The 288,358-nt window shown below is 44.0% G+C and overlaps 3 protein-coding genes and 2 long non-coding RNA genes across 11 annotated transcripts; 3 read left to right on the top strand and 2 right to left on the bottom strand.

Moving 5' to 3' along the window:
* Nucleotides 1–23,268: 23,268 nt before the first annotated feature.
* On the bottom strand, nt 23,269–35,091 carry LOC140729951 (uncharacterized). Its single transcript, XM_073050125.1, has 3 exons — nt 34,919–35,091; nt 33,731–34,224; nt 23,269–23,695 (listed from the first exon to the last, which is right to left on the bottom strand). Exons 2-3 carry the CDS (start codon nt 34,216–34,218, stop codon nt 23,551–23,553), a joined length of 633 nt encoding a protein of 210 aa, XP_072906226.1. The 5' UTR covers nt 34,219–34,224; nt 34,919–35,091; the 3' UTR covers nt 23,269–23,550.
* Nucleotides 35,092–56,826: 21,735 nt separating this feature from the next.
* LOC140730218 (L-gulonolactone oxidase-like) lies at nt 56,827–101,217 on the top strand. 3 transcript variants are annotated; one of them, XM_073050376.1, is made up of 13 exons: nt 56,829–57,136; nt 63,197–63,321; nt 66,718–66,819; nt 68,053–68,178; nt 73,366–73,460; nt 80,188–80,278; nt 83,508–83,693; nt 94,543–94,650; nt 95,223–95,299; nt 96,185–96,334; nt 98,830–98,994; nt 99,418–99,508; nt 101,048–101,217. In XM_073050376.1, exons 2-13 carry the CDS (start codon nt 63,319–63,321, stop codon nt 101,174–101,176), a joined length of 1,323 nt encoding a protein of 440 aa, XP_072906477.1. In that variant the 5' UTR covers nt 56,829–57,136; nt 63,197–63,318; the 3' UTR covers nt 101,177–101,217. The 3 variants fall into 3 exon arrangements, with proteins under 3 accessions (XP_072906479.1, XP_072906477.1, XP_072906478.1); XM_073050378.1 differs by lacking the exon at nt 98,830–98,994 and having other exon boundaries at nt 56,827–57,136; XM_073050377.1 differs by lacking the exon at nt 63,197–63,321.
* Nucleotides 101,218–113,593: 12,376 nt separating this feature from the next.
* On the bottom strand, nt 113,594–144,516 carry nme6 (NME/NM23 nucleoside diphosphate kinase 6). 5 transcript variants are annotated; one of them, XM_073050373.1, is made up of 7 exons: nt 142,135–144,516; nt 137,502–137,745; nt 135,513–135,611; nt 129,262–129,364; nt 115,738–115,777; nt 115,477–115,637; nt 113,594–114,460 (listed from the first exon to the last, which is right to left on the bottom strand). In XM_073050373.1, exons 3-7 carry the CDS (start codon nt 135,603–135,605, stop codon nt 114,282–114,284), a joined length of 576 nt encoding a protein of 191 aa, XP_072906474.1. In that variant the 5' UTR covers nt 135,606–135,611; nt 137,502–137,745; nt 142,135–144,516; the 3' UTR covers nt 113,594–114,281. The 5 variants fall into 5 exon arrangements, with proteins under 5 accessions (XP_072906474.1, XP_072906475.1, XP_072906472.1 ...); XM_073050374.1 differs by lacking the exon at nt 142,135–144,516 and adding an exon at nt 139,002–139,121; XM_073050371.1 differs by lacking the exon at nt 142,135–144,516 and adding an exon at nt 138,939–139,043.
* Nucleotides 138,945–221,086, top strand: LOC140730217 (uncharacterized). Its single transcript, XR_012099540.1, has 9 exons — nt 138,945–139,221; nt 164,024–164,238; nt 170,957–172,038; nt 177,979–178,114; nt 183,023–183,157; nt 202,443–202,591; nt 203,030–204,827; nt 206,538–206,691; nt 220,686–221,086. It is a non-coding gene; the product is annotated as an uncharacterized lncRNA (long non-coding RNA).
* Nucleotides 221,087–257,250: 36,164 nt separating this feature from the next.
* LOC140730214 (uncharacterized) lies at nt 257,251–275,489 on the top strand. Its single transcript, XR_012099539.1, has 3 exons — nt 257,251–259,167; nt 260,879–261,032; nt 275,073–275,489. It is a non-coding gene; the product is annotated as an uncharacterized lncRNA (long non-coding RNA).
* Nucleotides 275,490–288,358: the final 12,869 nt, after the last annotated feature.

The raw sequence follows: 288,358 nt of genomic DNA, 5'->3' as shown, positions 1-288,358 counted from the left end.
ACCCTCCCAAGATCAAACAAGAATGATTTTGTGAATGAAAAGGTTAACATATGAGGAGCACTTGATGGCACTGTACCTCTACTTTATGTAGTTTACAAGAATGAGGGAAGATCTTATTACTTACTTACATAAACTCATCACCCTTAATAGGGCAAATGCTGCTGACAACAACTTCCCAGACTACTTTCTTCGGCCAGTGTATAAGTTGTTCCCAGGTATATCTCATTTTCTTGGTGTTAGCTTCCTATGACGAAGACCGTAAGATTGTATGGCATAGGAACAGAATTAGGCCATTCACACTAACAGTCTACTCTACCATTCCATCATGGCTGATTTATTATCCCTCTCAAACCCATTCTCCTGTTTTCTCTCTGTAAACTTTGACACTGTGGTTAATCAAGAATCTATCAACCTCCACTTTACAAATACCCAGTGATTTTTCATATTGATATACCTAGTTTATTTTTTTTTGCCTTGTTCATACTATATTCGTATCATGTATGATTTGGAGAGACTTAACTATATTGTACTTATTGCTTATGTATCCTTTTATGTTCATTTTAATTTTGTAATTTTGTAATCCCAATAATTATGTATCAATCTTACGGTGTTGATATTAATAAAGAGATTGAAAAAGAAAACAGACTATGCCTTTATCCCTCCTGCTAAAGTGCTTGACCATGCATTCCCCAACACTGTATTCCATCTGCCACTTTGCCCAATCTGTCTAATTCCTTCTTCAAGACACACTGATCCCTCAACATTACTTGCCTTGCCACCTATCTTCATATTGTCTACAAACTTGGCCACAAGCCATCAATTCTTTCATCCAAATCATTGACATTTAATGTGAAAAGAAGTGGTCCCAGCACTGACCCCTGCGACATACCACTATTCAATGGCAGCTAATCAGAAAAGGACCCCTTTGTTCTGATTCTTTGCCTCTTGCCTGCACCCAATCTTGCTCATATCCTGTTAAGCAGTCTCATGAGTGGCACCTTGTGAAATGATGCCTTATGAAAATCCAAATAAACAACCTCCACTGAATCTCCTTTGTCTATCTTGCCTGTTATTTCCTCAAAGAATTTCAACAGATTTGTCAGGCAAGATTTTCCCTGAAGGAAGCCATGCTGAATTTGGCCTTCTTCCTTAACAATTGACTCCAATATCACTGAGGTCTAGTTGACTGGCCTACAAATTCCTTTCTTCTACTTCCCTCCATTCTGAAAGAGTGGCATTGCATTTGCAATTTTCCATTCCTCAGGACCCATTCCGGAACCTAGTGATTCTTGAAAGATTATTACTAATGCCTCTTAAACATTTCATTTACATCTATTAGAAACCTAGGTGTACTCCATTTGGTCCAGGTGATTTACCGATTTACTTGCCTTCAGACCTTTCACCTTCCCAAGCACCATCTCCTTTGCAATAGCAATGATACTAATTTCTGCCCCCTGACACTAGAATTTCTGGCATCCTGCTGGACAGATACAAAATACTCATTCAATTCATCTGTCATTTCTTTGTCCCCCATTACTACCTCCCCACATAAGTTCCCAGTGGTCTGATATCCACACTCATCTCTCTTTCACTCTTTCTTTCTGGAAAAAAAAAACTTTTGGTAGCCTCTTTTATATTATTAACTAGCTTACCTTCATATTTTATTTACTTTGTGGCTTTTTTGTTGCTGTCTGTTGGTTTTTAAAAGCTTCCAGTCCTCTACCTTGCCACTAATTTTTGCTCAATTATACACTATATTTAGCTTTTATGTCACCTTTGACTTTTTTTTTATCAGCCATGGTTGCCTCATCCTCCCTTTGGAATACTTATTCATCTTAGGGATACATCTTTCTTGCACCTTCCAAATTTCTCCCTGAAACACAAGCCATTGCTGTTTTGCCATCATCCCTGCTAGGGTCTCCTTCCAATCAACTTTGGCCAACTCCTCTCTCATGCCTCTGTAATTCTCTTTACTCCACTGTAATACTGTTCTATCCAATTTTAGCTTCTCCTTCTCAAATTGCAGGGTAAATTCTATCATATTATGATCACTACCTACTGTTACGAACCCCGTAACTGGGTGTCTTACCAGCAAAGATAGAAGTATCCGATGGAGTCTGGTGATTCTATTTTCAACAGTACTTATTAGTAAAAATACACAAAAATAATATCAATGCAAATATACAGAAAATATACATAATCAATACTAAACCTAAAAGTGCGGGTATAATAATAATCAATAAGAAACAAGCTCTATCGTTGTCTAGGGGATAATGAATTGTCAGATGGAAATATAAAGTTCAGTTCAGTTCATGCAGGCTGCAGTAGTTGTTGGTCGCTGTGTTGCAATTGTTGGAGAGAGAGAGAGAAAGAGAACAGTAACAGCTATTGACTTGCCAACTTTCCTTTATGATTTTGATCCATCGATGCGTTGTTGTTGTGGCCATTCACGTATGACCCCTCCGTCCTTTAGCTAGACCATTCTTCCGTGGTGGACTGGTCACCCAGGCAAGGGTGGACACACACACAAGCCCCCACCGGCGTCACTATAAAACACTGTGTTAAAATTTACCGACCCTTCGTTCAGTCTTCGATGTCCCACCCTGTCTCGTGCAGGTTCTGATGCTCACTAGCGTTCCTCCTGGTGCGTCTGGGGGTGTTACCCACAGACCCCACTTTTATCCCCACTCATGGGGTCTCAGGTGTCAATCAGGTTGGGATGATGTAACCCATCAAACCAGCCCACTCTGGTTGCCCCCTGAGGGGTTTCAATGAATAGAACAGTACCAAGTACACAATCCTTCTCCAAAAGACAATAGCAGTTGATGCACCATCAATAACTCACGCTGAGACTTAGGAAGTGAGATATCGGCTTTTATTGACTGAAGAACAACACTACATCCTGGGAAAATGAGGGAGAGCAGCAGACCACAGTCGCCTTTATACAGGGGTCTGTGGGAGGAGCCACAGGAGCAGTCAGCAGGGTCTGTGGGAGGAGCCACAGGAGCAGTCAGACAGGTATATCTAGTTCACCACAGCAGTAATCAATGGTTCCGCTCTCCTTTTGTTAGCTAGGAGACATTCCACCTTAGCTGTGCCTCTCTCTCATTAACTTTCATGAGCTGTTATCAATAACAACTGCCCTGGCAGCTTTCCTGTGTCTCTCTCACTTCCTTGATAACAGCATCGGAATAGTAGCGATTTGCGATTCTCCAAAAGGTGGGGCATGGGTGACTCTGCACCCTTCTGCCCATCAGAGTTGTTCATCATTCGTAACACCCCCATCCTTCTAAGAATTTTCACTAAAGGGGAAAATTAACTAATACAGAGTCTTACAGAATTTCAGAATCTAACACAATACAAAAGAGGTTTTAACTACAGAGTAATACAGATATACATTCAACTTAACATCTAAACAGTTAGCGATTACATTGTCACTTCCTTCAATATCTTAATATCTTGTACCTTAATAAATTCCTGTAGCATCAGACTCCAATTTAATAACCACCTATTTTTATTCCTTTTCTTCAGCAAAACAAAACTAAAGAGTTGTGATCTTAGCTTAAGTGTATATTACAAAATGTGAACCAATACATGTGTGATTATTCTGTAGTACATTACAAAAGTTTATGCAAATACTAATCTTTATTTTACTTTTAAACTTAACAGTCAATCTTCCATGGTGTTGTCTTTATTATTTACATGCTTTGTTGAAATCCCTCAAAACCAGATCCTGTTATTTAAAGTGGCATTTTGTCAACCTTCGCCTCTTTTCCAGTTAACTCTCACGTGGTTAGCTTGCTCACCAGTGTGGAATAGGCTTTTGCATACTCCTTTCATAGGAGTTATTTTATCAACAATGTTTCCAAACTTAGCCCATCTTCTGAACGTCCACACAATTCTTTATTTTTAAGCAAGTCATTAGTTTTATCTTCAGGACCCTTCCTTCTATTAGTTTTCAGTTTAACATCTGCAATTTCTTTACCCTTAAATTCCAAAACAAACTGTAATTGATTTACAGGCACCTTGTTAACAAGCCATTGTTCCTTCAGCCTGGTTACTGCTTCTGAAACCAATCCAGACTTTAAATTTTCTTCATTCAATTTAGGAACTACACTTTTCCCTTCTCCTTCAATAATAATATTCACATCACCAGCTCCCATCTCCTCATTAACTTTTAACACACCTTCTAACACAAACAACTGGGAATTCTCACTTCCCACTGGTACCAAGGTTAACTCTTTCTTCACTGAACCAAGTCCATCTGACCCAAAAGGACTGCATTCCTTTTCAACTAAATCAGATACCTCAGACTTTTCCTGAGTTTCATTACTAGGTTCAGTACCATGTGCATCCACATCTTGACACACTCAAACAGGACATCTGCCTCTTCCAGGCTTTCAATACCCATCCCCTTTTCAAATTCTAAGTTCCCCTGATCCTCTCAGTTACTCTCTGGGCAACTCCCATCCGGAGTAAACTCAACCCTGCGGGTTAAAACAATTTCATCTTCTAACCCAGCAGATTCCTTCAAGGTAATGGCATCCTTTTCATCTAGGACTGCCCTTATATCATTCTTGGGAACACATTTCAATTTTTCAACTTCTTCAAACAGTTCAGTCAAGCCAGACAGATCATCCATGTCCAACCCTGGACCTTCTAACTGCCTTATCTGTTTCTCATCTTTACTCCGTGCCTCTATAAATTCCCTCTTGGCTAAGGGCAGCTCTAACTCCTCTCCTTTATTCTCTTTCACCTCCTTACTCTCTATTTTACCATCCCCTAACCCCTCTTGGTACAGGGTCGGTAAAAACGTCTCAGCCAAATCAACACAGGACTCATTTAAACTGGTCTCTTTCTCAGCTGCCTTTCTCGACATGCTGCGAGTGATCGCGCATGCGGGATAGATCTTGGAACCTAGGGGTGGGTCCTCAACACTTACAGGCTTGCTCGTCAGCTTCATGGCTGAACACACCTCACCCCCCGCTAAATCATTACCAAGAAGGACGTCCACGCCGTCTCTTGGTAATTCTGACCGTACCCCTATTTCAACTGGTCCAGATACCAGATCACAATTTATAATGATCCCATGCAAAGGTACAGCTTCTGTCCCTTTTCCTATGCCTCTCAGAACTACCTCTCCAGTCTCAGGACCAAATCTAGTACCTTACTGAGAATCAATGACTGCTCAGCTCCAGTATCTCTCCAGATCCGCACTGGAACTGGTGTTTCTCCCTCTTTCACAGACACTGTCCCTTCTGAAATAAATTTCTCATGCCCCTCTCGTATTTTATCTACCTGGGCCTTTCTCGTCAATTTGCTGATCGACACAATACACCCTGTAGGGACTGTTGTGTTCCCTTTTCCTGTCTCCTTCCTCGGAGCAAAGCACTTAGATGCAATATGACCAACTTTTCCACAATTAAAACAGGTCAAGCCAGGGACCCTCCTGCCAGCCTGCCTTTCTTCCTCCTTACTTTTACCACTAGCTCCCGGCTTAATTTCTACCTCAGCCGGCGAGCTTTCTCTACCATTCCTATGGTCTTTCTGGTAACTCTTATTCGAGGAAAACTTTGTCTTGTGGGTTAGGGCATATTCATCTGCGAACCTGGCAAATTCTGATATAGACTTATTTGGCTTCTCGTTCAAATACATCCAGATATCATCTGAAACACAACCTTTAAATTCCTCAATCAGAATTAACTCTCTGAAACGATGGAAATCCTCCTCCACCCTCTCTGCCACACACCAGCGATCCAAGAGCACACCCTTCTCATAGGCAAACTCTGCATACGTTTGATTCCACACTTTCTTTAAATCTCTGAACTTCTGTCTATATGCCTCAGGTACCAACTCATAGGCCTGAAGGATAGCCTGTTTTACTTCCTCGTAATTCTCATACTCCTCCTCCTCCGCAGACAACACCGCATTTGCCCGTTGTGCCTTCCCTTTTAACACACTTTGTAACAACGCCACCCACTGATCTCTGGGCCACTTCTGATTCACTGCCACCTTTTCAAAACGCAAGAAATAACTATCAACATCTGTCTCCTCGAACGGAGGTACTAACCTAAACTCCCTACTAACATTAAACCTCTCCTCTCGGTCTGCCCCCTGAGCTCTTCACTCTTGCTTTAACTTCTCCATGTCCAGCTCATGCTGTCTCTGTTTCTCCTCCTCCTCATACTCCCTCTGCTTTTCAGCTCTTTCCTTCTCCTTTTCAGCTCTTTCCTTCTCCTTTTCAGCTCTTTCCTTCTCCCTTTTCACCTCTAACTCCTTTAGCTGGAGCTCATACTCCCTTTTCTTCTGTTCCGCGTCCAGCCTCAATTTTTCCAACTCTAACTGAGCCGTCCCAAAAGCTGGTACCTTTTCAGGGATCTGTTCCAATACCTCAGCCGAAAACACATCCTACTCAATATAATACTGAATTATGGCCCTCCGCATCTCCCACTTTTTCATTGACGACTTCACCTCTGCGAGATTTAGTCCTTTCGCAATATTTACCAAGTCCGTCTTTGTGGCCTCCTCTAGCACCTTCAAAGTCGGGTTTTGTGTAAATTCGTCTATGTCCATCTTTGCTGGTTTCCCGTCTGGCTACCCGCGCAACCAGATCCAAGTCTGGACTTATAGCCCGATTCACTGGCCCTCCAATTTCATATCAAATCTTGAGACGAGGCCCCAATTTGTTACGAACCCCGTAACTGGGTGTCTGACCAGCAAAGATAGAAGTGTCCGTTGGAGTCTGGTGATACAATTTTCAACAGTATTTATTAGTAAAAATACACAAAAATAATATCAATGCTAATATACAGATAATATACGTCATCAATACTAAACCTAAAAGTGCGGGTATAATAATAATCAATAAGAAACAAGCTCTATCGTTGTCTAGGGGATAATGAATTGTCAGATGGAAATATAAAGTTCAGTTCAGTTCATGCAGGCTGCAGTAGTTGTTGGTCACTGTGTTGCAATTGTTGGAGAGAGAGAGAGAGAGAGAGAGAACAGTAACAGCTATTGACTTGCCAACTTTCCTTTATGATTTTGATCCGTTGATGCGTTGTTGTTGTGACCATTCACGTATGACCCCTCTGTCCTTTAGCTAGACTGTTCCTCTGTGGTGGACTGGTCACCCAGGCAAGGGTGGACACACACACAAGCCCCCACCGGCCTCGCTATAAAACACTGTGAGTTAAAATTTACCGACCCTTCGTTCGGTCTTCGATGTCCCACCCTGTCTCGTGGGGGTTCTGATGCTCACTAGCATTTCTCCTGGTGTGTCTGAGGGGTGTTACCCACAGATCCCACTTTTATCCCCACTCACAGGGTCTCAGGTGTCAGTCAGGTTGGGATGATGTAACCCATCAAACCAGCCCACTCTGGTTGCCCCCTGAGGGGTTTCAATGAATAGAACAGTACCAAGTACACAATCCTTCTCCAAAAGACAATAGCAGTAATCAATGGTTCTGCTCTCCTTTTGTTAGCTAGGAGACATTCCACCTTAGCTGTGCCTCTCTCTCATTAACTTTCATGAGCTGTTATCAATAACAACTGCCCTGGCAGCTTTCCTGTGTCTCTCTCACTTCCTTGATAACAGCATCGGAATAGTAGCGATTTGCGATTCTCCAAAAGTGGGGGGGGGGCATGGGTGACTGTGCACCCTTCTGCCCATCAGAGTTCATCATTTGTAACACTACTAAGGGTTCCTTTAGCTTAAAATTCCTAATCAAATCTCGGTCATTACAGAACACCAAATTCAGAATTGCTGTTCCCCTAGTGTGCTCAGTTACAAGCTGATCTAAAAAGCCATCTCATAGGCATTCTACAAATTCTCTCTTTTGGAATTGAGCACCATCCTGATTTTCCAATCTACCCGCATATTGAAAACCCCATGGTTATGGCAACATTGCCCTTCTGACATGCCTTTTCTATCTCTCATTGTAAATTGGATCCCACATCCTGGGTACTGTTCAGAGACCTGCCTATAACTCCCAACAGGGTCTTTTTACCTTTGCGGTTTCTTCACTCTACTCAGAAGGATTCTACATCTTCCAATCCCATGTCACCTCTTTCTAACAATTTGACTTCATTATCTTTTTTACCGACAGAGCCACCCCAATCCCTCTGACTAGCTGCCTGTCCATAGAACCATAGAGCATTACAGCACAGAAACAGGCCTTTTGGCCCTTCTTGGCTGTGCCGAACCATTTTTCTGCCTAGTCCCACTGACCTGCACCTGGGCCATATCCCTCCAAATCCCTCTCATCCATATACCTGTCCAAGATTTTCTTAAATGTCAAAAGCGAGCCCACATTCACCACTTCATCTGGCAGCTCATTCCACACTCCCACCACTCTCTGTGTGAAGAAACCCTCCCTAATGTTCCCTTTAAACATTTCCCCATTCCCCCTTAACCCATGACCTTTGTTTTTTTTTCTCCCCTGGCCTCAGTGGAAAAAGCTTGCTTGCATTCACTCTATCTATACCCATCATAATCTTATACACCTCTATAAAATCACCCCTCATTCACCTACGCTGTCCTTTTGATATATTGTGTATCCTTGGATGTTAAGCTCCCAACTAAGATCCTCTTTCAGCCATGACTCAGAGGTTCCCACAATATCATACCTGCCAAACTCTAACTGTGCCACAAGTTCATCTTATTTCATATTACCATGTGCATTTAAATATAACACTTTCAGTACTGTATCCTTCACACTTTTCATCTTTGAATCTTATCTTTGAATTTTTGGTCCCCTTCTACACTTTAACACATCTCGCTGACTGCAATTTTGCTCGATTATCTTCCTGCCCTTCCTGACAGTCTCACTATACACTGCATCTACTTGTATATCAACTGGCCCATCCTCAGCCCTATCATACCAGTTTCCATTACTCTGTCATATTGGTTCAACCCTCCTAAACAGCTCCAGAAAACCTGCCCGCAAAGATATTGGTTACCTTTGGTTTCAGGAGTAACCCATCCCTTTTGTATAGGTCATAATTTCCCCAAACAAATCCCAATGATCCATAACTCTGAAACAATGACCCCTGCACCAATTCTTCAGCTATGCATTCATCTGCCAGGTCATCCTATTCTTGCCCTCATTAGCATGTGGCACAGGCAGTAATCCAGAGGTTACTACCCTGGAGGTCCTGGTTTTCAGATGTCTGCCTAACTCCCTATATTCTCTCTACAGGACCTCCTCCCTTTTCCTGCCTATGTCATTGGTGCCAATATGCACCACAAATTCTGGCTTTCCACCATCCTGCTTTGGAATATCATGGTCTTGATCTAAGACATCTTTGACTCTGGCACTTAGGAGGCAATATAGCATCCAGGTGTCTCTTTCATGACCACAGAGTCAGCTTTCTGCATCTCTAATTATGGAATCCCCTAGCACTACTGCATTCCTCTTCTTCCCTGTTCCCTTCTGAACCAGCTTCCCATTGATATGTCATCCGTCCCAACAGTGTCCAAAGCAGCATGCTTATTATTGAGGGGAACAACCACAGGGGTACTCTGCACTGGCTGCCCATTACCTCTTGCTCTTCTGACAGTCACCCAGGTGTTGCCTCCTGCAACATAGGGGTGACTACCTCCTTGTACCTCCAATCTATCACCTCCTTGTTGCCCCATATGATCCAAAGGTCATGAAGCTGCAGCTCCAGTTCCTTAGGTAACTGCAATTAGATGCACTTCATGGGCAAGGAAATGGCAGATGAACTAAATAAGTAGTTAGACGAAGGGTGGAGAATCTGTGGAATTCTTTGCCATTGGGCATATTTAAAGTGGAGATTGAGAGCTTGTTGATTAGAAAGGTTGTTAAAGGTTATGAGGAGAAGGCAGGAGAATGGGATTGAGAGGGATAATAAATTAGCCATGATGGAATGGTGGAGCAGACTGAATGGCCTAATTCTTCTCCTATGTCTTTTGGTTTTATAGTCACTCACTTTAAGCATGTACTTTCTGATTTTTGGCTCTATTTCCCTGGGAAAAAGACCGTGAATGTCCACCCTCATGATTTTATACATCTTTGTATCTCCATCTGCTAATCTTCAAGAAATGAAGTCCCGGCCTTCCCAACCTCTGCCTGGAATGTCAGCTTCCAGAATATTGCTGGGAAACACTCATTAATCATAGTGGTATTACATTCTGTCTGTTCTCCACACCTGAGGCTTTGTGATCCACAACAGAACGTCTCCCTTTCCCCACGCTGTGAGACACCTCTGCCCATCTCCACAACTTTGCCCTTCCCACTCTTCCCACACAATTCCCCACCTTGTGAAAAAAAATCAAAAGCAGTTAATGTCACAATTTGGATTTAACATCACAGAGTCACAGCATCGAAACAAAACCTTCTGGCCCAACACATCCAAGCCGACCCCACCTGAGCTAGTCTTATTTGCCTGCCTTTAAATCATCCCTACTAATGTAACTCCCTTTTAAACATTGTAATTGTATCTATCATTCCCTCAGTCCAATCTGAAACCAACTGAAGGCCAGGACAGATTGAGCAAATAAAACACAGAACGGTAGTATGCAGTACAGGCCTTTCGGCCCACTCTGATCTGCTGAACTCCAAGATCAATCTAACCCATCACTCACACATAGCCCACCATTTTACCATCATCCATGCACCTACATAAGACTCCCTTTGAATGCCCCTAATGTAACTGCCTCTACCACCAACCTCGGGAGTGCCTTCCATGCACGCACCACTCTCTGCTTAAAAAACCCTGTCTCTGATATTCCCTCTATACTTTCCTTCACTCACCTTCAAATTATGCCTCATCGTATTAGCCACGTCTACCCTGGGAAACGGTCTCTGACTATCCACTCCATCTATGCCTCTTGTCATCATGTACACCTCCCTTAAGTCAACCCTTATTCTTTGCTCCAAGAGAAAAGTCCTAGCTTGCTCAACCTATCCTTATAAGGCATGCTCTCTAACCCTGGTAAATCTCCTCGGCACCCCCTCTAAAGCTTTCAGATACCTCCTATAATGAAGTTCCTATACTTAACACAAGACTCCAAGAATAAAACCAGGATTTTATAAAGCTGCAACATTACCTCATAGTTCTTGAACTCAGTCCCCTAACTAATGAAGGCCAACACAACATATACCTTCTCAACAATCCTATCAAATTGCACGGCAGCTTTGAGGGATCTTTGGACATGGAATCCATGATTCTTCTGTTCCTGAACACTGCACAAAATCCTGCCATTAACCTAAGCCTGGACTTCCCATTTATAGACACAAGAAATTCTGAAAATGCTGGAAATCTAGAGCAATACACACAAAATGCTGGAGAAACTCTACTGCTCAGGCAGCATCAAGGAAAGTACTAAAATGCAAAATTGAAATCATGGATGTGATGGTTCAGACAGTTTGAAGTGTGTATATTTTAATGCTGGGAGTATTGTGAGTAAGTATCATGAACTTGGAGCATGGATCAATTATGTAAAACTTCCATGGTTTGGCCATTATTGAAACTTAGTTGAGAGTGGGACAGGAATGGGTGATTAATGTACCAGGCTCTGAAACTTTAGAAAAAATAAAGAAACGGGGAAGAGTTGTGTGTGTGTGTGTGGGGGGGGGGGGGGGGGGGAGTTGCACTACAAACCAATGACAATATCACAGGGAAGACATAAAGGAGATGTCAGAGTCCATTGGATAGAACAAAGGAATAGGAAGAGCGCAATCACTGAGATGGGATTGTAATACAGACTCCCCCAATTGTCACAACCGCGAATTCGGCAGCGCAGTAGATACGGCAATTGTGCTTGTGAATTTGCACGCGGCAGCTAGTTATTATTTGACGGTGATAGTATTTAACTCCATACTTGTCGTCGTAGTGCTTGTGGAGACTTGGACACGCACAGCAACGCTTCGCTGCCTGTTTGCTTTCGGCCTTCCCTGAGACATTGGACTTTAAGTCAACTGACTCTGCAGACTAGCGGTATACGTTTAATGTTTAGATGTTCTTTTCAGCTGCAGTGTAGGCTTTGTTTTCCTTCTGAGAGTTTTTGTTGACGGCCCTGTTAGCGTTTATTGTTTTATTTGCCCTTTAACTGTTCGTATTAGCCTGTGAACTATCGACCTGCTTCCGTGTCTCTCACTCCGCAATCGGGCCATATCGGAACCGGGCAACAACAAGTCTCGAACAACAAAGATGGGCCCAGCAGAGAGACCCACCAGACAATCTCTGCTACTCATGTTCCCGCTCCTGCGCGCGAACCCAATCCGATTCACATGACCGTTCAGGAACCGAGCACTCCACCTCCAGGTAGATATTCTGGTGATCCGGATGGTTGCAGGAACTTTATTACCAATGCGAGGTGACATTCCAAGCTCAGCCTGGTCGTTTTGGCGATGATGCGCGAAAATTTGAGGACGTGCTTAATCTTCTTGACGGCCCTCCACTCAGACTGGTCAACGCTTTACGGGAACAAGGATACCCCGCAGCCCAGTCGTTCCGACATTTCGTGGCGGAGTTAAGGAGGGTTTTGATCTTTCAGTACGGGGTCAGGAGGCTGCCCACCGACTCTTAGACCTGCGCTAAGGCAGAGGAACGGTGAGAGCCTATGCAGTCAAATTCCGTACCCTAGCAGTAGAGACAGGGTGGAATGAGAGAGATCTCATCACTGCCTTCCAGCGTGGACTAAATGCAGGGGTCCAGCATGAGATCACTGTCCGGGACGAGCAGGATGACCTGATTAATCTGGCTATTCGAGTTGATAACCGGCTGACAGAGTGGCGCAGGGAAAGAATGTTTCATACTTCCTAGATCACTATCTTTCCTTGTCCTCTCCCACTCCCTTATCTGATCGCCGCCGTTCCTCACTCTCTTCCCCCTCCCTCACCACCCGGAGGAGCCGATGCAAGTGGGGTGCATGCGCCTGTCTCAGGAGGAATGAGAGCGGCGTCGGAGAACAGGTTCCTGCCTCTATTGTGGTGATCCAAGACACTTCCGGGCGGCATGTCCCAAGCGTCCAGTAAAAGAGAAGACCCGTCAGCAGGCAGGGGAATCCTGACGAGTCGGTTCTCTCTTCAGTCAGCTTCCTTGTCGTGGAGGTCTCAGACCCACGAACTTGAGGTGTTTATTGGACTCCGGTGCAGCGGGGACTCTTACAGACATCTCCCTCGCTCAAAGATGGAGAGTTTAAACTCAGGAATTAATAAAAGATCAACGTCAAGGCGCTGGGCGGTCGACCTCTTGGAACCGGCCAGATCCACCTTTCCAAGAAACCCCTCCAACTGGTGCTCGAAGGCAACCATCATGCAGAAATGTATTTCTATCTGGTTAATTCACCTGAACTACTACGGGTACTTGGTCTCCCCTAGTTATCCCGATATAACCCATGGATCGATTGGTCTCGGAAGGTACTCCAAGACTGGGGACCGGCATGCCTATCTACCCTGTCTGGGTCCAGCCCAAGCTCCATCCCATGAATCCCCTCCTGTGTCAGCTCAGGATGCGGACCTGTCCGGAATTCCGGCTGAATATGCCGATCTCCTTCAGGATTTCAGCAAAAGAAAGGCCACCACCCTGCCCCCACACCAGCTATACGACTGTGCCATAGACCTCCTACTCTACGTTGGTCCTCCCCGGGGCCGCCTCTTTTACCTCTTTCGTCCTGAAACGACGGCCATGGAGGAATACATTAAGGGGGCATGGAGCATAGGGTTTATCCATCCGTCAACCTCGCCCGTATGAGCAGGTTTCTTTTTTGTGAGCAAGAAAGATGGCAATCTCCGTCCCCGCATCGATTACCGGCCCCTGAACAACACTGAAGAACCGCTGCCCTCTTCCCTTGCTGGCGTCTGCGTTTAAACATCTCCAGGGAGCAACCATATGTTCACGTTTTTCAGGCTTGGCGTACAGGTTATTTTGGAGCAGGCGTCTGAGAACTCTCCGGACTTGCCGGACGTGCTCCTGACGTGAGCGAGAATTGATAAGGATGTCGTCTAAGTACACAAACTAGTTCAACATGTCCCTGAGCACATCGGTAACCAACGCCTGGAATTCAGCGTCCTGAAAATAACCTGTACGCCAAGCCTGAAAAATGTGAATTCCATAAAGACAAGGTGTCGTTTGGGGGCTATAAACTTGCCCCATCCAGTGTTCAAATAGACCCTAGTAAAGTTCAGGCAGTTGCAGGGCCGCTGAAACCGCCTACGGGTAGGCGGCGCGGCACACGGCAGCAGCGGCCTTTCGGATCTGGTGATACTTCAGGGTTTTTTTTTTAGTTTTTCCATTTAATTTTAAGACACAATTAGGGTTTAGGGCAATGGATAACAGAGCGACTATCTACCATCGCCAGATACTGCTTCAATACAGAGATCGCCCAAAAACAAACCTTCATGAAAATCTGCTGGTTAGATTGCGCGACCTCGGCTCGCTGAGGGAATCGGGCCTGCAGTCCTCGGAGTCGCCTGATGCCGGCGGCCGGAGGTGAGGACAGCGTAAGCGGTGTGCGAGGAAGCGGAAGCGAGGCGAGCGTGCAGTCCATGCCAGGAAAAAAGTAAGCCCTAGCCGGCCGGCTCTCCCGTCAGTTTTGCTGTCAAATGGACATTAAATTGACTACATCTGTGGCAACGAAATACTTGGCGGGAGTACAGAAACGGACGGAATCCCCGCCATTCAGCTGTTTATTTATGTAACAGATTTCCCCCCAAGCCACCGGACTACCAACCTACTGCCCTCTGCTGTGCCTATTGTTTATTATTTATTGTAATGCCTGCACTGTTCTGTGTACTTCATACAGTCCTGGGTAGGTCTGTATAGTGTAGTTTTTGTTGTTTTTGCGTAGTTCAGTGTAGTTTTTGTATTGTTTCATGTAGCACCGTGGTCCTGAAAAACATTGTCTCGTTTTTACTGTGTACTGTACCAGCAGTTATGGTTGAAATGACAATAAAAAGTGACTTGACTTTTATCGCCGCTTCATCCGGAATTTCGGCTGTATCGCGGCTCCAGTTAATGCAGTCACCAAGAAGACCTCAGCAGGGTTCCACTGGGCGGACAATGGCGACCAAGTATCTTCCGAGCTAAAGTGCCGTTTCACCACTGCCCAGCTGTTGCAACACCCAACCCATCTCAGCCATTAATTGTCGAGCTGGATGCATCCGATGTAGGCATTGGGGCTGTCCTCTCTCAGTGCTCGTCTGCGGACAGCCGGCTGCACCCTTGTGCCTTTCTTTCCCGTCGCTTGGCTCCGGCCGAGAGGAATTACGATGTTGGGAACCGGGAGCTTCTGGCTGTCAAGGAGGCCCTGGAGGAATGGTGACACTGGCTGGAGGGGGCAGATCATCCATTCTTAGTCTGGACAGATCAGATGAGCCTCTCCCATATTCGGGATGCAAAGAGACTCAAGTCGTCAAGCCCGGTGGGCTCTCTTCGCACGGTTCAATTTCGTCCTTACTCATCGTCCCCGCAGCAAGAACACGAAGGCTGACGCTCTCTCCTGGTACTTCAACGGATCTGAGGACAATGCTGATCCAGAGCCCATTCTTCCTCACTCGTGTATCGCTGCTCCAGTGATCTGGGGAATAGAAGCAGAGGTGAGGACGCCCACAATCTCATAAGGGAGAATGAGGCAGTCATAGATGAGAGTTACAGGGAGGTAGTCACACCTAGGCTGCCGGAAGCAGGTCATTGGGTGACAGTCCGAGGGGGGAAACTGAAGGAGAGTAGACTGGTAGTGCAGAGCACCCCTTTAGCCATTCCCCTGAATAATAAGTTTACCATCCTGGATACTGTTGGCAGGGATGACTGACCAAGTGTGAGCTACGGTGGCAGGGCCTCTGGCACTGAGTCTGACCCTGTGGTGCAGAAGGATGGGACCGAGAAGAGGAGAGCTGTCGTCATTGGAGACTGTATAGTCAGGGGAGCAGACAGGAGATTTTGTGGAGGTGAGAAGGACACCTGCCTGGTTTGTTGCCTCCCAGGTGCCAGGGTGTATGACATCCTGGTACAAGAGGGAAAGCAAACAGAAGTCGTGATACATGTTGGGACCAACGACATAGGCAGGAAGAGGGATGAGGTCCTGAAGTGTGAGTTTTGGGAACTAGGCAGAAGGCTGAAGAACAGGACCTCAAGGGTGGCGTTCTCAGGATTGCTGCCAGGACTACGTGATAGTGATGGTAAGAATTGGAGGAGATGGCAGTTGAATGTGTGGCTGAGGAGTTGGTGCAAGGGGCAGGGTTTTAGAATTTTGGATCATTGGGGATCGCTTCTGCGGAAGGTGAGACCTGTACAGATTGGATGGGTTGCACCCGAACTCAAGGGGGAGCAATATCTTTGCAAGTAGGTTTGCTAGTGTGGTTCGGGAGGGTTTACACTAATTTGCAAGGGGGATGGGACCCGGAGTGATAGAGCAGTGAAAGAAGTGCATGGAGTAAAGCTAGGTATAACATATAGAGAGGCTTTAAGGAAAGAGAAGCAGAATAAAGGGTATAAAAGTAGTAAGGTAGAAGGGCTAAAGTGTGTGCACTTCAATGCAAGAAGCATCAGGAACAAAGGTGATGAACTGAGAGCTTGGATACATACATGGAATTATGATGTAATGGCCATTACAGAGATTTGGCTGGCACCAGGGCAGGAATGGATTCTCAATATTCCTGGATATCAGTGCTTTAAAAGGGATAGAGAGGGGAGGAAAAAGGGGAGGAGGGGTGGCATTAGTGGTCAAGGATACTATTAACAGCTGCAGAAAGGGTGGGTAATGTAGCAGGATCCTCTTTTGAGTCAGTATGGGTGGAAGTCAGGAACAGGAAGGGAGCAGTTACTCTACTGGGGGTATTCTATAGGCCCCCTGGTAGCAGCAGAGATACTGAGGAGCAGATTGGAAGGCAGATTTTGGAAAGGTGGAAAAATAACAGGGTTGTTATCACGGGTGACTTTAACTTTCCTAATATTGATTGGCACTTGATTAGTTCCAAGGGTTTTGATGGGGCAGAGTTTATTAAGTGTGTCCAGGATGGATTCCTGTCACAGTATGTTAACAGGCCGACTAGGGGGAATGCCATACTAGATCTAGTATTAGGTAACGAACCAGGTCAGGTCACAGATCTGTCAGTGGGTGAGCATCTGGGGGACAGTGATCACCGCTCTCTGTTCTTTAGCATTATCATGCAAAAGGATAGAATCAGAGAGGACAGGAAAATTTTTAATTGGGGAAGGGCAAATTATGAGGCTATCAGGCTAGAACTTACGGGTGTGAATTGGGATGTTGTTTTTGCAGGGAAATGTACTATGGACATGTGGTCGATGTTTAAGGATCTCTTGCATGATGTTCGGGATAAATTTGTCCCGGTGAGGAAGATAGAGAATGGTAGGGTGAAGGAACCATGGGAGACAAGTGAAGTGGAAAATCTAGTCAGGTGGAAGAAGGCAGCATATATGAGGTCTAGGAAGCAAGTATCAGATGGGTCTATTGAGGAATATAGGGTAGCAAGAAAGGAGCTTAAGAAGGGGCTGAGAATAGTAAGAAGGGGGCATGAGAAGGCCTTGGCGAGTAGGGTAAGGGAAAACCCCAAGGCATTCTTCAATTATGTGAAGAACAAAAGGATGACAGGAGTGAAGGCAGGACTGATCAGAGATAAAGGTGGAAAGATGTGCCTCGAGGCTATGGAAGTGAGCGCGGTCCTCAATGAATACTTCTGTTCGGTATTCACCAATGAGAGGGAACTTGATGATGGTGAGGACAATATGAGTGAGGTTGATGTTGTGGAGCATGTTGATATTAAGGGAGAGGAGGTGTTGGAGTTGTTAAAATGCATTAGGATGGATAAGTCCCCAGGTCCCGACAGAATATTCCCCAGGCTGCTCCATGAGGCAAGGGAAGAGATTGCTGAACCTCTGGCTCGGATCTTTATGTCCTCATTCTCCACGGGAATAGTGCCAGAGGATTGGAGGGAGGCAAATGTTGTCCCCTTGTTCAAAAAAGGTAGTAGGGATAGTCCAGGTAATTATAGACCAATGAGCCTTGTGTCTGTGGTGGGAAAGCTGTTGGAAAAGATTCTTCGAGATAGGATCTATGGGCATTTAGAGAATCATGGTCTGATCAAGGACAGTCAGCGTGGCTTTGTTGAAGGGCAGATTGTGTCTAACAAGCTTGATGCTCGAAAATCTGAAAGATCCAAGGGTACGTAAGTCACCCGGACCAGAGGAACTGCACCATAGGGTACTGAAAAAGGTAGTGGCAGAGATTGTGGAGGCACTAGTAATGATCTTTTAAATATCATTGGACTCTGGCATGGTGCCAGAAAACTGGAAAATTGCAAATGTCACTCCACTCTTTAAGAAAGGAGAAAGGAAGTTATAGGCCAGTTAGTTGGGAAGATGTTGGAGTCAATTGTTAAGGATGAAGTTATGGAGTACTTGGTGACACAGGACAAGATAGGACAAGGTCAGCATAGTTTCCTTAAAGGAAAATCATACCTGACATACCTGTTGGAATTCATTGAGGAGATTATCCATCCTCCGTGTAAAGGGGATACAGTGGATGTTGTATATTTGGACTTTTAGAAGGCCTTTGACAAGGTGCCACACATGAGGGTGCTGGCCAAGTTACGATCCCATGGTATTACAGGCAAGATACTAACATGGTTAGAGTGTTGACTGATTGGTAGGAAGCAGCGAGTGGGAATAAAAGGATCCTTGACTGGTTGGCTGCCCATGACTAGTGGTGTTCTGCAGGGGTTGGTGTTGGGACCGCTTTTTATGCTGTATATAAATGATTTAGATATTGGAATAGATGGCTTTGCTGCCAAGTTTGCAAATTATATGAAGTTTAGTGGAGAGTCAGGTAGTGTTGAGGAAAGAGGAAAGCTGCAGAAGGACTTGGATTAGGAGAATGGGCAAGAAAGTGGCAAATGAAATATAATGTTGGGAAATGCATGGTCATGCACTTTGGTAGTAGAAATAAATATGCAGACTATCTTCTAAATGGAAAGAAAATCCAAAAATCTGAGATGCAAAAGGGATTTGGGACTCCTTGAGCAGAACAACCTGAAAGTTAAATTGTAGGTTGACTTGGTGGTGAGGAAGGCAAATGCAATGTTAGCATTCATTTCAAGAGGACTAGAATACAAGAGCAAGGATGTGATGCTGAGGCTCTATAAGGCTTGTGTATTGTGAACAGTTTTGGGTTCCTCATCTTAGAAGAGATGTACTGGCATAGGAGAGGGTTCAGTGGAGGTGCCCAAGGACAGTGGATAGATGAGATCCTGCAATGAGAAGCGTGGTGGGGTGGGAGAAATCCTGTAATGATGGGTGGGTGAGGTCCTGTAATGGACAGTGTTGGTAGATGTGTCTGTAATGGGCAGTATGGAGGGATGGGTGAGGTTCTGTAATGGGCAATGTATGGGTGGATGTGCATGTAATGGACAGTGTGCATGGGTGAGTTTCTGTAATGGGAAGTGTGTAGTTGTGGGTGTTCCAGCAGTGTACAGTTCTGTCATCCCACTGTAGGAAAGATGTTAAGGCTATGGAGAGGATGAGAAGATGTTTACCAGGATGATGTCTGTTTTAATGGGCACATGCTACAATGAAAGGCTGGATAAGCTTGGGTCATTTACAAGACAGAAGTTTCAAGATTTTGAGAGACATAGATAGTGGACAGAGAGTATCTGTTTGTCAGAGTAGAAATGTATAATACCAGATGGCATGCATTTCAGGTGAGAGGAGTAGGTTCAAGGAGTAAGTTATTTCCTCAGAGTAGTGGATACCCTGAATGTGCTGCCTGGTATGGTTGTAGAGGAAAATATATCAGAGGTTTTTAAGAGATGTTTGGATAGGCACGTGGCTGTAAGGAAGATGGAGGGATACAGACATGGTGTAGGTAGGAGGGTTTAGTGTCTGGGTCTTTTTGACTTGCTTTTCAGCTGGTTCAGCACAACATTGGGTTGAATGGCCTTCTCCTGTGTTGTACTGTTCTGTTCTATGACAGTGTAGGGGTGGATGAGGTCCTGTAATAGACAATGTATGTGGGTGGTCCTGGAATGAAGAGTGTCAGTGTGTGTATCTAATAAACAGTATGTGTCTGGGGGGGGGGGGTGGGGATTGTTCCTGAAATGGACAGTGTGGCAGTGAAGGAATGAGTGAGGCCCTGTAATGGACCCTTTCCAGTGTGTCTAATGTGCAAACTAGTGCACTGATTAGGCCATAGGCTTCACCCCCCCCCCCCCCACTTTGTCCTGTCCATGTAGAAAATGATGCCTCACATGACTGGATGCTGTCCATTGACTTCAGCTTGGCATTGATCAGGGTCATCTCTCTGAAGCTGGTGGGTAAACTATCCTCATTATGACTCAACATCCCCTCTCTCTGACTGGATGTTGGACTCCTTAATGGAATGACCCCAGTCAGTTCGAGTTGGCAGCAACATCTCAAGTTCTATCCTGCTGAGAACTGGTGCCCCAAGGCATGCACTCACAATACTGACTCACGACTGCACTGTCAGATGCAACTCAAACCACGTCATCAAGTTCGCTGATACCACAGTGGATAGCCTCATCAGCAACAATGACAACTCAGCATCCCAAGAGGAGGTTGATAGGCTTGTCAAATGGTGCATTAACAACAATGGTGGACAAGACAAATGAGATGATTATGGACTTTAAGAAGGCACATGTTGACCACTCTCCACTGCATGTCAATGGCACTGCCATGGAGAGAGTGAAGAGCAGAAAGTTCCTTAGTGTGGACACAATGATTGATCTAACCTGGACCCACAACACTTCCTCACTAATGAAGAAGGCACAGCAGTGTCTGCACTTTCTGAGGAGATTGAGGCAAGCGAGGCTTCTCGTCGCCATTCTAAGAATTTTCTATAGGAGCACCATTGAGAGTGCTCTGCCTGGCTGACTGCATCATTGTGTTATGGAAACTGCCTTATATTTTATTAATGTATTGATGGCAATATTTGGTTTTATGTGCTGTGTGTGATATATGTATTGTGGGTGCACCGTGCTCCGGGGAACATTGTTGCATTTAGTTGTATACATGTACAGGCAGATGATTGAATTCTCCAACTTCCGGTAATTCCCTCTCTCTCCCTTCCCCCATCCCACTTTCACTTTGTCTCCTCTTCTAGCTGCCTATCACCTCTCATGATTCTGCCTTCTACTACCCATAGTACCTTCCCCTTAGAGTCCTTCTTCACCTCTCCTGCCTATCCCCTCCCTGCTTCCCCTCCCCCACCCCTTCCTCTGATTGTTTTTCCACCCTCCCCCCACCTTCTTTATGGGGCCCCTGCTCCCTCCTTCAGTCCCGGCGAAGGGTCTCGGCCCGAAACGTTGACTGCTCATTTCAACAGATGCTGCCCGACCTGCTGAGTTCATCCAGCTTGTTTGTATGTGTTCAGATGATAGTGAGCTTGAACTTGAATGGCGTGTGAGTGGGTGAGGCCCTGTAATGGACAGTGTCAGGGTGGGTGAAGCATACCTTCACGGAACAGGCTGGACGGGAGCTAGGATCAGCTCCTCATGAGACGTCAATCTCATTTCCCTATGCTGTGTAATGTGTGTGCAGTGGCTCTGTGTCTACAAGTGCGGTATCGCAGGGAACAGCAAGTGAGCTGAGTACAGGAGGGGGATTGGAAACTCTGTGCTCTGATCTCTGGATACTGTGGAGAGGGTGGGATGGGAGCAGTGGGTAGAGTGGGCAAGGTCCAGTGGTCTGGCATCCTAAGGAAGGTGGTTCCTTCAGATGAATGTTTAAGCAGAACACTCTGTAATTGTCGGGGGGGGGGGGGAGCAAGATCCTTCCTCTAATCACAGCTGAGGATCTGAGCAACCTCACAGCATAATGGCTAAATTCACGAGGCATAATTTTACATTGATCAGAGGGAAGTACTGTATAGGGGTATGTCAGAGGTAGGTTTTTTTATGTAGTATGGTGGTGCATGGATTGGGGTTGGTGGTAGAGGCATTTAAAGACTTGGATAAGTGTGTGGATGAAGGAAACATGGGGGTGTTATGTGGGAGGGAAGGGATCGATTGATCTTAGAGTAGGTTAAATGGTTGGCACAACACTGTAAGCTGTTGTGTTCTATGTCAGTGACACAAAGAACTTAAGGAACAGGTTTCATTGTGGAGTTTATCACCAACCTGTTCCAGTCCAACCATATTGCTGCCACAGCCAGGGAAATTCACCGGTGCCTATACTCTCAGGACTGAGGCTTCAGAAATTTTTCATTTCCTTGTCAATCCCACTAACTTTTATCGATGCACCATTGAAAGCATCTTTTCCAGATATATCATAGCTTGCAATGGCAACTGCTCTGTCTGTGACTGCAAGAAATGGCATAGAGTTGTGGACACAGCTCAGCACATCACAGAAACCAGCCTCCCCTCTGTGGACTGACTAGACTTCTTACTGCCTTAGTAATCATCAAAGATCCCACCCAACTGGATGTTCTCTCATCTCCTCACTCCCATCAGGCAGAAGATATAAATGCCTGAAAGCTCATACCACCAGGCTCAAGGACGGTTTCTATCCGGCTGTATTCAGACTGTGGAACGGTCCCCAGAACAGCATGATATGCAGAGTCTTGATTTGCACCTTATTGTCTACCTGCACTACACTTTCTCTGTAACTGGAACACTATATTTGCATTCTGTTATTGTTTTACCTTGTTCTTCTTCAATGCACTGTGTAATCTGATCTGTATGAACATATGGAATACAAGCTTTTTACTGTTTCTTGGTGTCTGTGACAATAATAAGTCAACTTACCAATTTATACAGAAAGGTGGTTGGGTTGAGCTGATCTCTGATCCTGCCAATTTACTTGCAAATGTCTCCATGTGAGGGGACATTGTCAGTGTGCATTTTTGCAACTAAATTGCTAAGATCAGGGAACAACTCGACCCAACCTTCACCCAGCTGAGATACACATGTTCCGAATTATTTCCATGCAGAAAGGTGATGGAAAGGTGGTGTAACATCATTAAGGAGCCCACCCACCCTGCTCATGGACTGTTTATCCCTCTCCCATCACGGAGGAGGCTACGTGGCATCCACACCATGATCATCAACTGAAAAACAAGTACTTTCCCCCAGCAGTAAGGCTGATTAACACCTCCACACTCACAACCACTGCTCCTTTATCATTTCCTGTTAGAGTCACCTTGTGTATGGACACTCCTGTGCCTAGCATCACTTTACAATCAATCTGTGAATAGAAGCTATCTTATGTATTCAACAACACACACAAAATGCTGGTGGAACACAGCAGGCCAGGCTCTGTTTGCTCTTATGTATTTAATGTGTTTTTTATTATTATTGTGTTCTTTATCTTTTTGTATTTTTTTGTGCTGCATTGGATCCGGAGTAACATTTATTTCATTCTCCTTTACATTTGTGTTCTGGAGATGACATTAAACAATATTGGATTTTGACCTTGTATTTTAAAAGGGTGCCCTGGATTCTTAAAGCTGCTTTCTCCCTGTGGAATCTGAACCCATTCATTGCCAAGCGAGAGACTCCAGCTGGACGTGGTCCAAGTGTGGATTCCACACAGGGGCCGGCCATCCCTTCTTTATGACTCTTTGCCGAGTGCAGATTCCAGGTGGTGTGACTTTCCCAGCTCCAAGGCTAATAAATCTGAGGTCTGCTCCATTTGGCTTGAAAGGCAACGGATGGCATGGAGCATTGTTTCCATCTTCCCAACCTTCTCCTTGAACCTGGGAAGGAGGAGCCATCAGAAAACATACATCATCCACAGCTCCAATCCTGGATCTTACATAGGCAGCCAAAATTAACCCACCCATAGTTTAACACAGATGCCTTGTGCAGGAAGGCACAGAGTCGACTGTACTTCCTAAGAAGGTTGGCGTCATTCAATGTCTGTAGTGAGATGCTGAAGATGTTCTATAGGTCAGTTGTGGAGAGCGCCCTCTTCTTTGTGGTGGCGTGTTGGGGAGGAAGCATTAAGAAGAGGGACGCCTCACGTCTTAATAAGCTGGTAAGGAAGGCGGGCTCTGTCGTGGGCAAAGTACTGGAGAGTTTAACATCGGTAGCTGAGCGAAGGGCGCTGAGTAGGCTACGGTCAATTATGGAAAACTCTGAACATCCTCTACATAGCACCATCCAGAGACAGAGAAGCAGTTTCAGCGACAGGTTACTATCGATGCAATGCTCCTCAGACAGGATGAAGAGGTCAATACTCCCCAATGCCATTAGGCTTTACAATTCTACCGCCAGGACTTAAGAACTTTTTAAAAGCTATTATTAATGCTTTTTGAGATGGTGATTTAGATGCATATCATATTTTTTTTTACTGAGTTAAGTATTGTATGTAATTAGTTCTGCTACAACAAGTGTATGGGACATTGGAAAAAAAGTTGAATTTCCCCATGGGGATGAATAAAGTATCTATCTATCTATCTATCTATCTATCTAAAACCGGTGCAATACCGAGGGCTTCATTCATGTTTTGGGCAGTCTTAGAAAATATGTCATGAAAAATCTTAGCTAACCTGTTTATTTTTCAAGTAGGACAGCATTGAGTGTGTTTGAAATTGTCTTCAATCCATGTTATTGCTGTCCTGGTGATTTGTGATGGATTGATGTTGGGAGAGTTTCACTCTATGCCTGACTGTAGCAGTGTCTGATGAAACAGTGTCGAGGAAGTTTCATGCTGTGTCTGACCCAGGGACTGTATGATGGGATGGTGGAGGAGGTGGTTCACTCTGTTTCTGATCCCAGGAGTGTGTGCTGGGATGGTGTACTAAAAGACCATAAGATATAGGAACAGAATTAGGCCACTTCACCCATCAAGGCTGCTCTGCCATTTTATCATGGCTGATCCATTTTCCCTCTTAGCCCCAACAGACTGTCTTCTCCCTGTATCCCTTCATTCCCTGACAGATCAAGTATCCATCAGCCTCTGACTTAAATATACATAAAGACTAGGCCTCTACAACTGCATATGACAAAAAATTCCACAGATTCACCAATTCCTTGGGCTGAAGGAATCCCTCCTCACCTCCATTCTAAAAGGATACCCCTCTATTCTGAGGCTGTGACCTCTGGTATTATACTCTCCCAGCATAGGAAACATCCTCTCCACAACCACTCTGTTAAAGCCTTTCACCGTCCGATAGGCTTCTATGAGGTCACCCCTCATTCTTCTGAATTTTAGTGAATACAGGCCCAGAGCCATTAACCACTCTTCATATGACAAGACATTCAATCCTGGAATCATTTTCATGAACCACCTTTGAACCATCTCCAGTTTCAGCACATCCCTTCTCAGATAAGGGGCCCAAAACTACTCACAATACTGAGGCCTCGACAGTGCTTTATAAAGTTTCAACATTGCATCCTTGCTTTTATATTCTAGACCTCCTGAAATGAATGCTAACATTGTATTTGTCTTCCTCACCAAAGACTCAACCTGCAAATAACCTTTGGGGAATTCTACACAAGGATCCCCAAGTCACTTTGCACCTCAGTTTTTCATATCTTCATTCCATTTAGAAAATAGTCAACCTTTTCATTTCTCCTACCACAGTACATGACCACACACTTCCCTACATTGTATTCCATCTGCCACTTCTTTGCCCTTTCTCCTATCTGTCTAAGTCCTTCTGAAGCCTCTCTATTTCCTCAAACCAATATGCACCTCCACCTATCTCCATATCATCTGCAAACCTTGCAACAAAACCATCAATTCCATCATCTAAATCATCAACATATAATGTAAAAAAAGAATCGGTCCCAAAACTGACTCTTGTGGAACACCACTAGTCACCGGCAGCCAACAGAAAGAGCTCCCTTTATTCCCATTCTTTGCCTCCTGCCGGTCAGCCATTGCTTTATCCATGCTAGAATATTTCCTGTAATGCCATGGTCTCATAGCTTGTTAAGCAGCCTCAGGTGTGGCACCTTTTCAAATGCCTTCTTAAAATCAAAATACAGAAATCAACTAATTTTCCTTTGTCTAACCTACTTATTTCTTCAAACACTTACAACAGATTTATCAGGCAAAATTTTACTTTGAGAAAACCAAGCTGACTATGGCTTATTTTAGCATGTGCGTCCAAGTACCCTGATAACTCGTCCTTGAAAATCAACTCCAATATCTTCCCACTAACTGGCCTACATAGCAACATAGAGAAGCATAGAAAACCTACAACACAATACATGCCCTTCGGCCCACAAAGCTGAGCCGAACGTGTTCCTACCTTAGAAATTACCTAGGTCGCCCATAGCCCTCTATTTTTCTAAGCTCCATGTACCTATCTAGGAGTCTTTTAAAAGACCCTATCGTATCTAACTCCACGACAGTCACCGCAGCCCATTCCACACACTCACCACTGACTTCTCCTCTATACCTAATTCCAAGCACCTTAAAACTGTGCCCTCTTGTGTTAGCCATTTCAGCTCTGGGAAAAAGCCTCTGACCATCCATACGATCAATGCCTCTCATTCTATCAGGTCACCTTTCATCTTGCGCCGCTCCAAGGAAAAAAAGCTGAGTTCACTCAACCTATTCTCATAAGGCATGCTCCCCAATCCAGGCAACATCCTTGTAAATCTCCTCTGCACCATTTCTATGGATTCCACATCCTTCCTGTAGTGAGGCGACCAGAACTGAGCACAGTACTCCGTGGGGTCTGACCAGGGTCCTAGAGAGCTGCAAAATTACCTCTCAGCTCTTAAACTCTATCCCACAAATTGATGAATGCCAATGTACCATATGCCGCCTTAATCACAGATCCAACCTGCACAGCAGCTTTGAGTGTCCTAAGGACTCGGACCCCAAGATCCCTCTGATCCTCCTCACTGCCAAGAGTCTTACCATTAATACTATATTCAGCCATTATATTTGACCTACCAAAATTAATCATCTCACACTTATCTGAGTTGAACTCCATCTGCCACTTCTCAGCCCAGTTTTTCATCCTATCAATGTCCCGCTGTAACCTCTGACAGCCCTCTACACTATCCACAACACCCCCAACCTTTGTGTCCCATCCCTCTACTTTCTCATCCAGGTCATTTATAAAAGTCACGAAGAGTAGGGGTCCCAGAACAGATCCCTAAGGCACACCACTGGTCACGGACCTCCATGCAGAATATAACCCATCTGCAATCACACTTTGCCTTCTATGGGCAAGCCAGTTCTGGATCCACAAAGAAATATCCCCTTGGATCCCATGTCTCCTTACTTTCTAAATAATCCTTGCATGGGGTACCTTATCAAATGCCCTGCTGAAATCCATACACACTACATCTACTGCTCTACCTTCATCAATGTATTTAGTCATATTCTCAAAAATTTCTATCAGGCTCGTAAGATATGACTTGCCTTTGACAAAGCCATGCTGAATATTCCGAATCATATTATACCTCTCCAAATGTTCATAAATCCTGCCTCTCAAGATCTTCTCCATCACCTTACCAACCACTGAGGTAAAACTCATATAATCTATAATTTCCTGGGCTATCTCTACTCCCTTTCTTGAAGTTTTCTGATGACTCTGCCATAGTTGGATGCATCAGCAAGGGAGATGAGGCAGAGTACAGGGCTATGGTGGGAAACATTGTCACATGGTGCGAGCAGAATCATCTGCAGCTTAATGTGAAAAAGACTAAGGAGCTGGTGGCGGACCTGAGGAGGGCTAAGGCACCGGTGACCCCTGTTTCCATCCAAGAGGTCAGTGTGGACATGGTGGAGGATTACAAATACCTGGGGATAGGAACTGACAATAAACTGGACTGGTCAAATAACACGGAGGCTGTCTACAAGAAGGGTCAGAGCCGTCTTTACTTCCTGAGGAGACTGAGGTCCTTTAACATCTGCTGGATGATGCTGAGGATGTTCTATGAGTCTGGTGGCCAGTGCTATCATGTTTGCTGTTGTGTGCTGGGGCAGCAGACTGAGGGTAGCAGACACGAACAGAATCAAAAAACTCATTTGTAAGGCCCAGGAGTTAGGCACAGGAGTACATTCAGCCAGAGACTCATTCCACTAAGATGCAACACTGAGCTTCATAGGAAGTCATTCCTGCCTGTGGCCAACAAACTTTACAACTCTTCCCTCGGAGTGTCAGACACCCTGAGCCAATAGGCTGGTCCTGGTCTTATTTTCACTTGGAATAATTTACTTATTATTATTTAATTATTTATGGTTTTATATTGCTATATTTCTACACTATTCTTGGTTGATGCGACTGTAACAAAACTCAATTTCCCTTGGGATCAATAAAGTATGTCTGTCTGTCTGTTAAAGGAAAAACATCCGCAACCCTCCAGTCCTCTGGAACCTCTCCCATCCTCATTGATGATGCAAAGATCATTGCCAGAGGCTCAGCAATCTCCTTGCTCGCCTCCCACAGTAGCCTGGGGTACATCACATCCGGTCCCGGTAACTTAACCAACTGATGCTTTCCAAAAGCTCCAGCACATCCTCTTACTTATTATCTACATGCTCAAATGTTTCAGTCCACTGTAAGTCATCCCTACAATAGCCAACATCCTGTTCAGTAGTTAATACTGAAGCAAAGTATTCATTAAGTATCTCGGCTAACTACTCTGGTTCTATACACACTTTTCCACCGTCACATTTGATTAGTCCTATTCTCTCACATCTTATCCTCTTGCTCTTCACATACTTGTAGAATGCTTTGGGGTTTTCCTTAATCCTGCTCACCAAGGCCTTCTCACCAAGACCTACCCCTTCTGGCTGTCCTAATTTCATTCTTAAGCTTCTTCCAGCTATCCTTACAATCTTCTGGATCTCTATCATTACCAAGTTTTTTTTAACCTTTTGTAAGCTCTTCTTCTTGACTAGATTTATAACAGCCGTTGTACACCACTGTCTTCTTGACTAGATGTACAACAGTCTTTGTACACTACAGCCTACAGTTCACTTCCTTCTGTATCTCTCCCTTCTTGAAGAGTGGAATGACATTTGGAACTTTCCAATCTTCCAGAACCATTCCAGGATTTAGTGATTCGTGAAAGATCATTAATAATGCCTCCACAATCTCTTCAGCCACTTCTTTCAGAATCCTGGAGTGTTCACCATTTGTTCCAGGTGACTTAGCTACCTTCATACCTTTCTGTTTCCCAAGAAACAGCTCTCTAGTTATGGTAACTTCACACACTTCATGACATCTGACACCTGGAACTTCCACCATACTGCTAGTGTCTTTCATAGTGAAGACTGATGCAAAATACTTATTCAGTTCTTCTGCCATTTTATTGTTCCTCATTACTAGCTCTCCATTATCATTTTTGAAAGGTCCAATATCCACTCTGGCCTCTCCTTTAACCTTTATGTATTTGAAAATAAACTTTGGTATCCTCTTTAATATTTTTAACTGGCTTACTTTTGTGCTCAGAGGATGATGGTGCCTGACTGCAACTCCTTTGCTTGCGTCTTCAGAAACAGCTCTATGTCTAACTTTAATATCTGTTTTTTCTCCTCATTCAGGGTTCTTTTGAAGACCCTGACCTGGAGTTACATGCCGACATCAGTTCATTGTGGGAATGGAACCCACTCTCAGGTCCTCATGAAGACTAGAAGATTAGCGCGCCTTCAGGGTGCCGGATTTCCATGGCTCTAGAAGTGAGCAGATTCGAGGTCAGTGCTGCCCCAGAAAACTGGTGTGTTGTGGGAAATGGAAGATTGTAAGCAGCGAGCTGGCTGTGTGCCCAGAGACCCAAGATCTTTGGGCACAGAGCTCGGAAAAAGCGACACAGCAGACCTTTAACACCATAAATCGGTGAGCTGTTTTGTTATGTCTCCCCTCTTGCTGTGAAACGGGGACACCTCTTTTTCTCTTATTAGGGAGAGAGACAGCCTGTGGTATGTCGAATACTGGGTTAACAAGTAGTCTTTGAGGTACAGAAAATCTGTGTCTTTATTGATGCTTTGCTGCATGCTTGAATGTTCGGTGGAGGGCGCTGATGCTTTTTGCTGGTGGGGTGGGGGTGTCGGTGCTTTGCTGCTGCTTCTGCGTGGGGGGGGGGAGCTGAGGGGGGCTCTGGGGTCCTAACATTTAACTGTCCTTCATTCTTGGGACACTTCTCTGTTTCCGTGGATGTTTGCTAGAAAAAGAATTTTAGGATTATATTGTATACATTTCTCTGACATTAAATTGAACCTATCGAACCTATTCCATTTTTACCTTAATTACTTTTTAGTTGCCTTGTTGGTTTTTAAAAGCTTCCCAATCATCTAACTTCCCATTAATTTTTGTTCTTTTGTTTTTGTTCTATTATTGTTCTATTCTTTGGCTTTTATTTTGGCTTTGACTTCTCTCGTTATGTCATCTTTCCTTTAGAATATATATCCTAGAATATATATGTATATATCCTGTGCCTTTTGAATTGCTTCCGGAATTTCCAGCCATTGCTGCTCTGCCATCATTCATGTCAGTGTTCTTTTTCAGTCAACTCTGGTCAACTTCTCTCTCATGCCACTGTAATTCCCTTTACTCCACTGTAATACTGAAACATCTGATGTTAGCTTCTCCTTCTCAAATTTCAGGATAAATTTAATCACTCTCCACTAAGGGTTCTTTTACCTTCAGCTCTCTAATCAATTCTGGTTCATTGTACAAGACCCAATCCAGAATAGTGGACTCAGCTATGAGCTGCTCTAAAAAGGCATCTCATAAGCCTTTTAGAAGTTCCCTTTCTTGGAATCTAACACCAACCTGATTTTCCCACTTTGTTGTTCAGTTGTTAAGCTGAGTCTGAGTCTTTGTGACCTCATGGACTCCTGCACACTAAGCCTTTTTGTTGGAATCTCCCAATCTACCCATGACTGTTGAAATCCCCCATGACTATCATAACATTGCCCTTTTGGCATACATTTTCTATCTCCCATTGTAATTTGTAGACCACATCCTACAAATGGGGGTCTTTATACAGCTACCATCAAGTTCTCTTCACCCTTGCAGTTCCTTAGCTCATATCACAATGATTCAGCACCTTCTGACTCTCTGTCACTTCTTTCTAATGATTTGTTTCAGTTTTTACCAACAGAGCAACTCTGCTGCCTCTGCTTCTTGCCTGTCCTTTTGGTGCAACATGTATCCTTGGACATTAAGCACCAAGCTATAATCTTCTTTCAGCCATGATTCAGTGATACTTATATCATCATGAGTGCTATTCTCCAACTGTGCTACAAGTTCATCTGCCTTATTTGTTATACTGTGTGTATTCAAACATAGCACCTTTCCTAGGGTACTTCTTGCATGGAAATATCTGCAGCTCAGGACACCAGTCACACCACGCTCAACCTTTTGATTCTTAATGATGTCTGAGCTCTTACCAACATCTGTCTCCACAACCTCTCCTTTAACTGTTCTGGCAGTCTGGTTCCCAATCCCCAGTAACTCTAGTTTAAACCTCACCGAGCAGCATTAACAAACTTTCCCACTAGGATATTAGTCCCCCTCCATTTCAGGTGCAAAGTGTCCCTTCTGAACAAGTCCCTCCTTCCCTGGAAAAGAGTTCAATAATCCAAAAACATCATGCCCTCCCTCTCACACCAACTATGTAGCCACTGTATAATAAAGTTAAACTGTATAATCTTCCTAGTTCTGGCCTCACTAGCTGAACACAATATTCACATTTCTGAGATCACAACCCTGGACGTTCTGCCCTCTAATTTTGCATCTAACTCCCTGAACTCCCTATGCTGAACCTTGTCACGTGTCCTATCCATGTCATTGGTACCTACATGGACCACAACGTCTGGCTGTTCACCCTCCCACTTAAGAATGCTGAGAACTCGATCCGAGATATCCTTGACCCTGGCAACAAGGTTGCAAATACCTTCCAACAAAATTGTTCTCACCCAGGGGACCTTCTGGCTGTGCCCCTAACTAACAATTTTCCTATCACCACAGAGTGCCGTTTCTCCCCACTTCCTTTCTGAGTCCCAGAGGCAGACTCAGTGCCAGATCCAACCACTGTGACTTTCCTCCGTTAGATCAACCCCTCTCAACAGTATCCAAAGTGATATACCTGTTATTGAGGGGATGGCCACAGGGGTACCTGCAATGGCTCCTTAACCCCTTTCCCCTTCCTGACTGTCACCCAGTTTCCTGTGTCCTGCACCTTGAGTGTAACTACCTCTCTGTATGTCCCATCTATCACTCTTCACCTCCCAAATGATCTGGATTTCATCCAGATCTAGCTCCAACTCCTTAACAAGGTTTGTTTGAAGCTACTGCTGAATGCACTTCTCACAGTTGTAGTGGTCAGGGACACTGGTGGTCTCCCTGCTTTCTCACATCCTAGAAGAGGAGCATTGCGCTATCCTGCCTGGAATATCTAGTGTCCTGAGAAGAAGAGGGGAAGGAGAAAAAAAGAACTTAACCTAGAGCTTTTATTTCCTTTGCTTTCTCTGACTGAACCCTCTCTTCACTGAAGCCTCAAAGATCTAAAGCCTGAAGATCACCACTCTAACTCTGTCTTCTCAGACAATGGTGCTGCACTTGTCCCTGCCTTCCTTCAATTTGCTCTTACTTATCAATCCCAAACACCAATTTGTCACTGTTAACCCTCTATTTTGCTGAAGCAACCCACTGCTCCCTTTTCTACTCGAGTTATGAACCTGAGTGAAATCCTTTCCTCTCAAAATTTCCAGTGTCCGGATTGATCGCTGGTCAGAACTTAAAGGGAGCTTCACTCTGTTTCCGATCTTTGGAGTGTGTAATGGGATGGTGTGGAATGATCTTCACTCTGTTTCTGATCTTGGGAGTGTGATGGGATGGTGTGGAGTGATCTTCACTCTTGGTCTGTCCCAGGAGTGTGTGATGGATGGTGTGGAGTGATCTTCACTCTTGGTCTGTCCTAGGAGTGTGTCATGAAATGATGTGACGTGATCTTCACTCTTGGTCTGTCCCAGGAGTGTGTGATGGATGGTGTGGAGTGATCTTCACTCTTGGTCTGTCCCAGGAGTGTGTCATGAAATGGTGTGAAGTGATCTTCACTCTTGGTCAGTCCCAGGAGTGTGTGATGAAATAGTGTGAAGTGATCTTCACTCTTGGTCTGTCCCAGGAGTGTGTGATGGATGGTGTGGAGTGATCTTCACTCTTGGTCTGTCCTAGGAGTGTGTCATGAAATGGTGTGACGTGATCTTCACTCTTGGTCTGTCCCAGGAGTGTGTGATGGATGGTGTGGAGTGATCTTCACTCTTGGTCTGTCCCAGGAGTGTGTCATGAAATGGTGTGAAGTGATCTTCACTCTTGGTCAGTCCCAGGAGTGTGTGATGGATGGTGTGGAGTGATCTTCACTCTTGGTCAGTCCCAGGAGTGTGTGATGAAATAGTGTGAAGTGATCTTCACTCTTGGTCTGTCCCAGGAGTGTGTGATGGATGGTGTGGAGTGATCTTCACTCTTGGTCTGTCCTAGGAGTGTGTCATGAAATGGTGTGACGTGATCTTCACTCTTGGTCTGTCCCAGGAGTGTGTGATGGATGGTGTGGAGTGATCTTCACTCTTGGTCTGTCCCAGGAGTGTGTCATGAAATGGTGTGAAGTGATCTTCACTCTTGGTCTGTCCCAGGAGTGTGTGATGGATGGTGTGGAGTGATCTTCACTCTTGGGCTGATCCAGAAGTGTGTGATGGGACAGTGTATCTAACCTGCACTCTTACGTTTTGGAAATCCTTTCACCCACCTGGTGATGAACCCAGACAGTAATGAACTGTCACCCTTTGGTTTGCATTCATGGCAGTAGCCAGCACTGACCTGGTAAGAAGACTTTCTGTGGGCCTCTGTGCCTCAAGGCTTGCCCTGATCTCCTCCATGATGTTGTCGGACACTTCATTCTGCTGCTGGACATCCAGCAGGCCTTTGGAAATCACCGACTGATAGCTGCCCCTCCCTATATCCTCCTCCACCGCCACCATGAGACTCTCCAAGGCAGAGCCGGTGCCATCCATCAATCCCTTCAGAGGGTTCAGGTCCTCCTGGGTGGCCAAATCAGCTCCCTGCTGCCCACTGGGTGTGGTCACTGTGCTGGTCAGCAGGGTGATGGAGCAGGAGCCCAAGACCTGGTCCTGGCCAGGCACCAGAAGCCAGGTCACGTCATCAGCCAGGACCGATTCATTTAACATCAGGGGGAACATGAAATCCTCAGGATTGATCTCTGATCCATGACGTTCTCCGCTTTGTCCGCAGGAGCCAGGGAGAAACACTGTTGCAAGAGCCCACCTCAGGCACCAGTCGAACCTCATGACGGGCTAGAGATGGGAAGGACAGTCATACTTGAAAATCACATCACAGAACAGGCCCTTCAGACCATGATGCGCCAGTCTTTTAACCTACGCCAGGATCAATCTAACCCTCCCCTCCCACAGAACACTCATTTTTTCTTTAATCAATGTGTCTGTCTGATATTCTATTAAATGTCTCTAATGTATCTGCCTCTATTACCAACTTGGGGCAGTATTTATCCAAGAAACCCACAATAGAGCACATATCACCTAGCTCAGGGCAGCCCCCACCGCACTGTTACACTCCTTCCATCTTCCTCAATCCCTCCATTCACTCTCACTCCAGCTCTCTCTCTCTCATTCCCAGTCTCTCTCTCATTCCATCTCTCCCTCTCACTCCATCTCTCCCACACTCTCACTCTATTACTCTTTCCCTCACTCTATGCTACCCTCTCTCACTCCCTCTCCCTCAATCCATCTCTCCGTCTCTTACTGCCACTCTCTCTCTCACTTTATCTCTCACTCTCCCCCTCACTCTATCTCTCCCTCTCTCACCCTCTCCCTCACTCCATCTCTCCCTCTCTCACTCCCACTCTCCCTCTCTTCCATACCTCCCTCCCTCACCCTCCCCCTCACTCCCACTCTCTCCCTCCCTCACTCCCACTCCCTCCCTCACTCCAGCTCTCCCTCCCTCAATTGTAGAATATTACCTTGGACTCACAGAGTTATGAATTAGACAGACCCTTGTCTCCCAGCCACTCCTGCCCTGCAGTCGTTCCCTGCTGGTACCTCCCTTCCCCTTCCTCAGTCCCTCTGAAGCCGGCCGATGGCTGCTGGGGAATGACTCTGTTCTCCTGTGTTGATGCTGAGAGATTCTAGCCTCCTGCTCCTTGTTGATTTATTTCCTTTTGGATGTTTATGGTTCGGTTTCCAAACATCTGTGATATGTTAATGACTGGCAATTTGGACTGCTGGCCCAGACCAAAGAACAACAAACACTGGCCTGCCAGATGTTTCTTAAAGGCCCAGCGACAGAAGCACATGTTTATAAATAAATATGTCACTGGAAAAGCTACGAATGCCAGCGTGAGCCCTGGCTATTTCCCACTGTGGTCTTGGCATAGTTTTTCTCAAAGTTCAAATTTCAACTAAGCTCAGTATCAAGGTCTGATGGACTTGTATACTATCCTGAAGTTCATTTTCTTGCAGCATTTATCGGGTAAAATAAAATACAACAGAATTTTACAAAAAACTATACATTAGGACAAAGGTTGACTAAAGAAGACAGACTGCAAGTAAATATAATACTGGGCGTATGAGGTGTAGAGTCCTTGAAATTAAGTCCATAGTTTGTGCAACCAGTTCAGAGTTGAGGTGAGTGAAGTTACCATGCTGTTTCAGGGGTCAGGTTGCTGAGGGGTAATAACTGTTCCGGAACCTGGTGGTGTGGGACCTGAGGCGCATGTACCTCCTTCCCAGTGGCAGTAGCAAGACATTTACCTGTCCCACAGACCTGCTCTCAGCAACACAACACGCAGCAGAAAATGTCTCCAGAACCTTTGTAGGAGGGACTGGCTACAAGGATATAAATAACACTGGATTGGACATGCCCAGGCTTAATCCCCAATGAGAAGGTGGAGTCTGTCATAAAAACATAGAAACAGAGAAAACCTACAGCACAATACAGGCTCTTCAGCCCACAAAGCTGTGCCAAACATGTTCTTACCTGAGAAATTACCTGGGGTTACCCATATACCTGTCCGGGAGTCTCTTAAAAGACCCTATCGTATCCGCCTCCACCACTGTCGCTGGCAGCCCATTCCATGGACTCACCACGCTCTGCGTAAAAAAAAAATCTTAAACCTTATATCTCCTCTACCTTTTTCCAAGCACCTTAAAACTGTGCCCTCTCGTGCTAGCCATTTCAGCCCTGGGAAAAAGCCTCTGACTGTCCACACGATCAATGCGTCTCATCATCTTACACACGTCTATCAGGTCACCTCTCATCCTCTGTCGCTCCAAGAAGTAAAGGCCAAGTTCACTCAACCTATTCTCATAAGGCATGTTCCCCAATCCGGGCAACATCCTTGTAAATCTCCTCTGCACCCTTTCTATAGTTTCCACATCTTTCCTGTAGTGAGGTGACCAGAACTGAGCACAGTGCTCCAAGTGGGGTCTGACCAGGGTAACATTACCTTTCTATCATTAAAGCGTCAGTTAAAATTGATTCTTGGACATGCTGGAAGATCCAGAGACTTTATTTGTCATACGTGCCAGGAAAGTACAAGATCCTTTATTGCACCTTATTGTTTACCTGCACTGCTCTTACTCTGTAACTTGTAACACTTTATTCTGCAATAGAGTGTACACAACAAGCTTTTCACTCTGTCTCAGTGTAACAATGATAAACCAATTGTCTCTCCCTCTCCTGAACCCCTTACCCTATAATCCAACAGCACCCTCTTGTTCCCAAATTCAGTCCCTCTTCCGGTAGCTTCATATCCCTGAACCAAAAAATTCTGAGCTCCCTGCTGAAACCTCACTTTCTTCCCTCTTTAGCTTTTTGACTTGGTATTGTTATTGGAATCGGTTTATTGTTGTCACCTCTACCAAGATACAGTGAAAAGCTCATCGTGCATACTGTCCACGCAGATCATTACACAGCGCACTGAGGTAGAACCATGTGAAACAACAGCGGTAGGATTATTGTGTTCAGTTCTGATTGGATTATTATAGGAAGGATGTGAAAGCTTTAGAGAGGGTGCAGAGGAGATTTGCCAGGATGCTGCCTGGATTAGAGAGTGTGTCTTATGAGGAGAGGTTGAGTGAGCTGGGGCTTTTCTCTTTGGAGTGAAGGAGGATGAGAGGTGACATGAGCGAGGTGTACAAGATGATAAAAGGTGTAGATCGAGTGGACATCTGGGTGGAAATTGCTAATATGGAGGGGAGTATAATTTTAAGGTGTTTGGAGGAAAATAGAGGGGGAATCAAGAGGTAGGTTCTTGATGCACCGTCAATAACTCTCGGAGAAGGGAGGCGAACGATGGGCTATTATTATCTGCAAGAGACCATGATTAGTAGCAAGAGACCACCACACAACATCCTGGAGACTGAGGGAGGAGCAGTGCCTCCAACCGCCTTTATACAGGGGTCTGTGGGAGGAGCCACAGGAGCAGTCAGGGGGAGTCTGTGGGAGGAGTCACAGGAGCAGTCAGCAGGGGTCTGTGGGAGGAGCCACAGGAGCAGTCAGCAGGGGGTCTGTGGGAGGAGCCACAGGAGCAGTCAGCAGGGGTCTGTGGGAGGAGCCACAGGAGCAGTCAGCAGGGGTCTGTGGGAGGAGCCACACGAGCAGTCAGCGGGGGGTCTGTGGGAGGAGCCACAGGAGCAGTCAGCAGAGGGGTGTGTCCAGACAGGTATATGTAGTTCACCACAGTTCTTTATAAAGACAGTGTGTGGATGCTCTGCCAGGGATGCTGGTGGTAGAGGCAAGTACGTAGGAGCATTTAAGAATCTGTTAGATAGGCACATGGATGATAGAAAAATGGAGGTTTATGTAGGAGGGAAGGGTTGGATTAATCTTAGAGTAGGTTAAAAGGTCAGCACAACATCATGGGCTAAAGGGCCTGTACTGTGCTGTAATGTTCAATGTTTTGTGTTCTGTGTTGTAACATAGGGTTAAAATCCAACTGCCTGTTACAGAGGTCAGTGTTTCACTGATGGGGCCCGAGGTCTGCAAATATCCAAAGCTGCAAAACGTCCCAGTGTGATGAAGGGCAAGAGGTATCCCAGGGAAACCAAACTCGAGTCCCACCAAACAGTCTGCTGCTGGAATGTTGGCATCTTTCCGGGAAAGAGTGTGTGTTCCTGGACAAGCTGACATTATCCAGACAAATTTTAATTCCAACACTCAGTAAAAGTTCTGTTTTTAATCTTGCACCTTCTTCATCTTTCCTGTTCTTGACCCAGTGTGAACATAGGAATGAGGGCGAACGGTAGGCCCCACAGTTATATATTAATTTTTAAGAGATACAGCAAGTAACAAGGCCTTTCAGCCCAGTGAGTCCATGCTGCCTGATTACATCATCTAACCAATTAGCCTCCTAACCTGTACATCTGTGGAATCTGGGAGGAAACCAGAGCACCCAGTTTGCAGACGATACAAAGATAGGTGGAGGGGGAGGTGGTTCTGAGGAAGTAGAGAGGCTACAGAAGGACTTACATAGACTCAGAGAATGGGCAAAGAAGAGGCAGATGAAATATAGTGTCTGGAAGTGTATGGTCATGCACTTTGGTAGAAGAAATGAAAGGGTTAACTGTTTTCTAAATGGAAAGAAAATATGAAATTCTGAGGTCCAAAGGGATTTTGGAGTCCTCATGCAGGATTCCCTAAGTGTTAATTTGCATGTTGAGTCTGTGGTGAGGAAGACAAATGCAATGTTAGCATTCATTTCAAGAGGGTGTAATGTGGAGGCTTTATAAGGCACTGAGGAGGCCTCACTTGGAGTATTGTTAGCAGTTTTGGGCCTCTTAGAAAGGATGTGCTGAAACTGGAGAGGGTTCTAAGGAGCTTCATGGAAGTGATTCCAGGATTGAACAGCTTGTCAAATGAAGAACATTTGATAGCTGTGGGCCTGTATTCACTGGAATTCAGAAGAATGAGGGGTGACCTATTTAAAATCTATCAAGTGGCAAAACGCCTTGTTAGAGTGGATGTGGAGAGGATGTTTCCTATGATGGGAGAGTCTAAGACCAGACGACAGCCTCAGAATAGAGGGGCGTCCTTTTGGAATGAAGCTGATGACTAATTTCTTTAGCTAGACAGTTATGAGTCATTAGAGTTCTTTGCCACGGGCAGCTGTGGAGGCCAAGTCTTTCTGTATAATTAAGGCAGAGGTTGATAGATTCTTAATTGGTCAGGGACTGAAGGGATACGGGGGGAAGGCAGGAGATCGGGGCTGAGAGGGAAAATGGATCAGCATTGATGAAATAGCAGAGCAGGCTTGATGGGCTAAATGGCCAAATTCTGTTCCTATATCTTGTGGTCTTATACATAATTGGAATTGTTTTATTATTGTCACGTGTACCAAGATGCAGTGAAAAGCTTGTCTTCAGTATTGTTCATGCAGATCAGACTACACTGTGTATTGAGGTAGAACAAAGTAAAACAATAACAATGCAGAATAAAGAATAACAGATACAGAGAAAGTGCAGCACAGGCAGACAATGCAGTCAATCTGGCAATACCATAAGACCATAAGGCACAGGAGCAAAATGAGTCCAATTGGCCCATCGTGTCTGCTCCACCATTTGATCATGGCTAATCTATTTTCCTGCTCAACACCATTCTTCTGCCTTCTCCCCATAACCTTTGATGCCCTGACTAATCAAGAACCTATGAACCTCTGCTTTAAATACACCCAATGAATTGGCCTCCACGGCCGTCAGTTATTCTTCAGAATAAATGTCCCAATCTATCCACTCCTTGACACATCACTCCTTAAATCTTTTCTGCAACCTCGATTTTAAGATTAAGATGAGTTGTGTTTGTGACATGTACATTCACACGTACAGTGAAATACAACATTTTGTGTCAGATCAAGTCAGATCAGCAAGGATTATGCTGGGGTCAGCCACAGGTGTCATCAGCTTCACAGAAGCCTGGAAATGCAGGACTAATGCTAGACCACACTTGGAGTATTGGGAGCTCTTTAGAGCCCCTTAGAATACCATGTCCAGAATATAGGAACAGAATTAAGCCATTTGGCCTATCCGGGCTGCTCCACCATTTCATTGTGACCAATCTATTTCTCCTTCAGCCTCAATATCCTACGTTCTTCCCTCTCTTCCACCCCCTCTCCCATAACCCTTCATGGCCTGACAAATCAAGAATCTCTCATTCTCTGCCTTAAATGTCCCCAATGACTTGGCCTTCACAACTGCCTGTGGCAACAGTTCCACAAGTTCACCACTCTGGCTAAAGAAATTCCTCCTCATCTCCATTCTAAACTGTTGTCCCTCTATTCTGAGGCTGTGCCTTAGATTCACCCACCAGAGGAAACATCCTCTCCACAGCTACTCTATCAAGGCCTTTCATCATTCAATACATTTCAATGAGGTCATTCCTCATTCTTCTGAATTCCAGTGAGTACAGGCCCAGAGCCATAACCTTTTCATTCCTAAAATCATTCTCATGAACCTGTTCTGAACCCTCTTCAGTCAGCATATTCTTTCTTAGATAAGAGGCCCAAAACTGTTCATAATACTTCAGATTAGGCATCATCAGTGCCTTATTAAGTCTCCCCACATTGTATTCCAACTGCCATTTCTTTGGACATTCTCCAAATCTGTGTCCTTCTGTAATCTCATTGTTTCCTCAAAACTGCCCGCCTCTCCAAACATCTTCAAATTTTCCACAACCCTGGCCACAAAGTTATTAATTCAATCATCCAAATCTTTGACAAAAAGATTTTGTTAATCAAAAAGCGTTAAAACAATCTGTCCCAACACAGACCCCTGTGGAACGCCACTAGTCACCAGCAGCCAACCAGATAAGGCAACCAGAATTACAACAGATTTGTCAGGCAAGATTTTCTCTGATGGAAACTATGCGGACTTTTGCCTATTTTATCATCATCATCATCATCATCATTATGTGCCATACTCTGCCAGAACCTCGACGACCACTTACTTCCACTGTGATCTATCGGCAGTCAAACCCCTTGCATCTGTGGCAGTGAGGCTGGTCCACTTCTTGATGTTGTCAATCCAGGTTGTCCTGTCTGCCTCAGAAGCAGCTTCTTTCTACTTTCAAGCACAGTGTGTCATCAATTCTTGAGATGTGTCCAAAATAGCGAAGTTTCCTTTGGATAACCGTTTCTAGAAGTATTGGTTTCGTGCCAATCTTTTCTAGGATGAAATTGTTGGATCTCCTTCTGATGTATCATACCATGAGGATCCATCTGTATGTCCACATCTCAAATGTTGTCAACTTCTTTTCATCAGCTGCTTTTAGGGTCCATGTTTCACAGCCATATAGAGCTACTGGCCAGCTGAGATTCTTGAGGAGGCGTATCTTGGTGTCAGTGCTCACAGATCTATCTTTCCAGATGTTCCAGAATTTGGTAGTGCTTGCGCGTGTCATTGCTAGCCTTCAACTTATTCTCTTGCTGCATTTGTTTTTGTCATTTAGTTCTGCACCAAGGTATATAAAGGAGGACACTTGTTCGATCTTGTTGCTTCCAATGTAGATGTCAGCTTGAATTGCAGTTTTGCTTATCACCATAACTTTGGTCTTTGCCATTTATCAGCAATCCAATTTCAGCAGAGACTTTTGCAACATTGTTGAGTAGTGCTTGTAGGTCATCTTCTGTTGAGGCTGGCAGGGCTGTGTCATCTGCGAATCTCAAGTTACTGATGGTTCTTCCTCCTATTTTACGTCCTGGGCAAGACGTAAGACTGCATCCAGGCGCAGGTGTCCGCAAAGGCTATGAGGATGACGGAATGCTTCTTAACCATCGCTGGTACTCCCAGGTGTCGCTTGGGCAAGGACTAGCACCTGTCAGCCTCTCTTACCAGGGTTATGATGAAGACACTGGCAGTAGGGTGTTGGATGACAGCACTGGCAGAGGAACTCAGCAGGTCACTGACAATAATGTCAACTGCGCAGGTGGAAGAATGCCATCATGGCATAATGGCATCAACAGCTGGGCAATTTGGTCAGCGAGCAACCACTGTGCTGTGAGAAGGGCATGAGGGACTACTCAGAAAATCCTCTTTCCTCCAAGACAGCCACTTTCACTCTATGACAGGACCAATGAATGGCAAAAACCTTTCCGTGGCCAGAGGGACCCACAGGCTGTATCACGGTATCAATGCTACTGGGGAAGAGGCTGACGGCACTTCAGTACCTCTGGTCATAATGACAACTCTGGGGGAAATCCTCTTCCAGGAACCCCAGAATCTGACACAACCAGTGCTGGAACGAAGACACTCAGACTTAACAAATATTATATCAATACTGGCACTTGGAATGTTTGCTCTCTGAGAAGCACAAGGAAACTTCACCTTCTCATCGATGAAATTGGCAGAATCGGCTGCGATATCATTGGAATAACAGAGATCAGATGGTCTGACAGAGTCACTTTACAACAAAGAAAGCTACATAATGTACTACTCTGGATCTGAGAAAGGAGGAAATAGCAAGAAATAGCTAAAGCAGTATTGGGCTACAACCTATTGAACGAACGACTAATGTCCATTCGCATACAATGCAAGCCTTTCCCAATCACACTCATCGTCGACTACTCACCAACTAGCGACGCAGAGGAGGAAGAGCTTGCGGGACACTACAGCAACCTACAAGGCCTCATTGATGATACTCTGAGTACTGATGTGCTCATTTTAGGTGATTTCAATGCAAAAGTAGGTCAAATATCTCTGAATAAGGAAGTGGTGGGAAACAATGGTTTAGGAAGATCAAATAAATGGGGGACATGGCTAGTTGAGTTCTGTCAAGAAAACCATCTCTGTATAATGAACACAATGTTTGATCAACTTCCTCGGCGCAAATACACATGGACAGCCTCTGATGGTAAAACCAGGAACCAGATTGACTATATCCTCACCAACAAAAGATGGAAATCAAATATTCTGAAGTGCAGGACATGTCGGGGAGCTGACTGTGATACTGATCATCAACTGCTGTTGGCCAAAATGAAGCTTAGGGTTAGGAACGTAAAATGAGCAAAACCACCAGTCAGATATGATCTCTCAGTCATACCAAACTCTCTCAGCATAGAGGTTTGCAACAGCTTTGAAACCCTATTTTATCATCTGTCTGAAAGTACCCCAAAACCACATCCTTAACAATCAACTCGAACATCTTCCCAACAATTGTGGTGAGACTAACTGATCTATAATTTACTTTCTTCTGCCTCTCTCCTTTCTTGAAAGGTAGAGTGACATTTGCAAGTTTCCAGCCCTCTGGAACCATACGAGAATCTATTGATTCTTGAGAGATCATTAATACCTCTACAATCTCTTTGGCCTCCTATTTCAGACGCCTGCGGTGTACGTTATCTGGTCCAGGTGACTTATCAACCTTCAGAGATTTCATTTTCTCAAGCACTTTCTCCTTATTAATGACAACTTCACTCACATCTGCCCCCTGACACTCTCAAACTTCTGGAACAGTGCTTCTGTCTTCCACAGTGAAGACTGATGCAAATTACTTATTTGGTTCACCCACCATTTCTTTGTCCCCCATTACTACTGCTCCAGCATCATTTTCCAGCAGTCCGGTATCTACTCTCATCTCTTTTTTATTCTTTATGTACCCGAAAATACTTATGGTATCCTTCTTAATGTTAATAGCTAGCTTACCTTTGTATTCCATCATAATGTCTTTTTGAGTTGACTTCTGTTGGTTTTTAAAAGCTTCCCAGTCCTCTATCTCCCTCTCTTTGAATTTTATGTTGTCTTTGAATTTTCTTGTCAGCCACTGTTGCATCATGCTGTATTTAAAATACTACTTCTTCGGGATGTATCTATTCTGCTGCTTGTGAATTACTCTCAGAAATTCCAGTACTGCAGCTCTGCCATAATTCCTGCTAGTGTTCCCTTATACCGTAATCAACTTTTGGCCAACTCCTTTTTCCAGTCTCTGTCATTCCCTTTACTTCACTGTAATAGTGAAGCATCTGACTCTAGCTTCTGCCTTTCAAATTTCAGGGTAAATTCTATCAAATTCTGATTAGTGTCTCTTAAGGGTTCATTTACCTTAAGCTCTTTGATCTATTTTGGTTCCTTGCACAACACCTAATCCAGAATAGGTGATGTCCTCATGGGCACAACCTCAAGCTGCTCTGTTTACCCTTGCAGTTTCTTTGCTCTACCCATGATTCTATATCTTTTGATCCTATGTCACCTGCTTCTAAGGATTTAATTTCATTTTTTGCCAACAGAGCCACACTGTCCCTTCTGCTTACCTACCTGCCCTTCCGATACAATGTGTTTCCTTGGATGTTACGCTCCCAGATATAATTATCTTTCAACCATGACTCAGTGATGGCCACAACATCATACCTGCCAATCTCTAACTGTGCTACTTCATCTCCCATATTCTATATACCACATGCCTTTAAATTTAACACATTCAGTCCTGTATTCATCACCCTTTTCGATTCTGTCTGCCTCTTTCATTGCCAAGACTTCTTACCCTCCCCCATTAGAATGCCGTGGACTTGATCCAAGTCTTTCCTGACCCAGACATCTGGGAAGCAACAGACCATCTGGATGTCCCTATAATGTCTACAGAATATGGTTTCTATTCCACTAACTGTGGAATCTCCTACCATTAATAAAGTCCTCTTCAGCACTCTTAACTTCTGCAACAAAGGGGTGAATACTTCTCTATAGCTCCTATCTATCATTTTATCAGTCTCTCGTATAAGATAAAGGGAATTGAGCTGCAGTTCCAGTTCCTTAACAAGTTCTCTGAGGAACTGCAGATCAGCCCAACTGATGCAGATGTGGTTGCCAGGGATGCAGTAGGTCTCCCAGAATTCCCATATGTCATTCGAAGTGTATAACCCAGCCCCTGAGCCATCTCACTGATCTAACTGTACCCTAACAAAACCCAGTCCCTGAGCCATTCTCACTGGTCTAACTGTACCCTAACAAAACCCTGTCCCTGAGCCATTCTCACTGGTCTAACTGACCCTAACAAAGCCCAGTCCCTGGGCCATTCTCACTGGTCTAACTGTACCCTAACAAAGCCCAGTCCCTGAGCTATTCTCACTGGTCTAACTGTACCCTAACAAAGCCCAGTCCCTGAGCTATTCTCACTGGTCTAACTGTACCCTAACAAAGCCCAGTCCCTGGGCCATTCTCACTGGTCTAACTGTACCCTAACAAAGCCCAGTCCCTGGGTCATCTCACTGGTCTAACTGTACCCTAACAAAGCCCAGTCCCTGAGCCATTCTCACTGGTCTAACTGTACCCTAACAAAGCCCAGTCCCTGAGCCATTCTCTCTGGTCTAACTGTACCCTAACAAAGCCCAGTCCCTGAGCCATTCTCACTGGTCTAACTGTACCCTAACAAAGCCCAGTCCCTGAGCCATTCTCACTGGTCTAACTGTACCCTCACAAAGCCCAGTCCCTGAGCCATTCTCACTGGTCTAACTGTACCCTAACAAAACCCTGTCCCTGAGCCATTCTCACTGGACTAACTGTACCCTAACAAAGCCCAGTCCCTGGGCCATTCTCACTGGTCTAACTGTACCCTAACAAAGCCCAGTCCCTGAGCCATTCCCACTGGTCTAACTGTACCCTAACAAAACCCAGTCCCTGAGCCATTCTCACTAGTCTAACTGTACCCAAACAAAGCCCAGTCCCTGGGTCATTCTCACTGGTCTAACTGTACCCAAACAAAACCCAGTCCCTGAGCCATTCTCACTGGTCTAACTGTACCCTAACAAAACCCATTCCCTGGGCCATCTCACTGGTCTAACTGTACCCAAACAAAGCCCAGTCCCTGGGCCATCTCACTGGTCTAACTGTACCCTAACAAAACCCAGTCCCTGGGCCATCTCACTCGTCTAACTGTGCCCTAACAAAGCCCAGTCCCTGAGCCATTCTCACTGGTCGAAGGCACAGGATTGTCACAGCACGGTAGGTATGGAACAAATCAAGGTGGTGGGGCCCAGGCCTGAGAGTGGGTATTGAACCAATAATTGGACTCTGTTGGAGTGCGATTTGAAGTACTGAGGCGAGTTGCTGCAGAGTCGTGGTGGCGGGACATGAGCCTGAGGTTGAGAAACTACCTGCTGTTTTTGCTCATTTAAGCACTGGGAAAATTGGAAAAGTTGGGTACAGGCTGATGGGGCCCAGCCCTGAGAGTGTATCAAAGCAACAGAGTCTGGGTCTAAGAGCAAGAAATGACTCAATTTAAAACAGCAGCCCAGGTTGAGAAGATCAGAGTGTTGGGGTTAGAGGTGAGGGACAGGCTGGTGTTCAGCTCACTGCTCTGAGGCTTACTCGCCTCTGAGCTGAACTGAGGGTGTGGTCTGCAACTAATGGCTGGATCGGCTGCTCTGGTGACCAGCTTCATGCCTGTGGATTCACTTTCATAAACTTCAGTTCTGAATGTTATTTGCTTACTTTCATTGTTTGCACAATTTGTTTGGTTTCTCTGCTCACTGGATGTTTGCCAGTTCTTGTTTGTAACGGGTTCTATCGGGTTTCTTTGTTTGGTGGCTGCCTGTAAGGAGACAGGTCCAAGGTTGTGTATCGTGTACATACTTTGATGATAAATGTACATTGACCTTTGAACTTCAGACTTCTTGACTTCGTAAGCACGTTCTCAATAAAAATAGCAACTTCACTCACTTCTGCCCCCTGACACTCACTCTCAAATTTCTGGTATACTGTTAGTGTCTTCTCCAGTGAAGATTGTGGAGGTTTATCCACCATTTCCTTGGAGAATTTGAGAATTCATTGCTATGCAGTCAGGCTGCAGACTATGAGGTATTGTCCTGTAGTTTGTGCTTGGCCTCACCCTGCTGGTAGAGGAGACTGAGGGCAGACATGGTTAGAGCATGAAAGGAGACGGGGAGATGGCAGGAGATTGGAGCAGGCAGAAAAATTGGATCACACATGATGAAATGGCGGAGCAAATGTGACGGACCAAATGGCCAAATTCTACTCTTACATCTTTTGATCTTATGCTACTGTGGGAAATGATGGGTTCTGGTGGGGGGTGGGGGGAATGGAAATTAAAAAGGCTAGTATCCAAGAGATCTAGTTTGTCAAATTGATGGTTAAATTAGTCCCGTCAGTTGTCAAAGTGTTTGAAATGACAGAACTACAGCAGTGATGGATAAGAAGTGACAGGAGGCAGATTCTTTGACCCGTGACTTCAGGGAGACATGCTTGAGAGCCCTGGAGGCCCTGAGCTCAGTGCTGGTTATAATGATCAGGAACAGGGATGGGAACAAAATATAAATAAACTGAGGAGCTGATTAATCGCCATGCTTCAACAGACCGTGACAGGCTGCTCAGAACCACAATATGTAATTAATACTGTCAACTGGAACATCCAGTGATGTGAACAGTCAGAGAGTCGTTAGAGCACTACAGCACAGAAACAATCCCTTCAGCCCATCTAGTGCAGGCTGAACTGTTACTCTGCCTAGTCCAATCAATCTGCCCCTGGATCTCTTCCCCTCGCATCCAAGTACTTTTCCAAACTTCTCTTAAATGTTACAGAATCCACATCCATCTCTTCAAGTTGGAGCTCGTTCCACACTTGCCCTTTAATATTTCACCTTTCACCCTAAACCCATGACCTCTAGTTCTCATCTTAGCCAACCTCACTGGAAAAAGCCTGCTTTTGTTAACCCTATATTTATATATACACCCCTCATAATTTTGTATATCTCTATCAGTGCTCCCCTCAATCTACACTGCAGGGAAAACAAATCCTGCTGTATTCAGCTTTTCCCTATAGATGCCGGTGAAGGAAAAGGCAGCAGCAGTCATGGCAGTGTAATAGAGCTTTCACCAGTGACCAATCTGGATATCAGAAGTTTGAGAAGAGGGGATTTTGCTCAGGTCTACTGCTTTAATGCTAGAAGGCAGCAGCTGGTTTGCAGCAGTGTAATAGAGCTTTGACCAGTGACCAATTTATGTTTGAGTTTAATAAGCAAACACAAATTAAAGGAAGGCAGAGGCAAGGACAGCAAACATCAGCGCAGTGTCCGTTGTCTGAGAGACCATAAATATACCCAATGACTTGGCTTCCACAGCTGGCTGTGGCAACCAATTCCACAGATTCACCATTCGGGCTAAAGAAATTCCTCCTCATCTCCATTCTAAACAGATGCTCCTCTATTCTGGGGTTGTGTCCTCTGATCATAGACTCCTGCACCAAAAGAAACATCCTGCCAATCAGCCAATGCTTTATCCATGTGATGCACCATCAATAACTCTAGGAGACTGGAAGTGAATGATAGGCTTTTATTAACAGCGAAAAAGGGACCATGACCATGTCGAGACTGAGGGAGGAGCAGTGCCCCCAATCACCTTTATACAGGGGTCTGTGGGAGGAGCCATAGGAGCAGTCAGCGGGGGAGGGGGGGGTGTCCAGACAGGTATACATAGTTTACCACACCATGCTAACATCTTTTCTGTATTACTATGGGCTCTTAACTTGTTAGCCTCATATAGCACATTGTCAAAGGCCTTCTGAAAATCCAATTACCCAGCACCCACCTATTCTATTCTGTCTATCTTGCATGTTATTTCTTCAAAGAATTTGAACAGATTTGCCAGGCAAGATTTTCCCTTAAGGAAACCATGCTGACTATGGCCTATTTTATCAAGTGCCTCCAAGTACACCCAAAACCACATTCTTATTAATTGACTCAACCATTTTCCCAACCACTGAGGTCAGATTAACTTACTTAGTTACTTTCTGCCTGTTAGGCCGCTGGAGTTTAGGGCAGTAATGAAGGTCCTTTACATCTCCCTGTCCTTGGCCACTCAGATTCTTCAGAATCAGAATCAGGTTTAATATCACTGGCATGTGTCATGAAATTTGTTAACTTTGCAACACCAGTACAATGCAATACCTGATTGTACAGATAAAAAATTGAATTTCAGTAAGGTAACATATTATAAATAATGTAAGTAGTCCAAAAACAGAAATTTAAAAAAATGTATTGAGGTCGTGTTCACAGGTTCAGTGCCCATTTAGGAATCGGATGGCAGAGGGGAAGAAGCTTTTTCCTGAATCACTGAGTGTGTGCCTTCAGGTTTCTGTACCTCCTACCTGATGGTAACAGTGAGAAAAGGGTTTGTCCTGGTTGGTTGAGGTTTTTAATGATGGACACCGCCTTTGTGAGGCACGGATTCTTGAAGATCTCTTAGATATTATGGAGTCTCTTATGCCTGATGAAGCTGGCTATATTTGCTACTCCCTGCAATTTACTTTGATCCTGTGCTGTCACTGCACCCCTCCCCACCATACCAGACGGTGATGCAGCCAGCTAGAATGCTCTCCACACTACATCTGCAGAAGATTTTGAATGTTGTAGATGATAAACCAAATTTCCTCAAACTCCTAATGACATATACCCACTGCCTTGCCTTCTTTATAGCTGCATCTATATGTTGGGACCAGGTTAGATCCTCAGAGATATTAACACTCAGAAACATGAAATTGCTCACCATATAACAATTACAGCATGGAAACAGGCCATCTCGGCCCTTGTAGTCCATGCCAAATGTTTACTCTCACCTAGTCCCACCGACTTGCACTCAGCCCATAACCCTCCATTCCTTTCCTGTCCATATACCTATCTAATTTTACTTTAAATGACAATACTGAATCTGCCTCTACCACTTCTGCTGGAAGCTTGTTCCACACAGCTACCACTCTCTGAGTAAAGAAATTCCCCCTTGTGTTACCCCTAAACTTTTGTCCCTAACTCTAAACTCATGTCCTCTTGTTTGAATCTCCCCTACTCTCAATGGAAAAAGCCTATCCATGTCAACTCTATCCATCCCCCTCATAATTTTAAATACCTCTTTCAAGTCCCCCCTCAACCTTCTACGCTCCAAAGAATAAAGACCTAACTTGTTCAATCTTTCTCTGTAACTTAAGTGATGAAACCCAGGTAACATTCTAGTAAATCTTCTCTGTACTCTCTCTATTTTGTTGATATCTTTCCTGTGATTTGGTTACCAGAACTGTACATAATATTCCAAATTCAGCCGTACCAATGCCTTGTACAATTTTAACATTACATCCCAACTCCTATACTTAATGCTCTGATTTATAAAGACCAACATACCAAAAGCTTTCTTCACCACCCTATCCACATGAGATTCCACCTTCAGGGAACTATGCACCATTATTCCTAGATCACTCTGTTCTACTGCATTCCTCAATGCCCTACCATTTACCATGTATGTCCTATTTGGATTATTCCTTCCAAAATGTAGCACCTCACACTTATCACCATTAAACTCCATCTGCCATCATTCAGCCCACTCTTCTAAATGGCCTAAATCTCTCTGCAAGCTTTGAAAACCTACTTCATTATCCACAATGCCACCTACCTTAGTATCATCTGCATACTTACTAATCCAATTTACCACCTCATCATCCAGATCATTAAAACAACATTGGACCCAGTACAGATCCCTGAGGCACACTCTAGTCACCGGCCTCCAACCTGACAAACAGTTATCCACCACTACTCTCTGGCATCTCCCATCCAGCCACTGTTGAATCCATTTTACTACTTCAATATTAATACCTAACCATTGAACTTCCTAACTAACCTTCCGTGCAGAACCTTGTTAAAGACCTTACTGAAGTCCATATAGACAACATCCACTGCTTTACCCTCATCAACTTTCCTCACTTTCTCTACTTCTGATCCCTCTATGAGGATTGGGTTGTTATACCTCATCATACCCTTTCTGAAGTCCACAGTCAGCTCTTTGGTCTTACTGATGTCGAGTGCAAGGTTTCTGCAGCCAATCCACTCAACTAGCTAGTATATCCTGCTCCTGTACACCCTCTCATCTCCATCTGAGATTCTGCCAACAATGATTGCATCATCAGCAAGTTTATAGATGGCATTTGAGCTATACCTAGCCATGCAATCATGGGTTTAGAGAGAATAGAGCAGTGGGCTAAGCTCACATCCCTGAGATGTGCTAGTTTTCCAGAGGTGACCCAGGCTTATACAAGAAAACCAGGTATGACGTGCAGAGAGCTATTTTATAAGAACTTAATAAGAAATAGGATCAGGAGTCGGCCATCTGGCCCATCGAGCCTGCTCCGCAATTCAATAAGATCATGGCCGATCTGGCCATGGACTCAACTCTAACTACCTGCCTTTTCCCCAAAACCCTCAATTCCCCTACTTCACAAAAATCTATCTAACCTTATCTTAAATATACTTACTGAGGTAGCCTCCACTGCTTCATTGGGCAGGGAATTCCATAGATTCTCTGGGAAAAGGAATTCCTCCTAATCTCTGTCCTAAATCTACTCCCCTGAATCTTGAGGCTATGTCCCCTAGTTCTAGTCTCACCCACCAGTGGAAACAACTTTCCTGCCTCTACCTTATCTATCTCTTTCATAATTTTATATGTTTCTATAAGATCTCTCATTCTTCGGAATTCCAGTGAGTACAGTTCCAGGTGACTCAATCTCTCCTCATAATCTAACCCCTCATCTCAGGAATCAACCTCATGAACCTGCTCTGCACTGCCTCCAAAGCCAGTATATCCTTCCTCAAGTAAGGAGACCAGAACTGCACACAGTACTGCAGGTGCGGCCTCACCAGTGCCCTGTATAGTTGCAGCTTAACCTCCCTGCTCTTAAATTCAATCTCTCTAGCAAGGAAGGATAACTTCCCATTGCCTTCTTGATAGCCTGCTGCACCTATAAATCAAGCTTTTGTGATTCATGCACAAGCACTCCTAAGTCCCTCTGCAGTGCAGCATGCTGCAATTTTTTACCTTTTAAAAATAATCTGATTTTTCCTTCCAAATTGGATGACCTTGCATTTACCAACATTGTACTCCATCTGCCAGACCCTTGCCCACTCACTTAACCTATCTATATCTCTCTGCATTCTTTCTGTATCTCTGCACAATTTGCTTTTCCACTCCATTAAGAATTATCAGCAAATTTAGATACACGACACTCAGTCCCCTCTTCCAGATTATTAATGTATATCGTGAACAGTTGTGGGCTCAGCACCAACCCCTGTACCACTCCGCTCACCACTGATTGCCAACCACAGTAACACCCATGTATCCCTACTCTCTGCTTTCTATTAGTTAACCAATCCTCTACCCATGATAATACATCACCCCAAATCTATGTATCTTTATCTTATGGATAAGTCGTTTATGCAGCACCTTATCAAACACCTCCTGCAATTTCAAGAGTAAAGAAACAATTCCAAGTGAGGTTGGAGGCAACATTGGATGCACATCAAATCTGGCGGGGTTCGCAAGATGTAACTCCCTGCAAAGTGAAGCCCAACATCATGAATGACGGTGATGCTTCAGCACTAGATGAGCTCAACTCCTTTTATGCTCACTTTGAAAGAGAGAATAAAGCTACAGCTGTGAGGATTCCTGCAGCACTCAGTGACCCTGTCTGTCTCAGAGGCTGATGTCAGCCTGTCTTTCAGGAGGGTAAAACTTCACAAAGTGGCTGCTCAAAGGGAAGTACCTGGTAAGCCTCTGAAAAGTTGTGCCAACCAACTAGCAGGTTGAACTAGCAGGTCAGAGACATTTTCAATCCCTCAATGCTACAGTCCGAAGTTCCCACCTGCTTCAAAGGGGAAACAATTAGACCAATGCCCAAGAGAGCAGGGTGAGTTCTCTTCACGACTATCATCCTGTAGCACTCACATCTACAGTGATGAAGTCCTTTGAAAGGTTGGTCATGGCTAGAATCAACTGCTACCTCAGCAAGGAACTGGTCCCACTGCAATTTACTTGTTGCCACAATAGGTCCACGGTGGACATGATCTCAATGACTCCTCACACGGTGTTAAATCACCTGGGCAATACAAACACCAATCTCAGGATAATGTTCATTGACTATAGCTCAGCATTTAACACCACCGTTCCTACAGCCCTGATCGAAAAGCTGCAGAACCTGGGCCTCTGTACCTCTCTCTGAAATTGAATCCTCAACTTCCATACCAGAAGACCACAATCTGTGAGGATTGCTAATAACATCTCCACCTTGCTGACAGTCAAGACTGGATTCTTCATTACTGTTGCTGTAACATTTTAGTTTCACCAGTCAGGGTTGTTAGCCCTGAACCTGGAGGACTGGTGGAGCACTCTTAGTCTGTCCTCTACCCTTTGATTTGTTTGGCATGGGTAACACTACAAAGCCCCAAAGCATAAAGCCCTGATTTCAGCCAACTTAGCTCTCCAAATCATTGAAGTATGCAAGCCTCCAAATCATGACAAAGCTTTTGTTCTCTTTGAGGTGAGGTCAGACTAACTGGCTTACTATCTCCTTTCCTTTATGTCTCTCCCCTCCCCACAGTGGTGAGCTTGAGTCTTTAGCTCTGCAAAGCTTCAGTCAGAGAAAGCAAAGGAAAGAAAAACTCTAGGTTAAGATCTTTTTCCTTCCCTTCTTTATATCTGCTCAGCTAGGACATCAGAGATGCCAGGCCGGATAGTGGAGTGCTCCTCTTGCGGGATGTGGGAGGCAGAGAGACATCCAGTGTCCCTGGTGGCTACAACTGTGAAAACCCTTTGGCAGGACTTTGGGTTTTGGCCCAAAATGTTGACTGTACTCTTTTCCTTAGTTGCTGCCTTGCCTGGTGAGTTCCTCCAGCATTTTCCGTGTGTTTTTCAGATTTCCAGCACCTGCAGATTTTCTCCTGTTTGAGCTTCTCACCACATCCTTTGATGCCGTGACCAATCAGGAAATGATCAATTTCCCCCTTAAATATACTCGGCCTCCACCGCAGTCTGTGGCAGAGCATTCCACAGATTTACTATTCTCTGGCTAAAGAAACTTCCTCCCTACCTCTGTTCTAAAGGGTTGCCACTCAATTTTGAGAATGTGCCCTCCAGTTCTGGATACCCCAAACCATAGGAAGCATCCTCTCCACATCCACCCTATCTAGTCCATTCAATATTCAATGAGATCTCCCTGCATTCTTCCAAATCCCAGTCAGTACAGGCCTAAAGCTGCCAAATGCTTCTCATATGTTAACCCCTTCATTCTCAGAATCATCCTGTGAACCTCCTCTAGACCCTCTCCAATGATAACACATCCTTTCTGAGATATGGGGCCCAAAACAGTTAACAAGTGTCTTATAAAGGCTCAGCATTATCTCATTGCTTTTCTATTCTATTCCCCTTGAAATAAATGCCAACGTTGCAGTTGCTTTCTTTACCACAGACTCAACCTGTAAATTAACCTTCTGGGAGTCTTGCATGAGGACTCCTAAGTCCCTCTGCACTCTAATCTTTGAACTTTCTCCCCATATAGATAATAGTCTGCATTCTTGTTCCTTTTACCAAAATGCATAATCATACATTTTCCAACACTGTATTCAATCTGCCACTTATTTGCCCATTCTTCTAATTTGTCTGTCCTGCTATATTTGTATTGCGTCCTTAGCACTACCCACTCCTTCAGCAATCTTCGTATCATCCACAAAACTTTGCCACAAAGCCATCAATTCCATTATCCAGATCAATGACAAACAATGTGAAAAGTAGCGGTCCCAATACTGACATCTGAGGAACACCACTAGTCACTGGCAGCCAACCAGAAACCCTTTTATTCCCACTCACTGCCTCCTGCCTGTCAGCCATTCTGTTATTGATGCCAGTATCTTCCCTGTAATGCCATCAAATTTGATCTTGTAAGCAGCCTCATATGTAACACCTTATCAAACGCCTTCTGGACATCCAGGTAAATGACATCCACTGCCTCTCTTTAGTCCACACTGCTTGTTACTTCCTTGAAGAACTCTAACAGATTTGTCAGGGAAGATCCCCCTTCACAGAAACCATGCTGTTTGACTTATTTTATCATTAGTCTCCAAGAACCTTGAAACTTGATCTTAAATAATGGCATCCAACATTTTCCCAACCACTGAGGTTAGGCTAACTGGCCTATAATTTTCCTTCTTTTGCCTTCTTCCCTTCTTAAAGAGTGGAGCAACACTTACAATCTACCAGGCCTCTGGGACCATGCCAGAATCAAGTGATTCTTGAAAGATCATGACCAATGCTTCTTTTATCTCTTCAGCAAGCTCTCTCAAGACGCTGGGATGTAGCCCATCTGGTGCAGGTGACTTATACACCTTAGCACCTTTGAGTTTGCTTCACACTTGTCCCTTTGTAATAGCAAAGACATTCTCTCCTGCTCCCTGACATTCACGGTCACTGGTACACTGCTGTGTCTTCCACGGTGAAGACAGCTGCAAAGCACCCATTAAGTTCATCTGCCATTTCTTTGTCCCCCATTACTCCCTCACCAGCATCATTTTCCAGTGGTCAAATATCAACTTTTGCCTCCCTTTTACTCTTTATATAACTGAAAAAAAATTGGTATCCTGTTTTATATTAATGGCTAGTCTGCCTTCATATTTAATCTTTTCCCTTCTTTTAGCATTTAGTTGCCTTTTGTTGGATTTTAAAAGCTTCCCAATCATCCAACTTCCCACTCACTTTTGCCACCTCACATACCCTTTCCTTGGCTTTTATGCAGTCCTTAACTTCCTTTGTCAGCCACGGTTGCCTACCCTTGCCATTTGAGAAGTTCTTCCTCTGTGGGACATATCTATCCTGCATCTTGTGACTATTCCCAGAAACATCAGCCACCTCTGCTCTGCTGTCATTCCCACCAGTATCCCCTTCCAATCTTCCTGGGCAAACTCCTCTTTCATGCCTCTGTAATTCCCTTTATTCTACTGTGATACTGATACATGTGAGTTATGCAGCTCCCTCTCAGATGGCTGTACGAATTCAATCATATTATGATCACTGCCTCATAAGGGTTCCTTTACATTAAGCTCCCTAGTAAGATCTGGTTTTTGTTCAACACCCAATCTAAGACAGCCTTTCCCTGAGTCGGCTCAAGCTCAAGCTGCTCTGAAAAGCCATCTCATAGACATTCAACAAATTCCCTCTCTTACGATCCAATACCAGCCTGATTTTCACAATTCCTTTGCATATTGAAGTCCCCTATTACAATTGTGTCATTACCCTTATTACATGCCTTTTCCAGCCCCCTTTTCAATCTCAACCCCACAACTTGGCTACTATTTGGAGGCCCATATATGATTCCTATAATGCTTTTTTTTTACCCTTGCAATTTCTTAACTCTACCCACAAAGATTCAACATTCTCTGACCCTATGTCATCTCTTTCTAAAGATGTTATTCCATCTCTTTCCAACAGAGCCATACCACTGCCTGTCCTTTTGTGATATAGCCACTCCACATACTGACTTGAAAAATATATACATTGCTGTTCCTTCACCATCATTGGGCTGAAATCCTGGACTCCCTTGCTAAACGCACTGTGGGGATACTCATACCTCAAGGACACAGTGTTTCAAGAGGCAGCTCACCACCACCTTCTCAAGAGTAACTCAGGCTGAGCAATCAGTTTTTGATGGACTCCAGTTCAAGGTCTCTTCGAGGGGGTCTTTCGCTATTTCTTGCATGGTGGGAGGGGTGCAGAGGAACATTCTCATGAGACGGATATTTAACAGTCTCTTAGATCTGCACATGGATGGAAGGAAGATGGAGAGCTATTTGGGAGGAAGTGTTGGATTGATCTTGGAATCAATTAAAATGTTGGCACATCATTGTGGGCCAAAGGGCCTGTACTCTTCTGCAATGTTCTATGCTCTATGTCCTACACTCTGCATTCCATTTTCTATGTAGATCATGTATTGAGAACAGAGCAGGTTTAATCAGTGACTTGGTTTGTTGGAGATGTCCATATCTTCTAGCTCAATTGATTCCAAAGTTGAAAGAAAACAAAGCTTAATTATTTATCTTGTAAGGTCATTGAGCAAAGAACATTAACCAGCTGGTTAAGGGGCCACTTCTCCTTTGCGAGGAGTCTTCTGTGCTTCTCCTCCCCAGCATCCATCTCCTCACCCTATTCACTAATGCCACCCCTCCCCTCTCTCAGTGCAGTCTTCGCTCCCCAGGGTGTTGGGAATAGCTGGATACAGATAGACCACTGTAGTTACATTGTCCATCGACAACGGCCCACCAGTCGATTTCCACCCAGAGGAGAGGTCCAGGAACCAGACCCACAGAGTTGTGCCCACTCCACCTCAATCTCAACACATTGGCGCAATCACGAAGAGGACACCAGTGGCTACGCTTTAGGAGTTTGAGAAGATTTGGTAGGTTACCAAAGTTTGACAGATGACCAGGGAAACCATTCTAAGTAGTTGCATTGTCGTCTGGTGTGGAGTGAGGGAGGGGGAGGGGGAACTGCACCGGACTGGAAAAAGCTGCTGAAAATTATAAACACAGCCAGCTCCAACAGGAGAACTAGCCTCCCAGGATCGAGGGGACCTTCAAGCAATGATGCCTCAAAAAGGCAGCATCCTATTACCTAGGGTGCTCTCTTCTTATTGCTATGATCAGGGAGGAGGTACAGGAGCCTGAAGACACACAGTGCTTTCCCTGCCACCATCTGATTTCTGAACGCACAATGAACCCATGTGCATTGCCTCACTACTTCTGCTCTTTTTGCACTACTTATTTATAATTTTATGTATCTATACATTTATTACTGTAATTTTTGGTAATTTTTATGTATTGTGTTGTACTGCTGCTGCAAAACAACAAATTTCGTAACATATGTCAGTGATATTAAACCTGATTCTGATTCAAGCTCTGATTTTCCCCGGGTTGGGTGGCTGGGCACTGTGACTTTCAAAAAGGACAGACTAGTCCTGAATAATACTCCTCTCTCCATAAAGCTCCATAGAATAGCCTTCACTCTGTGAAACGATGGGACTGTTCTGCCGGCCTCACTGGGCGGGTGGGGTTCAGCTCTCTGTGACCTTGCTTGCTTCTCCCTCCTGCCTCAGTGAAGTCAGGGATGGAGAAGGGCCTAACTCATCTGTGTTGACCAACATGTCTACCTAAGTTAGTCCCATTGGCCGATATCCCTCTAAACTCTTCCTATCCATGTACCTGTCTAAATGTCTTTTATAATTTGTAGTTGTACCCACTCCAACTGTAATGAGCTCTTCAGGCCTGCGTGGGATGCCGAATAACGTTGGGCACTAAGGCTTTTAGAGCCATAGTTGGTTAGCTGCTGTTTAACGCAAGTTGTTAATTGTTTAGAGTTCATTGTGTCCTTCCTGAGGAACTTCCTCTTTGCAATGCCGTCTCCTGTTGCTATCTGTTTAAGCTTGTTAAGTTTATTTTGATCGGCTGGGGGATTCTGTGTTACTTGTATGACTTGGGCAGATGCTCGACGAGCACCGATCACGGGGTCCCAGTTTTGCGAATGTTTCTTCTCACGGTGTTGCTCGGTTGGAATGGTTCTGAGTAATTTCTGGTTGCTGGCTCTACATCAGAGTCTGCCTTTTCTCTGCAGTTGGGTTCTGCTATTGCCAGTGCACATCATGACACACCTTCTACCCTCTGTCTGAAAAACCTGCCTCTCAAGATCCCTCTGAATCATTTCAGCTCTCACTTTAAACCCTCTAGTTCGACTCCAGTCCCCTCAGGTAAAGATAATGACCATCAAACTCATAATTTATTAACCTCTATAAAGTCACCCCTCAGCCTCCTTCATTCCAGGGAATAGCAGCTCTCGCTTTATACTGTAGCTCAGTCTCTCCAGTTCTGATTCAAAGATCTATCTTCCACACAGACAGTCACAAAACAAAGTAAACTATGGAACCCATTTGAAGAGAAACTTCAAATGCCCCATGCGCAAAAAAAATCATGCAAACAGCAACAAGAGAAAGCAAAAAAAAATAGAACTTAAAACACAAAATTGAAAGAGTCTGTACTTAGTTCATCTCAGTGTTTGTTTCTTCAGGCTGGCCCAAATCAAAATTGCTCAAAGTTACAGGGAAAAGCAATGATCACGCAGAACCCTGAAACATGTCACAATATGAATTACAGAGTTCAATCCACAACTCGTGTAGATTAAACCTTGCCCACGACCCAGAACTTCAGCATCATCCTCTGATAGCAACAGAGGGGAACGGGGGGGGGGGGGAGAGAGAGAGAGAGAGAGAGAGATTCTCTCTCTCTCTCTCTCCTCTCTCTCTCTCTCTCTCTCTCTCTCTCTCTCTCTCTCTCTCTCCTCCCTCCCTCCCTCCCTCCCTCCCTCCCTCCCTCGCCCTCTCTCTTCAGGGCTCTATTCGAGACACAGAGTCAATCTTGGGCCTCTGCCCTGCTTCCAGGCTTTGTGGCTACAACGCCACACGCTTCACTCAAAACATTCTCAGAACGAGCAAAGCACCAGATCGCTCAATCGACCCGAAAAACACACCACCAAAATGTACATCACAGGCTCAAACAGTACCAGAACCATATTTGGAAGAAAAAGATGTAAAAGAGTCATGAAGTTATAGAGAAATACAGCTCAGGAAACAGGTCTTTTGGCCCATCAAGTCCATGCCAAAAACCATTTAAACTGCCTACACCCAACCATAGTCCGCTATATCTCTACTACTCATGAACCTAATATCTCCTTTGACCTTATCCCTCTCACTTTAAATGCATTTCCTCTACTATTAGACATTTCAATCCTGGGAAAACAATATTGTCTGTCTACTCTATCTATGCCTCTCATAATCTTATACACCTCTGTCAGCTCTCCCCTCATTCTCTGCTGCTCCAGAGAAAACAACCCACATTTGTCAAACCTCTTGAGCAGCACATGCCCCTAAGGTGAACCTCTTCTTCACCCTCATCCTCCCTGTACTGGGCACCAGAACTGAATGCAATACTCCAGGCGTAGCCCAATCAGAGGTTTCTGAAGCTACAAGGAAACCTGGAACAAGAGACTCTGGAAATGCTGGAAACTCAGAATAACACACAGAAAATGCTGAAGGAACTCAGCAGGTCAGGCAGCATCAGTGGAAATGAATAAACACAAGAGGTTCTGCAGATACTAAAAACACAGAGCCACACACAGAAAATGCTGGAGGAACTCAGCAGGTCAGGCAGCATCTGTGGAACAGAAGTTACTGAAAAAGGGTGTCAGTCTGAAACGTTGACTTTACCACACATGCTGCCGGGAGTGCTGAGTTCCTCCAGTATTTTGTGTTGTTGATTGCTCATGGCTGTTTGCACTGTTGTCCTGTAAATTGTTGGCTGCTGTTGTGTTGTCTGTTAAGGTAATGTCCTGTGTTTTATTCTTGGCACCGAACCACAATCAATTCTAGCTTGTGTCACACACTGGCATTAAAGTGATTCTGATTCTGACCCTCTCTCTTTGGACAGCAGTGGGTTACTGCCACAGGCGAGGGAAGGGAGGTTTCCTGCCTGTGCTTATGGCTGGTTAAAGTGTCTGAGGTGATTCAGGGATAAGATGGCTTGGTAGTTATACAATAACCCTCTGGTAGAGTTACTGCAGTTATATAGTAACTCTCACTTTAATTCCCCTTCTGTTTGTTGTTACACAATAGGAGCAATTCTGAGTTAACTTGGTGCCAACAGGGAACCGGAACCTCAGGCACCAGCAGGGAGAGATTACAGGTGTGGATTACATGATGGAGTGGAGTGGAGTGGAGTGAGTGAGTGAGTGAGTGAGTGAGTGAGTGAGTGAGTGAGTGAGTGAGTGAGTGTGTGTGTGTGTGTGTGTGTGCGTGCGTGCGTGCGTGCTTGTGTGTAAAAGTGGGAGTGTACGTGGGGACTGAGGGTGTGCTTTTCTCAGTGTGAATGTGCACTGAATTGGCATCACAGTTGATTCACTGTCTGTGAGCCAGATCTCACCCCAGACTGTATCAGCAAGGTTCCAAGCAGGAATCAAGGACTGCTTAAACCAACTCTCTCACTTCTCGCCTATACCCACAGTTTCTTCATTCTCCGGTCCTGAGTGCATTCACCCTAACATGTTCTCACCATTTTATACACGTCTATAAGATAACCGCTCAATTTCCTACACTCTAAGGAATAAAGTTCTAAACTGCCCAACCTTTCTCCATAATACAGTCCCACAAGTTCTGGCAGCATCCTTGATGATGTCCACTGCACTCTTTCCCATTTAGTGACATGTTCCCTATTGCAGGGGAACCAGAATTAAACGCAACAATCCAGTGTGCCCTCACCATGCCAGGCTGCAGTTCCCGGCACCCAGGTACTGGCTCGTTCCTCACACTGGTCATCTATGTCTTTGTCTGGATTCAGCCCTCTGGTCAGTGAGCTGGGCAACACACCAGCTGCCAGCACAATCCTCATTTGATATGGCGCAAATGATACATTTCACTGTATCTTTCAATGCTTAGATGTATGAATAACAAATCAAACTGAAGTGTGTGTGTGTGTGTGTGTGCAATTAAGACCACAGGCCCATAAGATATAAGAGTAAATGGGCAAATTAGGCCATTCAGCCCATCGTGTCTGCTCTACCATTCCATCACGGTTGATCATTTACCCTCTCAACCTCATTCTCCTGCCTTCTCCCTGTAACCTTTGTATCTAACTCATCAAGAATCTAGCAATCTCCACTTTAAATATACCCTATGATTTGGATTCCAGGGTCATCTGTGGCAATGAATTCTACAGATTCACCACACTCTAGCTAAAGAAACTCCTTCTCATCACTGTTCTAAAGGGACATTTTTCTGGTCAGAGCCTCCCCATGATTTGAAACATCCTCTCCACATCCACCCTATCAATCCCTTTCAATATTCTTATTTTTCTAAACTCCAGTGAGTAAATGGCGTATTTCACTGTAAGTTTCGGTGGCCATTTGACAAATAAAGCTGCTCTTTAATTTTTAAAACAGTTGTTATTGTGTCTGGCTCACCCACTTCTTCTGACATCTAATTTCACATAGATACCACCCTTGGTGTACAAAATTAATCCTGAACTTCCAATAAAATCTTTCCCCTCTCACCTTAAATCTCTGTCCTCTGGTTCATGATTCCCCAACCCTGGGACACAAACTGAGTGCATTCACTACATCTACACCCCTCATTATTTTATACACCTCCATAAGGACACCTGTCAGTCTCCTATGCTCTAAAGAATAAAGTCCGAGTCTGTTCAAACTCTCCATACCCTCAAGTCGTGGCAACATCATTGTAAATCTTTTCTGCACTCTTTCCAGTTTCATCACTTCTTTCCTGTTTCAGGGCAACCGAAGTGGAATGCAATACTCCAAATGCATCCTCACCAGCCTCCTGTACAATCACTACAGACCTGCTAGCTTCTAGCTCAATGTCGTGTCTTATGAAGGCCAGTACACCAAAAGACTTCTTCATCACACATCACACTTTCGATTAACCATCTATTTGTACACCAAGGTCCCTCTGTTCTTCTCCAGACCATTCTCTATGAAGGTCCTAAATGGATTTGAATTTGCAAAATGCAGCATTTCACACATCCAAAATTAACTCCATTTGCCATTCCTCAACCCATTTCACCAGCTGATACAAATCTTCCTGTAATTTTTTGATAATATTCTTCACTGTCCACTATATCAACTGCTTTAGCATCATCTGCAAACTTACTAAAAAAACAAGCACAAAATGCTGGAGGAGGTCAGCAGATCAGCAGCATCTATTGAAATGAATTTCACTTACTAAACAAGCTCTCAGAATCAGTTTATCATTGCTGATATATGTAATAAAATTTGTCGCTTTGCAGCAGGAGTGCAGTGCAAGACATACAATACAGTACCTTGCAATACATAAAAATCTATATGTTACAATACTTAAAATACTATACATTGCAATACATAAAATACTATACATTACAATAAGAAATATAAAGATCAATATATATATAGCAAAAATAGAACAAAGTAGTGAGATCGTGTTCATGGATTCATTGTCCATTCAGAAAACTGATGGGGGAGAGGAAGAAGCTGTTCCTAAACATTGAGTGTGTGTCTAGGGCTGCTGTACCTCCTTGCTGTTGGTAGTAATGAGAAAAGGGCTGCTCTCAGAAGGTGTGTGTCTTTAGTAATAAATGCCACCTTCTCGAGACACCACCTTTTGAAGATGTCGTCAATGGTGGGGAGGGTTGTGCCCATGATGAAGATGGCTGAGCCTACAGCCCTGTATTCTTATCCAAATTGTTGCTACAGATGACAAGATCAGAGCTTTAAGACAGACGTGCATGCGTGAAAGGGCTCAACTACCCATCCTGTCAAACATGCTCAGCCTTCGCTTCTTTAAAACTGGTTATCAAATTCGAGACAAAATCCCAGTACTGGATTAAGCAGACTAGTTAATCATTACCCCCATTATCACCAACAGGAATTTCAGCCACATACCACTTGCAGGTATATCTCATACACATCAGAGACTGTGCATCACTGTTTGTCTCTCTCCTTCCTCTGACAGACGTGATCTCTGCTCTCACAGCACCTTCATTAATCATGGTAAGTGCTCAAGAACTTGTGTGGCGGAGGGTGAGACTGAATGCATATGACAGTGAAGAGTGGGTTAATGCAACTATTGCTCTGGGTGAACCAAGTTCCAAGGTTCTGGAAGGAACAGGAGAACTTGGGGTCAACTCTCTCCGCAGAGGCATTTGTGATGGGACAGTGAGAGGGAGCTTCACTCTGTGTCTGTTCCTGGGGGTGAGTGTTGGAACGGTGTAGAAAGGGTACTTAATTTTGTCCAGGAAATGTGTAACTGGACAGCATCACTTTTCTTACCACATACAAGAGAAAATTTGCAGATGCTGGAAATCCAAGCAACACATACAAAACGCTGGGGGAGCTCAGCAGAATAGACAGCGTCAATGGAGAAGAGTGCAGTTGCTGTGTCGGTCTTCAGCCCTTTGACAGGACCTGTTTTCAATAGCATTTTGTGTGTCACTTTTCTTAGTTGAGATTCTTCTACTTTGATACCCAGTTTTGAGTTTTGAATTATTTTATTCTCCGTGAATACTGAGCCTGATTAGTTCTAACTGAACAAGCTTCAGTGCATTGGGATTGCTTTTTGTATCACTCAGATGCACTGGTGAATACTGCCCCAGATTTCTATAACCTTAGCAGCGGAAACATTTGTGAAATGAACTTGAGCAAGCGGCCACCCAAGGAGCTCCTTGTCATTTAATCACATCTCTGAAGACGGATCAGGTGCCAAATGTGATTTATAAACTGAGAAAAAAACACTTCCAGTTTCTGATCTTTCATTTCCTGCACAGACTCTCAGAAGCACTCATTCTGTCCAGTAAATGGAGCACATTGCTCTTACAGCTGGGACTGGATCCAAGAACGCGGTCCCAAAAAGCACTCTTCAGCTAAAGCTCATTACATCTCCAAAAGTTTAGAAATGCTGATAAGGATACCTTTTGCTTTCCCCTGTTAACATCTTCCCTTAGAGCAGTTTTGGAATCAGGGTTTATTGTCATTGACATAAGTGATGAAATTTGTTGTTTTGTTGTAGCAGTACGGTGCAATACATAAGGGGTATGCGTGTATTTTATTCATACTGAGACACCGTGCAGATTAGGCACTTCCAGCCCTTCAAACTGCACCACCCAGCAAACCTTGATTTAACTCTAGTATAATCACAGGACAATTTACAATGATTAATTAACCCAGCAACCAGTACATCTTTGGACAGTGGGAGGAAACTGGAGCACCCGGAGGAAACCCACACATTCCACCGGGAAGACATACAGACTCCTTACTGGTGATGTCGCAATTGAACTCAAAACTCTGATAGCCCAAGCTGTAATCATGTTGAGAAATGAAACCAGGGTCGCCAGTACTGTACGGTGTTGTGCTAACCACTATGCTAACATGTCACCCATACCTATTCTTCTATGTATGTAATTATTGATTCAGAGAGACAGGTCGGCAACAGGCTCTTCCTGCCCATGATCCCACGCCACCCAATTACACCCATGTGACCAATTAACCCACTAAACTCTGCATGTTTGGAATGTGGGAAGAAAGCAGAGCACCTGAAGGAATCTCAGGTGGCCACAGCGAGAATGTAGAACCTCTTTATAGATAGCGGCAGATTTGAACTCTGAACTCCAATTCTCCAATCTGTAGTAGTGTCGCACTAACTGCTTTGCTACTGCAGCAGCTCACTATGCTAGTGCGGTGCCCTACTGTGGGAAGAAGGCTGGTTTCCGTGCGTTTATGGATAGCACAAAAAATTGGAAGCCTTTGGATTGTGAAGAAGGTTATCCAATGATACAGCAGGACATAGGTTAGGTGGAATGGCAATTTAGGCAAAATCTATTCCCCTCCATAGATGCTGCCTGACCTGCTGAGTCCCACCAGCAATTTGTGTGTGTTATTCTGGACTTCCAGCATCTGCACTCTTGCGTTTTTGATTAAATGGAAAGTTGAGCAATTGGAAGCTAGTCCAGGGAAATGTGAAGTAATGGAATTGGATGTTTATTACTATTAGTCAGAATCAAAAGCATGTTTAATATCACCAGTGTATGTCATGAAATTTCAAACACGAGAAAATATGCAGATGCTGGAAATCTAAACCAATGCACACAAAATGCTGGAGGGACTCAGCAAGTAAGGGTGCATTTTTGGAAATAAATGAACAGTTGATGAAGCTTGAAATGTTATAGTGCAAAGGGGGGGAGATGCCGGAATTAAAAGGTGGGGGAGGGGAAGAACAATAGCAAAAAGGTGATAGGTGAGGCCAGGTGGGGGAAAGATCAAGACTGGAATAGGAAGAACCAGATAGGAGAGGAGCGTGGTCCATAGCAGAAAGGGTCTCAGTCCTGATGAAGGGTCTTAGCATAAAACATGCTGAGTTCCTCCAGCATCTTGTGTGGGCTGTCATGAAATCTGTTGTCTTTGTGGCCTCAGTACAATGCAATGCATAATAACAGAGAGAAACAATGTATATATACTATATATATATATAAATTGAAGATCTCCATCAAGGGTTTCAATAGTTGACTTGGGGTATTGTATACGCTATGGAACAATAGAAAACCATAACAGAATGCAAAATAAAGTGTTACTGTTACAGAGAAAGGGTAGTGTAGGCAGACAATAAGGTGCAAGGCCATAATGAAGTTTCTGAGGTCAAGGGTCCATCTTATTGTACCTGGGAACCGTTCCAAAGTCTGATCACAGAAGGGTAGGAGTTGTCCTTGAGCCTGCTGCTATGTGCTTTTCAAGCCTTTGTACCTTGTGCTTGATGGGAAAGGGGAGAAGAAAGAATGTCCAGGCAGATGGGGTCTTTGATTATGCTGGCTGCTTTACTGAGGCAGAGCTAAGGATAGACAGAGTCTGTGGGGAGGAAACTAGCTTCAGTGATGTGCTCAGTTGCATCATATTTCTCTGCAGTTTCTCGTGGTTTCAGACAGTTGCTGGACAGGACACGTTCTATAGTGTATTGAGAAAAATTGGAGTAGACATACTAAATTTCTTTAGCCTCCTGAGGAAGTAGAGCTGCTGGTCAGTTTTCTTGGTTGTGACATCAGTATGGTTGGACAGGACAGGCTGTTGGTGACTTTTTCTCCGAAGTCCTTGAACCTCTTTACCTTATTGTCCTCAGGACCATTGTTATAGACACACCCCCTCCCCAAGTCAACTGTCGAAACCCTTGATGGAGATCTTTGACCTGAAATGCTAACAATTACTTGGCCCCACCCCCCAATTCATCAGCTCATTCTGCTGAATTCCTCTCAACTTGGTGTGTTTCTCCATGGCTGGGATCCAGGGCAGGGCCATCAGTGATGTGAGCACAGTGCGGGCTCTGGCCAGATTCAGCCTGGGTTGTCTATGGCTGCCTGATGTGTCTGGCTCGAAGACTCAGCTTCTGTCTGTCACTATGTTCAGGTCCAAGGCATTGAAGGCTACAAGTTCTGGAACTGGGCTGAGACATATGCCTGCCAGCCGGAGTTATACTTCGAACCCAACTCCATGGAGGAGGTACAGCAGGTGAGTGACCTGGAGACTACTGTCCGTACACTGTGCGTAGCAATAGTGCCACACAGGGGCAGCACTAGAGGGAAAGGGCAGTGCAGAGGGGAGGAGAGGCAGTATACCGAGCACACACTGAAACAGTCAGAGAGCATGTACGCACGTGGGAGAGGGTGTATACACTGTTTCGGTGATGGACAAGGTGTACACACTGGGACAGTGACAGACAGAGTGTGTACACACTAGGCCAGTGATGGAGAATGTGTACACACTGAGACACTGATGGAGATAGTGTGTACACACTGGGACAGTGACAGAGAGGGTATGTGCACACTGGGACAGTGATGGAGAATGTGTACACACTGGGACACTGACAGAGAGAGTGTGTACACACTGGGACAGTGATGGAGAACATGTACACACTGGGACACTGACGGAGAGAGTGTGTACACACTGGGACAGTGATGGAGATAGTGTGTACACACTGGGACAGTGACAGAGAGGGTGTGTGCACACTGGGACAGTGATGGAGAACGTGTACACACTGGGACACTGACAGAGAGAGTGTGTACACACTGGGACAGTGATGGAGAATGTGTACACACTGGGACACTGACAGAGAGAGTGTGTACACACTGGGACAGTGATGGAGAACGTGTACACACTGGGACACTGACGGAGAGAGTGTGTACACACTGGGACAGTGACGGAGAATGTGTACACACTGGACCAGTGATGGAGAGTGTTTGCACACTGGGACAGTGATGGAGAATGTGTACACACTAGGCCAGTGATGGAGAGCGTGTGCACAATGGGACAGTGAGGGAGAGAGTGTGTACACACTAGGCCAGTGATGGAGAATGTGTACACACTGGGACACTGACAGAGAGAGTGTGTGCACACTGGGACACTGACAGAGAGAGTGTGTACACACTGGGACAGTGATGGAGAACGTGTACACACTGGGACAGTGATGGGGAACGTGTACACACTGGGACACTGATGGAGAGAGTGTGTACACACTGGGACAGTGACGGAGAATGTGTACACACTGGGCCAGTGATGGAGAGTATGTGCACACTGGGCCAGTGATGGAGAGTGTGTGCACACTGGGACAGTGAGGGAGAGAGTGTATTTACAGGGACAGTGAGGGAGAGAGTGTGTATCCCCTGGATAGACAAGGTCCTGCTCCAGGTCCCTGGAAGAATAAGACAGTTGCCCATCATGCTGCCTGTGTCTCACTCCCTGCAGATCCTGGAACTGGCCAAGCAACGCAGCAAGCGAGTGAAGATTGTGGGCTGTGGGCATTCCCCCTCAGATATTGTCTGCACTGACGGCTACCTCATAAGGCTCAACCATCTCAACAAGCTGCTCAAGGTAAGGTTTGGATGGCAGATTCTACATGACAGGCCACTGACCTTATTCCTCGTGTCCAGATTACCCTCAAAAAAGGGGCAGGGAGAGGGCAGATGGAACCTGGTCTTTGGAAATGTCAAGTAATGCATGTTGGAGAAATCAGATATAGATAGAATTTAAACGGTGAACGGTAGGTGAGGGGTATGCTGAGGGACAGATTATATCAGATCAGGATCAGAATCAGATTTATTATCAATGAACTTTGTTGTTTTGTGGCAGCTTGATATAAAAATTACTATAAGTTACAAAAAATATTTTATTTGTGGTGGTGTAGCAGTTAGTGCAATTGTATTACAGCCTGGGAGAGGGGGCAGCGTTCAGAGTTCAGACCCAGTGTCCTCTGCGAGGAGTTTGTGCATGGAATGTGTAGGGGTCCTCCGGGCATTCCGGTTTTCTCCCAAGTCCAAAGACGCAATGGAGAAGTTAATTGGTCATTGTAAATTATTCTGTGATTAGGTTAGGTTAGGGGTAAATTGAAGGATTGGAGGCAATGCGTTTCAAAGGCCAGACATGTTTATTTCATGCCGTATCCATGAATAAATAGACAGATAGGTGGATAGATGGATAGATAGACAGATAGATAGATAGATAGATAGATAGATAGATAGATAGATAGATAGATAGATAGATAGATAAACAGATAGACAGACAAAGAGATAAATAGAGAGATAGACAGATAAGTAGACACACAGACAGACAGATAGATAGATGGTCAGTCCAAGGATCTCTGATGATGGGAGCAAGGATACTACAGGAAAGGTGTCTTTAAACTGTAAAAAGTGCAGAGGAGATTTACAAGGACATTGTTGGGACACTAGAGACTGAGTGATAGGGAGAAGTTGAGCAAATTGGGATTTTCTTCATTGGAGTTTAGGATACAGAATCATGAGGGCAAGAGAAAAGGTGAATGTGTCCTGTCTTTTTCCCAGGATTGTGGAATCAAGAACTAGAGGGCACAGGTTTAAGGTAAGGGGAGAGGGATTTAAAAGCTATCTGAGGGTCATCTTCTTAATGCAGAGGTTGGTCAATATACAGAATAAGTGCAAGAGAAAGTGGTTGTGACAGGTACACTACATTAGCAGCACTTAAAAGGTCCATGGATAGGAAAGGGTCAGAGGGATATGGGCCAAATGCATGCGAATGGGACCAGATCAGATAGATCTTTGTTGGCATGGACCATAGGACAGAGAATATCACAGTACGGTACAGGCCCTTCACCCTACGATAGTGTGTCGACCTTTTAACCTACTATAAGATTAATCTAATCCTACCCTCCCACATGGCCCTCAATTTTCCTTTCATCCATTAAGAGTCTCTTAAATGTCTCCAATGTATCTGCCTCCACCACCACCACGCAGCAGGTTGCATGCATCTACCATTTTCTGTGTTACCTCTACTCTTCCCTCCAATCACCTCAACGTTTACCACGTGGCCTCCTATATAAACCTTTCCACCCTGGGAAAAAGTCTCTGTCTGTCCATTCTATCATCTTGTACATATCTGTCAAATCACCTCTCATCCTGCTTCACTCCAGAGAGAAAAGGCCTACCTCACTCATTTATCCTCATAAGGCATGCTCTCTAATCCAGGCAGCATCCTGGTATATCTCCTCTGCACCCTTTCTGAAGCTTCCACATCCTTCAGAGAATGAAGCGACCAGAACTGAACTGAACTCCAAGGGTAGTCTAACCAGCATTTTATAAAGCTGCAACATTACCTTGTGGCTCTAGAACTCAATCCCCTGACTAATGAAGGCCAACACAACGTAAGCCTTCTTAACTACCCCATCAATTTCCACTCCAAACTTGAGAGATCTTTGAATGTGAACCCCGACATATTCGAATCTTTCTTAAGTAAGGTGAGTCCAGTTCAATTCCTGAACGGAACTGCAATGAGGTCTCTGCTTGGGGAATGCAGGTTTATGGGGATATGCATTTGAGGAAGCATTCCAACGTCCCTTCATTTGAAGAGAGGGGACTTCGCACATCCATACTCACATCATTCTACAGATGTGCAGCAGAGGGCGCCCTAAGAAACTGCATCACTGTATGGTGTGGTAGCTGCACTGGGGTGGGCAGGAAGACGCGATAGTGGGTAGACAAAACTGCCCAACACACCATCACCACCACCTGACATCAAGGACTTATATACAGAAAGGTATTGGACAGGGGCCTTGAAGGGTCACAGCCACCCTGCTCATGGACTGCTTGTCTCACTCCATCAGCGAGGAGGCTACGAAGCATCCATATCAGGCCCACCAGACACAAAGACGCTTTCTTTCCTCATGAAGTAAGCCTGATTGACACCACTACACCCCCAATCACCACTACTTTATTATTTCCTGTCAGTCACCTTGTGTGTAGCCTACCGTCACTTTATGGACATCCAATCAATCTACAAACATTTGTATGTATTTATATTTACTCTGTGTTATTATTATGTTTGTGTGTGTGTGTGTGTGTGTGTGTGTGTTTTGTGCTGCGTGGCATCCAAAGTAACAGTTATTTCATTCTCCTTACATTTGTGTACAAGAAATTACATCAAACAATCTTGAAACCTTGTATTGTTGAATAAGGCAAGAACTGTTACTGGGCTGGCAGCTCCGTTGTGTTCTCACTGAGTGATGGAGCTGGTGGGAGAGGCTGTGGCCTCGTCCTGTGCCTATTTTGTGTGGGCTATGCCCTTGTGTTGTTGCTACCTCCATCATTTACCCAGCTATGGGAAGGAATTGGGAATCACTTGATATTTGTCACATGTACCGAGATACGGTCTTACATACTGTTCATACAGATCAGACCATTACTCATGCACTGAGCAAGAGTAAGATAAAACAATTACAGAATTGAGTACATAGTTGAAAAGAGTACAGAGTTGATGTTTTGGGCTGAGGCCCTTCATCAGGACTGGGAAAGAAAGATGAAGTCAGAGTAGAAGGTAGGGAGAGGGGAGGGAGAAGTACAAGGTGGGAGATGATAGGTGAAACTGAGAGAGGGGGAGGAGGTGAAGTAAAAAGCTGGGAAGTTGATTGGTGAACGAGATAAAGGGCTGGAGGAGAGAAAATCTGATAGGAGAGTGTAGAAGACCATGGAGAATAAGGAAGGAGAAGGAGCATCAGAGGGAGGTGATGTGCAGGGTAAGGAGATAAGGTGAAAGCTGGAAACAGGAATGGGGAATGGCAAAAAGGGGAGGGTCAATTACCAGAAGTTCTAGAAATCGATGATCATGTCATCAAGTCCGAGTTGCTCCTCATTCTGAGTGTGGCCTCATCGTGGCAGTGGACTGACATGTCAGAATGGGAATGGGAAGTAGAATTGTAATGGTGGATACCAGAAGATAGTGCTTTTCCTGGCAAACAGTCTCCCAATCTACGTCGAGTCTCACCGATGTACATGAGGCCACACCGGGAGCACCGGACACATTATATCACCCCAACAGACTCACAGGTGAAGTGTCACCTCACCTGCAGGACTGTTTGGGGCCCTGAGTGGTGGTGAGGGAGGAGGTGTAGGGGTACTTGTTCTGCTTGCAACGATAAGTGCCAGGAGGGAAATGGTGCGAAGGGGTGAATGGACATGGGAGTCACATAGGGAGTGATTCCTGTGGAAAGTGGAAAGTGGGGGGGAAGGAAAGACGTAGATGGTGGTGGGATCCCGTCGGAGATAGAAGAAGTTATAGAGAATTATGTGTTGGACGGGGAAGATAGTGAAGTAGTAGGTGAGGACAAGAGGAAACCTGTCGCTGGTGGGGTGGTGGGGTGAAGGCAAAATGGAAGAGATGTGGGTGAGGACAGCGTTCATGGCAGTGGAGAGAAACTCCTTTCTTTGAAAAGGAGGATACCTCATTAGTTTTGGAATGAAAAACCTCATCCTGAGAGCAGATGTGGCAGAGACAGAGGAACTGAGAAAAGGGGATGGAAGTTTTACAAGTGACAGAGTGGGAAGTGGATAGTCCAGGTAGCTGTGAGAATCAGTGGGTTTATAAAAGATAAACTGTCTCCAAAGAGAGAGTTGGAGAGATCAGAAAGGGGACGGTGGTGTCAGAAATGGACAAAGTAAATTTGAGGACAGGGTAGATGTTGGAGGCAAAGTTTATGAAGTCGAAGAGTTCAGCATTGGTACAGGAAGCAGCATCGATGCAGCAGAGTAAAAGTTGGGGACTGATACCAGTGTAAGCTTGGAACATTGACTGTTCCACATTGCCAACTAAATGGCAGGCAAGGCTGGGACCCATGCGAGTGCCCATGGCTACATCTTCTGTTTGAAGGATGTCGGAGGAGCCGGAGGAGAAATTCTGCTTGATGGAATAGAATGCTGGTGGAAGGGAAACTGATTTGGTCTGATGTCCAGAAAGCCCTCCTGATAGGAGATGGAAGTGTATAGGGACTGGCCATCCATTGTGAAAATGAGTCAATCTGGGCCAGGGAACTTGAAGACTTTGAAAAGACTACTTGTGTATTTGACTATGTTGGCAGCTTTACTGAGTCAGTGAGCAGTGTAGGCAGAGTCCGTGGAGGGGAAGCCGGTTTCTATGATGTGCTGAGCTGTGTCTACAACTTTCTGCTGTTTCTTACGGTTACAGGCAGAGTAAAGTTGCCTTACCAAGCTGTGTGTATCCAGGTAGTATGGTTTCTCAATATAGATAACCAAGGATTGGTGGGGATATCCCCAATTTCTTTAGCCTTCTGAGAGAACTGATCTGTGACTGAGAATGAAAGGGTGCAGAGAGTTTGATGGCTTTGGGTCTGAAGTTTAGAAAAATGGGGGAGGATCATATTAAACCTATTGAATATTGCAAGATCTAGCTAGAGTGGATGTGGAGAGGATCCTTCCAATAATGAGGGTGTCTAGGCCAGAGGGCACAGCCTCAATATAGAGAGACGTCCATTTAGAACACAGATGAGGGAGGAACTTCTTTAGCCAGAGAATGGTGAATGTGTGGAATTAATTGCCACAGACTGCAGTGGAGGACATCTTTGGTGGTTGATAGGCTCCGGACTAATCAAGGCATCAAGGTTATGGAGAGAAGGCAGGAGAATGGGATTGAGAGGGAACATAAATTAGCCATGATGGAATGGCAGGGCAGACTCAATGGACCAAGCTGCCTAATTCCAACTCTGTGTTTTATAGTCCAATGGTCCTTTCTTGGCAGGTGGATAAAGAGAAGCTGCAGGTGACGGTGGAGGCAGGGATGAAGTTGACTGACCTGAATGAAGAGTTGGCATCGCTCGGACTGGCTCTGTCTAAGTGAGTGTGCATCCGGGGCTGCAGAGTTAACTTGCACACTCACCCCACACACCTTCCCAGCAACATGCACCAACCATTCGAGCTGCCTGGTTTCCAACACCACTCGGTTGAGGCAGCAGGGTGGCTGGGCAGATTCAGATTCACTTATTTATCAGACTCAGAACCCGGCTTGTTACCACTGACATATTTTGAGAAATGTGTTGTTTTGCAGCAGCAGTTCAATTCAATACATAAAATATACACTCAGTGGCCACTTTACTAGGGATCTCCTGAACCTACTAAAGTGGCCACTGGTTGTCTGTTGGTAGACTTCTGCTGCTTAAGCCCATCCACTTGAAGCCTCAATGTGCCATGCATTCAGAGATTCCCCTCTTCACACCACTGTTGCAACATGTGGTTATTTGCGTTACTGTCACCTTTCAGTCAGTTTAAATTAGTCTGGCCATTCTCCTCTGACCTCGTTCATCAACAGGACATTTTTGCCCACGGAACTGACACTCACTGGATTTTTTTTGCATTTTGCACCATTCTCTGTAAGCTCTAGAAACTGCTGTGTGCAAAAATCCCAGGAGTCAGCAGCTTCTTAAACAACCCCATCTGGCACCAGCAATCATTCCAGAGTCAAGGTCACTGTCTGTGGAATTTCTTCACCATTCTGATGTTCAGTCTGAACAGCAACTGAAGCTCTGACCATGTCAGCATGCTTTTATGCATTGAGTTGCTGCCACATGACTAGATAAGACATTTGCATCACTGAGCAGGTGTACAGGTGTAGCTAATGAAGTGGTCACTGAATGTATTACAAAAATAAATATAAAAAATTTGTAAGTAGTGCAGAAAGAGAGCAAAAGTAGTGAGGCAGTGTTCATGGGTTCAATGTCCATTCAGAAATCGGATGGCAGAGGGGAAGGAGCATTCTCCTGAATCGTTCACTGTGTACCTCCTTCCTGATGGTAGCAGTGAGAAGAGGGCATGTCCTGGGTGATGGGGGTCCTTAATGATGGATGCCACATTTTTGAGGCATCACTTTTTGAAGGTGTCCTTGATACTGGAGAGGCTAGTGTCTGTGATGGAGCTGGCTGAGCTTTGCAACTTTTCTGATCCTGTGCGGTGGTCCCTCCGTACTAGATGGTGATGCAGCTGGTTAGAGTGCATCGAAACATACAGAGAAATAGAAACATAGAAAATAGGTGAAGGAGTAGACCATTTGGCCCTTCGAGCCTGCACCGCCATTCAGTATGATCATGGCTGATCATCCACCTCAGAACCCTGTACCTGCCTTCTCTCCATACCCCCGATCCCTTTAGCCACAAGGGCCATATCTAACTCCCTCTTAAATATAGCCAAAGAACTGGCCTCAACTGTTTCCTGTGGCAGAGAATTCCACAGATTCACCACTCTCTGTGTGAAGAAGTTTCTCCTCATCTCGGTCCTAAAAGGCTTCCCCTTTATCCTTAAACTGTGACCCCTCGTTCTGGACTTCCTCAACATCGGAAACAATCTTCCTGCATCTAGCCTGTCCAACCCCTTTAGAATTTTATACATTTCAATAAGATCCCCCCTCAATCTTCTAAATTCCAGCGAGTATAAGCCCAGTCGATCCGGTCTTTCTTCATATGAAAGTCCTGCCATCCCAGGAATCAATCTGGTGAACCTTCTTTGTACTCCCTCTATGGCAAGAATGTCTTTCCTCAGATTAGGGGACCAAAACTGCACACAATACTCTAGGTGTGGTCTCACCAAGGTCTTGTACAACTGCAGTAGAACCTCCCTGCTCCTGTACTCGAATCCTCTTGCTATGAATGCCAACATACTATTCGTCTTTTTCACAGCCTGCTGTACCTGCATGCCCACTTTCAATGACTGGTGTACAATGACACCCAGGTCTCGTTGCACCTCCGCTTTTCCTAATCGGCCACCATTCAGATAATAATCTGTTTTCCCGTTCTTGCCACCAAAGGGGATAACCTCACATTTATCCGCATTAAATTGCATCTGCCATGAATTTGCCTGCTCACCTAACCTATCCAAGTCACCCTGCATCCGCTTAGCATCCTCCTCACAGCTAACACCGCCGCCCAGCTTCGTGTCATCCGCAAACTTGGAGATGCTGCATTTAACTCCCTCATCCAAATCATTAATATAGATGCATTGTTTGTTTCAAGGACCAATGCCCCCAAGGGTGTGCTGGGGGGAGCCCGCAACTATTGCCACACATTCCAGCTTGGCGCCAACACAGCATGGCCACAACGTTCAACAGAATGGCACCAACAATGGGAGCAACAAAATAAGTAACAACTGAAAAGCAAACGCTTTTCCCGACCTGCTCGCACACCTCCCCCCACCAAGCCTCAGAGCTCCAATCCCTGGTCCCAGACTTAATGAGTCGTCAAACTCCATTGCCTGACCTGGACTCACAGATATCTGAACATGCTGACCCATGTCATGTTTACAGGCGTTTAAGTCTGGGGTGAGAGTTCAGAGTTCAAGCAACCGCAGGAAGCAGCCTAGGGACATACTCTCCCTGAGAACACAGAACGTTCAGTGGGTGCCAGTAATGCAGCAGTTAGCGGGGTACTATTACAGCTCAGGCTGTTGGATTTCAGAGTTCAATCCCAATGTCATCTGAAAGGAGTCTGTATGTCTTCCCCGTGAAATGGGTGTGTTTTCTACGGGTACTCTGATTGCATTTCACAATCCAAAGATGTCGCTGTAAATTGCCCTGCAAGCAGGCTGGGATTATGTCGGGGCATTCGGGGCGGTGTGGCTCAAAGGGGCAGAAGGGTCTATTCAATAGGTACATTTAATGTCGGAGAAATGTATACAATATATATCCTGAAATTCCTTTTTTTCACAAACATCCACGAAAACAGGGGAGTGCCCCAAAGAACGAATGACAGTTAAATGTTAGAACCCCAAAGCCCCCCCCAGCTCCTCCCTCCCATGCAGAAGCAGCAGCAAAGCATCGACCCCCCCCCCCACCAGCTGTGTTGTATCTCAATAAATATATAAACACATAAATTTATAAATAAATAAATTGAACATTACGGTACAGTACAGGCTGTTCAGCTTACAATGTTGTGCTAACCTTTGAACCAGCTCTAACATCAATCTAACCCTTCCCTTCCACACAGCCCTCCATTTTTCTTTCATCCATGTGCTTATCTAAGAGTTTCTACAAACCACTAAGGTATCTGCCTGTACCACCACCTCTGGCAAGGTGTTCCATGTACCCACCATTCTCTGTGTAAAATAACTTACCTCTGATATCCTCCAACTACCTTAAAATGATGCTCCCTAGTATTAGCCATCTCTGCCCTGGGAAAAAGTCTCTGGCTGTCCACTCTATCTATGCCTCTCATCATCTTGCACACCTCTACCAAGTCACTTCTCATCCTTCTTCACTCCAAAGAGCAACACTCTAGCTCACTCAACCTATCCTTATAAGACATGCTCTCTACTCCATGCAGCATCCTGGTAAATCTGCTCTGCACCCTCTCGAAAGCCACATCTTTCCTTAATGTGGTGACCAGAACTGAAGTGTAATCAAACTAGAGGTTAAGCAGGATCAAGTCAGTACTCAGTGGTAAATAATGTATAAATTGCTTGTACTCCGTCACTGACTTCTTGCAGGTAAGTGACCTTACTGCACAGTGAGTGAGTGATTAACGTGTGTCATGTAGTGAACCTGGTGCTTACAAATGAGGAAACACTAGTGAGGTTAACAGCACAGTGAAACTCTGCAAATTAATTATCACAGCACGCAACAAAACTGCATTCAGCAACTATCAATATTTAACAGTGAGGTTATTAAATAAAGGCTGTTTATTGTCTGCCCGCTGTGAGATTTCTGCAAAATCACAAGTTGATGAATAAGAGGGCTTGGTACAGTACCACGGGGTACTGTCAGTTCCACTGCTGTTAACCTCACTAGTGTTTCCACATTTGTAATCACCAGGTTCACTACATGACACACGTTAATCACTCACTCACTGTGCAATAAGGTCACTTACCTGCAAGAAATCAGTGACGGAGTACAAGCAATTTATACATTATTTACCACTGAGTTCCAACTGATTACAGGGGCAGGTCACCAGACACTCTCACAGACAAGTAAACATGCACAGGGAGAGGCAAGGACCAGAGGACCCAGCCTCAGAATAGAGGGCCATCCTTTTAGAATGGAGAGGAGGAGGGATTTTTTTTGCCAGAGTGGTGAAGTGGTGGAATTGTTTGCCACAGGCAGCTGTGGAGGCCAAGTCTTTATGTATATTTGAGGCAGAGGTTGATATTCTTGACTGGTCAGGGCATGAAGCTATACAGGGAGAAGTCAGGAGATTGAGGGTGGGAGGAAAATTGAATCAGCCATGATGAAATGGTGGAGCAGACTTGATGGGCAAAATGGCCTAATTCTGCTCACATATCTTGTGATCTGATGCACTGGAGAACGTCTGTCCTTCCACCAGCCTCCATGTCACACCTGAGGGGTCGTTGTTATAGAGTAATAGAGTTGTCCAGCAGAGAAACAGCTCCTTCGGCCCACAAAATCCATTCTAACTTTCTCCATCTACACTAATTCTATTGGACCACAGTTCCTTGCCCACTGAAGTGCCCATGCAAATGCCTCTTAAAGGTATTGACTGTATCTGATTCCACTCATTCTATCGAAGGGGAGTTGCAGATACCACCCATTCTGTGGGAAGAACCTATCCACGGATTTGCAATAGACCTGTCCGTTATTTCATCCTCCATTGGATCCATGCGTGCAATCGCCGTTTCTTTCACTTTATCACATCTTGCAAGGATTGCAAGATCTTCCATCTGTAGACCCCAGAGCCTGCTGGCTCCACCACTAACAGGCATGGACTTCTTATCGCGACCCCGGGCCCGGCCGTCGATCTTGACTGCCCCAGCAACCCAGGGCATATTCAAAACCCGGACTCCAGTACCATCAACACGGTTCCAATGACCACGGTCAGCTTCAAAGCAATTGCACAACCACCGACTGCGACTCCAGCCTTGAACTCCAGGCCGGGTCTTCACATGCTGCGATTGTGACTCCCGTCTCCCCTTCCCCCACCACCACTCTGCAATCCCCTCTCCCTCAGATCCCATTGTCAGCTCCTGGGCCCTCAGAGACTCCATCTTCCTCTTGCCCCAACACTCTCCTCTCCACCGACACCACCAGCCTCTCTCCCCCCTCTGATCCTATCTCTCATCCGTGCCGGGTCTTTACCATTCCCTCTGACCTAGGCAGAGCGCTCTGTCCTCAGCAAGGGCCTCACCTTTGTCCCCCTTCGCCCACACCTCAGTGAGTTCTGCGTACGCCACGACGCTGAACTCTTCTTCCGCCGTCTCCGTCTCCGAGCTTACTTCTTTGACAAGGACTCTCCTACACCCACCGATGACCCCTTCTCCCGTCTTCAACCCTCCTCCTCTTCATGGACACCCCGCTCTGGTCTTCTGCCTGCTTTGAATCTCTTTATTGCTAATTGCCGACGGGACATCAACCGTCTCGACTTCACCACACCCTGTTCCAATTCCAACCTCACTCCTTCCGAACGCTCTGCTCTCCACTCCCTCCACACCAATCCCAATCTCACTATAAAACCCGCTACTAAGGGGGGTAGTAGAGGGTATAGATAGGGGACATTGGCACTAACGTATCACACAGAGGTGGGGCTGGCCTGTCATTATTTGTCTTAAATAAGACAGAGGGTAGAAGATGAAGAGGGTAAATGGAGAAGGTGAGGGGTAAATCCAGATGGAAACATAGAGGACCAGTGAGAGGGACACACAAGAGCCTGGCTGTCAGGAGGTGTGAGTGACTGCGGAGCAGTCTGGTACTGTAGTGCAGCGGTTGGTGCAGGGCATTACAGCGCCACAACTCAATTCTATCCGCTGGCTGCAAGTAGTTTGTATGCTCTCCCCGTGACTGTGTGGGTTTCCTCTCACGGTCCAAAGACGTACAGGTTAGGGTTAAAGGTCCGTGCAATGCTACATTGGCGCCGGAATTGCAGTGACCTCATAATTGTCACTGATTTGATTTGACACAAATGGAGCATTTCACTACATGTTTCGATGTACATCCGACAAGTAAAGCACATTATTAATCTAACCTGCCAGCCCCGATGACAACCGGCCAGGAGCCCTGCCCCCATCCCTCTCTCATCCCTGAGTTAATTGACAGCTCATGAAACAGCACAAAGACTTTCAAACAAGATCTGAAATACAATCTGACAAGAATCAACTTCTGCTCTCCTGAGAAGTCATTAAAATCCTTGAGTGCTGATCAGTCTTGATAAGTGGGCTTTTCAGCAGTTTTCACATAAACAGGGTGATTATACACGGACAAGATCAGCGGGGGTGGGGGGAGAGAGAGAGAGTGTGTGCACGTGCGTGTGTAGGATGTGGTGCTATACATGTATATGTTTACTGATGTTTGTGTATAGGTGTAGGCATGTCCAATGTCTGCATGCTTGTGTGTTTTGCGTATGTGTGTATACAAGTGTGTCTGGTGTGTACATTCTGTGTGTACAGTATGTGTCTATTGTGTGAGATGTACGCATGGACCCTGCCTAATGCAGTTGTGTGTTCTGTGCTTGTGTGTGCTGTTTATGTACTGTGCATTTGCTCTGTCCATGTATGTTCTGTGTCCCTTTTCTGTGTGAGTGTGCTGTGAGACTGTGCCTGTATTTACACTAACACCATGTCTTTACCCCTGCAGTATTGGCGCGGTGTCAGATGTGTCTGTCGCTGGAGTGATTGGAACTGGCACCCACAACACTGGCATCAAGCATGGCATTCTGGCAACCCAGGTACTGGCTCTGCCCAAGGGCAATTGATCAGCAACGTAGTCCAGATACCACCACAATATTTACCTGTCTCACTCTCTCTCTCTGCAATGAGGTCTCTGAAAGCCAAGGCTGCAAATGCTGAAAGCACACAGCAGGCTGAGCAGTGGCTGTAGAGGGAGAAACAGCTGGTGATGCTGGTGGTTGTCCATTGCTCAGGACCAACTCCGTCACCGGAGGTTTCCACATCTCTGTGAGTCCAAGCCTCACGGAGATGAGTGACCACACTGGACAACAAGTTTTTTCAAAAGTGTTGCTTCCTCAGAATGTTTTTGTTTATAATAGAACATTTAAAACTGAACAAAAATAAAAGTTCAGACTACTTTTATCATGTTGGAATTTGGAGAAACCAATTAACTTTTATTGAATGTAATTTTAATTGCATAATGGTGCTGATACTTAGCAATAGTTCTACTAAGCTAAATGTTTTGTTGATGATTTCATTTGTTCTCAGTCTCTGAGGCTTCTCGCTTAAGTGTCCAACAATAATCAGTCAACATTGAAGGATTCCAGCTGCCCTGATACGGTTTCTCCATGACCACAGTGAAGGCTTCCACCTTGCTCATCACTGATAGTGCTAAGAGTCACAGGAATGAAGTCTAAATGAAAATACAGAAAATGAACTTTTAGTGACATGCTGTGCTTCAAGGTTTTGCATGTAGTTTGGTGCTCTGTAGTTGCCAAGAAAATTTTCAACAACTCCCTTGAATGCCTTCATGTGATTTTCTCCAGTTCCACTAGAAAATCGTTTAATTTCCTGTCATTAATGGCCTGTTTGATTTCTGGACCAACTAAAATACCTTCCATAATCCTAGCATCAGTTACAAGGGGTGATTGATAAGTTTGTGGCCTAAGGTAGAAGGAGTTAATTTTAGAAAGCCTAGCACATTTATTTTTCAACATAGTCCCCTCCTACATGTACAGACTTAGTCCAGTGGTTGTGGAGCATACGGGTGTAGTCCACAGCAGGGGTGATTGATAAGTTTGTGGCCTAAGGTAGAAGGAGATGAGTTATTAACTTCAAACTTTCTGCATTATCATTTAGATGCATGTAACGAGAGCGTCTTGAACATCCAGGTGGTCCACAGCAGGGGTGATTGATAAGTTTATGGCCTAAGGTAGAAGGAGATGAGTTGTACAGCTCTCATTACATGCACATGCAGTTCAACGCTTTGAGTGAAAATGCAGAAAGTTTGAAGTTAATAACTCACCTCCTTCTACCTTAGGTCACGACCTTAACAATCACCCCTGCTGTGGACCTCTTCTGAAGGTCCAAGACGCTGACTTCTACAAAGAAGGGATCTGTATGCCCCATGACCACTGGACTAAGTGTGTAAATGTAGGAAAAATAAATGTGGTAGGTTTTCTAAAATTGACTCCTTCTACCTTAGGCCACAAACTTATCAATCACCCCTCATATTCTGACTTGAATTATGAATTGAAATATCAAATGTAGGTGATTTCAAAAAAGGTGTGTGAGAGGGAAATTTCATGATGATTTTCATGATCAGCAGCTCAAAATCAATAAAATACACTTAGAAGTATTCAGGAAACAAAATCTTGGTTGTCCAGCGATATTGCCACGGGTGCAGGTTAGGAGGATTCGGGGTCTAGTTGTACTCAGTCCTGCTGACCCACCAGAGTCCAGGCATGCTGTCAGTTGCTGTGCTATTGTCACATGTACCCAGCTACAGAGAAAAACTTTGTTTTGTACGGATAATTTCCTCATGTCTCTGCACTGAGGGAACACAAGGGAAATGAGTAACAGAATAGAGTGTTACAGTTGCAGAGAGAGTGCAGCAGTAACTGATAAAGTGCAGATCGTAGCAAGGTAGATTGTGACGTCAAGGGTCCACGTTATTGTATAGGGAAGTAATCAAAAGTCTTACAATAAAAGGGTAGAAGCAGTCCTGGGCAGGATATATGCATTCCAATTTTTGTATCCTCCTCCTGATGGGCAGGGGGAGTACGGTCTTTGATTACACTGCAACACACTCAAAGTGCTGGAGAAAGTCAGCGGGTCAGGCAGCATCTATGGAAATGAATAAACTGTCGACATTTCAGGCTGAGACTGCTTTAGGACTGGAAAGGAAGGGGGAAAGATGCCAGAATAAAGAGATGCAGGGAGGGGAAGGAGGACTAGCTAGAAAGTGATCGGTGAAACCAAGTGGGTGGGAAAGGTAATCGGCTGGAGAGGAAGGAATCTGATAGGAGGAGAAAGTGGACCATAGAAGAAAGGGACCTAGGGGGGTATGTTAGGCAGGTGAGAAGAGGTAAAAGTCCAGAGTGAGAAATAGAAGAAGAGGGAAGGGGGTGGAATACATTTTTTACCAGAAAGAGAAACTGATATTCATGCTAACAGGCCGGAGGTGAACCAGAATGAATATAAGGTGTTTCTCTGCCACCCTGAGGGTGCCATGGACCAACATGTCAGAACGCGAATGGTTTGATGATGCTGGCTGCTTTACTGAGTCAGTGAGAAGTGAAGTCAGAGTCCATGGAGGGGAGGATGTTTTCAGTGATCCGCTGAGCTGTGTCCACAACTCTGTGCAGTTTCTTGTGGTCATGTGTAGAGCAGTTACCATATTAAGCTGTGATGCATCTGGCTCGGCTGTTCACTACATTGTGTCAATGGACCCACAGAGTCATGCCAAGTTTCCTGAGCCTCAGGTGTTGGTGAGCCATCTTGGCTGTGTCATCTACAGGGTTGGACCAGGACAGTACTGGAGATGTTCACTCTCAGGAAGCTTTCAACCCTTTCTACCTCAGCACCATAGATGGAGACAGGAGCGTGCTCACTGCTCCCTTCCTGAAGTCAATGACCAGTTCTTGCTGGTACAGCTCCTTGACCAGGATGGCAGTGGCAGCTCCTCCATTGGTACCAGCGCTGGGCTGTTGAGATAAAGTCCCAGGGACTTCACGCTCCTGTCTACCTGCACTGGGTCCATAGCCTTCCATACCCCTCCCATCCATGGACTTATCATAAATGTTAAAATCAAACCTGCATCATTCCACAATCTCACTACCCTCTGAGTGTAGAAGTTCCAGCTCATGTTTCCCTTAAATATTTCACTTTTTACCCTCAACCCATGATATCTAGATCCAGTCTCATCCGACTTCAATGGAAAAAGCCAGCTTGCATTTACCTTATCTATACAGCTCATAAACCATTAACTTGGCTTTGCATCCCCAGGTGGTGTCTCTGACCCTAATGACAGCTGCCGGCGAGGTCCTCGAATGCTCGGAGTCAGTAAACCGGGAGATATTCCAGGCCGCCAGGCTGCACCTTGGTGCGTTGGGTGTGGTTCTAACCGTCACCATCCAGTGTGTGCCTGCCTTCCACATAGAACTGCAGCAGTTCCCACAGACTCTGACAGAGGTATGGTACCAAGGGCAGCAGTGTGCAGTGATCATGTGTGGGTGACCGGGGTCATAATTCTGACACAGGGCTAGAATCAGTTGGGTGATATTGTGGAGTGACCCGACTGGGTGAACTGTCCTATTAGGGAACAAAACCACTTGCATTTTCATAAGAGTCGTTGATCAAGTGGACAGTCGGAGACTTGTTCCAAGGACAGAAATTACTAATATGAGGGAACCTAATTTTAAGGTGATTGGAGAGAGGGTATCAGAAGTAGGATTTTTACACAGAGAGCAGTAGGTGCGTGGAGTGGTGCTAGAGGCAGATACATTAGTGGCATTTAAGAGACTCTTAGGTCGGCACATGGATGAACAGAAAATTGAGGGATATGTGAGAGGGAAAGAGGGAAGGGTTAGGTTGATGTTAGAGTAGATTTAAAGATTGGCACAACATCATGGGCTGAAGGGACTGTACTGTGCTCTAGTGATTCACTGTATATTCTGTGTTCATAAACAGAGTCAGGGTGCAGTCCTGCACAGAAACAGGCCATCCAGCCCATCAGATGACAGCTTGATCCTCTGCCTACGGCCATCAACCTGCACTGGCTCCATAACCCTCCATACCCCTCCCATCCATGGACTTATCCAGACATGTCATAAACGTTAAAATCAAACCTGCTTCCAGCTCATTCCACACTCTCACTGTCCTCTAAGCATTGAAGTTCTACCTCATGTTTCCCTTAAATAGTTCACTTTTCACCCTTAACCCATGATCTCTATATCTAGTCTCATCCAACTTCAATGGAAAAATCCAGCTTGAATTTACCTTATCTATACACCTCATAATTTTGTATACCTCTGTCAAATCTCCCCTCATTTTCTTACACTCTGGAGAATTAAAATCCTGACCTTTTCAGCCTTTCCCTATAACTCAGGCCCTGGCAATATTGATGAGAGTCTGGAAAGACAGCTAGCCTAGTTTCTCTAGCTTACCGCTCTGGTAAAAAGGGTAGCCACAGGCAAGTGCAACTCCAGACTTGCCCCATTCTCCAATGGCCCCTAAGGATTCCTCAGATTGAGAAGGGGGATAATTCCTTTTGGGTTGGCCATTGTTTGTTGGAGATGACAGGTAATGATGGAGAGACAGGATGAAGGAAGAATGGATGGACTGACGAAGCGTGTTCCCACAGAAGGTAAAGAAGAATACAGCATAGGCAGAACCATCAGCCCAGCATGTCTCTGCCTACAAAAAGTAGTGGATGCAGCCCAGTCCATCACCGGAAAAGCCTTCCCAACCATTGAGCACATCTACAAGGAGCATGACCACAAGAAAGCAGCATCCATCATCAGGGACCCCAACCATCAGGTCATGCTCTTTCTCACCGCTGCCATCTAGAAGGAGGTACAGGAGCCTCAGGACCTGCATCACCGGGTTTAGGAACAGTTCAACCATCAGGTTCCTGAACCAGAACCATAGAGTAATTGAAATCTACCACTCAGAAACAGGCCATTCAGCCCATTTAGTCCATGCCAAACCATTAATCTGCTCTGTCCTATTGACCTGTAGCCAGACCTTAGCGCTCTATATATCTCCCATCCATTTACCTATCAAATTTCTCTTAAACGTTGAAATCAAACCACTTATGCTGACAGCTCATTCTACTATCCTTTAAGAAAAGTTTCCTCAACAACACACACAAAATGCTGGTGGAACACAGCAGGCCAGGCAGCATCTATAGGGAGAAGCGCTGTCAACGTTTCCGGCCGAGACCCTTCAGGTTTCGCTTGAACAATTCACCTTTCACCCTTAACCCATGAGCTCCTATTCTAGTCTCAGCCAGCTTCAATGTTAAAAGCCTGTTTGTATTTATTCTGTCTATACCCCGCATAATTTTGTCTACTTCTATCAAATCTCCCCTCAATCTACTACACTCCCAGGAATAAAGTCCTAACCTATTCAACCTTTCCAATGAACTCAGGTCCTCAAGTCCCAGCAATAACCTTGTACATTCTCCTCTACTCTCTTCCAGTCTTATTTTGATCCCTCTTGGTTGGTGGTGTAACACCTCACACTTGTCTGCATTAACTTTTCTCACCTCAGCTCTAAATTGATTCTACAACTTATGCATTCACTTTCAAGGACAGCTCATGCTCCTGATGTTATTAATTATTATTATTTTTTTGTGTTTGCAGTTTGTCTCTATTTGCATATTGATTGCTTGTCTGTCTTTGGGTGTATTTTCATTAATTATATTGTGGTTTTTTGATGCATTCATTTGGAATGCCCACAAGAAAATGAATCTCACAATAGTATATGGTAACATATATGTACTTTGCTAATAAATTTACTTCAAACTTGGAAATTAAATTAATCCCTTCCACCTGTATCCATAACCTCCAATCCCTTCATATATTAACTAAAACCTCTCAAACACCCCTGTTGTACCTGCCACCACCCTGGACCCTTTGCACCAAAATGCATGACCATACGCTGTACATTTTCCTATGCTGTATTCCATTTTCCACTTCTTTGCTCATTCCCCTAATCAGTCCGAGTCCTTCTGGGAACTGTTTGAAATTCTTCTGCGCCCTCTCCAAATCATTCACACCCTTTCTGCAACAGGGTGACCAGAAATGCCCACAATTCTCTAAGTTCAGCCTTACCCAGCTGTAACATGATTTCCTGCACTTTGTTAGAAGGTATAAAGATGGAGACTATTTTCTAAACAAGGAGTGAATTCAGAAACTGGAGGCACAAAAGGTGACAAACACTGGTGCTGTCAGTGGGTCAGGTTCCTGAAGACGAATGAGAAAACTAAATTCCTCCTCAGATCAATGGGCTTGTGGGCAGCAAAGATCACAATCAATAAATCTTAACCTCACAGCTCAACTGTAACAAAGCAAAGGTTTACAGGAGGAATTAAATACCACATCTACAAGATCAATTGTAATCTCTAAATAAAAAAAACAAATTACATTTCCTCACAATAGATAACAATGGTTCTTGAAGAATAAGAAGGTGAATTAATCGTGGTTTAAACAGAGTAGATTTCAGGCATGAGAAAGAGAGAGCGAAAGAGAGACAGAGCAAGAGATGTGTGTGGAGAGAGGGAGAGAGGGGGAGAGAGAAAGAAATCCATTCATTACATAACAATCATCTTCCTCTGGCACCATTGCTAATTATCACTTGGTACTGGCAGTTTCTGGCAGTTATAGCTGAGGACCATTCAGCCCATTCAGTATATTCTGGCCCCTGCTAGACTAATCTTGCCAGATCCATTTCCCCATTTACCCCACATTCCCACAAATTACACAAACTCCAGCTGTGACAGAATCATCTTCACATTTCAGGTCAGCTTTCCCTTGCATCTGCTCACACCTCACAGCTTAGCACTGTGAATCCATCTCTCCGGATCCCTTCCCTCCACAACCTGACATGTCTTCCCCCAGGCTCCTGTGCTCTAAGCAGGACAACCAGCTCTTGCTGTGGCTGAAGTCCCTCACCCTGGCCCTAACTGGTAAATTTACTCTGCACCCTCTCCAACATTCACTCGACAGTGGATATGCAGAGGATGTTTCCTATTGTGGGGGAGTTTAGTACCAGAGGGCACAGTCTTAGAATACAAGGATGTCCCTGTAGAACAGAGATGAGAAGGAATTTCTTTAGTTAGAGAATGGTGAATCTCTGGAATTCATTACCATGGATGCCTGTGGGGTCCTAGTCATTGGATGTATTGCTTATTGTATTTAAAGCAATAAGTTGATTAGTTCTTCATTATCAGGGTGTCAAAGGTTACAGGGAGAAGGCAGGAGAATGGGCCAAGATGGAACGGTAGAACAGAACTGTTGGGCAGAATGGCCTAACTCTGCTCCTCTGTCTTATGGGCTTATGGTCTTATCAGACCCAGACACTCTGTTCCAGCTCTGATGTATCCAGTTTCTGCACAAAACACTGCATTGCTTCTGTTCTTTAAGCCTCTGCTAATGAACACCAGGAGTTTTCACTGGACCTGCACTTTGAAGACACTATGTTCATGTACACCTGTCCCAACTCTATGTAGAATGGCCACATTCGGTCTGGTAGAGCCTCTCTGTGCTGGGAAGAGAGGAACTGTCCCATCCTCTTGTGTGGACATCCGTTTACCTGAACCCCAGACCGAGACAACCTTTCACTAATATCTGCAGTCAAGGGACAGAGTTGAGAGGGAGAGATAGACTAAGAGACAGAGGGAGGGAGAGAGAGTGGGGGAGAGAGAAGGAGAGAGATTGTGAGAGAGAGAATGTGAAGAGTGTGTGTGTGTGAGAGAGAGAGAGTGAGAATGAGAATGGGAGAGAGAAAATGAGAAATAGAATGAGAGAGGGAGGGATAGATAAATAGAGATAGGGTTTTGTGGTAGTGGGTACTGCACAGGGATTCACAGTCCCAGTCCGACAGTCCTGGGACAGGAGTCGGAATATCACCACAGCAGCCAGGAGTTTACACCTCAGTATGGAGATCAAATCTCCGTAGCAGAGACAGTGACCAGAATGTTGTCAACAATAACCAGGGTTCCCAAACGTGACCAGTGTCCCACAATGACCAGGGTTCCAAATAATGACCAGCGTGTCCCAAAAGCGAGCAGCGTGACCAGCAGTGACCAGTGTCCCACAATGAGTAGTGTCCCGACGATGACCAGATGTCATAAAACCCAGGTTGATAAAAGCATAGTTAACAGCCATCTTTCTGCTCTGTCCTCATATCCTGTGGATGTTTGATTTAGGAACTTACCCAGTTCCTCCCAAAGTATAAAGATTAAATAAAGAATAGCTTTATTTGTCACACATATATCAATGCATTGTTTCGTTAATGGCCAGCACAGTCTCAGGATGTGCTGGATTCAGCTCTCAAGTGCTATTTTAAAGGATATACTTAGCAGCCTGGCCTCCCCAACTCCTGTGGGAAGAGCTGCCTGATCTAAATCGCTTGCTATGTAACCCAAAACTGGTTTCAGAGCCCTTCCCACCCCCATCCAGTGCAAATGACGTTCCCAAAGCTGCCTGTGGGAACCCTCACCCACCTGCCCTTTCTGGGGGTGTGATAGGGTGGGGCACAGTCCAGTCCCTGGAGGTGGGGTTCTCAGAAGAGCTGGGAAAATCTGGGGGAACAGTCAATGATGAATCACGCAAGTGTGAGATTGGCCTCAGTTCCAACCCACTGTTCCTGATTCGGTACGTCACACAGCAACCAATGACTCAGGTGAGGGGAAGAAGTTTAACAGAAATATGCGGGGTGTATTTATAAACACAGAGGAGTGCTGTGTTTTTGTGCTATCCTTTCTCCTGAGGATAGTGGTGGTGCAGGGAGTGGGAGTGTGTGTGTGTGTGTGTGTGTGTGTGTGTGTGTGTGTGTGTGTGTGTGTGTGTGTGTGTGTGTGTGTGTGTGTGTGTGTGTGTGTGTGTGTGTGTGTGTGTGTGTGTGTGTTTCTGTCTGTGTGAGAGTGTGTGTGTGTATATTACAACCATGTCTGCCTGAGGACAGTGATCCACATGAGGAGAGGTCTCAGTCTGCACCACGCAGCTTCACTGAATCACTTCCGCTCTATTTCTCTGCAAGTTTAGCCCCTGGTTACTGCAGATTGCAGAAGTCTGCAGTCTTTATCCTTCAGTCAGCTTTGATTTTCTCTGTGGAGCGAAGGAGGATGAATGATGACTTGATAGAGGTGTACAAGACGATAAGAGGCATAGATAGAGTGCACAGCCAGAGAACTTTTCACAGGGTGGAAGTGGCTAATACGAGGGGACATAATTTTAAACTGATTGGAGAAGGGGGGGGGTGCAGTCTGAGGTAGAAATTTCACACAGAGAGTGGTGGATGCATGGAATGCCCTGCCAGGGGTGGTGGTACAAACAGATCCAACCGGGACATCTAAGGAGCTCATAGACAGGCACATGGATGAGAGAAAAATAGAAGGCTATGTGGGAGAGAAGGGCTAGATTGCTCTTAGAGCAGGTGAAAAGATCAGAACAACATTGTGCCTGTACTGTGCTGTTCGATGTTCTAACACAGTGACTCATCACTGTGTGACAGACCTTGCCACCGCCCAGCCCAGCAGCTCTGTACAGCACAGAAACAGGCCATTTGGCCCATCACCTTCATGCTGACCATTATAAATTTCTATAGTGATCCCATCTGCCTGCATTCTTTGTAGATCCCTCTCTGCCTTGCTTATTCACACACCTGAACAGATGCCTCTTAAATCTTGTTACCATTCCTGTCTCCACCACCTCCTCTGGCAGCTCATTCCTGGCAACTACTCTCTGTGTGAAAACATTACCTCTCAGGTCCTCGTAACCACATCCATCTCATGTTGAGCCCATGTCTAGTTCTTGACTTCCCAAATGTGGGGAATGGGCTCCGGCTTTTGAAGTACGTTATAATCAAAATCAGGTTTAATATCCATAGCATGTATCATGAAATTTGTTGTCTTTGCAGCAGCAGTACAGTGTAACACATGATAATGTAGAAAAATGTGTGAATTACAGTAAGTATAGAAATATATTAAATAGTGAAATTAAATAAGTTGTGCAAAAATAGAAATTTTAAAAAAAGTAGTGCTCATGAGTTCAATGTCCACTCAGGAATCGGATGGCAGAGGGGAAGAAGTTGTTCCTGAATCACTGAGTGTGTGCCTTCAGGGTTCCATACTTTCTTCCTGATGATAGTGAGGAGAACAAGGCATGACGTGAGTGATGGTGTCCTTAGTAATGGACTCCATAATGGACTCTACTTTTTTGAGGCATCATTCCTTGAAGATGTCCTGGATACTATGTACGCTAGTGCTCATGATGGAGTTGACTAAGTTTACAACTCTGCAGCTTATTTCAAACCTGTACAGGTAGCATCTCCACTCCCCCCAACCCCCATACCAGATGGTGATGCACCCAATTAGAATGCTCTCCATGGTACATCTGTAGCAATTTGTGTCTTTGGTGACACACAAAGTCTCCTCAAACTCCTGCTGTTGAAATATTGCCCCACTCATGCCTTCTTTGTAGCTGATTCGATACGTTGGGTCCAGGATAGACCCTCAGAGATGTTAATACCCAGGAACTTGAAATTGCTCTCCCTTTCCGCTTCTGATCCCTCTGTGAGGACTGGTGTGTGTCCCCTTGTCTAACCCTTTCTGAAGTCCACAATCAGTTCTTCGGTCTTACTGACGCTGAGTGCAGGGTTATTACTGCAACACCACTCAACCAGCTGACATATCTCACTCCTGTACACCCTCCCGTCACTTCTGAGTTGCAGGCATCACTGGCATGTCCATTACTCATTATCCTCTAGGGACTGGGCTCCAAAAAGTGATGATGAACCACAACAGAATTTCTGTGAAGAGGCTTTGAGGAGGGACTGTATTCTGAGATACAGTGAGGAACAGATGCTTGCAGCCCAATGAGCTTCACCACCCAGCAGCACTATTTGACCCTAGCCTAGCCACAGGACAGTTTAAAAAGACCAATTAACATACTTACTGTTACACCTCTGGAATGTGAGAGGAAACCGGAGCACTCTGAGGAAACCCACACGCTTCACAGAAAGAGCATACCAACTTCTTACAGACAGCAAGGGAACTGATGCCCTGAGCTGTAATAACGTCATGCTATCTGCTACACTACCCTGGCACCCCAGGGAGATCCAGGGTTTAGACCCACAAACATAGAGGAAAGGGGATATATTTTCAAGTTGGGATGATGGTACACTTGCAGGTATTCCCATGGACATGCTCCTTTCATCCTCTGTCTATCAGAGCTGAAAGTCAACGTCAAAGTCAAATTTATTTTCATTGTGCACAAGTTTGGGTCTGCACATCGGCAATGAAGAACTTACTTGCAGCAGCAGCATCAGAGACACAGAGCATCAGATAAGTAGTATTCACATGAAAAACACACATTAGACATGAATTATACATGATTTCTACCAGAGAGAGCATCATTTAAATAAAAGAAGATTCAACATTGTTTAAAGTCATTTCTGGTACACAAGTGTTTAAAGAGAACAAAATAATTGTTACTCCAGATCTGATGCAGCACATTAATAATAATAAAAAATCATGATGAAGGTAAATACATCAGATCATTTAAATACGAAAATTGATTGTATGCCCGTAAGTGACACTAGACATCAGAGGCATCTGTACATAAGGTGACTGACAGGAAATGATAAATTAGTGGCGGTTGGGAATTTGGAGGGTTGGGTTAGTGGCTGGAGGTGTTGATCAGACTTACTGCTTGGGGAAAGTAACTATTTCTGAACCTGGTGGCCCTAGTGTGGATTCTACATAGCCTCTTTCCTGATGGGAGCGGAGCAAACAGTGGGTAGGAAGTTCATGATGTTACTGGCTCTTTTCCAGCACATTTCTGTATATATGGTGGATAGGGTAGTACTGGTGATGTACTGGGCAGAGTTAAGTACCCATTGTAGAACCTTCCTATCCATTTCAGTGCAGTTTCTGTACCATGTAGTGATGTAGTTCGTTCCGATGCTTTTTAACTGCACACTTGTAGAATTACCATAAGACAATAATACAAAGGAACAACCCATCGAGTGCTCCACTTTTTATTCATGGCTGATCCACTTCCCTCTCAACCCCATTGTCCTGCCTTCTCCCCATAAGCTTTCACACCCTGACTAATGAAGAACCTATCAACCTGCACATTAAATGCCCCCAGTGACCTGTGCTCCACAGCTGCCTGTGGCAACAAATTCCACAGATTCACCACCCTCTGGCTAAAGAAATTCCTCCTTATTTCTGTTCTAAAGGGACATCCTTGTATTCTGAAGCTGTGGCCTTTGATCCTGGACCCCGTCACTATAGGAAACGTCCTCTCCACACCCGCTCTATCAAGGTCTATCAATAGAGAGATGATGTTCTCTCCTAGGGTATGAAGCTCTCAACCCTTTTAGCCTTAACATCATTAGTGTGCATGTGCAGCCCTTCCTGACGTCAGTGACAGCTCTTGTTTTCGCTGACATCGAGGGAATGGTTGTGGTCATGTCACTATGTTCTCGATCTCCTTCCTGTACACTGACTCCTTTGAGATGTGGCCCACTATAGTGGTGTCATCTGCAAACTTGTAGATAAAGTTCTGGCCATGCAGTTGTGAGCATACGGGAGGATGAGGATATAAATTTGTGGGGCATCAGAGCTTGCAATAATCATGGTAACACTCGTGAGAGAGTCTGCAGATGCTGGAAATCCAAAGCAACACACACAAAACACTGGAGGAACTCAGCAGGTCAGGAAGCATCTATGGAAATATAAAAACAGTCGACACTTTGGACCAAGACCCTTCTTTGGGTCATACTGTTGCTGAACTGTAGAGATTCAGGTTGAACTGAATGGTTGAGGGGAACAGATTTTCCTGAACCCAGTAGCATGGGTCTAAAGACTTTTGTACCCTCATCTGATGTTGGCTACAAGAAGATGGCTTTTTCCCGTGTGGTGGAGATTCAGGTTTGGGAGGTGCCTAGGTGATTGGCTGTGGTGTGTTTTGTAGATGGCGCACACTGCAGCCACTGTGTGCTGGTGCTGGAGGGTGAACTGTTTCAAGTTTCAAGTCAATACCTCTGATGATCTATCCTGGGCCCAACAAATTGATACAATTACAAAGAAGGCACAACAGTGACTATATTTGATTAGTAGTTTGAGGAGATTTGGTATGGCACTCAACACCCTCACAGATTTCTACAGATGTACTGTGGAGAGCATTCTAACTGGTTGCATCAGCGTCTGGTATGGGGCTGGGGGTGCGCTACACAGGGTTGGAAAACGCTGCAAAGGGTTATAGACGCAGCCATCTTCAACATGTATACTAGCTTCCCTTGCATTGAGGACATCCACAAAAGGCGATGCCTCAAAAATGCAGCATTTGACATTAAGGATCCTCATCACCTACTCTTCTCATTGCTGCCATCAAGGTACAGGAGCCGAAAGACACATACTCCACATTTTAGGAACAACTTCTTCTCTACTGCCATCAGATTTCTGAATGGACAACGAACCCATGAACACTGCATCATTCTTTTATTTTTCTCTTTTACATTCTTTTTGCACTACTTATTTAATTTCATATATAAATATATATATTTCTTATTGTAATTTACAGTGCTTTCTTATGTATTGCAATGTAGTGCTGCAATGATGTATGCCAGAGATATTAAACCTGACCCTGACTGGTAGATGAGGTGTGAAATTTGATCAGCAACGAGAAGAGAACATTTCATCCCACAGTTTTTCTCCAGTCACAGGACATCAATCAGGCATGGAGTGATCCTCTTGTATAGACAGCCCTGCAATGTTGCGTAGCATCTCTTTGCGGTGAAGGAGGATGAGATGTGACTTGATAGAGGTGAACAAGTTGATAAGAGGTACAAATCGAGTGGACAGAGACTTACTCAGATAGTGGAATGACTAATATGGGGGCGGGTCACAATTTCAATGTAATTAGAGGAAAGTACAGAGGGGGATGTCAGAGTTAAGTTCCTTACACAGAGCGTTGGGTACGTGGAAAGCCCTGCCAAGAGTGGTAGTAGATAGAGGTAGATGCATTAGGGACATTTAAGAGACTCCTAGACAGGTAGATGGATGATCAAAAAATGAAGGGCTATGTGGGTGGGAAGAATTTGAATAGTTTAAAAGGTCAGCATAACCTGAAGGGCCTGCATTGTGCTGTACTTTTCTGCACTCTATGAATTCCTACAAGGAGCAATGAAGCTGATGAGTGGAACTCTATTCAACAGTGCCAGATATTGTGTAAATATTGACTCATTAATTCATCCTGAGTGCAGGGTCTCATTGTAGATGAGAATGACTCTCATTGAATTTCTGCAGGTTCTGAATGACCTGGACAGCCACCTGCATCGATCGGAGTACTTCCGCTTTTTCTGGTTCCCTCACACGGACAAGACAGCTGTTTTCTACGGAGACCGCACGGACAAGGTGCAGTGTGTTGTGCTTTTGTTCTGTGAGTTTCTGTATCACCTGTAGTAAGGGGACCTGACTGTAAATGCCCACAAGAAAACGAACCTCGGGGTAGGAAATGGTGCCATATATGCTTGTACTTGTTTATTTATTTAGAGATATAGTGTGGACAGGCTCTTCCAGCTCAATGAGCCACACCGCTCAGCAACCCACCAATTTAACCCTAGCCCAATCCCAGCACAATTTATAACAACTATAACCTGTGCATCTTTGGACTGTGGGACAAATCCACAGCACCATGGTGAGGATGTACAAACTTGATAACAGATAGTGCCGGAATTGAACTCTGAACTCCGACGCCCCTGGCAGCATTACCATCGCACTAACTGCTTTGATAATACATTTACTTTGAACTTCTGTAGAGGGGCCAAAAACACCCAGTCACATAATTACTCAGCAGGGAAACCCGCCTTCGGGTAACTCAATTCTTTCAACGCCAATGCCAGCGTCAGGGATGAACTGGATATGGGCATCAGTTCCCTCCACATTTCCATAATTGCTGCTCTAACTGTGTGCCCTGTGTTTTTCAGCCAGTCAAGACCACCTCAAACTGGCTGAAGGACTATATCATCGGCTACTATCTGCTGGAACTGCTGTTGTGGATCAGGTCAGTTCGACGCCGCCCAAGCCATAGCATGGTCTCAGAGGTCAGTGGCCATTCCTTTACTCACCAGGTCCCCCGGGTCAAAGATCACGGACCCCTCCCTGTCATTTTCCAGGGCTCCACCTGACACGTCACATCACAATGAGCCCAGATTCACATACTTCTCTCAAAGTTGCTGCACAAGTTGATGAGAAGGCCTATGCACTGTTGGCCATCTTTAGGCAGGGGACTCAGTTCAAGATAATGTTAGAGTTCTATAAAACCCAGGTTAAATCACACTTAGATTATTGTGTCCGGTCTCAGTCACATCATTATAGGAAGGATATGGAAGCTTTAGAGAGTGCAAAGGAGATTTACCAGGATTCTACCTGGATTAGAGAAAATGTCTTATGTGGATAGGTCGTGTGAGCCAGGGCTTTCCTCTTTGGAAGGAAGAAGGATGAAAAGTGACTTGATAAAGTCAAAGTGATAATTGGCATTGATCAAGTGGACAACCAGAGACTTTCTTGTGGTGGAAATGGCTTAAAAGAAAAAGCATAATTTTAAGGTGATTATCGGAAAGTATAGGGGGATGTCAGAGGTAAGTTATATTTTTACAGAGCGGTAGGTACGTGGAATGTGCTACCTGTGGCGGCGATAAAGGCAGATATATTAGAGATAATTAGGAGATTTTAAGATTGTTACATGGATGACAGAAAACTGGAGGGAGGGATGGATTAGATTGATGCTAATGACAGATTTTCAATGTTCAAGTGTCAAATAAAGCTAATGTATCTATTTTAAATGAGAATGCCCTCTGTTTCCTTTTGGTTTCCAACCCACAGGCTGTGGATCCAGCAGGGTGCCTGGGTCAAACCCTAATCACTGACCTCTGACCTTCTCTTGCAGCACCTTCTTCCCCCGCCTGGTACCCTGCATCATCCGCTTCTTCTATTGGCTGGTCTATTCAGCAAAGGTCACACAGGTCAAACGGAGTGACAAAGCTTTCAACTTCGAGTGTCTTTTCAAGCAGCACGTATCAGACTGGGCTGTCCCCATGTAAGTATCCTGACCCATCTGCGGCAGCATTTTTCTGCCTTGCCTGCGCCTCGCTCAGACCCTTCCCGTCCTCTTTCCTTCTTACCACTCAGTGGTACCACCTCTCAGGCCAAGTGACTCCTATCCATCTTTCCCTCGGATCTCTCACTCCCTTTATTTATTTATTAAGATACAGTGCAGAAAAGGCACTCCAGCCTTTCGAGTCACACTGGCTAGCAATCTCCCAATTTAATCACAAAGTACACTGCAGATGCTGTGGTCAAAGCAACATGTACAAACAAGTTGGAGAAACTCAGCAGGTCGGGCAGCATCCGTGGAAATGAACAGTCAATGTTTCGGGCCGAGACACTTTGGTCAGGACTGGAGGGAGGGGGCAGGGGCCCTATAAAGAAGGTTGGGGGAGGGTGGGAAGGAGAAGGCTGGTGGGTGCCATGTGAAAAACCAATCAGAGATCAAGGGGTGGGGGAGGGGAAGCAGGGAGGGCATAGGCAGGAGAAGTTAAGAAGGAATGTAAGGGGAAAGCACTATGGGTAGTAGAAGCAGGCAGAATCATGAGAGAGGTGATAGGCAGCTGGAGGAGGAGGCAGAGTGAAACTGGGATGGGGGAAGGGAGAGGGAGGGAATTACTGGAAGTTGGAGAATTCAATGTTCATGCCAAGGGGCTGGAGACTACCCAGACGGTATATGAGGTGTGCATGAACATTGAATTCTGCAACTTCTGGTAATTCCCTCCCTCTCCCTTTCGATTCGAACTGCTGCCTGTAATGAGTTAATACATTCTCCCTGTGACTGTGGGGTCTTCCTCTGGCTGCTACAACTCCCACAACTCCACACTGACTATCAGACACCTTCTATGATAAATCTTTCATTCCAACAAGTATTCATCTAGACACTAGGGGGAATTCACGGTGACCGATTACACCAAAAAAAACACATTTCTGCGATTTCTCAGGATATTGCCTAGATTAGAGAGCATGTCTTGAGGAAAGGCAAAGTGAGTTATGGCTTTTCTCTTTGGAATGAAGGAAGATGAAAGGTCACTTGACAGAGGTGTACAAGATGATAAGAGGCAGAGATAAGAGGCATGCGCCAGACAGCTTCAGTAAATTCCTTCTGCTCTATTTCTCTGTGAGTTTAGCTCCTGATTACTGCAGATTCCAGAAGTCTGCAGTCTGTATCTTTCACACAGTGAAATGAGCCGATCTATGCAACAGTGCTTCTTACACAACTGCGAACTATGATTTTCTCTGTGGAGCGAAAGAGGGAAAGAGCTGACTTAATAGAGTTGTACAAGTTGATAAAAGGCGTAGATCAAGTGGACAGCCAGAGACTTTTTCCCAAGTCGGAAATGGCTAATATGAGAAGGCATTTGCTTGAGGTGTTTGGAAAAAAGTACAGGGAGGATGTCAGAGATGGGTTTTTTACACAGAGAGTGGTGGGTGCGTGGAACGCTCTACTGAGGGTGGTGGTAGAGGCAGATACATTAGGGACATTTAAGAAACTCTGAGATAGACGCCTGGATGAAGGAAAAATGAATGGCTATGTGGGGTGGAAGAGTTAGTATGTTCAATGGTCAACACAACACTGTGGGCCAAAGGGAATGCTATACTGTTCTACTGGAGCAACTTAGTCACAGGAGAACGTGCAAACTCCACAGAGACAGCATCTGAGGTCAGTATAGAATGTGGGTCACTGAGGTGTTAATGAGTCACAAGACCATAAGATATGAGAGCAGAATTAACTCATTTGGCCCATTGGCCTATCTGTGGAATGCTCTCCCTCAGAAGGCGGTGGAGGCCAATTCTCCGGATGCTTTCAAGAAAGAGTTAGATAGAGCTCTTAAAGATAGCAGAGTCAAGGGATATGGGGAGAAGCAGGAACGGGGTACTGACTGAGGATGATCAGCCATGATCACATTGAATGGCGGTGCTGGCTCGAAGGGCCGAATGGCCTACTCCTGCACCTATCGTCTATTGTCTATTGAGTTTTCTCTGTCATTACATCATGGTTGATCCATTTTTTCTCTCAGCCCCAATCCGTGTCCTTTCATGTGCTGACCAATCAAGAATCTATCAAGCTCTGCCTTAAATGACTAGTCCTCCACAGCTGCCTGCTGCAACGAGTTCCACAGATTCACCACCGTCTTGCTAAAGATCTCTTCATCTCCATCTAAAAGGACACCCATCTACCCTGAGGCTCTGTCCTCTGGTCTTATATGCCCCCACCACTGGAAACATCCGCTACACTCTATTGGGGCCTTTCAGCATTCGATAGGTTTCCTATCAGGCCCTCCACCACCCTGTGATTTTGCTGTTTTATATTGTGAAGCCATATACAAAGATCAGCTTAACCTCTCTGCCACATCTCTTCTCCCCTGTCACACCCATCTCTGTCTTTGCCTCTACCTCTCGCTGTATCCTCCTGTTACATCCAGACTTTGTCTGAGGAGACTTGGATGCGGTATTCCCAAAGTATTCTCACTTTGTTGGTTACAGTGAGAAGACGGGTGCAGTGCTGGGGCAGCTGAAGGAGTGGCTGGACAGGAACCCCGAGGTGCGCGTCCATTTCCCGGTTGAGATCCGGTTCGCTCGTGCCGATGAGATTTTCCTCAGCCCCTGCTACAAGCGAGACAGCTGTTTCATCAACATTATCATGTACAGGTATCGGGAGAGGCAGCAGCCAGAGGGAGCAAATGGCACATCAGCCCCACCAGCAGGATACTATGTCTGGGGCAGTCCGGGCATCTGTGTCCTGGTCGGTCAGACACTGTACATTCTGAGCAAGTGTGTTTATATGTGTGAGTGTGTGTGTGTGTGTGTGTGTCTTTGTGTGCGAGAGACAGAGAGGGAGACAGACAGACAGACAGAGACAGAGAGAGGGTGACTGATAGAGGCAGAGAGAGGGAGACAGAGAGAGAATGACAGATAGAGGTAGAGAGATGAACAGTGAGAGATCCATAGACTGGTAATAGTTCTGACAAGGGGCAGAGCCAACACTTAGGATATTGTGTTCCCAGAGTGTGGGATGACTGTGCTGCCCACTGTCCTGATGACCAGCATGATCACATTCTCTCTCTCCCTCAGACCCTATGGGAAGGAGGTGCCCCGAAAACGGTACTGGGCGATATATGAAGAGATCATGAGAAAGAATGGGGGGAGACCTCACTGGGCCAAGGTGAGTGATGCTGTTCACATATCCCAAGGGAGAAGAATTGGTTGATGCCAGGCTCAAAGCAGAGAGGTCAACACAGAAGAAACATTCCCTACAAAAATCCACTATTTTTACAAACTTCAAAAATTTATTGATTCATAACATACACACAATTAATAATAAAAACAGTTATTAAAGGCATAGATAGAGCAGAGAGACAGTCTTTTTCTGCGAATCAAATACCAAAGGGCCTAGCTTTAAGATGAAAGAGGAAAGTTTAAAAGAGAAATGTGGGGCTAGATTTAGTTTTGCACTGAGAGGGGTGGGTGCCTGATACCTGCTGCCAGGGTTGGTGGTGGAGACAGATATGATGGTGGCATTTAAGAGGCACTTATACAGCCACATGAACAGTTAGGGACTGGACAGAAATAGACATGTGCAGACACATGGTACAGATATAGAACACTGCAGCACTGAAACAGGCCCTTTGGCCCATCTAGCCCATGCTGAACCACTAATTGGTTTAGTCCCATCGGCCAGCATTCAGAGCATAGCCCTCCATATCCATCCAAATTTCTCTTAAACGTGGAAATCGAACCTGCATCCACCACTTCACTTCCTTAGAAGGTTGGCGTCATTCAATATTTGTAGTGAGATGTTGAAGATGTTCTATAGGTCAGTTGTGGAGAGCGCCCTCTTCTTTGTGGTGGCGTGTTGGGGAGGCAGCATTAAGAAGAGGAACGCCTCACGTATTAATAAGCTGGTAAGGAAGGCGGGCTCTGTCGTGGGCAAAGTACTGGAGAGTATAACATCGGTAGCAGAGCGAAGGGCGCTGAGTAGGCTACGGTCAATTATGGAAAACCCTGAACATCCTCTACATAGCACCATCCAGAGACAGAGAAGCAGTTTCAGTGACAGGTTGCTATCGATGCAATGCTCCTCAGACAGGATGAAGAGATCAATACTCCCCAATGCCATTCGGCTTTACAATTCAACCGCCAGGAGTAAGATATGTTAAAGTGCCGGGGTTAGGACTCAATGTATTTAAGTAAACTACTTAAGAACTTTTTAAAAGCTATTATTCATGCTTTTTGAGAGAGTGATTTTAGATGCATATCATATTTTTACTGAGTTAAGTATTGTATGTAATTAGTTTTACTACAATAAGTGTATGGGACATTGGAAAAAATGTTGAATTTCCCCATGGGGATGAATAAAGTATCTATCTATCTATCTATCTATCTATTCCATACTCCCACCAAACTCTGAGTGAAGAAGCTCTCCTCATGTTCCCCTCATCCTTCACCTTAACCCATGACCTCCAGTTGTAATCTCACCCAACCTGAGTGGAAACAGTTTGCTTGCATTTACCTTATCTGTGCCCCTCATAATCTTGTATATCTCTATCAAATGCCCCTTAAGTCAGTCAAAACCTCCAAAAAGGAAGCTGATCAATTTGGGGGGATAACTCTACTGTTCCCTCCACAGATGCTGCCTGACCTGCTGGCTAATTACAGAATTTGCCGTGTTAGTTCTAATCTCTGCTCTTTGTTAACTATCCAGGCCAACAGCTGTGCCCACAAGGACTTTGAACAGATGTATCCTGCTTTCCAGAATTTCTGCTCCATTCGTGAGAAGCTGGATCCTTTGGGAATGTTCCTCAACAACTTTCTGGAGAAAACCTTTTTCTAAGAATGTACATTTCTTTTCAATAAAGAGTCGTTGGTGATTTAGTTGAGAACTTCTGTGGATTCCTTCCTTCAGATCTGGCCATCAGGATCAGTGTAGATGGACACCTGATGGTAGTTATAGACTAGATGGGCTGAAGGACCTGTTTCAATGCTGTATGTTTCTATGAGGTCTCACTGAGCTTTGTCTGTGCTGTAAGATTCCATCTCTCTCCTTCACACACATATACACACACACACATTCTCTCTCTCTCTACGTAGCTGGAAGCAGTGGGCTGCACTGAGACAGTGGAGATAAATCAGGTGACAATTTCACTTTTAAAATGCTGCTCTTGTGTGACCTCCAGTAACTCAAACAGTCACGTGTGATTGTCCACAAGTCCCCAAGTCCTAGTTGCCATGGAGACATGATAATTGCTGCTCTTGCAAGTAATTTGCAGAAACATTTCAGGCCCCGGGGTGAATACAGTCTGTCCCATTGGTTTCCTGATACTGGGTCAGTATGCTGTTAATTAAAGCATCATCGCACAGAGAGATTTTCCCTCTTGTACTGGGAAGGCATACCTACTCTGTGACTTCTCTAGTATCCAGTGTGCTCTGGAATGGTCACACTCCAGTGATGCTGTACCTCTAATGTCCTTACTGAAGATTTATGGTCAGTGTGGAGGAATGAAGGGGATAATTTCCTCCCATTCACTTTAAGATGGACAGGCAAAGCTTGACCTGTGAGATGGGCTGGCATTGTGGTGTAATAGCCCAATGCCATCACAGCACCAGAGACCCGGCTTCAAATCTGGCCAGTGTCTGTAAGGAATTTGCACATTCTCCATGTGACTGTGTGGGATTCCTCTGGGTGCTCTGGCTTCCTTCCACATCCAACGACTTATGGGTTAGAATTAGTAAGTTGTGGCCAAGCTACGTTGGCACCAGAATCATGGCAACACTTCTGGGCTGCCCCGAGAATATCCTCAGGCTGTGTTGCTCATTAACTCAAACACACTTCACTGTATGTTTTGATGTTTCAATGTATATCTAAAAAAATATAGTCAATTTCTGCAAGTATCAGTTTAAAACCAAAAATATTAGAGATACTCAGCTGGTCAGTCAGCATCTGTGAAGAGAGAAATCAAGCTCATGTTTCAGGCTGATTACCACTCAGTGCTGCTCACTGTGTCCAATGTACCAGTGAATGTACAGGAGCCTCAGGGCCCCCACTGCCAAGTTTGGGAACAGTTATCATCCCTTGCCATCAGACTCTTGAACCAGTGGGGATAATGTCACTCAACTTCACTTGCCCCATCACTGCAATGTTTCCACAATCAATGGACTCATTTTCAAGGACCTTTCATCTCATGTTCTCTGTTTCTTCTTTTGCCTCTTGATTTATTATTACGCTGCTTTCTTTCTTTCTGTATTTGCAGTTTGTGTTTTCTGCACACTGGTTGTACGCCCATTTGGTGTGGTCTTATATTGATTCTATTATGGTTCTTGGATTTATTGAGTATGCCCACAAACAAATGAATCTCAGGGTTGTACATGGTGACAAATATATATATACTTAGATTAATAAATTTATCTTGATCTTTGGTTATGACCTCATCTGCAAACTCCTCTCCACTCAACGATCTGAATCTTCATCAAAACGAGAATGAAATCCCAGGTTCCTGAAGTGAATCACTCATTCCCTCCATCATCAACTCCACCCATGTGCCTCTCCCTGCCTCCACTTTTCCTCTCTGGCCCAAGTGTCAACTTACTGATTGTCATGTCTCACTGGATTCTTGCCTACTCAGATTACTAGAACTGAGGCCATCTCAGCCCATTAAGCCTGTGCCAGCACTATCTGGTCCATTTAATTACTATGTTCTTAGAAAGGCATTAAAAGATTACCTTTATTTGTCACGGGTACATTGAAACCTACAGTGAAATGCGTCATTTGCATCAATAACCAACACTGTCTGAAGAAACGCTGGGAGCAGCCCACAAGTGTAATCCCACTTATGGTGCCAGTATAACATGCCCACTCCTTACTAACCCTAACCTGTACATCTTTGGGATGTGAGAGGAACCTGGAGGAAACCCACTCAGTCATAGGGGACATATAAACAATGGGGGGCATTGAACCCCAATCATACACCTCACGCTGTAATACTGTTAAACTAACTGCTAATGTTGTTGTTGTTGAGTGCTGTCGGATTGTTGCTGTGTACTTCTCCACAAGGTCTTTGTGACATTTTATGGAATGCCCAGGTTGGGACCCGGCCAGATTCAAACACAGTACCATCCACTTTGAAGTCTAGTGCTGATGTCACAACACCACTGGTTGGAATGACCTGATGCCACACCACCAGCCATGCACAGGCCAGTCAGCCCAGTGTCCATGCAACCATGAAGCCACCTTAAAACTGCAAATCTGCATGTACTTTCTCTGAGTGCTCATGTGCCCAGCTTCCTATTTTTATGCTTCCTAGATTTATGCTAACTACTACACTACCGTTTAAACTTTAACCCCTCACCTAAAATTAACACCATCTAAATTTGGGATTTTCACCCTGGGAAAAAAGATTCCCTTTGCTATCTATTACATTTCCACTCAGGGAAGAAAATTCCCTTTGTTAACTGGAATACTGTCAGGGAAAGAGGTGGGAGTGGATACAATTGCCTCTTGCAATTTTACAAACTTGTATCAGATCTCTCTTCAGCCTCTGATTTTTGAGAGAACACAATCTAAATTTGTTCAACTTCTCTGTATAGCTCATACCCTCTGATCCAGGCAGCATCCTTTTCAGCATCATCTTGTACACCACCATCAGGTCACCTCTCATTCTCCTTCACTCCAAAGAGAAAAGACCCAGCTCACTCAACCTATCCTCATTAGACATGCTGTCTAATTCCGGCAGCATCCCGGTAAATCTCCTCTGCATCCTCCCTAAAGCAACTACATCCATCCCTAAAGAAGTGAACGGAACTGAACACAATGCTTCAAGTGTGGTCTAACCAGAATGTTATAAAACAATTCTGCTATTGTCTGTGAGGAGTTTGTACCTTCTCCTTGTGACTGCATAATTTTCCTCCAGATGCTCAGGTCTCTTCCCGCACTCCAAAGACATACAAGCCAGTGGGTTCATTGTCATATGGGTGTAATTGGGCAGTGCAGTCTCATTCAGCTGGAAGGGACAGCTACTGTGCTGTATCTCTAAATGAAACATTATTTCGCAGCTCTTGACTCAAGTTCTGTTGGGTTCGTTGATTGAGGGGCATGAAGCAGTTAGTTGAAGCTGAAATATTGATCATCGGAGATTGAGGTGAATGCGGAACGATCCAAACATCGTCCTCCTGTTCCTTCAGAAGATGCCTATGTGCATTAGTGCTATACAGACCAGTAGCACACTCAGTGACAGCAGAAATGGGCACACAGGGAGAAGGCACTCTGTCTGTGGTCCCAGTCCAATCCTGGGCAGCAGCTGTTTGTCAGACACAGGCAGCTGGCTCCTCTGGCCACAGTCTGCTCCCTGAAGCTAACTGATTTGTGTGTGCCAATAACTCATCCTTAAGACCATAAAACATAAGAGCAGAATTCGGCCATTCAGCCCAGAGTCTGCTCCACTATTCCACCTCGGCTGATTTATTTCCCCTCTCAATTCCATTCTCCTGCCTTCTCTCCATAACCTTTGATGCCCTAGTTAATTTATAATCTATCAACTACCACTTTAAATATACCCAATGACTTGGACTCTACAGCCGTCTGTGGCAATGAATTCCATTGATACACCACTCTCTGGCTAAAGAAATTTAACCTCATCTTTGCAATATCCCTCTCAACAGGGTGCAGACAGTTTACCTCACAGTATAGTGTGACTAACATTACCAATGCAACACGCAATTACTTCCATTTGAAGAGACTAATACAACAGCACAGTACAGGCCCTCCAGCCCATAATGTAATGCTGACCCTTTAACCTACTCTCAGATTAATCTAACTCTTCCTGGCCACACAGCTCTCCATGTTTCTATCATCCATGTGCCAATCTAAGAATTTCTTAAATGCCCTAATGTACCTGCCTCTACCACCACCACTCGCAGTGTGTTCCATGCACATCACTCTTTACAAAATTTACCTCTGATATTCTCCCTACACATATTGGCCAATGGGCCTGTTTCCATGCAGTAGGACTCTATCAGCTCATACATAGAATATAAGAGCAAAGAGTTAATAGTATAAATCTATGAAACAGTGATCCATTTTCCCTCTCAGCCCCAATCTCCTGCCTTCTTCCCATATCCTTTCGTGCCCTGACCAATCAAGAATCTATCAACCTCTGCCTTAACTATACCCAATGACATGGCCTCCACAGCTGCCTGTGGCAAATATTTCACTTATTCACCACTCCCTGGCTAAAGAAATTCTTCATCTCTGTTGTCAAAGGACTCCCCTTTATTCTGAGGCTGTGTCCTCCTGTCTTAGACTCCACCAACATAGGAAGCATCCTCTCCACATCCCCTCTATCAAGGACTTTATGTATTCGTAGGTTAACAGGTCATATAGGTGTAATTGGGTGGTGTGGGATTGTTGAGCCGAAAGGGTCTGATATTGAGCTATGTCTCTAAATAAAATACTGCAGCGACTCTAGTACGATCAACAAGACAACAAAATACTTTCAGATCCAGCACTCTCTCAGTACTGATTCTTATATCCTGGCTTTGGCCATGTACTCATAGATTCAAAGTTGATGTTCAAGATGATAGGGTAGTTAAGGTGTATAATGTGTTGGCTTTCATCAGTTGGGGAATTGCATTTATAAGATCATAAGATATAGGAGCAGAATTAGGTCATTTGGCTCATTGAGTCTGCTCCATTTCATCATGGCTCATCCAATTTTCCTTTCAGCCTCAATCTCCTCCATTCTCCCTGTATCCTTTCATGCCCTGACCAATCAAGAATTTATCAATCTCTGCCTTAAATATACTTAAAAACTTGGCCTCAGCACCTGCCTATGGCAAAGAATTCCAGATTCTTCACTCTCTGCCTAAAGAATTTCCTCCTTATCTCAGTTCTCAAAGGGTGCCCCTTCATTTTGAGGCTGTGTTCTTTGGTCTGACTCTCCCACCATAGGAGACATCCTCTCCAGATCCACTCTATCAAGGCCTTTCACCATTCAATAGGTTTCAAGGAGGTCACCACTCATTCTTCTGAATTCCAGTGAAAACAAACCCAGAGCCATCAAATAATCTTCATAAGACATGTCATTCGATCCTGGACTCATTTTCATGAACCTCCTTTGAACGCTTTACAGTTTCAGTCCAGCCTTTCCAAGATAAAGGTCCCAAAACTTTTCACAATACTCCAAATAAGGCCTCTTTATAAAGTTACAACATTACATCCTTACCTTTATATTCTAGTCCTCTTGAATGAATGCTAACTTCCCATTTGCTTTCCTCACCACAGACTCAATCTGCATATTAACCTTTAGGGAATCCTGCACAAGTCCTTTTGCATCTCAGTTTTTTTGTATTTTCTCTCCATTTAGAAAAAAGTCAACCATTTCATTTCGTCGACCAAAGTACATAACCAGACTCTTCCTGACACTGTATTCCAACAGCTATTTCTTTACCCATTCTCCTAATTTTTCTGTGCTGTGTAGCCTTCCTGAAAACTATCTGCGCCTCCACCTACCTTCATGTCTCTTTTATTTTGGCATTGACTTTTCTTGTTAGCCATGGCTGTGTCATCTTTCCTTTGATTACTTCTCCCTCTTTGGGATGTATATATCCTGTGCCTTCCGAATTGCTTCCAGAAATTCCAGCCATTGCTGCTCTGCTGTCATCCCTGCCAGTGTTCTTTTCCAATCAATTCTGACCAACTCCTCTCTCATGCCTCTGCAATTCCCTTTACTCCATTGTAATACTATAACATCTGACTTCAACCTCTCCTCAAATTTCAGGGTGAATTTGATCATATTATAAACAAGATAAAACCCGCAGTTGCTGGAAATCCGAGCAACACACAAAATGCCGGAGGAACTCAGCAGGCCAGGCAGCATTAATGGAAAAGTCCTGCTGAAGGGTTTTGGCCCAAAATGTTGACTGTACTCTTTTTGATAGATGCTGTCTTCTTTCTCATAAGGGTTCTTTTATCTTAAGCACTCTAATCAATTCTGGTTCATTGTACAATACCCAATCCAGAATAGGGGATCCTCCAGTGGGCTCAATCACGAGCTGCTCAACTCATAGGCATTCTAAGAAATTCCCCCTCCTGTAATCCAGCACCAACTTGATTTTCCCAATCTTTCTACATAATGAGGTCCCCCATGACTAGTTTAACACTGACCTTTTGTCATGCATATTCCATCTCCAGTTGTAATTTGTAGGCCACATCCTTACTACTGTTTGTAGGTCTCTTTCAAGGTGATTAGAGAGAAGTATAAGGGGATGACAGAGATAGATTTTTTACAGAGTGGTGGGTACCTGGAACACACTGCCAGGTGGTAGAGGCAGGTACATTAGATTGTAATGAGGCGATTCTGGCACTCGATAATAAGGGAAACGACAGGAGATACTGTGCAAGTGAATGGGACACCCGGATGGCATGTTGCCTCCCAGGTGCCAGGGTCAGAGATATCTCAGGTCATATTCACAACATTTCTGAGAGGGATGGGGAGCAGCCAGTATCTTGGTACGTATTCGTTCCAAAGACATAGGAAGGAAAAGCAATAAGGTCCTGAAAAGAGAATTTAGAGAGCTAGGTGGAAGGCTAAGCAGGTCCACCTGGGTAGTAACTTCTGGATTGCTACCCAGTGCCATGCACCAGTGAGGGTAGAAACAGGATGATTTGGCAGATAAATGTGTGTCTTGAGAAATTGGTACAGCGGGTAGGGCTTCAAGTTCTTGGATAATTGGGATCTCTTCTGGGGGAGGTATGACCTGTTCAAAAGTGACGGATTGCACCTGAACCCAAGGGGGACTAATAATTTCATGGGCAGGTTTGTTAGAGCTGCTGGGCAGGGTTTAAACTAACTTGACAGAGGGTTGGGAACCGGAGTGAAGGGACTAAGGAAAGGATGGACAAGAAAAAGTAAAGATAGCATGCAGTCAGGAAGGGCAGGCAGGTGATGGGACTTAGTTGCAGCCAACATACTGAGTATCACATCATTAGGGATGCAGAATCAGAAAGAATAGTAAATACGTGTGTATCTAAGTTCGCGTAGTATAACAAATAAGGTGGATGATCTTGTTGCAATATTACAGATTGCCAGGTATGATGTTGCGGCTGAAGGATGGTTGTAGTTGGGAGCTGAATGTCCAAGGTTACACATTATATCGGAGGACAGGAAGGTAGGAAGTGGGGGGGGGGGGGGGGGGGGCTCTACTGGTAAAGAATGGCATCAAATCGGTAGAAAGATGTGATGTAGGATCAGAAGATGTTGAATCCTTGTGGGCTGAGTTAAGAAACTGCAAGGATAAAAGGATGGCAGTTATATACAGGCCAGTGGCTGAGAGGTGGACAACAGATTACAGCAGGAAATAGAAAAGGCAAGTCAAAAGGGCAATGTTGTGGTAGTCATGGGAGATTTTAACATACAGGTCAATTGGGAAACTCATGTTGGAAATAGATCTCAAGAGAGTGAGTTTGTTGAATGCCCAAGAGACAGCTTTTTAGAGCAGTTTTTTATTGTGCCTACCAGGGAATCAGCTACACTGGATCGGGTGTTATGTAATGAACCGGAGGCAATTAGGGAGTTTATGGTAAAAGAACTCTTAGGAACCAGTGATCACAATATAATTGTGTTCAAATTAAAATTTGATAGGGAAAAAGTAAAGTCTGATGTAGCTGTATTTCAGTGTAGTAAGGGAAATTACAGTGGTATGAGAGGGGAGTTGACCAAAATAAATTGGAATGACCTGCTGGCAGGGATGTCAGCAGAGTAGCGATGACGTGCATTTCTGGGAAAAATGAGGAATGTGCAGGACATGTGTATTCCAAAAATGAAGAAATACTCAAATGGTAAAATAATACAAGTGTGGCTGACAAGGGAAGTCAAAGCTATTGTAAAAGCAAAAGAAAGGGCATACAACAAAGCAAAAATTAGTGGGAAGATAGAGGATTGGTAAGTTTTTAAAAAAGCTACAGAGAGCAACTAAACAAAAAATCACTAGAAGGGAAAATATGAAATATGAAAGCAAGCTAGCAAATAATATCAAAGTGGATAGTAAAAGTTTTTCAAGTATGTTACAAATGAAAGAGAAATGAGAGTGGATATAAGACCGCTAGAAAATGAGGCAGGAGAAATAATAATGGGGGACAAGAAGATGGCTGCTGAACTAAATGAGTATTTTGCATCAGTCTTCACTGTGGAAGACACTGGTAGTATGCCTGATGTTCTGGTGGGTTCAGTCTCTGTTATGAGAGAAGGTGCTCAAAAAGTTGAAAGAAGTCACACAAACTAGAAAAAACTGCACTTTAGGATTCTGAAAGAGGCAGTGTTAGAGTTTGCAGTAGTATTAGAAATGATCTTTCAAAAATCATTGGACTCTGGCATGGTGCCAGAGGACTGGAAAATTGCAAATGTCACTCCTCTCTTTAAAGGAGGAAAGCAGTAGAAAGGAAATTATAGACCAGTTAGCCTGGCCTCAGTGATTTGGAAGATGCTAGAGTCAATTGTTAAGGATCAGGTGATGGAGTACTTGGTGACAGGACAAGATAGTACAAAGTCAGCAATGGTTTCCTTCAGGGAAAATCCTGCTTGAGGAACCTGTTGAAATTCATTGAAGAGATTACAAGTAGGATAGATAAAGGGGATGCAGTGGATGCTGTATATTTGGTCTTTCAGAAGGCCTTTGACAAGGTGCCACAACATGTGGCAAGAGCCCATGGTACTGCAGTAAAGTTACTAACATGGTTAGAGCATTTGCTGATTGGTAGGAGGCAGTGAGTGGGAATAGTGGGAATTTCTTGTTGGCTTCCACTAACCAGTGGTGTTCTGCAGGGGTCAGTGTTGGGACCACTTCTTTTTATGCTGTACATAAATGTTTTAGATGATGGCATAGATGGCTTTGCTGCCTAGTTTGCAGATGATATGAAGGTTGGTGGAGGAGCAGGTAGTGTTGCAGAAACACATAGGATGCAGAAGGACTTAGATTAGGAATATGGGCAAGAAAGTGCCAAATGAAATATAATGTTGGATAAAACATGGTCATGCACTTTGGTAGTACAAATAAATATGCAGACTATTTACTAAATAGGGAGAAAATCCAGGAATCTGAGATGCAGAGGGACTTGGGAGTCCTTGTGCAGAACACCCTGAAGGGTTTTGGGACCACTTCTCTTGATTTTTATAAATAACCTGGAGGAGGAAGTGGAGGGATAGGTTAATAAATTTGCTGATGACACAAAGGTTGGGGTGTTGTGGATAGTGTGGAGGGCTGTTAGATGTTACAGCAGGACATCAATAGGATGCAAAACTGGGCTAAGAAGTGGCAGATGGAGTTCAGAACTGGTAAGTGTAAGCTGGTTCATTTTGGTAGGTCCAATATGATGGCAGAATATAATAGTAAGACTCTTGACAGTGTGGAGGATCAGAGGGATCTTGGGGTCTGGGTCCAGAGGACATTCAAAGCTGCTGTGCAGGTTGACTGTGGTTAAAAAGGCATATGGTGCATTGGTCTTCCTCAACCATGGGATTGGGCTCAAGAGCCAATGTTACAGCTATATAGGACCCTGGTCAGACCCCACTTGGAGTACTCAGTTCTAGTCACCTCACTACAGGATGGGTGCAGAGGAGATTTACAAGGATTCTTCCTGGATTGGGAAGCATGCCTTACGAGAATAGGATGAGTGAACTTGGCCTTTTCTCCTTGGAGCGATGGAGGATGGGATGTGACCCGATAGAGGTGTATAAGATGATGAGGCATTGATCATGTGGACAGTCAGAGGCTTCTTCCCAGGGCTGAAATGGCTAACATGAGAGGGCACAGTTTTAAGGTGCTTGGAAGTAGGTACAGAGGGGATGTCAGGGGTAAGTTTTTTACAGAGAGAGTGGTGAGTGAGTGGAATGGGCTGCCGGCGACTGTGGTGGAGGCGGATAGAATAGGGTCTTTTAAGAGACTCCTGGATAGGTACATGCAGATTAGAAAAATAGAGGGCTATGGATAACCCTAGGTAATTTCGAAACTAAGTCATGTTCAGCACAGTATTATGGGCCTAAGGGGCTGTATTGTGCTGTAGGTTTGAAATGTTTCTATGTCAACTTTCAGGTTGGGTTGGTGGTGAGGAAGGCAACTGCCATGTCAGTATTCATTTCAAGAGATCTAGAATACAACAGGAAGGATGTGATGCTGAGGCTTTATAAGGCACTGCTGAGGCCTCACCTTGAGTATCGTGAACAGTTTTGGGTCCTTCATCTTAAAAAAAATGTGCTGGCATTAGAGAGGATCCAGAGGAAGTTCACAAGAATGAGTCCAGGAATTAATTGTTTTATCATATGAGGAATGTTTGATGGCACTGGGTCTGTACTCGCCTGAATTCAGAACGATGAGGGGGGATCTCATTGAAACCTTTTGGATGTTGAGTGGCCTAGACAGAGATGTGGAAAGGATGTTTCCCATGGTGGGAGAGTCTGGGACAAGAGGGCACAGGCTCAGGATAGAGGGGCGCCCTTTCAATACAGAGATATTTCTTTAGCCAAAGGGTGGTGAATTTGTGGACTTTGTTGCTAAATGCAGCTGTGGAGGCCAGGTTGTTGGGTCTATTTAAGGCTGAGGTTGCTAGGCTCTTGATTGGGCATGGCATCAAAGGTTATGGAGAGGTCAGGAACTGGGATTGAGAAGAAGATAGAAAAAACGATCAGCCATGATTGAGTGGCAGAGCAGACTCGATGGGCTAGATGGCCTAATTCTGCTTCTATGTCTTATGGTCTTATGTTACCTAAGAGACTTAAATGGGCATTTGGATTAAAAAAAATATAGAGGGCTATATAGGAGTGGAGGGTTGATTGATTTTAGGAGTAGTTTAAAAGATCAGCACAACATCGCTGGCCGAAGAGCCTGTAGTGTTCTAGGTTCTATGTTAGTCAACATCTCCAAAGCCAGTAATCCGTTCATTATTAGAGAGTTGTTGTTGTTGTTGGGAGCTTACTGTGAGCAAATGGTTTGTTGTATTTGCTACATAAAGTAGTGAGTGAATTTGACAAGTATTCATCACCTTTGAAACCATGTGAAAGGTGCTATTTAAATGCAGGTCTTTCTTTAAAGCTTTTTCTGCCAATTGCCTCGTCTTGAAATCCGAGATTGTAAAGCCAAACTTGTCCATAGGTGCTGCATTCCTCCAACAGTGAGGTAAGAGTTAAGAGTTTTAAACACAATTACATTTTGAGTTCAAGTTTCAAGCAAGGGGTTTACAAGTCATGTGGATATGTTGAGCAAGTTAGGGCTTTACTCTTGGAAAGGAGGAGACGGAGAGTTGACTTCATAGAAATGTTCAAGCAAAGACCTAGTGGATAGTCAAAGACATTTTTCCCCAGGGAGCAAACAGCTAATATGGGGATGTATAATTTTAAAGTGAAGAAAAGTATAGAGGGGATGTCAGAGGTAGGTTTTCTACAGAGATTGGTGGGTACGTGGAACCCACTGACAGGGGCTGTGATAGAGCTGATACATTAGGGAGGGACACTAAGAGACTTTTAGATAGGCACATGGGTGACAGAACAGTGGGGGGTTTTGTAGAAGGGAAGGGTTAGATTGATACTGGAGTAGGTGAAAAGGTCAGCACAACAGCGTGGGCCCAAAGGCCTGTACTGTTCTGTAGGACAGGTGGTCACACAAAGTGCGATTGATGTGTTGCTACTGATCCTTTCCACATTTCCATCCCGTTTGTCCTCTTGACCAAACTTTCGTGGGTCTGTTTCCTGTTATTTGAAAGTGAAGGAGGTGTTAAAACTGAGCAGGGGACCCACAACAACCAGCAACCAAATACCAGCAGTGGGATTAATTTTGGATTATTGCAGTATGGAGCTAGAATAGCACAATGAGCTACCAACTAAACTTCCTTTAGTTGGTACAAACTCCAGCTGATCACTGCAGAAACAATGGAAGAGCAGCTGAAGAGTCTCATCCCGAAACATCAACTGTACTTCTTTCCATCGATGCTGCCTGCTGTGCTGAGTTCCTCCAGCATTTTGTGTGTGTTGCTTGGATTTCCAGCATCTGCAGATTTTCTTATTTGTGGGAGGAATACAGCTCTGAGGGTTGAGAAGGATGGAATGGGAATGGGATGGATTATGGAATACTGTCTCAGACAGGGAGACAGAGCGACACAGCCAGACTGGGTAAAGTGTCTTCAGCCTCCCACAAAGCAAAACTGGTCTTTCAAACTGTTATCTTAACCAGGGGGCAAGTGTGTGGATTAACATGGAGATGAGAAATCAGATTTAGTGAAAAAAGACAAAAATTTATTTGACATCAGAAGTCATTATGAAAAAAATCACAGTGAGTAGGTCGGTCTCGCAGAGTGTCCAGTCCTCAGGAGGGAGCAGGGATACTCAGGGGCTTCCGGCTGCACCAATGGGTGTTCACATCGGGGTGGGGGATTAACTGACCTAAGGGTGTTCACATGGCAGGTATCTGGGCACCACGGTAGCGTACCGGTTTGCACAACGCTATTACAGTTTGGGGTATTGAAGCTCAGAGTTCAATCACTGCGTCCTCTGCTAGCACGTTTGTATGTTCTTCTCATGAGCACATGTGTTTCCTCCGGGCTTCCCACAGTCCAAATATGTACTGTTAGTAGGTTCAAGTTAAATCGGGGTTGCTGGGTGTCACCGGTCAAAGGGCCACAGAGGCCTATAGTGCACCGTATCTTGAAAAAAAACATTTCTGCTGACCCTGCACTGCACAGGTCAGGGTGCTGGACACAGTGTTGTACGCAGACCAGAGCCGAACACAGCAGGCAGTACGCAGACTCCGTACTCTGATCCAGTCAAGGTCAGTGACTCTCACCTTTGACTTCAGCCGGGGTCACGGCCACTCAACTCCAACCCTAGCCTCGGGTGACTGCTCCCACCCCCCCTTGACCCCACCCGAATCAATCCCCCTGACCCTCCTGCACTCCCCTCTTGTCAGTGCATCTGCCCCTCGGCCAGCGGAGTCTGGGGGTTCTGGAGGAGGTGCTGCTGTTGCAGTGGGTGGTAGTAGTAGTGTCCCTGCCGATAGAGCTGCTCCTTGGTGCTCCACCAACGCCGCTGATCGAACTCTGGAAAGAAGAAGGTGATCTCTCTCGCAGCCGATTCAGGAGAGTCTGGAGCAAAGAGATGAGAATCTCAATGTCAGTGAACTGCCCGGGTGAGGTGGGCACATGGGGCTCCCTGCTCCAAGAAGAGTGCCGCATAGAACATGTCAAAGCCACGTGACCTCGGTCATCTGCGGCCTGAAATAAACAAGAGAAGCTGTCTTCCCTTAGAATGACAGAGCACTACAACACAGAAACAGGCCTTTCAGCCCATCTATTGTGTTGAACTATTATTCTGCCTAGACCAATTGACCGGCACCTCAACCATGACTTTCTTTATCCCCTCCCATCCATGCACTCATCCAAACTTCCCTTAAATGCTGCAATCAAACCTGCACCCATCACTTCCACTGGCAACTTGTTCCTCACTCTCACAACCCTGAGTGAAGAAGATCCCCCTCATGTCCCCCTTGAAAACTTCAGTCACACTCTAATTCTAGTTTCAGCTAAGCCAAGGGGTAGAAGCCTGCTTGTATTTTTTGTAACTACACCCCTTATAATTTTGTAAACCTCAATTAAAGCTCCTCTCATTCTCCTACACTCCAGGAATAAAGTCCTAACATACTGAACCTTCCCTGTAACTCAGGTCAAGACCTGACAACATCTTTGAACATTTTCTCTGCACTTTTTCAATCTTATTGACATCTTTTCTGTAGGTCTGCACACAATACTCTAATTTCAGGCTCACTAATGTCTCAGACAATGTCAATGTGGTATCGCAACTCCTATACTCAATACATTGATTAATGAAGGCCATTGTACGGTACCTAAAGGTTTCTTTACTATCCTACCTACCTATAATACCACTTTCAAGGAATTAAAGATGTATCTGCATTCCCAGATCACCCTGTTCTACCACACTCGTCAGTACGCTACCGCTCACCGTGCAAGTCCTACCTGGTTTGTCAATGAATTTAAATTTGAATGAATTTGAGAGTGGCTCAGTGGCTCAGTCCTCTGTCAATGGTTCTCTGTTACACCCAGCGAGGCTGTGTTCAAAGGAATCCCACGACGGGGTACCTCACCTGAGCCGTGTGTGGTGTTTCTGGTGTCCGTCAGCCCCAAGTGGCCACGGATGGAGTATGGTGCAGAGAAGCGGGCTCGGAACACCCGGGTGGGCCCCATCAGCTGCCGCCAGCGGGTCACTGCGTCATGCTGGGCCAGGATGTACGCTCGCATGGGTCCACTGCCAAGCAGAACAGAGGTGAGAGAGCGGGGTTAACGGCAACTTCTGTCCATGCCTGGGGAAAGGAGGGGTGTCTCACCTGGAATAAAAATAAACCCACCTGGCCATGAATTCCACCACTCGCTGATAGAAGAATCTGTCTGAAAACAACAAACCATAAAAACATTTTTACATCAGTGATCAGGGACCAAGTCCAAGTAAGATCATAAGAAATAAGAACAGAATTAGGCCACTCGGCCAACCGCATCTGCTTCGCCATTCCATTACAGCTGATTTATTATCCCTCTCAAGCCCATTCTCCTGCTTCTCCCCGTAACCTTTGACAACCTGACTAAACAAGAACCTATCCACATCCACTTTAAATACACCCAATGCCTTGGCCAATGAACTGCAAGTTTAGCAGAACAACATTTACTCAAAGACAGCACCTTCACGAGAGGATGTCCTTGGTACCGTCTCACTGTCATCTGGCGGTATCTGACAACCAATTCATTCATCTTGCAACTTGCAGGAATTTGTGCTGTTGTTAAGAACAACAGCTAGGCAGTGCAAACCTGCTGCTATAAAATTCCTGAACCAACCGGTGTTGGGACCTCTTCATTTTACACTGTATATCGACGATTTAGATTATGGATTAAATGGTTTTGTGGCTAAGTTTGTGGATGACACCAGGATAGGTAGAGGAGCAGGAAATGTTGAGGAAACAGAAAGGTTGTAGAGAGACTTGGTCAGTTTAGGAGAGTGGGCAAAGAAATGGCAGATGAGATACAACGTTAAGAAATGTACGGTTGTACATTTTGGAAGAAGAAACAATTGGGCAGATTATTATTTAGATGGGGAGAAAATCCAAAAATCAGAAGTGCAAAGGGACTTGGGGGTCCTAGTGCAGGATACCCTAAAGGTTAACCACCAGGTTGGATCGGCAGTAAGGAAAGCGAATGCTACGTTGGCATTCATTTCAAGAGGAATAGTGTATAAGAATAAGGAGGTGTTAATGAGGCTCTATGGGGCACTGGTGAGATCCCATTTGGAATACTGTTTGCAGTTTTGGGCCCCCCATCTTGGAAAGGATGTGCTGATGTTGGAGAGAGTTCAGAGAAGATTCACTAGGATGATTCCTGGAATGCAGGGAATGCAGGGACTAACATATGAGGAGCGTTTGTCAGCTCTTGGATTGTATTCATTAGAGTATAGAAGAATGAAAGGGGATCTCATAGAAACATTTCAAATGTTGAAAGGGTTGGACAGATTAGATGTGGAAAGGCTGTTTCCCTTGGTGGGTGAGTCCAGGACAAGAGGTCATGGTCTTAGAATTAGAGGGTACCCATTTAAAACAGAGATGAGGAGAAATTTTTTTAGCCAGAGGGTTGTGGATTTATGGAATTCATTGCCACATACAGCTGTGGAGGCCCAATCATTGAGGGTGTTTAAGGAGGAGATTGATAGGTATCTAATTAGTCGGGGTATCAAGGGATATGTGGAAAAAGCTGGGAATTGAAACTAGATGGGAGAATATTTTAGCTCATTGTGGAGTGGCAGAGCAAACTCAATGGGCCGAATGGCCTACTTCTGCTCCTTTGTCTTGTGATCTTGTGAACCTCTTGTACAGGGAAGATAGATTCTTGACATAGAACATCACAACACAGTACAGGCCATTTGGTGCACAATGCTGTGCTGACCTTTTAACCTACTCAAAGATCCACCTAACCCTTCCCTCCTACAAAGCCCTCCATTTTTTGTATCATCCATCTGCCTACCCAAGAGTCTCTTCAATGTCCCTAATGTACCTGCCTCTACCACCACCTCTGGTAGTGCATTCCACGCACCCTGTGTACGTTCTCTGTAAAAAAAAAACACTTACCTCTGACATCCACCAGCTGTACTTCCCTCCAAGCACCTCAAAATTATAACTCCTGGTATTAGCCATTTCTGCCCTGGGAAAAATTTCTTCTAGCTGTCCACTCGATTTATAGCTGAATGAACTCACAATCCACATCACCATGGCCCCTGCCGCACTTTCTCTGCAGCTGTCACCCCTTTATTCTGCATTCTGTTATTGTTTTCCCATGTACATTTTAGGGCTCTGATGTAACAAATGATCCATATAGACTGCACTTTTAGCACACTGGCCTTCACAAATCTAAGTATTGAGTACAGGAGATGGGGATGGTATGTTGAAGTTGCAGAAGACATTGGTGAAGCCTAATTTGGGGTATTATGTGTAGTCTTGGTCACATACCTACAGAAAAGATGTAAATCAGATTGAAAGAAAAGAAAATTTACAAGAATGATGCCGGGACTGGAGGACCTGACTTGTAAGGAATGATTGACTAGGTTAGGACTTTATTCCCCCAGAACACAGAAGGTTGAGGGGAGATACGATAGAGGTAAACAAAATTATGTGGAGTTGAGATAGGATAAATGCAAGCAGGTTTTTTTTTTGAGGTTGCGTGGAACTCCAACTAGAGGTCATGGGTTAAGGGTGAAAGGTGAAATGTTTAAGACCGTAAGAAATAGGAGCAGAATTAGGCCATTTGGCCCATTGAGTCTGCTCTGCCCATTCAATCATGGCTGATTTCTTTTTCCTTCCCTGAGCCTCACTCTCTGGCCTTCTCCCCTTAACCTTTGATGCTGTGTCCAATCAAGAACCTATCAAGCTCTGCCTTAAATGCACTCAATGTCCTGGCCTGCTCTGCTGCCTGCAGTAACAAATTCCACAAATTCAACACCCTCCGGCTAAAGAAATTTTTTTCCATTTCTGTTTTAAATGGATGACGCTCTATCCTGAGGCAGTGCTCTCTTGTACTAGACCCTTCCACCATGGGAAACATCCTTTCCACATCTAATCTGTATAGGCCTTTCAACATTCGAAAGGTATCAATGAGATCCCCCCTCATCGTTCTGAATTCCAGCAAGCACAGATGCAGAGCTATCAAAAGTTCCTCATATGATAACCCTTTCATTCCCGGAATTATTCCTGTGAACCTTCTCTCTCTAATGCCAGCTCACCTTTTCTTAGATGAGCAGCTCAAAACTGTACACAATACTCAAGGCGAGACATCACAGTGCCTTATAAAGCTTCAGCATCTCATCCTTGCTCTTGTACTCTAGGCCTCTTGAAATGAATGCTCACATTAAAGGGGAACATGAAGGGGAACTTCTTCACTCACAGGCTAATGTCTTCACTCTTGAGAGTGTGGGATGAGCTGCCAATGCAAATGGTGAATGCAAGTTTGGGAAGGTGCATGGATGACAGAGGTATGAAGGGCTATGGTACGGGAGCAGGTTGATGAGACGAGGCAGCTTAAATTGCTCTGCACAGACTAAATAGACCAAAGAGCCTGTTCTCATTCTGTTCTTGACCCTATGACTCTAAAGCGAAGTTTTGCACTGTACCTCAGTACATGTGGGAATATTCACCCAATTTACAGAACAAGCTCTGCTTTACTTAAGTAAGGGAGAAACAATTGGCCAAGATTTGAGAGAATCTCCAAAATCAGCAAGTACTGGAAAAGTGAAATAATTGCAGGATATATTCAGCAGGATAAGCTGTACCTACAAAGAGAGGAACTTCCAGCCTGAGACATTAGCCTTCCACAACCTGCTGAGGGTGGAGAACACATTCTATTTCAGGCTTCCAGCTCCTGCAGTCATGTTTTGATTTTCAATGACATTTATAAAGGATAAATTATATTTAAATAGTGGTATAACAGTCCAAAAATAGATGTGAGAGGACTAGTTTTGGAGAACATCCTCGGGGTGTCCTTGGTACTGTGTCACTGGGAGTGCAGGACTCTCACAGAGTTGTGCCTACACCACTCGTGATGGCACAGCCCTGACCTGGCTCTGCTGGTCAGGTCAGATAGATCAGCATCGAACAATGTTGGCAGTCCAACAAATCAGAATCAGGTTTAATATCACTGTCCTATGTTGTGTAATTTGTTAGGTTTATGGCAGCAGTACACTGCAATACATAATAATAGACAAAAATGTGAATCACTATATTCATATAAAATAGTTACATGAAATAACATAAGTGTGAAGTGTTCCATTTTGGTAGGGTAAGTGTGAAGTGGTTCATTTTTGTAGGTCAAATATGACGGCAGAGTATCGTATTAATGGTAAGACTTGTGGCAGTGTGGAGGATCAGAGAGATCTTGGGGTCCGAGTCCATAGGACGCGCAAAGCAGCTGCACAGGTTGACTCTATGGTTAAGAAGGTGTATGCTATATTGGCCTTCATCAATCGTGGAATTGAATTTAGGAGCCGAGAGGTAATATTGTAGCTATATAGGACCCTGGTCAGACCCCACTTGGAGTACTGTGCTCAGTTCTGGTCGCCTCACTCCTGGAAGGATGTGGAAGCCATAGAGAGGTTGGAGATGAGATTTAAAAAGATGTTGCCTGGATTGGGGAGCATGCCTTATAAGGATAGGTTGAGTGAACTCGGCCTTTTCTCCTTGGAGCAAAGGAGGATGAGAGGTGACCTGCACAAGATGATGAGAGGCATTGATTGTGTGGATAGTCAGAGGCTTTTTCCCAGGGCTGAAATGGCTGTCACAAGAGGACCCAGGTTTAAGGTACTGGCAAGCAGGTACAGAGGAGATGTCAGGGGTAAGTTTTTTTACTCGGAGAGTGGCGAGTGCGTGGAATGGGCTGCCGGCAACGGTGGTGGAGGCCGATATGATAGGGTCTTTTAAGAGGCTTTTAGATAGGTACATGGAGCTTAGTAAAATAGAGGACTATAGGAAAGCCTAGTAATTTCTAAGGTAGGAACATGTTCAGCACAACTTTGTGGGCCAAAGGGCCTTTATCGTGCTGTAGGTTTTCTATGTTCTTATGAAATAAGTAGTGCAAAAATAGAAAGAAAAAAAGTAGTGAGGTAGTGTTCAGTGGTTCAATATCCATTCAGAAATCAGACGGCAGAGGGGAAGAAGCTGTTTCTGAATCGTTGAATGTGCCAGCACCGGCAGTCACACACATCATCATGCACTCAGTACTAACCTCCCGAAGCTGCAGGTCCTTCTGTAGAATAACACTCCTAACCACTGGCTTTCCCTCAATGCAGCACATACTCAACACCACCCACTCACCATCAACCTCTCCCTCAGCACTGACCCACCACCCACATTCCAGCACCTCCCCCACATCCCCACATGTTCACCACATTCTGAGTGAGCAGATTTCCCATCTCAGTCTCAGCCTGAGATGTGACCCCTTGTTCTTGCACTTGCAGCTCAAGTTAACATCCTCTGGCCAGATTAGGTACACTCTTCCTCATCCTTCTAAATGCCAAGAGAATACAGGCGTGGGTGACTCAATGCCCTACATCCTGGGAAGTAAGCAAGTGACTGCTGAACAAGGACAGTCAATTCCCCTGCCACACCACCTGTGGCTTAACTTCATAAGGAGCTCGGGGAAATTTACCATGTCACCAGACTCTCGCAAATTTCTGAGAATGTACCACGAAGAGCATTCTAACTGGTTGCATCACCGACTGGTATGGAGGGGCCAATGCACAGGATTGCTTTAAGTAGAAAACGGTTGTAGACTCAGTCTTTCTACTTACTTATGTTGTAACTCATAGTAATTTTATGTCTTTGCACTGTACTAATGACACAAAGCTATGGGTAACCGTAGGTAATTTCTTAAGTACATGTTTGACACAGCATTGCGGGCCGAAGGGCCTGTTTTGTGCTGTAGGTTTTCTAAGCTTCTATGTAAAATACTGAATTTAGCATCATACACGTAGGTGACAATAATAAACCTGACTCTCATTGACTTGGTGCAATCATTAACATCTGCTGCCCCCTCTCTTTAGAAATATGTATTGCAGTTAGTGCAATTTTCTTTAACACAGCTTGTGAATTTAGAATCAGAATCAGCTTTAACACCATGGTATATATCATGAAATTTGTTATTTTGCTGCAGCAGTACATTGCAATACATTATTTTAAAAACTATAAATTATAACAAGCAATTGAAATAAGTAGTGCAAAAAGAGAAAGAAAAATAATGAGGTAGTGTGCATGGGTTTATTGTCTATTCAGAAATATGATGATGGACAGGAAGAAGAGGTTTCAAAAATGTTAAATGTGTGCCTACAGGCTCCTGTACCTTCTCCTTGATGGAAAAATTAAAAGAAGGTATGTCCTGGGAGATGTGGGTCCTCAATGATAGATGCCGCCTTTTTGGGGCATCACCTTTTGAAGATGTCTTTGATGGTGGTGAGCTTTGTGCCAGTGATGGAGCTGATTGAGTTTACAACTTTCTGCAGTGTTTTCTGATCATGTGTGGTTGCCCCTTCAAACCAGACAGCGAAGCAAACAATTAGAATGCTCTCCACGGTACATCTGTAGAAAATTTGTGAGAGTCTTCGGTGACAGAACCAAGTCTCCTCAAACCTCTGATGAAATACAGTCGCTGATGGCTTTGTAATTGCAGGTAGAATACTTTCATAATCCCCATCATCTCCTTTTCTTGATACTTAGGCAACACACATAAAATCCTGGAGCAATTCAGTAGGTCAGGCAACATCTATGGAAATGAATTAACACAAGAGATTCTGCAGATGCTGGAAATCCAGAACAACACAAAATTCTGGAGGAACTCAGGAGTTCAGGCAGCATCTATGGAGAGAAATAAACAATCAACGTTTCAGGCCAAAACCCTACTTCAGGACTGGGAAGGAAAGGGGGAAATGCCAGAATAAAAAGGTGAGGGGATGGGAAGGAGTCTAGCTGGAAGGTGATATCCCTGCATGTGGCCTAAGGGCTACACATGCCCATACACCTCCTCCATCACCACCATTCAGGGCTCCAAACAGTCCCTCCCTGTGAGGTAACACTTCACTTGCAAGTCTACTGGGGTCATCGATTGTGGCCAGTGCTCCCGCTGCAGCCATCTCTACATCAGTAAATCGGGGGCAAAAAGTGTAAATTCACAGTGCCCAAACATTTTAATTTAAATTTCCATTCCCATTCTGACATGTCGGTCCATCTTCTGCCAAGATGAGGCCACCCTCAGGGTGGAAAAACAACACCTTATATTCTGTCTGGGTAGCTTCCAACCTGATGATATGAATATTGATTTCTCCTTCCCATGCCCTCTTTTTCTATTCCTCACTCTGGCCTTTTACCTCTACTCAACTGATATCTCCTTCCCTAGGATCCCCCCCTTTCCTGTCTCCTATGGTCCACTGTCCTCTCCTATCAGAGTCCTTCTTCTCCAGCCCTTGACCTCTCGAACCTACCTGACTTTACCTATCATCTTTCAGTTAGCTTCCTTCCACCTGTCCCATCTTTTAATTCTGGTGTCTTCCCCCATCCTTCTAAGTCCTGAAGAAGGCTCTTGGCCCGAAACATCGACTGTTTATTTGTTTTCAAATAAACAAATGCAGATGCTGTCTGACCAGCTGAGTTCCACCAGCATTTTGTCTGATATTGCTCTAGATTTCCAGCATCTGCAGATCTCATGTTTATGATCCTTTATGGAATTGATGTTGATTCTCCTAATCATCAGAATTATCTCTGTAAGTACGGTACATTAAGTATTTTAGTTGAATACATTCCTCCTCCTCTGAGGAGGATCATCTTTCTCAATGGAATACAGATTTATTTCAAATTTTGAAGTATTTAAAGACTTCCTTTATTCATCAAAGGGCAAATTATCAGGTCACCTTAGTCAACAAGCTCCTCCTTTATACAAAATAGGATTTAACTTTAAAGCTACCTTCTCACAAACAATGCCTCTCATTGTGGCCACAGCCCAGTTATCATGAAAACCAGCTTGTCCTCCACTGACTTTGTCTACACTTCGTGCTGCATTAGGAAAACAGCCAATACAATGGTAGTAGTCTCGAGATTACTGCCTGTGCTGCATGACAGTGAGTATAGGAATACACTGAGGTGGAGGATAAATGTGTGGCTGAGGGATTGGAGTGGGGGCAGGGATTCAGATTTCTAGATCATTGGGAACTCTTTTGGGGAAGGTGTGACCTGTACTAAAAGGATGGGTTGCACTTGAATCCCCGGAGGACCAATATCCTGATGGAGAAGTTTGCAAAGGCTATTGGGGCGAGTTCAAACTAGAATTGCTGTGGGTTGGGAACCGAACTGAAGTGAGAGAGGAAAGGGAGGTTGCGTTACACATAGAGAAAGCTTGGAGACAGTGCGAGAGGGAGGATAGGCAGGCGATAGAGAAGGGATGCGCTCAGACCGATGGTTTGAGATGTGTCTATTTTAATGCAAGGAGTATTATGAACAAAGCAGATGAGCTTAGAGTGTGGATCAGTTCTTGGAGTGTGGCCATTACAGAGACTTGGATGGCTCAGGGGCAGGAAGATGTTTCAGAAGGGGCAGGGAGGGAGGCAAAAGAGGTGGGGGGGCACAGTTGATCAGAGATAGTGTCACAGCTGGAGAAAGGGTGGACGTCATGGAGGGTTTGTATATGAAGTCTCTGTGGGTGGAAGTTAGTAACAGGAAGGAGTCAATAACCCGACTGGGTGTTTTTTATAGACCACCCAATAGAAACAGGGACATTGAGGAGCAGAAAAAAAGAGACAGATTCTGGAAAGGTGTAATAATAACAGGGTTGTTGTTGTGGGAGATTTTAATTCCCCAAATATCGATTGGTATCTCTCTAAAGCGAGGGGTTTAGATGGGATGGAGTTTGTTAGATGTGTTCAGGAAGGTTTCTTGACACAATATGTCGATAAGCCTACAAGAGGAGAGGCTGAACTTCAAGTCAACTTTTATTGTCATTTCGACTATAACTGCTGGTACAGTGCATAGTAAAAATGAGACAACGTTTTTCAGGACCATGGTTTATCTTGTATTTTGTATATTGTATCTTGATCTGGTATTGAGAAATTAACCTGGTCAGGTGTCAGGTCTATCAGTGGGAGAGCATTCTGGAGACAGTGATCACAATTCTATCTCCTATCTCCATAGTATTGGAGAGGGATAGAAACAGACAATAGGAAGAGGAAATAGGAGTAAGGGGAAATATTAGGCTATCAGGCAGGAACTTGGAAGCATAAATCGGAAACAGATGTTCTCAGGGAAACATATGGAAGAAATATGCTCTTTATCAGATTACGGTATTGCTTTGCACTGTTGAAACTATGTGTTATAATTATGTGGTCTTTGTCAGTTAGTCTTTTATCATTTATGGTATTGTCTGCACTGTTGCAACTATATGTTAACTATAACTATATGTAACTATGTGGTTTTGTGTATGTCTTGTAACTTTAGGTTTGTCTGATGGGTTTGTAGTTCCTTTCTGGGGAACGTGCTAAGATGATAGCTTGATATCGATACGCAGCAGCCTCTCCGGACTCTGGATTGGGGATTACCAAACGTTATGTGGTTTTTCTTGTGTGGTCTGTTTTGTGCTTTTTCGTGATATCATTCCAGAGAACATTGTCTCATTTTTTAACTGCATTGTATTTATAGTTTATAAATGACAATAAACTGAATCTGAAATGTTCATGGAAATCTGCATTGGTATGTCCCAATGAGACAGGGAAAGGATGGTAGGGTACAGGAACCCTAGTGTACAAAGGCTGTTTTAAATCTAGTCAAGAAGAAAAGAGAAGAGCTTATGAAGAAGAAAAGAAAAGCTTATGAAAAGTTCAAAAACCTAGGTAATGAAAGAGATCTAGAAGATTAGAGCAGAAAGGAGCTTAATATTGAAATTAGGAGAGCCAGAAGAGCCCAAGAAAAGGCCACGGTGGACAGAATTAAGAAAAACCCAAAGGCATTCTGCAAGTATGTGAAGAGCAAGAGGTTAAGACGTGAGAGAATAGGACCTATCAAGTATGACAGTGGAAAAGTGCGTATGGAACCAGAGGAGATAGCAGAGGTACTTAATGAATACTTTGCTTTAGTATTCACTACGGAACAGGATCTTGGCGATTGTAGGGATAACTTGCAGCGGACTGAAAAGCTTGTGCATGTAGATATTAAGCAAGATGCTGTGCTGGAGTTTTTGGAAAGCTACAAGTTGGATAAGTCACCAAAATGGGTTGAGATGTACCCCAGGCTACTGTGGGAGGTGTGGGAGATTGTTGAGCCTCTGGAGATGATCTTTGCATCATCAATGAGGACGGGAGAGGTTCCGGAGGATTGGAGGGCTGCAGATGTTGTTCCCTTATTTAAGAAAGGGAGTAGAGCTAGCCCAGGAAATTACAGTGGCATGCAAAAGTTTGGGCACCTCTGGTCAAAATCTCTGTTACTGTGAATAGTTAAGTGAGTAGAAGATGAAAGATGAAACATTCTTTTCAACATTTTAAGCAAGATTAGTATATTATTTTTGTTTTCTACAATTTTAGAATGAAAAAAGAAAAGGAGCACTGTGCAAAAGTTTGGACACCCCAAGAGACTTGAGTTCTCAGATAACTTTTACCAAGGTCTCAGACCTTAATTAGCTTGTTAGGACTATGGCCTGTTCAAAGTCATCATTAGGAAATGCCGGGCGATGCAAATTTCAAAGCTTTATAAATACCCTGACTCCTCAAACCTTGTCCCGACAATCAGCAGCCATGGGCTCCTCTAAGCAGCTGCCTAGTACTCTGAAAATTAAAATAAATGATGCCCACAAAGCAGGAGAAGGCTATAAGATAGCAAAGCGTTTTCAGTAGTCGTTTCCTCAGTTCATAATGTAATTAAGAAATGGCAGTTAACAGGAACGGTGGAGGTCAAGTTGATGTCTGGAAGACCAAGAAAACTTTCCGAGAGAACTACTGCTCGTAGGATTGCTAGAAAGGCAGATCAAAACCCCCGCTTAACTGCAAAAGACCTTCAGGAAGATTTAGCAGACTCTGGAGTGGGGGTGCACTATTCTACTGTGCAGCGACACCTGAACAAATATGACCTTCATGGAAGAGTCATCAGAAGAAAACATTCCCTGCATCCTCACCACAAAATTCAGGGTCAGAAGTTAGCAAAGAACATCTAAGCAAGCCTACACGAGTGAATCTGCAGATGTTGGACATAAATAAAAACACAAAATGCTGTCTGGCCTGCTGAGTTCTGCCAGCATTTTGTGTTTTTATCTAAACAAGCCTGATGCATTTTGGAAACAAGTCCTGTGGACTGATGAAGTTAAAACAGAACTTTTTGGCCACAATGAGCAAAGGTATGTTTGGAGAAAAAAAGGTGCAGAATTTCATGAAAAGAACACCTCTCCAACTGTTAAGCACGGGGGTGGCAAAGGGAACATTTCACTGGTCGAGGGAAGAATGAATTCAATTAAATACCAGCAAATTCTGGAAGCAAACATCACACCGTTTATAAAAAGCTGAAGATGAAAAGAGGATGGCTTCTACAACAGGATAATGATCCTAAACACACCTCAAAATCCACAATGGACTACCTCAAGAGGCGCAAACTGAAGGTTTTGCTATGACCCTCACAGTCCCTCGACCTAAGCATCATCGAAAATATGTGTATAGACCTCAAAAGAGCAGTGCATGCGAGAAGGCCCAAGAATCTCACAGAACTAGGAAGGAAGAATGGGCAAAAATCCCCCAAACACAGAATTGAAAGACTCTTAGCTAGCTAAAGAGAATGTTTACAAGCTGTGATACCTGCCAAAGGGGGTGTTACTAAGTACTGACCATGCAGGGTGCCCAAATTTTTGCTTCGGGCCTTTTTCCTTTTTTGTTATTTTGAAACTGTAAAAGATAGAAATAAAAAAAAGTAATCTTGCTTAAAATATTAAAGAAATGTGTCATCTCTAACTTTATGCCTTTTGGAAATCAGGTCATCTTTTAGTCACTCAGCTATTCACAGTAACAGAAATTTTGACTAGGGGTGCCCAAACCTTTGCTTACCACTGTATCCACCAGTGAGTCTTACTTCAGTGGTTGGTGAATTGATGGAGAAGACCCTGAGAAGCAGGATTTATGAACATTTAGAAAGGCATAAAATGATTAGGAATACTCAGCATGGCTTTGTCAAAGACAGGTCGTGCCTTACGATCCTGATTGAATCTTTTGAGGATGTGACTAAACACATTGATGAAGGTAGAGCAGTAGATGTAGTATCTATGGATTCCAGCAAGGCATTTGATACAGTACCCCATGCAAGGCTTATTGACGAAATAAGAAGGGGGATGGGATCCAAGAGGACATTGATTTGTGGATCCAGAACTGGCTTGCCCACAGAAGGCAAAGAGTGGTTGTAGTGTTCATAATCTCCATGGAGGTCGGTTACTAGTGCTGTGTCTCAGCAGACTGTTTTGGGACCCTTACTCTTCGTGATTTTTATAAATGACCTGGATGATGAAGTGGGGGGATGGGTTAGTAAGTTTGCTGATGACACAAAGGTTGGGGGTGTTGTGGATAGTGTGGATGGCAGTCTGTGGTTACAGCAGGACATTGATAGGATACAAAACTGGGCTGAGAAGTGGCAGATGGAGTTCAACCCAGATAACTGTAAGTTGGTTCATTTTGATAGGTCAAATATGATGGCAGAATACAGTATTACTGGTAAGACTCTTGACAGTGTGGAGAATCAGAGGGATCTTGGGGTTTGAGTCCATAGGATATTCAAAGCTGCTGCGCAGGTTGACTGTGTGCTTAAGAAGGCATACAGTGCATTGGACTTCATCAATCATGGGATTGAGTTTAAGAGCCGAAAGGTAATGTTACAGATATGTAGGACCCTGGTTAGATCCCACTTGGGAGCGCTGTGCTCAGTTCTGGTCACCTCACTCCAGGAAGGAAGTGGAAATCATAGGAAGGGTGCACAGAAGACTTACAAGGATTTGCCTGGATTGGGGAGCATGTCTTATGAGAATGGGTTCAGTGAACTCGGCCTTTTCTCCTTGGAGCGACGGAGGATGAGAGGTAACCTGATAGAGGTATATAAGATGATGAGAGGCATTGATCGTGTGGATAGTTAGAGGCTTTTTCCCAGGGTTGAAATGTCTAACATGAGAGGACACATTTTTAAGGTGCTTGGAAGTTGGTACAGAGGAGATGTCAGGGGTAAGTTCTTTTAATGCAGAGATTGGTGAGTTGTGGAATGGGCTGCCGGCCATGGTGGTGGAGGTGGATACAATAGGATCTTTTAAGAGACTCCTGGATAGGTACGTGGAGCTTAGAAAAATAGAGGGTTATGGGTAACCCTAGGTAATTTCTAAGTTAAGGACATGTTCGGCCCCACTCTGTGGGCCAAAGGACCTGTATTGTGCTCCAGGTTTTCTATGTTTCTATGTATGTACCATTGGCCTCAAGGGCAGTTTCCATCTCAGTTATATGACTATTGAACAGTCTCCTTCTACATGAAGATGGACTGTTGATTTCACAATCTGCCTGGTTATGATCTTGCACTTTATTATCTACCTGCACTTTCTCTGTAACTGTAACATTATATTTGGCATTCTGTTTATTTTTATACTACCTTGTGTATGGAACAATCTGTCAGGATGGAATGCAAAATTATCTGCATACACGTGGCAATATTAAACTAATTACCCTCATCAGCTTGATGGGACGAGGGAAAAGAGTAGTTAGACATGGGCTAAATGGGCCAAAGGATCTGTTTCTCTGCTCTACTGCTCTATGATTCTATAAAGTTACAGGCTGTTTTGTTCACACCAGTAAGATGGACCCATACCTGAATGTTCTGCATAAAACCTTCGGGACTCTTCCTGACTCCATTTTAAGTATTTGTGCATCACAATGATGAAGCCGTTGTCCAAAATCTTCTGATGGACAGCCTGTGAATGACAATCAGTGTTCAACACTATGGAGACATAACCATTGCAGTAATAAGGGTCGAGGTAGTGGGCTCATTGGAAAGGTCAAGTATGGGCTGAATTGAAGCAGTGGGGCCCATTGGAAAGGTCGGGCATGAGCTCAATCGAGGTCAGGTAGAGGATGAATTGAGGCCATGGGCCCATTGGAAAGATCAGATAGGGACTGAATCAAGGCAGTAGGCCCCATTGGCAAGGTCGGGTAGAGGATGAATCTAAGCAGTGGGGCCCATTGGAAGGGTTGGGAATGGGCCAAATCACAGCAGTGGGGCCAGACTGGAAAAGTGGGGATGGGCCAAATCGCAGCAATTAGGCCCATTGGAAAGGTCGGGTAAGGGCTGAATCAAGGTGGTGGGGCCTGGGACACAGAGCAAATAAAAGTGGCAGGGTGAGGAATGGCCTGAAATTCAGCAGATTTAAGCGTCGGGCCAGATTGAAACGATGAAGGTGTCAGGGTTGGTGGAGAGGGATGGGCCAGTGTCCATCTTGCTGCTCCTTGGGTTTCCTCCTCTCTGAGCTGAACTGAGGGTGTGGTTGCAACTAACGGGTTCCTGGATCGGCTGCAGCGGTGACCAGCTTCATGCCTGTGGATTCACTTTCGTGAACTTCAGTTCTGAATGTTATTTGCTTACTTTCATTTTTGCACAATTTGTTTGGTTTCTCTGCACACCGGTTCTTGTTTGTAACGGGTTCTATCGAGTTTCTTTGTTTTGTGGCTGAGAATCTCACTCTTGAATACAGTGTACATTGAACATTTTGAGCCCATGGACATACCAGTCAGGGTTATTGTTGTGTATGTGTCTGTTTACACAACAATATCTTTAATAAAAACAGTAGACACTGGAGATAAGTTAACAGGGGCTTTTATTTATGAAACTCTTAACTGAACACATATGCACAGATCAATACGTGACCAATAGCGCATGCTGAATAACATGTTACTACGACATAAAATAGTCCCATATTATACAGTAGGCTATATGGTACGCTCCTCCTGTGTTTTGTCCCTGTAGGTCACTGTCACTTTAATTTTCCCTTTGGGACGCACTTTCTCTCCTGTATAAGTCTTTAGCAGTAGATTCGTTCATTTCAAAGGTATATGAGAAAACAGTCGTTTGTAGTCATGTACAGAGATCACTGTTAAAGCTGAGCCTGTATCCAACTCCATTTTCAGTCTCACGCCTGCCACTTGTGCAGAGATCCTTATTATTCTTCGATCATCTGTGTCTTTCACGCTGTGAAGTTGCAGACAAGACAATTCACTTTCCTCTGTGTGTTTTTCATCAGAACTGCCTTCTTTCATTTTGTGTACCTTGTTGTATTTTCCTTCCTGGGGGTTCTGTTTCTCTGTATTTTGCCCTTTTCCTGCTGTTTACAAGCTTTGCATACTCTGCCAGCGTGGCCCTGTTTGCCACAGTTCCTGCATTCCTTGTCTTAAAATCAACAGTCCTCAGGGTCATGTGACATGTGCCCACAACAGTAACATTTCTTTCCTTCATCTCTGCTCAGCATGTTCCCACAATGGTAACATTTCTTTCCTTCATTTCTGCTCATTGACATTTTATTTGTGGCATATTCCAGTGATTTTTGTTGTATCTCTGAAGCACCTCGTGCATCTGTTTCTAATGATATTGAGATGTTTAGCATTTTATCGAACGTAAGGACTTTTTTTTTTTTTTAAACACAGGAGCTTCTTCTGTGTTGTTTCACAGTACGTGCCACACACTGACCTGTCCCTCAGTGCGTCTGATACACCAGATCCAAATGGACAAAGTTCTGATAATATGCGCAATTCAGCACAATATTAAGAAATGCTTTCATTTTTGCTCTGATTCCGTTTATGGAATTTAAATGTTTCAGCAATGACCAGAGGGTTTTAAATACTGTTGGAGAGTGTCTACTTGCTTGACAGTTTTGTCAGCTGGCTTTTCAGGGGTTAACAAGCTCCATAGCAGGCAAATGTTTTTGCACCCATTACACTAAGAAAAATGCTGACTTTCTTTCCTTCATTAATGCTGTTAGCATCACAATATAACTCTATTCTTATTTTGATTAATCCTACCAAAATGTAGCACCTCACACTTATCAGCATTAAACTCCATCTACCTTCTTTCAGCCCACTCTTCTAACTGGCCTAAATCTCTCTACAAGCTTTGAAAACCTGCTTCATTATCCACAACGCCACCTACCTTAGTATCATCTGCATACTTACTAATCCAATTTACCACCTCATCATCCAGATCATTAATGTATATGACAAACAACATTGGACCCAGTACAGATCCCTGAGGCACACTGCTCGTTACCGGCCTCCGACCTGACAGTTATCCACCACTACTCTCTGGCATCTCCCATCCAGTCACTGCTGATTCCATTTTGCTACTTCAATATTAATACCTAATGATTGAACCTTCCTAACTAACCTTCCATGTGGAACCCTGTCAAAGGCCTTATGGAAGTCCATATAGACAACATCCACTGCTTTACCCTTGTCAACTTTCATAGTAACCTCTTCAAAAAATTCAATAAGATTTGTCAAACATGACCTTCCACGCACAAACCCATGTTGACTGTTCCTAATCAGACCCTGTCTATCCAGATAATTATATATACCATCTCTAAGAATACTTTCCATTAATTTACCCACCACTGACATAGAACTTACAGGCCGATAATTGCTAGGTTTACTCTTAGAACCCTTTTAAAACAATGGAACCACATGAGCAATACGCCAATCCTCCGGCACCATCCCCATTTCTAATGACATTTGAAATATTTCTGTCAGAGCCCCTGCTATTTCTACACCAACTTCCCTCAAGGTCCTAGGGAATATCCTGTCAGGACCTGGAGACTTATCCACTTTTATATTCTTTAAAATTCCTCTTCTTTAATCATCATAGTTTCCATAACTACCCTACTTGTTTCTCTTACCTTACACAATTCAATATCCTTCTCCTTAGTGAATACTGAAGAAAAGAAATTGTTCAAAATCTCCCCCATCTCTTTCGGCTCCACACATAGCTGTCCACTCTGATTCTCTAAGGGACCAATTTTATCCCTCACTATCCTTTTGCTATTAATATAACTGTGGAAACCCTTTGGATTTATTTTCACCTTACTTGCCAAAGTAACCTCATATCTTCTTTTAGCTTTTCTAATTTCTTTCTTAAGATTCTTTTTACATTCTTTATATTCCTCGTGCACCTCATTTACTCCATGCTGCCTATATTTATTGTAGATCTCTCTCTTTTTCTGAACCAACTTTCCAATATCCCTTGAAAACCAGGGCTCTCTCAAACTTTTAACCTTTCCTTTCAACCCAACCGGAACATAAAGATTCTGTACTCTCAAAATTTCATCTTTAAATGACTTCCATTTCTCTATTACATCCTTCCCATGAAACAAATTGTCTCAATCAACTCTGTCTAAATCCTTTTGCATCTCCTCAAAGTTAGCCTTTCTCCAATCAATAATCTCAACCCTGGGTCCAGACCTATCCTTCTCCATAATTACATTAAAACTAATGGCATTGTGATCACTGGATCCAAAGTGCTCCCCAACACATACCTCTATCTCATTCCCTAACAGGAAATCCAACACTGCCCCTTCTCTAGTTGGTTCCTCTATTTATTGCTGCAAAAAACTATCCTACAGACATTTTACAAACTCCAAACCATCCAGCCCTTTTACAAAATGGGCTTTTACAAAATTAAAATCTCCCACAATCACAACCTTGTGCATACTACAAATATCTGCTATCTCCTTACAAAGTTGCTCCTCCAATTCTCGCTCCCCATTAGGTGGTCTATAATACACCCCTATAAGTGTTAGTACACCTTTCCCATTCCTCAATTCCACACAAATAGCCTCCCTAGATGAGCCCTCTAATCTATCTTGCCAAAGCACTGCTGTAATATTTTCTCTGACAAGCAATGCAACACCTCCCCCTCTTGCCCCTCTGATTCTATCGCACCTGATGCAATGAAATCCAGGGATATTTAGTTGCCAATCACACCCCTCCTGCAACCATGTTTCTCTAATAGCTACAACAACATATTTCCAGGTATCAATCCATGCTCTAAGCTCTTCCACCTTTCTTACAATGCTCCTAACATTAAAATAAATGCATTTAAGAAATTCTCCAGCTCTTTCTCTCTGTTTATCCCTAACTGTGCAAACAACTTTACTATCTTTTTTTCCTTCTTTCTCCCTTACATCTTCGGTCTGAGCGCTCCCTTCTCTATCACCTGCCTATCCTCCCTCACACACTATCTACAAGCTTTCTCTATTTGTGAACTAACCTCCTCTCTCCTAGTCTCTTCAATTTGATTCCCACCCCTCAACCATTCTAGTTTAAAGTCTCCCCAGTAGCCTTAACAAATCTCCCTGCCAGATATTGGTCCCCCTAGGATTCAAGTGCAACCCGTCTTTTTTGTACAGGTCACAACTGCCCCAAAAGAGGTCCCAACGATCCAGAAACTTGAAACCTTGCCCCCTGCGCCAATCCCTCAGCCATGCATTTATCCTCCACCTCATTCCATTCCTACTCTCACTGTCGTGTGGCACAGGCAGTAATCCCAAGGTTACTACCTTGCGGTCCTTCTTCTCAACTCCCTTCCTAACTCCCTATATTCTCCTTTCAGGACCTCTTCCCTTTTCCTACCTATGTCATTGGTACCTACATGCACCACGACCTCTGGCTCCTCACCCTCCTACTTCAGGATATCTTGGATGTCATCAAAAACATTCCGAACCCTGGCACCAGGGAGGCAAACTGCCATCCAGGTCTCCTGACTGCATCCACAGAATGGCCTATCGGACTCCCAAACTATTGAGTCCCCTATTACTACTGCCTTCCTCTTCCTTTCCCTACTCTTCTGAGCTACAGGGCTGGACTCTGTGCTGGAGGCACGGCCACTGTCACTTCCCCCAGGTAGGCTGCCCCCCCCCCCCACCCAACAGTACTCAAACAGGAGTACTTATTGTCAAGGGGTACAGCCACTGGGGTACTCTTTAGTACCTGACTCTTCCCCTTCCCCCCCTAACCGTGACCCACTTGTCTGCTACCCGTGGCCCTAGTGTGACCACCTGCCTGTATATCAACTCCTCACTCTCCCTGACCAGACGAAGGTCATCGAGCTGCAGCTCCAGTTTCCTAACACGGTCCCTTAGGAGCTGCAGCTCGACGCACCTGGCACGGATATGGACATCCGGGAGGCTAGGAGACTCCAGGACCTCTCACATCCGACACCGAGAATAACAAGCTGCCCTCGCACTTATAAATTCCCCCTTTCCTCAAGTAACAGGAAAAATTGATTCACAGACCCTCACACAAAAATGCTGTCCGAATTGGAGGACTTTAGTTATAGGGACAGACTGGTTAGACCAGGTTAAGTGCTGCCCAGTGTGGTGATAGAAGCAGTTGCATTAGGGACATTTAAGAGAGTCTAAGATAGGTACATTTTTTATCAATAAAATTGGAAGTGTGCAGACAAAGTTTACAAGAATATTTCGGGATGTAAGGATCTGAGTTGCAGGGAAAGGTTGAATAGGTTAGAATATTATTCGCTGGTGCATAGGAGAATGAGGTGAGATTTGATAGAGGTATACAAAATTATGAGGGTGGATTATTGCAAGCTGGCCTTTTCCACTGAGGTTGGATGAGACTAGAACTAGAGGTTTAGAGGGAACATGAGGGGGAATTGTTTACTCAGAGTGTGAAATGAGCTGATAGTGGGTGTGAGTTTGAATTCAATCGTTAAGAGAAGTTTGGATGGGTACACGGATGGGAATGGTATGGAGGGCTATGGAGGGATGAAGCAGTATAATAGTTTGACACAGACTAGATGGGCCAAAGGGGCTGTTTTTTGAACTGCAGTGCTCGATGACTCTATGGGGACAGAGGGATACATGAAAGAGAAAAACATAGAGGGCTGCAGGCAATGTGACTGATGAAGAGTCTGACTGCAGAGAGCCAGTATGGGCTTGAAGGGACAAAAATATCCCTGTTCCTTGCTGCAGCAATTGCTTTTCTTTCAAATTTATTTGTCCACAGGATACAGTTGTCACTGTAAAGTGAGTATTTTTGCAACGAGGTGATATTTAGGGTTACCTGTAGAATGAGTGGGTGTGCCACAGCATCAGGTTTGATTACGGCCAGTGTGAGCTGCAATAATGTCTTAGAGTGCCGGCCCGCTGTCTGCATCGTCACCTGTCAAAAAGTTTCAGATACAGTCACACAGTTAACATAAAACCTGTCCCTCCTGGAAAACCATCCCTCATATGCCAACATGTTGCTTGACTTCAGCCTGACTTTTAACAATTACCCCTCAGAGGCTGATTGTCCTTGTTGGGACTTAATACCCATCTCTGTAACTGGATCTGGGACTCCATTCAGTTTGAGTTGGCAGCAACATCTCAAGCTCCATCACGCTGAGCACTGGTGACCCCCTCCCCGCCCCCCCCCCCCCCAAGACATGCTCTCAGCCCTCCGCTGTTCACACTCATGACTGCACTGCCAGATCCAGTTCAATCCACACATCGAGTTTACTGATGGGACAAGAGTGGTTGGCCTCATCGGCAACAGTGATGAGGATGAGTCAGCATAGACAGTGAAGGTAGAAAGGCTTGTCAAATGGTGAGAGAACAACAGCCCAAGTCTCAGTGTGGACAAGACAAAAGAGATCATTGTGGACTTCAGAAATATGCAGGTAAACCACACAGATAAATGTACTTTGAACTTTTGAACTCAGATCTTTGCAAAAAAACAGCTGGTCCCAAACAACACTTGGCAGATCATACCTGATGCCATCAAAATTCACCTTTCTCCGATTTAGAATTTCAACCCGCAGACAAGACCTACGGTTTCGCATATTTACTTTGAAACTAATGGCATTGTGGTCACTGGATACAAAATGTTCCCTTACACAAAGTTCTGTCTTATTCCCTAATACCAGATCCAGTATGGTACACCCTCTGGTTGGGACTTCTATGTACCGGTAAATAAAAACGTCCTGAACACATTGGACAAACTCTAACCCATCTGGTCCTTTTACATTGTGGGATTCCCAGTCAATATGTGAAAAGTTAAAATCACCTACTATAACAACCTTATGTTTGTTGCAACTGTCTATGATCTCTCTACAAATTTGTTCCTCAAAATTCAGAGGACTGTTGGGTGGTCTGTAATCCAGCCCCAGTAACATGGTCATACCTTTCTTATTCCTTAGTTCCACCCATAATGCCTCAATAGTCGAATTCTCCAGTCTGTCCTGACAGAGCACAGCCATGGCAGTATCCTAGACCAGTAACGCCAGCCCTCCTTCTTTAGTCCTTCCTGCTCTGTCACGTTTAAAACAACAGAACCCTGGAATACTGTGCTGCCAGTCCTGCCCCTCCTGCAACCAAATCTCACTATGGCTACAACAGCATAATTCCAGGTGTTGATCCGTGACCTGAGTTTATCGGATTTTCATACAATATTTCTTGCATTAAAATGCACACAGCTCAGGACACTAGTCACATCACCCTCAAACATTTGATTTCTGATTTTGTCTTCCCAACATCTGCTTCCACAACCTCTCCACTGACTGTTCTGGCATGATTCCCATCCCTCTGAAGCTGTAGTTTAAACCCCACTGTGCAGCAATAACAAATCTTCCCACTGGGATATTTCTCCCCCTCCCGTTTTAGTGCAACCCATTCCTTCTGTACAGATGTCACCTTTCCTGGAGGAGAGCCCAATGATCCAAAAATCTTATTCTCTCCCTCGTACACTAACTCCTCAGCCATGTGTTAATTTGTAAAATCTTCCTAGCTCTGGCCTTGGGTAACAATCCTTGGATGTAACTACCTCTCTATATGTTCCATCTCTCAGCCTCCTGAATGATCTCGAGTTCATCCAGTTCCAGCTCCAACTCCTAAACACAGATGGTTAGAAGCTCAGCTAGATGCAATTCTTGCAGTTGAAGTCATCAGGCCACGGGTGGTCTCCCTGCCTTCTCACATCCTGCAAGAGGAACACTCAACTACCCTGCCTGGCATCTCAACAGTCCTAAGTGAGCACATACAAAAAAGGATAGGGGGAAAAAAAAAACTTTACCTCAAACTTTTCTTTTTTTTTTGCTTTCTCTGAATGAAGCCACGAAGAGCTAAAGCCTCAAGATCACCACTGTCTTCTCAGACGATGGCTGCTATGCTTGCCGCTGCCTTCCATTAATTTGTTCTTGCTGATCAATCTTGCTGATTGGTTGCTGGTCAGAGCTCAGTTACGCCTCCACGATCCAACACTGCCTTTTTCTACTTATAACTTTTCTAAAGCAGTATGTTCCAGTGTTTTGATATACCTGTGACAAATAAAGCCAATCTTTAGTGAGCACTACAGCACAGAAACAGGGCCTTCTGCTTTAAGCTTTGAAGGATGAGAGGCCACAAGATAGAAGTGTATAAGATTATAACAAGTATAAACAGAATGGTCAGCCAAAGACTCCCCCCGCCACCAAAGCATTTTTATTTTATCTTATGTTTAGTGATACTGAACATAGCGGGCCCTTCCAGCCCTTTGAGCTGCCCCAGCAAACCCTGACAAACCCTAACCTAATCATGGGACAATTTACAAAAGAACAATTAACCTACCCATCTCCTCTTTGGATTGTGGGAGGGAACTGCAGCACCTGTGGAAAATCCACACATTCCATGGGGAAGATGTAGAGATTCCTTACAGAATGGCGCTGGAATTGAGCTCCGTGATTATGGACACCCCAAACTGTAATAATGTCGTGATAACCTCTACGCGATTGTGGCATGCCTTATTTTACTTTCTAATCTTGGATTAAAAAAATGCTATCGACGCACACCATTTTGTGTGTGTTTCCAGCAACTGCAAAATCTGTTTGTGTTCTGACTGTACTGTTTCTTGTAATACTGTGTATAATTTATGTTCATGTTTCATGTGAATATTGTGTCTCTGATGCTGTGCCTGTGACACTGCTGCTGGTAGGTTTTCTATTCCACCTGTGCATACATCGACGTGAGCACAAGACAATCAACTCGACTTTACTCCAGTGGGTTAGATTCCTGTGCGCCGAGTCTTTCCACCAACAGGAAGAGGGCCTGACAGTGCAAGCAGAGGATACCCTACCCAGTTACCGATCAAAGACATCCCGAGCACCAGATCTCCCACTGAGCATACAACCCCAGGACTGCACAGAGACCCAGCCCCACCCACAGGATGAACAACCGGCATGAACTCCCACTGTCGTGACTAGACAACAGGACAGTGTACCTTAAAGGTTAAAGGAAGTGAAAATTTCTGCTACAGTGCTTGGGACAAGGTGGGGATTGCCATGATCTGACATTCCAGCAGAGAAGCATCACCCACGAGCTACCTCAGCAGCAGAAGGGTGAAGCTTTGGCGGGGGAAGGAGAAAGGTCCGCCCTGGAAATGCCTCCCCAGACTTCTCGTCTCACATATTTAACTTTCCTCTCCTCAACTCCCCTCCACTCTCCGTCCCGCTCGTCAGCTTAACCCTTTCCTTACCCCGCTCGCTCTTCTCACCACAAAGACACGGGTCACTCGTCCGCCACCATGGAAACCGCTCACCGGAAATACGCCCACCGCTAAAACCGGTCCGCCGTCGATGCCCCAGCGAGCCTTGATCACGGAAACCTCACACCCGGATATTCGGTCCGGGTCAGGAGAGTCGCGGAGAGAATGCAGCTCTCCCCACCACTGACAGCAGCTACAGCAAATGTTGCCTGAGGAAGACGGCATCTATCCGATCCGGAACATGCCCTCGTCTCACAGCTACCAACGAAGGGAGGTAACCTAACCCTGAAATCAGGATCAGTCACGATGCACAACCATCACCCTCCCTCGGCAACCCAACACTTGCACGTTGCCCCTGATTATGTCTTTCCTTTTGCACTTCTGTCTCGTTTGTAGTTTGTTCTGCAATTCTATAATCGTGCATTTTGTGCCCTAATGTTCCCGTGATACCACAGCAAACAGGTTTTTCATTGGCCTTGTATCGCAGTGTTTTTTAAAAATTATTTTTACTAAACACAAAACAAAAACAGAAACACTAAACATATGCTAACAAAGCCAGGGAATCACACATAAGCAGCAACAAATATATAACTATTAACTTTAAATATACAAATAAACACGAAAATCCACTCTTAAATACTGTTGGACAGAAGGAACTGTATCTAAAAGGAGTCACAAAACAGAAACATTTACAGAGATAACCCGAAACGTTGACAAATTTGTACAGTCTTTACATCTTTCTGGTTATGGGAAGTTTTCAGAGTATTAACGTGTAGTTTGAAGTCTGACATAAAAATATAAACGAAGGTTTCTTATTGCTGTATTTGCATTTATGGATATAAAATTTGCTGTAAATTAACAAAAGATTAATGATAAAGAAATGATCCCCATGAGATTTGGTATTATTAGTAAAACCAAATAAGACAAACATCAACCCAAAATGTTTTAACATATTAACAATCCCAAAACAGATGAAATAAATCCTCTGGATATAAACCACAAAAATAACAGTTAGTTTCAATGTCAGAATTAAACCTTGTCAAATAAACATTGTTTGGATAATATCTATGTATAATTTTAAATGAAATTTATTTAATTTTATTCCTCAATAAACATTTATTAAACAAGCCCTAAATACTCCTCCACCTCAGATTCCTCAAGCGACTATTCCAAAAATTAACATCTGTAGGAATAGAAATAATGTCTTTTCGAAACAAACTTTTAATACCTCCTGATGAAGAGTTTCGGCCCGAAATGTTGTCACTACCTCCTCCCATAGATGTTATCTGGCCTGCTAAGTTCTACCAGCATTTTGTGTTTTTATTTATTTCCAGCATCTGCAGATTCACTCGTGTCGCCTTTTAATATCTCTACTTTTTTTTTAAAAGTAAGACAGAGGAAAACAAATCTTTCCTATAGCTGTACTGGATGGATGCAAATTAGGTAATTCAACTATCAAATATGATATATTTCTAAACAACATAATTACACCACAGGGAATTGCATCCATAACAACAGCAAATTCTTTTGGAGTCACAGGAAATTCAAAGGTGGATAAAAACTCAGTATAACTGCTTGAATTAAATAACTGTTTAACTAACAAAATATTATTATCAAACCAATCTTTACAAAACAAAGATTTATTCTTATAAGTTATGTTGTGGTTATTCCAGATAAAGTAACTATGTGGAGAAAAATTGTGTTTGTAAATCAAAGACCAAGATAAATGCATCTGTTTATGAAACTGAGATAAACGAAGAGGAACATTGTCTATTTTGTAATTACATAAAAGAAAAAATTTCAATCAACCAACCTGGGAAAAGACAAAAGAAGAGATACAATTCCATATAGAAGTAGGATTACATTAAAATTGTTTAATCCAATCAATTTCAAAAGTATTAAGACTGTTAAAATCAAGAAAATTTAGACCACCCCCGTCATAACTTCATGACAGCAGATTTTTTTATATAATGAACTTTGTTTTTCCATAAAAAGTTAAACAACATATTGTCTATCAATTTATTGACGTATAAGGGGAGAGTTATTTATATAATCCTGGAAATACCTTCTGTTTTACAAAGCAAAACCTGGCCTTTCAAAGATAAGTCACTTTGAAGCCACTGGTTTAATCTTTTTTTGGTTTTGTCTATAAGAAGTTGAAAATTCTCAACACACCTTAAGTATTCGTTTTTAACAATAGTTATCCCCAAATATGTAATTTTGTCTTTTACTGGAATATTATTATAGATTGACTGCAACCTTTAAGAGGAAACAATTCACATTTGTAAATATTTAAACAGAGGCCTGAGGCTTTGGAAAAAGCAGAAATACAGTTAAAAGCCAATGAGATTTCCGAAACATCATTTAAGTAAAGAGTCATATCATCTGCAATCTGACTAATCAGAAAATTGGAATTTGCACAGGAAATGCCTTTTAGAGGACTAGACTTGATGGAATAGGTGAGCAGCTGGGCACATAAAAGGAATAAATATGGTGAGATAGGATAACCTTGTCTCACCCCCCCCCCCCCCCATTCACATCAAACCTTGGTGAAGTCCCCAACTTCAACTTTATAGAATTATTAGCGTTTGTGTACAAAGCCTTAACAGCCTTACAAAATAATGGACCAAATCCAAATTTACCAAGAGCAGAGAAGATAAACTGATGCTCAATAGTATTAAAAGCTTTGTAGAAATCTAAAAAAACAGTATAAAACTATCATTTTGAACTGTTACATACCCCATAACGGGTTAACAAGGACCAACAGAAATGGACACACCCGGAGTCTGAGTCTTCCATTATAAACTCAATTTTATTAATAACTATGTGATAAAGTAATATAAAACAAGGTAAACAGGTTAGCAAAATATATGCATATATAAGTGAGTAAATAAAGTTCCCAAGCTTCTCCCAGCTCAGGTGATTAGGTGATACAGTCTTACGGTGGTATGGTAAGTAGTCAGTTCAGTTCTGGAATTTGGTTTGAGTAGAGTTAGAGAGAGAGAGTTGTTTTGTCTTCCCAGTGCCGATGCCGTCGATCTTCCACGTCGTCCTCCTGCTCCCGAAACTTACAGTCACCGACTGTGACCACAAAAAGAGGATGCCGTTTTCAACCCAGGCCAGGTTAATCACACTGATAGCGTTCCACCCATCACCCCTTTGTTCACACTGTGAGTAAAAACCCCACCTTTGTCGTGGGCACATAAAGCTCAACCGGTGACTTCCTTGGTGTCTGGCGTGTCTGATTACAAAGCCAACTGACCTTGTATATACTCCACAAGCACTGAACATGAGCTGTGCATCATATAGCCCTGCCTTTCAGTTTCCAAGGCAACTCACAGACTTTCTCTCTCCGTTGCTGAAATAACACACACGCTGTTGGCTTCCCCTCTCTCTATAGGAACAGTCCACTTAGAATAATCCTTTAGATCTCGTCACAGAACAAGATGAGAATAATCAATAAGATCTAAAACTAATCTGACATTATTAGAGATATGACGACCCTAACTGTATTTCGTCAATAATAAATGGTAAAACTACTTTCATTCTGTTAGCAAAGATTCGGGCCAGAATTTTATAATCACTATTGAGAAGGGAAATTGGACACCAATTATTGATAAATAACTTATCTTTTCTTGGTTTAGGAATTAAAGTAATAAGGCCCTGTGTTAAAGAAGTGGGAAGAAATTCTTTATAAATACATTCTAAAAACAATTTTAGTAAAAAGGGTGTGCTAGGGTGTCAGAAAACATCTTATAAAAGACCGTCCACACCCAGTGACTTAATATTTTTTTAAATTTGAAATAGCAGCCTTAACCTCTCCCAAGGTAATAAGAGCATCACACAGGTCTTTCTGATCATTGGACAGGTTCCTAAAAATATAAATATCATTCATGAAATATAGTGTTCATGCAACACAATATTTTGAGCTTTACAGTTTACTATAAAAAGCAGAACAATATTTTGCTTTTTTTTTTGGAGTCCTCTGTAATCACACCATCAATATTAAGCTGATGAATGGAATTAAATTGGGCACGCTGCTTTCTTAAACAAAATAAATAAGCTGTACTCTGTTCACCCTCTTCCAACCATTGTTTTCTAGATCTCACATATGCACCTTCTGCCTTTATAAGATAAAGATGGTTTAAGTTATCTTTTAACAAAGCCAGCTTCTCTTTATCTTTCCTTGAAAGGTTATCTGCAAACAATTCACATAAATTTGCAATGTTTGAGATCAATGATTGTTCTTGCAATTTTCTTTTCTTTAGTAAATCACTACTGTATTTCCTAAAGAATTTGGCAGATTCAAATTTAAAAAGTTCCCAATTTGTAGAAGAAGTTATTCTCTACCATCGCTTTATGTAAAAAGTAGGTTGCCAGCTTTTTAATGTGCAAGAGACAACTTCATACTCCAAAATGGAATTATTTAATTTCCAATAAGATTTAAAATTGGATTCAGCTGAAGATAATGCAATTTGTATATGGATAGCTTTATGATCTGTTATAGGTGAGGGAAAAATTAAAAGTGACATTATTATTTCTTAAGGTAACGGATAGTAACCAGTAATCTAGTCTAGACATGCATGTAATAGATTTATTAGTCCAAGTATAATTTCTAATTCCAGGAAAATGCTCTCTCCAAATATCTATGATATTAAACTTCTGAATAAAGCTAGTAAAGTTATTATAGGAACCACACACAGAAAATGCTGGTGGAACACAGCAGGACAGGCAGCATGTTTAGGGAGAAGCGCTGTCGACGTTTCGGGCCGAGACCCTTCGTCAGGACTAACTGAAAGGAAAGATACTAAGAGATTTGAAAGTAGGAAAGGGGGAAGGGGAAATGCTAAATGACAGGAGAAGACCGGAGGGGGTGGGGTGAAGCTGAGAGCTGGAAAGGTGATTGGCAAAAGGGATACAGAGCTGGAGAAGGGAAAGGATCATGGGACGGGAGGCCTAGGGAGAAAGAAAGGGGGAGGGGAGCACCAGAGGGAGATGAAGAACAGGCAGAGTGATGGGCAGAAAGAGAAAAAAAAACCAAAACTAAATATGTCAGAGATGGGGTAAGAAGGGGAGGAGGGGCATTAACGGAAGTTAGAGAAGTCAATGTTCATGCCATCAGGTTGGAGGCTACCCAGACGGTATACAAGGTGTTGTTCCTCCAACCTGAGTGTGGCTTCACCTTGACAGTAGAGGAGGCCATGGATAGACATATCAGAATGGGAATGGGACGTGGAATTAAAATGTGTGGCCACTGGGAGATCCTATTTTCTCTGGCAGACAGAGCGTAGGTGTTCAGCGAAATGGTCTCCCAGTCTGCGTCGGGTCTCACCAATATATAAAAGGACACACCGGGAGCACCAGACGCAGTATACCACACCAGCCGACTCACAGGTGAAGTGTCACCTCACCTGGAAGGACTGTCTGGGGCCCTGAATGGTGGTGAGGGAGGAATGGACAGGAGGAGGAGTATAGGAAACTGATACAGGACTTTGTGATATGGTGCAACTCAAACTACCTGCGTCTCAATATCACCAAGACCAAGGAGATGGTGGTGGACTTTAGGAGATCTAGGCCTCATATGGAGCCAGTGATCATTAATGGAGAATGTGTGGAGCAGGTTAAGACCTACAAGTATCTGGGAGTACAGTTAGACGAGAAGCTAGACTGGACTGCCAACACAGATGCCTTGTGCAGGAAGGCACAGAGGCGACTGTACTTCCTTAGAAGGTTGGCGTCATTCAATGTCTGTAGTGAGATGCTGAAGATGTTCTATAGGTCAGCTGTGGAGAGCACCCTCTTCTTTGTAGTGGCGTGTTGGGGAGGAAGCATTAAGAAGAGGGACGCCTCACGTCTTAATAAGCTGGTAAGGAAGGCGGGCTCTGTCGTGGGCAAAGTACTGGAGAGTTTAACATCGGTAGCTGAGCGAAGGGCGCTGAGTAGGCTACGGTCAATTATGGAAAACTCTGAACATCCTCTACATAGCACCATCCAGAGACAGAGAAGCAGTTTCAGCGACAGGTTACTATCGATGCAATGCTCCTCAGACAGGATGAAGAGGTCAATACTCCCCAATGCCATTAGGCTTTACAATTCAACTGCCAGGACTTAAGAACTTTTTAAAAGCTATTATTAATGCTTTTTGAGATAGTGATTTAGATGCATATCATATTTTTTACTGAGTTAAGTATTGTATGTAATTAGTTTTGCTACAACAAGTGTATGGGACATTGGAAAAAAGTTGAATTTCCCCATGGGGATGAATAAAGTATCTATCTATCTATCTATCTATCTAAGTGTAAGGGCAGGTGTAGCACTTGTTCCATTTACAAGGATGTGCCAGGAGGGAGATCAGTGGGAAGGGATGTGGGGACGAGTGGACAAGGGAGTCGCATAGGGAGCGATCCCTGTGGAAAGCAGAAAGAGTGGGGGAGGGAAAGATGTGCTTGGTAGTGGGATCCCGTTGGAGGTGGCGGAAGTTACGGAGAATTATATGTTGGACCTGGAGGCTGGTGGGGTGGTAGGTCAGGACAAGGGGAACCCTATCCCAAGCGGGGTGGCAGGCGGATGGGGTGAGGGCAGATGTGTGGGAAATGGGAGAGATGTGTTTGAGAGCAGAGTTGATGGTGGAAGAAGGGAAGCCCCTTTGTTTAAAAAAGGAAGACATCTCCTTCGTCCCGGAAGGAAAAGCCTCATCCTGAGAGCAGATAATAGATAATAGACAATAGGTGCAGAAGTAGACCATTCGGCCCTTCGAGCCTGCACCGCCATTCTGAGATCATGGCTGATCATCTACTATCAATACCCGGTTCCTGCCTTGTCCTCATATCCCTTGATTCCCCTATCCATAAGATACCTGTCTAGCTCCTTCTTGAAAGCATTCAGAGAATTGCCCTCCACTGCCTTCCGAGGCAGTGCATTCTAGACCTCCACAACTCTCTGGGAGAAGAAGTTTTTCCTTAACTCTGTCCTAAATGACCTACTCCTTATTCTCAAACCATGCCCTCTGGTACTGGACTCTCCCAGCATCTGGAACATATTTCCTGCCTCTATCTTGTCCAATCCCTAAATAATCTTATATGTTGCAATCAGATCCCCTCTCAATCTCCTCAATTCCAGCGTGTACAAGCCCAGTCTCTCTAACCTCTCTGTAAGATGTGGTGGAGACGGAGGAATTGTGAGAAGGGAATAGCATTTTTGCAAGAGACGGGGTGGGAAGAGGAATAGTCCAGGTAGCTCTGAGAGTCTGTAGGCTTATAGTAGATATCAGTAGATAAGCTGTCTCCAGAGATGGAGACAGAAAGATCAAGAAAGGGGAGGGAGGTGTCGGAAATGGACCAGGTAAATTTGAGGGCAGGGTGAAAGTTGGAGGCAAAGTTAATGAAGTCAACGAGCTCAGCATGCGTGCAGGAGGCAGTGCCAGTGCAGTCGTTGGAGTGAAGGAAAAGAGGGGGATAGATACCCGTATAGGTTTGGAACATGGACTGTTCCATAAAGCCAACAAAAAGGCAGGCATAACTGGGACCCATGCGGGTGCCCATGGCTACACCTTTGGTTTGGAGGAAGTGGGAGGAACCAAAGGAGAAATTATTGAGAGTAAGAACTAATTCCGCTAGACAGAGGAGATTGGTGGTAGAGGGGAATTGGTTAGGTCTGGAATCCAAAAAGCGAAGAGCTTTGAGACCTTCCTGGTTGGGGATGGAGGTATATAGGGACTGGACATCCGTGGTGAAAATAGGTTATTATAGGTAGAGTGTTGTCTTGGTGGCAGTCGATCAATATTTACTTCTAATACCATATTAAAGTCTCCTCCCATAACAATAAATACATCAGGAAATTTAGAGAGCCAATAATCAAAATGGTTTTCCAAAATCTCAAGTAATCTATCGTTATCATTTTTAATATTATAACCATAAATACTAGCAATAAGAAACATTTTACCACAATATTGTACAATAAGAACCAAAAAATGTCAATTCATATCTGCCTCAGAGTGCAAAACATCTCCTTTAAAGTTAAACATCAGAATAAGAACACCTGCAGAATGTTCAGAACCATGTGAAAACCAAACGTTGTTCCCCCACTGGGATTTCCATAGTTTAATGTCTTCAGTCACAGAGTGTGACTCTTGGATTAAAAAGAAGTCCATATGTTTATGTTGCTTTAAGAACAAGAATAAAGCCTTACGTTTAACAGTGTGGCTAAGTCCCCTGGCATTAAGAGAAAAAAGTGAAAAAGACAGCCTTGTGAGAGACTATACACAAAAAGAATTCTTCATCTCTAATAATAACAGTTAAGTTAGATATGGCCCTTGTGGCTAAAGGGATCAGTGGGTATGGAGAGAAAGCAGGTACAGGGTTAGGAGTTGGATGATCAGCCATGACCATACTGAATGGTGGTGCAGGCTTGAAGGGCCGAATGGCCTACTTCTGCACCTATTTTCTATGTTTCTATGAAAAAAAACTATCCCATTCCTATATAAACAAAGGCCAGACTTGAATATTAGTAGAGGTCGTAGACCAGTTGCCACACTAACATGTTACCATTCTGATCATATCTATTTCCCATCAATGAAAGCTCGGGTCCCAGCAAAGAAAGCATGCTTCCCATCTTTTCTAGCAGCCTCTACCAGCAGCCACAGCTTCTGTCGAGCCAACTTATCAGCTGCAGTCAGATCCTCGGCGATCCTCAGGCTCTGTGAGAGCAAGTATTCATTTTTTCTGGCTTGTTTCCATACCAGATCCCTTGTGCTTCTGTTTGAAAATTGAATAATGGTCACCTGAGGCTTCTTATCCCCTCTTAGCCGACCGAGACGATGTACAGCATCCACATGTAGTAGAATCTCCGCCTTAGCCTCCGGAGCTACTGCTTGGCATATTTGAGTTACTTTATTTTTAATATTTTCATCCGTTTGCTCTGGAATGCCGTAGATTCTTAGATTCCACCTTCTCTGATAATGCTAGGCCTCATTCAGCCTCAACTCCAAAGTCTCAATTTTCTTTTCATGGTCCGGGCAAGTCCCTTTAATCTGCACAACATCGAACTTTAGGGTATTCACCTCTTCAAAAATAAAGTCAAGGGATTTCTTGATGTCATCAATACTATTTTTATTGTTGCCAATTCTCAATGCCAGACTGTTGGGTCTGTCATTAATTAACTGCGCTATAGTTTGTAAAGTCACCTCTGCTTTTAACAGCTGGCTTCACCATAGTGTCGAGGTCTGACTCGGGTAAAGGCTCCAGGCTGGGGTCAACCTCCGGATTTTGAAGCTGGGAATAACTGTCCTCCCATTCCGAAGCAGCAGCACTAGACTTTTCCAAAGACACTCCAAACTCCATATCTTCAGGGAAGGACTGCACTTTGTTTTTTTCAGCCAATTTTCACTTTCTTTCTTTGTTCTTGGGCTTTTTTGAAGGCATTAAAACTTTCCAGAACAAGTGGTATCATCCACCACGTAACAATAAGAAACACAAAGTATGTTTTCCGAAGCCAAAGAAAACTTCAAAAATGATAAACGATCGAGTATTGAGCAATTCTGGACTGGGATTGTGACATGTTATTAAAAATTTGAGATGAAGATCAACACATTATCTCAAGTGTAAAAACTTGCAATTTCACCAGGCGCCATCTTGCGTATCTGATCTTGCTGCACCGCTCCTCCCTTATATCTCAGTGTGTTTGTCCACATGACAGTAAGCACAACTGGTTCCTAACTGACTCAGACATTCCACAGCTGCGGCTCAGCAGTTACAGGAGTGAGGTTAACGGCTGCTACAAGTGGTTTCTCACACTGAGTGGAATTGTCATTACTTCCTGAAAATGACAATGACTCCACAAATATGGACTCACTGACCAACACTTTCATTATTAACATGATCTTGGAGGGCTTTCAAATCCAGGGCAGCATCGTGGAAGTTCATGCTAGGATCCTGCAGCCTCTTTTGAATATGGTCAATGCGAATGAGTACTTTGTTCCAAAATCCGAGCAAAATCAGAAAATCACAGGGCCTGTACTGTGCTGTACTATTCTATGTTCTATGTAACTCAACATGCAGTTGTGCAGCTGCCTTGTGTCACTCCTTGTTTCACTTGTCTTGTTTTCATTGTCTATCATGTCCTGGAGAACTTGAAGTATCTTCTCAAGGTACTTGTTGATGGGCTTCACTGCTTCTGTCCTTGCACTCCACCTGGTTTTGGACTCCCAACTTAAAAACCACAGGCATGGCGTTTTTGAGTTTTTCCCCAGCACTGCATTGAACGAGAGAAAAACACGTAGAGAGTTTCAATGGTTCCAAAAAAAACATGACCATCATTGTATCCTGCTTGGCTGCATGTACACCCACCAAGTTGAGTGAGTGATTGTCGCAATTCACAAACACTGCCAGATTATTTTTTCTCACTTATTCTTTGATGAACACCACTTCTGTGTCCAGCCATCACAGCAGTGTTGTCATAGCACTGTGACCGACAATCTTGTAGCTCCATTTCATCCTTCTCTAGCTGTTTCAAGACGTCTTCAACCAAGCTCTCAGCAACCTTCTGGCTTATCTGGATAAAACCAAGGAAGGACTCTCCAACACGGACTGTTTTCCTCTCAAAATCAACTTCCACATACCTCACTACTTCTGACACCTGCTCACAGTGTGCCTGATCGGGAGTTGAGTAGAACATGAGACCACAGTAGACAATAGACAGTAGGTGCAGGAGTAGGCCATTCGGCCCTTCTAGCCAGCACCACCATTCACTGTGATCATGGCTGATCATACACAATCAGTACCCTGTTCCTGCCCTCTCCCCATATACCTTGACCCCGCTATCTATAAGAGCTCTATCTAACTCTCTCTTGAATGCATCCAGAGACTTGGCCTCCACTGCCTTCTGGGGCAGAGCATTCCACATATCCACCACTTTCTGGGTGAAAAAGTGTTTCTGCATCTCTGTTCTAAATGGCCTACCCCTTATTCTTAAACTGTGGCCTCTAGTTCTGGACTCGCCCATCAGCAGGAACATGCTTCCTGCCTCCAGCGTGTCCAATCCCTTAATAATCTTATATGTTTCAATCAGATCCCCTCTCATCCTTCTAAATTCCAGTGTATTCAAGCCCAGTCTCTCCAATCTTTCAATATATGACAGTCCTGCCATTCCGGGAATTAACCTTGTGAACCTACACTGAACTCCCTCAATAGCAAGAATGTCCTTCCTCAAATTTGGAGACCAAAATTGCACACAATACTCCAGGTGGGGTCTCACCAGGGCCCTGTACAGCTGCAGAAGGACCTCTTTACTCCTATACTCAATTCCTCTTGTTATAAAGGCCAGCATGCCATTAGCTTTCTTCACTGCCTGCTGTACCTGCATGCTTGCTTTCATTGACTGATGTACAAGAACACCTAGATCTCGTTGTACTTCCCCTTTTCCTAACTTGACTCCATTTAGATAGTAATCTGCCTTCCTGTTCTTGCCACCAAAGTGGATAACCTCACATTTATCCATATTAAACTGCATCTGCCATACATTTGCCCACTCACCCAACCTGTCCAAGTCACCCTGCATTCTCATAACATCCTCCTGACATATCACACTGCCACCCAGCTTTGTGTCATCAGCAAATTTGCTAATGTTACTTTTAATCTCTTCATCTAAGCCATTAATGTATATTGTAAACAGCTGCAGTCCCAGCACCGAACCTTGCAGTACCCCACTGGTCACAGCCTGCCATTACGAAAGGGACCCGTTAATCGCTACTTTGTTTCCTGTCAGCCAGCCAATTTTCAATCCATGTCAGTACTTTGCCCCCAATACCATGTGCCCTAATTTTGCCCCCTAATAATCTCCTATGTGGGACTTTATCAAAAGCTTTCTGGAAGTCCAGGTACACTACTACATCCACTGGCTCTCCCTTGTCCATTTTCATAGTTACATCCTCAAAAAACTCCAGAAGATTAGTCAAGTATGATTTTCCCTTCATAAATCCATGCTGACTCGGACTGATCCTTCTACTGCTATCCAAATGTGTCGTAATTTCCTCTTTTGTAATTGACTCCAGCATCTTTCCCACCACTGACGTCAGGCTAACCGGTCTATAATTCCCTGTTTTCTCTCTCCCTCCTTTCTTGAAAAGTGGGACAACATTAGCCACCCTCCAATCAGCAGGAACTGTTCCTGAATCTATAGAACATTGGAAAATGATTACCAATGTGTCCACGATTTGTAGAGCCACTTCCTTAAGTACCCTGGGATGCAGACCATCAGGTCCCGGGGACTTATCAGCCTTGAGACTCAACAGTCTATCCAACACCGTTTCTTGCCTAATATAAATTCCCGTCAGTTCATCCTTTATCCTAGTTCCTTTGGCCACTATTACATCTGGGAGATTGTTTGTGTCTTCCCTAGTGAAGACAGATCCAAAGTACCTGTTCAACTCGTCTGCCATTTCCTTGTTCCTCATAATAAATTCACCCGTTTCTGTCTTCAATGGCCCAATTTTGGTCTTAACTATTTTTTTGCTATTCACATACCTAAAGCAGCTTTTACTATCCTCCTTTATATTCTTGGCTAGTTTACCTTCGTACCTCATTTTTTCTTGGAGTATTGCCTTTTTTGTTATCTTCTGTTGCTCTTTAAAAGCTTCCCAGTCCTCCGGTTTCCTGCTCATCTTTGCTATGTAATACTTCTCTTTTATTTTTATACTGCCCTTTACTTCCCTTGTCAGCCAAGGCCACCCCTTACTCCCCTTAGGATCTTTCTTCCTCTTTGGAATGAACCGATCCTGCACCTTCTGCATTATTCCCAGAAATACCTGCCATTGTTGGTCCACTGTCTTCCCTGCTAGGGTATTGTTCCATTGAACTTTGGCCAGCTCCTCCCTCATAGCTCCATAGTTCCCTTTGTTCAACTGTAATACTGACACATCAGATTTTCCCATCTCCTTCTCAAATTGTAGGTTAAAACATATCATATTATGGTCACTACCTCCTAATGGTTTCTTTACCGCGAGGTCCCTGATCAAATCCGGTTCATTGCACAACACTAAATCTAGAATTGCCTTTTCCCTGGTAGGCTCCAGTACCAGCTATTCTAAGAATCCATCTCGGAGGCACTCCACAAACTCCCTTTCTTGGGGTCCAGTACCATTCTGATTCTCCCAGTCTACCTGCATGTTGAAATCCCCCATGACAACTGTATCATTACCTTTGCGACATGCCAATTTTAACTCTTCATTCAACTTACACCCTACATCCAGACTGCTGTTTGGGGGCCTGTAGATAACTCCCATTAGGGTCTTTCTACCCTTAGAATTTCTCAGTTCTATCCATACAGACTCTACATCCTCCGATTCTATGTTCCCCCTCGCAAGGGACTGAATATCATTCCTCACCAACAGAGCCACCCCACCCCCTCTTCCGGTCAGTCTGTCCTTTCGATAAGATGTATATCCTTGAAAATTCATTTCCCAGGCCCTGTCCGCTTGAAGCCATGTCTCTGTTATTCCCACAACATTGTACTTGCCAATTTCCAACTGAGTCTCAAGCTCATCTACTTTATTCCTTATACTTCATGCATTCATATAGAATACTTTTAATTTGTTACTCCCCTCTCCTTTCATATCAATTCCTATTTCACTTGGCCATACTGTATGATCTCTTCTTGAGCTTTCTACTCCATTGATTCTGTTGTCCTTTTTAACTTTTCTTATTTTCACTTTCCCTTTAACTCCACCCTTATATTTCCATTTCATCCCCTCCCCCCACTACTTAGTTTAAACACATCCGTGTTGCAGTGGCAAACCTGTCTGCCAGAATGCTGGTCCCCCACCTATTAAGGTGCAACCCATCCCTTTTGTACAATTCATCCCTACCCCAAAACAGATCCCAGTGGTCCAAGAATGTAAATCCTTGCTTCCTGCACCAGTTCCTCAGCCACACATTCAGATCCATTATCTCCCTGTTCCTGCCCTCTCCAGCATGAGGAAATGGAAGTAAACCAGAGATAACCACCCTGGAAGTCCTGCTTTTCAGCCTTCTTCCGAGTTCTTTGAAGTCCCGCAGCAGAATGTCCTTCCTCTTCTTCCCGATGTCATTTGTGCCGATATGCACTACCACTTCCAGCTGTTCACCTTCACCCTTGAGGATTCCCTGCAATCGGTCCGTGATGTCCTGGATCCTTGCACCAGGGAGGCAATACACCATCCTTAAATCTCGCCTGTTGCCACAGAAACCCCTTTCCGTATGTCCCCTACTACCACGGCTCTTCCTGATGTCTGACTCCTCGGCTCTGCTTCTACACCAATTTTCGGCTCGCAGACCTGTCTGCCTCTCAGACTGGCAGTATCTTCTGTCCTGACAACTTCCAAGAGGGTGAACCTGTTTACAAGAGCTACATCCCCTGGAGTCTCCTGTACTTCAAGCATCCTTTCCTTCCTCATCGTCGCCCCCTTTCTCTATTCCGGTATCCTCGGTGTAATGACCTCACTGTAGGTTCTGTCCAGAAAACCCTCATTTTCACAGATAAACCTGAGGTCATCCAGTTCTTTCTTCAGTGCTGCAACATGCTCCTTCAGAAGCTGAATCTGGACACACTTTCCACAGCTGTAGCAGCCGGGGGCACCATCAGTGTCCCTGACCTCCCACATCATGCACATAGCACACTGAATCAGCTTAGCAGTCATGTCTTCACCCTCTCCAAATGTGCCTGGCGTAGTCTCCTCGCCAAAGCCAAAGCAGCACTTTTCACACCAGGCACTTCCCTCAACCAGGCCACTTCCTGACAGGCTGCTCTGCTAGAGTTCTCCCTCTGTTTATTTGCTTGAGCTTTGCAAGCTGCAAGGTCACCTGACCTCGATTGCCCAATCAGCTGTTTTCTGCTGAGTCTGAGCTATTCAAATCTTGATTGCCAATCAGCTGCTAATCAGTACTTGGCGTAATGAATGCTTCTCAGTAAACTCTGAACAATGGATGCCATCATGTAGATGAATTTGTTCTGGACACCCCCCCCCCCCCCCCCCCCCCCGGTGAAAGATAAGGCGTAGATCCAGGATGACTTTCCAAGTGAATGAAGTATTCTTTTATGAGAGGGTCAAAGATGGCCAGTAGTTTCAGTAAGCCAAAGAAATTTCCCACATTGGAGTCATCGTCTAGCTGAAGTGACTCCCTGTATCCTCGCAAAGCCAGGTTCTGAGTCGCAAGGGATTTTATGCAGTGAAGGATTCTCGTCAAGATATCATGCTACTTCTGCTTTTCCTTCTCAATCTGTGACTGAAACATCGCATCAATAACTCCTCTGTTTTCAGTTAAATTTCTTTCCATTTCTTTCCACTTCTTTCCACTGTGTGAAGCATTCCCGGTGATCCTTGGCATTTTCACGAACACTAATCCTTTCAGGTGCTTTTCACTGGTTGAATCCACTTTCCTGCTCCAATGAGTATTGATGGTTTTACTGAGAATAAAGAAGACAACAGATACAAAATGCAGACTTCTTAGAAAGAGAATAGACCAGTCATGAGCGAGTCACTTCCTCACTACGACCATTTCCCAATTTCCTCTTGAACCAAGTTTTGTTCATTAAGTGGTTATTTGTTGGTAGGAAAGGCCCCTCACTGTTCTGGAAATACTTCCAACCCAGCTTTATTATTTCTGTTCTCAACGCGTCAGGCAGAATTGCTTTTCCAGTATCCTTGTTGAACGTCAGAAGTCCAATGTCATGCTGTTCAATCACTTCTGGTATGACAGTTCAAGGCTCTTTGACACCATCCAATTCACTAGGTTCAATCTCGACAATAAACTCAACATCACCACCACCACCATCATCTTCCCCTCCTGTCATGTCCACGTTCTCTGTGGCAGCCTCACTCTTAATCTTGTCATACTCAGATTTATCTGACTTGACTTCCTCCTCGGCTTGTGATGCATTTGTACTTGATCCACCTTCCGATTCTAACAAACTTGTAGCAGGTGCAGGTGACTCCAAGGAACATGTCAAACTACTTGTTCTGGGCTTTTCAAAGAAGGGCATGAAGAACTTGCTCAATTACTTGGCTTCCTCCGCCTCCAACTTTCATCTCTTCTGTCCTTCAGCTCCACTTCTCTCCTTCGTGAAGAAACATTTTGTGGTCTTCTTACACAATGCTCTGAAATAAGGCCATCCTATTGCTTCTTACCCATGATAATCAAAGACAGATCATACATCTGAAGAAAATTCTTTTTTCACTGTCCGAGGATGGCTTGTCTGACTTTAATGGAAACTGCTCTGTGGCGCCCAGGGTATGTGCCATACTTGCCATACCTTAGATACACCACTGGAGTCCCTCGGAGAAGGAGTTGATCCCTGTCAAGAATGGAATATTGAAGTTGAAAGACATCAGAGACGAAAGAAATGAATGGCTGATGAGAACTCGGGAGACCTTGAGTTAACAGCTAAGGAGGAAATGGAAAAAGTCATGAAGGGAACACTCGACTGTCTTTACAGAGAAATGGATGAAACGTTCGATCATTTGCACGCCACTGACACCAAGTTTGGGTTCCTTCTCGATGTCAAGGGACTGTGTTACGGCACCGACAGTAACAACCTAAAGAAGAAGTGCCAAAATTTGTGCAAATTGTGCAGCTCTGATGTTGATAGACAGCAGCTATATGAAGAAATTTTGGATTGCAGAATGTTGCTATCAAGGCGGGTCAACATGAAAATATCAAGACCTAAAGAGCTTCTTGAATTTATTCTTCAGTATGGAGATGAGCGTGTCTTCCCCAATCTTCGCATTGCTATTCAGATAATGCTAACCATCGCAGTTTCCATTGCCAGCTGTGAGAGATCATTCAGCAAGTTAAACTAACACTTTCATATTTGAGAGCCTCCATGGGTCAAGGCAGACTGTGATCTTGCTCTGCTGAGTGTAGAACGAGAAGTAACTGAAAAAACTGACTTTGATTACATCATAGACCAATTTGCATCAGTGAAAGCAAGGAAGCTGCATTTATAATTTTCACATAGTGCCATAATTTGTTAATTAAAAGATTAACAATCTTGCCATGGATTTTTGAGCTGATATTATGGTAAGTTATCTAAAAGATGGGTGTCAGATGTTTGGACGGGTGCAATTTCAGTGCTTGCCATAGGCGCTATTTTCCGTAGATTCGCCCCTGTATGGACACTGTGACAGAGCATAGAAATGCATTGATATAACAAACACAATATGTTTGTACAGCACAGTACATGTCCTTGATGTTGTGCCAACCTGTTAACCTATTCTAAGATTAATCCAACCCTTTTCTCCTTTTCCGATCATTCATGGTCCTATTTAAAAGCTTCTTAAATGTACCTAATGTATCTGCCTTTACCACCACCCGTGGCAGAGCATTCCACACACCCACCACTTCATGTAAAATAACCGACCTCTGACAAACCCCCTATGCTTTCACTGATTGACTTAGATTCAGCTTGTTTATATTAGCCATTCCCACCCTGGAAAAGTCTCTGGCTATCCACTCGATCTACGACACTTGCCATCTTGAACACCTCTATTAAGCCATTTCTCATCCTCCTTCACTTCAAAGAAAATACCGTAGCTCACTCAACGTAAGACATGCTCTTTACAGGGACAAAATCCAGTCACAACTCTGTGACAATGACACACGCAGCACATGGCAAGGACTGTATACTATTGCAGCCTTCAAGAGACACAGCAGTACAGCCAACATTGATGCCTCGCTCCTGGATGAGTTAAGTATTTTTTATGCTTGATTCAAGGTTGATAGGACTGAACCCCCGAGAAGAGCTGTCGAGGAAACCTGCTTGTAGGTTATTTCCAAGGCTGTGGTATGTAAAACATTCCAACATGTCAACAGCCACGAGGCAATGGGGCCGGACGGCATCCCAGGGCGTGTCCTCAAAGTATGTGCAGAACAGCTGGCTGGTGTGTTTACGGACATTGCTAATCTCTCCTCCCAGTGTGTGTGCTCTCCAGTTTTAAATTGTCCATCACTGCCCCTAACCTAAGAAAACCAAGGTAGCAGGTCTGAATGATTAGACACACTTCAATTATAAGCAAATGCTTTGAGGGGCTGTATTCCCTGGAGTTCAGGAGAATGTTGGGAGATCTCATAGAAACATTCCAAATGTTAAAAGGCCTGAACAGATTGGATACGGCAAAGTTATTTCCCATGATAGGGGAGTCTAGGATAAGAGGACATGACTTCAGGTTTGAAGGACGTCCATTTAGAACAGAGGTGCAGAGAAATAACTTTAGTGAGAGGGTGGTAAATCTATGGAATTTGTTGCCACAAGTGGCTGTGGAGGCCAAGTCATTGGGTGTATTTAATAGACAATAGACAATAGGTGCAGAAGTAGACCATTCGGCCCTTCGAGCCTGCACCGCCATTTTGAGATCATGGCTGATCAACTACTATCAATACCCGGTTCCTGCCTTGTCCTCATATCCCTTGATTGCCCTATCCATAAGATACCTATCTAGCTCCTTCTTGAAAGCATCCAGAGAATTGGCCTCCACTACCTTCCAAGGCAGTGCATTCCAGACCCCCACAACTCTCTGGGAGAAGAAGTTTTTCCTTAACTCTGTCCTAAATGACCTACCCCTTATTCTCAAACCATGCCCTCTGGTACTGGACTCTCCCAGCATCTGGAACATATTTCCTGCCTCTATCTTGTCCAATCCCTTAATAATCTTATATGTTTCAGATAATACTCCAGGTGTGGTCTCACCAGGGCTCTGTACAAATGCAAGAGGATTTCCTTGCTCTTGTACTCCATTCCCTTTGTAATAAAGGCCAACAATAAGGCAGAGATATATAGGTTCTTGATTAGCCAGGGCATCAAAGGGTATGGGGTGAAGGCAGGGGAGTGGGGAATGACTGGAAAAATTGGATCAGCCCATGATTAAATGGTTGGGCAGATTTGATGGGCTGAATGGTCTACTTCTGCTCCTATATCTTATGTTCTTCTAGTCTTATGCTCTTATTACTTGTGAGAAGGTTCTTGGGAAGGTCTGAATTTAAACAAGTCACCTGGGCCAGAGGTGGCTGAAGAGATCTGTGGAGGCATTGGTAATGATCTTTCAAGAACCGCCAGATTCTGGAATGATTCTGGAAGACTGGAAAATAGCAAATGTCACTCCAGTATTCAAGATACATACCATCCTTACTCACCTGGAAAAGATGGATGGATATATTAGAATGCTGTTCCTGGACTACAGTTCAGCCATAATTCCCTCCAGACTTGACAGGAAGCTCAGAGACTTGGCCTGCACCCTGTGTGTTGCAGCTGTATCCTTGACTTCCTATTGGATGGCTGACCGGTGGTAAGAGTGGGCTCCCTCACCTCTGCCCACCTGACCCTCAACACAGGTGTCGCCTAGGGTTGTGTCCTAAGTCCTCTCCTGTACTCCCTTTACACCCACGACTCTGCTGCCACTCACAGCTCCAATCTGCTGATCAAATTCGCAGATGACACCACTGTGATTGACCTTATTTCTAGCAGTGATGAGACAGCCTACAGAGGAGAGGTTAACACCCTGACACAGTTGTGCCAATATTATTACCTCCCCCTCAACATCCAGAAAACAAAAGAAAACTGATTGTGGTTTACAGGAGGAACGGAGACAAGCTCGGCCCAATCAACAGCAATGTGTCTGCAGTAGAGGGGGTGAGTAGTTTCAAGTTTCTCAGTATACACATCACCGAAGATCTCACTTGGACACTACACACCAGATGTTCGGCAAAAAATGCACAACAGTCAGGTGACTGAAGAAGTTTGGCATGAGCCCCCAAATCCTTCTACAGGGACACCAATGAGAGCATCCTGATTGGCTTTATCACCGCCTGGTACAGGAACTGCACCAACCTTGATCACTAGGCACTGCAGACAGTGGTACGGACAGCCCAGCGCATCTGTGGATGTGAACTTCCCTCAGCTGAGGACATTTATAGCAGCAGGTGCAGAAAGAAGGCCTGGAAGATCATCGGGGACATCAGTCACTCCAACCAAAAGCTGTTTTAGTTGCTTCTGTCCGATAAACAGTACCGCAGCATCAAAGCCAGGACCAACTGGCTATGGGACAGCTTCTTTCTATGAGCCATTAGACTTATAAATTCACATGTCTCTATATTGTGATGGAGTCATAACGCAAAGATTTTTACTCCCTCATGTTGTGGGATGGATGTAAGACTTAAATCAATTCTACACCCTCTCTAAAGCTTCAAAATCCTTACTAAAATGAGGCATTGAAAACTGAACACTATGTTCCAAGTGTGGTCTAACCAGGGTTTTACAGAGGAGCAACATTACCTTACAGATTTTGAAGTCAGTTTCCCAACTTATGACGGCCAACACATCAAATGCTTTCTTTGCAACCCTATCAATTTTTTTTTGGAAACTTTGCAGGATCTATGGTTAAAAACCCAATAATCTCTCTGTTCCTCCACACTGCTAAAATTCCTGTCTGTAACCCTGTATAGCCTTGAAACTCAGCAACAGCCAATAGGGCAAATGTAAAGCAGAGGCTTTACATCTTAGTGTAAGAGAAAGAGATGCTGTGACTTTAGTGTAACCCAGCTAATATTGAAAAGTAACTCTCAATAGATTTGAGGATCCATACAAACCCTAGCAAGGGTAGGAACACAATAGACAGCCGATGCTGGAATCCACAGCAACAAGCAAACTGCTGGAGGAACTCATCAGGTCGAGCAGCACCCGTGGGAGGAAAGGCAGTGTTGACATTTCAGATCAAACCCCTGCACGAGGTCTGAAAATGGAGAAGTGAGACAGCCAAAGAGAGGAAATGAAGAGAGGAGTCTGAGGTGATTGGTGGATTGGAGAGGGAGTGCTTGCAAAATAAGATTATGCTGATTACGGGAGGGGAGGAGGTGGTGTGAAAAGGAGTCTGAAGTAATCGGTGGACCGAGGAGGCATGTAAAATGGGATTATGCTGGTTACGGGAAGGAGAAGATGGTGATAAAGGAGTCTGAGGTAATTGATGGTCTGAGGAGGTGTGTAAAATCATGTTGTACACATCAGGGGAGGAGAGGGGGTGGTGTACGTGGAAATAAATCACATTGAGTCTGCAGTTCCCTTCAGAACAAATTTTCTGTTTATTGCAAGCTGACATCAACAGAGAAGTCACAACTATTGTAAGAAGGAAGAAATTATGGATAAGAGGCTTTGAAGCATAAGTCAGACTGCACTTGGAATATGGTGATCAGTTTCAGTCTCCTTATTTAGGAAAGGATGTGCTGGCATTGGAGAGTCTCTAAGAGTTTCAAAAAAATGATCCTGGTAATGAAAGGGTTAAGGAATGAGGAGCATTTGATGGCTTTGGGCCTGTGTTCACTGGAGTTTAAAAGAATGAGGGGGATCTCATTGAAATCTATCAAATATTGAGAGTCTGAAATAAAGTGGTGGGTGGCAAGGTGGACATTCATCTCTACCAAGGGAGAGGTACAAGAGGCGTCCACTAGTCTGCAGGTCACCCTTGGGCAAGGTGTAGCACCTGCTTAACCTGTCACCTCACCTGTGGGTGGGGGTCTCTGTCAGTATCACAACACTGGTATCCTGATGCTGAACGCATACCTGGGGATATGAACAGCCTGTACAAAATGGATGTGAGGAACAGACCACTTGGCCCCTCCATTCCATTCCGTCACTTGATCAGATGGTGACTGATCAACTTTCACTTTCTACAACCAGCTCCAACCAGGAATTCCCAACTGTGTTGGGAGAGGATTGCATATCTCCCTGGAAACACGGGTGTTTCTGGGCCTTGAGATGAATATTCGAAGCCTGGATGAACTATGACTCAAAAGTGCTGAGTTCTGTAAAAGTATTGGCGTAAGTTATGCTGTTTGAACAGCATTTTGACCAATCACCTGGTTAGGATGTTGTGTTAGTGCAGACTAGCATTGAACCTGGAGAGGTGGGGCCAGGGCAGTCCATATTTTTAGTGAAAGGGGGAATGTAGACTTTAAAGACAAGATGCTCTCGTTTCTGCGAAGTGAGGGAAAGGAGTTGTCTGCTGTAAAAACCTCATGGGTCCTTCAGCGCTTGATGGAAATTCTGAGCTGGTTGCAGTAATTACATTTCTGGCTGATAAATGCCAAAGCGTACCTACAGAGAATCAAAGGTATCACAGGCTCAGAATGTTCTCTGCAGTCAAATCCACCCCATTCCTTTATTGGAAGAAGAATATGAGACTTGGGCGGACCCGACATCTCAGCTACTGGGTGAGTGGCAGTGCTCAGATAATATGAAAAGACAGCAATTGGTAGAGAGTTTAAAAGGCCAGTTGCCGAGGTGGTGAGATCCCAGAGGTCAGAAAACCTATTGGTATTGCCCGTGGTCTACATGCAAGTGTTAGAAAAAGTTTTTGGCACAAGGGCATCCCAGCGAAGCTTATGATGAGGTTCAAGCACATATTCCTGGAGAAAGTAGAGGAACTGTTGGCCTACTTTTACAGGCTGGAGAGACAGCTGCATTACTTGTGCAGAAAAGAATCCATTCAACTGGCATGCAACATGATTGCTTTAAGCATTCGAATGACTCAAGATGTATCCCCATCCCTCATTTGTTGTGCTGATCAGAGAAGTAAGAGAGGAGGAAAACACAATGGAGAAGTGGGAGACCGCCAGCAGCTGAGCAGTATCCTCAGTTGTAGCCTCTGTTGCTGAAGCCACACAAATGGGGGTTTTGCAAGATGCAGTGAAAGACCTGCAAGCTGGGGAATCTCAGTAGATGTCTGCTCGTGTTGCCACCAAGCGTGACAAGTAGGACATGCTAAGCAGAGGGCTGCTGATGACGGGTCTCTTGAACAAGGAAGTGACCAGTATTTTTTTGTTACAACTGTGGAGAGTTTGTACATTTTAAGCAGGGGTCAGCATATTGGGCATTTGGTGCAATGCTACGACTGTACACAGAATGAAGCTACCCGATACTCATCACACTATTTGATGGCTGGGCGCAAAGTGAGATTGGCTGTAGATGTCTATTTTGGAACTGGCGGTGAAGACTTGCCCCAGAAGACGAATCTCAAGCATGTGTCTGACGTGAGGAAAGAACTGCACAAGGTTTATGAGCTCGCAGCAGTCTTTGCTGCCAAGCAAAATCAAGGAATCAAGAGGAAATATGATCAAAAGGTTAGGCTCTCTCAACTGATGCCAGGAGACAGAAATTTCTTTAATAAGAAATTTGGGGCTACCAGTGAAGCATAAATTGACTGACCACTGGATACCTACACCATATGTAGTGGAGAGCTAGATGCCAAATGTACCAGTTTTCTGGGTGAAGCCAGGGGATGGGAATGGCCCTATCAAAATTCTCCATTGGAATCACCTTTTAACCCTAGAGCAGGCAGTATGTTTTGACCCAGAGCCTGACATGGAGCCTACACCTAGTAGGAGAACTCTGTGCAGAAGGAGAATAGAAAGGCAGTCAGTGGAAAGACCTGAAAGGGGCCCAAACACTGAATGCTGTATGGACTCAGAGGATGAGGAAGTGGGAGTGTGGTATACGTTACTCTGTGCAAACTCCCCAGGAATCCAAGAATTGCTGAAGAGGTTCCTGGATCTCCCAAGCCTAACTCAGATGTAGTGGGGAGACGGTGGCGGCTAGCAGTGAACAGGCAGACATGATGCGAGAAGGTGAAGGGAAGCTGGGCTCCAATGTAACGGGATGAAACTGAGCTCAGTCAGGTAACAGAGGGACCTGAGTTGCCAGAAGGCACGAGTGTGAGATGGGGAAGGCATCCCCAAGTAGACAGGAAGGGTCCCAGGAAGTGCCTGAGGTTGAAGATTAGATAAGAAGGTCTCAGAGTGTCAGGAAGCTCCCAGATAGGCTGGCATATGATCCCCTAGGGAAACAGCGTATTGCATCTGTCCTCATAGTGAAATATGTTACTACCATTTACAAATGGGTTGGGGCGCCCTGAAATCATGAAATTCATTTGATTACTCTGTTATTAATAATGTCTTGATAAGTTTTAAAGTCATGGGGACATAATTATTTTAAGTGGGGAAGAATGTAACCCCCTGGTTAAGACTTTTACTGCTTTTTGTAAAAGCAGTGTGGCGAGAGAATGTTTTGATTTCAGCTAAAAATAAGGGGCTATAATCTTCAACTTAGGAATGCTGTGTCAGCTAATCAGGATGGTGGAATGGGGGAAGGTTCTAGAGACAGCCAGGCAGCAGAGGGTTTATATCAATTTACTTTGGTATTAGTGTACCTCACCACTGGTGCCAAACTGTATCAGTCTCTGTCATTCCTTTGGATTCATCAGCTGCAAGGAGAGGGGAATCCTGCAGCACAGGCAGCAGCTTGCTTTCTGTGTTGAACTGTCCCGGCTTGCATACTGGCTTGTGTATCACTGGCAGTACACTAACAGCATAGACAGTTAGTACATAATGTCCATGGTCGAACCCAAGCAGCGGAAGCTCCATGACAAGCCCAGAGGCAGCGTGATAGCATAGCCGTTAGCGCAATGCTTTACAGTGCCAGCTATAAGATTGGAGTTCAATTCCTATTGTTACCTGTGAGGAGCTTGTATGTTCTCCCTGTGACTGTGTGGCTTTCCTCCCACATTCGAAGATTTACACATGACAAATATAGTGAATCATTTTAATCAGAATGTTCAACTCCTCCTCTCCTCACAGAGCCGCCATCGGGGAACCAGTTCTGTGAAACTTCACTGCACAGTCTCCATAGCAACTATCTCCTTTGTTAGGTCAGGACCTCACAGGTCTGCTGTGTATCGTGGGAAGGTATCTCGATCTCAGTTTGCTTGCAATAAAGGTCAATGTGCCCATATTTTGAGTTTGAGAGTGGTGTATTTGTGGAATTAGTTGCCACAGGTGACTGGAGGCCAAATCATTGGGTATATTTAAAGCAGAGGTTGATAATTTTTGATTAGTCAGTGCATGAAGGGATACAGGGAAAAGGGAGAAGATTGGGTCCAAGAGAGAAACTAGATCAGCCATGAGGAAATAGTGGAGCAGACACAATGGGCCAAATAGCTTAATTATGCTTATAGTCTTATGTCATTTGCCATCCTAAATGTCTACTACATGTACTATTTTCCCTAGAATGGGGAGATTTAAAGATGATCTGAGGTTTTCCACACAGAGTGATGAGGATTATCGAGGTTTCCATCTCCCCCATTTGTGACATTTACCGGGAGTGTTGCAGACGAAGGGCCTGAAGCATCGTTGAGGATCCCCACCACCCCTCCCACAATCTCTTTAATCCACAACTATCAGGAAGGAGGGACAGGAGCATCAGAACCAGGACTTTCAGACAGGTAACAGCTTCTTCCCTCAGGCTGTAAGACTAATGGATACCCTTTTACCACTGAGGTCTCGTCACCAGGACAGTGAGCTGTTTATTGTTCACCTGTGCTGTGCTCCACATGCATATTGAATGATATTTTATTCATGTATTGTTGGTAATAATTTGGTTTATGTGCAGTGTGTGATATATGCCTTGTGGATGCACCATGGTCCGGTGAACGTTGTTTCGTTGTACAGATGTACGGACCGATGACAATGAACTTGGACTTGAACGAGTTGCCACAGGAGGTGGGTGGGGCAGGTACAATTTCAACATTTAGACAGGTGCTTGGATAGGAAAGGCAGCAAATATTGACCCAATGCATGGAAATATGATTGGTGTAGATTGGCAACTAACACCTGAGGACAGAGATGAGGATAATCACTTTGGAGGGACATACTCCAGGAGATTGTGGGAATGTGACACCAGATAACTGCATGGGGATGGGGAAGATGGGCCGAAAGGCCAGTTCTGTAACACTGAGCTTTACTGTGAGTCCATGACTCACACGGAAGGCCATCACTATGTTCCTTATTGTATATCTGCAAAGTTGTCTTGCCTTTGTATTTCCCAATTTTACCACAAACCAACATGTGGAGTCACCATGTTCTCATTTGCTTTCCTCCTGCTTGACCACATCTCTGCATTTAATGCCTCACCAACTCGCTTCTGCTCCCCCAGTGCAGAATGCCTGCACACATTTATGAACCATTCTCCTGCTTCCTCATGGTCAATTCTTGTAATCTACAGCCTGCAGTTCCTCTCAAACAAAATCCAGAAGCTCTGTTGAATGGAGAATGGTCAGGGGCCATTTACACTGATGTCAGAGCATCACCGTACTCCGTATCATGGACCAGACTGCTACTGTCCACAGCACACTCATCTTGTCCGGTGAAGAATGTAGTTATTTGGTCTCACATCCCCCAATCTCCTGGAGAATCTCCCTCCACAGTAATTACCCTCATCTCTGTCCTTAGGTGTTTGTAAGACTCATTCAGCTGTTTTTTGCACCACTTTCAGCTGCAGTAACGTTGTGGTTGTTACTGGACTGGTATCCAGAGGGATGGTCCATTGATCCAGGAACATGGGATTTCCAGCCACTGTCTGTGAGGAGTTTTTACATTCTCCCTGTGACCGTGTAAGGCTTCCTCCAGGTTCTCTGCTTTCCTCCCACGTTCCAAAGATTGAAGGGCCAGTGAGTGGTGGACATGCTATGTTGGTGCCGGAAACTTGGTGCCACCTGCAAGCTGCCCCAGAACATCCTCTCACTGCATGGATTGTTGACACAAACAATGTATTTCACTGTATTTCTCCATACTTTATGTGTGACAAACAAAACTAATCTGTCTTTTCGGAATTACATTTAAGGATTTACACAAATTGGGGGTTTAAATATAAAAGCTGATTTAAGTGGACACTGGATTGATGTCTTTCTATGGAGTAATCAGCCTTCCCTACCTATTGTGGCCTCTGTAGGACTCCAGTGCCACCAACATGTCAGTTCTTCATTATCTCCTCAATCTTCTAACAACTGGTGGGGAAGCAACAATTGTGAACAAGAACAATTCTATCTATCCCCCACCCTCCACAGATGTTGCTTGACCCATTGAGTTCTTCCCAGATCGTTTGTTGCTGGACATTCCAGCATCTGCAGTCATGTATCTCCAATGTAAATAATTGAAGTCTGAATCCAATATCTGTTATAGAACTTCTACGTACCACTCAATTTTGTTGATGAATCTTCATTTCTTCTCTTAGCTTGACTGAGCACAAGATTCTGTCAGTCCAGCTGACCAGACATGGACTTCAGAAGATGCAACACTCTCCTGCAAAATGTGACCATTCCATTTCTCATCAACAGAATGAGGGTCAGCTGAGACCTACTCATTGTAACCAAGTGCAATCACAGAATACTCAAGTACAGTCACAGAGAACAGGAGCATAAACACTCCCTCTGTAATCTGTATAGGGCAGCATTGAGGTCATGGACCAGATACAGATTTCAGGGGAGGATCTGCTTGCTGTCTTAGGGCAATGTAGAGTGGACAAATCCCCCGATTCTGACAAAAGTGTTCCCTCGGACCCTGCGGGAGGCAGTTGCAGAAATTGTAGGGGCCCTAGCAGACATGCTTAAATCATGCATAGTAACCTGTGAGGTTCCGGAGGATTGGAGGATAGCCAATGTGTCATGGTCCCTTCTGGCAATCCCCCCCTGGCTATTTACCTCAGGAACTGAGCCTCAATCCCCTTGTTTAGTTTCCAATCATTCCCAGTTTTCACTAACTACACACACCAGCTTTCCACCAGCAAATGCAGTATAAAAACCTTGTGATCACAACAAGGAGCTGCCAGTTTGTTGGTTGACTCCGGTGTGAGTAACCTTGTTTAATGGCTCTTAGGACTGCCAGTTCTAAGTATAGCATCACTCCTGAATACCGATTCCACGCTCACTACGTCAAGAACGCCTCCCCACTCTGCCTCCGCACCCATGTTCTACACTTGGGTTTGTCCACCGCCTTGCTCGTGTAACAGAACGAACGAGCCATAATGAACCCAGCGGACACAGATCCCATAAAATAGGCCCTCGCCAGTTAGGGCTACCTACTACTGGGTGCCCACGACCAACTACTTAGGGACATCATGGAAAACCTTCGGACGCTGTCCACGAAGGTACGGAAGGTCAGTGAGCAGGCGGATTGAGTTTCGGCTTCCCTTTCTCCGTCCCCTCCAAGAATCCCGACTACCCAAACCGCACTGCTCGGGATGGCGTCACCCCTGGGATCAGCAACACAGTCCCCTCGAGAGCCATACGTCCCCGAGTCTGAACCCTACACTGGGGACCTAGGGAGATCCCGGGAACTTCCTGTTACAATGCTCCCTAGTCTTTGAGCTACAGCCACGTACCTACACTTAAGATAAATCCAAGATTGCGTACATCATGGGGCTGTTACGAGGGGATGCCGTGGCTCGGGCAACCGCAATATGGGATAACAGACCCGAGGTTTGTTCCTCCTTCCCCTCCTTTGTTGCTGAAAAGAGAAAGGTCTTCGAACAACCCATTCGCGGTAAGGATGCCGCCAAACGCTTGCTGACTCTTTGTTCGGGTTCGCAAAGCGTAGCGGGATATTCCATTGAGTTCCAAACCTTAGCCACAGACTTGGGGTGGAATGATGAGGCCCTGCGGGAGGTATTTCCACAGGACCTTTGAACAAGATAAAGTATGAACTGGCAGTGAGGGACGACATGGACTGTCTGGACTCTCTGATCTCGCTAGCCACTAGATTAGATAGTCGACTTCAAGAGCAGCTGAGAGAAGGAACCAGTTGCCCCGTTCCTCGGAGAAGCCCACGGTCCACTTTATCAGTCCCAGCCAGCCTCCCTTCCCCAACCACTCCAAGTGTAGCTCCTGCTCCGACCGTCCCCACCACCCTGGGGGAGGAACCGATGAAGCTGGGACGGAACCGCCTCTCCTCGGCCGAACGACTTCGGAGGTGGAGAGCTGGGGATTGTTTCTATTGTGGCCAGCCAGGACATTTCCCGGATACCTGCCCTCAGCGGCCAAAAGGAGGGCACCTGGTGAGCCAGACGATACTCCCTTCAGCCCCCCAAACTTGGATGCAGATCCCGGCTACCGTAAATTACCAATGACAGTTTCGGTCCCTATCCGCTCTGGTGGATTCCGGTGCCAAGGACAATCTGCTGGATGAAGACGTAGCCTCCCAGACTGCAATACTTCGCGAGCCGCTAACTACCCCCATGTAGGCCCGGGCCCTGGACAGAAAACTGCTGGCTCGGGTGACCCACTGTACGTCGCCCCTGACCTTGATCCTATCTGGCAGCCATCGGGAGGAGATACGATTCAATCTCATTCGTTCACCTCCATCCCCGGTAGTTCTAGGGTATCCATGGGTGACCCAACACAATCCACACATCGACTGGTCTACTGGGAGGATAGCCAAATGGAGCCAATCTTGCCACGCCACTGTCTGCGGTCAGCCCCATCTCCCAGGGAAGCTACCATGACTCCGCCTGCCCCGGAACCACTTGATTTGTCCTGAGTCCCCACCGAGTACCATGACCCGGGCCCGGTATTCAGTAAACAACTGGCCCTTTCCCTGCCTCCGCACCGCCAGTGCCATCAACCTTCTCCCCAGGCCTCGCTACCCACCAGTCGCCTTTTTAACCTATCCCGACCGGAGAGAGTGGCCATGAAGAAGTATGTCAGCAAGTCCCTCACAGCAGGCATTATCAGACATTCATCTTCCCCGGTAGGTGCCGGTTTCTCCTTTGTAGAAAGGAACGATGGGTTGCTTCGTCCTTGTATTGATTACGGAGGCCTAAACAGTATAACAGTTAAAAATAAGTACCCTTTACCCCTCATTAGTTTGGCTTTTGAACCACTGCATGTAGCCACCATTTTCTCAAAGTTGGACCTTCAGAATGCCTACCATCTAGTTAGGGTGAGGGAGGGGGTACGAGTGGAAGACGGCCTTTAATACACCTATGGGCCATTTTGAATATTTGGTTATGCCATTTGGCCTCACCAATGCTCCCACTGTTTTTTAAGCCCTCATTAATGACGTACTGAGGGACTTTATTAATCGGTTCATATTCATTTAACTTCGATGATATCCTGATATTTTTTTAGCAACCCCAAGAACACGTTCACCATGTCTGTCAAGTTCTCCAGAGACTGTGGGTAAAAACGATTATTTGTGAAGGCAGAGGAATGTGAGTTCCATGTTCCTTCGGTCAGCTTCCTGGGTTATATCATCGAGAGCGGGCATGTGAGAGCAGACCCCGAGAAGTTCCGGGCAGTGGAATAATGGCCTAGGCCCACGACCCGCAAACAGCTTCAATGATTCCTGGGGTTTGCAAACTTCTACCACCGATTTATCAGAGACTACAGTCATTTATACATGGTAAATGAAGAATGCAGTAAAACAGAGTGATCTAGGAATAATGGTCCATAGTTCCCTGAAGGTGGAATCTCACGTGGATAGGGTGGTGAAGAAAGCTTTTGGTATGTTGGCCTTTATAAATCAGAGCATTGAGTACAGGAGTTGGGATGTAATGTTAAAATTGTACAAGGCATTGGTAAGGCCGAATGTGGAGTATTGTGTACAGTTCTGGTCACTAATTTATAGGAAAGATGTCAACAAAATAGAGAGAGTACAGAGATTTACTAGAATGTTACCTGGGTTTCAGCACCTAAATTACAGGGAAAGATTGAACAAGTTAGGTCTTTATTCTTTGGAGCGTAGAAGGTTGAGAGTGGACTTGATAGAGGTATTTAAAATTATGAGGGGGATAGACAGAGTTGACGTGGATAAGCTTTTTCCATTGAGAGTAGTGGAGATTCAAACAAGAGGACGTGAGTTGAGAGTTAGGGGGCAAAAGTTTAAGGGTAACATGAGGGGGAATTTTTTTACTCAGAGAGTGGTAGCTGTGTGGAACGAGCTTCCAGTAGAAGTGGTAGAGGCAGGTTGAGTATTATTTAAAGTAAAATTGGATAGGTATATGGACAGTTATGGACAGCAATGGAGGGTTATGGGCTGAGTGCAGGTTGGTGGGACTCGGTGAGAGTAAGCGTTTGGCACGGACTAGAAGGGTCAAGATGGCCTGTTTCTGTGCTGTAATTGTTATATGGTTACAGTCGAGTGGTGGCCCCCCTTACCCGGCTTACCTCACCTACTACCCCATTCTGTTGGGATTCCAAAGCTGACTCAGCGTTCACCAACCTGAAGAGGCATTTCACCACAGCTCCTATCCTGGTCCATCTGGACCCAGCCCATCAATTCATTGTCGAGGTGGATGCCTCTGACTCTGGGATAGGAGCAGACCTGTCCCAACATTCAAGTTAGGATGAAAAGCTTCACCCCATGCCTTCTATTCTCACTGACTGCCCCCGCCAAGCAGAATTATGACGTGGGGAATTGGGAACTCCTGGTGGTCAAACTAGCATTGGAAGAATGGAGGCACAGGCTGGAGGGGGCAGAATAACCATTTGTGGTATGGACTGATCATAAAACTCTGGGGTATATTCAGACCGCCAATCTTTTGAACTCCCACCAGGCCTGTTGGGCGTTATTTTTTTGGGTGATTCAGGTTATCCTCACATACCATCTGGGGCCAAGAATGGGATGCACTCCCACCAATACGACTCCAAGGAGGACACTTCCAGCCCAGGGACTATCCTCCCACCATCCTGCATGATCACCACCCTCACTTGGGAGATCGAGTCCAAAGTAAAAGAAGCCCAATGGGATGACCCTGGCAATGGACCCAGTGATCACCTGTATGTGTTTGTTTCCGTCAGGCCTCAGGTTCTCCAATGAGGGCACATGTCTTGGTTCACCTGCCACCCCAGGAGTGATCGGACCTTTGCGCTCCTGAAAAGACACTTTTGGTGGCCATCCGTGGAGGCGGATACCCACTCTTATGTCTTGGCATGTTCCATCTGTGCCCAGGGAAAAGCCTCTCATTGGCCACCTGCAGGGTTACTGCCTGTCCCTGGTCTTGCATCACCTGGACTTTGTCATCGGTCTACCCTCTTCACATGGGAACACCACTGTACTCACAGCGGTAGACCGGTTCTCCATGGTGTTGCACTTCGTAGCCCTCCCTAAACTCCCTTCCTCTCAAGAAACCACAGATCTTCTCATCCGCCATGTCTTCTCTCTCCACAGAATCCCCACAGACATCGTCTCCAATCATGGTCCCCAGTTTGTCTCCTGTTTGGAAGGCCTTCTGTCAAGTCTTAGGTGCATCAGTCAGCCTGTCATCCGGCTTCCACCCCCAGACGGACGGGCAAACGGAACGGGTCAACCAAGACCTGGAGGCGAAGCTACGTTGTGTAACAGCAAACAACCCATCAACCTGGAGCGATCACCTCCCGTGCGTTGAGAAAGCCCACAACTCTCTGGTGAGCTCTGCCATTGGAAGGTCTCCATTCGAGTGTTCAGTGGGGTACCCACCCCTGCTTTTCCCCATGCAAGAAGAGGAGATTGTAGTACCTTCGGTTCAGGACCATATCGATTGGTGCCTGAAGGTTTGGGAGGAGACACACATGGCCCTACTCAGATCAGCAAAATGCAATAAGAAGACAGCAGACTGACACTGGACTCCAGCACCTGAGTACCATCTGGGGCAGATGGTGTGGCTTGCATCCAAGGACATCCCACTCAAGAACGAGCATAGGAAATTCGCCCCTTGCTTCCTGGGACCATTCAGGGTCGAAAATCAATCACGCACTGGTCTGCCTAAAACTGCCAAGATCTATGCGCATCCACCCAACTTTTCATGTTTCCCAGTTAAAGCCAGTTTCTGTCAGCCCCTTGTGTCCCCCCAGCTGAGATTCCCCCACCTACCCATATCATCGACAACCATCTGGCATACACCGTCCGAAGACTACTGGATGTGCGCCATAGGGGCAGCGGTTTCCAATTCCTGGTAGACTAGGAAGGGCGTGGTCCAGAGGAGCATTCTTGGATCCCCCACTCCTTCATCCTAGACCCTTCCCTCATCCATGATTTTCATCGGGACCATCCAAACAGGCCTGGAGGATTGCCAGGAGGCTCCCATTGAGGGAGGGGTACTATCATGGTCCTTTCTGACTATTTACCTTAGGAATTGGGCCTCAATCCCCTCGTTTAGTTTCCAATCATTCCCAGATTCCAGTAACTACACACACCTGCTTTCCATCATCAAATACAGTATAAAAACCCCGTGATCACAACAAGGAGCTGCCAGTTCATCGGTTGACTGCAGTGTGAGTAACCTTGTTTCATGGTTCTTAGGACTGCCAGTTCTAAGTCTAGCATCACTCCTGGATACCGATTCCATGCTCGCTACGTCAAGAACGCCTCCCAACTTTGCCTGTGTGCCTGTGTTCTGCATTTGGGTTTCTCCACCACCTCGCTCGTGTAACACAATGTTGTTCTGTTTAAGAAAGGTTCTAAGAAAAAAAAACAGGAAATCACAGGCTGGTGAGCCTCAGGTTAGTAGTGGGAAAGGTAGAACATAGAACAGTACAACACTGAAACAGGCCATTTGGCCCACAATGTTGTGCTGAACCAAATCAAAAAGACCCAAACATTAATCCATTCTGCCTACACAATGTCCATATCCTCCCATCTTCCTTACATCCATATGCCTACCCAAACGTAAAAACCTCTAAAGTATTTACCTCTACCACAATATCAGGCAGCACATTCTAAGCATCCACCACTCCAAGTAAAAGACTCCTCACATCCCTATTGAACCTACCCCCTCTTACCTCCATTGTATTAGACATTTCAACCCTGGGAAACAGATACTCCTGTCTCCTTGCATTTGCCCTACCAAGTAGCAACACCACACATATCTCTGAGTTAAACTCCATTTGGCATTATTCTGCCTATATTTACAACTGATCTATATTGTGTTATATTCTTTGCCAGTCTTTGACACTATCCACAACTCCCACCCCAATCTTCGTATTATCCACAAATTTGCTAACCCACCCATCTACATTTCCATCCAGGTCATTTGTATACATCACAAACAGCAGAGATCCCAGCACAGATCCATGTGGAACACCACTGATTACAGACCTCCAAATTGAAAAAGTCCCTTCAACCACTACCCTATGTCTTTCATGCACAAGCCAGTTCTGAAACCAAACAGCCAATTTGCTGCAGACCCCAATGCATCTGAATCTTTCAGATTAATTTCCCTGAGGGACTTTGTCAAATGCCTTACTAAAATCCATGAAGACTGCATCCACGGCCCTCCCCTCATCAATCTCTCTCATCACTTTGTCAGAAAGATTCTTGTCAAGTTGGTAAGGTACAACCTGCCATACACAAAGCCATGCTGGCTCTCCCTAAATTCCAGCAGTTTTCCTACAACTGACATGAGACTCACTGGTCTATAGATCCCAGGATTTTCCCTTGCTCTCTTCTTGAATAGAAGTACAACACTGGCCAATTGCCAGTCCTCTGGAACCTCACCTGTGGCAAGAGAAGACAGAACAATACTGGTCAATGGTCCAACAATCTCGTCTCTTGCCTCCTTGACCAACCTAGTGTAAATCCCATCAGGCCCTGGGGATTTACCCACTTTAATACTCATCAGGATGCCCAACTCTTCCATCTCCTTCAATGCACTAAAGAATTTATACAGTCAGCACTCATCTCCTGGTCCTCCATATCCGTGTCCATTGTAAATACTGAAGCAAAGTATCTCGCTCAAGTTCTCTGCATCCAAACAAATGTTACCTCCTTTATCCTCAAGTGGTCCTACCCTCTCCCCAGTTAACTTCTTGCTCTTGATGTATGTATAGAATACCTTAGGATTCACCTTAATCCTACTTCCCAAGGACTTTTCATGGCCTCTCCTGGCTTTCCTAATTCCCTTCTTTAATTCTTTTCTGACTTATATATACTCCTCATATGCTTCGTTGGATCCTAACTTCCAAAGCTTTACATACTTTTTCTTCACTAAATTCATCATTTCTGTGGACATCCAAGATTCTTCTTATCTTCCAATTGTTATCCTTCTAACCTTTCCTGTACTCTGTGCAATTGAGCTTTAAACACCCTCCGCATGTCTGATGTGGACTGGCAAGAGAAAAGGTTGTCCAAATGAACTCTTCTTAGTTCCTGCCTAGTGCACTCATTATTTGCCCTACTCCATTTTAAAACTGTTCTACAAGGACCATACCTATTCTTATCAATCACTATCCTGAAAGATAAGGAGTTGTGGTTACTGTTCCCAAACTGCTCACCCACTGAAAGTTCAGTCACCTGGCCAGGGTCATTACCCAACACCAGGTCCGGTACAGCCCCTCCTCTCAATGGACCACCCACATATTGATTTAGAAACTTTCCTGGATGCAGTTATCAAATTCTGCCCCATCTAAACCCCTTGCCCAGAAGGTCCCAGTTTATATTAGGAAAGTTGAAAGCCCCATGATAACAACCTTTTTAATTTTACACATTTTGGTCCCACAATGTCCAGGTGGCTATTAGGGGGTCTGGTGTACAATTCCATCAGTGTGATTGCACCCTTCCTATTCCTGAGTTGTACCCAAATGTATTCAGTGTCTGACCCCAACATGTCTGGTTCCTGATTAGTAGTGCAACACCTCCTCCAACTCTTTTACCTCCTCATCAATCTCTTCTAAAACTTTGAAAATCTAGTGCAAAATCACCAATTTCTTCCTCTCTTTTGAAAAAATTTCAATAATGGTCACAGTTCCATGTACCAATCCATGCTTGAAATTCATCATCCTTACCCATAATACTCTGAGCAGTAAAATATACACACTTCAAACTAACTGACCCATCATACCTGTTACTTCAATTTTGCATTCAATACTTCCTACTTCCTTCTTTCCAGTCCAATCCTTCCCTTACTGACTTGGTGCACTGGTTCCCAGTCCCCTGCAAAATAAGTTTATTCTAAGGGATGGGATATATGAGTATTTGGATAGACAGGGGCTGATTTGGGATTGTCAGTATGGCTTTGAGAATGCAAGGTAATGTCTAACCAATCTTAATGAGTTTTTCGAGGAAGTTACCAGGAAAGCTGATTAAGGCAAGGAAGTGGATGATTTCTACAAGCCATTTGACAAGGTCTTGCATGGGATGTTTATTAAGCATGTTCAGTCGCTTGGCATTCAAGATGAGGTATTAAATAGAATCAGACATTGGCTTTGTGGTAATAGATGGTTGCCTTTCTGGCTGGATGCCTGTGACTAGAGGTGATCCGGAAGGATCGGTGCTGGGCCCTTTGATGTTATTCATCTCCATCAATGATCTCGATGATAATGTGGTTAACTGGATCAGCAAATTTGTGGATGACCCCTAGATTGGGGTTATATGGACAGTGAGGAAGACCATTAGAGCTGGACAGGCTGGTAAAATAGCAGATTAATGCAGACAAATGTGAGGTGATGCACTTTGGTAGGACCATCCAGGGTAGGTCTTACACAGTGAACAGTAGAGCACTGAGGAGTGCAGAAGAACAAAGGGATCATGGAATATAAGTCCATAATTCATTAAAAGTTGTGGAATAGGAAGATAGTTTTGTAAAGAAAGTTTTTGGCACACTGACTTTCATGAATCAAAGTACTGAGTGTAGGAGATCGGATGAAATGTTGAAGATTTATGGAACATTGTTGAAGCCTAATTTGGAGTATTGTGTGCAGTTTTTGTCACCTACCTCACAGGCCTATCTCTATCCATCATCAGTAGTGTCTCAAGAGCTAGTATCCACCATCAAAGATCCTCACTTTCAGTGCCATGCCACTTTCTCACAGCGACCAGGAGTAGAGAAATACAGAAAGGCAGGAGTACAGAAGGTTAAAGTCTCACACAACCATGTTTATAAATAGTTACTTCCTCTAAGCCTTTCAGTTGTTGAACCTTTAACCACAACATTTTAGCAATAACACTAACCATAACAGTTTAGCAATACTCTTTGATTGCTAAACACAAACAATACTTTGTGTTTATTTCTAATTGTTTTTTCCTGTAAAAATTGCATACTTTCTGTTTTTCTTCTGAATGTTGGTGATATGGTCAAAGGTTTAGTTCATTTTACTCTGAAAGAATGCTCGCAGTGTACAATTCTGAGGTTCATTTTCTCCAGATAGCCATGAAGCAAAGAAAACCATGGAAATCATTCAAAGAAAGACTTCAACTGCGCCCTCCCCCCAAAAAAAATACTGCCAATTGCCCCAAATTACATTGTGCAGTATTATCATTGCTGTTAGAATTAAGTTTTCATTTCACCTGAGCACACATGGGCTTGTGCATGTGACAATAAACTCCACTTTGACTTTAAGAACAGACATGGGACTAACAAGAGAGTGGAAAGGCATTGTGACCTGGACGTGCAGATCTACCTAACAGCATAGTGACACAGTTATTTGAGCAAGAGACTGCGAGAGTGAAATAGCTGCTTAAATCATTGGAGCACTGAGTCTCAGAGGACAGAGAGTCTGATTGTGAAACAAGCAGGGTAAAATGACACCTCACATCAACTCCTGACTTCTCCCCTCAGAATGAACAGGGATTTCTTCAGGGGGTAGTCAGAAAGAAGAGATGTAGAATCTCTGAAAGACAGTTAGGAAATGGGACTTTTAAGTTGTGAATTAAAGATAAGAAGGAAAGATCATTGAGAGAAATTGAAAGCCCCAGGCATCACTGGAGCAGGTTAGATTACTGCACCTTGACTAGGACCCCGGGAGGTATTGATGGTAAATGATAGAGGAGGGGCCTTAATGGACATGGTATTGGGTAATGTGTTGGCCATATGACTGACCTTTTCAAAGGGAGACCACCTGCATGCCCTCACCAGCATCTCCTCCATTTCCTGCACATCTGTTCTCAGGGACCACTGATCACAATTCCTTAAGGTTTATGATTGTGGAACTTGGAGGAGAGCAAATTATGATGGTATTAAGCAGGAACAGCTGTTTTGAGCAAGTCAGTATCTGACATGTGGAGGGTTTAAAGACCAATTGCACTGAGTACAGGACAGCTATGTTCCAGTCATAAGGAAGGACAAGGTTAGCAAGGTCATGAATCCTTGCATGATGAGAGAGGTGGTGAATTTAGCTGAGAAAAAGAATGCATACCTAAGGTTTAGAAAACGAAAACCAGAGCCCGAAAGAAGTGTGAAAAGAATTGAAGAAGGAAATTTGCAGAGCCAGGAGCGGCCAGGAAAAGTCATCGGCAAGCAGGTTTCAAGTCAAGTCACTTTTATTGTCATTTCAACCATAACTGCTGGTGCGGTACATAGTAAAAATGAGACAACGTTTTTCAGGACCATGGTGTTACATGACACATTACAAAAACTAGACTGAACTACAGAAAAAAATACACACAACAACTACACTATATTACAGACCTACCCAGGACTGCATAAAGTGCACAAAAGAGTGCAGGCATTACAATAAATAATAAACAGGAAAATAGGACAAGGTGTATTGAGGACTCTGATAGCTCGGGGGAAGAAACTGTTACATAGTCTGGTTGTGAGAGCCTGAATGCTTTGGTGCCTTTCCCCAGACAGCAGGAGTGAGAAGAGGTTGTATGAGGGGTGCATGGGGTCCTTCATAATGCTGTTTGCTTTGTGGATGCAGCGTGTAGTGTAAATGTCCATGATGGCGGGAAGAGAGACCCCGCTGATCTTCTCAGTTGACCTCACTATCCGCTGCAGGGTCTTGCGATCCGAGATGGTGCAATTTCCGAACCAGGCAGTGATGCAGCTGCTCAGGATGCTCTCAATACAACCACTGTAGAATCTGATGAGGATGGGGAGTGGGAGATGGACTCTCCTCAGCCTTCGCAGAAAGTAGAGATGCTGCTGGGTTTTCTTTGCTATGGAACTGGTGTTGAGCGACCAGATGAGATCCCAAGGCATTTTATACATACATCAACTAAAGAACAGATAAGACCACCCAAAGATAGAGGGAACACATCCATGGAGTCGGAGGAGTTTGGTGATGTCTTAAATGAGTAAGTTACTTGAGTATTTACCAAGGAAAAATCAGGGAGGGAAGCGAGATCTCTATGGGACATTCAGAGATAACAAAAAAGTCTCTTGAAGGACATTAAAGTCCCCAGGACATGATGGGATATAGCAAGGTTATTGAGGGAGTCGAGAGATGAGATCTTTGGGACATTAACCAAAATCTTTCTGTCCTCTGCTACCACAGGTGAGGCCCTGGAGAACTGGCAAGTTGCTAATGTAGTTCCTTTGTTCAAGAAGGAAACCAGGATAATTCTGGACAGTACTTTCTTTGCCACAACCTGTGCACCCAATTTCAGGAAGCTATCGACTTGGAATGGAAGGTATATGACATGCTTGCCTTTATTAGTCAAGGATCTGAGTTCAAGAGTCAGGAATTAATGTTGCAGCTTTATATAATTCTAGTGAGGATGTACGTGGAGTACCCGTTCTTCATTTCTCTGTCTCTGTCTCTGGAAACTGACCAACCTACTAATATCTTTTACAAACCTACTGACTCTCACAGATACCTTGACTTTGCTTCGACCCACCCTGTCACTTATAAAAATACAATTCTCTTCTCTCAGTTCCTCTGACTCCATTGGATCTGCTCAGGGTGTGATTTCTCATTGTAGAACATCTGAGATTTACTCCTTTTTTAAAGAACGGGATTTATTTTCCTCTGTCATCGATGCTGCCCTCACCTGCATCTCCTCCATTTCCTGCATATCTACACTCACCCCAGTCTGCTACTGCCATGTCAGGGATAGGGTTCTTCTTGTCTTTACCTATTACTTCACAGTGGTTTGAATGGGGCACAACTGCACAAGCGTGTGGAGTTCAGCCAGTGAGAACAGCGAGAAGCATTTAAAAGTGAGAAAATTCAAAAGGTGATAGTTATTTCTTCCTGACGAAGGGTCTCGGCCTGAAACGTCGACAGTGCTTCTTCCTATAGATGCTGCCTGGCCTGCTGTGTTTCACCAGCATTTTGTGTGTGTTGCTGTGGTTATTTCTTCAGCCGTTTGAATGTGGCATGACTGTGCAAGCGCATGAAGGTCAGCCAGTGAGAAGAACTTAAAAAGAAAACAGATTTAGACGGCGAGCATCTGAGTAGAGGGAGACAGTTGGAAGGCTTGGCTCAATGGGGCTTCAGCGATAAAGGGTCAAGTCAAGATAGGTTATCTGTGTTGATTACAGACAGGAAGTATGTGTGTGAGGCTGGTTTTCTGTGCTTGGTGTCAGATGTGGGAAGTCCAGGAGACTCCCAGCCTCCCGGACGGCTGCACCTGCGTCAGGTGTGTGGAGCTGCAGCTGCTTAGGGATGGTTTAGGGAACTGGAGATGCAGCTCGATGACCTTTGTCTGGTCAGAGAGAGTGAGGAGGTGATAGAGAGGAGATATAGGCAGATAGTTTCTCCAGGGCCTTGGGAGACGGATAAGTAGGTAACAGTCAGGAGAGAGGAGGGCAAGAGGCAGATGCTAGAGAGTTCTCCAATGGCTGTCCCTCTTAACAATAAGTACACCTGTTTGAGTACTGTTGCAGGGGAACAGCGACCTGGAGGAAGCAACAGTGGTCACGCATCTGGCACAGGGTCTGGTCCTTTGGCTCAGAAGGGTACGGAAAGGAAGTGGATAGCAGCAGTGATAGGAGACTCTATAGTTAGGGTGTCAGACAGGTGATTCTGTGGATGCAGGAAAGAAACGCGGTTGGTAGTTTGCCTTCCAGGTGCCAGGGTCTGGGATGATTCTAATCATGTCTACGATAACGAAGTGGTAAGTAGAACAGCCAGAGGTCGTGGTACATATTGGTACCAACGACATAGGCAGGAACAAGGAGGAGGTCATGAAAGCAGACTACAGGGAGTTAGGAAGGAAGTTGAGAAGCAGGACCACAAAGGTAGTCATCTGGGTATTATTGCCTGAGCCACGTGACAGTGAGTATTGGAATACAATGAGGTGAAGGATAAATATTGTGGATAGTGTGGAGGGCTGTCAGAGGTTCCAGTGGGACATTGATAGGATGCAAAACTGGGCTGAGAAGTGGCAGATGGAGTTCAACCCAGATAACTGTGAAGTGATTCATTTTGGTAGGTCAAATATGATGGCAGAATATTGCATTAATGGTAAGACTGTTGGCCGTGTGGAGGATCATAATGATCTTGGGGTCTGAGTCCATAGGACACTCAAAGCTGTTACACAGGTTGACCCTGTGGTTAAGAAGGCAAATGGTGCATTGGCCTTCATCAATCTTGAGACTGAGTTGAAGAGCTGAGAGGTAATGTAGCAGCTGTATAGGACCATGGTCAGACCCCACTTGGAGTACTTTGCTCAATTCTGGTCGCCTCACTACAGGAAGGACGTGGAAACCATAGAAAGGGTGCAGAGGAGATTTGCAAGGATGTTTCCTGGACTGGAGAGCATGCCTTATGAGTATAGGTTGAGTGAGCTCAGCCTTTTCTCCTTGGAGCAACAGAGGATAACAGGTGATCTGATAGAGGTGTACAAGATAATTAGAAGCATTGATCGTGTGGATAGTCAGAGGCTTTGTCTCACAGCTGAAATGGCTAACTTGAGAGGACATAGTTTTAAGGTGCTTGGAAGTAGGTGCAGAGGAGATGTCAGGGGTAAGTTTTTTACGAAGAGAGTGGTGAGTGCGTGGAATGGGTTGCCAGCAGCGGTAGTGGAGGTGAAAGCGATAGGGTCTTTTAACAGACACCTGGATAGGTACATGGAGCTTAGAAAAATAGAGGGCTATGGGTAAGCCTAGGTAGTTCTAAGATAAGGACATGTTCGGCACACCTTTGTGGGCTGAAAGGCCTGTATTGTTTCTGTCAGTTTTCTATGCTTCTGTGTTTCACAAACCTCGGTATCCAGCTCATCATTCCCAATAACTTCTACTATTTATGACGGGATCCAACCTGAATGCATCTTTCTGCTAAAACCCCTCACAATCTCGGCTTTCAATAGGGATTGTTCTCTATGTAATGCCATTCTCCACTCGACCTTCTCCACTGATCTCCCTCCTGATGATATCTGACATAACCTTAGACTTTGCTTAGTACAGATTCTGATGCTGATGTGTGCATCACCATCTCTGAATGGATCAGTCAACATGACAGAAAACACCAGACAATAGCTTTGACATCAAGACGTAGCTCTGCTTGACCCTGTCTGAGACAGTGAAAGGCTCAGATGTCTCACCATTGCCCTGAACTCTAGCCTGCATGCCATCATGGAACTGTGGCGCCATGGTGATGAACTTCCGTGGGAATCCGTACTTCACCATTGTCTTCCACAGACCCTCTCTGCAAACAGTGTCGAAGGCCTTCGTCAGGTTGACATAGCTGGAGAACAGGTCAGCATTTTGCTCCTGACATTTCTCTTGCAGCAAACACCATATTGATAGTTCCACACTCTTTCTGGTTCCATACTGGCTCTCTGATAGCAGTCCCCTGTCAATGTATGATTTGAGAAGCGTGGCAAACGTCTTGACTATGATGGCCAACAAGGATATTCCCCGATAGTTATCCAGCTTTCCGTCTCACTTATACAGGTGGATGATGGATGCATCTTTCAATTTCAGTGTTAGCTTCTCTTGCTAACACATGAGTTGGAAGGTAAATGCAATGTCAGCATTCATTTAGCAAGGGCTAGAAGATAAAAGGAAGGATGTGATAACAAGGCTTTGTAAGGCACTGATGATGCCTCATTTGGAGTATTGGGAGCAGTTTGGGCCCCTCATTTTAGAAAAATTGTACTGGCATTGGAGAGAATGTAGAGGAGATTTATGACAATGATTCCAGGAATGAAAGGGTAAATGTCTGAGGACCATTTTCTGATTATGGGCCTATAGTTGCTGGAATTTAGAAGAATGAGGGAGAATCTCATTGAAACCTATCAAATATTGAAAGACCCAGACAGCATGGGTGTGGCGAGGATGTTTCCTACAGTAGGAGAGTCTATGACCAGAGGGCACAGTGTTATGGTCCGGTCCGGAGCCCGCATTCCGGGTCTTGATCCGGTCCGCGGACTCCAGACTCTGGGTCTTGTAGCCGCCCCTCCTTTCACCCTTAAGCCCAAATAAGATCATCTTGGCTTAAGGAGGCACACCTGATGCCTATCGGCTGGCAGGTGTATATAAGGGACACTGGGACTGAGTCTACTTGGTGGGGTTGCTCTGTTTGCCTGGTTTTGAGTACCCTCTGTTAATCAACAAGTTCTGTGAGTCAGTCTCATAGTCACCCTGGACTAAGCTCCCTTCCGATTCTTGCCTCTGTTGGGTAAGCACGCTGGACTGCTGTTGCCTGGCAGGGGACTCTGAACTTCCTACCCCTTGCTCCCAGGTGCTCTGTGTCTTGCCCAGGCCCCCATGTTCCTGCCTGGGAGGTGACCCTGGGGAGTTATTGTGGCCTGTCCTGAGGACTCTGACCCTTTCCTACCCCTCGGTCCCAATGGGTTGTGCTCCGCAACCGGTCCAGGTGTTCTGCGTCTTGCCCAGGCCCCTGTGTTCCTGCCTGGGAGATGACCCTGCCCTGGAGTTATGCAGCCTGCCCAGGGGCCTCCCCTCCCAGCATTCCTTGTCCCAAAGACCAATCCTCTAGCCTAGCCAAGATCCTGCCTCTCCAAGAACTCCGGGAGCCTCCTCGCTTGAACTTTAAGACTCTCTTGGAACCCCAGCATCACCTTGAATGTCATGACACTCACGTTCACCACGGTCTCCATGTCTTGTCTCTCGTTTAGTTGTTCCCGTCCTGTCCCTAGTACTTCAGTGCCTGCGTCCTGCAATTGGGTCCAGCCCTGTCCCCTTATGACACACAGACACAGAATTGAGGGAACTCCATTTAGAACAGAGATGAGGAAGAATTTATTTTGCCAGAGCATGATGTATCTGTGAGACAGCTGTGGAGGCCAGGTGATTGAGTATATTTAAAGTGGAGGTTGATAGGTTCTTGGTTAGTCAGGCCATCGAAGGTTATGGGAAGAAGTCAGGAGAGTGGGATTGAGAGGGATAATAAAACAGCCACGATGGAATGGTGGAACAGACTCAATGAGACAAATGGCATAATCTGCTCCTGTTGTATGACTTATATGAATATCACAACGAAGCTTCCTCTTTTACATCCTCCCTCACTCTGAAGGTGAGTTACTCATCCAATCCTTGACCTCATCATCCTGTCCAATGGAAAGTTTAACATTTCAGTCCTTGCGTTTCAAACTTAAGCTGTACTGATTCTGCTAACTGTGTTTTTTCAGTCGATCTCCATCGCCACTACAGGCAACTGAGAAGGAGAAGCAGAGTCCAGCAGCATTGGCAGAAGGCTGTCTCCGGGAGCTGCTGAGCAGAGCTGCCTACGGTAACATCAAGAATGCCATCAAGCCTGTTTTAATGTATGTGTTCTTCAGGCCAGACAAATAGTTGCTTAGAGAACCACATTACTATAAATGCCTCCTCTACCTCCTCCTTGTTGGTAGCAATGAGAAGAGGGCATGACCCTCATTTCATGAAAGATGCTGTTTATTTGAGACATTTCTATTTGAAGGGGTCCTGGATGTAGATGGGGGTGGTGGCTAATACCCATGATGGTGCTGGCTGAATGATGAGTATCCTTTCAGAAAATTTGCAATTCCTTGGTCTCTGATATTCTAGAATACAAGAGCAGGGATATGATCCTCCAGAAGGCATAATGACAAACTGCTTTAAAAAGCCATCTCATAGGCATTTAACAAACTCACTCTCTTGAGATCCATTACCAGCCTGATTTTCCCAGTTGACCTTCATGTTGAACTCTCCCATGACTATCATATCATTGCCCTTTTGAGGTGCCTTTTCTATTTTCCATTGTGATTCACGTCCCAGCTACTGTTAGGAGGACAGTATATAACTGCCATTAGGTGCATTTTAACCTTGCGGTTTCTTTTCTCAACTCTCAAGATTTCAGCACCTTTCAATTCTATGTCACATCTTTCTACTGATTTGATGCCATTCCTTACCAGTGGAGCCACGCCATCCGCTCTGCCTACCTTCCTATCCCTCTGATATAACATGTAACCTTGAACTCTCAGGTCCAACTATAACCATCCTTCAGCCATGATTCTGTGATGGCAACAACATCAACCCTGACCCTTTGTAATAGTACAGCAAGATCATCCACCTTATTTCCTTATACCCCGTGCATTGAGATATAAGACTTTGAGTATGGAATTTGCCATCCTTTTTGATTCTGCATCCCTAATGCACTGGTAGTCTGCTGTCTGCAAATTTTACTTAACATCCAGCTGCCCGTACTGACAGTCTGACCACATGCAATTTTTGCTTTTTTACCATCTGTCCAATCCTGAGTCCCTTCACTCTGGTTCCCACCAGAAAATATTTATTCAATACTACAGTAAAAATTAATCACTCAGAAAACTGTTCTTCAAGCAGAACAAGTCTCAAGTCAAGTCACTTTTATTGTCATTTCGACCATAACTGCTGGTACAGTACACAGTAAAAACGAGACAGTGTTTTTCAGGACCATGGTGCTACATGAAACAGTACAAAAACTACATTGAACTACGGAAAAACAACACAGAAATAAAACTAAACTAGACTACAGACTTACCCAGCACTGCAGAAAGTGCACAAAGCAGTGCAGGCATTGCAATAAATAATAAACAAGACAATAGGCACAGTAGAATCATACTGTGAATAGCCTCCAGAGGCATATTAAACTGTTATGCATATAAAGGCTACTCTAAAGTGCAAGCAGATAATTAATTGTTAAACTGTAATGAACTGGACAGTTAAACAGCCAGATCGAACATATATTTTCAGTCAGTGTCGTGGGGTTTTAGAAATCTAACTGAAATGATCACCAAATCTGAAACCATCTCAGTGAATCTGTAACTCAATGAGTACATGATGTCCTGTAACTCAGGGCTACAGACCAAAGTGGGATTAGTGTAAAGCCTCCTTCTAGACAGAATGGCGTCAATCTGTGCTGCAACTGTCAATGATGGTGTCGATTTACTCTGCTCACATGGTCCATCTGTATAACAGAATTCAGGATCGACAAAAATGTCAAAAGCAGCAAACTTCATTTATGTAGCATCTTGAACACATCCTAATGTATTTCACAAGAGACATCAGCTCAGCTGGTGGAGGTGAAGAAGCTGTTCCTGAAGCATTGAGTGTGCAATTTTTGGCTCCGATACTTTCTGAATGGCAGCAATGAGAAATGGGCATGTTGATTACAGTAATAGGCAGATGCAACAGGAGCGTTCCCATGCAGGTCTGACAAAGAGCCTGAAAAAGCAACAAGCTTTTTGATGGGAGTCTTTGTTAGTGTACTGCACAGATGTAACAGGAGTGGTAAAGATTTTCGATGAGAAACCTGGTCTCTGTAAAAAAGTGGTACAAACTAGACAAGCAGTCATCGTCAGAGTGGCTTGAGGCAGAGTAGTAAGGCTTTGGCTCAACAAGGGTTCTGTGAGAACAGGCAGAGCCAATGTCCAAGATTTTTGCTCCCAGTATGGATGAGAATGGGGGCTGTAGGAAGGATGAGCACCTAACTGTAGCACCGTATTTCAGGGAGACATTCAAGCAGGGGAGAGAAGATAAATGTACTGATAATTAGGGGTAGTATAGTCAGGGGAATAGATAAAGTTCTCTTTCATGAGGATAGAGCATCCCAAAAGTTGTGTTGCCTGCCTGGTGCCTGGGTTTGGGACATCTTATCTCATCTGCAGAGGAATATTCAGTGGGAGTTTACCACTCCTATATAACAATATAACAATTACAGCACGGAAACAGGCCATCTCGGCCCTTCCATTCTGTGCCGAATGCTTACTCTCACCTAATCCCACTGACCTGCACTCAGCCCATAACCCTCCATTCCTTTCCTATCCATATACCTATCCAATTTTGCTTTAAATGACAATACCAAACCTGCCTCTACCACTTCTACTGGAAGCTCATTCCACATAGCTACCACTCTCTGAGTAAAGAAATTCCCCCTCATGTTACCCTTAAGCTTTTGCCCCCTAAGTCTCAACTCGTCCTCTTGTTTGAATCTCCCCTACTCTCAATGGAAAAAGCCTATCCACGTCAACTCTGTCTACCCCCTCATAATTTTAAATACCTCTATCAAGTCCCCCCCCCTCAAACTTCTATGCACCAAAGAATAAAGACCTAACTTGTTCAATCTTTCCCTGTAACTTAGGTGCTGAAACTCAGGTGACATTCTAGTAAATCTTCTCTGTACTCTCTCTATTTTGTTGACATCTTTCCTATAATTTGGTGACCAGAACTGTACACAATACTCCAAAGTCAGCCTTACCAATGCCTTGTACAATTTTAACATTACATCCCAACTCCTATACTCAATGCTCTGATTTATAAAGGCCAACATACCAAAAGCTTCCTTCACCACCCTATCCGCATGAGATTCCACCTTCAGGGAACTATACACCATTATTCGTAGATCACTCTGCTCTACTGCATTCCTCAATGCCCTACCATTTACCATGTATGTCCTATTTGGATTATTCCTACCAAAATGTAGCACCTCACACTTATCAGCATTAAACTCCTTCTGCCATTGCTCAGCCCACTCTTCTAACTGGTCTAAATCTCTCTGCAAATTTTGAAAACCTACTTCATTATCCACAAAGCCACCTAACTTAGTATCATCTGCATACTTACTAATCCAATTTAGTGAGAATGAGCAGTACACCAATCCTCCAGCACCATCCCCATTTCTAATGACATTTGAAATATTTCTGTCAGAGCCCCTGCTATTTCTACACTAACCTCCCTCAAGGTCCTAGGGAATATCCTTTCAGGATCCGGAGATTTATCCACTCTTATATTCCTTAAAAGCACCAGTACTGCCCCCTCTTTAATCATCATAGTTTCCATAACTTCCCTACTTCCCTACTTCCCTTACCTTACTCAATTCAATATCCTTCTCCTTAGTGAATACCGAAGAAAAGAAATTGTTCAAAATCTCCCCCATCTCTTTCGGCTCCACTCATAGCTGTCCACCCTGTTTCTCTAAGGGACCAAATTTCTTCCTCACTATCCTTTTGCTATTAATATAACTGTAGAAACCCTTTGGATTTATTTTCACCTTACTTGCCAATGCAACCTTGTATCTTTTAGCTTTTCTAATTTCTTTCTTAATATTCTTCTTACATTCTTTATATTCCTCGAGCACCTCATTTACTCCATGCTGCCTATATTTATTGTAGATATCTCTCTTTTTCCTAACCAAGTTTCCAATATCCCTTGAAAACCATGGCTCGCTCAAACTTTTAACCTTTCCTTCCAACCTAACAGGAAGATAAGGATTCCGCACCCTCAAAATTTCATCTTTAAATGACCTCCACTTCTCTATTACATCCTTCCCATAAAGCAAATTGTCCCAATCCACTCTTCTAAATCCTTTTGCATCTCATCAAAGTTAGCCTTTCTCCAATCAAAAATCTCAACCCTGGGTCCAGTCCTATCCTTCTCCATAATTATATTGAAACTAATGGCATTGTGATCACTGGACCCGAAGTGCTCCCCAACACATACCTCCATCACCTGACCTATTTCATTTCCTAGCAGAAGATCCAACACTGCCTCTTCTCTAGTTGGTACCTCTATGTATTGCTGCAAAAAACTATCCTACACATATTTTACAAACTCCAAACCATCCATCCCTTTTACAGTATGGGCTTCCCAGTCTATGTGTGGAAAATTAAAATCACCCACAATCACAACCCTGTGCTTACTACAAATATCTGCTATCTCTTTGCAAATTTGCTCCTCCAATTCTCTCTCCCCATTAGGTGGTCTATAGTACACCCCTATAAGTGTTACTACACCTTTGCCATTCCTCAATTCCACCCAAATAGGCTCCCTAGATGAGCCCTCTAATCTATCCTGCCAGCGCACCGCTGTAATATTTTCTCTGACATGCAATGCAACACCTCCTCCTCTTGTCCCTCCGATTCTATCAAACCTGAAGCAACAAAATCCAGGAATATTTAGATGCCAATCACACCCCTCCTGCAACCATGTTTCACTAATAGCTACAAGATAATATTTCCATGTATCAATCCATGCTCTAAGCTCATCCACCTTTCTTACAATGCTCCTAGCATTAAAATAAATGCATTTAAGAAATTCTCCACCTCTTCCTCTCTGTTTATCTCTAACAGTACAAAGAACTTTACTGTCTTCTTTTTCTTCCTTCTCCCATACATCTGTTTCTACATTCTGGTTCCCCTCCCCCCTCATATCTACAAAAGTAGTTTAAATCCACTGGAGCCTCTCCAGCAAACCTACCTGCAAGAATATTTGTCCCTCTCCAGTTCAGATGTAAACCGTCCCGCTGGAATAGGTCACATCTTCCCTGGAAAACTGCCGAATTATCTATAAATCTGAAGCCCTCCCTCCTGCATCATGTCTTCAGCCACGTGTTGATCTGCACTATCTTAATATTTCTAAACCCACCTGCACGTGGCACTGGAAGCAATCCTGAGATTGCTATCCTGGAGGTGCTGTCCTTTAACTTGACACCTAGCTCCCTAAACTCACCTTTCAGGACCTCCTGACTCTTCCTACCCACGTCATTGGTCCCTACATGGACCACGACATCCGGCTGCTCACCCTCCCTCTTGAGAATACTGAGAACTCGATTTGAGATATTGCGGACCCTGGCACCAGGGAGGCAACATACCATCTGGGATTCTCGATCTCTTCCACAGAACATCCTATCTGTCCCCCTAACTATTAAATCCCCTATCACTACTGCTCTCCTCTTTTCCCCCTTCCCTTCTGAGCTGAGGGTCCAGTCTCGGTGCCAGAGATGCAACCACTGTAGCTTGTCCCTGGTAGGCCATCCCCATCAACAGTATCCAAAACGGTATACTGATTGTTGATGGGAACGACCACAGGGGTGCTCTGCTCTTCCTGTCTATTCCCCTTCCCTCTCCTGACAGCCACCCAACTACCTGTCTCCTGACTCCTAGGGGTGACTATCTCCCTGAAACTCCTGTTTATTTCTGCCTCTGCATCCCGAATGATCCAAAGTTCATCCAGGTCCAACTCCAGTTCCCTAACTCAGTTTGTCAGGAGCTGCAGCTGGAAGCACCTTTTGCAGGTGTAGTCATCAGGGACAACTGTGCTCACCCTGACTTCCCACATACTGCAAATGGAGCACTCAACTGCCCTAGCTGCTGCCTTCATTACCTACTCCTAAGCTAATTAGATTAATTAAAGGAGCTTACCAGGCCTTACCTCACCTGGAGTGAAGCTCGTACTCAGCCTCTGCTCGCTATTTAAATTCTCCCGCTGCCTCACGCGCTTGCGCAGTTGTGCCCCGTTCAAACCTCACCGATTGTTGCGATTGTTGCATTCTGTTGCAACACTCCTGTTGCATCTGTGCAGTACACTAATCAAAGACTCCCATCGAAAAGCTTGTTGCTTTTTCAAGCTCTTTGTCAGACCTGCATGGGAATGCTCCTGGTGCATCTGCCTATTACTGTAATCAACATGCCCATTTCTCATTGCTGCCATTAAGAAAGTATAGGAGCCAAAAATTGTACTCCCAATGCTTCAGGAACAGCTTCTTCACCTTCAGATTTATGAACAGACAATGAAACCATGAAGACTACCTTACTGATTTTTCCTTGTTTTGCACTACTTATTTAATTTCATTTTTTATATTTTTATAACATTCTTTGGACAATAATAGATTTTAGTTATAATTTTATAGATTTATAGACCAATAGAGTGCAAAGACCTTCTGCTGCAAAACAAAAAGTTTCATGCTATACGCCAGTGATTTTAAACCTGATACTGATTCTGGTTCATTCTGTTATCTTCATGGATACAAGGAATTTCATTGCACCCTGGTGTGAATGACAATAAACTAATCTGACCTGACATGAGCTGAGCTGATGTCACTTGTCATGTACGTTAGGATGTGTTCAAGATGCTATATAAATGAAGTTTGCTGCTTTTGACATTTTTGTCGATACTGAATTCTGTTTTACAAACGGGCCATGTGAGCAGAGTAAATCGACACCATCATTGACATTTACAGCACAGATTGACGCCGTTCTGTCTATTGTGATACAGAAGGAGGCTTTACACAAATCCCACTTTGGTCCATAGCCCTGAGTTACAGGACATCATGTACTTATTGAGTTACAGATTCACTGAGACGGTTTCAGATTCTGGGATCATTTCAGATAGATTTCCAAAACCCCACGACACTGACTGAAAATATATATTGGATCTGGCTGTTTAATTGTCCAGTTCTTTACAGTTTAACAATTAGTTAACTGCTTGCACTTTGGAGTAGCCTTTATATGCATAACAGTTTAATATGCCTCTGGAGGCTATTCACAGTATGATTGTGAAAGATTTGCTCTGCTTGAAGTGAAGAACAGTTTTCTCAGTGATTAATTTTTACTGTACTATGGAATAAGTATTTTCAGATTAGATTATTATTATCAATAGATTTAAATGGATTTTTTTTCTTATCTCTGGCTATAAATGAAGCTGTTTTATGCTTGGTGTCATCTTTAGTTTCTCTGTCCTTCAAGGGTTGTTTGTTTCAACTACCCTTTTTTTCCATAAAACCACCAGATATAGGGGCAGATATCTGATATATATAGCATTTGGCCCATCGAGTCTGCCCTGCCATTTCATCACGTCTGATCTATTTTTCCTCTCAGCCCCGAACTCCTGCCTTCCTCCCCACTTCCCTCATCCCCTTATCACTTAGTGCCCTGTCCAATCAAGAATCCATTAATCTCTGCCTTAAATATACATCCAAACTTGGCCTGCACAGCTGCTTGTGGCAACAAATTCTACCGATTCAATACTCTCTGGCTGAAGAAATTCCTCTCCATCTCCGTTCTAAAAGGATGCCCTTCTGTTCTGATGCTGTGTCCTCTGGTCTTAGAGTCTCACATTAGAGGAAACTTTGTCTCCCCATCTACTCCAGCAAGACCTTTCGCCATTCAACAGTCACATCTCATTCTTCTGAATTCCAGTGAATACTGACCCAGAGCCATCAGTCTTCATATAACAAGCAGTTCAATTCTGTAATCTTTTTCATGAAACTCCCTTAAACCCCCTCCAGTTTCAGCACATATTTACTCAGTTAAGTGGCACAAAACCACTCGCATACTCCAAGAGAGTGCTTTATAAAGTCTCAACATTACATCCTTGCTTTTATATTCTAGTCTTCAGGTGCCCGTCAGGACTGTGTTCTAAGCCCCCTCCTTTACTTTCTGTATATCCATGACTGCGTCATCACCCAGCTCTTCTCCAGCTCTGTATCCCTTTTCCAATCAACTTTCCAGCTCTTAGCTTCATCACTCCCCCTCCTGTCTTCTATCATTTTGGATCTCTCCTTCCCCACCCCCCCCCCCCCCACTTTCAAATCTCTTTCATTTAGTCCTGACGTGGGGTGTCGGCCGGAAATGTCGACTGAACTTCTTCCTATAGATGCTGCCTGGCCTGCTGCGTCCACCAGCATTTTGAGTATGCTGCAGTTGTTAGCGATTTCATTAAAACTGGTGTGGATGAGTGTGTGCCCGGCAGAATGTGTTACTGTACATTCCCAAACCAAAAGCTATGGATGAACCAGGAGGAACATCATCTGCTGAAGGCTAGATCTGGTGCATTTAAGTCTGGTGACCCTGGCCTGTACCAGAAAACCAGGTATGATTTGCAGAGAGCTATTTCAAGGGCAAAGAGACAACTTCAAATGAGGTTGGAGGCGTTGTCGAATGTACGACAACTGGCTGTTGCACTGAACGAGACAAACCCATTTGCAGGACACAGGCACGCAGATATAGTTAGGATGCAGACGTGAACAGCAAACAGGCGGGAGAGCAGGAAGGCAGGAGACAGGCAGAATTTATCTTGACACGGAGCGTAGGAAGTGAAACGGCAGACAAAACTCTTCTCAGCATGGAGAAATGGAGTTTTTCAGGCAACCCTCGGAGCTGAAATAAAACTTTAGAAGACTTATCTTATGCAGAGAAGCTGGGTTTCACAGGTAAACCTCAGAACTGGAGTAAAACTTAGAAAACTCATCTTGACACGAAAAGACTGAGTTTCACAGGTAATTCTCGATACTAGATCAAAACTTAGAACACACACTCCTAAGCGGCCGGGAATCGGTAATTACCACACAGGCAAAACTGACGAACTGGCAACTAGTGGTTGTAATGCCGGGGTTCGTATGCTGCAGGTCTTGCTGGAAACCAGGTGTGTCGTCATCAAATAGAATTAGGAGCAAATGGGAAATTAATCATCGGAACCATGGCACAATCAAAGGAAATTAGGAGAAAATAGGGAATTAACGATCGGGACCGTGACTGAACCCCCCCTCCCCCCCCCCAACAGGAGCCTCCAGGTGAACCACCAGGCTTGTCCAGATTGTCTTGATGGAAATTATGGATGAGGGAAGGGTCCAGGATGAAAGAGTGGGAATCCAGGAGCATTCCTCCAGGCCGTATCCCTCCCACTCGACCAGGTACTGGAGGCCTCTGCCTCGGCGGTGCACATCCAGTATTCACCAGATGGTGTACTCTGGGTAGTTGTCAATGATCCGGGCGGGTGGAGGGAGTTCAGCGGGAGGGCACAAAGGGCTGACAGACACAGGTTTCAATTGGGAGACGTGGAACGTGGGACGAATGTGCATGGATCCGGTCAGTTTGAGTCTGACCACCGAGGGGTTGATGATACTCTCAATCTCAAATGGTCCCACGTAGCGAGGGGTGAGTTTCTTGGGTTCATTCTTAAGGGGGATGTCTTTTGACAAGAGCCAAACCTTCTGCCCAGGCCGATAATTGGGTACAGATGTTTGATGGCGATTGGCAATCCTCCGGTTGCAGTCAGCTGAGCGGAGCAGGGCTGCGCATGCATCCTTCCAGGTTTTGCGACACTGGCGTAGATGGGCCAGAACTGAAGGCACAGCAACGTCATCTTCATGTGCAGGAAATAGAGGGGATTGGTAACTGAGGGAGCATTCTGAGGGAGATATTCTGGTGGCTGTGCTGACCAGGGTGTTGTGGGCATACTCGACCCAAACAAGATGGCTGCTCCAGGATGACGGATTGTTGGCAGTTATGCAGTGCAGTGCTGCTTCCAAATCCTGGTTTGTTCGTTCCCTTTGACCGTTAGTGTGCAGATGGAAGCTGGAAGACAGGTGTACTGAGGCTGCAAGGGGCTGACAAAAAGACCTCCAGACCTGAGAGATGAACTGGAGGGCCCTGGTCGGAAAAAATGTCAGAGGGAATTCCATGGATGCAGAAGACTTGATGAACAAAGAGGTCGGCTGTCTCACGGGCCGCAGGGAGTTTAGGAAGGGCTACAAACTGCATGGCTTTGGAGAAGCGGTCCACCACACTGAGTACGGCAGTGTTTCCATGTGAAGGGGGTAGTTCAGTAATGAAATCCAGTGCAATGTGGGACCAAGGGCAGCTAGGGACAGGCAGGGGACGAAGCAACCCAGCAGGTGGTTGATCAGAAACTTTTCTGAGGGCACATACAGAACAGGCAGAGATGAAGGAACAGGTGTCAGTGTCCATGGAGTGCAACCAGAAATGTCTCTTCTAGAAGGGACAGAGTTCGATCAATTCCGGGATGGCAGGCGAAACGAGAATTATGCCCCCACTGGAGAACCTGAGACTGAACAGAGTCAGGCACGAAGAGGCGACTGGGGGGGGGGGGTCGGGGGGGTCATCCATTGCCTGAGTCAGGTTGAGTCTGTTGGGCTTCTTTGACTATGGACTCGATCTCCCAGGTGAGGGAAGCCACCACACAGGATGGTGGAAGGATGTTCTTGAGGTTGGGAAGGCCCTCCTCGGAGACATATTGACGAGAGAGAGCATCGGGCTTCCTGTTCTTGGTCCCCGGAAGATAGGTGGCTGTGAATCTGAAATGGCCAAAAAATAATGCCCAATGGGCTTGGCAGGAATTCAGATGTTTGGCGGTTTGGATTGTATGCGAGGTTCTTGTGGTCTGTCCAGACAACGCATGGATGTTCAGCTCCCTCCAGACAGTGCCTCCACTCCTCCAAAGCGAGGTTGAGGAACTCCTGGTTCCCTACATCGTACGTAGTTCCATTCAGCGGGGGATAGATGGCAAGAAAAGAAAGCGCAGGGATGGAGCTTTTGGTCTGGGCCAGAGTGTTGGGAGAGGACCACTCCCACCCCAGAATTGGAAGCGTTGACTTTCACAATGAATTGGCGGGAGGGGTCAGGTTGGACCAGGATGGGAGCAGAGGTGAAACACCTCTTCAGCTCCGAGAAGGCTGAGTCCACTTCGGGGGTCCAGTGAAAAGGAGAGGTGAGTCGAGTAAGGGGCGTTGCCTCCCAGCTGTAATCCCCCATGAAGTGATGATAGAAGTCTGCGAACACCAGAAATTGCTGGAGCTGCTTGAGTGTTGTGGGTTTTGGCCACTCCACCACGGCCTGGATCTTTTCGGGATCCGCCCTCACTTGCCCGATCTCGACGATGTGCCCCAAGAAACTGACGGAAGGGACATGAAACTCACACTTCTCAGCCTTCACGAATAGTTTGTTCTCCCAAAGCCTCTGCAGCACCTGATGGACATGGTGGGTGTGTTCCTGAAGACTGCGGGAGAAGATTAAGATGTCATCCAAATAAACAAAAGCAAAACAATTACTAATGTCCCTAAGGACATCGTTTACCAAGGCTTGGAAGATGGCAGGGGCATTGGTGAGACCAAAGGGACCAAGAGGGCTGTTGAAAGCTGTTTCCCACTCGTCTCCCTCCCTTATCCTGACCAGGTGGTAGGCACTTCATAGGTCCAACTGAGAGGAAATGGTGGCTCCGTGAAGGGCCTGGAAAGCAGAGTTGATAAGGGGCAGTGGATTCTTATTCTTTATGGTGATGCCATTCAGGCCACGGTAGTCAATGCAGGGGCTCAGTGAGCCATCTTTCTTCCCCACAAAGAAGAAACCTGCGCCTACAGGGGAAGATGAGGGTCGGATAATGCCAGCCGCCAGAGAGTCATTTAGGTAAGCCTCCACTGCGTCCCTTTCTGGCCGGGACAGGGTATACAGCTGACTGGTGGGTAGAGGGGCTCCAGGGAGAAGGTCAATTGCGCAATCGCAAGGGCGGTGTGGAGGCAGGGAAAGATCCCATTGTTTGCTAAACACTTCACCCAGATTGTGATATTCTGCTGAAACCTTGGATAAGTCGGGGTTTTCAGCAGCAGACAAGGTCGTGGTGAATTCTACTGGGGAAAGGGCCGATTGTAGACAGGTGGAGTGACAGAACGAACTCCAGCTGACCATCTTCCCGGTGGACCAGTCAATGTGGGGGTTATGGCGGTTTAACCAGGGTTAACCAAGACCAATAGGAGCTTGAGGAGAGGAAATTAAATTGAATCATACCTGTTCCCGATGATTCCTGGAAAGAAAGAGAGACTGGGTGGTGTGCAGTGTGTGACTTGGGCCAGTAGTCTACCATACAGTGCCCAGGCTTCCAGAGGGGTACTCACTGGTTCACAAGGAATTCCAGCCAGAGAAGCTATGTTTTCATCCAAACGTTTCTCCCAGCGCTGGAGTCGACGAGTGCCGACAGAGGCAGGGACTGGTGATTGTAATGTAAAGTAGTTTGCAGCTACATCCGGGTTCGGGGAAGGGAAGAGTATGTTGTCTGACTCACCTGGGTCCCCCTTTCTACTGGTGAGCTTTCCCTTTTTGGCCGAAGGGGACAGGTAGCACGGAAGCGGCCAGCCCGGCTGTAGTATAGACACTCACCCGCTCTCAATCTCCGGAGTCGTTCTGTGGGGGAAAGGCGGTTCCAGGTTCCATCCCAGCTGCTTGGGTTCCTCTCCCGGAGCGGTGGAAACGGCCGAGCTGGGAGCTACTCTAGGGGCAGGAGGAGGAGAGAGCTTTGTTCTGGTGGGAAGCAGTAATGTGTGCCGTGGGGTGGCCACAGGTGGCGGATGACCCATTCTTTCTCTATGGCGTTCTCGGAGACGATTGTCCAACGTGGTGACAAGGGAGATAAAGGAATCCAGGCTATCGGTGTCATCTCTGGCCGCCAACTCATCTTTCGCCATGTTGCTGAGACCATTCCAAAAAACCACCTGGAGTGACTCATCGTCCCACCCCGTGTTGACCATTAACGTCCGGAACTCCACGGAATATTCTACAACACTGCGCGAGCCCTGGTGGAGAATGAGTAGATACTTGGCAGCGTCTTTACCATGGACAGGGTGGTCAAAGATCTGCCTCATTTCCGTGATAAAGGTGGCAAAAGAAGAGCCAGTATCCGGTTGATTATCCCAAACAGCTGTGGCAAACGCTAAGGCACTTCCTCGCAACAACCGCATGATGTAAGCAATCTTTGACTTATCCGTGGAGTATGTGGTCGACTGCTGTTTGAAACACCAAGGAGCCCTGAAGGAAGGCCCGGCACTTCCCCAAATCCCCAGCGTAGTGTTCTCGTTCAGGTACGTCAGGTACTGCTGCCTCTTCCTAATCATATTATATCTCTCCAAATGTTCATAAATCCTGCCTCTCAGGATCTTCTCCATTAACTTACCAACCACTGAGGTAAGACTCACTGGTCTATAATTTCCTGGTCTATCTCTACTAATATATATGGTGGAGGAGCAGGTAGTGTTGGGGAAACAGGTGGGATGCAGAAGGACTTAGCCAGATTAGGAGAATGGGCAAGAAAGTAGCAATGGAAATACAATGTTGGAAAATGCATGGTCATACACTTTGATTGTAGAAATAAATGTGCAGTCTATTTTCTAAAAGGGGAGAAAATCCAGGAATCTGAGCTGCAGGAAGCCTTTGTTCCGAACACCCTGCAGTTTAACTTGCAGATTGAGTTGGAGGTAAGGAAGGCAAATGCCATGTTAGCATTCATTTCAAGCGCTCTAGAATACAAGAGCAAGGGAGTGATGCTGAGGCTTTATAAGGCACTGGTGAGGCCTCACCTTGAGTATTGTGAACAGTTTTGAGCCCCTCATCTTAGGAAAGATGTGCTGGCATTGGAGAGGGTCCAGAGGAGATTGACAAGGATGATTCCAGGAATGAAAGGGTTATCATACCAGGAATGTTTGATAACTCTGGGTCTGCACTCGCTGGAATTCAGAAGGATGAGGGCAGGGTCTTGTTGAAACCTTTCAACATCTGAAAGAGTTGAAAGACAGAGTAGATGTGGAAAGGATGTTTCCCATGGTGGGTAGAGTCTAGGATAAGAGGGCATAGCCTCAGGACAGAGGGGCGCTCTTTCTAAACAGAGATGCCGAGAAATTTCTTTAGCAATAGGGTTGAGGAAGAGATAGAAAAAAAAAATTAGCCATGATTAAATGGCAGAGCAGACTCAATGGGCCAGAAGACCTAATTCTCCTCCTATGTCTGATAGTCTTATAGTCTAAATAACACCAGACTAGACATGAGCAGGCATCATCCCTGATGAACATGCTACTGTTTTGAAGCCCGAGAATATTTTATCATTTGATACAAAATTCTTGTTAATTTCATTGTTCCCCATTACTACATCTCCAGCATTATTTTCTAGCACTCCAATATCTTCTCTCACTGCTTTTTCACACTTTGTATCTGAAGCAACCTTTGGAATCCTCTTTATCATTATTGACTAGCTTACTTTTGTATTACATGTTTACCTTCTTAATGAAGTTTTTGGATTCCCTTTGAATGCTGTGTAGCCTATATCAGTCATATGGGAGGCACAGTGGAAACTTCCTAATCCTCTAACTTCCCACTAACCTTTGCTCTATTATATGCACTCTCTTTGGCTTTGACTTCTTTTGTGAGCCGCTGTTATTTCATTTTCCCTTTAAAATACTTCTTCCTCTATAGGATGTATGTGTATATCCTGTGCCTTACAAATTGCTTCCATTCCAAAGAGAAATTGCAGCCATTGCTGCTCTGCAGTTATCCCAGACAGTGTTCTTTTCCAATCAATTCTGTAATTCCCTAGCTCCACTGTACTACTGATACATGGGACTTTAGTTTCTCTTCTCAAATTTCAATGTGAATTTGATCTAATTATGATGACTTACCCATTGTAATTTATAGCCCATATCCTTATGACTGCTTCAAAGGTTTCAAAGGTATATTTAATATCAGAGAAATGTATACAATATACATCATGAAGTACTGTTTCCTTACAACCATGAAAACAGAGGAGTGCCCACAAAGCATGGATGACAGTTAAACATTAGAACTCCAAAGTCCCCACAGCTCCCCTCCCTCCTGCACGTAATTGGCAGCAAGCAACGATCCCCCCTCCCCCACAGACAAAAAAAGCATCAGCACCCACCACCGATCACTCAAGCATGAGCAAAACAACAGCAAAGGCACAGACTTGCAGTACTCCAAAGACTACTTGTTCACCCGCTATTCAACATACCCCATTCCATGTCACATGTAGCACCTGTCTCAGTTGTGCATCATGTTCTTCCTTGGTGGAGCCCCCAGCCAAAGATGTCATTCGTTTATATGAAGGATATTCACAGGAAGTTATGGATCTGTGGTCTAAATTTGTTCCAACCATGAAAGTAGCATATGAAAAGGGATTATTCCCATCACTTCAATATCTAGCCCGATTAAAATTATTTCCCAATGATTTGACTCCACGTGTTTTTCTGGACTCAAAGAGGCACTGGACTATGTTAACTCTTTTTTGGTTGTAGCCGAGGTTTGAATTGTTTAAGGTCTGCAGAATAATTGTTATTTCGGAAAGAAGGTAAGTTTTGAAGATTTCTGATTTGCTTAAGATATCCTTTGATCAATCGACCATTCAAAGAAGATGTAAACTTTTTGATGTGAATGATGAATGGCTTTTCCGAAATCTGTTAGGTCTACTGAGCGAATTAACACATCAGACAGGTTGTTCGATTATTTGTTTTTATTCTCCTTTTTTCATTAATTGAGTGAGAGTTTGCATAGTTCATAACGACTTTTTCTTATATATATATAGTCGGGAGTGCTTAGTAGATAGCTTTTTTTCTAAAAACAGGCGTGTAAATTAAATGGAAAATGGTGCTGATTTTTCTTCATTAGAGATTACATAGGCATTTTTCTCTTTGTGTAATTTTATTGTTTTGGCATTTTTGGAGATTGTTTCTGCATTCTCCAGCTGGTTTTTAAGGATTAAGTATAAACACTTATTTTCTCTGAACTTTTATGCCGGATATGGGGAAGCGGATGTTGTAGAGAAATACTGCACAGTACAGGCCCTTTGGCCCATGATGTTCTGCTCTCCTCTCAATCTGCTCCATGATCAATCTAATGCTTCCGTCCTGCAGAGAATTCCATTCATCTTTCATTATGAGCCTATCTAGGAGTCTCTCAAATGACCTTACTGTGTCTGCCTCTATGGCTACCCATGGCAGATCTTTCCATGCACCCACTGGTCTATGACTAAAAAATAACATCTCTGAGATCCCTATACTTTCCTCTAAGCACCATAATATTGTGCCCCCTCGTATTAGCCATTTCTGCTGCAAATCCATTCCATGTTTTAATGATTACTCAGCCTCACCAGTGTCCATTGTTCCAGAACAATAATACTCTGTAAAGCAATGGAAGACATCAAAGTAAATTGATATTTAAATTGCATATATATTAGTTAGAAGCAAGGCATCTAAGTTGGCAGAAGAACCAGTTAACATGACTTGATAGGGTGGTGTGTTGTTTTGTAGTGTCTGGCTTTTTATATTTAGCAAAACATTTTTTCTCCTCTGCAGGGTTTTTCTATTTTAAGGCCGTATGGATTTTATTTTTGTAACTGGGGGGAGGAATTAAGGAAAGCTTTTAAAATCACTATTATAAAATGGGCAGCTTGCAAATTCTCTCTCTTTTTTTACTCTATGGGGACGCATTTTGGCTTTTTTTTTGCCGAATTTTGGGCTTTTCTGGGTGGTGGGAGGATTGGGGTTAGTTTTGAGTTATAGGATTAACTGTAGGAATAATTTTAGTTATCTCTTTTGTAATTTTTTCCCATTACGGTGTTCCGGAGCATGACAAAAATAGACAAAAACAGACAAACATGCTCTAGTTCTTTCAGATCATGTGCCTTTAAGCTTAGCTTTTGAATTGAATGATGTTTTTATTGCAAATTTGCCTTGGCGTTTTCCAGAAAATTTATTACGAAGTTCGGACTTTGTCAAGTTTATTGAGACTCAGATAAAAGATTATTTTCTTTTTAATAATATGGGAGATGTGTCGAAATTGATTATATGAGATACACTTAAGCATATTTGTGCGGTCAGATAATTTCCTATTTAGCTAAGCTTAAGAAACAGACAAAAATAGAGTTAGATAAGATTTCCAAACAAATTAAAGACTTGGATAATATTTATGCAATCTTTCCTAACATTGATTTATTCAAACAAAGAGTTGAACTCATGTCACAACATAAATTATTATTAACTTATCCTATTGAAAGAAATTTGGTTAAATTGAATAGTCTATTTTATGTGTTTGCAGATAACAATAATAAGCTATTAGAATCTCAATTAAAAGCAGCTAGAGCTAAAAGACAAATTTTAAAAATTCGTAAGGGAGATGGTAGTTTAGCAAGTAATTATGAAGATAATAAAATTTTTCAAGATTTTTATATTGAACTTTATGAATCTCAGTTTCCAGTTGATTCTTCTAAAATGAATGCCTTTTTACAAAAGATTGATTTTCCTTGAATCTCTGTTGAAGATCAACAAATTCTTGATGCTCCTATTACTGAAAATAAAATTCAGAAAGCTATTTTTTCAATGCAATCTGGTAAAGCTCCTGGACTGGATGGTTATTCTGTAGGATTTTATAAAAAATTTGAAAAACTGCTTTCTTCATATATGTTGGAAATGCTTAAAGATATGCTTAAAGCTCTTATAGATAGCGGGGTCAAGGGATATGGGGAGAGGGCAGGAATGGGGTACTGATTGTGTATGATCAGCCATGATCACAGTGAATGGCGGTGCTGGCTAGAAGGGCCGAATGGCCTACTCCTGCACCTACTGTCTATTAAAGATTCTTTTTTGATAGGAGAGTTACCTCCCATATTTTATGAAGCTTCTATTTATTTAATTCTTTAAAAAATAGCAACCCTACTGATTGTGCTTCAGATAGATCTATTTCACTTTTAAATAGGGATGCTAAATTTTTTTCAAAAGCAATGGCTAATCAGCTGGAGAATATTCTAGTTAAAATTATCTTTCAAGACCAAGCAGATCTTGTAAAGGGCTGTTATTCCTTCTCTAATATTTGGAGACTGTTGTGTTATATTTTCATCCTTTTTCCTCAATGTGTTGTCTCTCTAGATGCTGAAAAGGCATTTGACAGAGTTGAATGGAAACACTTATTTAATGTTTTAGAGAAATTTGGCTTTGGTATTAATTTTAATAAGTGGATCAGAATGATACATAAAAGCCCGATTGCTACTGTTATTACTAATAATTGCAGATCTCCTTTTCTTTGGCTTTCGCAGAGTACGAGACAAGGATGTCCATTAAGTCCTTTGTTATTTAATTTGGTGCTGGAACCCTTGGCTATTGCACTTTGTGAAGCTAAAGATATTCATGGAATCCTCATAAATGGGATTGTTCATAAGTTCGCCCTTTATGCTGACGATCTCTTAGTTTATATTTCGAATCCTGAGGAATCCATTCCTAGTTTATTGAAAATATTAAACGATTTTGGAAATGATTTGATACACCAAATCTCCTCAGACTCCCAATGAAATATAGTCACTGTCTTACCTTCTTTATACCTGCATCAATATGTTGGTTCCAGGTTAGGTCCTCAGAGATATTGACACCCAGAAACATGGTTGATCTCTCTCTCCTCTTCAGATCCCTCTTTGGTGTGTGTTTTCTCATCCTACCCTTTCTGAAGCCTGCACTCAGTTTTTTGGTCTTACTGACATTGGGTGCAAGGTTGTTGCTATGACACCACTCCAGAGGGCATACAAGCTCCAGCTTGTACGCCCTCTTGTCACCATCTGAGATTCTGCCTACAATGGTGATATCATCAGCAAAATTATGGATGGCATTTGAGCTCTGTCTAGCTGCACATTCATGGGTGTAGAGAAAGTAGAGCAGTGGGCAAAGCACACATCGCTGATCGCAGGGGAAAGGACAAGGTGAACTCGAAGCAGTTCAGAATGGTTCCCTATCCAAAAGCAAAGGGAGCACGAGCATGACACACATTTTCTGGCTCAAATGGTCTACCCTCAAGAGTGGTGACTGGCAAAGGATGATCTAACTTGGAAATTGAGACTCACCTTTGTCAGACCACACCCAGATCTAAAAAATTACCGGTGGAACTGCAGTCTAAAAAATACCTGAGGGGCCGGTTCCTTGTGGTCCTGGCCAATAAAGAGAGCAAATGTACCCCAGATGTCATAGAACTAGGAGGTAACTTTCTAGCTGTCTCTCACCAGAGACAGCTACAAAGGACTAAGAGGTAACTTTTGAACAGACAAAGTTTGCCCTCTAGCAGATGGCCCTTGGATTTTCCTGACTTCTACAAAAAAGTCAAAAGTGTCCAGCGTCTCTGCCATAAAGTCCCAGTCCTTCCCCGTCTCCCTCCTGCACTCCCCCTCCCCCTCCCTCTCTCTCTCCGTCCCTCACTCACATACCCTCTCTCTCTCACCTCTCTCCAGGGGTCACTTGTTTGCAATGGACATTTGCAATGAGGTACTTGGATGAGTAGAAAATGTGGGTGAAGATCAGAGTTAGAAGTGGTCATATCTGGGGAATTTACCGCAACACTCTCGCTGGTGTTCTGACATCCAATTATCAAGTCGGATAGGTAAGTTAATTAGTCCATCCAGATCCCGAACAGCTTCATGCTCCGCCAGTTCAGCCTTGAGCTTTTAGAACATAGAGCACAACGAGGTGATGAGAAGGTTTATGAGCACTTGGAAAAACATAGTCTGACTTTGGGATAGTCAGCATGGCTTTGTGAGGGGCAGCTCATGTCTCATGAGCCTGAATGAATTCTCTGAGGATGTGACAAAGCACATTGATGAAGGTAGAGCTGTGGCTGTGGTGGACTGTATAAGGCTTCTAGTACAGCGTTTGATAAGGTTCCCTTAGTAGGGTCAATAAGAAAGCTGGGAGGCACGAGATCTATGGGATCTTGGCAACGCAGATGAAAAGAAGGCAGAGGGTTCAAAAGTTCAAAGTGCATCCATTGTCCAAGTTTCTATACCATATTCAACCTTAAGATTCATTTTCATTTTTGCAGGTCCACAGGAAAACAAAGAAATACAATAATATCCACAAAGAACGGAACAAAGACTGACTGACGTCCAGTGTGCAAAACGGCGCCGTAACCGCCTTCACTCACCTCAGTGATGGACTGCGGTCTCACTTTCGGGTTCCCTGTAGTTCATGTTCTATGTATTATTTGTTCATTATTTTATTATTGACATGATCTGTCTGCTTTTACACACTGGACTTTCATGAATTCTATGCATTGTGATGCTCTGGGGGAGGGAGCGTGGTCAACAGCCCGCCCTGTATTTCTAATGACCAGCATTGTTTATTGTTTTGTGTTAAAATGTGGTCGAGGGATTACAGTGGGAAGTTCATTCATTTGTAACATTTTAAGTTCAATTAAACAGTTATTGGCTTGTGTATTTGTGGGTCACCCTACCTGTAATTGTAAGACCATAAGACGTCGGAGCTGAATTAGGCCATTCAATCCATCGAGTCTACTCTGCCATTCCATCATGGTTGATCCTGAGTGCCGCTCAACCCCATAAATCTTCCTTCTCGCCATAACATTTGATGCCCTGACCAATTAGAAAATAATCAATTTTCACTTTAAATGTACCACTGGCCTTGGCCTCCACTGCAGCCTGTGGCAGAACATTCCACAGATTCACTACTCTCTGGCTAAAAAAAAATCCTCCCTGCTTCTGTTCTGAACAGTTGCCTCTCAATTTTGAGACTGTGCCGTCTACTTCTGGACACCCCCACCTAGGAAACATCCTCTCCACATTAACTTTATCTAGTCCTTTCAAGATTCAGCAGGTTTCAATCTGATAACCCCGCATTTCTTCTAAATTCCAGTGAGTACAGGCCCAAAGCTGCCAACTGCTCCTCCTATGTTAACCGCTTCATTCCCAGAATCATCCTTGTGCACCTCCACTGGATTCTCTCCAATGACAACACATCTGTTCTGAGATATGAGCCCCAAAACAGTTGACAATACTCCAAGTGCAGCCTGACTAGTGTCTTATAAAGTCTCAGCACTATCTCCTTGCTTTTATATTCTATTCCCCTCGAAATAAATGCCAACATTGCATTTGCCTTCTTTACCACAGCACAACCTTTGAATTAACCTTCTGGTCGTCTTGAATGAGGACTCCTAAGTCCCTTTGCACATCTGATGTTTGAATTTTCTCCCCATTTAGATAATAGTCCACACTATTGTTCCTTTTACCAAAATGTATTACCATACATTTCCCAATATCGTATTCCATCTGCCACTTTTTGGCTCATTTTTTTGAATTGTCAATGTCCAGCTGCACCACTAGTTACTGAATAAGGCCCCCTTTTATTCCCATGCACTGCCTCCTGCCTGTCAGCATTTCCTCTATCCCCGCAGTATCTGTCCTGTGGTGCCACGGGATTTTATCTTGTTATGCAGCCTCGTGTGGCACCTTATCAGATACCTTCTGAAAATGCAAGGAAATGACATGTGACCAGGGTGTGTGATGGTTCCCTCCCTGGTCTATGAGATGGAGCTGCTCTATCTCTGGGTCATGGTGCCCGGTCTGTTTTAATGTTTATCACAATAAAACTGTTGTTGAGTTTGATGAGTTTCCTTGTCTGTCGATATGGACCAAATGCTTGCCACTGTATTTGTTTTCCTGTGGGGGCCTACAAGAAAATGATTATCAAGGTTGTGTATGATTTACTTACTTTGTTAAGAAATTGTACTTCGAACTTTGAACTTTGAAGCCAGTCCAGGATCCCGATGGTTTAAAGCCGGACCCAGCGCGTTCTCTCACCTGTCTCCTGTCGTCTACTCCAAGGTGCGGTATCTGTATTCATGAGAGCGAAGGTTGCTGAATTGCTAGTTTGTTTAGACCGTTCAAAAGTATGTTTCTCAAAGGGAAAGTACAGGCTGTGATTTGTAGTGATGGTAGTTCACAAGGAGATTATCTAGTAGAATATCTGATAGTATTGTGAGCTGCTTCAGTTTGGTGCTATACACCACCACACAGTACTGGACTGACTTCACAGCCTGTGGACTTGCTTTCGAGGTCCCATCAGTTCATGTTCTCACTGTGAATTGTGAGCACTTTTCTGAGCTGCCATACATTGGCGATATGAATCGCAACGCCAACTTGCATATATTTTTGTGGTGTTCGTCTGGAGGTCGGTGACCGGTCGTGTTCCACAGGGATCTGTTCTGAGATTTCTGCTCTTTCTGATATTTATAAATGATGGGGCTGAAGAAGTGGCAAACTGTGTTAAAACATTTACAGATGACATGAAGATTGGTGTGTTGTGGATAGAGTAGATGTTTGGCATAAGTTACAACAGGACTTTGATAGGTTGCAGAGCTGTGCTGAACAGTGGCAGATGGAGTTCAACCCAGAAAAATAGGAAGTGTTTGACTTTGGATGGTGGAGGGTTAACGGCCGGATTTTTGGGAGGTTGGATGAACAGAGGGATCTTGTTGTCCACGTCTATAAATTTGCTGCCTGAATCAAAAGAGTTGTTAAGGAAGCATATGGTGTGTTGGCCAGTAGCTTGAGTTCAAGAAACTCAAGGTGGTGTTGCAGCTCTATAAAACCCTGGTGAGGTCACACTTGGGGTATTGTGTTCAGCTTTAGTCGTCTCATTGTAGGAAGGATTTGGAAGCTTTAGAGGGTGTGCAGAGGAGATTTACAAGGGTGCTGCCTGGATTACAGAGCATGTCTTATGAGGATAGGCTAATCAAGTTGAGATTTTTCTCTCTGGAGTGAAGGAGGGTGAGAGGTGACTTGAGAGGAGTGTACAAGATGATAAACAGTATAGATGGGGTGAATAACCAGAGCCATTTTTCCAGGGCAGAAATCACTTAACCAAGAAGGCATGATTTTAATGTGATTCACAGAAAGCATAGGGGAGGGGTATCGGAGGTTTTTTTTACACAAAGAGTGGTGGGTGTGTGGAATGTGTCACCAAGGGTGGTAGTAGGGGCAGTTACAATCGGGTGATCTAAGAGACCCTGCGATGGGCAGCAGGATGATAGAAAATTACCGGGTGATGTTGGAGGGCAGGGTTAGATTGATCTTGGAGTAGGTTAAAATGTTGTTACCACAGGTGGGCTGTAATATTCTCTGTTACTCACTCTCTGTCAGTGAGAGGGGTCTCTGAGGGAGCTGGATTAACATTCATTGTGATATGGCACTGGAAGTGGGGTTCACTGAGGGAGCTGGATTAACATCAGTGGGGATACAGTAAGTGACACAGGGTGCTAGTTAGCAGGAGTCACTGACAGATAGTGTGAGGGAGCTCAGTTAATGTCAATCAGTGACACAGTACACTGGGGCAGAGAAGTTACTGATGGACATTGTGAGGGTGCTGGATTATCATCAATCGGAATACCATCAGAGACACAGAGTGCTGGAAGAGAGGAGTCACTGAAGGATGGTGTAAGGGTGCTGGTTTAATGTCAGTGGGAATACATTCTGTGTCACAGGGCACTGGAATGGAGGGGTTAATGACGAATGCTTTCTTTTTTAACCTCGTAGACACTGCTGATCCTGTCTTCTGCTTATGATGTGGCTGTCGATATGGAGAGGTCTCTTGCTTGTTCTGTTTACTCTGTGGGCTGTGTCTGGTGATTTGCTGAATTGCGTAATAGAAAGAAAATGCTCCGATCTGAACGTATTTGAGAAGATGAAGGTAAGTTGCAGTGAAGCCAAAGCCTCTGTTGGCCACGATTGCAGACAAAGAACACGGTGTGCCCCTGGTCCCAGACATTGACTCTTTATCCCCTCCCATAGATGTTGCCTGACTGACTGAGTTCCTGCAGACCCTCGCCTCCCCCAGGTCTTTTCTCCTCTCCTGAACTTTACATTTCCAATTGTCTTCATTTTAGTGCACCCCTCACCTGTGGATCTTCCCCCTTTCTTCACTTTCCTCCATGGTCCACTCTCCTCTCATATCAGATGTCTTCTTCAGCCTTCACCTTTCCCACTTATCACCTCCCAGCTTCCCACTTCACCCACCCTCCCCATCACCCCATCAGCCTCTGGCTTATTCTCCTACTTAGTTTGATTTCTTCCCTGTTCCTTTCACATCCCCATGAAGTGTCACAGCCTGAAACATCGACTGATTATTCATTCCCATAGATGCTGCCTAGCTGCTGTGATGCTCCATCATTTTGTGAGTTTTGCTCGCGATCCCAGCATCTCAGAATCTCTTGTGTTGTTGGTATTTACTCTCAGGATTACCCTCATTGAACTGGACACTCAATACAAAGGTTGGGACATAATTTTACAGATGTACAGGACATTGGTAAGACCAGACCTGTGTGTTGGAAGCTTGGGATTTAGCTAGGGTGTGTGCAGAAGAAACCATGTTGCCTTGAGCAAAGGTGGCTGGGGGATAACCTTATAGAGGTTTATAATGTTACCAAAGGCATAGGAAGTCCATAAGATAGAGGAGCAGGATTAGGCCATTCAGCCCATCAAGCCTGCTCTGCCATTCCATCATGTCTAATTTATTGTTGCTCTCAACTTCATTTTCCCTCCTTCTCCCTTTGGTGTCCTGACTAATCAAGAAACTATCAGCCTCCACTTCCAATACCATGACTTTGCCTCCATAGCTGCCTGATGAAACAATTTCCACAGATTCAGTACCCTCCAGCAAAAGAGATTCTCACTGATCTCTGTTCTGAAAAGATGTCCTTGTATTCTGAGACTGTGCCCTCTGGACCTGGACTCTGCCAATATTAGAAACTTTCTCTTCACATCCACTCTATCTAGGCTGTTCAATATTTGAAAGGTTTCAAAGAGACAACCCCCCTCCTGCCCCTCATTCTTCTGAAATCCAGCAAGCCTAGATTCACATGCTATCAAACACTCCTCACATAGTAACCACTTTATTCCCAAAATCATTCTCGTCAATCTCCTCTGGACCCAGTCAGTTTTTTCCCAGGATGGGGAAGGTATGAGTCTATAACTTGAGGACATAGGTTGAAGATGGGAAGGATAGGATTTTAAAGAGGACATTGGAGGCAAGGGTTTTTTTCCCTCATAGGTCGTGTTGGAAAACTGTAGGTTTAAGGAACATGTGGACAGGTATCTGGACGAGAATGGTTTAGTAGAATATTCAGTCAAACACACTGACATTTGTACAGGAACATGGCAGGAATGGTTTAGTGGGACATTATATCAAACAATGATAATTGGACAGGTACACAAACAGGAACGGTTTGGTAAGATATTAGGTCAAATACAAGGACATTTGGACAGGTACATGAACAGGAATGGTTTAGACAATATGACATTGAGACATAGGAATTGAATTAGGCCATTTGACCCATCGAGTCTGCTCCACCATTCAATCATGGCTGATCCGTTTCTTTATCGCTCCTCAACCCTATTCCCCAGCCTTCTCTCTGTAACCGTTGATTCCATGGCTTCATGGATTGAAAGAACCAATCAATCTCAACCTTAAATACACCCAACAACCTGGCCTCCACAGCTGCCTGTGGTAGCAGATTCCACAAATTTACCACCCTCTGACTAAAGAAATTGCTCCCTATCTCTATTTTAAATGACGCCCCTCTATTCTGAGTCTGTGCGTTCTTGTGCTGGACTCTCTCATCATGGGAAATATCCTTTCCATATCTACTCTGGTTTTGGCCTTTCAACATTTGAAAGGTTTCAATGAGATCCTGCCCTCATCCTTCTGAATTCCAGCGCGTGCAGACCCAAAGTCATCAAACATTCCTCATATGATAACCCTTTCATTCCCGCAATCATCCTTGTGATACTCCTCTGAATCCGATCCAATGTCAGCACAACTTTTCTTAGTTGAGGAACCCAAAACTGTTCACAATACTCAAGGTGAGGCCTCACAAATGCCTTATTGGACTTATAGACACAGCAACATATCCCTGTTCTTGTATTCTACACCTCTTGAAATGAATACTAACATTGCATTTGCCTTCCTTGCCACCAACTCGACCTGCAAGTTAACCTTCATGTTGCTCTGTACAAGGACTCCCAAGACTCTTTGCGTCTCAGATGTTTGGATTTTCTCCCCGTTTAGAAAATAGTCTGCACATTTATTTCTACTACCAAAGTCCATGACCATGCATTTTCCAACATTATATTTTGGTGGCCACTTTCTTGCCCATTCTCCAAAGCTTTTTCTTTCCACCTTGATATTGTTCACTGGGTTGCTTTCATATTTCAGCTTGTCCCTTCTAATGAGTCTCTTAGTTGCTTTCTGTATGTTTTTAAAAGCTTCCAAATCCTCTGTCTTCCCACTAATTTTTGGTTTATGGTATGCCTTCTTTTTCAGTTCTACATTAGGTTTAATGCCCCTTGTCAGACACGGTTGTACTATTTTGTCATTAGAGTATTTATTTGTCTTTGGAATACATCTATCCTACACCTTCCTTATTTTCCCCAGAAACTCAGGCCATTGCTGCTCTGCTGACATCCCTGCCAGCAGCTCCTTCCAATTTATTTTGGCCAACTCCTCTCTCATACCACTGTAATTTCCTTTACTCCACTGAAATACTGCTACATCAGACTTTAATTTCTCCCTATCAAATTTCAAGTTGAACTCAATCATATTGTGATCTCTACCTCCCTAATTGCTTCCATTTCATTACATAACATGCAATGCAGTATGCTCAATGACAAACCACCTTAAAAAGCCACCTCGGGGGATTCAACAAACTCACTCTCTTGAGATACATTGCCATTCTGATTTTCCCAATTGACCAGCATGTTAAAATGTTCCATGACTCTCTTAACATTTCAGTGGTTTAGCTAGATATTAGGTCAAGCACAAAGACATTTGGACAGATATATTGGCAGGAATCACTGAGTACAATATTAGTTCAAACAGAAGGATCTTTTGACAGGTATATGGCAGGAATGAATTATTGGGATATTTGGTCAAACACAAAGACATTTGGACAAATATATTGGCGGGAATCATTGAGTACAATATTAGATCAAACAGAAGGATAGTTGAAACAGGAACAGTTTAGACCTCATGACCACAAATAAAGGAGCAGAAATAGGCCATTTGGCTCATTGAGTCTGCTCCACCAATTTCATCATGGCTGAACCAATTTTCCTCAAAGCCCCATCTCCAGCCTTCTCTCCGTATCCATTCATGCCCTGTCCAGTCAAGAATCTATCAACCTCTGCTTTAAATATATATAAAGACTTGGTCTCCACAGCTGCCTATGGCAAAGAATTCCACATATTAACCACTCTCTGGCTAAAGAGGTTCTTCCTCACCTCTGCTCCAGCACCATGCCTCTCTAATCTGAGGCTGTGTACTCTGGTCTTAGGCTCTCCCGCCAAAGGAAGCATCCTCTCTACAGCCACAATATCAAGGCCATTCATCATTCAATAGATTTCAATGAGATCACCGCTCATTCTTCTGAATTGTAGTGAATACATGCCCAAAGCCATCAAACCTCTTCATATGACAAGCCATTCAAACCTGGAATCACTTTCACAAACTTCCTCTGAACCCTCGCCAGTCTCAGCATATTCTTTCTGAGATAAGGGGTGCAAAACTGCCCACAATACTCCAAGTGAGGCTTTCTAAAATCTCAACATTACATCCTTGTTTTTATATTCTAGTGCTCTTGAAATGAATGCTAACATTGCATTTTCCTTCCTCACCACAAACTCAACCTGCAAATTGACCTTTGGGGGATCCCTGCACATTGATTTTCAAGTCCCCTTGCACCTCCGTTTTTTCATTTCCTCTCCATTTAGAAAACAGTCAGCCCTTTTATTAGCAAACACGAGGAAATCTGCAGATGCTGGAAATTCAAGCAACACACACAAAATGCTGGTGGAACACAGCAGGCCAGGCAGCATCTATAGAGAGAAGCACTGTTGAAGTTTCGGGCCGACACCCTCGGTCAGAACCCTTCCATTACTTTGACCAAAGTGCAAACCCGAACACTTCCCGACATTGTATTCCATCTGCCATTTCTCTGCCCATTCTCCAAATCTGTTGCAGTCCCCTTATTCCCAAAATGCTTGTGGAATGCAGCAGGCCAGGCAGCATCTATAGGAAGAAGTACAGTCGACGTTTAGGGCCAAAACCCTTCGTCAGGACTAACTGAAAGAAAAGATAGTAAGAGATTTGAAAGTGGGATGGGGCGGGGAAGATCTGAAATGATAGAAGACCAGAGGGGGAGGGGTGAAGCTAAGAACTGGAAAGTTGATTGACAAAAGGGATACACATCTGGTGAAGGGAAAGGATTATGGGATGGGAGGTCTAGGGAGAAAGAAAGGGGAGTAGAGCACCAAAGGGAGATGGAGAGCAGGCAAGGTGTGATTGTGAGAGGGACAGAGAGAGAAAATGAAAAAAGGGGGAGGGATGGGAAATAAATAAATAAATAAACAGATAGATAGATAGATAGATAAATAAGGGATGCGGTATGAAGGGGAGGGGGGATTAACGGAAGTTAGAAAAATCAATGTTCTTGCCATCAGCTTGGAGGCTACCTAGACAGAATATAAGGTGTTGTTCCTCCAGCCCGAGTGTGGCTTCATCTTGACAGTACAGGAGGCCATGGATAGACATATCAGAATGGGAATGGGACATGGAATTAAAGTGTGTGGCCACTGGGAGATCCTACTTTCTCTGGCGGACAGAGTGTAGGCGTTCAGCATAACGGTCTCCCAGTCTGCGTCGGGTCACCTCACCTGGAGGTGACACTTCACCTGTGAGTCAGCTGGTGTGATATACTGCGTCCGGTGCTCCCAGTGCGGCCTTTTATTAGCCCCACCAGCCCCATTCTTCTGCCTGCTCTACATAACCCTGACTAATCCAGAAGCTTTCAAGTTCCACTTTACATATACCCAATGACCTGGACTCCATAGCTACTATGGCAATGAATTCACCACCTTCTGTCTAAAGAAATTCCTCCTCATCTCTGTTCTAAGAGACATCCTCTCCAAGTCCACTCTGTCTAAGCCCGTCTAGCACCATAGCATGCCCACAACAAATTAACCCTAATCCGTGCATTTTCGGAATGTGGGAGGAAACCGGAACACCCACACGGCCACGGGCAGAATGTTGAAGCTCCTTCCCGGCGGAGTTGGGAATTGAAGCGTAATTGGTGATCGCCATCATGTAACGCGCTGTACTATTGTACTGCCCACTTTAACCGGTTTCAGATGCAGGGACATAGATTCTGCCTGGCCTGCTGAGTTTCTCCACAGATTTTTTTGTGCTACTGACACATCCAAGCAACTGGTCTCAGCCCGAAACGTCGACTGTACTTCTTCCTATAGATGCTGCCTGGCCTGCTGCGTTCCACCAGCATTTTGTGTGTGTTGCTTGAATTTCCAGCATCTGCAGATTTCCTCATGTTTGCTCCCTTTAGTCCCACTCTTTGCCTGCTGCCAATCAGCCACTGCTATATCCATGCAAGAATCTTCCCTGTAATATAATAGGCTCGTAACTTGAAAATCAGCCTCATATTTGTCACCTGGTCAAATGCCTTCTGAAAATCCAAAGACACATCATCAACCAGTTCTCCTTTGTCTTGTTTGTTCTTCAAAGAATTCCACCAAATTTGTCAGGCAATGTTTTCCCTAGAGGAAACCATGTCGACAATGGCCTAATTTATCATGTGCCTCCAAGTATGCTGAGAACGCATCCTTAATAATTGACTCCATCATCTTCGCAACCACTGAGATCAGACTAACTGGCCTATAGTTATCTTTCTTCTGCCTCTACCATTTTGAAGAATGGTGTAACAATTTGGAATTTTCCAATCTTCCAGAACCATCCCAGAAACTAGCGATTGTTGAAAGATCATTACACATGCCTCCATGATCTCTTCCACCAACTCTTTCAGAACCTTAGGTTGTACACCTTCTCGTCCAGGTGACTTATCCATCTTCAGACATAGAAAGCCTACAGCCCACAAAGGCATGCCAAACGTCTTTTTACTATAGAAATTATCTACGGTTACCCAGAGCCCTCTATTTTTCTAAGCTCCATGTACCAATCCAGGAGTCTCTTGCTGACAGCCTATTCAATGCACACACCACCCTCTGCATAAAAAAACTTACCCCTGACATCTCCTCTGTACCTACCTACAAGCACCTTAAAGCTGTTCCCTCTCATTCTAGCCATTTCAGCCCGTTGAGAAAGACTCTGACTTTCCACATGATCAATGCCTCTCGTCATCACCACTGTCAGGTCACCTCTCATCCTCCGCCGCACAAGGAAAAAAGGCCGAGTTCACTCAACCTATTCTCATAAAGCATGCTTCCCAATCCAGGCAACATACTTGTAAATCTCCTCAGCACCCTTTCTATGGTTTCCACATCCTTCCTGTAGTGAGGCGACCAGAATTGAGCACAGTACTCCAAGTGGAGACTGACCAGGGTCCTATATAGCTATGACATTACCTCTCGGCTCTTAAACTCAATCGCATGTTTGATGAAGGCCAATGCACTGTATACCTTCTTAACCACAAAACTCCATAGCAGTTTTGAGTGTCCTATGGACTCAGACCACAAGATCCCTCTGATCCTCCACACTGCCAAGTGTCTTACCATTAACGCTATATTCTGCCATCATCTTTGACCTACCAAAATGAACCACCTCACACATCTGGGTTGAACTCCATCTGCCACTTCTCAGCCCAGTTTTGCATCATATCAATGTCCCGCTGTAACCTCTGACAGCCCTCCACACAATCGATGAGACCCCCAACCTTTGTGTCATCAGCAAACTTTCTAACCCATCCCTCCACTTCCTCATCCCGGTCATTTGTTAAAATCACAAAGAGTAGGGGTCCCAGAACAGATCTCTGAGGCACACCACTGGTCACAGACCTCCATGCAGAATATGACCTGTCTGCATCCAATCTTCGGCTGCTGTGGGCAAGCCAGATCTGTATCCACAAAGCAATGTCCTCTTGGATCCCATGCCTCCTTACTTTCTCAATAAGCCTTGCATGGGGTACCTTATCAAATGCCTTGCTGAAATCTATATACACTACCTTTACTGCTCTACCCTCATCAATGTGTTTAGTCACATCCTCAAAAATTTCAGTGAGGTTCATAAGGCACAACTTGCCTTTGAAAAAGCCACACTGACAATTCCTAATCATATTATGCCTCTCCAAATTTTCATAAATCCTGCCTCTCAGGATCTTCTCCATCAACTTACCAATCACTGAAGTAAGACTCACTGATCTATAATTTCCAGGGCTCTCCCTACTCTATTTCTTAAATAAGGGAACAACATCCGCAACCCTCCAATCCTCTGGAAATTCTCCCATTCCCATTGATGATGCAAAGATCATCAACAGAGGTTCAGCAATCTTCTCCCTCATCTCCCACAGTAGCCTGGGGTACATCTCATCCTGTCCCAGTGACTTGTCCAACTTGATGCTTTCCAAAACCTCCAGCACATCCTTTTTCTTAATATCTATAATCTCAAGCTTTTCAGTCCACTGTAAATCATCCCTACAATCACCAAGTTCCTTTTCCGTAGTGAATACTGAAGCGAAGTATTCATTAAGTACCTCTGCTGTCTCCTCTGGTTCCATACACACTTTTCCACTGTCACACTTGATTGGTCCTATTCTCTCATGTCTTTTCCTCTTGCTATTCACATACTTGTAGAATGCCTTGAAGTTTTCCTTAATCCTGTCCGCCAAGGCCTTCTCATGACTGCTTCTGGATCTCCTAATTTCATTCTTAATCTCCTTCTTGCTAGCCTTATAATCTTCAAAATCTCTATCATAACCTAGTTTTTGTACCTTTCATAAGCTTTTCTTTTCTTATTGACTAGATTTACAATAGCCCTTGTACACCACGGTTCCATACCATCCTGTCTCTTTGGAATGTAGCTATGTAGAACTCCATGCAAATGTCCCCTGAACGTTTGCAACATTTCTGCTGTATATTTCCCTGAGAACATCTGTTTCCAATTTATGTTCCAAGTTCCTGCCTGGTAGCCTCATATTTCCCCTTACTCCACTTAAACTCTCTCCTAACTTGTCTGGTCCTACCCCTCTCCAATGCTATAGTAAAGGAGATAGAATGTGATCACTATCTCTAAAATGTTCTCCCACTGAGAGATCTGACACCTGACCAGATTCATTTCCCAATACCAAATCAAGTACAGCCTCTCCTCTTGTAGGCTTATCTACATATTGTGTCAAGAAACCTTCCTGAACATACCTACCAAACTCCACGCCATCTAAGCACCTTGCTCTGGGGAGATGCCAATCAATATCTGGGAAATTAAAATCTCCCATCATACCAACCCTGTTATTACACCTTTCCAGAATCTGTCTCCCTATCTGCTCCTCGATGTCCCTGTTACTATTGGGTGGTCTATGAAAAACACCCAGTAGAGTTATTGAGTCTTCCTGTTCCCAATCTCCACCCACAGAGACTCAGTAGACAACCCCTCAATGACATACCTTTTGTGTAGCCATGACACTATCTCGGATCAACAGTGCCATGCCCCCACCTCTTTTGCCTCCCTCCCTATCCTTTCTGAAACATATAAAGCCTAGCACTTGAATTAGCCATTCCTGCCCCTGCACCATCCAAGTCTCTGTAATGGCCACAACATCATAGCTCCAGTTACTAATCCATGCTCTAAGCTCATCCGCTTTGTTCATAATACTCCTTGCAGTGAAATAGACACATCTCAAACCATCGGACTGAATACGTCCCTTCTCCATCACCTGCCTATCTTCCCTCTTGCACTTTCTACAAGTTTTCTCTATTTGTGAGCCAACCGCCTCTTCCTGCATTTCTTCTATTCAGTTCCCACCTCCCAGCAATTCCAGTTTAAACCCTCCCCAACAGCCTTTGCAAACTTCTCCATCACAATATTGGTCCCCCGGGATTCAAGTACAACCCGTCCTTTTTGTACAGGTCACGCCTGCCCCAAAAGAGGTCCCAATGATTCAGAAATCTCAATCCCTGCCCCCTGCTCCAATCCCTCAGCCATGCATTTATCCTCCACCTTATTCTACTCCTATACTCACTGTCATGTGGCACAGGCAGTGATCCTGAGATTACTACCTTTGTGGTCCTGCTTCTCAACTTTATTCCTAACTCCCTGTGGTCTGTTTTCAGGATCTCCTCCCTTTTCCTACCTATGTCATTGGTACCAATATATACCACAACCACTGTCTGTTCTCTTTCCCACTGCAGGATATCGTAGACGCAATCTGAAATATACCGGATCCTGCCACCTGGGAGGCAAACTACCATCCTAGTTTCTTTCTTGTTTCCACAGAATCTTCTGTCTGACTCCCTAACTATAGAGACCCCTATCACTGCTGCCATCCTCTTCCTTTCCCTGCCCGTCTGAGTCACAGGGCCAAACTCTGTGCCAGACGCGTGGCCAATGTTGCTTCCCCCAGGTAGGCCATCCCCCCCCCCACCCCACCAACAGTACTCAAACAGAATTAATTATTGTTCAGGCTGGACAGCCACAGGGTTACTCTCAAGTATCTGAGTCTTGCCCTTCCCTCTCCTGACTGTTACCCACTTATCTGTCTCCCGAAGCCTTGGTGTGACTACTTTCTATACTATCCATCTATCAGTTCCTTTCAGTTTCCCAAGAACCTTCTCTATAGTTATAGTTATAGTAACTTCACACATTCCATGCCCTCAATATCTGGAATTTCTACCATACTGTCTTACACCGTGAAGACTGATGCAAAATATTTATTCAGTTCGTCCTCTATTACATTGTTCCCTGTTAATACCTCTCCAGCATTGTTTTCCAGTGGTCCAATATCCACTCTCATCTCTCTTTCACACTTTATGTGTAAGAATATTGATACTAGTTCCAACACTCTGACATTTGATGGGAACCATTTAGCGAGGTATTAGGTCAAACAGAAGGACATTTGGACAGCTACACGGATGGGAACTGTTTACACCATAAGACCATGAGATATAGGAGCAGAAGCTGGCCATTCTGCCCATTGAGGCCTCTCTGCCATTCAATCGGGCTGATCTAATTCTTCCAGTCATCCCCACTCCCCACACCCCATACCTTTTGATGCCCTGGCTAATCAAGAACCTCTCTATCTCTGCCTTAAATATATCCAATGACCTGGCCTCCACAGCCGCTCATGGCAACAAATTCTACAGATTTACCACCTTCTGAATGAAGTAACTTCTCCGCATCTCAGTTCTAAAAGGACGACTTTCAATCTTGAGGTCATGCTCTCTTGTCCTGGAGTCACCTACCATGTGAAATAACTGCTTTATCTAATCTGTTCAGGCCTTTGAATGTTCAGAATTTTCCATTAGATCCCCCCTCATTCTCCTGAACTCCAGGAAATACAGCTCAAAAGCTGCCAGATGTTCCTCATACGGGAACCCTTTCATTACTAGAATCATTCCCGTGAATCTTCTCTGAACCCTCTCCAATGTCATTATATGCTTTCTAAAATAAGGAGCCCAAAACTGCACACAATACTCCAAGTGTGGTCTCACAAGTGCCTTATAGAGCCTCAACATCACGTCCGTGCTCTTATGTTCTATACCTCTAGAAATGAATGTCAATATTGCATTTGCCTTCTTCACAACTGACTCAACCTGGAGGTTAACATTTCAGGTATTTTACACAAGGACTCCCAAGTCCCTTTACATCTCTGCATTTTGAATGCTCCACCCATCTATATAATAGTCTGCCTGTATATTTCTTCCACCAAAGTGCATGACTATATGCTTTCCAACATTGTATTTCAACATTAGTTTAGTGAGATATTAGGTCAATCACAAGGACATTTGGACAGGCACATGGCCAGGAATGGTTTTAGTGAACTATTACATCAAACACAAGGACATTTGGACAGGTACACGGACAGGAACAGTTCCATACAATATTACAAGATTAGAAGGAACTTGTTTTGCCAGAGAGTGGTGAATCTGTGGAATTCATTGTCACGGGCAGCTGAGGAAGCAAAGTTGTTGTATGTATTTGAGGTGGAAGTTGATAAGTTCTTCATTAGTCAGGGTGTGAAAGTTTATTGGGGAGAAGACTGCTATGTAAAAGAAAAAAAGAGTCCACGCAGTGAACCTTGCAAGGATTCCATTTGTTAAGGTTACCTCTTTTTCCGCAAAGCCCAAGAACATCATCCCAATTCAAGGCACAATAGTAGCATAGTCGTTAGCATGACGTTATTTCATTTTGGGGTGTTCTGGAGCTCGGAGTTCAATTACTGTACCATTCCATAAGGAGTTTGTAGGTTCTTCCAATGACAGTTATGATTTCCTCCAGGTGCTCTGGTTTCGTCACACATTCCAAAGATGTACTGGTTAGAATGTTAGTTGATTATTATAAATTGTACTATTATTCAGCTAGGGTTAAATAGATGGGAAACGGATTGCTGTGTTTCATGAGCTGAAAGGGCCTATGAGAGGAAGTAGGAATGCAGGGAGCCGAGTCTCTGTACATCTTCCCCCTGAAATGCTGGGTTCTCTCAAGGTCCTCTTATTTCCTCCCACAGTCCAAAGACGTAGTGGTAGGTTAGTTGGTCAGTGTAATAGTTGTACCATCAGTAGGATAGGGTTAAATTGGGATTGTTGCGGTTTCTGGGTGGTGTGGTCAAATGGCCAGAAGGACCATTCTGTGTTGTTTCTCTAAATAAATAAAAAACACACACTCTCAACAGTTTAGGAACAGCTTCTTCATCTCCACCATCAGATTTCTGAATGGTCCAAGATCCCGTGAACACTACCTCACTAAATGGCTCTTCTTGACATTATTGATTTATTTTGTATCTATTATTGTAACTTAGTCTATTTTTATGTGTATTGCATGGTATGGTTGCAGCAAAACAACAAATGTCAGTGATCATCAGCCTGATCCTCACCCACTTGTCCTGACCTATTTCCGAGGAGAAGGTCAAACTTACCTTCTGTCCAGTAAAAGGCCACGATATATTGGCCGAGGAAACATTGTTGAACAAAGTCTACCCAAACTAAGTCTTGAGCACTATGGCAATCCCAGACTCGGTTAGGAAAGTTAAAAGCTCCACCATCACAAGCCAATACTTCTTGCAATCTCCCTGCTCTAATTTCTGTTGGTCATTGGGGCTTGCAGTACAGCCCCAAAAAGGTGATAAGCAGAGAGCTAAAGAACACTACGGCATGGAAACAGACCATTCAGCCCATCTAGTCCATTCCAAAACCATTTGCCTACTTGCACTGGGACCATAGCCCTCCATACCCCTTCCATCCATGTACCTAACCAAACTTTGCAAATGGTTGACATTGAGCTTGCATGCATCACTTGTGCTGGTAGCTTCTTTCCACACTCTTACAACCCTCTGAGCAAAGAAATTTCACCTCATATGCTTCTTAAATGTCTCACCTTTTCAAGCTTAACCCATGACCTCTGGTTGAAGCACCACCCAACCTCAGTACAAAAAGCCTACTTGTATATACACAATCTATAACACTCATAGTGTAGCAAACTCCTATCAAATCTCCTTTAAATCTTCTACATCCTGAAGAATGCTGTCCTAACCCATTTAATCTTTCCTTATATCTCAGGTCCACCAGGCGCGACAACATCCTTGTAAATTTACTCTGTACTCTTTCAACCTTGCTTACATCTTTCCTGTAGGCACGTAGGTAACCAAAATTGCTTACAATGCTCCAGATTAGGAGTTCATTATACAAGATTATACAAGTTGAACATAACATTCCATTTCCTGTACTCGGTACATTGAGTTATGAAGGCCAGTGTGCCAAAAGCTTTCTTTCCGACCCTATCTACCTCTGACACTATTTTCAATGAAATATGTACCTCTATTCCCACTTCTACCACACTCCACAGTACGCTTCTCTTCTCTGTATAAGACCTTCCCTGGTTGGTCCTACTGAACTGCAACACCTTGCACTTGTTTGCATTAAATTCCACCTGACATTTTCAGCCCATTTTTCCAGCTGATCCAGATCCCTCTGCAAGCGTTGATAGACTTAACTCACTGTCCACTGCACCCCAATCTTTACTTCATCCATAAACGTGCTGATCCAGTTGACCACATTATCATCCAGATCATCAATATAGATGACAGACAACATTTGACCCAGCACCAATCCCTGCGGCACACCACGAGCCACTGTCCTCCATTCAGAGAGGCAACCATCTGCTACCAATCTCTGGCTTCTCCCACAAAACCAATGTCTAATCCAATTTACTACCTCATGCTGAATGCCGAGTCACTGAAGCTTTTTGACCAAACTCATATCCGGGACCTTCGCAAATGTCTTGCTGAAGTGGATGCAGTCAACACCCAGAGCCTCATCACACTGCGTAATGATCTGATCTAGATGAACAGTTTGCAAGAGAAGCTTTTCACTGTATCTACGTATATGTGTCAACCAATTCCGATACACCTCTCACTTAAACTGTGCCCTCACTGCATCATAACAGGTTCCTCTTGTCCATACCAAACACCCCATACAACCATATCCAGAACTTCATTCTTTGTCATTTCCACCATCATCACAAGCACACTTTTAGTTCCTCCCTCCACCCCACTCCCTACTTTCTGCTGGGATTGCTCTCTAGATGTCTCCCTTGTCCATTATCAAGTTTTCTTCCTAAAAGTTTGCTGGGAATGCCATACAGTGTTGAAAGTGATCTTTGTTTTCATTTGTCCGCAGACATGTGTTGATGGCTGCAGAGATGCCAACCCCAATGAGAAAAGGCAATATGAGATGGAATATTTCCGCTGAGGAAGACCACTAGAAGAAAAGAAGAAAAAAAGGGGAAGAGAGGAACTGAGAACGAAATAATTGACTATGACGATTAATATGAAAACAATTTTCGGCAAGATTTTCAAATGGACCAAGCATTGGGCAGGGATATAACCTTGACAAGGGGACCAAGCTCTTTGAAAGCATAGAGACCAACCTCCTTGATCGGAACTTAATCATCAAGAGATAGCCAGGATGTCAACCCTTAGCACCAGTGATGGAGCTGAGTGAAAACGCTAGCTGGGTGTAAAAGATAGGACCTGCCATCAATGTATTAATTGAGCAATTGGTAAACTGAAAAATAAAGTTTTTCTTTGCAAAAGATCACAGTCTTAGCAGTGTCTGTTTACCTCTGTTAGTTCATGACCTTGGTGTGAAACATGACAGCACAAGTAGTGCAGACCACTTGGCCCCTCCAATCCTACCCCCATTCACCAGGCCCATGAATGATCTGTACCATAAGCTTTAAATGTACCCACCCCAGTAACTTGACCTCCGCAGCTGTCTGTGGCAATGAATTCCACAGATTCACCACCCTCTGGTGCAAGAATTTCCTTACGTCCCCTCAGCCAGGTCTCAATTCCCCTTCTGCGCCAGTGGCCATTTTCCTCTCCTGCAAAATTCAATCACTGAACAACCTATCGCCCAACCCACAGCTGGTACTCAGCGAGAATGATTACTTTCAGGGTATCTCCTATCTTTTCCCATTGTGAAATATGCTCACTGATCTGTATCCAGTGTAGTCACCGATCCATAGAACAGGGTCGACCCAAGACGTGCTGATTTAAACCAGGCACCTCACTAATCAAATCCCTTCTGGCTGCACAATACCCCTCTCCCCCCCCCCCCCAATCTCTGCACACCTGTATGACTTCTCTAAGATTCTGTTAAACACCACTATTGTTAATGGGCAAGTCTCTCTCTTATTTCCCACCTCCCTCCATTTAATATCTCCTATCACATTTCATCTCGTTCAGCTCTTTGCCTCTTCCACCTATCACCTCCCAGATTTTCACATCATTCCCTTTCTCCCCTACCCCCACCAGCCAGCTCCTTTTCTCCCCTCTTCCCATACCCTTTTGTTCCGGCGTCTGTCCTCTTCTTTTCCAGTCCTGATGAAGAGTCTCAGTTTGAAACACCGACCGTTCACTTCCATGCCTAGATGCTGCTTCCCTGCTGAGTTCCTCCAGCATCATGTGTGTGGCTTGAAAGTTCTGCAGAACCTTGTCAGTCTCTGCATAACTCACTGACCTATGAACTCAGTGCCCTGACTAAGATGATAAGAGGCATTGATCATGTGGATAGTCAGAGGCTTTTTCCCAGGGCTGAAATGGTTGCCACAAGAGGACACAGGTTTAAGGTGCAGGGGAGTAGGTACAGAGAAGATGTCAGGGCTAAGTTTTTCACTCAGAGAGTGGTGAGTGCGTGGAATGGGCTGCCAGCAATGGTGGTGGAGGCAGATATGATAGGGTCTTTTAAGAGGCTTTTAGAAAGGTACTTGGTGCTTAGTAAAATGGCTATAGGAAAGCCTACTAATTTCTAAGGTAGGGACATGTTCGGCATAACTTTGTGGGCCAAAGGGCCTTTATCGTGCTGTAGGTTTTCTATGTTCTTATGAAATAAGTAGTGCAAAAATAGAAAGAAAAAAGCAGTAAGGTAGTGTTCAGTGGTTCAATGTCCATTCAGAAATTGGATGGCAGAGGGGAAGAAGCTGTTTCTGAATCGTTGAGTGTGCCAGCACCGGCAGTCACACACATCATCATGCACTCAGTACTAACCTCCCGAAGCTGCAGGTCCTTCTGTAGAATAACACTCCTAACCACTGGCTTTCCCTCAATACAGCACATACTCAACACCACCCACTCACCATCAACCTCTCCCTCAGCACTGACCCACCACCCACATCCCAGCACCTCCCCCACATCCCCACATGTTCACCACATTCTGAGTGAGCAGATTTCCCATCTCAGTCTCAGCCTGAGATGTGACCCCTTGTTCTTGCACTTGCAGCTCAAGTTAACATCCTCTGGCCAGATTAGGTACACTCTTCCTCATCCTTCTAAATGCCAAGAGAATACAGGCGTGGGTGACTTACATCCTGGGAAGTAAGCAAGTGACTGCTGAACAAGGACAGTCAATTCCCCTGCCACACCACCTGTGGCTTAACTTCATAAGGAGCTCGGGGAAATTTACCATGTCACCAGACTCTCGCAAATTTCTGAGAATGTACCACGAAGAGCATTCTAACTGGTTGCATCACCGACTGGTATGGAGGGGCCAATGCACAGGATTGCTTTAAGTCGAAAACAGTTGTAGACTCAGTCTATCTGCACTACTTATTTTGTAACTCATAGTAATTTTATGTCTTTGCACTGCACTAATGACACAGAAGGTTAGAGAGCTATGGGTAACCGTAGGTAATTTCTTAAGTACATGTTTGACACAGCATTGTGGGCCGAAGGGCCTGTATTATGCTGTAGATTTTCTATGCTTAACAGGAAGGAGTCAATAACCTGACTGGGTGTTTTTTATAGACCACCAAATAGAAACAGAGACATCGAGGAACAGAAAAAGAGAAACAGATTCTGGAAAGGTGTAATAATAACAGAGCTGTTGTTGTGGGAGATTTTAATGCATAAATATGACCTTCATGGAAGAGTCATCAGAAGAAAACCCTTCCTGTGTCCTCACCAGAAAATTCAGGGTTAGAAGTTAGCAAAGAACATCTAAACAAGCCTGATGCATTTTGGAAACAAGTCCTGTGGACTGATGAAGTTAAAACACAACTTTTTGGCCGCAATGAGCTGTGTTCTCCTCTGGTCCATGTGCCTCGCCCAGCCCAGGAGTACTTTGCCCAGCCCGGTGCTGGGGTTCCCTCATCCGGTGCTGGGGTTCCCTTGTCCCATCCAGGAGTCTCTCATCCTGTCCTGTGCCTCTCCTCGTCCTGTAGCCATGTCTTGTCCTCGCTGGGTGTGGAGTCCGAGCCCGAGTCAAGTCCCAGGTTCTGGGTCCTTGTCCAGTCTCTGGCTTGGAGTCCAAGTCCAGGCTCCTAGTTCCCAGTTCCGTGTCCTGGTTCCGCTAGCCTTGTCAAGTCCAAGCCCAGGGCTGGAATCCTTGTCTCGTCCAGAACCTGTGTCGTGTCCAGCGTCCTTTCTTCCCCAATTTCCTTGCTTCCTTCTCACATCTAGTCCTGTTCCTGGTAGTTCAGTGTCTGTGTCGTGCATTTGGGTCCACTCCCAACGCCCCTCCGTATGACAGAACAGTCCAACCAGTCTTGGACCCAGCGACACAGACACTGTCGTTTAACACTCGCTATCCTCTCTCCTGTTGAATGACCCCCAATCACCTGTGTCGCCCATAGTCTTGGGAAGCATTTTGGGTTGCCAGGAGGCTCCCATAGAGTGGGGATACTGTCATGGTCCGGCTCATGAACTCCGCATTCTGGTTCACGGTCCGGTCCGTGTTCCTTAATCCCGGTTTTCCGGCTTTCCCCAGTTTCTGTTGAGGCAGCTGATTCTCGTTTGGACTGGCTTCATAAATAGCATCAGGATTCAGCCTCTGGCTGCAGGATTGTTCCTGTCCTAACTCCCTGTCTGTATCCCTTCCCTTCATCTTCCTCCTGGAGCTTTGCCTCGCCTCACCTTGCTTTCCCTTGCCTGGAGCCTTGCCTCGCCTCGCCTGTGTTTGGAGCCTCGCCCTGTTTGGAACTGTCTGTCTGTGTCCATGCCTTCGCTAGGTAGATCCAGCCATTTTGCCTCTACCCAGTGCTATCGTGTTTGCTGTTGTGTGCTGGGGCAGCAGGCTGAGGGTAGCAGACACCAACAGAATCAACAAACTCATTTGTGAGGCCAGTGATGTTGTGGGGGTGGAAATGGACTCTCTGACGGTGGTGTCTGAAAAGAGGATGCTGTCCAAGTTGCATGCCATCTTGGACAATAACTCCCATCCACTCCATAATGTATTGGTTAGGCACAGGAGTACATTCGGCCAGAGACTCATTCTACCGAGATGTAACACTGAGCATCATAGGAAGTCATTCCTACCTGTGGCCATCAAACTTCACAACTCTTCCCTTGGAGTGTCAGACACCCTGAGCCAATAGGCTGTTGCTGGACTTATTTCCACTTGTCACAATTAACTTAATATTATTTAATTATTTGTGGTTTTATATTGCTATATTTCTTCACTATTCTTGGTTGGTGTGGCTGTAAAGAAACCCAATTTCCTGAGGGATCAATAAAGTATGTCTGTCTGTCTGTCTGTCCATGTGCCTCGCCCAGCCCAGGAGTAGATGTGAGAAGGCTTAATAGAGATGGTGATAGCCCCCTGACTAACCAAACTTAAGAAATTTCATTTGGGTAGATGCTGCACTATATGTCCCGTTACAAATCAGTACCCTGAAATAACAAACGGTACACAACATATGATTAACAAAATGCTGGTGGAACACAGCAGGCCAGGCGGCATCTATAGGGAGAAGCATTGTCGACGTTTCGGGCCGAGACCCTTCATCAGGACTAACCGAAAGGAAAGATAGTAAGAGATTTGAAAGTAGTGGGGGGAGGGGGAAATGCGAAATGATAGGATTTCATCATTTCAGAAACTGTCTGTGCACACAAAGTTGGAGCTCACGCAGTTCAACGGTTCTTCTTCTACCAGCGATCTCCCCTGAGCATCGCCAACCTTCGGACTCCTGCTCCGAGTCCACCCTGTCTGGCGGCCTACCAAATTTCTCCATTAGTGTCTTCTCTCTTCATCTCTCTCTCTCTCCCTGTGGCAAAAACCCATGAAATCAACTGCTTCCAGAATCACAAGACACAGCCACATTTCTCCCATTGGATAGCCACTGAATTCCAAAGTCCCGTTATCTCTACTAATAACACAGACGTTGCTGCTACAGAGAAACCATGACCTTAACAGTGGAACATTACATAGAAGGCCATAGTAGTGAAACCTTACAGCATGTTACAGTCAGATCTATCAGTATTACAGTGGAGTAAAGGGGATTACAGAGGCATCTGAGAGGATTTGTTTAAAGTTGAGTAGAAGGTGCAGGAAAGATACATTCCAAAGATGAAAATGGGAGGACAAGACAACCATAGCTGACAAGGGAATCACAATGACAGCATAAAAGCAAAAGAGATTGGCACATATCGAAGAAGAATTGACCATTCTCAGAACTCGCAACCAATCTTCGTTAACAAAAGTTCTCTCTCCCAACCTTGTTTAATCTTTAGTGAGAAGTTATCTTCTTGTAGTAAAAGTAAATTATAAATTATACCAATAGAACCTCTTACTAAAGGATTCATATTCAAAATAGTATCCAACTGATCAGATTCTTGCATATATGGAAACTTAGATAAGTATTTTTGTAAAAAAAATTCTAACCTGAAAATATTGCAAATAGTGTGTATGAGAGAGAGAATATTTGCTAATTAACTCTTCAAAAGTCATCAATCGACCATTACAAAATAAATCTGCAAAAAAGATCCCCTTATTTCTCTATAGTAGAAAAATAGGATCAGTTTTTGAAGGTTTAAATACAAAAATCGATATAGAGAGCTAGACAATTTAAATTGTTTAAAATTTTTTAAAAATTGTGAAACTGAAACCAAATCCATAAGGACTGTTTAATAACAGGGTAGAGAATTAAATTTGGAATTTTAGAGAATTGTAAAGGTAATGGAGCTTCTAATAATGAGGTTAAATGAAATTGTTTAATAGCTTTTAATTCCAAATCAATCCAAGCTGGTTTTTGGCTCTTGTTGAGCCAATATAGCCAAAAACATAATTGTCGAATATTAACAGCCCAATAATACAATCTTAAATTAGGAAGTGCACGTCCACCATCTTTTTTAGATTTTTGTAAATGATACTTATTAATTCCTGGTCTTTTATTGTTCCGAATAAAGGACAAAATAATAGTCAATTTGATCAAACATTTTTTTTGTTAAAAATATAGGTATATTTTGAAAAATATATAAAAATCTAGGTAAAATCATCATTTTCATGGCATGGATACTACCAATTAAAGAAAGTGTAAGTGAGTTCCATCTAGAAAATAATTGTTTCATAAAGGCCATTAAAGGAACTACATTAGCCTTATAAAGATCTTTATATTTTTTAGTAATTATAATACCTAAATATTCAAAAGAATTAACAATTATAAATGGAATATCGTTATATATGAAACAGGAGCATTTATTGGAAACAATTCACTTTTATTTAAGTTAAGTTTATATCCTGAAAATTTTCCAAAATCATTTAGTATTTCCAGAAGATTAGGAATAGATTCTTCAGGGTTTGAAATATAAAACAAAAGATCATCTGCATAAAGGGTGTTACGTACCCGTGGGTATTTTGTACTTGTCACGTGACAGTGGTGTTGAAGCTATACTGGACTTAAGGTAGTGGTCTTGTGATGGAGGAGTGACGTCATTTTCCTGCCAGTAGAGGTCATGTGATAGGTATTTTTACAGGGTATAAAAGGAGGACCCCTCCCTGTGAGGAGGAGCAGTTCGTGGCTGGATTTGCCATTTTGATTCCATGCCACTGCGTGGTCCAATATTATGACGCAGTTTGGTTGTACAATGGAGTTTTATTTAATGCCTACAGTTGAAAAGGTCATTGCCGGCAGTTTCTTTATAATACGGCCAGTTAAAAATCAGTGGAGAGTGAAGATCGGAGTTTGGCAGATAAACGATCGAGGGAAGTCGATTTCGACGGTGAAACCGGTTCGACCTTGTTTGATCCTCATTCGGAAGGAATTCGTTGGCTGTCCCTATGTTAATCCCTGCAAAATGTAGCAGAAAGGGTTTGGGTACAGTTCTGTCAAGGAAAGGTCAGTGCCTTTAAGCCGTTTCATTTTCATCTTCATAAAGTCTCCGGGGAAAAGTATAGTTCAATTGGGAACCGCAACAACACGACATGAAAGAGAATTTAAATCATCTAAGAAGTCTCTCCTTTAATGGACTGTAAGCATTTTGAACTTTTGCAGTACTACTTTGAAGAACTGTTTTCGCAACATCGCTTTAAGAACTGTTTTCGCTTTATTCCTTTAAGAACTGTTTAAGCTGCTGCACAGCAGCTGATTTCTGGTTACAATAGTTGTTTGTTTACTTTTGGGGGTTTGTTTTTCAGTGTTTAATAAACGTTTTGTTTGTTATAAAAACACCTGCTTCACTTATATATTTATTGTTGCTGAATCTGTAACAAGGGAAATCTGATATATAGTCCCATTTATAGAGATACCATGAATATTTTTAGCTTCATGAAGTGTTCTGGCCAAAGGCTCCAGTACAAGATTAAATAATAAAGGGCTTGATGGACATCGCTGTCTAGTACCTGGTGAAAGTGAAAAGTAAGAGTACCTACGATTATTCATAATAGCAGTAGCAGTAGGATTCTTATAGATCATTTGAATCCATCTGTTAAAATTATTACCAAAACCAATCTTTTTGAATACCTTTAACAGATATGTCCACTCTATCAAAAGCCTTTTCTGCGTCGAGAAATAACACATTGGGTTTTCTTAGATAGTGAAGAATATAGAAAGTTCATCAGTCTCCAAACATTGGAGAAAGAGTTACGGCCTTTAATAAAGCCTGTTTGATGCATAGAAATAATTTTAGTTAAAAAGAAATTCCAAAACTGTTAGCCGTAATCTTAGAAAGAATTGTGCATCCACATTTAGTAATGAAATAGATCTATATGATGAACATCCAGTAGGATCTTTCTCTTTCTGAAGGATTAAGGAAACAGAAGCTTCATAAAAAGAAGAAGGTAAATTACCCTTCTCAAAAGATTCATGAAATATTTCCAAAAGATAAGAAGAAAGTAATTTTTCAAAATTTTTGTAAAAGCCTACCGAATAGCCATCAAGTCCAGGAGCATTACCTGATTGCATTGACAACATAGCTTTCTGAATTTCATGCTCAATAATTGGAGCATCAAGCATCTGTTGATATTCAGCAGTAATTTGGGGAAATTTAATCTTATGTAAAAAACATTTAATACAAAAAATCTACGAAACCAAATTTTTAAAGTATGTTTAACAAAAGTATTCAGAGCTTGTCTACCTATTCTGGAGAGCAAAAACGGAAGGGGAGCTCCTAATAAAGAAGCTAAAACCCCATTACTGAATTTTCCTTCAACTGTAACCATGAAGGGCAAATTTGATCATCTATATCATAAATCCAAAAAGTAATATAACAAATATTAATTGCCCAATAATAAAGTCTAAAGTTTGGTAAGACCAGTCCTCCATCTTTTTTTAGTTTTGCAATAAAAGTTAATTCACTCTAGAGCTCTTATTATTCCAAACATAAGACAAAATCAGAGAATCTATTTTACCAAAAAATGTTTCTTTTTTAAACCATCAACTTTGGATAAGGATTTTTTAACATGGAAAACTAAGGAAATAAAACTTTTTTAGATTTGTTTTTACAGGACTGTTTAATGTCCTTTTTGCAGTTAATGGATAAATATGACATCTCTAATACACATTTTTTCAGATAATTACAGGTTAGGAATTTTTTACGTGATTTTTTAACTAATTACCCCTTGGCCTGCTCTTTAAATTTGGCTTATGCTATTTTTCAGCTTAAGCCTTTTCAAAAATGATTAATAGCTATCATTTATAAACAGTTAATGAATGCTCGCATGATGCCTGATGATAGGGTTCAACGCATCTGGGAAATAGAACTACAACATTCACTTTCAGATAATCAATGGAGTAAAATTTATTACCTAGTCAATAATTCATCTATCTGTGCACGCCATACCTTAACTTAGATTAAGATAGTACACAGGGCCTATATGTCCCAAGATAAATTGGTGCATATTTTTCCTAATATAAGCCCTATTTGTGACAGATGTAACACAGAAGTGACTACTCTAACTCATATGTTTTGGTCATGTGTAAGCTTAAATAATTTTTGGAGGGATGTGTTTGGAATATGATCTAAAGCTATAGATGTGGATGTTCAACCCAATTCACTTACAGCAATTTTTGGGATTATTCCAGAGGAAGCAAGCAAAGTGTCTGCTTCCACTCAACATGTGATAGGCCTTTTCAATTTTACTGGCTAGGAGAGCTATCTTGCTATACTGGAAAGACTCTAACCCACCTACTGTTTATTATTGGCCATCCTCCATTATCTCATGTCTAAGCTTGTAGAAAAGTCGAAGCCGGACATTTGATACATCTTTTAATTTTGAACAAGTCTGGCGAACCTTTATTCAATATTTGCACATGATTTAAATTATTTTTTATGTATTTATTTTTCCTTATTCTCTTTAGGGAAAATCCTTCTGTGTGAAGGTTCGGAGATGACTGGAAGGATGCTTTACTTTTTTCTAATTTTATCCTCAAATGGACTGCCCAATCTTTCTTTTCCTTTTCTTTTGTTTTAGTTTAGTTAGTGGTGTTTTTTTCCCCATTATCAAATAAAATTTCCAATTTTTTTTTATGAGTGTTATGAGGAGTTGCAGTTTTTTGACTATATTGTATATATAACAGCGTAACATTTTACCTATCTGATTTTGGCAATATATACTTTCTGTTTCTTTATTGCTGTTTATATGTCTTTTGTATTATCTGTTTGCTAAACTTCTCTTCTGATTTGTATATTTTTTATTGGAAAATCAATAAAAAGATTGAAATGAAAAAATCATTCATTTTAGAGGAATCTGCAGGAAATTGAGATTTACAAAAATCAGAATAAAAATCCTGAAAAAATATTATTAATGTCTTCATGTTTACTTACTGAATCCCCATTATCTTTACAAATCTTTAAAATTTGTCTTTTAGCCCTAGCTGCCCTTAACTGGGAAGCTAAGAGCTTATTATTTTTATCCCCAAAAATATAAAACTGACTTTTCAAGTTAAGCAAATATCCTTCAATAGGATAAGTTAATAATAAATTACGTTGTGATTGTAATTCCACTCTTTTAAACAAATCAATATTTGGAAAGGTTGTATTGATGTTATCTAAATCTTTAATTTTTTTAGAAATTTTATCTAATTCCATTCTTGTCTGTTTCTTCAGTTTAGCTATATATGAAATCATCTGAGCATGTAAATAAGCTTTTAATGTATCCCAAATCACTAACTTTGAAATGTTTCCTGTATTATTAAGGAGATAAAACTCCGTTACCTGAGTTTCAATAAACTCAACAAATTCTGAACTTTGTAACCGATGTTCTGGGAAGCACCAAAGTGGTCTTGTAGAAGCATCATCTTTCAGTTCAAATACTAGGTTTAAAGGAGCATGATCAGAGATAACAATTGCATCATTTTCATATTTCTGAACATTAAATAGAAGTTGAGGGTCACTGTCCCCTAGATGCTCACCCTCTGAGAGATCTGTGACCTGACCTGGTTTGTTACCTAATACTAGTTCTAGTACCCTAGTTGGCCTGTCAACATACTGTGACAGGAATCCATCCTGGACACACTTAAACTCTGCCCCATCTAAACCACTGAAACTAATCAGGTACCAATCAGTATTAGGGAAGTTAAAGTCACCCATGATAACAACCATGATAGCACCGTTCCAAAATCTGCCTCCAGATCTGCTCCTCAGTATCTCTGCTACTACCAGGGGGCCTATAGAATACTCCCAATAGAGTACCTTCTCTGTTCCTGTTCCTGACTTCCACCCATACTGACTCAAAAGGGGATCCTGCTACATTACCCACCCTTTCTGTTGCTGTAATAGTATCCCTGATCAGTAATGCCACCCCTCCTCCCCTCCCCCCATCTCTTTTAAGCACTGAAATCCAGGAATATTGAGAATCCATTCCTGCCCTGCTGCTAGCCAAGTCTCTGTAATGACCATTACATCATAATTCCATGTATGTATCCAAGATCTCAGTTCATCACCTTTGTTACTGATGCTTCTTGGATTGAAGTAATGCAATTTAACCCTTCTACCTTACTCCCTTTACACCCTTTATTCTGCTGCTCTTTCCTCATTATGTTAGATCTGGCTTTACTCCATGCACTATACTTTCAGTTCTCACATGACCTTTATCCTCCTCCAGCTCACTATCTGCTCTAACACTCTGGTTCCCCTCCCCCTGCAAATCTAGTTGAAACCCCCGGAGCATCACTAGCAAACCTTCCTGCAAGGATATTAGTGCCCCTCCAGTTCAGGTGCAACCCGTCCCTTCGGAATAGGTCCCACCTTCCCTGGAACAAGGCCCAATTTTCCAGAAATGTGAAGCCCTCCCTCCTGCACCCTTAGCCATGTATTTAGCTGCATTATCTTACTATTTCTAGCCTCAGTAGCATGTGTCACCGGTAGCAATCCTGAGATTGCAACCTTGGAGGTCCTGTCCTTCAACCTTGCACCTAACTCCCCTTGTAGGACCTCCTCCTTCTTCCTATCCATGTCATTGGTCCCTACATGGACCACGACATCTGGCTGTTCACCCTCCTTCCTGAGAATACTGAGAATTCGATCTGAGATATCATGGACCCTGGCACCAGGGAGGCAACAGACCATCTGGGATTCTCAATCTCTCCCACAGAACCTCTTATCTGTCCCCCTAACTATTGAATCTTCTATTACTATTGCTCTCCTCTTTTCCCTCCTTGCCTTCTGAGCTGAGAGTCCAGTCTTGGTGCCAGAGACTTGACCACTGCAACTTTCCCCTGGTAGGTCATCCCACCAATGGTATCTAAAATAGTAATCTTATTATTGATGGGAATGGTCATAGGGGTGCTCTGCTCTTCCTGTCTATTCCCCTTCCCTCTCCTGACAATCACCCAGCTACATATCTCCTGACTTTTGGGGGTGACTATCTCCCTGAAACTCCTGTCTATTTCTATTTCTGCCTCATGAATGATCCAAAATTCATCCAGCTCCGGCTCGAGTTCCCTAACTTAGTTTGTCAGGAGCTGCACCTTTTACAGGTATAGTCATCAGGGACAATTGTACTCGCCCTGACTTCCCACATACTGCAAATAGAGCTCCCAACTGCCCTAACTGCTGCCCCCATTACCTACTTCTAAGTTAATTAGATTAATTAAAGGAGCTTACCTGACCTTTTGAGGATATTTAAGGAGTAAAAGTGAGGATATCGGACTGCTAGAAAATAATAGTGCAGAGGAAGTAATGAGGGACAAAGAAATGGCAGATAAACTTATTAAGTATTTTGTGTCAGTCTTCACTGTGGAAGACACTGCCATGATGCCAGAAATGTGAGTGTCAAGGGGAAGAAGCAAGTGTCACTGCTATTAGGAGAAGATGCTTGGGAAGCTGAAAAGCCTGAAGGTTGACAAGTCACATGGCCAGATGGATACACCCCAGGCTTCTGAAAGAAGTAGCTGAAGAGATTGTGACAATATTAGTAAAGATCTTTCAAGAATCTCTAGATTCTGGAATGGTTGCTGAGGATTGGAAAATTGCAGATGCCACTCCACTCTTTCAAAAGGGAGGGAGGAGGATGAAAGAAAAAAAATAACTCAGTTCACCTCACTTGGGTGGTTGGAAAGGTGCTGGAATCTATTACTAAGGATGAGGTTTATAATCCTTAATTGTGAACCTCATCCTGAATAATTAGCACTGGATAAAATAGAGAAATGTGAGCATGGATTTCTAGAGAAATCATTCCTGATAAATCTGTGGAATTCTTTGAGGAAATAGCATTCAAGATGAACAAAAGGGTATCGACTGATGTCATGCACTTGATTTTTCAGAAGTCCTGTGACAAGGTGCCACACATGAAGCTGCTGAACAAGTTAAGACCCCATGATATTACAGGAAAGATTCCAGCATGGATAAAGCATTGGCTGTTGGCAGGAGGCAGAGAGTTGGAATAAAGGGAGTCTTTACTGGATAGCTGCTGGTGACTAGTGGTGTTCCACAGAGGACTGTGTTGGGACTGATTTGTTTCACATTATATGTCAATGAATTGAATGATGAAATTGATGGCTTTGTGGCTAAATTTGCTGGTGATACAAAGATACATGGAGGCAGGTAGTGTTGAAAAAGCCAGGTGTCTGTAGAAGGACTTAGATAACTGGGGAATTGGGGAAAGAAGTGGCAGGTGGAATACATTTTTCAGGAAATGTCTGGTTATGCACTTTGGCAGAAGGAATAAAGACATGGACTATTTTGTAAATGAGGAGAAAATTCAAAATCAGAGTTGTAGAGGGACTTGGGAACCCTCGTTCAGGATTCCCCAAAGTTTAATTTGCAGATTGAGTTGGTAAAGATGGCAAGTGTAATGTTAGAATTCATTTTGAGAGACTGGAATACAAAAGCAAGGATATAATGCTGAGGCTTAAAAAGCACTTGGAATATTGCGAGTGCTTTTGAAAACCCTGTCTGAGAAAGGATGTGCTGGCATAGGAATACGTCCAGAGGAGGTTCGCGAGAATGATCCAGGAAATGAAAGGGTTAACATATGAGAAGCATTTGATGGTTCTGGGGGCCTTTATTCACTGGAGCTTAGAAGTATGAGGTGGGATGATATTGAAACCTATAGACTATTGGAACGTCCAGCTTGAGAGGATGTTTCCTATAGTGTGGAAGTCCAGGACCAGAGGCCACATCCTCAGACTGGAGGGCCATCCTTTTTGAATAGGAAGGAGGAATTTCTTTAGCCAGAGGGTAGTGGATCAATGGAATTCATTGCCATAGGCAGCTGTGGAGGCCAAGTTATTGGGTATATTTAACGTGGAGGTTGATAGGTTCTTGATCAGTCGGTACGAAAGGCTACGGGGAGAAGGCAGGAGAATGAGATTGATCAGGATAATAAATCAGTCATGATGGAATAGTACAGCAAACTTGATGGGCTGAATGTCGTAGTTCTATTCCATGGTCTTATGATCTTATGAGAATATGAAACCATTTCTCAGACAGTTGTAAGGATGGGATGAAGCCAGCACAACATTAAGAATTTTAAATCATTTGGGGGTGGAGGCCAATGTCGGTCAAAGAGGACAGGGGTGAACTTGATTGGATTTAAGCTCCTACGTGGTCTGCTGCAATGAGTTCCCTGGGCCTATGTGGAGCCCCAGAGAGTGTTGGGCTCACAGGTTCTTAAAGCTCCAGCGTGGTCTCCACATCCACTCTGTAGAGGTTTATCGCCATTTGAAAAGTTTCAAGGAGGTCAACTATCACTCTTCTAAATTCTGGTGAGTCGAACTCCAGAGGCATTAAACGCTCCTCATATGACAAGCTGTTCAATCCTGGAATAATTTTTGTGAACCTCGTTTGAACCCTCTACAGTGTCGGCACATCCTTTCTAAGATAAGGGGGCTCAGAACTGCTCACAGTATTCCAAGTGAAGCCTCACCACTGTTTTATAAAGCCCGAAATCAATGTTAACATTGCATTTGCCTTACTCACCACCAACACAACCTGCAAATTAACCTTTAGTTAATCCTGCACAAAGACTCCAAAGTCCCTTTGCACCTCTGATTTTTGAATTTAACTCTTTTTGGAAAATAGTCCGTGCTTTTATTTCTTCTACCAAAATGAATGATCATACATTTCCTGACACAGTGTTCCATCTGCCACTTCATTGCGCATTCTCCTAATCTGTCTAAGTCCTTCTACAGCTTCTCGACTTTCTCTCTACTTCCTTTCACTTTCACTCTGTGTTCACAATGGCATATTGAGTCAGGCTTTCATATTTATTTATTTATGCCCCTTGTCAATTTATATGCTTCTAATTGAGTCGTTTCCTTTGCCTCTGATGCTCTAACGAAAACAATACAAATTTGTCCAATATTCTTTTGGCTAACACTCTCTAATCCAGGTAATATCCTGGTGAATCTCTTCTGCAGGTTCTCAACGTGTCTGCAGGGTGTGGAGACCCTTACCCTACATTCTGCCCATCAGAATCCCTATGTCGATATAAAGTGTCTGCAGGGAGTGGTGATCCTTACCCTAAATTCTGTCCCATAAGAATCTGTACGTTGGTATAAAATGTCTGCAGGGACTGGAGACCTTTACCCTACATTCTCTTCCATCACAATCCGTATGTCAGTATAAAGTATCTGCAGGGAGTGAAGATCCTTACCCTACATTCTGTCCCATCAGAATCCGTATGTCGGGTATAAAGGGTTTACAGGGAGTGAAGATCCTTACCCTACATTCTGTCCCATCAGAATCCGTATGTCGGGAATAAAGGGTTTACAGGGAGTGGAGATCCTTACCCTACATTCTCTTCCATCACAATCCGTATGTCAGTATAAAGTATCTGCAGGGAGTGAAGATCCTTACCCTACATTCTGTCCCATCAGAATCCGTATGTCGGGTATAAAGGGTTTACAGGGAGTGAAGATCCTTACCCTACATTCTGTCCCATCAGAATCCGTATGTCGGGTATAAAGGGTTTACAGGGAGTGAAGATCCTTACCCTACATTCTGTCCCATCAGAATCCGTATGTCGGGTATAAAGGGTTTACAGGGAGTGGTGATCCTTACCCTACATTCTGTCCCATCAGAATCCGTATGTCGGGTATAAAGGGTTTACAGGGAGTGAAGATCCTTACCCTACATTCTGTCCCATCAGAATCCGTATGTCGGGTATAAAGGGTTTACAGGGAGTGATAAGGAAGACCGTCAATGATGAACTGCAAGCCAATATCTGGGAACCACAGCACATGGATAAGATCGTCACTTCACTGCTCTTCAATCTACAACAGGTGGAGGAAACCGACAGGTAAGCCATTCTCTTCCTCTATCTCAGCCGCACATGAGCAGGAAGCCATAGAAGCAGAATAAAGCTCTTTGGCTCATCGAGTCTGCTCCACCAATGTGGTCACCTTACCACTCCGAACTGATCACCATTCTCTATCTCCAGAACTCTGTCATCTACCACCAAAATAGAAACTCCTTGTTGATTAAATTCACTTTAACTTTACAAACCTCAAAGCTTCAGTCTAATCACTCATCCAGTTTTCCAGACAGACTCATTCAGAAGTCTGAGATGCAAAGGGACTCGTGCAGAATTCACTGAAGGTTAATTTGAAGGTTGAGTTCATGGTAGGAAAGGTAAATACATTGTCAGCATTCATTTTGCAAGGATTAGAATATAAAAGGGTCGGATAACAAGGCTTTGGTAAGGCACTGATGAAACCTCATTTCCGGGAGCTGCTGGGTAGAGCTGCCTACGGTAACATCAAGAATGCTATCAAGCCATCAAGATCTAGGAATAACAGTGCATAGTTCCCTGAAGGTGGAGTCTCATGTAGATAGGATGGTGAAGAAGGCTTTTGGAACGCTGGCCTTTATAAATCAGAGCATTGAGTACAGAAGTTGGGATGTAATGTTAAAATTGTACAAGGCATTGGTAAGGCCAAATTTGGAATATTGTGTACAGTTCTGGTCACCGAATTATAGGAAAGATATCAATAAATTAGAGAGAGTGCAGAGACGATTTACTAGGATGTTACCTGGGTTTCAGCACTTAAGTTACAGAGAAAGGTTGAACAAGTTAGGTCTCTATTCATTGGAGCGTAGAAGGTTGAGGGGGGATTTGATCGAGGTATTTAAAATTTTGAGAGGGATAGATAGAGTTGACGTGAATAGGTTGTTTCCATTGAGAGTAGGGGAGATTCAAACGAGAGGACGTGCTTTGAGAGATAGGGGGCAAAAGTTTAAGGGAAACACCAGGGGGTATTTCTTTACTCAGAGAGTGATAGCTGTGTGGAATGAGCTTCTTGTAGAAGTAGTAGAGGCCAGTTCAGTTGTGTCATTTAAGGTAAAATTGGATAGGTATATGGACAGGAAAGGAGTGGAGGGTTATGGGCTGAGTGCGGGTAGGAGGGACTAGGTGAGATTAAGAGTTCGGCACGGACTAGGAAGGCTGGAATGGCCTGTTTCCGTGCTGTGATTGTTATATGGTTATATGGTTAAGCCTGTTTTAATGTATGCGTTCATCAGGCCAGGCAAATCGTTCTTCAGAGAACCACATTACCATAAATGCCTCCTGTACCCCCTCCTTGTTGGGAGCAGTGAGAATAGGGCATGATCCTAATTTCATGAACAATGCTGCTTATTTGAGACATTTCTATTTGAAGGGGTCCTGGATGTAGATGGGGGTGGTGGCTTATACCCATGATGATGCTGGCTGAATGATGAGCATCGTTTCAGAAAATGGCCAGTTCCTCCGTCTCTGATATTCTAGAATACAAGAGCAGGGATATGATCCTCCAGAAGGCATAATGACAAACTGCTCTTAAAAGCCATCTCGTAGGCACTTAACAAACTCACTCTCTTGAGATCCATTACCAACCTGATTTTCCCAGTCGACCTTCATGTTGAACTCTCCCATGACTATCATATCATTGCCCTTTTGAGGTGCCTTTTCTATTTTCCATTGTGATTCACGTCCCAGCTACTGTTAGGAGGACAGTATATAACTGCCATTAGGTGCATTTTAACCTTGCGGTTTCTTTTCTCAACTCTCAAGATTTCAACATTTTTCAATTCTATGTCACATCTTTCTACTGATTTGATGCCATTCCTTACCAGTGGAGCCACGCCATCCGCTCTGCCTACCTTCCTATCCCTCTGATATAACATGTAACCTTGAACTCTCAGGTCCAACTACAATCACCCTTCAGCCATGATTCTGTGATGGCAACAACATCAACCCTGACCCTTTGTAACAGTGCAACAAGATCATCCACCTTATTTCCTTATACCCCGTGCATTGAGATATAAGACTTTGAGTACAGAATTTGCCATCCTTTTTGATTCTGCATCCCTAATGCACTGGTAGTCTGCTGTCTGCAAATTTTTCTTAACATCCAGCTGCCCGTACTGACAGTCTGACCGCATGCAATTTTTGCTTTTTTACCATCTGTCCAATCCTGAGTCCCTTCACTCTGGTTCCCACCAGAAAATACTTATTCAATACTACAGTAAAAATTAATCACTCAGAAAACTGTTCTTCAAGCAGAACAAGTCTCAAGTCAAGTCACTTTTATTGTCATTTCGACCATAACTACTGGTACAGTACACAGTAAAAACGAGACAGTGTTTTTCAGGACCATGGTGCTACATGAAACAGTACAAAAACTACACTGAACTACGGAAAAACAACACAGAAATAAAACTAAACTAGACTACAGACTTACCCAGCACTGCAGAAAGTGCACAAAGCAGTGCAGGCATTGCAATAAATAATAAACAAGACAATAGGCACAGTAGAATCATACTGTGAATAGCCTCCAGAGGCATATTAAACTGTTATGCATATAAAGGCTACTCTAAAGTGCAAGCAGATAATTAATTGTTAAACTGTAATGAACTGGACAGTTAAACAGCCAGATCGAACATATATTTTCAGTCAGTGTCGTGGGGTTTTAGAAATCTACCTGAAATGATCACCAAATCTGAAAACATCTCAGTGAATCTGTAACTCAATGAGTACATGATGTCCTGTAACTCAGGGCTACAGACCAAAGTGGGATTAGTGTAAAGCCTCCTTCTAGACAGAACGGCATCAATCTGTGCTGCAACTGTCAATGATGGTGTCGATTTACTCTGCTCACATGGTCCATCTGTAAAACAGAATTCAGGATCGACAAAAATGTCAAAAGCAGCAAACTTCATTTATGTAGCATCTTGAACACATCCTAATGTATTTCACAAGAGACATCAGCTCAGCTGGTGGAGGTGAAGAAGCTGTTCCTGAAGCATTGAGAGTACAATTTTTGGCTCCTATACTTTCTGAATGGCAGCAATGAGAAATGGGCATGTTGATTACAGTAATAGGCAGATGCAACAGGAGCGTTCCCATGCAGGTCTGACAAAGAGCCTGAAAAAGCAACAAGCTTTTTGATGGGAGTCTTTGTTAGTGTACTGCACAGATGTAACAGGAGTGGTAAAGATTTTCGATGAGAAACCCGGTCTCTGTAAAAAAGTGGTACAAACTAGACAAGCAGTCATCGTCAGAGTGGCTTGAGGCAGAGTAGTAAGGCTTTGGCTCAACAAGGGTTCTGTGAGAACAGGCAGAGCCAATGTCCAAGATTTTTGCTCCCAGTATGGATGAGAATGGGGGCTGTAGGAAGGATGAGCACCTAACTGTAACACCGTATTTCAGGGAGACATTCAAGCAGGGGAGAGAAGATAAATGTACTGATAATTAGGGGTAGTATAGTCAGGGGAATAGATAAAGTTCTCTTTCATGAGGATAGAGCATCCCAAAAGTTGTGTTGCCTGCCTGGTGCCTGGGTTTGGGACATCTTATCTCATCTGCAGAGGAATATTCAGTGGGAGTTTACCACTCCTATATAACAATATAACAATTACAGCACGGAAACAGGCCATCTCGGCCCTTCTAGTCTGTGCCGAATGCTTACTCTCACCTAATCCCACTGACTTGCACTCAGCCCATAACCCTCCATTCCTTTCCTATCCATATACCTATCCAATTTTGATTTAAATGACAATACCAAACCTGCCTCTACCACTTCTACTGGAAGCTCATTCCACATAGCTACCACTCTCTGAGTAAAGAAATTTCCCCTCATGTTACCCTTAAGCTTTTGCCCCCTAAGTCTCAACTCGTCCTCTTGTTTGAATCTCCCCTACTCTCAATGGAAAAAGCCTATCCACGTCAACTCTGTCTACCCCCTCATAATTTTAAATACCTCTATCAAGTCCCCCCCTCAACCTTCTATGCACCAAAGAATAAAGACCTAACTTGTTCAATCTTTCCCTGTAACTTAGGTGCTGAAACTCAGGTGACATTCTAGTAAATCTTCTCTGTACTCTCTCTATTTTGTTGACATCTTTCCTATAATTTGGTGACCAGAACTGTACACAATACTCCAAAGTCAGCCTTACCAATGCCTTGTACAATTTTAACATTACATCCCAACTCCTATACTCAATGCTCTGATTTATAAAGGCCAACATACCAAAAGCTTCCTTCACCACCCTATCCGCATGAGATTCCACCTTCAGGGAACTATACACCATTATTCGTAGATCACTCTGCTCTACTGCATTCCTCAATGCCCTACCATTTACCATGTATGTCCTATTTGGATTATTCCTACCAAAATGTAGCACCTCACACTTATCAGCATTAAACTCCTTCTGCCATTGCTCAGCCCACTCTTCTAACTGGTCTAAATCTCTCTGCAAATTTTGAAAACCTACTTCATTATCCACAAAGCCACCTAACTTAGTATCATCTGCATACTTACTAATCCAATTTAGTGAGAATGAGCAGTACACCAATCCTCCAGCACCATCCCCGTTTCTAATGACATTTGAAATATTTCTGTCAGAGCCCCTGCTATTTCTACACTAACCTCCCTCAAGGTCCTAGGGAATATCCTTTCAGGATCCGGAGATTTATCCACTCTTATATTACTTAAAAGCACCAGTATTGCCCCCTCTTTAATCATCATAGTTTCCATAACTTCCCTACTTGTTTCCCTTACCTTACTCAATTCAATATCCTTCTCCTTAGTGAATACCGAAGAAAAGAAATTGTTCAAAATCTCCCCCATCTCTTTCGGCTCCACTCATAGCTGTCCACCCGGATTCTCTAAGGGACCAATTTTATTCCTCACTATCCTTTTGCTATTAATATAACTGTAGAAACCCTTTGGATTTATTTTCACCTTACTTGCCAATGCAACCTTGTATCTTTTAGCTTTTCTAATTTCTTTCTTAATATTTTTCTTACATTCTTTATATTCCTCGAGCACCTCATTTACTCCATGCTGCCTATATTTATTGTAGATATCTCTCTTTTTCCTAACCAAGTTTCCAATATCCCTTGAAAACCATGGCTCGCTCAAACTTTTAACCTTTCCTTCCAACCTAACAGGAAGATAAGGATTCCGCATCCTCAAAATTTCATCTTTAAATGACCTCCACTTCTCTATTACATCCTTCCCATAAAGCAAATAGTCCCAATCCACTCTTCTAAATCCTTTTGCATCTCATCAAAGTTAGCCTTTCTCCAATCAAAAATCTCAACCCTGGGTCCAGTCCTATCCTTCTCCATAATTATATTGAAACTAATGGCATTGTGATCACTGGACCCGAAGTGCTCCCCAACACATACCTCCATCACCTGACCTATTTCATTCCCTAGCAGAAGATCCAACACTGCCCCTTCTCTAGTTGGTTCCTCTATGTATTGCTGCAAAAAACTATCCTGCACATATTTTACAAACTCCAAACCATCCATCCATTTTACAGTATGGGCTTCCCAGTCTATGTGTGGAAAATTAAAATCACCCACAATCACAACCCTGTGCTTACTACAAATATCTGCTATCTCTTTGCAAATTTGCTCCTCCAATTCTCTCTCCCCATTAGGTGGTCTATAGTACACCCCTATAAGTGTTACTACACCTTTGCCATTCCTCAATTCCACCCAAACAGTCTCCCTAGATGAGCACTCTAATCTATCCTGCCAGAGCACCGCTGTAATATTTTCTCTGACATGCAATGCAACACCTCCTCCTCTTGTCCCTCCGATTCTATCAAACCTGAAGCAACAAAATCCAGGAATATTTAGATGCCAATCACACCCCTCCTGCAACCATGTTTCACTAATAGCTACAAGATAATATTTCCATGTATCAATCCATGCTCTAAGCTCATCCACCTTTCTTACAATGCTCCTAGCATTAAAATAAATGCATTTAAGAAATTCTCCACCTCTTCCTCTCTGTTTATCTCTAACAGTACAAAGAACTTTACTGTCTTCTTTTTCTTCCTTCTCCCATACATCTGTTTCTACATTCTGGTTCCACTCCCCCCTCATATCTACAAAAGTAGTTTAAATCCACTGGAGCCTCTCCAGCAAACCTACCTGCAAGAATATTTGTCCCTCTCCAGTTCAGATGTAAACCGTCCCGCTGGAATAGGTCACATCTTCCCTGGAAAACTGCCGAATTATCTATAAATCTGAAGCCCTCCCTCCTGCATCATGTCTTCAGCCACGTGTTGATCTGCACTATCTTAATATTTCTAAACCCACCTGCACGTGGCACTGGAAGCAATCCTGAGATTGCTATTCTGGAGGTGCTGTCCTTTAACTTGACACCTAGCTCCCTAAACTCACCTTTCAGGACCTTCTGACTCTTCCTACCCACGTCATTGGTCCCTACATGGACCACGACATCCGGCTGCTCACCCTCCCTCTTGAGAATACTGAGAACTCGATTTGAGATATCGCGGACCCTGGCACCAGGGAGGCAACATACCATCCGGGATTCTCGATCTCTTCCACAGAACATCCTATCTGTCCCCCTAACTATTAAATCCCCTATCACTACTGCTCTCCTCTTTTCCCCCTTCCCTTCTGAGCTGAGGGTCCAGTCTCGGTGCCAGAGATGCAACCACTGCAGCTTGTCCCTGGTAGGCCATCCCCATCAACAGTATCCAAAACGGTATACTGATTGTTGATGGGAACGACCACAGGGGTGCTCTGCTCTTCCTGTCTATTCCCCTTCCCTCTCCTGACAGTCATCCAACTACCTGTCTCCTGACTCCTAGGGGTGACTATCCCCTGAAACTCCTGTTTATTTCTGCCTCTGCATCCCGAATGATCCGAAGTTCATCCAGGTCCAACTCCAGTTCCCTAACTCAGTTTGTCAGGAGCTGCAGCTGGAAGCACCTTTTGCAGGTGTAGTCATCAGGGACAACTGTGCTCACCCTGACTTCCCACATACTGCAAATGGAGCACTCAACTGCCCTAACTGCTGCCTTCATTACCTACTCCTAAGCTAATTAGATTAATTAAAGGAGCTTACCGGGCCTTACCTCACCTGGAGTGAAGCTCGTACTCAGCCTCTGCTCGCTATTTAAATTCTCCCGCTGCCTCACGCGCTTGCGCAGTTGTGCCCCGTTCAAACCTCACCGATTGTTGCGATTGTTGCATTCTGTTGCAACACTCCTGTTGCATCTGTGCAGTACACTAATCAAAGACTCCCATCGAAAAGCTTGTTGCTTTTTCAAGCTCTTTCTGTCAGACCTGCATGGGAATGCTCCTGGTGCATCTGCCTATTACTGTAATCAACATGCCCATTTCTCATTGCTGCCATTAAGAAAGTATAGGAGCCAAAAATTGTACTCTCAATGCTTCAGGAACAGCTTCTTCACCTTCAGATTTATGAACAGACAATGAAACCATGAAGACTACCTTACTGATTTTTCCTTGTTTTGCACTACTTATTTAATTTCATTTTTTATATTTTTATAACATTCTTTGGATAATAATAGATTTTAGTTATAATTTTATAGATTTATAGACCAATAGAGTGCAAAGACCTTCTGCTGCAAAACAAAAAGTTTCATGCTATACGCTAGTGATTTTAAACCTGATACTGATTCTGGTTCATTCTGTTATCTTCATGGATACAAGGAATTTCATTGCACCCTGGTGTGAATGACAATAAACTAATCTGACCTGACATGAGCTGAGCTGATGTCACTTGTCAAGTACGTTAGGATGTGTTCAAGATGCTATATAAATGAAGTTTGCTGCTTTTGACATTTTTGTCGATACTGAATTCTGTTTTACAAACGGGCCATGTGAGCAGAGTAAATCGACACCATCATTGACATTTACAGCACAGATTGACGCCGTTCTGTCTATTGTGATACAGAAGGAGGCTTTACACAAATCCCACTTTGGTCTATAGCCCTGAGTTACAGGACATCATGTACTTATTGAGTTACAGATTCACTGAGACGGTTTCAGATTCTGGGATCATTTCAGGTAGATTTCCAAAACCCCACAACACTGATTGAAAATATATATTGGATCTGGCTGTTTAATTGTCCAGTTCTTTACAGTTTAACAATTAGTTAACTGCTTGCACTTTGGAGTAGCCTTTATATGCATAACAGTTTAATATGCCTCTGGAGGCTATTCACAGTATGATTCTGAAAGATTTGCTCTGCTTGAAGTGAAGAACAGTTTTCTCAGTGATTAATTTTTACTGTACTATGGAATAAATATTTTCAGATTAGATTATTATTATCAATAGATTTAAATGGATTTCTTTTCTTATCTCTGGCTATAAATGAAGCTGTTTTATGCTTGGTGTCATCTTTAGTTTCTCTGTCCTTCAAGGGTTGTTTGTTTCAACTACCCTTTTTTTCCATAAAACCACCAGATATAGGGGCAGATATCTGATATATATAGCATTTGGCCCATCGAGTCTGCCCTGCCATTTCATCACGTCTGATCTATTTTTCCTCTCAGCCCCGAACTCCTGCCTTCCTCCCCACTTCCCTCATCCCCTTATCACTTAGTGCCCTGTCCAATCAAGAATCCATTAATCTCTGCCTTAAATATACATCCAAACTTGGCCTGCACAGCTGCTTGTGGCAACAAATTCTACCGATTCAACACTCTCTGGCTGAAGAAATTCCTCTCCATCTCCGTTCTAAAAGGATGCCCTTCTGTTCTGATGCTGTGTCCTCTGGTCTTAGAGTCTCACATTAGAGGAAACTTTGTCTCCCCATCTACTCCAGCAAGACCTTTCGCCATTCAACAGTCACATCTCATTCTTCTGAATTCCAGTGAATACTGACCCAGAGCCATCAGTCTTCAAATAACAAGCAGTTCAATTCTGTAATCTTTTTCATGAAACTCCCTTGAACCCCCTCCAGTTTCAGCACATATTTACTCAGATAAGTGGCACAAAACCACTCGCATACTCCAAGAGAGTGCTTTATAAAGTCTCAACATTACATCCTTGCTTTTATATTCTAGTCTTCAGGTGCCCGTCAGGACTGTGTTCTAAGCCCCCTCCTTTACTTTTTGTATATCCATGACTGTGTCATCACCCAGCTCTTCTCCAGCTCTGTATCCCTTTTCCAATCAACTTTCCAGCTCTTAGCTTCATCACTCCCCCTCCTGTCTTCTATCATTTTGGATCTCTCCTTCCCCACCCCCCACTTTCAAATCTCCTTCATTTAGTCCTGACGTGGGGTGTCGGCCGGAAATGTCGACTGAACTTCTTCCTATAGATGCTGCCTGGCCTGCTGTCCACCAGCATTTTGAGTATGCTGCAGTTGTTAGCGATTTCATTAAAACTGGTGTGGATGAGTGTGTGCCCGGCAGAATGTGTTACTGTACATTCCCAAACCAAAAGCTATGGATGAACCAGGAGGAACATCATCTGCTGAAGGCTAGATCTGTTGCATTTAAGTCTGGTGACCCTGGCCTGTACCAGAAAACCAGGTATGATTTGCAGAGAGCTATTTCAAGGGCAAAGAGACAACTTCAAATGAGGTTGGAGGCGTTGTCGAATGTACGACAACTGGCTGTTGCACTGAACGAGACAAACCCATTTGCAGGACACAGGCACGGAGATATAGTTAGGATGCAGACGTGAACAGCAAACAGGCGGGAGAGCAGGAAGGCAGGAGACAGGCAGAATTTATCTTGACACAGAGCGTAGGAAGTGAAACGGCAGACAAAACTCTTCTCAGCATGGAGAGATGGAGTTTTTCAGGCAACCCTCGGAGCTGAAATAAAACTTTAGAAGACTTATCTTATGCAGAGAAGCTGGGTTTCACAGGTAAACCTCAGAACTGGAGTAAAACTTAGAAAACTCATCTTGACACGAAAAGACTGAGTTTCACAGGTAATTCTCGATACTAGATCAAAACTTAGAACACACACTCCTAAGCGGCCGGGAATCGGTAATTACCACACAGGCAAAACTGACGAACTGGCAACTAGTGGTTGTAATGCCGGGGTTCGTATGCTGCAGGTCTTGCTGGAAACCAGGTGTGTCGTCATCAAATAGAATCAGGAGCAAATGGGAAATTAATCATCGGAACCATGGCACAATCAAAGGAAATTAGGAGAAAATAGGGAATTAACGATCGGGACCGTGACTGAACCCCCCCTCCCCCCCCCCAACAGGAGCCTCCAGGTGAACCACCAGGCTTGTCCAGATTTCTTGATGGAAATTATGGATGAGGGAAGGGTCCAGGATGAAAGAGTTGGAATCCAGGAGCATTCCTCCAGGCCGTATCCCTCCCACTCGACCAGGTACTGGAGGCCTCTGCCTCGGTGGTGCACATCCAGTATTCACCAGATGGTGTACTCTGGGTAGTTGTCAATGATCCGGGCGGGTGGAGGGAGTTCAGCGGGAGGGCACAAAGGGCTGACAGACACTGGTTACAATTGGGAGACGTGGAACGTGGGACGAATGTGCATGGATCCGGTCAGTTTGAGTCTGACCACCGAGGGGTTGATGATACTCTCAATCTCAAATGGTCCCACGTAGCGAGGGGTGAGTTTCTTGGGTTCATTCTTAAGGGGGATGTCTTTTGACAAGAGCCAAACCTTCTGCCCTGGCTGATAATTGGGTACAGATGTTTGATGGTGAACAGCAATCCTCCGGTTGCAGTCAGCTGAGCGGAGCAGGGCTGCGCATGCATCCTTCCAGGTTTTGCGACACTGGCGGAGATGGGCCAGAACTGAAGGCACAGCAACGTCATCTTCATGTGTATGAAAGAGAGGGGATTGGTAACTGAGGGAGCATTCTGAGGGAGATATTCTGGTGGCTGTGCTGACCAGGGTGTTGTGGGCATACTCGACCCAAACAAGATGGCTGCTCCAGGATGACGGATTGTTGGCAGTTATGCAGTGCAGTGCTGCTTCCAAATCCTGGTTTGTTCGTTCCCTTTGACCGTTAGTGTGCAGATGGAAGCCGGAAGACAGGTTTACTGAGGCTGCAAGGGGCTGACAAAAAAACCTCCAGACCTGAGAGATGAACTGGAGGGCCCTGGTCAGAAAAAATGTCAGAGGGAATTCCATGGATGCAGAAGACTTGATGAACAAAGAGGTCGGCTGTCTGACGGGCCGCAGGGAGTTTAGGAAGGGCTACAAACTGCATGGCTTTGGAGAAGCGGTCCACCACACTGAGTACGGCAGTGTTTCCATGTGAAGGGGGTAGTCCAGTAATGAAATCCAGCGCAATGTGAGACCAAGGGCAACTAGGGACAGGTAGGGGACGAAGCAACCCAGCAGGTGGTTGATCAGAAACTTTTCTGAGGGCACATACAGAACAGGCAGAGATGAAGGAACAGGTGTCAGTGTCCATGGAGTGCAACCAGAAATGTCTCTTCTAGAACGGACAGAGTTCGATCGATTCCGGGATGGCAGGCGAAACGAGAATTATGCCCCCACTGGAGAACCTGAGACTGAACAGAGTCAGGCACGAAGAGGCGACTGGGCGGGGGGGCATCCATTGCCTGAGTCAGGTTGAGTCTGTTGGGCTTCTTTGACTATGGACTCGATCTCCCAGGTGAGGGAAGCCACCACACAGGATGGTGGAAGGATGTTCTTGAGGTTGGGAAGGCCCTCCTCGGAGACATATTGACGAGAGAGAGCATCGGGCTTCCTGTTCTTGGACCCCGGAAGATAGGTGGCTGTGAATCTGAAATGGCCAAAAAATAATGCCCAATGGGCTTGGCAGGAATTCAGATGTTTGGCGGTTTGGATTGTATGCGAGGTTCTTGTGGTCTGTCCAGACAACGCATGGATGTTCAGCTCCCTCCAGACAGTGCCTCCACTCCTCCAAAGCGAGGTTGAGGAACTCCTGGTTCCCTACGTCGTACGTAGTTCCATTCAGCGGGGGATAGATGGCAAGAAAAGAAAGCGCAGGGATGGAGCTTTTGGTCTGGGCCAGAGTGTTGGGAGAGGACCACTCCCACCCCAGAGTTGGAAGCGTTGACTTTCACAATGAATTGGCGGGAGGGGTCAGGTTGGACCAGGATGGGAGCAGAGGTGAAACACCTCTTCAGCTCCGAGAACGCTGAGTCCACTTCGGGGGTCCAGTGAAAAGGAGAGGTGAGTCGAGTAAGGGGCGTTGCCTCCCAGCTGTAATCCCCCATGAAGTGATGATAGAAGTCTGCGAACACCAGAAATTGCTGGAGCTGCTTGAGTGTTGTGGGTTTTGGCCACTCCACCACGGCCTGGATCTTTTCGGGATCCGCCCTCACTTGCCCGATCTCGACGATGTGCCCCAAGAAACTGACGGAAGGGACATGAAACTCACACTTCTCAGCCTTCACGAATAGTTTGTTCTCCCAAAGCCTCTGCAGCACCTGATGGACATGGTGGGTGTGTTCCTGAAGACTGCGGGAGAAGATTAAGATGTCATCCAAATAAACAAAAGCAAAATAATTACTAATGTCCCGAAGGACATTGTTTACCAAGGCTTGGAAGATGGCAGGGGCATTGGTGAGAAAAAAGTGACCAAGAGGGGTGTTGAAAGCTGTTTCCCACTCTTCTCCCTCCCTTATCCTGACCAGGTGGTAGGCACTTCATAGGTCCAACTGAGAGGAAATGGTGGCTCTGTGAAGGGGCTGGAAAGCAGAGTTGATAAGGGGCAGTGGATTCTTATTCTTTATGGTGATGCCATTCAGGCCACGGTAGTCAATGCAGGGGCTCAGTGAGCCATCTTTCTTCCCCACAAAGAAGAAACCTGCACTTACAGGGGAAGATGAGGGTCGGATAATGCCAGCTGCCAGAGAGTCATTTAGGTAAGCCTCCACTGCGTCCCTTTCTGGCCGGGACAGGGTATACAGCTGACTGGTGGGTAGAGGGGCTCCAGGGAGAAGGTCAATTGCGCAATCGCAAGGGCGGTGTGGAGGCAGGGAAAGATCCCATTGTTTGCTAAACACTTCACCCAGATTGTGATATTCTGCTGAAACCTTGGATAAGTCAGGGTTTTCAGCAGCAGACAAGGTCGTGGGGAATTCTACTGGGGAAAGGGCCGATTGTAGACAGGTGGAGTGACAGAATGAACTCCGGCTGACCATCTTCCCGGTGGACCAGTCAATGTGGGAGTTATGGCGGTTTAACCAGGGTTAACCAAGACCAATAGGAGCTTGAGGAGAGGAAATTAAATTGAATCATACCTGTTCCCGATGATTCCTGGAAAGAAAGAGAGACTGGGTGGTGTGCAGTGTGTGACTTGGGCCAGTAGTCTACCATACAGTGCCCAGGCTTCCAGAGGGGTACTCACTGGTTCACAAGGAATTCCAGCCAGAGAAGCTATGTTTTCATCCAAACATTTCTCCCAGCGCTGGAGTCGACGAGTGCCGACAGAGGCAGGGACTGGTGATTGTAATGTAAAGTAGTTTGCAGCTACATCCGGGTTCGGGGAAGGGAAAGGTATGTTGTCTGGCTCATCAGGGTCCCCCTCTCTACTGGTGAGCTTTCCCTTTTTGGCCGAAGGGGACAGGTAGCACGGAAGCGGCCAGCCCGGCTGTAGTATAGACACTCACCCGCTCTCAATCTCCAGAGTCGTTCTGTGGGGGAAAGGCGGTTCCAGGTTCCATCCCAGCTGCTTGGGTTCCTCTCCCGGAGCAGTGGAAATGGCCGAGCTGGGAGCTACTCTAGGGGCAGGAGGAGGAGAGAGCTTTGTTCTGGTGGGAAGCAGTAATGTGTGCCGTGGGGTGGCCACAGGTGGCGGATGACCCATTCTTTCTCTATGGCGTTCTCGGAGACGATTGTCCAACGTGGTGACAAGGGAGATAAAGGAATCCAGGCTATCGGTGTCATCTCTGGCCGCCAACTCATCTTTCGCCATGTTGCTGAGACCATTCCAAAAAACCACCTGGAGTGACTCATCGTCCCACCCCGTGTTGACCATTAACGTCCGGAACTCCACGGAATATTCTACAACACTGCGCGAGCCCTGGTGGAGAATGAGTAGATACTTGGCAGCGTCTTTACCATGGACAGGGTGGTTAAAGATCTGCCTCATTTCCGTGATAAAGGTGGCAAAAGAAGAGCCAGTATCCGGTTGATTATCCCAAACAGCTGTGGCAAACGCTAAGGCACTTCCTCGCAACAACTGCATGATGTAAGCAATCTTTGACTTATCCGTGGAGTATGTGGACGACTGCTGTTTGAAACACCAAGGAGCCCTGAAAGAAGGCCCGGCACTTCCCCAAATCCCCAGCGTAGTGTTCTGGTTCAGGTACGTGAGGTTTTATGGGCAGGGGGGTTGCCAGTACAGGCTGTTTGGGCTGGTTAGACAGGGCTCCAGGAGTGGATGGAATAAAGTGAATGGATACACAGTCCACCTGGTTACCGATCTTTGTTACGTCAGCAGACAGGGAACAAAGGTCTCCATGGACACCCGGAGGAGGTGGTCGTGCAGACCCAGTAGGGAACCCTGGCTGGCAATGGCTTGTTGCAGCATATTCGTTTTTGCTGTGTCCATGTTGGCCAGATTGTTCTGTTGCACTGAACGAGGCGAGCCCAAGTGCAGGACACAGGCACGGAGATATAGTTAGGATGCAGACGTGAACGGTAAACAGGCAGGAGAGCAGGAAGGCAGGAGACAGGCAGAATTTATCTTGACACGTGTGTAGAAAGGGAAACAGCAGACAAAACTCTTCTCAGCACGGAGAGACGGAGTTACTTAGGCAACCCTAGGTGCTGAAGTAAAACTTTAGAAAACATATCTTGATGCGGTGAGGCTGGGTTTGACAGATAAACCTTGGAACTGGAGTAAAACTTGGAGAACTGATCTTGACACGAAAAGACTGAGTTTCACAGGTAATTCTTGCTACCGGAGCAAAACTTAGAACACACAGTCCTAAGCAGTCGGGAAACATTAATTACCACACAGGCAAAACCAACGATCTGGCAACTAGTGGTTGTAATGCCAGAGTTCTTATGCTGCCAGTCCTGATGGAAACCAGGTGTGCTGTCATCAAAGAGAATTAGGAGCAAATGGGAAATTAATATAGAAAACCTAGAGCACAATACAGGCCCTTCAGCCCACATGTCCCTACCCTAGAAATTACCAGGCTTACCTATAGCCGTCTAATCTCCATGTACCTATCCAAGAGCCTCTTAAAAGATCCTATCATATCTGCCTCCACCACCTTTGCCAGCAGCCCATTCTATGCACTCACAACTCTCTGAGTAAAAAACTTACCACTGAAATCTCCTCTGTACCTACTCCCCAGCACCTTAAACCCGTGTCCACTTGATTCCATTTCAGCCCTGGGAAAAGCCTTTGAATATCCACATGATCAGTGCCACTCAACACCTTATACACCTCTATCAGGTCACCTTCATCCTCCACTCCAAGGAGAAAAGGCCGAGTTCACACAACATATTCTTATAAGGCATACTCCCCAATCCAGGCAACATCCTTGTAAATCTCATCGGCACCCTTTCTATGGCTTCCACATCCTTCCTGTAGTGTGACGACCAAAACAATACAGTACTCCAAGTGGGGTCTGACCAGGGTCCTATATATCTGCAACATTACCTCTCAGTTCCTAAATTCATATCCACGATTGATGAAGGCCAATGCACCATACGCCTTCTTAACCACTGAGACAACCTGCGCAGCTGCTTTGAGCAGCCTATGGACTCAGACACCAAGATCCCTCTGATCCTCCACACTGCCAAGAGTCTTACCATTATTACTATATTCTGCCATCATATTTGACCTACCAAAATGAAGCACTTCACAGTTATCTGGGTTGAACTCCATCTGCCACTTCTCAGCCCAGTTTTGCATTCTATCAATGTCCCGCGGTAACCTCTGATAGCCCTCCACACCATCCACAACACCTCCAACCTTTGTGTCATCAGCAAGTTTACTAACCGACCCCTCCACCTCATCATCAAGGTAATTTATAGAAATCACAAAGAGTAATGGTCCCAGAGCAGATCCCTGAGGCACTCCCGTGGTGACTGACTTTCATGTAGAATATGACCAGTCTACAACCACTCTTTGCCTTCTGTGGGCAAGCCAGTTCTCCATCCACAGAGCAAAGTCCCCTTGGATCCCAAGCCTACTTACTTTCTCAATAAGCCTTGCATGGAGTACCTTAACTAATGTCTTGCTGAAATCCATATACACTACATCTACTGCTCCTCCTTCATTAGTATGTTTAGTTACATCCTCAAAAAATTCAATCAGGCTCATAGGGCACAACCTGCCCTTGGCAAAGCCATGCTGCCTCTTCCTAATCATATTATACCTCTCCAAATGTTCATAAATCCTGCCTCTCAGGATCTTCTCCATCAACTTACCAACCACTGAGGTAAGACTCGCTGGTCTATAATTTCCTGGTCTATCTCTACTAATAGATATGGTGGAGGAGCAGGTAGTGTTGGGGAAACAGGTGGAATGCAGAAGGACTTAGCCAGATTAGGAGAATGGTCAAGAAAGTAGCAATGGAAATACAATGTTGGAAAATGCATGGTCATACATTTTGATAGTAGAAATAAATGTGCAGACTATTTTCTAAAAGGGGAGAATATCCAGGAATCTGAGCTGCAGGAAGCCCTTGTTCTGAACACCCTGAAGTTTAACTTGCAGATTGAGTTGGAGGTAAGGAAGGCAAATGCCATGTTAGCATTCATTTCAAGCGCTCTAGAATACAAGAGCAAGGGAGTGATGCTGAGATTTATAAGGCATTGGTAAGGCCTCACTTTGAGTATTGTGAACAGTTTTGGGCCCCTCATCTTAGGAAAGATGTGCTGGCATTGGAGAGGGTCCAGAGGAGATTCACAAGGATGATTCCAGGAATGAAAGGGTTATCATACCAGGAATGTTTGATAACTCTGTGTCTGCACTCGCTGGAATTCAGAAGGATGAAGGCAGGGTCTTGTTGAAACCTTTCAACATCTGAAAGAGTTGAAAGACAGAGTAGATGTGGAAAGGATGTTTCCCATGGTGGGTAGAGTCTAGGATAAGAGGGCATAGCCTCAGGACAGAGGGGCGCTCTTTCTAAACAGAGATGCCGAGAAATTTCTTTAGCAATAGGGTTGAGGAAGAGATAGAAAAAAAAATTAGCCATGATTAAATGGCAGAGCAGACTCAATGGGCCAGAAGGCCTAATTCTCCTCCTATGTCTGACGGTCTTATAGTCTAAATAACACCAGACTAGACATGAGCAGGCATCATCCCTGATGAACATGCTACTGTTTTGTAGCCCGAGAATATTTTATCATTTGATACAAAATTCTTGTTAATTTCATTGTTCCCCATTACTACATCTCCAGCATTATTTTCTAGCAGTCCAATATCTTCACTCACTGCTTTTTCACACTTTGTATCTGAAGCAACCTTTGGAATCCTCTTTATCATTATTGACTAGCTTACTTTTGTATTACATGTTTACCTTCTTAATAAAGTTTTTGGATTCCCTTTGAATGTGGAGTAGCCTATATCAGTCAGATGGGAGGCACAGTGGAAACTTCCTAATCCTCTAACTTCCCACTAACCTTTGCTCTATTATATGCACTCTCTTTGGCTTTTATTTTGGCTTTGACTTCTTTTGTGAGCCCCTGTTATTTCATTTTCCCTTTAAAATACTTCTTCCTCTATAGGATGTATGTGTATATCCTGTGCCTTACAAATTGCTTCCATTCCAAAGAGAAATTGCAGCCATTGCTGCTCTGCCGTTATCCCAGACAGTGTTCTTTTCCAATCAATTCTGTAATTCCCTAGCTCCACTGTACTACTGATACATGGGACTTTAGTTTCTCTTCTCAAATTTCAATGTGAATTTGATCTAATTATGATGACTTACCCATTGTAATCTGTAGCCCATATCCTTACGACTGCTTCAAAGGTTTCAAAGGTATATTTAATATCAGAGAAATGTATACAATATACATCATGAAGTACTGTTTCCTTTGCCACCATGAAAACAGAGGAGTGCCCACAAAGCATGGATGACAGTTAAACATTAGAACCCCAAAGTCCCCACAGCTCCCCTTCCTCCTGCACGTAATTGGCAGCAAGCAACGATCCCCCCTCCCCCACAGACAAAAAAAGCATCAGCACCCACCACCGATCACTCAAGCATGAGCAAAACAACAGCAAAGGCACAGACTTGCAGTACTCCAAAGACTACATGTTCACCCGTTATTCAACATACCCCATTCCATGTCACATGTAGCACCTGTCTCAGTTGTGCATCATGTTCTTCCTTGGTGGAGCCTCCAGCCAAAGATGTCATTCGTTTATATGAAGGTTATTCACAGGAAGTTATGGATCTGTGGTCTAAATTTGTTCCAACCATGAAGATAGCATATGAAAAGGGATTATTCCCATCACTTCAATATCTAGCCCGATTAAAATTATTTCCCAATGATTTGACTCCACGTGTTTTTCTGGACTCAAAGAGGCACTGGACTATGTTAACTCTTTTTTGGTTGTAGCCGAGGTTTGAATTGTTTAAGGTCTGCAGAATAATTGTTATTTCGGAAAGAAGGTAAGCTTTGAAGATTTCTGATTTGCTTAAGATATCCTTTGATCAATCGACCATTCAAAGAAGATGTAAACTTTTTGATGTGAATGATGAATGGCTTTTCCGAAATCTGTTTGGTCTACTGAGCGAATTAACACATCAGACAGGTTGTTCGATTATTTGTTTTTATTCTCCTTTTTTCATTAATTGAGTGAGAGTTTTCATAGTTCATAACGACTTTTTCTTATATATATATAGTCGGGAGTGCTTAGTAGATAGCTTTTTTTCTAAAAACAGGCGTGTAAATTAAATGGAAAATGGTGCTGATTTTTCTTCATTAGAGATTACATAGGCATTTTTCTCTTTGTGTAATTTTATTGTTTTGGCATTTTTGGAGATTGTTTCTGCATTCTCCAGCTGGTTTTTAAGGATTAAGTATAAACACTTATTTTCTCTGAACTTTTATGCCGGATATGGGGAAGCGGATGTTGTAGAGAAATACTGCACAGTACAGGCCCTTTGGCCCATGATGTTCTGCTCTCCTCTCAATCTGCTCCATGATCAATCTAATGCTTCCGTCCTGCAGAGAATTCCATTCATCTTTCATTATGAGCCTATCTAGGAGTCTCTCAAATGTCCTTACTGTGTCTGCCTCTATGGCTACCTATGGCAGATGTTTCCATGCACCCACTGGTCTATGACTAAAAAATAACATCTCTGAGATCCCTATACTTTCCTCTAAGCACCATAATATTGTGCCCCCTCGTATTAGCCATTTCTGCTGCAAATCCATTCCATGTTTTAATGATTACTCAGCCTCACCAGTGTCCATTGTTCCAGAACAATAATACTCTGTAAAGCAATGGAAGACATCAAAGTAAATTGATATTTAAATTGCATATATATTAGTTAGAAGCAAGGCATCTAAGTTGGCAGAAGAACCAGTTAACATGACTTGATAGGGTGGTGTGTTGTTTTGTAGTGTCTGGCTTTTTATATTTAGCAAAACATTTTTTCTCCTCTGCAGGGTTTTTCTATTTTAAGGCCGTATGGATTTTTTTTGTAACTGGGGGGAGGAATTAAGGAAAGCTTTTAAAATCACTATTATAAAATGGGCAGCTTGCAAATTCTCTCTCTTTTTTACTCTATGGGGACGCATTTTGGCTTTTTTTTTGCCGAATTTTGGGCTTTTCTGGGTGGTGGGAGGATTGGGGTTAGTTTTGAGTTATAGGATTAACTGTAGGAATAATTTTAGTTATCTCTTTTGTAATTTTTTCCCATTACGGTGTTCCGGAGCATGACAAAAATAGACAAGGGGAGCACGAGCATGATACACAGTTTCTGGCTCAAATGTTCTACCCTCAAGAGTGGTGACTGGCAAAGGATGATCTAACTTGGAAATTGAGACTCACCTTTGTCAGACCACACCCAGATCTAAAAAATTACCGGTGGAACTGCAGTCTAAAAAATACCTGAGGGGCCGGTTTCTTGTGGTCCTGGCCAATAAAGAGAGCAAATGTACCCCAGATGTCATAGAACTAGGAGGTAACTTTCTAGCTGTCTCTCACCAGAGACAGCTACAAAGGACTAAGAGGTAACTTTTGAACAGACAAAGTTTGCCCTCTAGCAGATGGCCCTTGGATTTTCCTGACTTCTACAAAAAAGTCAAAAGTGTCCAGCGTCTCTGCCATAAAGTCCCAGTCCTTCCCCGTCTCCCTCCTGCACTCCCCCTCCCCCTCCCTCTCTCTCTCCGTCCCTCACTCACATACCCTCTCTCTCTCACCTCTCTCCAGGGGTCACTTGTTTGCAATGGACATTTGCAATGAGGTACTTGGATGAGTAGAAAATGTGGGTGAAGATCAGAGTTAGAAGTGGTCATATCTGGGGAATTTAACGCAACACTCTCGCTGGTGTTCTGACATCCAATTATCAAGTCGGATAGCTAAGTTAATTAGTCCATCCAGATCCCGAACAGCTTCATGCTCCGCCAGTTCAGCCTTGAGCTTTTAGAACATAGAGCACAACGAGGTGATGAGAAGGTTTATGAGCACTTGGAAAAACATAGTCTGATTTTGGGATAGTCAGCATGGCTTTGTGAGGGGCAGCTCATGTCTCATGAGCCTGAATGAATTCTCTGAGGATGTGACAAAGCACATTGATGAAGGTAGAGCTGTGGCTGTGGTGGAATGTATAAGGCTTCTAGTACAGCGTTTGATAAGGTTCCCTTAGTAGGGTCAATAAGAAAGCTGGGAGGCACAAGATCTACGGGATCTTGGCAACGCAGATGAAAAGAAGGCAGAGGGTTCAAAAGTTCAAAGTGCATCCATTGTCCAAGTTTCTATACCATATTCAACCTTAAGATTCATTTTCATTTTTGCAGGTCCACAGGAAAACAAAGAAATACAATAATATCCACAAAGAACGGAACAAAGACTGACTGACGTCCAGTGTGCAAAACGGCACCGTAACCACCTTCACTCGCCTCAGTGCTGGACTGCGGTCTCACTTTCGGGGTCCCTGCAGTTCATGTTATATGTATTATTTGTTCATTATTTTATTATTGACATGATCTGTCTGCTTTTACACACTGGGCTTTCATGAATTCTATGCATTGTGATGCTCTGGGGGAGGGAGCGTGGTCAACAGCCCGCCCTGTATTTCTAATGACCAGCATTGTTTATTGTTTTGTGTTAAAATGTGGTCGAGGGATTACAGTGGGAAGTTCATTCATTTGTAACATTTTAAGTTCAATTAAACAGTTATTGGCTTGTGTATTTGTGGGTCACCCTAACTGTAATTGTAAGACCATAAGACGTCGGAGCTGAATTAGGCCATTCAATCCATCGAGTCTACTCTGCCATTCCATCATGGTTGATCCTGAGTGCCACTCAACCCCATAAATCTTCCTTCTCGCCATAACATTTGATGCCCTGACCAATTAGAAAATAATCAATTTTCACTTTAAATGTACCACTGGCCTTGGCCTCCACTGCAGCCTGTGGCAGAACATTCCACAGATTCACTACTCTCTGGCTAAAAAAAAATCCTCCCTGCTTCTGTTCTGAACAGTTGCCTCTCAATTTTGAGACTGTGCCGTCTACTTCTGGACACCCCCACCTAGGAAACATCCTCTCCACATTAACTTTATCTAGTTCTTTCAAGATTCAGCAGGTTTCAATCTGATAACCCCGCATTTCTTCTAAATTCCAGTGAGTACAGGCCCAAAGCTGCCAACTGCTCCTCCTATGTTAACCCCTTCATTCCCAGAATCATCCTTGTGCACCTCCACTGGATCCTCTCCAATGACAACACATCTGTTCTGAGATATGAGCCCCAAAACAGTTGACAATACTCCAAGTGCAGCCTGACTAGTGTCTTATAAAGTCTCAGCACTATCTCCTTGCTTTTATATTCTATTCCCCTCGAAATAAATGCCAACATTGCATTTGCCTTCTTTACCACAGCACAACCTTTAAATTAACCTTCTGGTCATCTTGAATGAGGACTCCTAAGTCCCTTTGCACATCTGATGTTTGAATTTTCTCCCCATTTAGATAATAGTCCACACTATTGTTCCTTTTACCAAAATGTATTACCATACATTTCCCAATATCGTATTCCATCTGCCACTTTTTGGCTCATTTTTTTGAATTGTCAATGTCCAGCTGCACCACTAGTTACTGAATAAGGCCCCCTTTTATTCCCATGCACTGCCTCCTGCCTGTCAGCATTTCCTCTATCCCCGCAGTATCTGTCCTGTGGTGCCACGGGATTTTATCTTGTTATGCAGCCTCGTGTGGCACCTTATCAGATACCTTCTGAAAATGCAAGGAAATGACATGTGACCAGGGTGTGTGATGGTTCCCTCCCTGGTCTATGAGATGGAGCTGCTCTATCTCTGGGTCATGGTGCCCGGTCTGTTTTAATGTTTATCACAATAAAACTGTTGTTGAGTTTGATGAGTTTCCTTGTCTGTCGATATGGACCAAATGCTTGCCACTGTATTTGTTTTCCTGTGGGGGCCTACAAGAAAATGATTATCAAGGTTGTGTATGATTTACTTACTTTGTTAATAAATTGTACTTCGAACTTTGAACTTTGAAGCCAGTCCAGGATCCCGATGGTTTAAAGCCGGACCCAGCGCGTTCTCTCACCTGTCTCCTGTCGTCTACTCCAAGGTGCGGTATCTGTATTCCTGAGAGCGAAGGTTGCTGAATTGCTAGTTTGTTTAGACCGTTCAAAAGTATGTTTCTCAAAGGGAAAGTACAGGCTGTGATTTGTAGTGATGGTAGTTCACAAGGAGATTATCTAGTAGAATATCTGATAGTATTGTGAGCTGCTTCAGTTTGGTGCTATACACCACCACACAGTACTGGACTGACTTCACAGCCTGTGGACTTGCTTTCGAGGTCCCATCAGTTCATGTTCTCACTGTGAATTGTGAGCACTTTTCTGAGCTGCCATACATTGGCGATATGAATCGCAACGCCAACTTGCATATATTTTTGTGGTGTTCGTCTGGAGGTCGGTGACCGGTCGTGTTCCACAGGGATCTGTTCTGAGATTCCTGCTCTTTCTGATATTTATAAATGATGGGGCTGAAGAAGTGGCAAACTGTGTTAAAACATTTACAGATGACATGAAGATTGGTGTGTTGTGGATAGAGTAGATGTTTGGCATAAGTTACAACAGGACTTTGATAGGTTGCAGAGCTGGGCTGAACAGTGGCAGATGGAGTTCAACCCAGAAAAATAGGAAGTGTTTGACTTTGGATGGTGGAGGGTTAACGGCCGGATTTTTGGGAGGTTGGATGAACAGAGGGATCTTGTTGTCCACGTCTATAAATTTGCTGCCTGAATCAAAAGAGTTGTTAAGGAAGCATATGGTGTGTTGGCCAGTAGCTTGAGTTCAAGAAACTCAAGGTGGTGTTGCAGCTCTATAAAACCCTGGTGAGGTCACACTTGGGGTATTGTGTTCAGCTTTAGTCGTCTCATTGTAGGAAGGATTTGGAAGCTTTAGAGGGTGTGCAGAGGAGATTTACAAGGGTGCTGCCTGGATTACAGAGCATGTCTTATGAGGATAGGCTAATCAAGTTGAGATTTTTCTCTCTGGAGTGAAGGAGGGTGAGAGGTGACTTGAGAGGAGTGTACAAGATGATAAACAGTATAGATGGGGTGAATAACCAGAGCCATTTTTCCAGGGCAGAAATCACTTAACCAAGAAGGCATGATTTTAATGTGATTCACAGAAAGCATAGGGGAGGGGTATCGGAGGGTTTTTTTTACACAAAGAGTGGTGGGTGTGTGGAATGTGTCACCAAGGGTGGTAGTAGGGGCAGTTACAATCGGGTGATCTAAGAGACCCTGCGATGGGCAGCAGGATGATAGAAAATTACCGGGTGATGTTGGAGGGCAGGGTTAGATTGATCTTGGAGTAGGTTAAAATGTTGTTACCACAGGTGGGCTGTAATATTCTCTGTTACTCACTCTCTGTCAGTGAGAGGGGTCTCTGAGGGAGCTGGATTAACATTCATTGTGATATGGCACTGGAAGTGGGGTTCACTGAGGGAGCTGGATTAACATCAGTGGGGATACAGTAAGTGACACAGGGTGCTAGTTAGCAGGAGTCACTGACAGATAGTGTGAGGGAGCTCAGTTAATGTCAATCAGTGACACAGTACACTGGGGCAGAGAAGTTACTGATGGACGTTGTGAGGGTGCTGGATTATCATCAATCGGAATACCATCAGAGACACAGAGTGCTGGAAGAGAGGGGTCACTGAAGGATGGTGTAAGGGTGCTGGTTTAATGTCAGTGGGAATACAGTCTGTGTCACAGGGCACTGGAATGGAGGGGTTAATGACGAATGCTTTCTTTTTTAACCTCGTAGACACTGCTGATCCTGTCTTCTGCTTATGATGTGGCTGTCGATATGGAGAGGTCTCTTGCTTGTTCTGTTTACTCTGTGGGCTGTGTCTGGTGATTTGCTGAATTGCGTAATAAAAAGAAAATGCACCCATCTGAAAGTATTTGATTGGATGAAGGTAAGTTGCAGTGAAGCCAAAGCCTCTGTTGGCCACGATTGCAGACAAAGAACACGGTGTGCCCCTGGTCCCAGACATTGACTCTTTATTCCCTCCCATAGATGTTGCCTGACTGACTGAGTTCCTGCAGACCCTCGCCTTCCCCAGGTCTTTTCTTCTCTCCTGAACTTTACATTTCCAATTGTCTTCATTTTAGTGCACCCCTCACCTGTGGATCTTCCCCCTTTCTTCACTTTCCTCCATGGTCCACTCTCCTCTCATATCAGATGTCTTCTTCAGCCTTCACCTTTCCCACTTATCACCTCCCAGCTTCCCACTTCACCCACCCTCCCCATCACCCCATCAGCCTCTGGCTTATTCTCCTACTTAGTTTGATTTCTTCCCTGTTCCTTTCACGTCCCCATGAAGTGTCACAGCCTGAAACATCGACTGATTATTCATTCCCATAGATGCTGCCTAGCTGCTGTGATGCTCCATCATTTTGTGAGTTTTGCTCGCGATCCCAGCATCTCAGAATCTCTTGTGTTGTTGGTATTTACTCTCAGGATTACCCTCATTGAACTGGACACTCAATACAAAGGTTGGGACATAATTTTACAGATGTACAGGACATTGGTAAGACCAGACCTGTGTGTTGGAAGCTTGGGATTTAGCTAGGGTGTGTGCAGAAGAAACCATGTTGCCTTGAGCAAAGGTGGCTGAGGGATAACCTTATAGAGGTTTATAATGTTACCAAAGGCATAGGAAGTCCATAAGATAGAGGAGCAGGATTAGGCCATTCAGCCCATCAAGCCTGCTCTGCCATTCCATCATGTCTGATTTATTGTTGCTCTCAACTTCATTTTCCCTCCTTCTCCCTTTGGTGTCCTGACTAATCAAGAAACTATCAGCCTCCACTTCCAATACCATGACTTTGCCTCCATAGCTGCCTGATGGAACAATTTCCACAGATTCAGTACCCTCCAGCGAAAGAGATTCTCACTGATCACTGTTCTGAAAAGATGTCCTTGTATTCTGAGACTGTGCCCTCTGGACCTGGACTCTGCCAATATTAGAAACTTTCTCTTCACATCCAATCTATCTAGGCTGTTCAATATTTGAAAGGTTTCAAAGAGACATCCCCCCTCCTGCCCCTCATTCTTCTGAAATCCAGCAAGCCTAGATTCACATGCTATCAAACACTCCTCACATAGTAACCACTTTATTCCCAAAATCATTCTCGTCAATCTCCGCTGGACCCAGTCAGTTTTTTCCCAGGATGGGGAAGCTATGAGTCTATAACTTGAGGACATAGGTTGAAGATGGGAAGGATAGGATTTTAAAGAGGACATTGGAGGCAAGGGTTTTTTTCCCTCATAGGTTGTGTTGGAAAACTGTAGGTTTAAGGAACATGTGGACAGGTATCTGGACGAGAATGGTTTAGTAGAATATTCAGTCAAACACACTGACATTTGTACAGGTACATGGCAGGAATGGTTTAGTGGGACATTATATCAAACAATGATAATTGGACAGGTACACAAACAGGAACGGTTTAGTAAGATATTAGGTCAAATACAAGGACATTTGGACAGGTACATGAACAGGAATGGTTTAGACAATATGACATTGAGACATAGGAATTGAATTAGGCCATTTGACCCATCGAGTCTGCTCCACCATTCAATCATGGCTGATCCGTTTCTTTATCGCTCCTCAACCCTATTCCCCAGCCTTCTCTCTGTAACCGTTGATTCCATGGCTTCATGGATTGAAAGAACCAATCAATCTCAACCTTAAATACACCCAACAACCTGGCCTCCACAGCTGCCTGTGGTAGCAGATTCCACAAATTTACCACCCTCTGACTAAAGAAATTGCTCCCTATCTCTATTTTAAATGACACCCCTCTATTCTGAGTCTGTGCGTTCTTGTGCTGGACTCTCTCATCATGGGAAATATCCTTTCCATATCTACTCTGGTTTTGGCCTTTCAACATTTGAAAGGTTTCAATGGGATCCTGCCCTCATCCTTCTGAATTCCAGCGAGTGCAGACCCAAAGTCATCAAACATTCCTCATATGATAACCCTTTCATTCCCGCAATCATCCTTGTGATACTCCTCTGAATCCGACCCAATGTCAGCCAACTTTTCTTAGTTGAGGAACCCAAAACTGTTCACAATACTCAAGGTGAGGCCTCACAAATGCCTTATTGGACTTATAGACACAGCAACATATCCCTGTTCTTGTATTCTACACCTCTTGAAATGAATACTAACATTGCATTTGCCTTCCTTGCCACCAACTCGACCTGCAAGTTAACCTTCATGTTGCTCTGTACAAGAACTCCCAAGACTCTTTGCGTCTCAGATGTTTGGATTTTCTCCCCGTTTAGAAAATAGTCTGCACATTTATTTCTACTACCAAAGTCCATGACCATGCATTTTCCAACATTATATTTTGGTGGCCACTTTCTTGCCCATTCTCCAAAGCTTTTTCTTTCCACCTTGATATTGTTCACTGGCTTGCTTTCATATTTCAGCTTGTCCCTTCTAATGAGTCTCTTAGTTGCTTTCTGTATGTTTTTATAAGCTTCCAAATCCTCTGTCTTCCCACTAATTTTTGGTTTATGGTATGCCTTCTTTTTCAGTTCTACATTAGGTTTAATGCCCCTTGTCAGACACGGTTGTACTATTTTGTCATTAGAGTATTTATTTGTCTTTGGAATACATCTATCCTACACCTTCCTTATTTTCCCCAGAAACTCAGGCCATTGCTGCTCTGCTGACATCCCTGCCAGCAGCTCCTTCCAATTTACTTTGGCCAACTCCTCTCTCATACCACTGTAATTTCCCTTACTCCACTGAAACACTGCTACATCAGACTTTAATTTCTCCCTATCAAATTTCAAGTTGAACTCAATCATATTGTGATCTCTACCTCCCTAATTGCTTCCATTTCATTACATAACATGCAATGCAGTATGCTCAATGACAAACCACCTTAAAAAGCCACCTCGGGGGATTCAACAAACTCACTCTCTTGAGATACATTGCCATTCTGATTTTCCCAATTGACCAGCATGTTAAAATGTTCCATGACTCTCTTAACATTTCAGTGGTTTAGCTAGATATTAGGTCAAGCACAAAGACATTTGGACAGATATATTGGCAGGAATCACTGAGTACAATATTAGATCAAACAGAAGGATCGTTTGACAGGTATATGGCAGGAATGAATTATTGGGATATTTGGTCAAACACAAAGACATTTGGACAAATATATTGGCAGGAATCATTGAGTACAATATTAGATCAAACAGAAGGATAGTTGAAACAGGAACAGTTTAGACCTCATGACCACAAATAAAGGAGCAGAAATAGGCCATTTGGCTCATTGAGTCTGCTCCACCAATTTCATCATGGCTGAACCAATTTTCCTCAAAGCCCCATCTCCAGCCTTCTCTCCGTATCCATTCATGCCCTGTCCAGTCAAGAATCTATCAACCTCTGCTTTAAATATATATAAAGACTTGGTCTCCACAGCTGCCTATGGCAAAGAATTCCACATATTAACCACTCTCTGGCTAAAGAGGTTCTTCCTCAATTTTGCTCCAGAACCATGCCTCTCTAATCTGAGGCTGTGTACTCTGGTCTTAGGCTCTCCCGCCAAAGGAAGCATCCTCTCTACAGCCACAATATCAAGGCCATTCATCATTCAATAGATTTCAATGAGATCACCGCTCATTCTTCTGAATTGTAGTGAATACATGCCCAAAGCCATCAAACCTCTTCATATGACAAGCCATTCAAACCTGGAATCACTTTCACAAACTTCCTCTGAACCCTCGCCAGTCTCAGCATATTCTTTCTGAGATAAGGGGTGCAAAACTGCCCACAATACTCCAAGTGAGGCTTTCTAAAATCTCAACATTACATCTTTGCTTTTATATTCTAGTGCTCTTGAAATGAATGCTAACATTGCATTTTCCTTCCTCACCACAAACTCAACCTGCAAATTGACCTTTGGGGGATCCCTGCACATTGATTTTCAAGTCCCCTTGCACCTCCGTTTTTTCATTTCCTCTCCATTTAGAAAACAGTCAGCCCTTTTATTAGCAAACACGAGGAAATCTGCAGATGCTGGAAATTCTAGCAACACATACAAAATGCTGGTGGAACACAGCAGGCCAGGCAGCATCTATAGAGAGAAGCACTGTTGAAGTTTCGGGCCGACACCCTCGGTCAGAACCCTTCCATTACTTCGACCAAAGTGCAAGCCCGAACACTTCCCGACATTGTATTCCATCTGCCATTTCTCTGCCCATTCTCCAAATCTGTTGCAGTCCCCTTATTCCCAAAATGCTTGTGGAATGCAGCAGGCCAGGCAGCATCTATAGGAAGAAGTACAGTCGACGTTTAGGGCCAAAACCCTTCGTCAGGACTAACTGAAAGAAAAGATAGTAAGAGATTTGAAAGTGGGATGGGGCGGGGAAGATCTGAAATGATAGAAGACCAGAGGGGGAGGGGTGAAGCTAAGAACTGGAAAGTTGATTGACAAAAGGGATACACAGCTGGCGAAGGGAAAGGATTATGGGATGGGAGGTCTAGGGAGAAAGAAAGGGGAGTAGAGCACCAAAGGGAGATGGAGAGCAGGCAAGGTGTGATTGTGAGAGGGACAGAGAGAGAAAATGAAAAAAGGGGGAGGGATGGGAAATAAATAAATAAATAAACAGATAGATAGATAGATAGATAAATAAGGGATGTGGTATGAAGGGGAGGGGGGATTAACGGAAGTTAGAAAAATCAATGTTCTTGCCATCAGCTTGGAGGCTACCTAGACAGAATATAAGGTGTTGTTCCTCCAGCCCGAGTGTGGCTTCATCTTGACAGTACAGGAGGCCATGGATAGACATATCAGAATGGGAATGGGACATGGAATTAAAGTGTGTGGCCACTGGGAGATCCTACTTTCTCTGGCAGACAGAGTGTAGACATTCAGCATAACGGTCTCCCAGTCTGCGTCGGGTCACCTCACCTGGAGGTGACACTTCACCTGTGAGTCAGCTGGTGTGATATACTGCGTCCGGTGCTCCCAGTGCGGCCTTTTATTAGCCCCACCAGCCCCATTCTTCTGCGGGCTCTACATAACCCTGACTAATCCAGAAGCTTTCAAGTTCCACTTTACATATACCCAATGACCTGGACTCCATAGCTACTATGGCAATGAATTCACCACCTTCTGTCTAAAGAAATTCCTCCTCATCTCTGTTCTAAGAGACATCCTCTCCAAGTCCACTCTGTCTAAGCCCGTCTAGCACCATAGCATGCCCACAACAAATTAACCCTAATCCGTGCATTTTCGGAATGTGGGAGGAAACCGGAACACCCACACGGCCACGGGCAGAATGTTGAAGCTCCTTCCCGGCGGAGTTGGGAATTGAAGTGTAATTGGTGATCGCCATCATGTAAAGCGCTGTACTACTGTACTGCCCACTTTAACCGGTTTCAGATGCAGGGACATAGATTCTGCCTGGCCTGCTGAGTTTCTCCACAGATTTTTTTGTGCTACTGACACATCCAAGCAACTGGTCTCAGCCCGAAACGTCGACTGTACTTCTTCCTATAGATGCTGCCTGGCCTGCTGCGTTCCACCAGCATTTTGTGTGTGTTGCTTGAATTTCCAGCATCTGCAGATTTCCTCATGTTTGCTCCCTTTAGTCCCACTCTTTGCCTGCTGCCAATCAGCCACTGCTATATCCATGCAAGAATCTTCCCTGTAATATAATAGGCTCGTAACTTGAAAATCAGCCTCATATTTGTCACCTGGTCAAATGCCTTCTGAAAATCCAAGGACACATCATCAACCAGTTCTCCTTTGTCTTGTTTGTTCTTCAAAGAATTCCACCAAATTTGTCAGGCAATGTTTTTCCCTAGACGAAACCATGTCGACAATGGCCTAATTTATCATGTGCCTCCAAGTATGCTGAGAACGCATCCTTAATAATTGACTCCATCATCTTCGCAACCACTGAGATCAGACTAACTGGCCTATAGTTATCTTTCTTCTGCCTCTACCATTTTGAAGAATGGTGTAACAATTTGGAATTTTCCAATCTTCCAGAACCATCCCAGAAACTAGCGATTGTTGAAAGATCATTACACATGCCTCCATGATCTCTTCCACCAACTCTTTCAGAACCTTAGGTTGTACCCCTTCTCGTCCAGGTGACTTATCCATCTTCAGACATAGAAAGCCTACAGCCCACAAAGGCATGCCAAACGTCTTTTTACTATAGAAATTATCTACGGTTACCCAGAGCCCTCTATTTTTCTAAGCTCCATGTACCAATCCAGGAGTCTCTTGCTGACAGCCTATTCAATGCACACACCACCCTCTGCATAAAAAAACTTACCCCTGACATCTCCTCTGTACCTACCTACAAGCACCTTAAAGCTGTTCCCTCTCATTCTAGCCATTTCAGCCCGTTGAGAAAGACTCTGACTTTCCACATGATCAATGCCTCTCGTCATCACCACTGTCAGGTCACCTCTCATCCTCCGCCGCACAAGGAAAAAAGGCCGAGTTCACTCAACCTATTCTCATAAAGCATGCTTCCCAATCCAGGCAACATACTTGTAAATCTCCTCAGCACCCTTTCTATGGTTTCCACATCCTTCCTGTAGTGAGGCGACCAGAATTGAGCACAGTACTCCAAGTGGAGACTGACCAGGGTCCTATATAGCTATGACATTACCTCTCGGCTCTTAAACTCAATCGCATGTTTGATGAAGGCCAATGCACTGTATGCCTTCTTAACCACAAAACTCCATAGCAGTTTTGAGTGTCCTATGGACTCAGACCACAAGATCCCTCTGATCCTCCACACTGCCAAGTGTCTTACCATTAACGCTATATTCTGCCATCATCTTTGACCTATCAAAATGAACCACCTCACACATCTGGGTTGAACTCCATCTGCCACTTCTCAGCCCAGTTTTGCATCATATCAATGTCCCGCTGTAACCTCTGACAGCCCTCCGCACAATCGATGAGACCCCCAACCTTTGTGTCATCAGCAAACTTTCTAACCCATCCCTCCACTTCCTCATCCCGGTCATTTGTTAAAATCACAAAGAGTAGGGGTCCCAGAACAGATCTCTGAGGCACACCACTGGTCACAGACCTCCATGCAGAATATGACCTGTCTGCATCCAATCTTCGGCTGCTGTGGGCAAGCCAGTTCTGCATCCATAAAGCAATGTCCTCTTGGATCCCATGCCTCCTTACTTTCTCAATAAGCCTTGCATGGGGTACCTTATCAAATGCCTTGCTGAAATCTATATACACTACCTTTACTGCTCTACCCTCATCAATGTGTTTAGTCACATCCTCAAAAATTTCAGTGAGGTTCATAAGGCACAACTTGCCTTTGAAAAAGCCACGCTGACAATTCCTAATCATATTATGCCTCTCCAAATTTTCATAAATCCTCAGGATCTTCTCCATCAACTTACCAATCACTGAAGTAAGACTCACTGATCTATAATTTCCAGGGCTCTCCCTACTCTATTTCTTAAATAAGGGAACAACATCTGCAACCCTCCAATCCTCTGGAAATTCTCCCATTCCCATTGATGATGCAAAGATCATCAACAGAGGTTCAGCAATCTTCTCCCTCATCTCCCACAGTAGCCTGGGGTACATCTCATCCTGTCCCAGTGACTTGTCCAACTTGATGCTTTCCAAAACCTCCAGCACATCCTTTTTCTTAATATCTATAATCTCAAGCTTTTCAGTCCACTGTAAATCATCCCTACAATCACCAAGTTCCTTTTCCGTAGTGAATACTGAAGCGAAGTATTCATTAAGTACCTCTGCTGTCTCCTCTGGTTCCATACACACTTTTCCACTGTCACACTTGATTGGTCCTATTCTCTCATGTCTTTTCCTCTTGCTATTCACATACTTGCAGAATGCCTTGAAGTTTTCCTTAATCCTGTCCGCCAAGGCCTTCTCATGACTGCTTCTGGATCTCCTAATTTCATTCTTAATCTCCTTCTTGCTAGCCTTATAATCTTCAAAATCTCTATCATAACCTAGTTTTTGTACCTTTCATAAGCTTTTCTTTTCTTATTGACTAGATTTGCAATAGCCCTTGTACACCACGGTTCCATACCATCCTGTCTCTTTGGAATGTAGCTATGTAGAACTCCATGCAAATGTCCCCTGAACGTTTGCAACAATTCTGCCGTATATTTCCCTGAGAACATCTGTTTCCAATTTATGTTCCAAGTTCCTGCCTGGTAGCCTCATATTTCCCCTTACTCCACTTAAACTCTCTCCTAACTTGTCTGGTCCTACCCCTCTCCAATGCTATAGTAAAGGAGATAGAATGTGATCACTATCTCTAAAATGTTCTCCCACTGAGAGATCTGACACCTGACCAGATTCATTTCCCAATACCAAATCAAGTACAGCCTCTCCTCTTGTAGGCTTATCTACATATTGTGTCAAGAAACCTTCCTGAACATACCTACCAAACTCCACGCCATCTAAGCACCTTGCTCTGGGGAGATGCCAATCAATATCTGGGAAATTAAAATCTCCCATCATACCAACCCTGTTATTACACCTTTCCAGAATCTGTCTCCCTATCTGCTCCTCGATGTCCCTGTTACTATTGGGTGGTCTATGAAAAACACCCAGTAGAGTTATTGAGTCTTCCTGTTCCCAATCTCCACCCACAGAGACTCAGTAGACAACCCCTCAATGACATATCTTTTGTGTAGCCATGACACTATCTCGGATCAACAGTGCCATGCCCCCACCTCTTTTGCCTCCCTCCCTATCCTTTCTGAAACATATAAAGCCTAGCACTTGAAGTAGCCATTCCTGCCCCTGCACCATCCAAGTCTCTGTAATGGCCACAACATCATAGCTCCAGTTACTAATCCATGCTCTAAGCTCATCCGCTTTGTTCATAATACTCCTTGCAGTGAAATAGACACATCTCAAACCATCGGACTGAATACGTCCCTTCTCCATCACCTGCCTATCTTCCCTCTTTCACTTTCTACAAGTTTTCTCTATTTGTGAGCCAACCGCCTCTTCCTGCATTTCTTCTATTCGGTTCCCACCCCCCAGCAATTCCAGTTTAAACCCTCCCCAACAGCCTTTGCAAACTTCTCCATCACAATATTGGTCCCCCGGGATTCAAGTACAACCCGTCCTTTTTGTACAGGTCACGCCTGCCCCAAAAGAGGTCCCAATGATTCAGAAATCTCAATCCCTGCCCCCTGCTCCAATCCCTCAGCCATGCATTTATCCTCCACCTTATTCTACTCCTATACTCACTGTCATGTGGCACAGGCAGTGATCCTGAGATTACTACCTTTGTGGTCCTGCTTCTCAACTTTATTCCTAACTCCCTGTGGTCTGTTTTCAGGATCTCCTCCCTTTTCCTACCTATGTCATTGGTACCAATATATACCACAACCACTGTCTGTTCTCCTTCCCACTGCAGGATATTGTAGACGCAATCTGAAATATACCGGATCCTGGCACCTGGGAGGCAAACTACCATCCTAGTTTCTTTCTTGTTTCCACAGAATCGTCTGTCTGACTCCCTAACTATAGAGTCCCCTATCACTGCTGCCATCCTCTTCCTTTCCCTACCCTTCTGAGTCACAGGGCCAAACTCTGTGCCAGACGCGTGGTCAATGTTGCTTCCCCCAGGTAGGCCATCCCCCCCCCACCCACCAACAGTACTCAAACAGAATTAATTATTGTTCAGGCTGGACAGCCACAGGGTTACTCTCAAGTATCTGAGTCTTGCCCTTCCCTCTCCTGACTGTTACCCACTTATCTGTCTCCCGAAGCCTTGGTGTGACTACTTGCTATACTATCCATCTATCAGTTCCTTTCAGTTTCCCAAGAACCTTCTCTATAGTTATAGTTATAGTAACTTCACACATTCCATGCCCCCAATATCTGGAATTTCTACCATACTGTTAGTGTCTTACACCGTGAAGACTGATGCAAAATATTTATTCAGTTCGTCCTCTATTACATTGTTCCCCGTTAATACCTCTCCAGCATTGTTTTCCAGTGGTCCAATATCCACTCTCATCTCTCTTTCACACTTTATGTGTAAGAATATTGATACTAGTTCCAACACTCTGACATTTGATGGGAACCATTTAGCGAGGTATTAGGTCAAACAGAAGGACATTTGGACAGCTACACGGATGGGAACTGTTTACACCATAAGACCATGAGATATAGGAGCAGAAGCTGGCCATTCTGCCCATTGAGGCCTCTCTGCCATTCAATCGGGCTGATCTAATTCTTCCAGTCATCCCCACTCCCCACACCCCATACCTTTTGATGCCCTGGCTAATCAAGAACCTCTCTATCTCTGCCTTAAATATATCCAATGACCTGGCCTCCACAGCCGCTCATGGCAACAAATTCTACAGATTTACCACCTTCTGAATGAAGTAACTTCTCCGCATCTCAGTTCTAAAAGGACGTCTTTCAATCTTGAGGTCATGCTCTCTTGTCCTGGAGTCACCTACCATGTGAAATAACTGCTTTATCTAATCTGTTCAGGCCTTTGAATGTTCAGAATTTTCCATTAGATCCCCCCTCATTCTCCTGAACTCCAGGAAATACAGCTCAAAAGCTGCCAGATGTTCCTCATACGGGAACCCTTTCATTACTAGAATCATTCCCGTGAATCTTCTCTGAACCCTCTCCAATGCCATTATATGCTTTCTAAAATAAGGAGCCCAAAACTGCACACAATACTCTAAGTGTGGTCTCACAAGTGCCTTATAGAGCCTCAATATCAAGTCCGTGCTCTTATGTTCTATACCTCTAGAAATGAATGTCAATATTGCATTTGCCTTCTTCACAACTGACTCAACCTGGAGGTTAACATTTCAGGTATTTTACACAAGGACTCCCAAGTCCCTTTACATCTCTGCATTTTGAATGCTCCACCCATCTATATAATAGTCTGCCTGTATATTTCTTCCACCAAAGTGCATGACTATATGCTTTCCAACATTGTATTTCAACATTAGTTTAGTGAGATATTAGGTCAAACACAAGGACATTTGGACAGGCACATGGACAGGAATGGTTTTAGTGAGATATTACATCAAACACAAGGACATTTGGACAGGAAGGGTTTAATGAGATATTAGTTCAAATACAAGGACATTTGGACAGGTACACGGACAGGAACAGTTCCATACAATATTACAAGATTAGAAGGAACTTGTTTTGCCAGAGAGTGGTGAATCTGTGGAATTCATTGTCACGGGCAGCTGAGGAAGCAAAGTTGTTGTATGTATTTGAGGTGGAAGTTGATAAGTTCTTCATTAGTCAGGGTGTGAAAGTTTATTGGGGAGAAGACTGCTATGTAAAAGAAAAAAAGAGTCCACGCAGTGAACCTTGCAAGGATTCCATTTGTTAAGGTTACCTCTTTTTCCGCAAAGCCCAAGAACATCATCCCAATTCAAGGCACAATAGTAGCATAGTCGTTAGCATGACGTTATTTCATTTTGGGGTGTTCTGGAGCTCGGAGTTCAATTACTGTACCATTCCATAAGGAGTTTGTAGGTTCTTCCAATGACAGTTATGATTTCCTCCAGGTGCTCTGGTTTCGTCACACATTCCAAAGATGTACTGGTTAGAATGTTAGTTGATTATTATAAATTGTACTATTATTCAGCTAGGGTTAAATAGATGGGAAACGGATTGCTGTGTTTCATGAGCTGAAAGGGCCTATGAGAGGAAGTAGGAATGCAGGGAGCCGAGTCTCTGTACATCTTCCCCCTGAAATGCTGGGTTCTCTCAAGGTCCTCTTATTTCCTCCCACAGTCCAAAGACGTAGTGGTAGGTTAGTTGATCAGTGTAATAGTTGTACCGTCAGTAGGATAGGGTTAAATTGGGATTGTTGCGGTTTCTGGGTGGTGTGGTCAAATGGCCAGAAGGACCATTCTGTGTTGTTTCTCTAAATAAATAAAAACACACACACTCTCAACAGTTTAGGAACAGCTTCTTCATCTCCGCCATCAGATTTCTGAATGGTCCAAGATCCCGTGAACACTACCTCACTAAATGGCTCTTCTTGACATTATTGATTTATTTTGTATCTATTATTGTAACTTAGTCTATTTTTATGTGTATTGCATGGTATGGTTGCAGCAAAACAACAAATGTCAGAGATCATCAGCCTGATCCTCACCCACTTGTCCTGACCTATTTCCGAGGAGAAGGTCAAACTTACCTTCTGTCCAGTAAAAGGCCACGATATATTGGCCGAGGAAACATTGTTGAACAAAGTCTACCCAAACTAAGTCTTGAGCACTATGGCAATCCCAGACTCGGTTAGGAAAGTTAAAAGCTCCACCATCACAAGCCAATACTTCTTGCAATCTCCCTGCTCTAATTTCTGTTGGTCATTGGGGCTTGCAGTACAGCCCCAAAAAGGTGATAAGCAGAGAGCTAAAGAACACTACGGCACGGAAACAGACCATTCAGCCCATCTCGTCCATTCCAAAACCATTTGCCTACTTGCACTGGGACCATAGCCCTCCATACCCCTTCCATCCATGTACCTAACCAAACTTTGCAAATGGTTGACATTGAGCTTGCATGCATCACTTGTGCTGGTAGCTTCTTTCCACACTCTTACAACCCTCTGAGCAAAGAAATTTCACCTCATATGCTTCTTAAATGTCTCACCTTTTCAAGCTTAACCCATGACCTCTGGTTGAAGCACCACCCAACCTCAGTACAAAAAGCCTACTTGTATATACACAATCTATAACACTCATAGTGTAGCAAACTCCTATCAAATCTCCTTTAAATCTTCTACATCCTGAAGAATGCTGTCCTAACCCATTTAATCTTTCCTTTTTTCTCAGGTCCACCAGGCGCGACAACATCCTTGTAAATTTACTCTGTACTCTTTCAACCTTGCTTACATCTTTCCTGTAGGCACGTAGGTAACCAAAATTGCTTACAATGCTCCAGATTAGGAGTTCATTATACAAGTTTATACAAGTTGAACATAACATTCCATTTCCTGTACTCGGTACATTGAGTTATGAAGGCCAGTGTGCCAAAAGCTTTCTTTCCAACCCTATCTACCTCTGACACTATTTTCAATGAAATATGTACCTCTATTCCCACTTCTACCACACTCCACAGTACGCTTCTCTTCTCTGTATAAGACCTTCCCTGGTTGGTCCTACTGAACTGCAACACCTTGCACTTGTTTGCATTAAATTCCACCTGACATTTTCAGCCCATTTTTCCAGCTGATCCAGATCCCTCTGCAAGCGTTGATAGACTTAACTCACTGTCCACTGCACCCCAGTCTTTACTTCATCCATAAACGTGCTGATCCAGTTGACCACATTATCATCCAGATCATCAATATAGATGACAGACAACATTTGACCCAGCACCAATCCCTGCGGCACACCACGAGCCACTGTCCTCCATTCAGAGAGGCAACCATCTGCTACCAGTCTCTGGCTTCTCCCACAAAACCAATGTCTATTCCAATTTACTACCTCATGCTGAATGCCGAGTCACTGAAGCTTTTTGACCAAACTCATATCCGGGACCTTCGCAAATGTCTTGCTGAAGTGGATGCAGTCAACACCCAGTGCCTCATCACACTGCGTAATGATCTGATCTAGATGAACAGTTTGCAAGAGAAGCTTTTCACTGTATCTACGTATATGTGTCAACCAATTCCAATACACCTCTCACTTAAACTGTGCCCTCACTGCATCATAACAGGTTCCTCTTGTCCATACCAAACACCACATACAACCATATCCAGAACTTCATTCTTTGTCATTTCCACCATCATCACAAGCACACTTTTAGTTCCTCCCTCCACCCCACTCCCTACTTTCTGCTGGGATTGCTCTCTAGATGTCTCCCTTGTCCATTATCAAGTTTTCTTCCTAAAAGTTTGCTGGGAATGCCATACAGTGTTGAAAGTGATCTTTGTTTTCATTTGTCCGCAGGCATGTGTTGATGGCTGCAGAGCGGCCAACCCCAATGGGAAAAGGCAATATGAGATGGAATATTTCCGCTGAGGAAGACCACTAGAAGAAGAGAAGAAAAAAAAGAAGAAAAAAAGGGGAAGAGAGGAACTGAGAACGAAATAATTGACTATGACGATTAATATGAAAACAATTTTCGGCAAGATTTTCAAATGGACCAAGCATTGGGCAGGGATATAACCTTGACAAGGGGACCAAGCTCTTTGAAAGCATAGAGACCAACCTCCTTGATCGGAACTTAATCATCAAGAGATAGCCAGGATGTCAACCCTTAGCACCAGTGATGGAGCTGAGTGAAAAAGCTAGCTGGGTGTAAAAGATAGGACCTGCCATCAATGTATTAATTGAGCAATTGGTAAACTGAAAAATAAAGTTTTTCTTTGCAAAAGATCACAGTCTTAGCAGTGTCTGCTTACCTCTGTTAGTTCATGACCTTGGTGTGAAACATGACAGCACAAGTAGTGCAGACCACTTGGCCCCTCCAATCCTACCCCCATTCACCAGGCCCATGAATGATCTGTACCATAAGCTTTAAATGTATCCACCCCAGTAACTTGACCTCCGCAGCTGTCTGTGGCAATGAATTCCACAGATTCACCACCCTCTGGTGCAAGAATTTCCTTACGTCCCCTCAGCCAGGTCTCAATTCCCCTTCTGCGCCAGTGGCCATTTTCCTCTCCTGCAAAATTCAATCACTGAACAACCTATCGCCCAACCCACAGCTGGTACTCAGCGAGAATGATTACTTTCAGGGTATCTCCTACCTTTTCCCATTGTGAAATATGCTCACCAATCTGTATCCAGTGTAGTCACCGATCCATAGAACAGGGTCGACCCATGACGTGCTGATTTAAACCAGACACCTCACTAATCAAATCCCTTCTGGCTGCACAATAGCCCTCTCCCCCCCCCCCCCCCAATCTCTGCACACCTGTATGACTTCTCTAAGATTCTGTTAAACACCACTATTGTTAATGGGCAAGTCTCTCTCTTATTTCCCACCTCCCTCCATTTAATATCTCCTATCACATTTCATCTTGTTCAGCTCTTTGCCTCTTCCACCTATCACCTCCCAGATTTTCACATCATTCCCTTTCTCCCCTACCCCCACCAGCCAGCTCCTTTTCTCCCCTCTTCCCATACCCTTTTGTTCCGGCGTCTTTCCTCTTCTTTTCCAGTCCTGATGAAGAGTCTCAGTTTGAAACATGAGTTCCTCCAGCATCATGTGTGTGGCTTGAAAGTTCTGCAGAACCTTGTCAGTCTCTGCATAACTCACTGACCTATGAACTCAGTGCCCTGACTAAGATGTTAAGAGGCATTGATCATGTGGATAGTCAGAGTCTTTTTCCCAGGGCTGAAATGGTTGCCACAAGAGGACACAGGTTTAAGGTGCAGGGGAGTAGGTACAGAGAAGATGTCAGGGATAAGTTTTTCACTCAGAGAGTGGTGAGTGCGTGGAATGGGCTGCCAGCAATGGTGGTGGAGGCAGATATGATAGGGTCTTTTAAGAGGCTTTTAGAAAGGTACTTGGTGCTTAGTAAAATGGCTATAGGAAAGCCTACTAATTTCTAAGGTAGGGACATGTTCGGCATAACTTTGTGGGCCAAAGGGCCTTTATCGTGCTGTAGGTTTTCTATGTTCTTATGAAATAAGTAGTGCAAAAATAGAAAGAAAAAAGCAGTAAGGTAGTGTTCAGTGGTTCAATGTCCATTCAGAAATTGGATGGCAGAGGGGAAGAAGCTGTTTCTGAATCGTTGAGTGTGCCAGCACCGGCAGTCACACACATCATCATGCACTCAGTACTAACCTCCCGAAGCTGCAGGTCCTTCTGTAGAATAACACTCCTAACCACTGGCTTTCCCTCAATGCAGCACATACTCAACACCACCCACTCACCATCAACCTCTCCCTCAGCACTGACCCACCACCCACATTCCAGCACCTCCCCCACATCCCCACATGTTCACCACATTCTGAGTGAGCAGATTTCCCATCTCAGTCTCAGCCTGAGATGTGACCCCTTGTTCTTGCACTTGCAGCTCAAGTTAACATCCTCTGGCCAGATTAGGTACACTCTTCCTCATCCTTCTAAATGCCAAGAGGATACAGGCGTGGGTGACTTACATCCTGGGAAGTAAGCAAGTGACTGCTGAACAAGGACAGTCAATTCCCCTGCCACACCACCTGTGGCTTAACTTCATAAGGAGCTCGGGGAAATTTACCATGTCACCAGACTCTCGCAAATTTCTGAGAATGTACCACGAAGAGCATTCTAACTGGTTGCATCACCGACTGGTATGGAGGGGCCAATGCACAGGATTGCTTTAAGTCGAAAACAGTTGTAGACTCAGTCTATCTGCACTACTTATTTTGTAACTCATAGTAATTTTATGTCTTTGCACTGCACTAATGACACAGAAGGTTAGAGAGCTATGGGTAACCGTAGGTAATTTCTTAAGTACATGTTTGACACAGCATTGTGGGCCGAAGGGCCTGTATTATGCTGTAGATTTTCTATGCTTAACAGGAAGGAGTCAATAACCCGACTGGGTGTTTTTTATAGACCACCAAATAGAAACAGAGACATCGAGGAACAGAAAAAGAGAAACAGATTCTGGAAAGGTGTAATAATAACAGAGCTGTTGTTGTGGGAGATTTTAATGCATAAATATGACCTTCATGGAAGAGTCATCAGAAGAAAATCCTTCCTGCGTCCTCACCAGAAAATTCAGGGTTAGAAGTTAGCAAAGAACATCTAAACAAGCCTGATGCATTTTGGAAACAAGTCCTGTGGACTGATGAAGTTAAAACAGAACTTTTTGGCCGCAATGAGCTGTGTTCTCCTCTGGTCCATGTGCCTCGCCCAGCCCAGGAGTACTTTGCCCAGCCCGGTGCTGGGGTTCCCTCATCCGGTGCTGGGGTTCCCTTGTCCCATCCAGGAGTCTCTCATCCTGTCCTGTGCCTCTCCTCGTCCTGTAGCCATGTCTTGTCCTCGCTGGGTTGTGGAGTCCGAGCCCGAGTCAAGTCCTAGGTTCTGGGTCCTTGTCCAGTCTCTGGCTTGGAGTCCAAGTCCAGGCTCCTAGTTCCCAGTTCCGTGTCCTGGTTCCACTAGCCTTGTCAAGTCCAAGCCCAGGGCTGGAATCCTTGTCTCGTCCAGAACCTGTGTCGTGTCCAGCGTCCTTTCTTCCCCAATTTCCTTGCTTCCTTCTCACATCTAGTCCTGTTCCTGGTAGTTCAGTGTCTGTGTCGTGCATTTGGGTCCACTCCCAACGCCCCTCCATATGACAGAACAGTCCAACCAGACTTGGACCCAGCGACACAGACACTGTCGTTTAACACTCGCTATCCTCTCTCCTGTTGAATGACCCCCAATCACCTGTGTCACCCATAGTCTTGGGAAGCATTTTGGGTTGCCAGGAGGCTCCCATAGAGCGGGGATACTGTCATGGTCCGGCTCATGAACTCCGCATTCTGGTTCACGGTCCAGTCCGTGTTCCTTAATCCCGGTTTTCCGGCTTTCCCCAGTTTCTGTTGAGGCAGGCAGCTGATTCTTGTTTGGACTGGCTTCATAAATAGCATCAGGATTCAGCCTCTGGCTGCAGGATTGTTCCTGTCCTAACTCCCTGTCTGTATCCCTTCCCTTCATCTTCCTCCTGGAGCTTTGCCTCGCCTCACCTTGCTTTCCCTTGCCTGGAGCCTTGCCTCGCCTCGCCTCGCCTGTGTTTGGAGCCTCGCCCTGTTTGGAACTGTCTGTCTGTGTCCATGCCTTCGCTAGGTAGATCCAGCCATTTTGCCTCTACCCAGTGCTATCGTGTTTGCTGTTGTGTGCTGGGGCAGCAGGCTGAGGGTAGCAGACACCAACAGAATCAACAAACTCATTTGTAAGGCCAGTGATGTTGTGGGGGTGGAAATGGACTCTCTGACGGTGGTGTCTGAAAAGAGGATGCTGTCCAAGTTGCATGCCATCTTGGACAATAACTCCCATCCACTCCATAATGTATTGGTTAGGCACAGGAGTACATTCGGCCAGAGACTCATTCCACCGAGATGTAACACTGAGCATCATAGGAAGTCATTCCGACCTGTGGCCATCAAACTTCACAACTCTTCCCTTGGAGTGTCAGACACCCTGAGCCAATAGGCTGTTGCTGGACTTATTTCCACTTGTCACAATTAACTTAATATTATTTAATTATTTATGGTTTTATATTGCTATATTTCTTCACTATTCTTGGTTGGTGTGGCTGTAAAGAAACCCAATTTCCTGAGGGATCAATAAAGTATGTCTATCTGTCTGTCTGTCTGTCCATGTGCCTCGCCCAGCCCAGGAGTAGATGTGAGAAGGCTTAATAGAGATGGTGATAGCCCCCTGACTAACCAAACTTTAGAAATTTCATTTGGGTAGATGCTGCACTATATGTCCCGTTACAAATCAGTACCCTGAAATAACAAACGGTACACAACATATGATTAACAAAATGCTGGTGGAACACAGCAGGCCAGGCGGCATCTATAGGGAGAAGCACTGTCGACGTTTCGGGCCGAGACCCTTCATCAGGACTAACCGAAAGGAAAGATAGTAAGAGATTTGAAAGTAGTGGGGGGAGGGGGAAATGCGAAATGATAGGATTTCATCATTTCATAAACTGTCTGTGCACACAAAGTTGGAGCTCACGCAGTTCAACGGTTCTTCTTCTACCAGCGATCTCCCCTGAGCATCGCCAACCTTCGGACTCCTGCTCCGAGTCCACCCTGTCCGGCGGCCTACCAAATTTCTCCATTAGTGTCTTCTCTCTTCATCTCTCTCTCTCTCTCCCTGTGGCAAAAACCCATGGAATCAACTGCTTCCAGAATCACAAGACACAGCCACATTTCTCCCATTGGATAGCCACTGAATTCCAAAGTCCCGTTATCTCTACTAATAACACAGACGTTGCTGCTACAGAGAAACCATGACCTTAACAGTGGAACATTACATAGAAGGCCATAGTAGTGAAACCTTACAGCATGTTACAGTCAGATCTATCAGTATTACAGTGGAGTAAAGGGGATTACAGAGGCATCTGAGAGGATTTGTTTAAAGTTGAGTAGAAGGTGCAGGAAAGATACATTCCAAAGATGAAAATGGGAGGACAAGACAACCATAGCTGACAAGGGAATCACAATGACAGCATAAAAGCAAAAGAGATTGGCACATATCGAAGAAGAATTGACCATTCTCAGAACTCGCAACCAATCTTCGTTAACAAAAGTTCTCTCTCCCAACCTTGTTTAATCTTTAGTGAGAAGTTATCTTCTTGTAGTAAAAGTAAATTATAAATTATACCAATAGAACCTCTTACTAAAGGATTCATATTCAAAATAGTATCCAACTGATCAGATTCTTGCATATATGGAAACTTAGATAAGTATTTTTGTAAAAAAATTTCTAACCTGAAAATATTGCAAATAGTGTGTATGAGAGAGAGAATATTTGCTAATTAACTCTTCAAAAGTCATCAATCGACCATTACAAAATAAATCTGCAAAAAAGATCCCCTTATTTCTCTATAGTAGAAAAATAGGATCAGTTTTTGAAGGTTTAAATACAAAAATCGATATAGAGAGCTAGACAATTTAAGTTGTTTAAAATTTTTTAAAAATTGCGAAACTGAAACCAAATCCATAAGGACTGTTTCATAACGGTAGAGAATTAAATTTGGAATTTTAGAGAGTTGTAAAGGTAATGGAGCTTCTAATAATGAGGTTAAATGAAATTGTTTAATAGCTTTTAATTCCAAATCAATCCAAGCTGGTTTTTGGCTCTTGTTGAGCCAATATAGCCAAAAACATAATTGTCGAATATTAACGGCCCAATAATACAATCTTAAATTAGGAAGTGCAAGTCTACCATCTTTTTTAGAGTTTTGTAAATGATACTTATTAATTCCTGGTCTTTTATTGTTCCGAATAAAGGACAAAATAATAGTCAATTTGATCAAACATTTTTTTTGTTAAAAATATAGGTATATTTTGAAAAATATATAAAAATCTAGGTAAAATCATCATTTTCATGGCATGGATACTACCAATTAAAGAAAGTGTAAGTGAGTTCCATCTAGAAAATAATTGTTTCATAAAGGCCATTAAAGGAACTACATTAGCCTTATAAAGATCTTTATATTTTTTAGTAATTATAATACCTAAATATTCAAAAGAATTAACAATTATAAATGGAATATCGTTATATATGAAACAGGAGCATTTATTGGAAACAATTCACTTTTATTTAAGTTAAGTTTATATCCTGAAAATTTTCCAAAATCATTTAGTATTTCCAGAAGATTAGGAATAGATTCTTCAGGGTTTGAAATATAAAACAAAAGATCATCTGCATAAAGGGTGTTACGTACCCGTGGGTATTTTGTACTTGTCACGTGACAGTGGTGTTGAAGCTATACTGGACTTAAGGTAGTGGTCTTGTGATGGTGGAGTGACGTCATTTTCCTGCCAGTAGAGGTCATGTGATAGGTATTTTTACAGGGTATAAAAGGAGGACCCCTCCCTGTGAGGAGGAGCAGTTCGTGGCTGGATTTGCCATTTTGATTCCATGCCACTGCGTGGTCCAATATTATGACGCAGTTTGGTTGTACAATGGAGTTTTATTTAATGCCTACAGTTGAAAAGGTCATTGCCGGCAGTTTCTTTATAATACGGCCAGTTAAAAATCAGTGGAGAGTGAAGATCGGAGTTTGGCAGCTAAAAGATCGAGGGAAGTCGATTTCGACGGTGAAACCGGTTCGACCTTGTTTGATCCTCATTCGGAAGGAATTCGTTGGCTGTCCCTATGTTAATCCCTGCAAAATGTAGCAGAAAGGGTTTGGGTACAGTTCTGTCAAGGAAAGGTCAGTGCCTTTAAGCCGTTTCATTTTCATCTTCATAAAGTCTCCGGGGAAAAGTATAGTTCAATTGGGAACCGCAACAACACGACGTGAAAGAGAATTTAAATCATCTAAGAAGTCTCTCCTTTAATGGACTGTAAGCATTTTGAACTTTTGCAGTACTACTTTGAAGAACTGTTTTCGCAACATCGCTTTAAGAACTGTTTTCGCTTTATTCCTTTAAGAACTGTTTAAGCTGCTGCACAGCAGCTGATTTCCGGTTACAATAGTTGTTTGTTTACTTTTGGGGGTTTGTTTTTCAGTGTTTAATAAACGTTTTGTTTGTTATAAAAACACCTGCTTCACTTATATATTTATTGTTGCTGAATCTGTAACAAGGGAAATCTGATATATAGTCCCATTTATAGAGATACCATGAATATTTTTAGCTTCATGAAGTGTTCTGGCCAAAGGCTCCAGTACAAGATTAAATAATAAAGGGCTTGATGGACATCGCTGTCTAGTACCTGGTGAAAGTGAAAAGTAAGAGTACCTAAGATTATTCATAATAGCAGTAGCAGTAGGATTCTTATAGATCATTTGAATCCATCTGTTAAAATTATTACCAAAACCAATCTTTTTGAATACCTTTAACAGATATGTCCACTCTATCAAAAGCCTTTTCTGCGTCGAGAAATAACACATTGGGTTTTCTTAGATAGTGAAGAATATAGAAAGTTCATCAGTCTCCAAACATTGGAGAAAGAGTTACGGCCTTTAATAAAGCCTGTTTGATGCATAGAAATAATTTTAGTTAAAAAGAAATTCCAAAACTGTTAGCCGTAATCTTAGAAAGAATTGTGCATCCACATTTAGTAATGAAATAGATCTATATGATGAACATCCAGTAGGATCTTTCTCTTTCTGAAGGATTAAGGAAACAGAAGCTTCATAAAAAGAAGAAGGTAAATTACCTTTCTCAAAAGATTCATGAAATATTTCCAAAAGATAAGAAGAAAGTAATTTTTCAAAATTTTTGTAAAAGCCTACCGAATAGCCATCAAGTCCAGGAGCATCACCTGATTGCATTGACAACATAGCTTTCTGAATTTCATGCTCAATAATTGGAGCATCAAGCATCTGTTGATATTCAGCAGTAATTTGGGGAAATTTAATCTTATGTAAAAAACATTTAATACCAAAAATCTACGAAACCAAATTTTTAAAGTATTTTTAACAAAAGTGTTCAGAGCTTGTCTACCTCTTCTGGAGAGCAAAAACGGAAGGGGAGCTCCTAATAAAGAAGCTAACAAAAACCCCATTACTGAATTTTCCTTCAACTGTAACCATGAAGGGCAAATTTGATCATCTATATCATAAATCCAAAAAGTAATATAACAAATATTAATTGCCCAATAATAAAGTCTAAAGTTTGGTAAGACCAGTCCTCCATCTTTTTTTAGTTTTTGCAATAAAAGTTAATTCACTCTAGAGCTCTTATTATTCCAAACATAAGACAAAATCAGAGAATCTATTTTATCAAAAAATGTTTCTTTCTTAAACCATCAACTTTGGATAAGGATTTTTTAACATGGAAAACTAAGGAAATAAAACTTTTTTAGATTTGTTTTTACAGGACTGTTTAATGTCCTTTTTGCAGTTAATGGATAAATATGACATCTCTAATACACATTTTCTCAGATAATTACAGTTTAGGAATTTTTTACGTGATTTTTTACCGAATTACCCCTTGGCCTGCTCTTTAAATTTGGCTTATGCTATTTTTCAGCTTAAGCCTTTTCAAAAACGATTAATAGCTATCATTTATAAACAGTTAATGAATGCTCGCATGATGCCTGATGATAGGGTTCAACGCATCTGGGAAATAGAACTACAACATTCACTTTCAGATAATCAATGGAGTAAAATTTATTACCTAGTCAATAATTCATCTATCTGTGCACGCCATACCTTAACTTAGATTAAGATAGTACACAGGGCCTATATGTCCCAAGATAAATTGGTGCATATTTTTCCTAATATAAGCCCTATTTGTGACAGACGTAACACAGAAGTGACTACTCTAACTCATATGTTTCAGTCATGTGTAAGCTTAAATAATTTTTGGAGGGATGTGTTTGGAATATGATCTAAAGCTATAGATGTGGATGTTCAACCCAATTCACTTACAGCAATTTTTGGGATTATTCCAGAGGAAGCAAGCAAAGTGTCTGCTTCCACTCAACATGTGATAGGCCTTTTCAATTTTACTGGCTAGGAGAGCTATCTTGCTATACTGGAAAGACTCTAACCCACCTACTGTTTATTATTGGCTCTCCTCCATTATCTCATGTCTAAGCTTGTAGAAAAGTCGAAGCCGGACATTTGATACATCTTTTAATTTTGAACAAGTCTGGCGAACCTTTATTCAATATTTGCACATGATTTAAATTATTTTTTATGTATTTATTTTTCCTCATTCTCTTTAGGGAAAATCCTTCTGTGTGAAGGTTCGGAGATGACTGGAAGGATGCTTTACTTTTCTCTTTCTCTTTTTTCTAATTTTATCCTCAAATGGACTGCCCAATCTTTCTTTTCCTTTTCTTTTGTTTTAGTTTAGTTAGTGGTGTTTTTTTCCCCCATTATCAAATAAAATTTCCATTTTTTTTATGAGTGTTATGAGGAGTTGCAGTTTTTTGACTATATTGTATATATAACAGTGTACCATTTTACCTATCTGATTTTGACAATATATACTTTCTGTTTCTTTATTGCTGTTTATATGTCTTTTGTATTATCTGTTTGCTAAACTTCTCTTCTGATTTGTATATTTTTTATTGGAAAATCAATAAAAAGATTGAAATGAAAAAATCATTCATTTTAGAGGAATCTGCAGGAAATTGAGATTTACAAAAATCAGAATAAAATTCCTGAAAAAATATTATTAATGTCTTCATGTTTACTTACTGAATCCCCATTATCTTTACAAATCTTTAAAATTTGTCTTTTAGCCCTAGCTGCCCTTAACTTTAATTTTTTTTTAGAAATTTTATCTAATTCCATTCTTGTCTGTTTCTTCAGTTTAGCTATATATGAAATCATCTGAGCATGTAAATAAGCTTTTAATGTATCCCAAATCACTAACTTTGAAATGTTTCCTGTATTATTAAGGAGATAAAACTCCGTTACCTGAGTTTCAATAAACTCAACAAATTCTGAACTTTGTAACCGATGTTCTGGGAAGCACCAAAGTGGTCTTGTAGAAGCATCATCTTTCAGTTCAAATACTAGGTTTAAAGGAGCATGATCAGAGATAACAATTGCATCATTTTCATATTTCTGAACATTAAATAGAAGTCGAGGGTCACTGTCCCCTAGATGCTCACCCTCTGAGAGATCTGTGACCTGACCTGGTTTGTTACCTAATACTAGTTCTAGTACCCTAGTTGGCCTGTCAACATACTGTGACAGGAATCCATCCTGGACACACTTAAACTCTGCCCCATCTAAACCACTGAAACTAATCAGGTACCAATCAGTATTAGGGAAGTTAAAGTCACCCATGATAACAACCATGATAGCACCGTTCCAAAATCTGCCTCCAGATCTGCTCCTCAGTATCTCTGCTACTACCAGGGGGCCTATAGAATACTCCCAATAGAGTACCTTCTCTGTTCCTGTTCCTGACTTCCACCCATACTGACTCAAAAGGGGATCCTGCTACATTACCCACCCTTTCTGTTGCTGTAATAGTATCCCTGATCAGTAATGCCACCCCTCCTCCCCTCCCCCCATCTCTTTTAAGCACTGAAATCCAGGAATATTGAGAATCCATTCCTGCCCTGCTGCTAGCCAAGTCTCTGTAATGACCATTACATCATAATTCCATGTATGTATCCAAGATCTCAGTTCATCACCTTTGTTACTGATGCTTCTTGGATTGAAGTAATGCACTTTAACCCTTCTACCTTACTCCCTTTACACCCTTTATTCTGCTGCTCTTTCCTCATTATGTTAGATCTGGCTTTACTCCATGCACTATACTTTCAGTTCTCACATGACCTTTATCCTCCTCCAGCTCACTATCTGCTCTAACACTCTGGTTCCCCTCCCCCTGCAAATCTAGTTGAAACCCCCGGAGCATCACTAGCAAACCTTCCTGCAAGGATATTAGTGCCCCTCCAGTTCAGGTGCAACCCGTCCCTTCGGAATAGGTCCCACCTTCCCTGGAACAAGGCCCAATTTTCCAGAAATGTGAAGCCCTCCCTCCTGCACCCTTAGCCATGTATTTAGCTGCATTATCTTACTATTTCTAGCCTCAGTAGCATGTGTCACCGGTAGCAATCCTGAGATTGCAACCTTGGAGGTCCTGTCCTTCAACTTTGCACCTAACTCCCCTTGTAGGACCTCCTCCTTCTTCCTATCCATGTCATTGGTCCCTACATGGACCACGACATCTGGCTGTTCACCCTCCTTCCTGAGAATACTGAGAATTCGATCTGAGATATCATGGACCCTGGCACCAGGGAGGCAACAGACCATCTGGGATTCTCAATCTCTCCCACAGAACCTCTTATCTGTCCCCCTAACTATTGAATCTTCTATTACTATTGCTCTCCTCTTTTCCCTCCTTGCCTTCTGAGCTGAGAGTCCAGTCTTGGTGCCAGAGACGTGACCACTGCAACTTTCCCCTGGTAGGTCATCCCACCAATGGTATCTAAAATAGTAATCTTATTATTGATGGGAATGGTCATAGGGGTGCTCTGCTCTTCCTGTCTATTCCCCTTCCCTCTCCTGACAATCACCCAGCTACATATCTCCTGACTTTTGGGGGTGACTATCTCCCTGAAACTCCTGCCTATTTCTATTTCTGCCTCATGAATGATCCAAAATTCATCCAGCTCCGGCTCGAGTTCCCTAACTTAGTTTGTCAGGTGCTGCACCTTTTACAGGTATAGTCATCAGGGACAATTGTACTCGCCCTGACTTCCCACATACTGCAAACAGAGCTCCCAACTGCCCTAACTGCTGCCCCCATTACCTACTTCTAAGTTAATTAGATTAATTAAAGGAGCTTACCTGACCTTTTGAGGATATTTAAGGAGTAAAAGTGAGGATATCGGACTGCTAGAAAATAATAGTGCAGAGGAAGTAATGAGGGACAAAGAAATGGCAGATAAACTTATTAAGTATTTTGTGTCAGTCTTCACTGTGGAAGACACTGCCATGATGCCAGAAATGTGAGTGTCAAGGGGAAGAAGCAAGTGTCACTGCTATTAGGAGAAGATGCTTGGGAAGCTGAAAAGCCTGAAGGTTGACAAGTCACATGGCCAGATGGATACACCCCAGGCTTCTGAAAGAAGTAGCTGAAGAGATTGTGACAATATTAGTAAAGATCTTTCAAGAATCTCTAGATTCTGGAATGGTTGCTGAGGATTGGAAAATTGCAGATGCCACTCCACTCTTTCAAAAGGGAGGGAGGAGGATGAAAGAAAAAAAATAACTCAGTTCACCTCACTTGGGTGGTTGGAAAGGTGCTGGAATCTATTACTAAGGATGAGGTTTATAATCCTTAATTGTGAACCTCATCCTGAATAATTAGCACTGGATAAAATAGAGAAATGTGAGCATGGATTTCTAGAGAAATCATTCCTGATAAATCTGTGGAATTCTTTGAGGAAATAGCATTCAAGATGAACAAAAGGGTATCGACTGATGTCATGCACTTGATTTTTCAGAAGTCCTGTGACAAGGTGCCACACATGAAGCTGCTGAACAAGTTAAGACCCCATGATATTACAGGAAAGATTCCAGCATGGATAAAGCATTGGCTGTTGGCAGGAGGCAGAGAGTTGGAATAAAGGGAGTCTTTACTGGATAGCTGCTGGTGACTAGTGGTGTTCCACAGAGGACTGTGTTGGGACTGATTTGTTTCACAGTATATGTCAATGAATTGAATGATGAAATTGATGGCTTTGTGGCTAAACTTGCTGGTGATACAAAGATACATGGAGGCAGGTAGTGTTGAAAAAGCCAGGTGTCTGTAGAAGGATTTAGATAACTGGGGAATTGGGGAAAGAAGTGGCAGGTGGAATACATTTTTCAGGAAATGTCTGGTTATGCACTTTGGCAGAAGGAATAAAGACATGGACTATTTTGTAAATGAGGAGAAAATTCAAAATCAGAGTTGTAGAGGGACTTGGGAACCCTCGTTCAGGATTCCCCAAAGTTTAATTTGCAGATTGAGTTGGTAAAGATAGCAAGTGTAATGTTAGAATTCATTTTTAGAGACTGGAATACAAAAGCAAGGATATAATGCTGAGGCTTAAAAAGCACTTGGAATATTGCGAGTGCTTTTGAAAACCCTGTCTGAGAAAGGATGTGCTG

This window comes from Hemitrygon akajei, chromosome 7 (assembly GCF_048418815.1).
Source record: "Hemitrygon akajei chromosome 7, sHemAka1.3, whole genome shotgun sequence".
Classification (NCBI taxonomy): Eukaryota; Metazoa; Chordata; class Chondrichthyes; order Myliobatiformes; family Dasyatidae; genus Hemitrygon; species Hemitrygon akajei.
This window is presented reverse-complemented; position numbering and strand designations above follow the sequence as displayed.

Excerpts from the sequence above, each read along its gene's own strand:
- LOC140730218 (XM_073050376.1), top strand. Across the intron at positions 94,651-95,222 it reads ACGGAGACCGCACGGACAAG|CCAGTCAAGACCACCTCAAA; the intron begins GTGCAGTGTGTT and ends TGTGTTTTTCAG. Across the intron at positions 98,995-99,417 it reads ATCAACATTATCATGTACAG|ACCCTATGGGAAGGAGGTGC; the intron begins GTATCGGGAGAG and ends TCTCTCCCTCAG.
- nme6 (XM_073050370.1), bottom strand. The coding sequence starts at position 139,172 with ATGCCGTCTTCCTCAGGCAACATTTGCTGTAGCTGCTGTCAGTGGTGG. Across the intron at positions 129,365-135,512 it reads CACACCCACTCATTCTACAG|GCTGTCCATCAGAAGATTTT; the intron begins GTAACCCTAAAT and ends TGTCATTCACAG. Across the intron at positions 115,778-129,261 it reads GTTTTATGCAGAACATTCAG|ACAGATTCTTCTATCAGCGA; the intron begins GTATGGGTCCAT and ends TGTTGTTTTCAG.
- LOC140729951 (XM_073050125.1), bottom strand. The coding sequence starts at position 34,218 with ATGAGGTTCGACTGGTGCCTGAGGTGGGCTCTTGCAACAGTGTTTCTC. Across the intron at positions 23,696-33,730 it reads ACAGAAAGTCTTCTTACCAG|GTTCAAGGAGAAGGTTGGGA; the intron begins GTCAGTGCTGGC and ends CCTCCTTCCCAG.